The 288,358-nt window shown below is 36.4% G+C and overlaps 5 protein-coding genes, 1 long non-coding RNA gene, 4 other non-coding genes and 1 pseudogene across 24 annotated transcripts; 5 read left to right on the top strand and 6 right to left on the bottom strand.

The window, feature by feature from the left end:
• Nucleotides 1-23,320: 23,320 nt before the first annotated feature.
• Nucleotides 23,321-44,754, top strand: NOCT (nocturnin). Of its 3 annotated transcripts, none has more exons than XM_031465921.2 (3): nucleotides 23,321-23,914; nucleotides 41,397-41,669; nucleotides 42,781-44,754. In XM_031465921.2, the coding sequence occupies exons 1-3, from the start codon at nucleotides 23,725-23,727 to the stop codon at nucleotides 43,602-43,604; spliced, it is 1,287 nt and encodes a 428-aa protein (XP_031321781.2). In that variant the 5' UTR covers nucleotides 23,321-23,724; the 3' UTR covers nucleotides 43,605-44,754. The 3 variants fall into 3 exon arrangements, with proteins under 3 accessions (XP_031321781.2, XP_064351064.1, XP_064351094.1); XM_064494994.1 differs by lacking the exon at nucleotides 23,321-23,914 and adding an exon at nucleotides 32,469-32,642; XM_064495024.1 differs by lacking the exon at nucleotides 23,321-23,914 and adding an exon at nucleotides 38,785-38,822.
• Nucleotides 44,755-53,148: 8,394 nt separating this feature from the next.
• On the bottom strand, nucleotides 53,149-135,835 carry ELF2 (E74 like ETS transcription factor 2). 12 transcript variants are annotated; one of them, XM_031465795.2, is made up of 11 exons: nucleotides 135,696-135,835; nucleotides 115,659-115,746; nucleotides 114,139-114,377; nucleotides 100,554-100,719; nucleotides 63,750-63,863; nucleotides 62,178-62,351; nucleotides 59,945-59,983; nucleotides 59,500-59,586; nucleotides 56,681-56,873; nucleotides 55,276-55,626; nucleotides 53,149-54,872 (listed from the first exon to the last, which is right to left on the bottom strand). In XM_031465795.2, the coding sequence occupies exons 3-11, from the start codon at nucleotides 114,208-114,210 to the stop codon at nucleotides 54,245-54,247; spliced, it is 1,824 nt and encodes a 607-aa protein (XP_031321655.1). In that variant the 5' UTR covers nucleotides 114,211-114,377; nucleotides 115,659-115,746; nucleotides 135,696-135,835; the 3' UTR covers nucleotides 53,149-54,244. The 12 variants fall into 12 exon arrangements, with proteins under 12 accessions (XP_031321655.1, XP_031321679.1, XP_031321684.1 ...); XM_031465819.2 differs by having other exon boundaries at nucleotides 62,178-62,315; XM_031465824.2 differs by lacking the exon at nucleotides 59,945-59,983.
• Nucleotides 79,871-79,977, bottom strand: LOC116149127 (U6 spliceosomal RNA). The gene has a single exon (XR_004132742.1). It is a non-coding gene; the product is annotated as a U6 spliceosomal RNA (small nuclear RNA).
• A 200-nt stretch (nucleotides 135,836-136,035) lies between the features above and the next one.
• On the top strand, nucleotides 136,036-196,467 carry LOC135323222 (uncharacterized). The gene is made up of 2 exons (XR_010384496.1): nucleotides 136,036-136,273; nucleotides 191,854-196,467. It is a non-coding gene; the product is annotated as an uncharacterized LOC135323222 (long non-coding RNA).
• MGARP (mitochondria localized glutamic acid rich protein) lies at nucleotides 181,402-192,404 on the bottom strand. The gene is made up of 4 exons (XM_010977705.3): nucleotides 192,164-192,404; nucleotides 188,087-188,190; nucleotides 183,735-183,828; nucleotides 181,402-182,264 (listed from the first exon to the last, which is right to left on the bottom strand). Exons 1-4 carry the CDS (start codon nucleotides 192,402-192,404, stop codon nucleotides 181,780-181,782), a joined length of 924 nt encoding a protein of 307 aa, XP_010976007.2. The 3' UTR covers nucleotides 181,402-181,779.
• A 2,390-nt stretch (nucleotides 196,468-198,857) lies between the features above and the next one.
• On the bottom strand, nucleotides 198,858-202,791 carry NDUFC1 (NADH:ubiquinone oxidoreductase subunit C1). Its single transcript, XM_010977707.3, has 4 exons — nucleotides 202,666-202,791; nucleotides 202,031-202,134; nucleotides 199,982-200,061; nucleotides 198,858-198,992 (listed from the first exon to the last, which is right to left on the bottom strand). The coding sequence occupies exons 1-3, from the start codon at nucleotides 202,730-202,732 to the stop codon at nucleotides 200,002-200,004; spliced, it is 231 nt and encodes a 76-aa protein (XP_010976009.2). The 5' UTR covers nucleotides 202,733-202,791; the 3' UTR covers nucleotides 198,858-198,992; nucleotides 199,982-200,001.
• Nucleotides 200,949-201,020, top strand: TRNAT-AGU (transfer RNA threonine (anticodon AGU)). The gene has a single exon. It is a non-coding gene; the product is annotated as a tRNA-Thr (tRNA).
• A 4,280-nt stretch (nucleotides 202,792-207,071) lies between the features above and the next one.
• On the top strand, nucleotides 207,072-280,658 carry NAA15 (N-alpha-acetyltransferase 15, NatA auxiliary subunit). Of its 2 annotated transcripts, none has more exons than XM_031465745.2 (20): nucleotides 207,072-207,442; nucleotides 233,825-233,909; nucleotides 236,004-236,108; nucleotides 238,700-238,857; nucleotides 239,192-239,326; nucleotides 240,548-240,701; nucleotides 244,341-244,460; nucleotides 245,843-245,938; nucleotides 246,094-246,200; nucleotides 248,146-248,218; nucleotides 251,003-251,172; nucleotides 252,349-252,501; nucleotides 253,049-253,177; nucleotides 254,500-254,713; nucleotides 262,913-263,106; nucleotides 267,733-267,841; nucleotides 269,802-269,900; nucleotides 275,449-275,595; nucleotides 276,495-276,592; nucleotides 277,898-280,658. In XM_031465745.2, the coding sequence occupies exons 1-20, from the start codon at nucleotides 207,389-207,391 to the stop codon at nucleotides 278,096-278,098; spliced, it is 2,601 nt and encodes an 866-aa protein (XP_031321605.1). In that variant the 5' UTR covers nucleotides 207,072-207,388; the 3' UTR covers nucleotides 278,099-280,658. The 2 variants fall into 2 exon arrangements, with proteins under 2 accessions (XP_031321605.1, XP_031321614.1); XM_031465754.2 differs by having other exon boundaries at nucleotides 207,089-207,442; nucleotides 275,452-275,595.
• Nucleotides 223,082-223,610, bottom strand: LOC105087085 (coiled-coil domain-containing protein 12-like; annotated as a pseudogene).
• Nucleotides 256,609-256,738, top strand: LOC116149009 (small nucleolar RNA SNORA19). Its single transcript, XR_004132655.1, has one exon. It is a non-coding gene; the product is annotated as a small nucleolar RNA SNORA19 (small nucleolar RNA).
• LOC116149011 (small nucleolar RNA SNORA18) lies at nucleotides 260,211-260,340 on the bottom strand. The gene has a single exon (XR_004132656.1). It is a non-coding gene; the product is annotated as a small nucleolar RNA SNORA18 (small nucleolar RNA).
• Nucleotides 280,659-288,358: the final 7,700 nt, after the last annotated feature.

Genomic DNA, 288,358 nt, shown 5'->3' with positions numbered 1-288,358 from the left:
CAGAACAAATGGCAGGAATTGGGCAGAAAGGAGGGGCACAGGCCAAATGCAGGAAACCACACATCATTTAAGCACCAGGGGTCCCTGGGCAGAGAAAGAAAAGCAGGAACCTTTGGGAGATAAAGGGCCACGTCTTTTGGCCTGGAGACCAACAAAAAAAGGTGAGAAAAGGCAGGAATTTCCAGTGTCTGTATGTAACCTTTTGCTCATTATGCCCTCATTTCAATAAAATTAGCCTTGCAGATCAGAAGTACCCATCATGCACCGAAGCCATGACACTTCCCATCCAGACTAAATGAGAACAAAAATCCCTCCTCCCTTTGGGAAGGTGGAGTTGGGATGATAATCAGGGAATACGACCCCAAGCCCTTCCCTCCCCAGTGAATATTCTGCCCATTCATTTTTACACCCTATGTAACTAACTTGCCAAAGAAACTCAGGGCAGCCACTCACCTGAGCCTGCCCGCTCTCCCCTGAGAGTGTACTGTCCATCCCTTAATAAATCCTCACTTTACCTTTTTTAACCACTACGTCTTGTCTCTGAATTCTTTCTGGGACAGATGTAGGGGAGAAGAATTTGCCACTCTACAACATGTCTCTTTGGCATTTTGATTGTTTTAGGCTGGTTATTTTCTGAGATACAGTAGACATGGGAAGGGCTCTGAAAAACCTAGTAGGAATTTCCCTTTTGTAAGAAACACTTATCTTTGTAAGGGAAATCTCCACATGTAAGGATGTCTCCCTCTCTGTACCTGGAAGAGGAGGATGGCCAAATCTCTAGAAACACTTATCATTAACAGTCTTATCAATGACAGTTGGCTTCATAATCACCCTTGTTTGCTGTGCTTTTCCTGTTAGCCTCCCTTAACTGACAGTACTCAACATTCTCTTTTTCTTTAGCTGAGGATGCTATTTAAGGTGAGGGCTTTAGCTGTCTTGGCAAGTTACTCAGTTTTCCCAGGTCTCTCTCCTATACACACGTTATTAAACTTTTGTGTGATTTTCTCCTTTCCAACTGCTTCATATCAATTTAATTCTTAGATCAGCCAGAAGAACCTAGAAGGATAGAGGACAATTTCTTCCTCCCCAAAACACACATACCATAAAACATTATTGTGGGGCCAACTGATGTCCTTAAAGTCCAAAGACCCCCATTCCTGGGCTCTCAGATGCTGGTGGTTCCTCAAAAGATAGAGTATATTCTTTACTGGGCAGGTTTGCCATAACCACCTGGTAGCCCTAGGTAATGTTTAATCTCATGATAGATCAGGGTGACTCATTTCAGCCCACCTTATAAAAGTCATAAACCCCATTGCCCTTCCTGGGCCCTAAACTTCTTACCTCCATCTATAACCAATCAGAACTTGTGCATGAGCTAACCACACAGCCCCCAACCCACTGTGACCACCAACTCCTCCCCCTAATAAAAGACCCTGTATTTCCATCCCAGTGCTCACACAGGCATCTCTTGTCTGTGTGGCCCACTGTTGTCTATGATGGTGAACCCTAATAAACTCCTTTCTGTTCCTATACTTTACCTCTGGTAAATTCTTTTACCAACCCACAAGTCACTGGCTCACCAACAGGCCACCCCAATATGTCCCACAACAATAATTATTCTTAAAGAGTTCACCTAAAGACTCTCATCCCATTTACATTTATTTACTTATGAAAATTTTATTATACCAAGTAACTTTTCTTTTTGACAAATTTTGTACCAAATAACATGAACTTATTTGACTTTCGGTAAACTAGATAGAATAAAAGTTATACATTTAATGATGATAATGCTAAAGATAAACCTATTTGATTAAATCAATGAGCTTAAACTTATTTTTACTTACAAGTATTAATCCTAGATCACATGAATTGAGAAAAAAAATTTGGGTTAATGCCTATTATATTTCTGAGAATTTATATAAGCACTTAATTTTCTTTAAGCCAGTTAAACACAGCTCATTTATAAATTAATTTTGGCAATACCAACAGGAGGTAGAAAATACCACACATCTACAGTATCATACATAGACATGCACAAAAATATGAACAGATGTAAACAGACCCCATAGCTCCCATTCCAAAATTCAATGAATCAGGTAAAATAATATAAAACCTACCAGTGATAAAAGAAGTTGGACTCAAATTGGGTATTCAGCAGATAGAACAAATCAGTCTCCTGTTCAAATGGCTAAAACCCTTTCCACTAATATTTGTGCAGAAGACACTTAAGATTTGCTTGTCTTTGACAAGCCACATTCCAAATGAACTTTCTCCTTTCCTGAAATCTGCATTTTAAAGAGATGGCCCAGATAAGAGTTCCTGGAGAAGACCAGGTACATCTGGAAGGCACAGGGAGAGAAATGCCAGCTCCTCCTAGAAGGACTTTTGTTTCCTTAAGGGCAGAATTTTTTTCCAACACATAAGAAAGGGTAACTCCTACTTGGTTTTCAGTTTTTCTCCCATGTCTGCTATTACTTAGAAAATAACCAGTTTAAAATAATATTCCAGAGACACATTTTGGGGTGGCAAATTCTGTTCTCCTATACTTAACAGAGTGAGGTTCTCTGTCTTCCTGGGTAACAGACACTTGAAAAACAGTATGGCAGTTTTGTTTGTTTGTTTGTTTGTTTTTTATATAACAGTGCATTTACCATCCAATTCAGCCATTCTAGTCCTAGGCATTTATCCAAAGGAAATGAAAACGTATGTCCACACAAAGACTAGCACGTGAATGTCCACAGCACTTTATTCTTAAAAATCAAAGCAGCATATTGTCGTGGAGGAAGAAATTTCCCTCTACCCTTCTAGGTTCTTCTGGCTGATCTAAGAATTAAATTGACATGAGACAGATAAACAGGAAAAAATCACACAAAAGTTTAATAACATGTATACATGGGGGAAACCCAGGACAACTGAGTAACTTGCCAAAATGATAGAAACCCTCACCTCAAATACCACTGTCAGCTAAAGACAAAAGATGTTGGGCTAGTGGTTTGGGACTTCAAAGGAGAGGAAGACAATTCACACGGAGATGGAAAATCAAATGTTTGACAAATAAATGTTTGCTGGGCCATGCAGAGACAGTGGGACACAGCGTGGATTCTGGTATCTAGGCCCTGCCTGTAGTGTCCTCCACCCCACCACACCTAGCCCATATTCTTGGCAGATCTCTCTAGTGACAGCTTTATTCTGGGAATAGACACTCTATCTAAAGTCTTCAAGCAGTTAGGGGGAAGGTCAAAGAATCTTTCTGAGTGTTTATGAACTTTGATTGTTTTCATTTGGAAATAATTTGCATGCCAAAGGGACATTTTGGAGCAGCAAATTTTGCTCCCCTACAACACAATCTAAATGTCCAACAACAGGTGAATGGATATGCAAATTGTATATGGAATACTAATCGGTAATAACATGGAGGGCATTAATAGACACGTAACAACACACATGAATCACAAAAGCATTCTGAAGAGTACATATTGTATATTCCATTTATATCAAACTGTAGCAAAAGCAAATCTAATGTATAATAGTAGATAGGAGATTGATAGTTACCTGAGTAGTGGCCACGATTTGGGGAGGATTTATTAGGAAGGAGCACAAGGGAAGTTTTCAGAGTGTTGGAAATAGTCTCATTTGTATTGTGGTGGTATATATATTTGCCAAGACTCATAGAACTGTACAATAACAAATAAAGGCAAAGTTTGAAGTCATTGGATTGTGAGAAACTTAAGGAGTCTGGACTAAACCTGAAACCATCAAAAAATATAAAAGGGATTTTTAGACATTACTATATATAAAATAAACAAAAAGGATCTACTGTATAGCACAAGGAACTATATTCAATACCTCGTAATAGCCTATAATGAAAAGGAATATATATATATATGGACATGTACAACGGAATCACTATGCTGTACACCAGAAATTAAAACAACATTGTAAATCTACTGTATTTCAATTAAAAATAAAAGAAACAATGATCATGGATCAAGAAAGTAGGATGGAAACAATATCATTAGGACAAAATACAAAAAAGACCTCCAAGATACATTAATAAAAACAAGATGCAGAGTAATTACAGTCGAGAACAACCTTTGTTTTGCGGTAGGTTTACAGGGACACCATGACCTGGCCCACAGGGATGGCTGCAAGAACAAAGAATGCCTGCAGCAAGAAGATTACAACAATCAAACACACCCCCTCCCTCATTTTCCCTCCCCCTCCCGTATTTTTTGTATAAAAGGATCCTGTATTCTGACTACAGCAGGATGGTTCTCCAAGACATTAGTCTGCCATCCTCTCGGTCTGCTGGCTTTCTGAATAAAGTCGCTATTCCTTGCCCCAATACCTCATCTCCCGATTTATTGGCTTGCCGTGCAGCGAGCAAAACAAGTTTGGATTTGGCAACATAATGTGTACAAAATGTGTGGGTATGTGTATTTGCTTATTCACATGTGGAGTATTTGGAGGCAAACAGAAGAAACTGGTAACAGAGATTGTCTCTAGGGAGGGGAACTGCACATGTGAGTAAGAGGACAAGGGAGGGACAGAGATTAATTTGACACTGACCCTTTCACACTATCCTAAAAAATTTTTATGACATGAATGTATTAATCATTCCAAAAACAAATCTTTGAAAAAGAAATAATACCATCCCCCACAAAAAAGAACCAGGCTTCTTTAAAGAAATGACTGCTTTCATGGTTGGGCGGGGAAAGCACAAAAATGAGCCTAGAACATCTTTTTGCACCAGAAAATAATAATGAGACCCTCTAAAATCATGGGAATGTGTCAAAAGGACACAAGACCTAACTCGAAGGGGCTACCGGTGGCCAAATATGCTACAGTTTAATCATGGAAGTTAATTATAATAGTAATGGATTTTAACCTATTAGAATAAAATAAGGATCCATTAGTCCATATATTCCTCCACTGGCATACATACCTCCATAAGTGAGGGAAAAGAAAAGCTCTTCCTTAAATCAGAATGCTAATTTATTAATGTAGACAGAATGATGGAGTGGAGTCAGAAATTTATTATTTTCCAACAATTATAGTAATAATTGACTTAGGCCAAAATCATCAATGGATGTAAAACCAGTAGGTGAAAGTTTCATGAAGGACATGATATTAACATAGTCTGAAAGTACGTGAAAGTACGTCTCCATTTATTACTTAAAAAGAGAAAAATAGTAATTTTACAGTTTCTATCCATATTCCAGGAAGCAGGATGGAGAAAGGGAAAGCAGAAAAGCATTCACTCTTTTTATAAAGAAAATTTCCGTATGTACCATTAAACAGCTTCTTGGTGGATACCACCTTAACTAAGGGGTCAAAGTTAATATCACCAAAAATAAAACAAACTGGCATCATGAGTCTCTTGATACCAAGCACTGAAAAAGAAACAGTATCACTTCTACGGTAGTCCTGTCAAAAAATGAACAACCTGAGTTTAATCATGAAATATTAGACAAGTCCAAATTGAGGGTCATTCCACGTATCTTGTTTATACTCTTCAAAAGTTTTAAGTCATGAAAACCAAAGAAAGGTTAAGGTTTCAGATTAAAGCAGACTAGAAAGACTCAGCAACTAAATGCAATGCATGATCCTGGATTGAATCCTGGACTGGGAAAAAATACATAGTTATAAGGGATGTTATTGGGACAACTGGCAAAATTTTAGTATCTGTGGATCAGACAACAGTGCTGTACCAAAGTTAAACTGGTGGTTATGTACGACAGACAACGTCATTGTTCTCAGGAAATACACACAGAGTAATTAAGAGAAATAGAGCACAATGTCTATGACTTACTCTCAAATAGTTCATTTTAAAAACAGCCAGCGATAAAGTAAATGGGGAAAATGTTAATTGGTGAATTTGGGTAGAAGTTACATGAGAGTTCTTTGTACTATTCTTGCAATTTTTTTCTATACATTTGAAAGTATATAAAAAATAAAGCTTTATAACAAAAAGGAATAACATGGTTGTAAGAATCATGTCATCAAGCTGTGGTGGCTAGGTGAACCTCTTTGTCCACTCTGGGTGTATTTCTATGTAGCTAATATAACACAATCACCTCGACAGGTAATATATAACAATTTTTATTCTTTGGTTCTATCCATTATAGACTTTCCTTTGGTTAACGGATCATCATGCCTTCACATTACAATAGTTATCATACAATTGACTGAATTACAACTTTCTTTGGTTTTTTGCTCTAGACAGATGATGTCCTCTGGAAATAGGTATTCTTAGGACCACACTTAACTTCATCTTTTATTTTGTGTTACTTTGCAGAAGCTATATTTATTCAGTTCCAGATTCTGCCTGGACTAGATACTTTATCTTCTTTGATTAATGTAATGTACTAATACTATATTATAAATCTATGTTATATATAATGTACATTTTATATATATGTGTGTGTGTGTGTATATATATATATATATAATATCTGTTAGGTTATAATCTGTTATTAAAATCCACTAGAATCTGTTAGGTTCAGCTGGCTATAAAGGAGTTCTTTATCCCTCCTATTGTGGTTTTTTTTTTTTGATAGAAGTTCATTTTCTCTCATGTAAAAAATGACCAGAGGTGGGCAGTTCTGGGGTGGTATACCAGTCTCCTTTCAAGTCTCTCTTTCAACAAGGATCTAACCTTCATTCTCATGATTCTAAATGGTTTCCAGAATTCCAGTCATCACAACCACATTCCAGGAAACATACAGAGAATTACAAAAAAGGGTACACACTTCTCTTTTAAGGCGAATCTTCAGAAGTACCAAATAAAGCTTCCTTTTACACACTGTAAACCCAAATTTAGTCATATGGCCCTACCTTTGAGCAAAGAAGGCTAGAAAATAGCATCTTTTAACTGGTGATACCAAGCCCCACTAAAACTCAGGGTGCTGTTGCTCAAGAAGAAAAGGAAAATGCCTAGCCATTCTCAGACAGGTGTGGTTAAAACCATTCTACAGTTGAGGAAACTGAAGCTCAGACTGGTTAAATAACTTGTTCAAATTCATGCAGCTTCTACACATCAGAGCTGGAATTTCACCTCTGCTCTATCTCATTCCAAAGCTGTGTACTTTCCAGTACTCAGTACTAACCTGGCTCACTCTCAGCACAAGAGTCTGACCCTTGGCAATGTGGCAGGACATTCTTTGAAGCCACACAATAAATATAGCACATCTTCTATGCGATACACATTTCACGCCAGGATTTAGGAGTAAAACAAGTTTATTTAAAACAAACACTGAAAAATATTAAAATTTTAAAAATTAAAAAATAAAACAAACAGATATGTTATGGCACAGAAGGCCAAATTGCACTGATTTTTATGATGAAACAGGAGAATTGAAAGTTTTGTAAGACATTAGTCTCTATAGACTAAGCAAAGCCTGAGAAGCCACTCCCTGCCCTGAACTGTCTCTGCTACATTCTCCTGCTCCTTGTCGTATGTTGACTCTATTCACTGCTGTTTTCTGGCCTTATCACCGATTGCAGAGTTCACTCCACTTGGAACTGATAGCCTTCTAGACCCCAACAGTACTCACTTCTTACATAGTATGGATACTACAGATTGCCTACTAATTTCACAAAAACAGTAACAACAACAACAAAACCTTGAGTTTTAATGGAAATGTTCTGATGCTTTTAAAAGTTTGAAAGTGGCTGGTGATCCCATTTGAGTAGAGTGCCTATGTAGTAATATTATGCTACAAAATACAATTTCCCAGTCAGTTCACACAGGTTTAAGGATATCTGCTCATTTGCAAGGAAGGGTCTCAATTCTGATGTAAATAATTCTACGTGGCCCTGAAGGCACACAGTCTTTACTTATGATTACATTTACAATCTAGCAGTTCCTTTAATGCTAAACTTCCAGGCAGTTTTCTGCAGATAGATCTTTCAAGGGTGGATTTTTTCATAGTGGAGCTTCATGCGTCTGGTAAGATCCTATTACGTGTCAGTTTGAAGGTTGTTGTTCAATTTTAAATAAAGCTTTGGTAGAATTATTCCCAATTTTGGTGATTGCTCTCTATAATTATTATACCAGCTAATGAAAAGTTTAAGAATACAATTTAGAGGACTATCATATTGGTTCCAGACATCTGATGAATGGATATGCAAATGAGTAAAAGATTTAGATACACACAAAGAACATATTTCCCTTTTATTTTTTAAAGGAACGTACTAGGGATTGAACCCAGGACCTCACGCATACTAAGCATGAGCTCTACCACTAAGCTATTACCCTCCCCATTCTATTTCCTTTTTTTTAAGGTACAGATACAGATAGCTTATCAGGGCACACCAAAATTTGATTATAATAAGATAACTTGGTTATTATTTACATGAGCAAGTAGTTCAGAGATTGACTCTCTAATGTCAACAAAGTATCAAGTTCTTTAGTCTGCCTAAGTGCTGACACACAGCACTGGATGGAGAAAAAGTAGAGACGGCATCTGAAATATTAGACATGGGAAATGTACTTATCTTACAGCTTGATCTCTTATAAACAGATGATATTTAAGCCAAACAAAAAAGTAAGATTGGGGCCTTTGCATTTGTACACTGGAGGACAGAATATTTAGACACCAGGAAAAAAATGTCTAAGAATATACTAAAATTCAAAGAACTTATATCCTTTGGGACCTGGGACGTTGGTTCCATGATGTTCCCGTTACTAACACAGCTCAGGCTGGTCAGGCCCAACTCACACAACGAGAATTTAGCATAGGGCAGAGAAATCATGGGTTCCTTAGTATCAGGTGAAGAAAAGCAGATCCCCAAAAAAAGGGTTAGGGAAGGATTGGTTATCATTTACACATCTGATGAATATAAATACTGAATTTTATTGCATTTGAGAGAACATCTCAACTTCTAAGGTGTTAAAATGTTAAGAGGAAAACAAAACTTTTATCTTAGAATTTATGACACATAGCTCCATAGGTGAGGACTGAACTGGGGAACACATTTCCTTAACTGGGAAAGAAGCCAGAAATAAATGTATGCAAAAACATTATGACAATTGTTTTAGGTTGGTAAAAACTTTGTTGGACAAGATTCAGAGCTGGGTACGTTGAAAAACAAACCAAGGGGGGGAAAAAGACCTGGGTACGTGCTCAGGACAAACCGTAGGCCAGTTAATTAGGTGCTCTGAGTGGGAGGACTGTGATTAGACAAGAGTCCATTAAGAAGAGGATCTAAGGCCTGTAAAGTCTTTAGGTTGTGCTGAAATACTCACACCTGCCTCTAGTGCACTAGTTTCAGAAAGATATCCAAGGAAAAACTTTTTAACTGGTTTTTTATCCCCACAAAACACTTTCAGGGAGGTGTGGAATCCATATGGTCATTAAACCAATTGGTATCTTGTAGGTTTTTAAATTTTAATTTGCTTCTATTTTTTATTGTTATGAGTTTCACAGATGGACACCAGAGATTTGGTTGCCATGGAAGGCTTTGGCTGTCAGCTGGAGACTGATAACTCTAGGCAAAAGGATTACAAACATAATGTTTATAATCATAATTACAGTGTAATAGTTTCTTTGCTTATTTATTTCCATTTTGAATGATTGGCTTTGGACTATTGGTTTGTTTGATTCTTTGTTTTATTGAATGAAAGATTCTTTAAATTCTATAGTGCTTAATAATTTTCAATATTTTCACAGACATGGTTTCATATAATCCCATAATAATGGACTCTTGGTTTTAACATTCTACATTTCCAATCCTGTCAACTGTCTGTATATCAAAAACAGTCTATATTTTACTACTTCACTATCAATAGAGAGGAGCTCTGCTTAACCACAGAGCCGTACAACCTGAAGCCTGGAGGACAGAATGTTCTTGACTACACAGCTGCCTGCATTGTCCAAACCTGATTTTGTTGGGCACATATTATGGGGATGAAGGAACAGATATCTGTGACAGAAAGCCCAAATGGCATTCCAACTCTCTTTGCCCTGCTATACAACATAGAATCTCTGCTCCAATTTTTGTAGAGAGAAGACCACCCAGTATAGAATGTTGACTGGGTAGGGTGAGACCTGGAAATTTAGGGAAGTTTAGATTCTATAGTGAAAGTAACAGGCTGAAATGCAGGTTATGCAACAGAAGTATAACATAATTGGAAATAGTATTTTAGGAAATTGGTCTGGCTACCATCATGCAGAAAATGGACAAGAGTAAATAGCTTACTGTTTAAAAACAAGTCCACATAAAAACAAAACAATGACATACATCAATTAGAAAATATACCATGAGATGATGTAACACTGAAAGGAATTTTCCCAAAGGAATTAATATTGTTGAACACCTACTATGAGGTAGAGTCTATCGATGAGGGTATTTCCAGTATTTCATCTAACAATTGTGAAATTGGTACGGCAGCCTCCATCATACAGATGAAAAAAGCAGTTTGGTGAAATTACATAACTTTCCCAGTGTCACTGAGTTTCTTTGAATGATAAAATTGGGATTCAAATCCAGACCCGACTAATTCCAAGACCATTGCTCTTTCTACAAAACCAAGCTGTCCTTATACTCTAAAAACTACAAAATATTGTTGAAAGAAATTAAAGAATACCTAAATAAATGGAAAGATATCCTATGTTCATTGATCAGAAGATTTAATATTGTTAAAATGGCAATCCTTCCTAAATAGATCTATAGATTCAAAATGTTTCTGAAATCCCAGCTGGCTTTTTAGCAGAAATTGATAAGTTGATCTTAAAATTCATATAGAAATTCAAGGGACCTCAAATAGCCAATAAAACTTGAAAAAGAAGAACAAATTTAAAGGACTCACACTTTCCAATTTCAAAACTCATCACAAAGCTACCATAATCAAGACAGTCTGGTACTAGCATCAGGATAGACATCTAAATCAAGAGAATAGACTTGAGAGTCCAGAAATAAACCTTTACATTCATGTCAAATGATTTTCAGCAAGAGTGCCAAGACAGTTTAAAGTTGGACCCTTACCTAACACCATATACAAAAACTAACTCAAAATGGATTATAGATCTAAATATAAGAGCTAAAATTACAAAGCTCTTAGAAGAAAATACAGGAGTAAATCTTTATGACCTTGAATTAGGCAATGGTTTCTTAGATATGACACCAATGCACAAGTGACAAAAATAAATAAATAAATATACTTGATTTCATCAAAATTTAAAACTTTTGTGTTTTAAATCTAGAAATGGAAAAGAAAATCCACAGAATAGGGGAAAATATGTGCAAATCATATATCTGATAAGACGCTTCTATCCAAATATATACAACTCAGTAATAAAAAGATAAGTAATCCAATCTTTTTAAATGGACAAAACATCTGAATAAACATTTCTCCAAACATCATTAATCATAAAGTAAATGCAAATCAAAATTACAATGAGATACCACTTTGCACCTACTAGCTAGGATGGCTATAAATAAGCAGATAGTAACAAGTGCTGGTGAGTTTGGGGAGAACTGGGAACCATCCTACATTGCTGGTGGGAATATAAAATGGTGCAGTGGGTAGACTGGCAGGGACTGGGGTTGCCAGCTGCCTACCCTTTTAATGGAAATTTTAAAAGGTATTTGTAGGAAATGTTTACTAAAGTAATCCCAAGACTCCTGCCCCTTCGGCACTCTGGGATTTGGGGGCAAGAGAGGTCAGGTGCAGTGCCTGAGGAGATAGCCGTTAACCCAGCTCTGCTTTGGGGCTTATGGTCTGGTATAAGGAATAATGCAGGTAAATTAATAAGTTGGGTAATTTCAATCAATCAATCAATCAATCAATCAATCAATAAAATGGTGCAGTTGCTTTGCAAAACAGTCTGACAGTCCCTCAAAAGGCTAAACACAAGAGTTACCATATGACCCAGCAATTCCTCCCTTAGGTTTATATCAGAGAGAAATGACATCATTATGTCTACACAAAAACTTATACACAAATGTTCAAGCTTTTGGTGAGTTACTCAGTTTTTCTGTCTCTCCCATGTATATGTATTATTAAGTTTTGTTTGATTTTCTGTGTCATGTTAATTTAATTCTTGTTAATCTGTGTCATGTCAATTTAATTCTTAGACCAGAGAGAAGAAGGCTGGAGGAAATTTTCTTCCTCCCCTATGGTGGAAAGTAAATTCATGGTTGCCTAGGGATGTGGGATTTACAGAGAAATACAGAGTGACTGCTAATATCTATGGCATTCCTTCTTGGGGTTATCAAAATGTTTTAAAATTGACTGTTTCAAAACCATTGAATTGTTCACTTTTAATAAATTGTATGGTATATGAATTATATCTCAATAAAGTTGTTAAAAAAGGAAACCCTAGATAGCCTCTTTGTTTATATTTTCAAGCAGATGTTGTCCAAATATCGTGACAACTTTTCACTCTTTTCCCTCTTTCCATTAATGTTCTCAGATTGTTTGTTTGTTTGTTTGTTTTTAACAGCCTGCACTGGGTAGTTGAATCTTGAATCCTAAGGCTCTGGTTTGATTCTAGGGGCTTGGTTTCCTGGAAAGTCAGGAAACCTAACTCTCAATCCCTGCCTAGTTATCACCCACCTAACCCTAAGGGTCTCCCTTTTCTTATTGGTAAGTAAAAAGGATTGAGCAGATGATCTCTAAAGAGGCTTCCTTGTGACACTAAAAGAGCTTCAATCCCATCAATGGAAGCAGTGTTGGTTCTTTTTAGCTCTTCACTCTTCAGAGCCAAGTAGTCAAAATCTGATGTGATTTCAATTTACTCAAATGGTTCTCAGGGCCAATTATTAAAAACCTTTATCAGATCTTTGCATATAAAGTTAAAACCCCAGAAGCATATCACTGTGAGTTTAGCATTTGTAGAAGTTAATTACCTAGCACCCACAATAGAATCAAGTAAATCCAGTCTCTATTAGTTGTGTTAACTCCTAATTTTTAACCAGTTTATAGATGATCAATTGAGAAAATTAGAAAAATGTATCCAAATACTGGGGGCAAAAAAAGCCAACTTTCAAAGATAATCACTATTAATATTTTGGAGTATTTTCTTCCAATAATTTTGCATCACTGTTTTTCTTCACTTAACACTATATTATAAGCATCTCTCCATGTCAGCAGGTAGTTTTAATGTCACTTAATGCCAATGGAGGTGTTATGGTATATTTCACCCTATCACGGACAGACTGCTTCCTGTTATCTCCAATTTTAAGTAACGAGGGGAAAGGACTAATTTCTTTCTACAGAAAGCATTTTGATATTTAGGATTATTTCCTTGGATAGATTCTGATTCCTAAGAAATTAATGAACCAAAGGATATGACCGTTTCATTGCATGTTTCCAAAAGCTTGTAGCAACTTATATGTATGTTGAGAAGTGATAAATTTAATTGGTATATTGGGACCCACAAAATGGAGGCCACCCCAGTGACCCTCCACATGTCATTAATCTAAACCTAAGTTAGTCTGCACTTACCACAACGCCTCCCTGTCAAGGAAACCTAACAGACACCAATCACTGTCCTCCAACTTGGCTTTGGCCAGCTCACCTTACCCCAGGAACTAGGACATGCCAGTCTTACAGGGAAATCCCTGACCTCCTGGCCAATCACGCCCTGTTTCCACTTGCTCTTTTGAAAGCTCTAGAAAACTTGTTCAAAGTCCCTCGGGCAGAATTCTCCACTGCTCAGGAAGCACTGTCCTCCCCCAACCTATGGACCATGTTCCCTTGAACAAAGGATATCAAATCTAACTAAATGGTTTTAGTTTGGTCATTTGACAGAAGATAGTTAAGACAGACCTAGTGTGCTACAAAGTGTGGTTTAAGACCTGAAATTTATGTTATGTCTTCATCATTGAAGTACTGACTTACTGTTCATTGTCTACATACCCCTGCTAGAATCTCCATAAGGGCAGGAATCTTGGTTTACTGATCTATCTCAAGCATCTGAACAGTGCCTGGCATATGGGAGACATTTAAATATTTGTTTCAAGAACAACTGAAATAGGAAAAAGTTTGGTTTTTAATCATTATTATGTCAATGGCAAGATTTAACAGCAGGTGACAACAAAACTGTCAAGTGAATATGTTCCTATGTCCATCCCATTCCCTGGTGTTATTTACCCTGACACAGTTTAACTTTGAATCATTTATCGCATGCCTACTTCAGATATAAAAGTTGAATTCCTTAGTTCTTATATATAAGAGAAACTGCTAGTTGCCAGCCTAATTTCAGGTTCTCTTGTTTTCTTGAAAGCAGTGTATTCAGCTGGAAGACCACATTTCTAATCTGTATTGCTGACAGGTATGGCCAGATGATTAATAAAATATATATATATGGAAACTGTTGAAAGTCCTTTTAGAAAGGCTCTTTGAAATGGGAACAGATAGCTGATGTGGCCCCTTGCTTTCCTTCTTCTGCTTCCTGCCTAGAATGCAGACAGGATGGTTCCAACAGCCCAGTCTTATACAATGAGGTAAACTTAAGGATGGAATCTCTGCTCAGTGGATGACAGAGCAGAAAGATTTAAGGAGTCAGAATCTCTGGTGATGTGGAGACATCACACCAACCCTGGACTGCCTGCCCTCTATGCTATATAACATAAGAAAAAATAAAGCTCTATCTTGCTTTAAGCTACTGTTATTTCAGGTTTCTTATCAGCTAAAGACAATTTCTAACTGATAAATTATACTGTCATTTTTCCTAAAGCTTTGAAGATTTCAACAATACAATAAATGTTCTTTTAATACAACATGAAATCTTTTGCTTTATATACTTATCTTTTAAGGAATAAGATCTATACTTTTTATTCTGAGCTAATTGCTGTAGGAGAGCAAAATTTGCCACCCCAAAATCTCTTTGGCATGAGGATTATTTTTAAGAAACGAAAGTCCTTCTTTTTACCTCTCCCTTAGCTGCCTAAAGAATTTAGATAGAGGGTCTGTTGGAATAGAGCTATCACCAGAGAGATCTGCAAAGAATATGGGCTAGGTGTGGTGAGGTGGAGGACACTCCAGGCAGGGCCTAGAGACCACAATTCACTCTGTGTCCCACTATCACTGCATGGCCCAGCAAACATTTACCGAACATTTGCTTTTCCATATCCATGTGAACTACCTTCCTCCCTTTAGAAGTCCCAAACCATTACCCTCAACAGTCTCTTTTGTTTTTAGCTGACAGTGGTATTAGAGGTGAGGGTTTCTACCATTTTGGCAAGTTTCCTGGTTTTCCTGGGTCTCCACCGTGTATACATGTTATGAAACTTTTGTGTGATTTTCTCCTGTTCATCTATCTCATGTCAATTTACTTCTTAGACCAGCCAGAAGAACCTAGAAGGGTAAAGGAAAATTTCTCCCTGACATTGCTATGCTTTAATTTTAATCATGAAAAAGTATATTTGGTTCATAGATAGGAAGCAGGAAACAATAATAATTTCATTTGGCAGCAATGGGCCTGAACTTTCATGAATAAGACCATGAGATACCTTTGGATAATGTTATGACTCAGGAATATAGAGGAAATCTAATGGTCCCTTTGAGCCCATGTAGAAATTAATCTAATAAAGAGTAAAATGTAACTTCTCCTTCACAAAAGACCCAGAATTGTCAAAGCAACACTGAAGAAAAAGAATGAAGCTGGAGGAATAACCCTCCCAGACTTCAGACAATACTACAGAGTTACAGTGATCAAAACAGCATGGTTTTGGTACAAAAACAGACATATGGATCAATGGAACATAATAGAGAGCTCAGAAATAAACTCATAAACTTTTGGTCAATTAATCTTTTTTTTAATGACAGTTTTAATAGACTTTAAAACAGTGTACAATTATAAAACACTGGTTTTGTATTTCAAAATCTGATCAATTAATCTTTGACAAAGGAGGCAAGAACATACAATGGAGTAAAGACAGTCTGTTCAGCAAATGGTGTTGGGATAACTGGACAGCTCCATGTAAATTAATGAAGTTAAAACACTCCCTCAACCATACATAAAAATAAACCCAAAATGGATTAAGACTTAAACAGAAGACAAGACACTATAAACCTCTTAGAAGAAAACATTGGCAAAACATTCTCTGACATAAATCTCAGCAATGTTCTCATAAGGCGGTCTACCCAGGCAATAGAAATAAAAGCAAAAATAAACAAATGAGACCTAATTAAGCTTATAAGCTTTCACACAGCAAAGGAAACCACAAGCAAAACAAAAAGACAACCTACCTATGGAACGGGAGAAAATATTTGCAAAAGATGAAACTGACAAGGGCTTAATTTCTAGAATATATAAACAGCTTACACAACTTAATAATTAAAAAACAAACAACCCAATCCAAAAATAGGCAAAAGACCTAAACAAACAATTCTCCAATGATGACATACAAATGGCCAATACGCACATGAAGAAATGGTCAGTATCACTAATTATCAAAGAAATGCAAATCAAAACTACAACAAGGTATCACCTCACAACAGTCAGAATGGCCATCATTCAAAAGTTCATGAATGATAAATGCTGGACAGAGTATGGAGAAAAGGGACCCCTCTTACTCTGCCGGTGGGAATCTAGTTTGGTGCAGCCATTATGGAAAACAGTATGGAGATTCCTCAAAAGACTAAAAATAGACTTACCATATGATCCACCAATCCCACTCCTGGGTTCAGAGGGAACTTTAATTTGAAAAGATACGTGAAAAAAAAAAATAATAAAGAGTGGAAAAACAAAATAAAACAAGTTTTAAAAATCAAAAAAAAGAAAGAAAGAAAGAAAAGATACATGAACCCCCCCAATTTTCATAGCAGCACTATTTTCAATAGCCAAGACATGAAACAACTTAAATGTCTATCAACAGATGACTAGATAAAGAAATTGTGGTATATTTACATAATGGAATACTACTCAGCCATAAAAAATAATAAAATAAAGTCATTTGTAGCAACATAGATGAATCGGAGATTGTCATTCTAAGTGAAGTAAGCCAGAAAGAGAAAGAAAAACACCATATGATATCACTTATATGTGGAATCTTAAAAAAAAAAAAAAAAAAGACAAAAGAACTTATTTACAAAACAGAAACAGACTCACAGACATAGAAAACAAATTTATGGTTACTGAGGATGAAGGGGATAAGAAGGGATAAATTGAGAGTTTGAGATTTGCAGATACTAATATATATAAAATAGATAAACAAGTTTATACTGTATAACACAGAGAACTATTTTCAATATCTTAAAGTAACTTATGGTAAAAAAGAATATATGTATGTTCATGTATGACTGAAACATTATGCTGTACACCAGAAATTGATACAACATTGTAAACTGACTATACTTCAATAAATATATATACAAAAAAAAAGTAACTTTTCATCATGGAGTACTGTAAGAGTTTGAGTGTTCATTACTATGTCAAAGAAAACAAGGTTTTTTAATTTGCTTTTAAATTGGTACCTGTGTAAGTCTGTGTCATCCAAAAAGTAGACACCAAGAAGTAATTAACTATGAAAACCGAAACCACCTACTTTCATAGTTTATAGTCTACATTAACATGACTTACTGTTCCTTAGTCTTCTTTAGCATAACTTTACTATTGCAGGAGACTCTTGCCCAGGCAAATAACTTTATTGCTCATTACAGGAACTTGTTTGAAAGATCATCAACTCTTTAATAAAAAGCATCCACAGTTTTCCTACTAACACTCTTTGGATTCCTGGCTTCATATTCCTTGCCTTGCTGTTTCCACCAATCCTAAATTACAACTGCATCACAATTCATACCAGATCCCCTCATTGATAGACCTGCCTTAAACCAAACTTCAAAATCTCAATAAAACCAGGCCTTGCTCTTCCCCCTTTGAACCATGAACAGGCTCTCTGAGGTGTAACTCCCCTTTCAATGGTGAGCAATAAATTCGGTTTTATCTCATGAGTGATATTTGGGAATTAGCATTTGATACACGCACAAGATTTATTAGAGCAAGGCGCGAGAAACTGGGGAAGTTGCCTGCAGGAGGCTGAGACAGCTATCATTCTGCAGAGTGGTCTGCATCCTAGGGTCTGAAACAGGATGAGAAAGAGGGAAGGGAGGAAGAAAGGAAGGAGGGACCATAGGTGGCAGTGCAGTTATGAGTTTGGAATGGTGCTGGGGAGCTTTCCAGCCAAATTCACCCTTCAGTGTAGCTCCCCTGCCCCCATCTCGAAGGAACGCGCCTGCCTTAGTGTCCCCAGCGAGCTCAGTTGTGGCCTGGAGGACTTTGTGAGAAACAAGGCCCCAGCTCCATGGTGGTGAAGAGTGTTAGAACAAAGCCCCTGAGGGCACAGATCAATCATACCTTTGCAGTCCCAGTAAGAGTTCTGAGAGCCACATTCTCCTGGTCCAGGACACCTGTTGATCCTCTGAAAAGACACATGGAACAGTGTTACCATTTGGGAAAAGGGATATAATGAAGGAAAAAAACTCCAAAAGAGTCTAACATAGATTTTTGAATGAATATCTTTAATGACTATAACAATACAGTCAAAGCAATTGGAATTTTTCTGCATTTTTAAATATGGCAAAGATGATATCACTTCAGGTATTAAAAGCTGAAAAATAATTTATAGTGATAGAACCTTCATTACTTTGTTTTGTTTTGACTACTCTTTGACTGATATAGTTCTGGTCTTTGACAGTGCTATGGACTGAATTGTGTCCCCCCACCCCAACCCCAAACTCATATTGTGAAGCCCTAACCTCCAATATGACTATATTCGGAGATAATGTCTTCAAGAAGATAATTAAGGTGTGGAGAGAGGGTATAGCTCTAGTGGTAGAGCACATGATTAGCATGCACGAGGTCCTGGGTTTAATCCCCAGTACCTCCACAATAAATAAACCTAATTACCTCCTCTCCCCCCAAAAAAACCTAAAAAAAAGTTAAATGAGGTCATAAGGGTAGGGCTCTGATCCGACAGGATTGGTAGGTAGCCTTATAAGAAGAGGGAGAGAGATTTCCCTTGCCCTCATGACCACATTATGTGTGTATATATATATGTGTGTGTGTGTGTGTGTGTGTGTGTGTGTGTGTGTGTGTGTAAATGAAACAGAGCAGGACACTGAGGGGTCCTTCCTGGTACAAATCCTTTCTGTGTCCTCCATTTCTTGTTCATAGGAAATGGGCTTCCTTCAGCCCCCTTGACGTTCCCTGAGTTCCAAAGGGCAGATTCACACAGTTGCTAATCAGGGAAGGGAGGGGATGCAGAGACAAGGGAGGAGCAGTCAAGAAAGGATAATGTAGCTATTAAAGCAGGATCCTGGTTCCTCCTCAAGGGATATACTTAATGATATCTTTGAGTTCTTCTGCAGCAACTAAGGCTCCCACCCAGATGGAGGATGGTTACTTCAGGCTGAGCACAGATTCCTGGACACTGCCCTGTGACATCACCACCAATCAATCAGAAAAAAGTCACACACCCTGCAGCCCTCACTCCAAATTTTGTCTATAAAAACTTTTCCCTGAAAACCATTCAGGTTTTTTTGAGCACAAGCCACCTGTCCTTGCTCTGCCCTGCAATGAACCTTTCTCTGCTCCAAACTCCTTTATTTGCCCTCACTGTGCGCCAGACACATGAATTTTGTTCGGTAACATACATGTGTGTGTATATACAGCTTCACTTCAGACAGCTGAAGTCAGACTTTAATAGACAAAGGAACTAGTGGAACTGCTGCGCAAACAGCAGCGCTAAGCAGAACGTCTCAATAGGAGAAAAACTACAACTTCTGTTTCTTGGCTCCTTCTCCTCAATTTATATTTTCAGTTTGCTCCAATTTTCAGAGGAAAAGAACATTCACCTGGCTCTTTATCCCACTGTTTTTTCATTGGTCTCCTGCCTTCCAGGCCCACTGACAACTGCAATCTGGTTTCCACCACCATCTCGCCAACCTGCTACTATTCACATAAAGAGCAACCTTGTAATTGTCAAATCCAAAGGACCTTGACCTCTTAGGAGCACTCATCACTGTTTCAGCCTTGTTACCTTATTTCGAAGATACTAATCTCTCACTGTTCTCCTTCTCTGACCAGGTCTCAAGTCTCCTTCCCTTCCAACCATCCTTAAAGGTGTGTGTTTCACAGGAATTTCATCCTTAACACTTTTCTTATCTTACTTAAAGGACATTTTGTGGCTGATCTCATTACCCATGGATCCAGCTGAGACAGGATGGAAGGGGGCGGGGCACAGCCACTCAAGGAATGACAGCAATTTAACACCAAAATGGTGGAAGACTCACCTCCTAGTTGGCCTTGAGAATTAAGAGGTTTGACTTCTAGGTGACCTTGAGCTTCATCATAAGCTCGTTGTAACAGCGTAATCAAATAACATGCCCACAGGCGCCGTGACAGTCCCAAGGCTAACCGAAAAAGGCCAAAGAATGGGCGATGGCCTAATTCCTGGTAACCTCAGCCCTTTCCCCAGGGCAATTGGAATGGTCCCACTTGGAGGCATGTGAAGCTACTGAGACCATAAAACATGACAACACTACGCCTAGTGGACTTTTTCGCTCCCTCCTCTTTGGAGATGGCCCACACTCCGTCTAACCTGAGTACCCAATTCCCATACCTCTTTTCTTGCCTTTCTCTTGCCTTACACTCTATGCAGTATGTATCTCTCTAAATAACTCTACCTTTACTCAACGGTGGCTCGCACTTAAATTCTTCCTGTGTGAAGCCAAGGACCCACATTTGGCGGGGCACGTTCCAGGGGCTCAACCAAGACCTGGGACATGGCCCTTCTCATGCCCTACATCTGTTTTCCTGAATCACAACTACTAAACTCTCTGAAATGTTTGGCCCTGACCCTGTTATGAACTCCAGGTCTTTAGTTTTATTTGCCTACAAATTGACTCCATCTGGGTGTTCCACGGGCACATCTCAATGACAGGTTCTGATCTGAACTCAGAGTCCTCCCTGAGAGAGGCATCTCCACCCAATTTCCTTATTTGCTACCATTACCTACCAATCACCCAAGTCATACCTAGACTCTGCCCTCCCTTCCCTGACCCCCAGATTTAATCTGTCACTCAACCCTGTGGCTTCTGTCTCCTTTATAGTTCTTAAACCTGTCTCTTTTCCACTATCACTGCCCCGATTTGTTTGGGAGGTAGTGTTGAGGGAGGGAGAGGGACGTGCATCAGCATCACCTGGTTTGTTTTAAACAAGCATGCCTACCAGCCCCTCCCCCGAGATTTTGAACCAGCAGATACCCTTCTTCACTGGCACTGTTCTTATTCTTCCCCCACCTCCCATCCACTCTCCACACTGCTGACAGGTGATCTTTCCAACCTGTCTTTCAGAGGTTCCCCAGAACCTTCAGGATAAAGTGCAAACTCCTTTGAAAACCCTTGATGCTTTGGTTCTTGCCCACAGCTTCTGCCTCATTTCTGCCACTTCTTTATGGGCACCCTGTACTCTAGCCTTATCAAAGTGTGGTACTTGTACTTGCTGTTCCCGGAACATCCCTCCTCTCCTTCCCTTTCTGTTCTCAGTGGATCTCCCCTGTCAGCCCTTTCTGCCTGGAAGTCACCTTGTTCAAAAAGCCTCTCCTGACTTCTCCCAGCAATTAACTACTTCCTCTTCTGTGTTTCCACAGTACCTTGTTCATGTCATGATACTGTATTTATTACTAGATAATTATAAATATTTTGTTTATGCAATGTCTCATCCACTTAACTGTGAGCAGACTTTGTTCAGCTCACTTTTGTATGCCCTAACACAGAGACTGCCACATACTATGTACTCAACAAATGCTTACTGAATACATTTTTGAAGTGAATAAAGCTTTTATATTTTTCTGATAGCTTAAGGTGTACAGTATTTAACATACAACAAAAATAATACTATTGAGCTACTTTCAGGACAGCACGTTCTTCGAATCCTTTTTAATAATGACAGTCTATATTTGAACAGTACTTTTCATTTTTCAAAGCACTTTTCTTCCAATACTTCGTTATGAATTTCTCCAAAGATATGGAAAAGAGAAAGAATTGTAAGTGAACTCACATATAGATTGTAATTCAACATTTTGCTATATTTAGAAAACACTTTTTATGGATTAATTTTATCATCACCTTTGACTTCACCTAATGACTAAGGTATGATTCTATCCGTTATTATAGATAAGGAAACTGAAACTAAGAGACTTAGTAACTTGCCAAGGAGCTTGTCTCCCAGGAGTTATGATCAGTTTGTGCCAGTTGACGTAGCCACACCCTCTGGGTGTTAGATCTGAGCCCAGGTCTGAAAAATGTTTTGAATATCCTTGGTAGTGAAAAGCTTCCAACTCCACAAGACAGGAGTATCAGCAAAATCATGGGAAAACCAACAAGAAAACATTTCTAACTTGTAAGTCATTCAGAGAGGAATCTTGTCTTGAGTATCCTTCCCCCTCACTCCGCTTCCATCCTTGGTTAGTCATCACTTCCTGCCCAGTCTATCTGAGATATTTCTTCCATTCATTCTTTCCCAGTACCAGATGCAGGTCTAGAATATCTCTCATATCATTTGGTCTACTGTCTCCTGCCTTTTCGGTGATACATGACCACCAATTAAAACACAGCCCTAAGTCACATCCTTGCCCAGCTCACAAAACATGAACAGTTCACCATTTCCTACCAAATTAGGTCTAGTGTGATCTCTGCCTTCCGCAGTATAACCTATCCGAGCATCTGTCTTCTTACTCCTTAGCTTCCATTCTACAGAACTAAGAGTTGTTTCCGCAAATACACCCAGGGCTTTCTTATTTTTTTCATGTATAAAAATCATCACCACCACTCCCCCTCCTAAATTCCACAAGTGTAAATCCTAGGCCTCCAAGTAATGGCCCAACGCAAATGCCAATTCTTCTAATACACCTCCTAGAAACCCCAGGCCTGTTACGACCTTTATCGCCAAACTGAGGCACCCCATGGCAATAATCTCAATCTACTTGTAGAGCTGTAAGGTCTGATTTCTATCACTACCTTTGGCTCCCATGGCCTGAGTATAACATCCTTGAGGAAAGGGACGTGTTCCTAGCCAGCATCGCCCTCGCACACAGTCCCAGCTTCATCGTGCTTAATTTCGTTTAACGCAATACATCCAGCCGAAAGGGCCGGACGCGGACGCCCGTTGCCGGATTCACACGTACACTCACAAGCACATTCAAATCCTGTCTTGCCCTGGGACACACACGTGTCCTCTGGCCAGAGCCCTGGAACTGTCTTGAGAGGCCCAGCCTGTGGGCGTTTCCATTCCAGCCAGCGGAAGGGGAGGCTCATTTCTTTAAAACCGCTCCAAGGGATACATGTTACTTGGAACCTCCCACGGCCTCCACCCTACGAGCAGCTTAAGCTCTGCTTCCTCTCAGAGCAGTATCACACCGGTTCTGGGAGTCCCAGCCTGGTCGCGCCGGGCTCGGGTTCCGCGGATCCCCCTCCCGATAGCGCTTGGTAGCACCCGCTTTGTCAGCGCGCTGCGCTCGCGGGTTACCCTCCGGCTCTCGCCGGCCGGCGGCAGACAGCTAGTCAGCGGCCGCAGCTGCCGCCGCTCCAGCCTCTTCATCTCTGGCTCGCCTGCTCAGGACTCTCCCCCGGGCCGCCGCTGGGCGAGAAGGAGCCCGGGAGCCGCCGTCTGGACGGGCTTGAGAGTCTGCTCGGCTCGCCCGCCTCGCCCGGGCCCCGCGGGTCGGTCGGGCACGCGAGGGGCCGCGGCGGTTGTGGCGGCGGCGCCCGGCATGTATCAGAGCCCGCGGCGGCTCTGCTCCGCCCTGCTGCAGAGGGACGCGCCCGGCCTGTGTCGCCCGCCCGGCCCGCGACCGCGCCTTCGCTCGCCCCCGCCCGCGACCGCCCCCCGGCCCGCGTCCCCCCGGCTACTGGCGGCGGCCTCAGCGGCCCGCGGCGTCGCGAGGTGCTGCTCCCGAACAGGTGAGTGCCCGGCGGTTCTGGGCGGAGAACGCGGTTGCGGCCAACGTTTGGCCGCCACCTGGAGACGGCGCGGAATGAATGAGAAGCCGGGGGCTGCCGGGCGGTGGGGTCGGGCCGGGGAGCGGGTCCCCTGGTCCCCGAGCCGCCGTCTCCGCTCCCCTTTACCTCTCTGCCCTCGCCCGCCCTGGCCTGGGGCTTGAACCGCGTCTGGTAAGGACTGGAACCCGGTGGTAGCTTCCCGTTTGATCCTCGGATGCAGTGCTTTCAGTGTCTCTCGCTCTTGACCTATGTTGAATTTCCCCCTTCCGAGGCCGGGAATTATTTGTGTTGGTTTTATTTCTTATTGCGCTAATGATGGAAAATCTATGAAAAAATCCAAAGTTACATTTATCTGAACATGGGGCTCTTATGGCTTAGATATTCTGAATTCCTTAAAAATGTCGTATTACCAATGTATTATAATGAGCATTGACTCTTTTTACATTGATTTGAAATTTTGGGGAGCCTTCCACTCTTAATATTTGTGTCATTGAGCCCTGTATACCTGGGATTAAGATCTTGTAAAGGTGATGCCATCCGTTTGCCAAGAGCCAATTTTATACCTCACGTGCGCTGGACTTTCCCTTTTTTGCCATCTCGGTTTCTGCCGGCGGACCCATTACTGCCGCCACCATTTACAGACAAATTAGTCATGCTTTTAAAATGAGGAGTAAAACTTCTCTTTCAAAACTTGTAATTCATCACACTAAAAATTGTGTTTCGGTTGTGCTCAAGTTAGGTTATTGGTGTTTAGGACATCTGTATGAGCACCTTAGGTTATAAATAACTACGGTTTGCTCCAAAAGTTTTGGATTAATTTAAGGAAAGATTGAGCAGTAGAGCGAGTGCGTGCAATGTGGCTTTTTTAATTCATGAAAGTGATAATCCAAAATGTGATTGAAGCCAAGACTTTACTTAGATTATTGACAGATGTTTAGGTTGAGATACACTTCCAAGATTAGGATGTTTAAACTGGTTACTGGGAGACTATATTCTTTAAAAGGATGAACTTGACATTCACATTGAGATTTTCTTTCCAGTTCCAGAGGAATTTGGCACATTGTGAAATAACTTAGGATAGGTACCATCTAATAGCTGTTAGTGTTTTTTCTTGCTGGAAACTTTCAAGAGGAACGTTGTTAGGTTAGAAGTGGGAGAAGTAAAAAGTAAACTAGCTGCTGTCTCCCGAAGCATATCTCATTATCTTAACCTCTTACTCTAAATTCCCTCCAGGTCTTTCAGAGGCAATAGGTTAGTCAGTAGGTTCATCCTGGGGACAGATAGCTTGTGTAATACAGATACAGATAGCTCTAATGTTAGCTGAGGAAACAGGTCAGATAGAACATTTTAAATCTTAGGCTTCTGACACAAAGTTTAGTGAACTTTCTAAAAGTCTCCTGAAATCCCCTAGTTTTATAAAGAAATTGCAAAAATTGATGGTCCAACCACTGTGGACAGTTAGTACAACATTTAGGCAGTTTTCTGGTTTCATGCAGTTTTCACTGCAGCTACTTGTTGGAAGAAACTCATGAATAAATTCATTTGCCTGATCATTCATTCAAAAAGTCTTTACAGGATGTCTCATTCTGTAGGTGCTTTATTATAGGAGGCAAAAGAATGAGACTTAGTCTGCCTCTAAGGAGTTTAGTGCCCAGTAAGAGATGAAAGAAATGACTATTTAATGAAATCAAACACCTTTCATTCTCTTACAATTAAAGGTTTGCAAATAGCACAAAGGTGCTGGAGGACAGGAATTCCCTTTCTGCAATGGTCATCTTTTTAGGCTTCAAAAGTGGCTGGCGTTTGAGCTGGGCCTTGAAAGAGATTAAAACATTTCTTCACTTGGGAAAAGCCAAGAACCAACTGGAAAGCAAGAGGCATGGAGGTGGCAGGGTGAGAGAAGAGGTACCTTGAAATTGATTTCCCAAAGAGCCTCAGAACCAGCTTTAGGTGCTTTAAAAAAATCCAGATTCATAAATCCTACTGTAGAATTTTTGAAATTACACATTTCTTAACAAAATAACAATAATAAAGTCCAGATTATTATATGCCCCATGTAAGTTTAGACATCTGGCTAGAGAAGCCTTCAGGGAGCTGAAAGCTACTCTACCCTCCAGAGTCTTTTGGGGGAGGGTTTGGTAGTAAATCCTAACACTTGACTCCATTGGATAATCAATTCCTAATTTATGCCCCTTGGCAATCAGAAGTCACTGGGAAAGATGAGTACAGCCCCTTGGCAGTTATCAAATACTAGGTTATTAGAATTTAAAGGGGACCTTGGAGATGATCTCAGTATTTGGATAGCTTTTCAAAGGGAAGGACAGCAGCCCCCATAAAGAAGCAGCAGTTGTACTGGGTGAGATGTGGTCGGGAGTCATCCGTGGGTTTATAAACGCCTTCTTCCAGATCCTTCCTCAGAAAGTAAAAATTTGGCTGAATTACTGTTCACTACTGGAACATGTTACTTTTCTTCTTGGTACAATTTTACAAGCAAGTACCAGCTCATTTGAAGAGGCGGCTGTATTTAGTATGTCCCTTAACAACATGAGTAAGCTGCTTATGAGAAGAAATGGAAAAGCTTGTAATTACCAAGCTTCTACTGAAATACACTGCTTTCTTTGTAGGAGAACTAAGGTATCATTTTGCTGTAGCATCCAACTGTAAGAGTAAATAGAATTATTGGGGGCTTTTGAATTAATAAGCATGGCTCCAGAGTCACATTCAACACACTTATATGAACATTTGCAAATCATTTAACCTTGCTTACTGGACTTTACCTAGAAAAAATAAGGTAAATTGGTATCAATTGATCCCACAAGTTTTACTGAACACAGTTCATTTAAAAGGTCCAGATACTACATTGCATCTCCTGACTAATTGCTGTGGAAGTTGAGAAGAAAGAAATCAGTGTGGCTGACTTTGTGGGGAAAAACTTTTCTTTGAATAGGACAAGTAGGTCAGGGAGAGGAGACCATGTGCCTGAAAGATGGCAGATAGGGGAGCAGTGATGAACTGTTGGGAAAGGGGTACTTCCAGAATCATCTGGGATGCTTTTTAAGATGCGCATTTCTGGTCTTTGGCCTATCTGTTTAAATCAAGTTTTCCTGAAGGGAATCCTGGTTAAGTTGTATATTTAACAAGTGTCCCAGATGATTCTTTCTGAAAAGCCTAGGGACTAGTTTATAAATCTCCACTCCTCCTTTCCAGAGGTGCTTATTCCTGGAAAGTTCTGGAAGCTCAGAGGATTCTGGAAGAGTGTTAAGATCTTTGAGCTTGAGGGCCTAAGACAATTAAGGAGACCCCTGAGCAAGAACATTTACCTCAACAAAAGCGAACTTCAAGGAAAGGAAATGATTGGTTTGTGAAAGTGAGACAAAACTTGGCACTGACATAGTGATGGGAGTGGATCCGTGTAGCTGTCTCCCTTTTAGAGTGGGTAGGTGATTGCATGTCAGTTCCTGTGCTGTTCGCTAAAAAAGAGGTGAAGAGGGTATATTCTGGCTCTTGGAAAGAGGAGGAAGGGAGGCTCGCAGCATATATATTTAAGGAGTCACTCTAATCAGGATTTATAGGACCTTGATAACCACTTGGATGGTCCTCACACTTGAATACTTAGAAATTTGAAGGATGGTGTGCATGGGTATTTGACTGCATAGTAAACCCACTTGTATTTTTTAAAAGCAACTATAAAATATTTTGGGTTTCTTGGAATATAAATCCTTATAAGGGGGCATCAGCCTTCCCACAGGAAGATGTAAGACCACAAGCAAAAATCTTAGCTGCCCTCTTGTTTCTACTTGGTTACAAAACAGCACCTGAAACATAAGTTACCCTGAGTTCAGTGTCAGATGTGGGGGTGTGCCCAGGGAAAGTGGGCTAAAGAAAATTATTCCTGTTAGATTTGAATGACCCTGTGAAATGCAGTCATCCTCCCAACCAACCCTGTCTGTGAAAACCATGGACTGACTATATCCTTATATATGAGGGACTTCTGGCATCTGTGGGGAGGGGTCCTGGAACCAATCCCCCTCAGATAACTTAGGGATGACTGTTTCTCCCAACACTATTAAAAAGACCGGGCCCCACTTGGATCTTCTGAATTTTAGCTTGTGCTAGTGGGCCCTGAGCAGCTGGTTCTGATTTGTAGCCCGGGCAGAGGAGAGGAGGCTTGTTTTTACTAAGTGCTTGGAAGCCTCTCAGAATTTTCTTAGGTGTTAATTCTCCTGCCCCCTGAAGTTAGACTGCTATTGGATTATGAGAGATTGAAAGGAAAATTTATGATAGAGAGGAAAGTTTTTTAAAACCATCTTAATTTCCTGCTCAGAATTGGAGTAGTATGAGTACAAAGTTACATGCAGCTAAAATCCCAGTACAGAAAAGCTGCAGTATGATGTCCCGCCGAGCCCTAGTCTTGTGCATAGTCTCCCTTCCCTTCCCCACCCTTTCCCGCAACTCTGAGCTTCCAGGACTGGGGCAGGTCCATTTGCCATCTGCAAACCAGCTTGGGACTCAGTACCTCACCCAGTACAGGAACAAGAAAATTACTTTGCAGATTCTCATACCTTGGATATGATAGTTCTATTTCCATTATGCTTGGCTTCCATGGATAATAACCGTCACTGAGGGACTTGCTCAGGAAGATGTTTTTTCAAATTTTATAGTTCAGATAGGTTGGCTGAGATGTATTCCAGAATTAATTTCTCAAATAGTTAATTCTGAGTTTTGTTTGGAAAATTTTCATGTTAGTGTTTTAAAATAAATTTTTCTTAATTGCAGAAGTAACTCATGCCCATTAATAAAAATATTTTTCCTCAGAACTTAAATTTCTTTGTGAGTAGTTATTGTCTCTGTAGGGTTATAGGATTTTTCTTATCCTTGGTGTTCAAAAGTTCTGTCAGGATAAACGGTCTCATCGTCAGGTGAGCCCAGTCAAAGACATACCATCCTTTAGCACAGGAAAGATTTCTGTTATTTCTTGGATTATTTTATCCACTGTGTCATCTCCTGTTGTCACGTTGTTTAAACTCCCGTTAGACTGTTGGCCGTGTGGATCTGTTCCGTGGTTCGTGAAGTTTTCCGAATATTTCTATTTTGCGGTCGTTTACAGTTGCTGGACTTTATCTAGTTCTCCGCTTCTTTTTTCATAGAAGCGTACTCTCATTTTTGTGTCCATAATATCCTGCTATAGTTGCATGCGTGTCTCCCTCATGCGGCTCCTCCAGGGTAGAGCAGTTTCGCGCCTCTTGAAGTGGGCGGGCGAGGTGGGCGGGGCGCGGGGCGGGGGCAGCCAGGCTTCCTGCGGAGCGTCCAAGGGGGCAGGCTGGACACCTTCCCCTTTGCCCGAGCGAGGCAGGCTTCCTTCTCTATACAACGATTAGTCCCCCACCCCCAACCGCTCTTTAAATATCCGAGTCCAGAGTTAGCTCCTGGTCTGCTGCTTTCCTTCCGGACCAACACCCCTGGGAGCCCTTCCAAGGCTTGTCGCCCATTCCCTGAAGGATCCTCTGGTTCCATCCCACGGGCAGAAGCCACCCATGCCAGCTTCGGTCTGTGTGGGAAGGGAGGTGGCGGAACTAGTGCAGCTGTTTCAAAGGCCATTTTTGAAAGAAATACCCCACTAGTTGCCCCTCAGCCTCTCCTGCCCTTTGTCTTTGTGGACTCAGAGCTCCCTTGGGAAGAACCATATTTAATTTACCTTTAGTTGCTGGTACTCTTTTTTCCTCCACTCTGGCTTCTCTCTTAATTGAAACCTGTCTCTGTCTTGCTGGAATTTTTGACCCATTGATGGCATTCTTTTCGTATTTTACATACTGTTTTCATCTTTAAAAAAATTTGAATACGTGTACTTTATTCCTGGAAGTTCTTAGGAAGAGTAATGTTCCGCTTCATCCCCGATGAGCTGTGACCTGTTGCGATTGTATGCAACATATCAATTCCCATTTTAAAAATGAGCCATTGGACTACAGATGTTTAAACCCCAGACAGTTTCACTTCAGATTTTTAAAGATGATTCTATTCCTGCATGTGCCTTAATTATTCAAGCAAGGCTACCGAAATTTATATATGAAAATTGTTTTTCCCTGTTTTAAATGACTGAATCGTTCATTGGTTATGTGAAGTATGTACAAACTACAACTCATTTAAGTATAATCTAGTGCAGGAGTCTGCAAACTTTCTCTTTAAAGAGCCAGCTAGTAAATATTTTAGGCGTTATAGGCCAAATAACTGTTACCATTATTCAGCTCTGCTGCTGTAGTGTGGAAGCAGCCATAGACAATACATAAACCTTATCGATAGACATTGAAATTTGAATTTAATATTTTTTCACTTGTCATGAAATATGACTTTTTTTCCAACCATTTAAAAATGTGAAAGATCACAAGCAGCACAAATACAGGGCACCGGCCAGAATGGCTCACGGGATTGCGGATCCCCAGTCTAGAGGGAAGAACTCTGTACTATCAGCGCAATATTCCTCAGCTCCCATATTTCTATTTATAGCTGTAAACCTGGCCACTTCTTGAGTACCCCAGAAATGTTAGTGATGGGCATCATATAGAAACACAGATCTGATGATGTCTTTGTGGAGAGCACTTGTCCCACCAGATTCTTTTAGTTTCTGCCTTTTCAATCCATCCAGGGCATTATGCTAGGAAAGCCCAGCTTGTGGAGATGCTTGGCCAGCCAAGTAACAATTGAACACCAATTTAATGTGTTAACCTGAGCTTTCATGGGGAGAGATTTCCTTTTCCTTAGCCATATCTTCTAGAAGAATCTGGTATGACTAAAGGTACAGCTCAGCCTTATCCAGAAAACACTTTGGCATTCTTGTCTGTGACTGCTGCCTAGCAAAGTAAGGTCGCTGGGATTGTCACACTGTCTCGAAGCTTGTATTTTTAGGTTAAGAGTCGTGACCTTCACTTGATATCTCTAGTAATGCCATGTGGGTCGTTACACCGCTTTGTACACTTTGTGCTGTGCCAATGTGTGTGCTGTAATGGCAGTGACTGATGGTAGTGACCTGGCAGATGCAGGAGGTGGAATTCGACCTCTGTTTATTCCTGTGTGTGCCCCTGGCTCGGCTCCATCCAGTTGTCCTGGCTTCGGATCAGTAGTCAGAGATGCTGATGAGCAGTGGTCCAAGGTGCAAGCAGCCTTCTCCAGGGCCAGACCTTTGTCAGTTGTGCAATCCTTACAGAACTGTGTCATCGCTTAACCTGTGTATCCATGTCTCTAAAATGGCAAATAACTATTTCACTGGAGTATTGGAAAGAGCAATGAAGATAGATGGAAAGAGTGTGACACATGCTGGGCTCTTAAATGTTAATAGCTTCTCTTTAAACCCAGAAAGCAGCTTCATCAAACTTAACAAAATAGGTAACATTTAGCTACCACTTAAGGATGTGCTAAGTATATATAGTTTAACTCAATTCTCAGCAACTCGATGAAGTAGGTCACAGTGATCCCCAGTTGAAGAAACTGAGTCACAGAGAGGGAAATAATTTGTTCAGGATCCGATTCGTAAGAGGAGCTGGGATTTGAAACCCACTCAGAAGCCTAACTTAAACACAATGCCTGTGTTTAAGACCATTTTGCCTCTAGAGCTGTAGACTGGACTCAGAGAAAAGTCAGCTTTAGCCATAAGGCTTTCACAAGCTAACATACCCAGCTGCCAAGTACTCCAGGCCTGCCAGTCATTAGTCAGTCATTAGTATGAAATTTGAAGACTGGTCACTGACTAAGATACTTGACCTTCACCAGAAAATAGTGTATTTTCCTAAATTGGCACTTAGAATCCAGTCTCTTAGAACCAGGGATTAGTTATTGCACTACAAGTCCATACTCCTACACAAAATTTGAAGGTGGTCCCATTCATTTACCAGGTGGACCTGTGGGGGCATGTTGCACTGTTTGGTTTTCTAGCTGATGGGTACAGAACACAAAGAGAGGGCCCTGACTATAGAATTCCAGAAAGATGGTTACATTTAATAGTGACTCAGGACAAGTCATTTGTGAGCCTCGGTGTCTTCATCTGTAAAATAGCTAAGGAGTTCTTGAGGGTCTCAGCAAGTGCTCTGCCAGTGTTTGACAGGATCCTTGACACTCTGTTGTTTGCCATCCTTTGATCAACATTGTTGAAGCACGGGGCTGGGTATCTGGGGAAGTGGTAGACAAGGTAGATATAGGCCCTGTCCTCTGGAGCTTAGTCTAATGAGTAAAGGACAGGGCTTGTAGTTCAAATATCAAGAGTGATTTAAGTAAGAGAATCAGGCCAGGGGTAAGAAAAGGGGAGCCACTGGGGCCTGCTCCATGTAGCTGTGAAGTGTAGGGGCTGTGAGTATTGATTTCTTCAGTAAATATTAAATATACCACATATCCACATTCAAGCTGTTTTAGGTCGATTGTCCACATATAAGCTGTTTTAGGTCAATGGTTATCCTGTAAATATTTTCACTCACTTGTCTTAGTGATCACATTTATAACTCAAGAACCTACTCTTAAGTCTGAATATTCGTCGCCAAGTGAGCTAAGCTTTCTGAGGTGGTTCAACACACGGCCAGTAGGTGGCAGCATAGGATTGCTGTTTCAGTGATGCCTTCCTGTGACGTCTGTCCTTTACAGTTTTGTGTGCTTTTAGTCTTGGAGGTTTCCTTGGGCTCAAGGTTGGTCAGCTCCAGCAGCTTCTCAGGTGTGTATCCAGATAATCCTGGCATTTGCTTAGCTTTTGCTTTTAATCAGCATTTTTGCCAAGCCTTTGCTTCAAAGGACTAAGCTTAGACTAACTGTGAGAAATTATTAACAGGCCGAATGGTTTGGGCAAACTCTAGAATTGCTGGGTAACTAGAGAAACATTGTGTGGAGAGAGGTCCTTCTGCTGTGATCTGCGTGCTGTTAGGACTGCTTGGAATGGTCAGCCCCATCAGTCTGGGTCTCCAATGTTAGGATTCCCCCCCAGCATTCTGATTATTGAATGAAGGTGTTTCATTAAACCGTCCCTGATCATTGCCCTCTGATGGTTGGCACTCTTAGGAACTTATATTGTAGTTTGCCTGTTGCTTTAGAACAGCAATTTATGTAGTATTTGGTAGAATAAAGAATAAACATTCTGTATTTTAGTGATTAGCCCACTTTTGCTTAATTTATTAGGAAAATAAAGGGATGACAAACAGGGGGATTTTACAAATCACTACTGTATTTCTGGAATCTAAATAATCTGAATTCTCTGGTAAAGGCTAATATAAGGATAAGAATTATTTATTCCTATAAAGCAGTGAGGTATTCATCATCATCATCATCATCATCATCATCATCATGATGGAATGCAGGCATCCAGTTTTGTGTGTATTTGGAAATACAGAACTGGGAAATGGCAAGCAATGGGAGCAGTGCAGCTACATGAGAATTTCAGCTGCTTTCATTGGCCTTTTGCCTGTGTAGATTATATCATGTGTATGTATTACATTGAGAATGATGCCTGATACTGCGATCTAGTAAACTGTCTGGGGAAAATTAATTTGGGGCAAAAACCGAATATAATATGGAGTCAAATAAAAAATAGCCCATCTCCAAACACATTATATTGGACCTAGAAGCCAGTATGAGTGCCAGTTAAGTTCAGCAGAGGTTTTGTCAAGAAATAATACATTCCACATACACCAGAAATTGACACAACGTTGTAAACTGATTGTAACTCAATAAAATTAAAAATAATAATAAATAATATGTTCCAGTATCTTAAGCTACCATCTGGGTGAATTGTTTGTGCTGCCTCCCTTCGGGAAAGTGGCTTTCCATGTTACTATTCTGAACTTTAGACAATCGTTTTAAAGCCCTAAATGGCAGCACCTATTAAGGCATAAAACTTCAGTAGAAAGCAGTCTTGGAATCAAACATGTGTCTGATTTATGTGTGAAAAGGATTTTTTTTAATGGTTGATACTCGAAAGTGATTATTTTTTAAAACAGGTGAGAGACAATGGGAATTGTTACTAGGTTGTAACAATTGTTACTCAGTTATAATTGCCCACCCCTTTTATAGAGGCATAATCAGAGTGGCATAATCAGAGGACTGTGGTGAGAATTACTTGAAAATACCACAGTCGAAGCAAGCAGAATTTGTGAGTGGTGCATAGTAAGCATTCAGCAGTCACTAGTTGTCACTGGAATCATTCTTAGGATGGGAGAGGGACAGGAGGGTGCCCCAGTCTTCAGCCTTCCTTTGTCCTCAAATCTACATAAATTGCCTTACTACCTTAGGTGGATCTGAGCCTTGGTTTACAGGATTATAAGTAAAAAAACAGCATGTGGAGTCCTCATAGTGTCCGCTTTTAGTTCCTAATTCCCTAGCCGGTGTTTTGTACTTTGAACTGATGTCTGTATGTTACCAGAAAGTTTTGTGTTGAGAAGTAACTGAGTAAGTTCATTTGTTCCTTGGGCTAGAAGCAGAAAAGAACTGAAGTCAGGAAGAATTGGGACTTCCCCAAATCCCTTCTGATTTGATTCAGTAACCTGACTTCCTGAGAAGACTATTTTTGAGGTATAGAGTCTAGGTTGGATATTAGGAATGATGGGATAAAGGTGAGGGGAAGTGATCCATGATTGGAGGTAGTACTGGTCTGTGGAGACAGCTTGCAGCAGTGGCGTCCCACATTTGGTGGTCAGAGGCTGTCAGTTTGAAACAAATTTGGTTATGTGCTCTGTGTCTGTATGAATTATAGACATGCCTACTTTATTATTTCATTGTGTCTTAATTTTACTTTTTTGGGGGGGATAATTAGGTTTATTTTTATTTATTTATTTATTTTTTTTGAGGTACTGGGGATTGAACCCAGGACCTTTTGTATGCTAAGCATGCACTCCACCACTTGAGCTATACCTTCCCTTCCCCCCTCATTTCATCTTTTTTAGATGGAAAAGTTCTCATTTTCTTCCCAGGGGATTGCTCTGTTTATGTCCCCGAACAGGATGTCCACACTTTGATGACGGTTAATCCAGCATAGACATTTTCTGGACATTAGTGAAAACTATTGAGTGCCCCACAGTTTGTTTATATGGGTTAATATATAACGTAATATATGATATGTATATCATGTAAATAGTAAACTTGAGAATTTTAAAATGCTTATCAAGTCATTTAATTTAGTAATAAAGTCAGGGTTAACATAAGTAACATTTTTGTGGAAAAAATAGCTTTTCCAAAACAAAGAGAAATTAGTGAAAAGAGTGACATTGTTTGACATTTTTGGAAATCTCTTTAAAAGTCTGGCTTAATAAGAGACATCTGTATTCTCATAATCTCCCTTCAATCTGTTGTGATATGTTGTTTTTGTTAAAATAAATGAAGACAATCCAGTCTCTCACAGAAACGTAGTTGGAAAAAAGTTTTAACAGCCTTTTAAGAAAATCATTCTTTGTTTTCTGTATTTATTTGCAGTGTGGAATCTGATACCAGATGAATGAACTATTTGTATTCTGTTACCCTGTAATCCACTGATTTGCCTGGCACTTTGAATGGGTCTTTTGCCCATGTGTAATTTTGTGTTAGTGGTATGGGAAATGTTGGTTAACTGGGTTATACAGTATAAAAATAACCTTAAGTAAGATCACCACCCATCTTGTCCAGCTCCTGATGGCAGACATGTTTTGCGAAATTTTCACTGGGAGATTTTTATCGTTGACCCAAATGCTGTCCATTGTTTTCCTTAAAGTGACAGGTTCACATCATACACTTTAGTTTCTGTCTGACATCCAGGTCTGGTTAACTGTAGTTTGTCAGTTTGTGGAGGTAAAGATGGTGTTCTGTGAAGACCGGGGCAAGTTCATTTTGCAGCAAAAGTGTTTGTGTGGACTTTTCATTTTGTCACATACTAAAAACGTCACCAAGACTCTATATTTAACAAAAGTACTTATTACTGCCTAATTAAGGACATTTTAAAGTAAAACTGGCATTAGCAAAAAGAAAAACCCATGTGTGGTGGTGGAGAGCACAGCAGCTACTGGTGGAGCCCGGAGCTGCTGCTGGATTTGTGCGGACACAGCAGCCTCACCACGGCTGCAGGCAAAGCAAAGACCAGCACAGTGAAAATGGCAAATGGTGTCTTGTGTTGTGGGAAGAGTTTGGTCATGCCCTCCTGCAGAAGGGTCTCAGACACCACCTAGGGTCTGTGAGCTACCCTCGGGCTTCATCTTCTCTTCATTCTGTCACTCATCCTTTGGCCGGACCGCAGCCTTGCCAAGCATGTTCCTTTCTCAGGGCCTTTTTTTTTAACTCTGGCATTTGCTCTTCCCCCTGCTCAGAGTGTTCTTGGATTTCTTCTATAAGACTGGTGTCCTTACCACATTCAGGTCTCTCAACTTCCATCTTTTAGTGAGACTTCCTTGAGCATCTTGTATAATAAATGAGCATCTCCAGTGGGCCAGAGTGGTGGCAAGTGTGTGTGTGTGTGTGAGTGAGGCGGGGGTTATGGTGGCCACCTACGACCAAGTGAGTGGTGTCCTCAGGAATTAGGGGTGATTCTCTTAGTCCTATTTTTTAAGTCTTTTTCTGATTATTCTTACCCATCCTGACTGTTTTAGCCCTTCCTATACCCTAGCCCATTCCACACAGTATCCACTCACTTTTGTTATTCACGTGTATTAATCTCTGCCAAAAACTTGTTACCTTCTTGAAAAGGTCAGCTCATGTTTTATAGATATGAAGTGCCCTTCCCAAACTCAGAGAATAGGGAAATAAGAATGTAAAATTAACATACTGAGGACTGTGAGGTTGGATTAGATCGCAGATACTAGTTTTACCAGAGACAACCGGCCAGGAGAGTGAACTGCGGAGGTGGACAGAGCGCGGCGTGCACAGTGGGAGCAGAGTCCACTGTCTGGGAGGCAGACCAGCAGGAACATCTTTCAGGACCATTGTGTCTCCCTGTCTTGATTCCATGCTCACCGTGCAACAGGGTGATTTGTTGCCTGATGACCAGATACTTTGGTATCAGAAGGCATGTCCCAGGCCGCTTTGTCACTAAGTAATCTGGTATTCAGGCTTGCATTGGTCCATCTTGGGGACTATCTTTGGGTTTCCTACAAGATTGGAGGAACAGGGACAGGTAAATACTCCCAAACCATTCCTCTCTACCCAGTCTCAGTCAAAATTTAACCTAATTACCCCTTTCTTGGGTAAGTAAATCTGTGGTGAAACAAGAGCAAAAGTTCTATGTTAGTAAAACTTTTAAAGACAGTCCTCAGTAATACTCCGCACGGAGTACTGTTATCACAGATGACAGATTGTCCATTTGAGGTCTCAAATTTGAGGGGAATAAAAGTCATTCTGAGTAACATTCAAGTTTTCTTGATAGAGATGTATGTTCCTCCAGTGCAAGTAGTAGAGATTATTTTGAAGTTGCTACCAGTTTTAACCTAGGTGCATTTTCCAAATAATCTTAAAGAAATTATGGTCACTTAACAAGCCCTCATCTTAATTTTTTTGGTTTTTTTTTTCTTAATTTTGTTTTTTGCGGGTGGAGGTAATTAGATTTATTTTGGTTTTTCAATGGAGGAACTGGGGATTGAGCCTACTCTACCACTTCAGCTATACCCTCTCCCCTATTTTTTTTTTTTTTTTATTTTTTAAATTGAAGTATAATTGATTTACCATGTTAGTTTCTGGTGTAAGCATAGTGTTTCAGTTATATATATATAGGTACACATGCACAGTTTTCCATTATGGTTTATTATAGGATGTTGAATATAGTTCCCAGGGAACAAGCCCTCGTTTTAGAGGCTCTGTAAGCAGGTCTAGAGAATGTGGAAAAGCTCAACAGTGGTAGAGCTGGGACTGGAATTATAAAGGACCTAGTACTGTAGCCCATGCTGCAGTATGTCCTTCATCTTTTTGCTGCAAAACCTTTTCTTTTGATGGTAGATTTAATTTTTGAAAACTACCAAAAGTCATTCAGTCACAAATAAGATGGATGACAAGATTTAATAATTCACTATGGGTCTAAAATGAGCTAGCTTTAACAGGAATGTTTTCCTCGAGTGTTGTTGCTAATAGCTTATAAATGTATTTCCAAAACCAAACCAAAAAAGGACCACAAGGAATGATGGGATTAGAATATCCAGTTTGCTTCATCTCACATCTGCACAACAGTCTCAGAATAACGATTCTAATACTACATTACTATGATCACAGTTAAATATGCTTTCCTCTTTGGTCCCTGCTCCCCCACCAACACATGCTCTTTGTTTGGTCCTACTAAATCTTTGTTCACTATTCGATCACATAGCCCTTATTGTACTCTCTTTTAACCTCATTTAGATTTTATTTTCTAAGCAGCTATATATTTAATATAGTACCACCTTGTTCTTATCAATATTTCTGGTCATTTGGTCTAAGGCTTGTTGTCTAGTTCCAAGAGTGGCAAGATTTTTCTGAAAAGGGCAGGATAGCAAACATTTAGGCTTTGAAGGCTAAAAATGATCCTGTCACACAGTGTGTGTCTATGTGCGTGGGTGTGTGTGTAAAACCATTCTTAGCTTGAGAACTGTACAGAAATACATCCGGCTGCAGTCTGCATCCCTAGTCTAGTAGTTTCTGCACTAAGGGCTCATGGAGTCAATATTTAGTTTCGCTGGATATAAAATCCTAGACTCACATGTAGATAAGCCATATATATACACATCATACACTTTAGTTATGTATATAGTTTGTCAGTTCAGATATGTAACTTCATTTTCTTCTGATATGAAACACTGCAGTTGAAGTCTGGTGATAGATACTCTAAGTTACCTGCTGTTTTTGCCCAGATGCCAAAGGGATTTCTTTCTTTTTCTTTACAGTCCAGTTGGTGTTGGTCATTCTTGGTTGATATTCTCAGGTATGTGATGTGTTTTTTCAATAAATAGTTTCAAGTATTAAAAAAAAATTCTTTTTAGAATAATAAAGATAAGGCAGACCTTTATGTGTTGATGGTTTGAGTATGTCCACGATGCATGTTTTTTTGCCTCATAATTAATTTTTCCCTTTTAAACAGTTCATTTTAATTTTTTCCAGCTTTATTGAGGTGTATTTAACAAATAATAATTGTATGTATTTAAGACACACCACGTAATGTATTATTTGGATACCTTGTGAAATGATTACCTCAGTCGAGCTAATTAACATGTCACTCACATTGTTGTGTGTGTTTAGTGGGTGGGCAAGATCACTTAAGATCTGCTCTTAGGAGATTTTAAGAATACAGCACAATGTTACTAACTGTAGTCACCATGCTGTATGTTAACACTCCAGAACTTCATCCTGCATGAATGAAACTTTGTACTCTTGGTTCTTGATTCAAGTATTCTTGATTTAGTTTTTAGTATTTATTTTATTTCCTTGCATTGGTTTTTCCAATACATGAACCTTTGTTACCATATGTTGTATCTTAATATAATAACATAATATTTGCCACTGTCTCTCAAATACTTTATCTCATTTCTTTTTGTTATTTTTTTGTTATAAATCCTTTTTGTTGCCTCGGCCTGTGTTTTCTAATTCTGATTGAAGCTATTCTGTCATTTTCTCAATGACTTAGATTGTTTTGCAATAGGATACAGTTTTGATCATGTCTTTCTGGCATGCTTTCACTGTCTAAACGGATGTTATTCTGCTTCTTATTCACTTTCTGTGAAGGTTTTCTAAGTTTTTAGAAGGAAGTGTGGTTCAGGAGTTTTTCTGGCTTCACAGGACTGTTCAAACCTTTGACACCTATTGGACCCTATTGCGTCTTTTTCACACACATTTTCACATACTTGCTTTTTATCAGAGTAACCACCCCAAAACTCAGCTTGGCAAAGATATGATGCCATCAAAAGGATGTAGAGCAATCCTGTTGAAACTGGATCAAATCAAGCTGGTAGTCTGCTTAGAGCCTGACAGATATCAAATACTGCCGTTTGTTGCACACCGTGGTGCCTGTGTTTGCTGGCTGCGGCGCACTCTGTCAGTCTGGTCCACCGCTGGGGTGATGCTGATGCTGCTCATCTCGAAACCACACTTGAGAAACCAGTAGGACCTTTCACTGATTTTTTTTTTTTTTTAATAGAAAAGGAAGATTTTCAAAGTTATACTGCCAGCCAAGAAATCTCTTCTTTGGACTCATGTACTCAGATAGGCAAGCAAATTGGTGAAAAAGAACTGTATATATTCCATTCGAACAGTTTGGAAACGTGTGTGCGTGGTTTTGCGCATGTGTGCTTGTGAGAAGAGCAGACTTGCTTGCAGTTAGTTGCACGAACACAAAGATGTATGTTGGGAAAACTGGTTTGCATTTCTTTGCCTTAATCTAGATTTATAGTTGGAGGGTGGGTTGGGGAACTACTTGTTGATGAAAAGGAACCATAGAGAGCATGCTTGCATGCTTGTTGACTTTGGTGTTTAAGGACACTTGGTGAATATTTGAATTTGCTTTTGTGACCTGCTCCAGTGAACTTGATTGCCTGCCAAATAATGTTTTATGAAGAAGACTTGGTGTCTTTCAAGAAAGGGCAAGACATGGTTGGGGTAGGGGAATGCAGATTCCTCTGTACCAGGATTCTTCATGCACACAATCTTAGATATTGTTCAAGTAAAACCTGCCCCTAATTTACACTATAATGAAGAGAAAACAGGGTTGACCTAAAAGAGCTATCAGCTACTTCCCCGTGAAGTGGCAGGTACAGCTCTCCTCAAGCTAATTCCTTGAAGGTTGTGCACTGTCAGTGAATTCAAATCTAGTTAACATAAAAATGTACTGAAGCAGTGCTTCCTGCCCCTCTCCTCACCCTTTCCCCCCAGGATCCCAGGAAATGCGGACAACTGTCGCTTACCCCTTCACCATCCCCTTTTCTGATTTTTAAAACATCTGGCAATTGATATTAGATTACAGACTACATTGCTCGGTGATGTTCACAGAATTCTGCAGAGAGCCAGAGCCCTGACGTCGGGTTAACATCTACGAGAGATGGGGTCTGGACCTAGTCCCATAGCAGAGATGCCGTGGCTGGAGCAGCAGCCTGCTTTCACCTCAGCTCTTCTCCAGGACTAACTGGGCTTTCGGTCATTTCCCTCTTTACAAACTGGACTTCGAGTTCTTACTACAATACGTAGACAAAAGAGTGTGGATTTGGTTTAGCCATGCTTTCATATGACGGGGTTTATAAATTATAAAGACAAATTCTAGATTCAAATAAGCCATAGAGATTGAGGTATTTCAACAGTAGTATTTCAAGTGCTTGTCCTAGTGAGAAGTGAGACTCTGGAAACTCCTTCACTCCACTGTGTGGAGCTGGCTTTACATGTGACAACATCGCCCTAAATTGAGCTCTTGGCTTTGGGCAGTAAATGCTTTATCTTGTAGCTGAGCTGGATGAAAATGGAAGAAAGGCAGGCAAAGAAGCTGCGTGTGTAACTGTGCTTTCCTTCCCTGTAGTGTATTCCATGGGAAACGGTACGAGCAGACTCTATAGTGCTCTCGCCAAGACACTGAACAGCAGCGCCGCCTCCCAGCACCCAGAGTATTTGGTGGCACCTGACCCAGAACATCTGGAGCCCATTGATCCTAAAGAGCTCCTCGAGGAATGCAGGGCTGTCCTGCACACTCGCCCTCCCCGCTTCCAGAGGGATTTTGTGGATCTGAGGGCAGACTGCCCCAGTAGCCACCACCCACCTATTAGGGTCATGCAGTGGAACATCCTCGCCCAAGGTATGCCTGATGAGTCTGCAGCTGAGCTGTGATTGCCTTCCTGCTTTTGCACGTCCCGATGCACTGAGGTGTGATGTGGAGGGAAGAGGCGTGGGCAGTCCGAGGTGCAGGAGGGGCGGTGACCAGGGCAGCAGGGGGAGCTCCAGAGGGGGAGGTTAGGAAAGGGAGTCATCTGGTTTTCACCATCAAATCCCAATGGATTCCATACCCTCCAGCTTGTAGGCTGTCTATTGAGTGCAGTGAAAGTCTGTGTGCTTCACAGCACACCTAGATTTAAAGGACCCTGTCTTTATCAGCCTCAAACTTTCTGTTGTCTCCAGCTTTCAGTCCACAGCACTACACTAGGATAACATTTGCTAGAAACTGAGTCTACTGAATGCGCTGGGAGCTGTGGCTAGGTACTCTTGTAGCCAGATTCTCATCCCAGTGTTATCTTTATAACCTGATGCCAAAGAGATGTTGCTTCAGCTTTCTGTTCACCAAGATACTACTTTGATCTGGTAGCAAGGAAGCCTTTCCTGGGTCTGCTGAATTAAAAGCAGGTGTGTAAGTCAACTTACTGTTGTATTGCCTATTGTGCAGCAGTTGATATTTTAAGAGGAACTGGGGTCACCTTTCACCCCCTTTTCTTATGCCCTGAGTTTCCAACCTTTGATGCTTTTTTTTCCCCAGCTTTTCATCCATAAACAGGAAAAGATGCCTATTTAAAATAGGCGTCATTTCTTCTGAGTGGTGTCCATATAGACCTGATATGACTTATAGTCAGTGTTGAACTCAGTATATAGAGTTGAATATATTTATTTCATATGATGTAGTTTAGATCGCTGGGAATGCAGAGAGCCCTGTTTAAGGCTAAAATTTAAACTCTTATGTCCCAGAATGTAGTGACATGAAATAGTTTTAATATGAAAGAAAATCTGTTGTTTGCTCCATCTGGATGGGAAAGGGTTATTTATTTAGTTCGCCAGATCAGTGCAGTAATAGAGAAGAATCACCCAAAGCATCCGAAGCAGAGGAAGCACCGGAAGGTAGCAGCAAACCTAAGGTGACTCCCAGGTACTAGAAGTCATGGTTCTTAGTAGCTGACAGCTGACTGGCTTCTTTATTTCAGCTCTTGGAGAAGGCAAAGACAACTTTGTCCAGTGCCCTATCGAAGCACTCAAGTGGGAAGAAAGGAAGTGTCTCATCCTGGAAGAAATCCTAGCCTACCAGCCTGATATCCTGTGCCTCCAAGAGGTGGACCACTATTTTGACACCTTCCACCCACTTCTCAGTAGACTGGGCTATCAAGGCACATTCTTCCCCAAGCCTTGGTCACCGTGTCTAGACGTAGAACACAACAACGGGCCGGATGGCTGTGCCCTGTTTTTTCTTCAGAACCGATTCAAGCTGGTCAACAGTGCCAACATCAGGCTGACAGCCATGACTCTGAAAACCAATCAGGTGGCCATCGCCCAGACGCTGGAGTGCAAGGAGTCCAGCCGACAGTTCTGCATCGCCGTCACCCACTTAAAAGCACGTACTGGCTGGGAGCGATTTCGATCAGCTCAAGGCTGTGACCTTCTCCAGAACCTGCAGAACATCACCCAAGGAGCCAAGATTCCCCTTATTGTTTGTGGGGACTTCAATGCAGAGCCCACGGAGGAGGTCTACAAACACTTTGCTTCCTCCAGCCTCAACCTGAACAGCGCCTACAAGCTGCTGAGTGCTGACGGGCAGTCGGAGCCCCCGTACACGACCTGGAAGATCCGGACCTCGGGGGAGTGCCGCCACACCCTGGACTACATCTGGTATTCCAAGCATGCTCTCAGTGTGTGCTCGGCTCTGGATTTGCTCACTGAGGAACAGATCGGACCCAACCGCCTACCATCCTTCAATTACCCTTCAGACCACCTGTCTCTAGTGTGTGACTTCAGCTTTAATGAGGAACCTTGATGGACTTTTATAAGTGCTTGTCTTTTTAATCACAGGAGTTTTAACCAGGGATGTTTCAGGAAACTGAAGTAGGATAAGAAGTTGACCAAGGAAGGATTCCCAGTTTCCCCAGCTTCACTTTCCGTGTTTCCAGCATGCCCTCGGGAAGGAACCCCATAGCTCACAACCCCTTTCCATTAAAACCTACGGCAAAAAAGGTGTTTGCACTCCAGTTTTGGTTTGTACTGTTTTCTTCCCTGTAGCATTTTCTTGATCATTTAAGGGCATTATGTTAGGCTTGTTTTGAAGCTTTTTCAGTTGAGGATGCTATATAAAAATAGACTTGCTTGAGTCCTCCATAACTAACAATAAGTATGCAGGAGTAGTTTCTGTAGACACCACTGCAAGTTATTTATTTGTGGTTTTTTAAATGTCAGCAAGTTATGCATGGCAATATTTATTTTTTATATCTTCATGTAAAATTAAGTAAATTAAAGCAGTATGAACATTTTAAAACCATGCAAAACATTAAGTTATAGAGTAATTTATAGAAATTTTCTTAAAGCTTTAAAGATGTTTTTACTTAGGGTCTAACAATCGTAGTGTACAAAGAAACTGTTTAACCTAGAGGGGTTTTTGTTATTTAAATGGAGTATCAGTTCTCCTTGATAGGTTCTTCATGAATCCTTGCTTTGCCTCCATGTTCCCTATTACTGTGTTTCTTTAAGTGAGTCCACTGCCAGTCTTCATTATTTAATCAGTGTTATACATTTCCAGTTTTCCATCAGAATGGTTGTGGTGTGTGTTTGAGGTCACTTAGTGCCATTATTTGTAATGGTATGTGCTTTTCACAGTAGGTTATTTGGGAGCTTTTATGTGGCAGTGGCTAAAAAGTCGGGACCTTTTCAGAGATGGGAAACTATTTCTAGCCTGTTAATGAGGTTGTCGTTAAAATTTACTAAGTTTACTGGTTCAAAAATTCTAGAAAGAAGGATATAAAGTTAGAAAAACAGCCCAGAATTCTCTTCCATCAGAAATCAAAATGGTATAGGTAACAGGTAAAGCCCCTTTCAAACAAAATCACCCAAAATAGCCTAATGGTAATAAATTAAAAGTATTTTAATCCATGAGTTGTAAATATTCAAGATTAATAAATGGTCTTTCAAAGCTAGTGTTTTTAATATCTTGTCTTTTTAATGCAAAAAGAATCTGAGAGTTGATTTGATCTTTCAATACTGTTAATGTGGTGCCCACACTATCCCTTTACATGCAGACCTGTTTTGGTGGGGGGTGGTAAACAGTTTATTCTAGGAAGAGCAACTCACTGAGATAAAACCGTTTTAAAATTTACACATGTACTGTTCATTGTTTCTAAGAACAGTTTAGAGATTTAGCTTTTTAAATTTACATAGTTATCAAAGGAATAAAGCCAACCACAAAATAAGAATCAACAGAATGCAGTAATCCAGTCATAAAGGACAGTCAAATGTGCTTGCACATATTCAAGAAATCAATCATCTAAGTTATAAATAGTTCATTTGTGTCCTTTTTTAAGATTCCACATATAAGCGATCAGACCTTCATTTTTTAAATGGACACAGGTGGATCTGAGCTGCACATCAAAGGCATCTGCGCTATGCTTACTAGGTATCTTAGTGCTAAGGTTGGGATCCCCAGAATAGCTCATCCAGATATTCTACATTAGAACCACTTTTGAAACAAATGAGGTTTTCAGTACATTGTACACGTAAAATCTTGGGGTTACCTGGAAGGAATGGCAATCAGGAAGAGCATTTGTACCCGTTGTCATTTGGTTCACATCTTTGCATGACTGAGTGTTGTGTTGTTAAGAAGCTGAATACTTAACTCTTACTTGTGCAGGCATTAAGCATTATTTACCTCCCCAGAGTACACCAACCTGAAGAGAAATGTTCATAACCTTAATTAAGCAAGCAAATCTGGATGAGAATGAAAGCCAAAATAGTGTTTGAATTTCAAACGTTGTCCACCCAATATGAGTTAACTGGCTATGGGTTGGAGGTGGGTGGGAATGCCACTGAGCAGAAATGCTTCTGGAATACCAACATGTGACTGAAATATAAATGGAGATGGAGGAACCCCACAGTGGAGCTCTCCTTCAGAGTCAGCCTTCCGAGTATGGCAGTGGGCCAGACACTTGATTGTCCTTGCTTAAAGTGTAATTATGTGAGCTTTCTATGTTAAACAGTTTTTTAGTGGTATATAAATCTTGTTAGGTTGCACATGTATTTCTTTGTCCCCTTAAGTCTTTCTTTGTAGACAGCTTTGCCTTATGGACTTTCAGTCACCTGAAGGAATACTGGTAAGCAAATCTGTACTCTGAAGTTTTAAGTATGTTCTATTAATGGGTTTCCTGTATTCCATCCTTATGTGCCTTTTGGTTCAGCTTTTCCTTTCGTATCCCATATGTTGATTGTGGTTATGATTAGTCTTAGAAGGTAAATTGGGCAGATCTGAAGACAGGCTGAGAGTGGTCATGGACTTTTCTCTTCCTCCGGGCTATTGTTCAGTAGATTTCCATTCTACTAAGTGGTAGGAATGACCACCTCATTTATTTAAATACAGCATAATAGGAGGGAACTAACATTTGAGATCCTTATCTTCGGTGCTAAGAGCTTTACATATATTAAAACTACTCTTTAAAATGGGGCTCAAAAGTTCAAGTAATTGACCAAGTCTCAGCTAATAGTAGCAGAGCCAGGATTCAGCCTCGGTCTGTCATGACTCCAGTGGGCTCACTTCCTTCCCCACCACCATGTTCCCTTGGCCTTGAGTGAGCACAAGTGGGGAGAAAAGTAACGTTGTGGGGAAGGAAAAGATTTGTTAAAACTAGTCAAACATGCAAGTTTTTGTACACCACATAGAACAGAAGCAAGATAGAGGCTTAACAGTAGCTAATAGAGCAGACTTCAGTCATTCTGATGCAGTGAAGTAGCACCACCCAGAGTAGAACATCTGATACTGTTTGTGCTGTGATGGTGGCTTTTTTTTTTTTAAAGGAAGCAGTAAGAACAACTACTCTAGTTGTGTTTCAAACTAAAGGAAGAAATTGATGAAAATAGTCTGTATTTGAACCAGTTTTCTAACATTCAAGATTTTATAATGAAGGGAACATTGCATATAATTAGATAATGTGTCTTAGACTTGAGGAAAGATTTCCAAGATCTGAATTCTAAAAAGAGAAAATAACACATGTTCATAATCATAATTCATTTCAAATTTAGAAAAGAAAAAGCATCCAAAAAATGAGTTGGCTTGCGTAGGGTGCTCTGTTAAACTCTTTTTTTTATGCCGTGTATAAAAATACAGGCACACGCAGGCTTTTATCTAGACTGGAATGGCAGAGGCCTGGAGCTGGGCTTATAAAATCAAATCATACAGAAGGGCATGAGGACTTAGCTGTGACCCTGAAGAGTCACTCATCTCTAGGGCTTCAGTTTTCTCATCCAAAGAATAAGCATCATACCTGTCTTGTCGATCCCATAGATTTGTGAGAGGTTTGGAAAACAGTATTGTGAATTGTAATATAAAAATGTATGTAAATCATTGAGTAAACAAATGCTTAAGGTTCAAAGCAAGAAAGGGAAGGGCACTGTACTTGACACGCTAAAATATTCATGGATGTCCTAATAAGCCTCTCAAGATTATTCCAAGGAGAATAGTCCTTCAGTTTGAAAGGGCAGAACCAACAGCATTAATAAAAAATTAAGCTCCAAGTAGCTGAGCGGCTGATAAAATGGCAAGATTTTTTTCCCGTTCCTCCAGGCAGATGTGAGATAGTGGGTTAGCGATTCTGTTCTTTAATTTCAGGAGAGGATGTCAACCCCACTTTGATTCGTAAAGTAGAAATATCTGCCTCCGAGAGATGAAACAATACCCACAATCCCAGGCCCCTGCTCCCCGGATTTGGGTGGAAAGCTCACTTCTAAGAAAGTATTCATTAGGAATGTAGACACACCCACTCGTGTGTGTGTGGAATGTTAGGAAAAGCTTTGCTGCTTCTAGGCAGCTGGTACCTTTTTTATTTTGGCTGCCAAGACATTCAAAACGACACCTTATAGATGAATTTTAATTACTGTGTAATATTCTACAGCATGTATTCTATTTTCTTTTGCCATTTTTCTGCCTTTTTTTTCTTTGCCTCATTTTCTTTTACCTGCTTATTTTTGCTGACTTTGATTTATTTTTACAATATGTAAGCTATCTGAAGTTCTTTTGGTGATAAAGTGTAAGTTAAATTATCTTGCCACATTAAACCTCAGGCTTCTAGGTGTAAACCCCTTGTGTGTAATATAAGAATGCTGAAATATGATTGCAGAGTCCTGTATCATATGGAGGAAACACTGAGAGATGATGGACTGGACATGGGAAATGTCTGACGTTTGACTTACACTGGTAAAACTGAAGAGACACACACACAGCAAAAGTCTGCAACCTTTTACAGTTTAGTTTGTCAGAAAGTAAGAATCATCACATGATGGAATGGACTTAACCCAGAAACTAAGCTGGTTCTACCCTCCCCTCACCCCTATTTTTGGATGGAAGGGAATGGAGGTTACCACCAGAGGAGAAGTTGTTTCTAGGTCTGCCACTGACTAGCTGAACTGAAACTGATGAGTCAAGTTTTTCTGAACTTTAGTTTATTTATAATACAGGGAATAGACCAGAAAATCTCTAGTTTCTTTTAGCATTAACTCTTTTGATTTGCACTTCAAAAACAATTTGTGTTACTGCTGCCACTGCTCAAAGAAATTTTTTTGAAACTTTCTGGAACAGCTTCCATATCCAGTTTTATGAAGTTTTCAAGAAAACTGAACTTCATAGCCATGTTTCATTTTGAACCAAATATGGCAGTAACTTGCTTGTTCACATCAGTTTATTAACCTCAAGTGACTTGGTTATTTCTACAACTAAAATCTTCCTCAGCAGGAAACTTGTCCCTATTAAATATGTATAAAATTTTAGGTTCTGCTCCAAGAAGCAATTCAAAAATATTTTGAACAATGGCAGCATTGTTGGCATTAATATATAGCTTTCCAAGGGACAAGGCACATTGACACAGTATACTGTTTCACAAGACTTTAAAGACTCATCCTAATCAAAGAATTGTTAAATGTGAGAAGGCTTTAGAATTGATGAAATATACAGTATATGTTTTTAAAAGCCATTACTAATATTTAATAGATATATCTCAAACTACCTTTTTCTATTCAAACAATTTTAAAAGCTTAGATTAGGACACATCTCTAATTGTAAAGCTTTCCTTATTTTATCTGAATGGCAGTGGTACCCAAACCTGGCTGCACAATGAAATCACCTATAGGGATATGTTTTTTAAACACTGATGCCTGGCCCCCACTACCATATGTTGTATTGAACTGCTATGGAATGTGACCTGGGCAACAGTATTTAAGTCTTCACAGGTGATTCTAATGCACAGCAAAGTTAGCACTGTACTTCAGTATCTATCTGATACCACTTCATTGAAGTCTTCTGAAGTAGACAAAATATTCTCAGAGTTAAACATACAATGGGATGGGAGGAAACGATATTCTGGGAGAAGACAACCCTGCTGTTCACAGCCTATTTATAGTTCAATTTTGGTTTTGATATGGAAAATTTTCATTAAACAGTCATGTGATACTTTAACTTGTCATATATTACATCATTTAAATCCTGAACTCAAAAGCATTACTGCCAAGATGGAGTGTCCAAAAAGATGGTCATGGGTGCGTAAAAGTGAATTAAATACATGTCAATTCAAATGCAGGTACACCTCAGAGACTTTGGGGGTTCAGTTCCAGACCACCACAATAATGTATCGCAATAAAGTAAGATGGATTTTTCTGGTGTCTCAGTGCAGGTAAAAGTTATGTTTACGCTACCCTGTATTAAGTGTGCTGCAAGAGCATTATGTCTAAAGTGTATACCTTAACTTAAAAATATTTATTGCTAAAAAAATGCTGTCAGTGAGTTGTAATCTTTTTGCTGATGGAGGGTTTGAAATACTGTGAGCATTACCAAAAAGTGACACAGAAGTGAGCAAAAAAAATGATGTTGGAAAAACAACAAATGATTGTGCTGGTAGACTTGCTTGACCTGGGGTTGCCAGACTTTCAGTTTGTAAAAAACACAGTAAAGCGAAATGCAGTAAAACGAGGTATGCCTTAAGTCTCCTTGATGCACTTGAGTTTTCCAAAGGTCTGTTGGTATGATGAAGAGAGAAGTGCACTTGCAAAGGGAGAAGAGTATCTGCTCATTCTCATGAGGACTGGCATCACTGCACTGAGTTCCCCCAGAATGTAACAGGTTTTAATTATGGAGGACAATGATTACAACAGGCTAAAGTACAGACAAGTCACAGCCACAGAGGACTTGTGCTGTCAGCAGTGAAGCTGTAATGAAGGGAAGAGCTGCTGCAATGGCTTTGGAACTAGAAGTAGGGTTTCTCTTGCTTCCCAAAAATGTGTTCTATAATGCCCTCAAAAAGGCCAAGAGACATAAAGAATCTCAGTATACTTTGTAAATAAAAGCCAAAATTTTGTCTTTGGGAGTTTATCTGATTAATTACAATTAAACATGACTTGTTTGTATACAGTGAGCAGAGATGCACTCTGCAGAGCGAAGAATGCTAGGTGTCAGGTAAACCCCTGGTAATGAACCAGGTGCCCCCATCCCTTATATTCTGGCTTCACAGCCACCTCCCCTACTGGAACTGCCTCTTTAGAGTCACTGTATCAATTTTGGCAGATTCTTCTTGCCTTATGGTGGGCAAGAGTGTCAAGTGGCACGACATGATGGGCCAAGCAAATGAGGCAAACCGTTGCCCACCGTATCTTGCAATGTGACATCTGTCCTATTAACTCTTTGAACAGTCCTTGATTTCCACAGCTGATTTCTTTTCTGCTCACCTAGCCCTTTGTCTTTATATACTTGATATTTTCAGTCTTACTTAAGAGTTCAGAGTAGACCACTCCTCACCCTGAATAGTTTCCAAGCCTATTTCACAAATATTTTGATGCCTGTCACCTCTAACGCAGTAAATATAAGGGAACTCAAATGTAGGTGAAGAAAGAGTGATCTGGAGGGAAGCTATCAATGGCATGGCTCGACAATGTATAGGTACCAGGAATATTTGGGGAAATTTGTCACTATGTCTGTAGCCCAGAGATGCCTAAAACAGGAGTGGCAAGAGAGTATTGGGAAGGCTTGGGAAGATGGGCAGAGGCCAGATCAAAGGACTTTGAATGTTATGCTTTGCACTTTTGTCTTTCTAGTAAGAGATATGAATTTAAAGCAGTCATAAGGAAGTGATGAAATTCGCATCTTCCGAAAGCTCTCGGCTAGCAGCATGGAAAATGGACTAGAGGAACGCTTGAGAAGACAAGCAGTAAGGTAGGGAGGATGGGAAAGGAAGCTGTTTAGAAGGTACCATCAACAGGACTGCGTGAAAGACTGGATATAAGAAATAAGGTCCAGAATGGCCCTCAGGTTTCTCCTGGCATGAGTTAACGGGTTGCTGGTAATGTCATTTGTCGAGCTAAGAGGAACAGATTTTAGACAGAGACCTCAATTGGATGTTCAGGAGGAAATAGCCAGTAGGTAATTATAGAAGCCCATCTAAGACTTTCAGTCTAGCCTAGAATAATAGATCTGGTAGTAAAAACCATGTGTGTGGGTGAGATTATCTAACAATTATGTTGAATCAAAATCCTAACAGTAAATACAACTATTCTATGAGGAAAAGAGCCCCATGATAAGTACTGTCTTTAAATGGGAACGCTGAAGGAAAACAAGGTAGACTAAGAAGAGTTGGTCAGGCAGGAAGTAAACCAGAAGCGGTGTGTCATGGAAAACCAAAAGAGAATTTTAAGTAGGGCAACCACATGAAACAATGAATTACTGTATGATTTGACTACTGGGTTACTGGAGACCTCAATGAGAACGGTTTCTAAGCCAGAGTTGACTGCAAGCTACTGAAGAGAGACAGAATGAGGGGCCATTAACTGCTGGAATGAGGAAACCATGGTGTGAAAGGGGAGAAGCTGCCGAGTACAGGAGGAAGGCACACCCACCTCCTTCCTGACACGAGTGTTAGAGGATGGACGCTGGAATAAGTAGATGCTCTTACAGCAAGGGGTCCAGAAATGGAGTTGACAGCTCATGACCTCTGTTCTCTACAAAGAGGTATACTGGTCATTTGGTAAGGAGTGTGGTGAAGGCTGGAACTGTTGCTGGAAGATGACCCAAGGAATAAATGAGCAGACTGCTGATCATTGTTCAAAAGCCTGGTGAGACTGGAAAATATATTGGCATCAAGTCATTGTTAGGTGGTTCTCTGACACACCAGACACAAAAAGCAAATACAAGTTATAATGATTAACAGTTTGGAAGGGTTGAGATTAAAAGCCATACCACTGATAATTTCAATTGGAAGAAACATTCTTATCAATATATTCTGTCAACATGTATGTTTCCAAATCTAGACCTTTGGTGTATTTATTGAGACAAGAATGTTCAGGTAAAGTGGTGGAGGTAAACAAGTAGCCTTGGCTTAACCTAATTAGAACCAATTACTAATAGAACTGCTCGCTTAAAATGTCATTAGCTATCCTCCATGTGACTTAGATTGTTAGCAAATATGTTAACAAAACCAATAGATGTCTGAGTGTCTAATAAAATGCTGCACTTGGGAAGGGGTGGGCACAGAGTAAGCTACAACCTTTCCCCTAAAAAAGAATAATGGAATTCTAAACTGTCCAAACAAATGAAACTGCAAAAAAGACAACACAAAAAAGTGCCAAGGCATACAATACAGATTTTGAAAGCTGAAGTATTTCAGAAATGTTTTAAAAGGAGGTAGAATTTGAGATTAACCCCCAAATGGGACGAGAATCAAGTGAGTTTTTGAGCATTTATTAAAAAGTACCATTAAGTATGTTTATGGAAAAAAGATTACAAAGGGAGGTGTTATAAAAATCTACTGACCTAACCTAAGTAGTATCTGATCAAAAGCACAATTAAAGGCCGCAAAATATTAAGTATCAGTTTATTTGAATTTCTAAAAGATGTAAAAATAGACAACTTTTCTTTGTAGTAGAAAGAGCATTAAGATGTGGAATCACAGGACCTAGTTTGGTGTGAAATTAGGAATCATGTAATCTCTCTGGTAGCTCCACTTCCTAATTTGTAAAAGGGCTAGAGTATTATTTGTTCTAACCCTCAAAAAGTGTGATTGAGAAACAGAAGGTCTGATTTTAAATATAAATTGTTTAACTGTGGCCAACATTAAAATAGTAAATTCATACGGTAAGTAGAACATTACAAGTTCATGACAGTAATTAGAAAGGAAGTAGAAACATGCAGATCATTGGCCAAATATTACTGTAACGGAACAAAACAAGTAGAATTTCTTCACGCAGTAGTTGGGAAGGAGAAATAGGACTTCTATTACTTCTTAACTAAAACAATGTGTCTCTACTAGCTTTTGAATATTATAAATATCACCAGAGACCAAAACACAAGATAAAATTTCATTTCTATATTTCAGAAAACCTACTTGAATACACTTTGAAACAAGAGTACAACAAAATAGAATATACTTCAAATGTTGAATATACAAACTATTATAGTTCAAATCTGAACACTGGTACTTTCCCTCTTAAACTTCAACTAAAAAAAAAAAAAAGAAAGAAAAGAAAAGAAAAAAGAGAAAGGAAGAGAACTCCAGGTATCAGAGCTACCTGACAAAAATTCATGCTGAGTCTTAACTTCCAAGTGACAGGAGAAATGAAACTGATATGTCTGCAAGATGCCAGGGCTGAGTGACACAGGCATGTTATAGCAAAAGGCCAGAGCCAACTGTTAACTTGTCCACAATTAAGAAACTGACAGACTTAAACTACCATATAAAATGTTACATGTAAATTCTATAACAATACTGTGCTAGGTACAAGATTTTTAAAATTTTTCTTTTAATAAAAAAAGCTTTACACAAACAAGCCATTAGCTTATTTCAATAAAGAAAACCGAAAATTAGTCTAAGGCCTTTGTTTTAAATCAGCTTAAGCTATATGATATAAAAAAAAACCACACTAGATCTTTTTTGCTATCCTCTTTCTGAAGCTTTTGGATCCATTCTTCAATTCACATTCTAAAATACCTATATTAGCAGTCTTCACATAGCACCAGTTAAGTGAGTTCTGTGTGAACACAGTAATAATTGCTGGTATGCATATAAAATGCATCAAAAATTGCTATATGTAACAATGAGATCACCCATCCCAACCCCTCCCCACTGAAAACCATATAACCTCTTACAGAATGTTAGTGTTCCAAGTCTTAGTGTAACTTGATATTGTAGTGAGTTGCTTGGTCCCTTTCAATCCTTTTTATTGACGGGTTCAGTTGTTTCCTACTGTAAGAGGCAGTTTTCTGTCAGCATCTCAATATGTAGTTCATTTCCCACTGAAACATGGGATAGGTAATTTATTTCCAGTAAGTTTGATTGTTTTCTTATATGCAATAAAAATGTTTTAAAGTCTTTTGACTTCTCTTGATGACATCCTTGCAAATATTTATGTTAGTATCACCAACATTCTACAGCCCATGGGAGAGCTATTTTATTTCTCACATGTTACCAGTCCTTCTGTTTTCATAGTTACAGGAAGGGCAATAGCTGAAGGCGCACTGACAACCACCACATGGGTCACCGTCTTATTTCCATCTGCCGGTTTTTCTTCTTGTACCAGCTGCAAAGTTTTCACATCATGTTCCTGCTTTTTTGCCACTGCTTCTGATTTAACCTCTGGCCCCTTTATGACCGCACTGATAACTCGGGGAGGAGTCTGGCCAGATGCCTGTTGAGTAGGCACTGATAGTCTCATTACAGGTGTACCATGGGCTATTGAAACAGGGGTAAGTGCTCTCACAGCCAGTGGGGTTCCAACAATGTTAATGCTCCCTGATCCAGTCAGATTTGACTTTGTCTGCAGTTGACACTGTGCAAGTTGTGTAGCTGGGATGGTAATAATTTTGGCAGGCTGCATGGTGATTTTGTCTCCATTTTCAGTAGAGGCTGGCATCACAGTAGGGATTGTCTGAATAACTACCTTTGGAGAGGTTGCTGTTGTTGGGCTAGTGCTGGTTATTAACGGTGCACCTGCATTAACTGACTGAACTGCCACGGTTGAGATTTTCTGACCCAATGATGTCATCACAACAGGTACTTGCATTGCCACACGAACTGTCCTAGTAGATGAAAAAAAATAAAGTTGATTATATTCAATGCTAAATTATAAAACAGGTCTCTTGAGCAAAAAGATGAATGCAAATCCAAATGTATAAAACTAGTGCTCCCAAATTTTACAGATGTACCAAAAATCCCTGAAGTTTATAAAATACCATGAAATGAGTATGTTTTAAAAACTAACGCCTACATTTATTTCCATCTATAAAACCGTAAAAACCAATTCAGGTCATATGAGACGTCTACTTTAACAACAACAACAAAATACATTTAAAACATCAAGCACTTTTCAAAGTTTTGACACCAGCAGGTTCTTAGAATGCAAATATTAAAAGGGGAACAGATCACTTCTGCCAAGGAGATCTCTAAAAATTAAATACAACTAATGGTTTCCCCCTCACCTACCTTGGAGCTGCAGTTGCTGATACAGATGCGGTAGTAGGAGGAGACCTGGACGAAGCATCATGACCAGGGGAAGTGATGTTCACAACTCTAGCTACTCCCTTCTCTGCTCTGGAGCAGTTTAGAGGAGACGAGTTTTTCCCACCACGAACAGAAGTGGCTGCCTTCAAAAGACTTTCAGCAGACAGTGATACTCGTTCTAATGATTTTTCATCAGTAGCTGATGCTAAATCTTCGTTACAGGTTTCAGTTTTGTCATCATCTATGACCACTATGTTTTTGGGCATATCCTTGAACTGATATACAAGCCTCTGTCCTTCAACCTTTGCAAGAATACCCCTTTGGTAATAATATCTGTAAGGAAAAAGTACTAAATAAATCAAGTATATTACATTTGTCCCCTCAAAACAAAAAACACCATGTAGAATGGATATTAACAGAAACATTCACTTATTCCAAAAAGAGACACGGAAGAGCTCTTACTGCCTGGATTGTTCAAAAGGCTGAAATTGGAACCTGGTGCCGTAAGTCCTATAACTTTGAGATCTGTAATGTAGCTAAAAGCTCATTTTTTTCCTTAAAGGAAATAATTTAACCTAAATACAGAATTATTTTACTGTAGAGTTGGCCCTCCATATCCACAGCTTCCACATCCATGGATTTACCAACTGTGGATTGAAAATACTTGGGAAAAGATTCCAGAGAAGTTCCAAATAGCAAAACTTGAATTCGCCATGTGCTGGCCACTCTAAATGGCATTTACCTTGTGTTAGGTATTACATGTAATCTAGAGATGACTTAAAGTATATGGGGATATAAGTGGGTCAAAAGCAAATACTTCATATAAGGGATTTGAACATCCATGGATTTTGGTATCCGTGGGTGTCCTGGAATCAATCCCCCTCAGATACTGAGGGAACAACTATATTTTACAGACACTGGTGAAAGTTCAGTTCTGATTTACATACGTCAGAAAAACAATCTGGTATTACGTGGAAAAATTACCTAAGTTGTGCTTAGTAGAAATGAATTTGTGGGTCATTTACAAATACCCTCAATTAGAAGAAGCCATGTACATTACAAAGTTATATAGTTTCTCAAACTGACAACTGAGGATAAATTTTCATATCAAGGTAAATCCATTGTAACAAATTTGCAGGAACTAAAGAGCAAATTCACAATTTGGAAACTGTAGTTTATTTGGGTATAATTTTCTTAAAGATGCACATTTTCTACAAAAATGGGACTTTCCAAAAGTGTTGAAATTTTAGACATCAGACCAAAGTCCTCTCTCCCCAACAGCCTCCAAATCCAAAAAGCTCCTACAGAAAATCGCCCCAAAATAAAAGTTGTAAGTAAGGGATTTTTAGAGCTTCTCTTTAAAACAGTTAATAGACAATGTTCTTACCTCAGAGCTCGTCCCATAGTTTCATAGTTCATGTCTGGCTTGTTCTTATGCTTCCCCCAGAGCTTAGAGACAGCCTTTGAATCCACAAGCTTGAATATGCCTTTTTCTCTCTGAGTCCACTTAATATACCGGGGACAAGTATTTTTATCTTGAAGTAGATCTAACAGAAACTCCCACAAATAGGTTGTGTTTCCTTTGAAAACAGTGATAGACACTGATTAAAAATTCATCAGCATAATTAAAAGCAAATATTTTCTTATGCTGGATAAAAAAATCATTTACTACTGGTAAAGCACAAATGTACTGAGAGTCTATCATTAAATACTTGACTCTATCAGCACTCATTTGAAATTGTCCAGTAAATAACAATACAAGAAATAAGTAACAGTTGAAACTATAAGCTGTATCACAAGACCATGCATAATTATGTTCCAGATGAATGACAGAAAATAATATCTGGGATTTCAGGGGTGAAAATAAGGTGGATTGGTAAGGAGGATCATTAAGTCAGAAGACGGCTAAGATTTGCATAGAAGAAAAGGAGGGAATCCGGGTAGGCAAAATAAGAGCATCGCTTTTCTTCAGGAGGGGAAGGGAGGAGACAGAAGAGTAGATCAGGCTTTTCAGGCTGCTGTTTTTCTCTCATTCCATTCATAAACCTCTAGGTGCAAAGGTTCTTAAATTGATGAAAGAAAAGAAGAGAGTCCTGAGAAGATTACAATACATATGCCTCCACTGAGCCACCAGGCCATCTCCTAGGGAGACAGGATAGATGCACTGCCCCTTAACTATCCTCACATCCAGCTCCAAGTCACAGGCTACTTGAGAAGAGCCCTGAGGGTGACAGGGCTTCCAAATCAAGCCACTCCTGCTACTCAATTGAAATGCTGACGTTCTTCCTCCAGCATTTCATTTTCATACTAGATTTCCCTCAAAATTCAATAAATCTATTAACCCACAGTTGCACCCAAGTGTGCATCTCCTGACCTAAAAAGATTAACCTCCAACTTTACATTGTTACACTTTTATTTCTGAAGCCCAAGTATATCAGCATCAATACCTACAAACTCTCACTATTAAACCATGCATAATTTTCAACTACAACTACATCAAGCTGTGCAGCTAGGGCATTATTATTTTGTTTATGACCTGGAGATTATCAGGCCCTATAAACTGGACAGGGTAAAAGTGAGCAGAGAACTTATTCTGGAAGAAATTTTTGTACAAAACAGACAGTGCCTTGTACACTGTAGGGATTTGAATGCTTCTGTGTCTGCTGAATTAATGAGACTCATCAGCATTCCTCAAGTTATCATTAAATGCTTCACCCCAGTCCCATTCCCAAGTTAAAATTAGTAATTCAATTTCTGGTTTTAAGTAAAACAGAATTCAGAAAGCGAAGCCTTCTTCATCAGACAAAGTAGTTCATTAAGTCTATGAAGACATTATGATCATAATTGCAGAAGAGGAAACAGTGGCAGGATTTTTAATCCCAGTGTGACTATAATAACTTTAATCTTCATATTACAACAATTTGCCTCGGGGGGAGGGTATAGCTCAGTGATGGAGCCCATGCTTATCATGCATGAGGTCCTGGGTTCCATCTCCAGTACCTCCAGTAAAAAAAAAAAAAAATTTTGTCTCAAGTTTAATACACAATTGAAAATTTAATGAAAGGTGATTTTGATTGGTAAAAATAGGTTGTCACAAAATTTTTTTCCAATGTTAAAGTCTTTGTATATAAGAGATACCATTGATGATAGGAATAATTTTAAAAACAATAATAATTGTATATTTACAGTTTAATTTCCTAATATTTAGTACTATTATGTAAGTTTCAAAGTTTTCCATATAAATTAGAAGATAAAATCTAAGGTGTCAGAAATGCAAGACAATGAAAGACACACAAGGAAATAAAAGTTATCCTAAATGTGTCCCAAATTATTTGAATAAACAATTCCTGAGTAAATAAGAGTTTACTGTTACTCGATTTTTTTTTTGTCTAACTATATTTCTTGGTAGGGTTACTAGGTTTAATTTTTTTACTAGAGACTTATTTTTTGCTTTAATTATTTAAAATGAGATATATCAGACCTGAATATGGAATAAATTTGAAAATATTAATCTAAAATGTATCCAACTTCATATTGGAAATATTCATGGAAATGATGACTTTTTGGTTATCAGAACACATCTAAAACCTTTATTAAAATCACTTAAAATCAACTTATTAAGAGAGCAGAAAACATAAGAGGATTATTGCTACTTTTTAGTGAGAACATGCAAATTCTAAAGCAAATATAGTAAATTTTGTTCAGATATCCTTACTGACATGACTGAAATTTTGTTGACTGGAAAATTAAATTCACCTTGCACTGAATTACTGCATTGTTTTGTCAGTTAAGAAATTTTGTATCAGAAAGTCTTAGTTTTGTAAACCTTTTAAAATTCTAAGCGACTCTACATGAGGATGAGAACTATTATACATACACACATCCTCTGGAACAATGGCTTTTAATACAGGTGTGCATCAGATTGCACTTAGGACCTTTTCCAAATTCAAACGCCTGCCCTCCTCCACTCCCCATAGTTTAGAATCTCAGTGGGGTAGGGGCTGGGCACAGTCTGAAAAAGCTCCTCACATGATGCTGATACAGTCCTGATTAAGAATTAAGAATTAAGATTAAGATTAAGAATCACTACCACAGACAGTACTCTCACCTGTGCATGTACTAGAAATGGTTTTCCTACAAAAGCAAAAATGTCACCTGACAGAAAAAAAAAAAAATCACACCTCTAAAACAGCCTCCCCAAATTACCTTTTCCTTCTCTGGGTTTCTTCTTTATACCTAACTCAGGAGACCCATTGGAAATTGGTGATTGCTGGGTCTTTGGTTTACGGCCAACTGAAAATATAAGATATTGAAACCATACATTGAAAATAGGAAAAATAAAAGAAGCATGATAGCAGGCTTTGATAGCATATTACTCATGAAACTAGACATTAATTTATAGATTAATATACTCAGTATATACAAAAGTTGCTTTTAAAAGGAGCATTAAAAGCACTTCAGCAATTTTAGATTACATGAGTTAGTTGGTAGTAATCTCGATACGGCAAGTCAGGTATTACTGACCTGTATTTAGGTGGTGAGAGCCTCAATTTGCTAACCTCTTTCCCAATAATGTAGCAATGAAAACAAATTGTAGTACAAGGTTTTTTGTTTTCTGTTCTAAAGAATTGTTAGAAAAAGCTTTACCTACCTATTGAAGAGGATCTGATAATCTGCGAAGCCCTTTGAGCTCAAATAAGGAAAAGTAAAAAATATTATTTTAAATACTCTACTGCTCTGAGCCAATCAATTCACCAGATTTAAGCATAAATTTCCTCACCTCAATGTGCAGGTACATTATAAGAGTAAACAATTCTTCCAGGTAATTACTTCATACATCTAATAAATGTGCCCTTCCGTTTGTTTCTCCTCACCTCTGCCATAAGGCTCTCAGACAGACTAGCATCCACAATGAACAAAAAAAGCAAGAGCTATGCTTCTCTGTAGTAAAGAAGGCATAAATCCGAAATACACTGTATTCAATCCTTAGCACTGATGGATGAATGCTAGCAGGTGAGGGGAAGCCTCAAAAAAAAAAGAGACTGGGAATATTCAAGTACTTCATATTTTCAGATTAAATATATTATTACTGATTTGGTGATTGTCATACAGCTGGGATTTCTGATGTCTTTACTCTTCATTAGCAATGATTATCTTAAGCTAAATTAAAGTGCCTTAATTTATTTTTCAAAAAGCACAGATAGCTATTATATTCTAGGATTTCACTATGGTTAATTCTAATCAATAAGAAGTATGCTTTGGCAAAAACTAAAATAGAAAGTTCACTGGTCTCCTTATTGACATAGAGCTAATTTATCAATTTAAATAGTATTTATATGTATGAATCAGTCAGTAGGAAGACTAATATCTTTACTGTCTCCTAAATTCAAGCACAAAAGCCCAACTTCCTTAATTCCCAAAAGGCTAATTTTCTTATAAAGCAGCATTTCCCAAATCATATTCCTTGAGAAATAGATTATTCATCAGTAGGAAAAAGGGCTCTATAGTCAAATTAACTTTTAGTACACAGCATGCTATCTTCTCTTGGAGATTCACAAAGCACATTAGTATATTAAAAGCTGTAGAAACTTTTTAAAAGGTTCTACAATTAAAAAATAACCTACCTAACTTTCTATGTTCCAAATGTACTTAACCACAAATAAATAATTAATAGTGTTATATGTAATTTTTCAATGGTCATTCATTCAGACCATCTATTTTCAAACATATAAGATTAGTATTAATTGGCAAATTATTTCCAGGTTTATATCATATCACCACACAGGCAGATCAACTTGGTTATCTAGAGGTCTTGGTTCCCTAAATGATCTCAGCTGTTCACAGGCTTTTCCCTCATCATTTAAATCTAAAAATTTCTTATTTTGAATAGTTCCTATAAGATACAACCAGCCAAAGGCTACAGTGGGCAGTGTATGCCTTTTATTTTTAAATTTTTACAGCAAGAAGTAATGCTTCCTTCTAAATTCTCTCATTGATGCCTTTCTCAAATACATATAATCTATACTACAAGAGGGAAGGCACTCTTATTCTTCATTGTATCCCTCACAGCAATGAGCACAGACCAATCTGAAACACTGCTAATAAATGAAAGAAAATACCATTGTTTCCAAACACAAGTTTTCCCTTATTTTTGCCTTTAATTTTTTCCCCCCATTCTAAAATGTGAAGAAACAGATAGGGAAGGAAATGGAATTAGATGAGTGTCCATCTATACAGGATTTAATTTCTTTCAAGTTTTACCTTTGATTCAAACAGGAAAAGGACCCACATTGCCTATCTTCTCAGGATGCTGAAGATGGGCTGGAGCCTTGGGCCTCACCCATTAGGATCAAGTGAGCAGAAGTTTCAGCAGAAGTGAAATAGTAAGTGGAAATACTCTTTACCCAATGGTGAATTCATTCCACTTAGAAGTCCTCATCTGCAATCTTGGTGTTTTAAGGCAGAAGTTACGGGGAACAAAATTGGGCCTCTTATTTTAATGCCCACAATGTGTAGGAAGATAAGTTATGAAAAATAGAGAAAATAAAGAATAATATTTTTAAGTAACCAAGTACTTAAAAGGATCAGAAAGTAGAAAAATGTGCAGTGAATCTCTGATCTTCCTTTTGTGTTTCGAAAACCTGCTATAATCTCATTTCAGGCAACTACTTTTAGGGCTCAAATACTAACTCCTTTAAACAGTATGACACATTAAAAGGCTAAAAGACAAAACTAAAATCTCAGTTTGTTCATTTTTTTAGAATATCTAGTTAAGATAAAATCAATCATAAATCTACAGCATGTATTTCCTATGTTCCATGATGAGGAAAAAGATACCAGGAAAAATTTCACCTAATTTTCCAAAAATTTAAAATACACTCTACCTTTTTTCTTTTTCATTGGTTCATGGCTATCTGGTGATGTAGGAATAGGAGAGGTATCCATTGGTTCAGATTCTTCAGTTGACACCTCCACTACAGTTTCTGTAATGACATCTGGCCTCATAGCAGCATGGATAAATTCTGGAGTTGATACACAAGGAGGGACAAACACTTCCACTATAAAAAAAAGTTGAAAAATTAAAACTTCCCACCCCCATCAATGCTTCTTAATATGGACAATTCAATATTTAATAGAGGTAAGGTTATTAAGCATTCATCAAAGCAAGATAAGAACTTGAATTTCATTTGCTGAATATACATTATGATCTAAAGTATGTAAGGAAATAAATGCAAAGAAAGTCAATCTGAAGCAAATGTTAATCCTATGGGTAAGGGGGGAGGAACGTGAGTAGTCAACCCCCGTGCTTCACACTTTTACATGCTTTCAAACTGTAGATTTTGAATTATTTGACAATTGAGAAAACATTTGAAAATAAAGTAATAGTATAATAGTGAGTTAATTATTTTCCTTCCATGTACTCATCATTATTCTCTAAGCAGGTAAAACATGCACCTGGTATAACATTGAAATAATTAACATGTTTTCAGTGAAAAGTAAGAACTTAGTTCATTTTAAAATATAAAGAAAAAGAAAACTTGCTCATTACAGCCCAATGAATACCATCTTTCAAAATGTTAAATTCTATTTAATGGAACAGTCCTGATATTTTGGGTCACTAAAACAGTACATACAGATGGCTATTTAGTATTCTTGTATGCAGTAACACTGCTCTTGCTCTGGCTTTCTTCTCATGTGCATGATAAATCAGGATATGACATTTCTTTTTCAATCAAGAGAAAATTAATACATACTATCATACATTAATACATTGACCAATATGCCCTAATTTTCTTCTCATATCCCCGAATAAATACATGGAATTCCTACTCTAAAAAGTATGGCTGATCTTAGTATTTACTGTAAATCCCTAAAATAAGGGTCAATCTTACTGTAACATTTGGACATTAAAATTAAGACAAATTAAAATTAGAACAAAATGACACTCAAAGGCAGTCTTGAAAAGGGGGGACCAAAAGAATTTTAAAAAGGGAAATGTGCAGCCTGAAGGAGTGTGAGGAAACAGTGGAAGCCACCTCCTCTCTCTAGCACAGAGGTTCCCTGGAGATAATGCCCATTTTATCCCTGAAAAAAGGCCTGAAAGTGGTCATAGGTGGCAACTGCCTCCATCTGCCATTCACTTAAGGACTACAAACATTTACAATTTCCCTCTGGGTAAGGAAATAAGACATGATAGTAAAAATAGGAATTTAATAAACATTTGTCTATCTATAGTGGGCATTTTCTGTATCGTTTATTTTGAAAATTGAGTAATTAAACTATTTAAGATTTGGGAACTTGGACAAATAAAGATCAATTATTCCTGTCATAGGTATTTATGTATAATAGACTTTGAGAACACCAACAATCCCCTGGGTTTTTTTTTTTTAAGACTTTCATTCGAGATACCTGAAGTGATGTGATGTGTTTATTATAAAAAAGAACAGTTCACATACCAGGACTTCTTGAATCTCTCAAGCAGGTAGGAGATTCCATATGAAGCAGGGCTTCAGCAGCTTCAATTGTCTTATCTGTACAGTGTGCATTACTGCTATGAACTGATGCTTCCACTGCAAGGGAATTTAGTTCTATTCAATAAAAATGCACTGAACACATTACTAAATTAAAACACATTATGGTGTACGAGATAAATATAAATTAACTCTCACATGAATAACTCTAATATAAAGTCATTGATATGTATTAGTCTATATAACTTATTTACGGAAATAATTTTAAAACCAAAACAATTTAGTATCTATATGAATGCTGAATATAAACCATCTATTGAGATTGATTAGAAATTTCTTTATCCAAAGGAAAACAAAGACAAACCCTTGAAATTTGAACCCTGTATCAATTTTAGGCCAAAACTAACTTGGGGGAGGCAGCAGGGCAGGGAGGGATGGTTGTAGATTAACAATCCTATCTGGTCAATTACAATTCTGATATACTGCTACTAAAATCAGGGGTTTAATACCTAGCAGAATCAGTCAGAAACACATATTACTAAATTCATTTAACGAATTAGTTCAATTCTTAGACTGTCCTGGGTGAGTGCATCTTTAGTACCAGAGAAACTTAGGAATTTTCTTCACAATAGCCTGCTTTCTTCAGGATCTCACTAGATTTTACCTAGGTTTTATCCTAGGAAATTTAAAAAGTGGGGGGAAGAAAAAGAGAGTGCGCGTTCCTACAGTTCCCACCTCCCCCCACCATGAAATCTTTGCTAATTCTACTACCTTCTGCAACTCTCTTCTAGCACTCTGTTGATTAAATTATTTGTGAAACAGTAAAGTATGCAGCAGTGGTCTGGGTGTCCAGGCCTAATCAATAGCTTGGGCTCCAGTCCCTGCCCCTGCCACTTATAAGTTCTGTTACCCTAAGCCAGCAAATTAATTTCTTGTAAGGCTTAGTTTCCTTTTTCACCAAACAGGAGTATTACTTACCTTATACAGTTGTGAGAATTAAGTGCAGTGATTCCCTTAAAAACCTTAAACAATGCCTGATATATAGATAAGAATTTCAATAAATGGTGATAATTTCTTATCACTCCTATAAAATTATAAGCTCCTTGAGATGAGGGAGGGTTATCTTAATTCATTGATACATGTTACAATTCCTAACATAGACTTTTCATATAGTAGGCATCCAAGTATTTCTCTTATGCACTGAAGTAAAGGACAATCCACTGACTTTATAGAAAAAGTGGCAATTCAAGCACCCTAATGATATACTAATGATACACTAATTTCATATCCTGACTTACAATACCGAATATTCTACTTGGTAAGAGATTCTGAAACATGAATATGTAACAGTTTCTAACATGATAGATTTTTCTCAAGATGTCCTCTAATGGAACTAAAAGGAAGTATTTGTACAAATTTCATAAAACCACATTACAAATCCACAAGTTCCACACTTTAAAGATAGGTATCTTTTAAAACTGTTTCTAGTAACCATTTAATTGAAAAAAAATTTTTTTACTCAGTCTCAAAATTCACCAACTGCTAAAGCCTCAGCTTTAAACACACCAGTCATTTGGAGAGCATTTATAAAAAAATCCAGTGACTGTTTTACCACCTGTTGCACATCATCCACACTCTCAACCAAGGTACCAAGTCTCTCCAGTTGCTCTTTCCATTTATGGAAATCTGCTCAAAGCTAAACAGTTCCAGAGAGGCAGCCAAACCTCTAAGTAAATCTATCTTTAGGTGACCCTGCTTACTCTTATCTGCAGCTTCACTAAAGCAAAGGATTCAATCAGTCCTTCGAACTCAACTTTAAGAAATTTACTCTTAGTAAGTATAAAATATATTACCATTCTCAAGTATTTTTTTCCAAAGTACCTCCCTACAATACCCATATGCACTAAAGAACCTTGGGAAGCAGATTCTCAGGTTTTTAGGAACTTCATTCTCTTTGAAGTCTGCCTGTATTGCAATTTAGCTGTTGTCTTAGGTGCTATTAATAAACCATCTGGGGTAAAGTAATTCATTATGTAATTTTATTAAGACACATCCTAAAAATTCTACCATATTAAAATCAGTGATTTGGGTATTTGATAATAATACAGCAATAAGATTTTACTACTTTTTTTAATGTTTCAAGTCATAAAACAAAATTTGCCAGAGTTACATATTATACTGCCGTTAGTTCTTATGTAGTTTGAGGTACATTTTCAAAACCACAATTTCATGTTGGTCATGTCAGTGAAAATTTTCTTGCTTATATTTCTGACATCAGCCTCCCCTTTTCCCTTAAATTCAAAATATTTTCCTAAAATATTTCACATTTACGGAGTAAAACAAAATACATACAAATTTAAGAAGAATATTTAATTACTTATACTTTAAATTTAGAGAGTATAAAAAATGCATAAATTCTCTATGCATTATCAATCCAATAATACTCTATGTACAATCAACAAATGCTTGTTGAGGATTTACCATATGCCAGACGCTGTGCTATAAACCTGAGATACAAATTTGAATAGATCTCTGGCCTTGTGAAGTTTACACTAATAGTACAGAGTATCAAAACATAAATGGAAATAAAATATTTCAAAACCAAATAAAGATGGCAAAATAATTTAAAGTTACTCTAAATTAAGAGCTTGTTAAGGAGAGCATTTGTTTCCTTCTTTTTTTTTTTTGATGCTTAATAACTTTACTTTTTGTCAATTTTATTTACTAACTAAAATAACTCCAAGCATATTTTTTCAAAAAATGAATACCTGAGAGCTCACACTTAGATCAATTTATAATAATGTACTTACGACAGTTCCCAAGAATACTTCACCCGTTTTCTTAAAAGTGAGCACTATCTCCTGTTACTTTTGTTAACATAAGCCATCAAGCAGTTTTTGTTAAAAGGAATTTAAGAAATATTTCTCCCTTCCGAGTTTACGTGATTTTTAAAAACTTTTCAAACTATTTTGTTCAGATCAATAATTCAAATACAATTAATACCAAATTTTGCACAACTAAAGAGTAAGAATTTAACAGTGTTGTGCAATCAAAGCAAGCAAGGGCTGAAAATTCCTTAACTCTACTTAAAACTTGATTTACTGGTGTCTTTCTATGCCTGCGTAGGAAACTTATTGGAGGGGGATTAAAAAGCAACTCAGTTTAAAATTAGAAACAATGAAGTTGAAAGTAATCTGACAGGTGTCATCTTCTAGAGCAGTTGGCTGGTCAGTACGCCTTGAAGAAATAAATTTCTAAACTATTTTGATTTTAATCAGTGTCAGAAAACTAAATTTGCCTATGCCTTCCTTTACTTTTATAAGAGTCTTCTTGTTCCATTTCCAGCTTTCTAATCAACTGATGTTTGTATAGTAGACTATTCCAGACTCACTCAACAGCTGTTACTAAATACCAAACTTGGTAATTAAGTCTGTCAAGAGACATACCTCTCAGCTTTGCAGAAGAGAATGCTGGCAATGGACCTAGTTCATAACAATGTTCTTAAAAGTCAAAAATAAAAATTAATAGCAATTTAATTTGAGAGCAATGGAAAAAAATCAGAAAACACTTCATTAGGTGATAGTGGTATTCCCCTGCAAGCAAGACCATAAACTAATATTACAAGGGCATCACTCAGCTACCGCACCTGACTCACCACAGCTTATCCTCTAATGCCCCAAGGCTGTAACAGTAATAGGTGAGCGAAGAACACAAATGAACACAATGAAAAGGGGGAAAGGTCTAGGACACTCCATCTTTACTTGTTCCCCTTTGACTTTCTAATCAATAAAGCTGCTTTATAGGGTTTAAAAAGGGAAAGAGTATAAAATTATTTTAAGTAGAGCTGTTAAATAAAAATACATCAAGAGCCATATATAGTTTTTTAATTTCCAGTAGTCACATTAGGAAAAGTAAGCAGAAGATGAAGTTAGTACCTTTCACTTAACCCAGTATATCCCAAACACTGTCATTTCAACATGTAAACAACATTAAGTTTTTCACTGCTTCAGTTTTTACATTTAAATTAATTAAATGTTTTAAAAATTAAAAATTCAGTTTATCAGCTACATTTCAAGTACTTAACTGTCACATGTGGCTAGTGACTATGGTTCTGAAAAGTATAGATTAATTTAAACTAATTCAGCTATTCTCAAACTTTTTTGGTGAAAGACCCTTTTACACTCAAATTATTGAAGATCACAAAGAGATTTTGCTTATTTAAGTCCTATGTTAAGATATTTATCCTATTTGCAATTAAAACTAAGAAAACTAATATTTTTAAGAAAAATAACTTTTCTAAAACGAAGAAAAATTTAAACAGTAGCTTTACATTTTTTTGCAAACACATGGTAAAAAACAGTTAGGTTCTCATACTTGCTTCTTCATTCAATCTGTTACATATCAATTCATGCAGTCACTAGAAACCTCCTCTGAACACTTGAGAAAATGAAAAGGCAAATAATGTCTTAGTGTTGCTATGAAAAAAATTTTGATTTCCCAGATCCCCTGAAAGGGTCTTGGGCACTCCCAGAATCCTCCATATCAGAGATTTTAGTTTTTAAGAACTGCAGCTGTAATTTACTATCAAGTGTAAATAATAAACCCAAATTCTATCCTCATTTTTCTCTAAGTTTCAGCTTCTAAACATAAACATCAGTGTGTAGATGAAAAATTATGATCCATTTTGGTATGTACAACAGTAATTTGCCCACTTACTTACAAAGATTTTTTTAAGCTTTTCATAAATATTTCTTTGCATCCCTTTGAACATTTATGCTATAACACAAAAAGTTTAAATAATTATTAAGAACAGTCTCCTGCCTGCCCCTAACTAACTTTGTCTCTAAAGGAAACTGATGTTTAATTATCCTGAATGACTAATTACATACTGATGTTACTCTTTAAATCAATTTTCACATGAATTTTAGTACTAATGCTGCAATAAATTTTGAAGAGCAATTTCTTAAACACATTTTAAAATAGTTTTTTTAAAAAATTACTGCTGTTCTTCCAGTTTTATTTCAACACATGCTTCACCTTTTCACATCCTGCTAATTTTTTTCAAACTGATGATCTTTTCAAGATTGATACTAGATATTCCAACTTACAGTAAATTAGAAAAAAGATTTTCAAGTTCAGATTTCATGAACTTTGCAAACTAGACAGATTTGTTCTGTCCGTGAAAATACTTCTGCGAAATATCCAGAAAAATTTTCCCCTTGCATTCAATAATTGCATTAAAACAGAACAAAATTTCTAATTACCCTATTTTTACATTCTCCACTTTTTCAATAAAAAAAAGGAAAAAAAGTCAAGGCAAGTATACTTAAGACAGAATATTTTAAACTGAAAATCTTAAAAAAAAAAAACAAAACCCAGATCATATTACACAACATTTCTGCATAACTATTAACTAACATTCATTTTTCCTATAGATATTCATTTTCCTATAATAAGCTATATATATTAGAAATGAGCCTAAATTATTAAATTATATCATAATCTTATCCAATATATAAATATGGCCTCAAGTTCCAATTTAACACAAAGATTGGCTAAAAGAAATTAACCTCCCCTTTACATAATGACCTTAAGACATATTCACTCACATGGTGTAAAGAAATCCAAGAAAAAAAAGAACCTTCTCTTCATTAAATTTAGTATTTCTGAGCCACCTATAATCTTAGAGCTTTAAAAGTTATTAGGTATGACTGAAGTATTGTGCTGTACACCAGAAACTGACACAACAATGTAAACTGACTATACTTCAATAAAAATGTATTTTTAAAAAATGTAACTTAAAGAAAACAATGCAGCATGCATGCATGCATACATACATAAGAGTTATTAGAGATCACCCAGTCAATCCTGTCCTTTTACAGAAAATGAAGCCTTAAAGAGCTAGTTTAGTGACAGATAAAGATCCTTATCTCCTGACTTCAGGGTCAAGGCTTTCTCATACATCATACTGCCAGCGAAAGTTTTAAAAAGTATGTCAAGTTTTTATCACAAACAAAAAGTTTGTATGTTAAAATGAAAGTGATTTTTAATAAACACTCATTTTAATCTTTACTCCAACTTCTGACAGCATTAATGTTGATAACTAAAGCTGAAGTTGATAAGTCTCTAGAGGAGGAAAATAAAAGCAAAAATACATCCTCTAGCATCTTAACACATAACAGTAATGATAACACTAAGTGCTTTACACTTACTTAGAAACAAGTTATGCTAACAATATTCAACTTAAAGTTCATCTCCTCTAGTTCTCCTTAGTATCAGTCATTCTACACTAATTATCAACCCATTATAGCAATCACTGTAGTTATATTAACATTTATGTCCATTTTACAAATACAAATCTTACAAACATTACTCTCCCAACATCACTGGAAACTGGCAGCAATAAAAATTTAGACCTATGATTCTTCATTTTCTGGACCATCTTTCCTCCTCAACTTTTAACTCACTGAGTAAACCTTGGGTAAATTAGCAAACCTGTCTCAAATTTCCTTCTAAAATAGGGCTTGTAAAGAAGCTTCAGATTACATGAACAAGATTAAAGAAATAATTTACTGTAGCCTGTCTATATGCATCCACTCCAAGCAAAGAATCTACAGGTCACATTCAGTTTGGATAATTCCAAAAATACCTTCTATTGGCAAAACTAAGCCCTCTTACATCTACAGTATTTTGCAAAATTCTAACTGCATAGACTATTCTAAGGTTCTGACAACCACTGGGAACATTTCTGGAAATATATATGCTCAACACTACCGACCCAAACAATTAGAAGTATTGTTAGTACCAGTAATATAAAGCCAAAACTTCCATCCCTTAATTCATGTTATATTAATGGGCTGAACATACACAAAGGGACTAAGTTCTCATTGTACTCTGCCTCTTTTTCACTAAAATTTAAGTTCTTGCTCTGACCAGAAAGTAACTGCCAAATGTATTTTAACCACTACTTAATAAACTGTGACTTTTCTTTGGAACCTTTGAAACGTAATATTATATTTTACAGAGTAAAAGGTCGTTACTCATTATGTGCTATACGATATATATGGTTGTATTTATTCAGACTTTAAAGTTATGTTAAAAATACCTGTGTTCATGATTTCTCCCAATCGAATTAAATCACAGGGTTTCACCAACCAAACCACTAACTTCCCTACCTAAAAACAATGGATGGGAAACAGAGAGTAAGATAGATCTTTCACATTACTCTTCGGTGAATATTTCCCATTTTCCAATTCCCAACGATGGCGATGTGACATAGAACCCAGGGAAAGAAACGTTTACGCTTACTGCAGTAAGCAAACAGTATTCAAGCACTGCTACGCCGATTCAAGGCCCTCACTGCGCTGTCTGCTATTAAGTAAAGCTGCTTTTTCTATGTAACTTAAGTCCGTGCCCTTCCGCTGCAGCAGTGGCGCTGCACATCCCCCACCCCCGCGGCCACTTCCGTGTTTACACTCCTCTTCCCTCCAATTCCATGCGTACATTGTCAGCTTCACTCCCGCCCAATCTTCATTGGCCCAGCGCGGGCTCGGAGACCCGCCCCCAGAAACCAACGTTCTTATTTGGAACATCTCAGCGAGCAGATTGGAACCAGAGGCCTGTCAATCCCGTCCGTTCTGTCCTCTCCGAGGCGCTTCCGCTATGGTGGGAGGCTTGGGGGGAGGGGAAAAGGGGGCAATTCCGTGCTGAGACTTCCCTAGGGCCAAGACTCTCTCCCGCCCGCCCTACTCCTCCACCTTCACCCACTGTTTACAAAAATAAACGTTCTTCTCTGACGCCCCAACGCTCCAGGTCAGAGGTGCAAAATATATCCCATGTCCTTCCCAATATCCCCCCCACAAAAAACAACCCACGAGGGAAGGGGCATAAACCTACTTCTTCACAGCCGCCCACTAAATGAGGAAAGGGAGGCGGGCCCCTGAGAGAACCACTACCCCGGGCGGCTCCACATTATTAAGTGACCCTTTCCAGAACCGTTACTCCTGAGACCGCACAAGGTGTGGATGTGAAGAGGAGGGTCAGCATTTTTTTTTGGCGGGTATCGGTCTACCGGACATGGCCCGGGGCTACCTCGTCCACGAGGAAGTCGAGGATTTGTGGACCAAGTCTGAAAGGAGAACGGGGCGGGGGTGGCGAGCGTCCACCGGAGAAGCCCGCCGCCCCCGACCGCGAGCAGTAGCGGCCTCTCCGGCCAGACAGCGTGGCAGGCGCAGCCGGTAGACAACAGCCTCACTCACTTCCTGGTTCCTCAGCAACTGGGGTGAAGCGCACAACTCGTCCGCCCCCGAGTCCCCAACTTAACTGCGGCTCGGTTCCCCAGCACCCGCTGCCAGAGCTCCGCCCGGCAGCTGCTGCCGCTGCTCCACAAACCCACCCAGAAGCGACAGCGCCAGATTCGAGGCAGGTTACTCTCCAAGGTGATCACTTCCTGATTCGTCGCCTCCATTACTTCATTCACTACCCCCCTTTCCCCCGGCCGCCCCAGGGACTGAGGTGGACACCGTACCCCCTGCACTGACCGCTACAGGGAAGTCTCCCCGCTTTCTGTGCACCCCCTCGCCTGCTGCACCGATGCACAGGAGGAAAGTTCCCCTGTCCTTACCAGCCCGGATGAGCAGATCCAGCTGGTTCGTGGGTCCCTCATGCAGAGACGTCGCCATGTTTATCCCGGGGCTGGAGCTGCTGCTTCACATTGACTTACACCGTGAGCAGCGGCGGTAGGGGAGGAGGCGGAACCCGCGGCCGGAGACACACGCCGTGCGGCCGACACACACTCACGCACTCGCACACACTCAGACGCCCGGATCCTTGCGCGTCCTCCGACAGGAAGCCGAGGCCGGCCCGCCTCCTGCCGCCGGGCTGAGAAACCCCACCACCTAACGGCAGGGGCGGCGGCGGCGGCCGCCTCAGCTGGCAACGCGATCCTTCCGCCCCGCGCCCAGACAGGAAGTCCCGGACGCCCGCCCCGGGGAGCGGCCGCGGCCCGCGGCGGGAGGGACACCTGAGGCTGGAAGTCGTCCCGGGAGCCGCGGCTAAGACAAGGCCCCTCGGCAGGAAGAGGCACATTTCACGCTCTGCGGAAGAAAAGTCTGCAATTGTCCCCACGCTAGAAAAGAGCCATTAGTCAAATGTTCTTTCTGGAGGAGATCAAATGCCTAGTCCCGCGGCTGTAAATAAAGGTGGTTATTTAACTCGTTTTGGCCGTTTACTTCAAAGAGCTGTACTTTAAAACAATACCAACCAAAAGAGTCATACCTACAAAATGCAAAAGCTTTACTTGGACAAAGTAAGGAGCTTCCAACTACTCAAAGACCGACTTCGTCTTTTTCCCTCTACAGAAGTGTTGTTAAAGAGCACACTAAACAGGTGTTCATTAGCAAATAACAACATGCCAGCCTCTGAGAGATTGGATTATCCCTCCCCAATGTGCCAGTCATGAAATTTCTGTACCCTCTTGCATTTCTATTTAGTTCATTTGGAAACAAACGTATTCATTTATATTGTCATCTACTTTTAAACATCTTTTTGATAAAACTATCCTTATTGCATATAATGTACATATTAAAATAGAAGTGGGGGATAACTGTCATTTAGTGACTATTAACTTACTGACAACACAGGAAATCAAACCAATAAAATGACTCAGATGAAGCTTCATTCAAACAAAAAGTACTCCACTGGCTTCAGAATTTTATACACACACACACACACACACACACTAATTGTATATAACTGAATATATATAATTTAATATATATAGCTGAATCACTTTGCTGTACATCTGAAACTAAAAGACCATTGTAAATCAACTACATTTCAATTTAAAATTTTTTTAATTAAAAAAAAAATTTAAAACAAAATGTTGCCCTGAAGTCGTTTCTACACTAAATTTACGTAAAACTATGCCTCCTATAGAGTAAGTGCTCAGTATTTGCTGAATAAACACAAAAAAGACTTGGTAGTTACAAATTCTAAATTACAAGGTGTAATTTTTATGATCTAAATTGAATGAACTGTGCTGATAACTAGAGAAAAATTTTTTCCCAGTGATAATATTAATTTAGTATCATTTTATAAAAGTTTGTCCAACATGTCAGTGTGACTTCAGAATAGATTTACATAGCCTCTGACTGGGGTTTTTTGATTTCTGTTTTTTGTGTTTTCCATTTTATTCTCTTGGTCATTTCCCCTAACCCTACCACCATGATCCCCACCTTCCCCAAAAAGAACCTATATGCCATTTCCAAAGTACAGCTCCCCTTAAACTTATATAAGGACCTCTTTTTTGCATTAGGTAAACTTGCCACTTATTGGACAAAAAGAAAATATATGACTGGTAGCTTTTATTTTTTATTTCTAGTCAATTTAAAATAAGGGCCATCCATTGATTGGAAGCATCTTAAACTGAGACGGTTTCCAGGTGGGGGGATGATAACAGGAACACTAAGGGGCTAACTGCTAGCTTTAGACAGATCATTGAAATTGTTAACAAATCTGAATTTCCACTCCTATCAACTAACAGATTTTCATGTATTTTATTTAAAAGGGAAGAGAGTAATGTAAGCCAAAGATTTATTTTTTTCTGGAGATGACAGATTTAACTTGGCTCAAAAAGGAGCACCCTTCTCAATACAAGAGTCAGTATGAAGCCTGATAGGTAACTTTCACCTAATTTGCTTCTTGAGATATATCTTAAGAAGTGAATACTGTCTGTGTATTTTATTTTCTGTACATCTTGATTATATGGATTCATGTCAGCCTTGTATTTTAAGTTCCAAGAGAATAAAAGCTGTATCTACTCCTGCATAATACTTCACAATATATACACATACATATTTATACATGTGTGTATTTTATATATATATAAAATATGGAATTAATGCAGAAAGACAGGAAGATATGTCTATATATTTAAAACTTACAGAAACACAATTCCCTGGGGTTTAATGCAATTCTGCCTTGCTTCTGTAACTTTATTCTCAAAAGCCACCAATACTTTTTAGAGACCAATAACACTATAATGGGAATAGCAAAGTAAGGTGAGGCTGCTGCTGGAAATATAAACTGGTACAAACTTTCAAGAAAGCAATGCGGCATTATTAATCGAGAGTCTAAAAGAGGTTAATATATTCTGATCCAAGAATTTATTTCCAGAGCCTAGCCTAAGGAAATAATCAAGAAATTCAATGGATTGTTTCATTAAAAAAAAGTCTGAAGAATTTTTAACATGGTAAAATATTCAAAATATAAATGTGGCAGGATTAATATATGTATTATTTCTTCCACACAATATGACTCATACCATGTAGTTAATGTGAATATATGTGTGTATATATACACACATTCACACACATCTGCATTTCTCAAGTCTTCAAGATTAAGCATGCATTCATAAGCAGAATTAAAAAACTGAGTAAGAATACGTAGGTTAGCATGGTAGATACTTCAGAGCAATTTCAAAGTAATTGCCGTATTCTAGTAAGAAAAAAAAGTAATAGCAAATTCTTATTAAAATAAAAGCACTATGCAAAGTGTTCTACCTTCATTTTCCCCCCACTTATTCCTCTCTATATTCCTGTGAAATAGATATTACTATTGCACTCATTTTATAGATAAGGAATCTTGACCAAGGTCATAGAGTTCATGGGACACAGGGCCAGGATTTGAACCCATGAACTGACTCTAGAGTCCTTACTCTCAAACAACTCCCCAAGCACCAAGGTAATAAGACCTGTTTATCTATTTGATGTATTTAGTACCTACTGATTTTCTTTTCTGAAAATTCTTTTATACTCCTTGCTTCAAGAGGTGGAATCAAATTCCTCTCTTCCTTTGACTTAAATGACTCACTTTTAATAAATAGAATAAAGCTGAAGTGATGGTGTGCAACTTAAGAAACTGTCTCTTGATCTCTTCCTTTTGGGTCACACTCTGAGAGAAAGCCAACCGCCATGTCATGAGTACTCAAGAAACTCTGTGGAGAGGACCATTAGGTAAGGAACAGTGGCATCCTGCCAACAGTCATGTGACTAAACTATCTAGGACACAGACCCTCTGCCAGAATCAAGCCTTCAGATGACTCTGGCCTCATGAAAGATCCTGAGTTAGAATCATGCAAGTAAGCCAGTCCCTAATCCTTAACCTCAAAAACTGGGCAATATAATGTTTGTTGTTTTAAGCTGCTAAATTTGGGGTATTTTGTTAATCAGCAAAAGATCATTAATACAGAAGGAAGGAGCAGTTTAAACTCCCAACTTGTCACATGTCACAGCTTGGATAAAGAAAGAAAAGGGAAAAGTTTACAAATGATCTCTAACTTTCAACTACAGAGTCCTGAGCAGTTCTTTCCATTTCTTTTTGAATGTATCGTCTGAGTATCAGTTCTTTTATCCTCCAACCTCTCCATTTTGAAAATAAATCTTTAAAATACAATCATTATCATAAAGTCTAATATAACCAAAAATAATTAGATATCCTTGGCTATTTGAATGATTTTATGGTCCTGTAGTAACCAAGATGGAAAAAATTCTTGAGAGACAGGTAAACATACAATTGTTTCCAATACCATATAGGGTTTAAATGCTTTTACTTTTAGCTTATCCTGGGGATTTTCTTTGTATTTTTCTTTATCTAGTATACAGAATCATAAAATGTTATGGTTGGAAAGGAGCCTACAGCCCACATCACCTAGAGGTTTTCAAAACATAAAGAACCTGAACATCATGACTGCTTTTTCTTTTTTTTAATATTTCTTTACTATTGTATTATTTAATTATTTTATTTTGATGGGGGGGAGGTAATTAGGTTTATTTCTTTTTACGAGGAAGGACTGTGGATTGAACCCAGGACCTTGTGCATGCTAAGCATGCACTTTACCACTTGAGCCATACCCTCCCCTCCATGACTGCTTTTCCTGACTAGCATAAATTAGATATATCACACTTTAAAACCAAATATATAACTGTGTGCTCTAACAGATACAATACCAAAGGCAACAGGCTTTAACGTTTTTTTTTAAATGATGGGTAGGAATCAAAGGGAGACATTCTATTCATTTAATGTTTTCTTCCTATAATTTGGGAGAAGAATGACAATTTCCTATTTTAGTAATAACAGCTCTTTAACCACCAATGGTAGAGTTATTTGAGAACTACCAGTTTAATCCAGTGCCCTCATTTTACACATCAGGAAACTGAGGCTCCAAGAAGTTAAATAATTTGAGCAAAGTTACACAGTATCTTATGATTTCAAGGTCAAAACTTCTACGAAACAATCTTCTATAAAACTTAGAAGCTGCAAAATGGATGAAAAGTTAAATCCATTTTACTATTACTATATTTATAAATTATAAACTATAAAGGGGTTGATGGTTTGTGTTTTAATGTCAAAAGCTAAAGCAATGGTTAAGTGTCTTTCTGAGAAATTATGAAAAAAATGGGAAAAACTTTTGAGCAGTGAATGGTGGGATAACAATAAGAGGTCAAGCAAGTCTTCTGATACAGCCAAACTAACAATGAAATTCAAAGCTGGAGTGTGGTATGTTGGACATGTTTAGGGAAATAAAACGGGTCATGAAAACTAAGCTCTAAGAAAATTAGGTCTATCAAGGACAAGCTGGAATCAAGTAAAGCTTGGTTCATCAATCCTGGAAGATAGCCAATAGACACAGGAGTGAAATTCTATATATTTACACAGAGAAAGGATGGTTTATTTCATATGTCTTATACTACTGCTTAATTCTCTATTTTTGGTCTTTTTACATTACTGATTTGTTTTATTTAATAGTCAGGTTTTATAAAATATTATTAAAATGAAGATGTTTGAACCCATAGTCACATATTCACTCATTTATTCAACAAATAATTATTCAGCACTTACTTCAAGTAAGTTTCTGTTGTAGGCATCCATTACTACACCTAGTACAACTGAATTATGTAACAAAAGAGAAAAATTAAGGCTTCTCAATTCATACAGAACTCCCACCAAAGGTAGAATTCTTAGACAGTATGATATACAAAACTGCTTATACATGAAATTAGAGAGTAGTAGTGAATGGGTATAAGCTACATTTTGCACTACCACCCAACAAAGTTAAATTATTTACACATACAAAAGCGTTCATAAGGCATGAATTTTTAATACTGGGTTCACAAAAGCAAAATTTTGTTAACAAAATGTGCATTTTTCTGAGGAAAACGACCATGGCTATTTTCAGATTCTCAAAGAGGTCCATGACTCCCAAAAGTTATTTTATCATAAATGACCATGCCATATGCATTTATAGACCATGAAAACCTGATAATGAGTAAGGATCCAGCATGTACCATTTTTGAAACTGATGATTTGGCTTAGGTTCATGTTTTCTGCATTTTACTTTGGTTATTCCTGGACCAGACTCTCCCTGAGTTTGATTCTTCACTGTATGGTTAATACTAGGCAAAACACTGCTTCTAATTCTTAGCAGTCACTCCAAAAGGACTGTCACCTGATTCTTATAGCTAGTCCTTTCTAATGGATGTTAGAAAGTTGTCTTCAAAAAGCATTTATTAAGCACACATATGTGCATGACACCCTGCAAAGTGAGTTGAAATGGTTAATGATCTCTCTATTTTAAATAATATTTATGACAGCTGATTTCAAGAGCTTGGGTTCTTTATTATCATTAGAGAATGTACAGTATCTTGAATACTCTGGAGATTTTTTTCAATTCCTGTGAAACTTTACAAGGACTAACACATGATTCTTGTTTAGTATGTTTTTGAAAAACTTTACAATGGAGTTCTTAACTAAAATATATCGCAACTATAAGCCAAATTCTATTTTGATTGATTCCAAAAGGAATATTCAAATTAACTAATTTCTTTCCCCCAAAATATAGCTTCTGCACCTACCCACTGAAAAGTTCTTCAAGGTTAATATAGAGCTTTAAATCGTCAAGCCCAGCAACCTCTTCTTAGTCTCCACCTGACTCTTCTCTAAACAAATAACATTACTGACCACCCTTTATTAAAATCCTTCCCTTCATTTGATTTTCATGATAATAAACTGTCTGGCTTTGTTTTTCTCCAATTTGTTTCTTTTCAGTTGACTTCGCCCACTTCAGCACAACCCTTAAATGATGGTTCTCCCAAAGTGTGAGCCTGAGCCACCTTCTCTTTTCACTCTCCACTCTCTCAAGAATGGTAGTTAGTATCCCTTTACCACCAGGGCTTCCAATATTTCTGAACTGACTCAAAAATCAGCATTTCCAGTCTTGACTTATTTTTTGTTTAGCTCCACGTTCTAATTTCTAGTTATATGGTAAACATCTTTATTTGGATAACCCACTGGTACCTAAAGGTCTTTTATCTACAAATTTCCTGTGTTTCCTCTATCTTTAACATCACCATCATCCCAGGCTAGAAATCCTGAATCATATGTGTTCTAGTTTAGGAAGTCATCTCATATAATTTTTGAGGGGGATATAAAACATATATGAAGTTACCCCAAAAATACATAACAAACAGTCACAACCCCACCATCCAGATCAAACAACTGTTATCATTTCGTTATTTATACTTGAAGATACTGTTTCTCCGTAATAAGTAACACATTACAGGTGAAGATAACATCTTTGGGTACCACCCCCAGTCCTCACTGGCCATTCTGTTTCTCCAAAGAAACTACCATCATGAGTTCTGTGTAAATTCTTCCAGTCTATTTTTTATACTTCTGTCTGTGTGTTTCCCAGAATGATATATGGTATTATTCTGCATGCTCTGGGTACATAAATGACATCTTACTATATATACCATTTTAAAAATTACTTTCTTAGCTAAAGATTCACATTATATCTATATTGGTATAAGTAAATATAGCTATGCTCTTAGATGCTTCAAAGTATTCCTGCCTGTGCATGAATATACCCCATTTTGTTTATCAAATTATCTACTGGTAGGCAAGTAAAAGTTGTTTCCATTTTTTCACTTTTATAAACAATGCTGCAAAAAATTCTTATGTCCCTCTTCTCAAGCATGTACGCTAGAGTCTCTCCACAGTCTATACCCACAAATAGAATTTTTAGGTCATAGAAGAGTGTATTTTTTTAAAATATGGAACGCTTCACAAGTTTGCGTGTCATCCTTGCACAGCGGCCATGCTAATCATCTGTGTATCCTTCCAGTTTTAGTATATGTGCTGCCGAAGCGAGCACAGAATAATGTATTTTTAATTTTATACATTACTCTCTCCAATGTAGCTGTATAAGTCTAAAATCCCACCAGTGATGTTTTAGTTTCCATTTTTTTCACATTCCTGTCAATATAAAATACAATCAGACTTAAAAGATTTTTGTCATCTGTTGGATGACAAAAAAATGTTCACTGTTGTATTAATTTCCACATACTTCTAAGTACTGAGGATAAACTTTTTTTCCCATATACTTATTGGCCATTAACATTTTGCACCATGAATTGCCTATTCTTATCCTTAGCCATTTTTCTATGACACTTTTTGTCTTACTGATTGGTAGAATGTTAACATATTCTAGATAATAATTCAGATACGTGTTCCAAATATCTTCTGCCAGCCTGCAGTTTGACTTTTACTTTGGTTGGTCTATAGCATCCTCTGTCCTACAAAATTTTTAAGTTTGATACAGTCAAATTAATATGTGTTTTCCCTTACAGTGTTTCTTAAATAGCCCATGGAATAAAAAGGAAACATAAAGGAATTAAGAAATATTTAGAAATGAATTATAACAAAAATACATGTCAAACTATATATGACACAGCCAGAACAATACTTAAGAGATCAGGAAATGAAAGGTTTAAAAATAAACAAGCTAAGCATTCAATTCATAAAGATGGAAAAATCAACAGATCAAACCCAAAGAAACTAGAAGGAAGGAAATAATAAAGAGCAGGAAAAATGAAATATAGAGTAATAATTTTAAAAAATAAAGATTCATAAAACCACAAGTTGATTTTAGAAAGACCAATAAAATAGATAGACCTTTACAAGAGTTACCAAGAAAAGAAGGTACATATATGATACATAACAAAAGGGGAGAAATAACCACAGTTACAATAGATATAAAAATAATAAATCAATATTATGAACGATTATATGCTACTAGAGTTGAAATCTGTATGAACTGTATAAAGAAGTTATATAAAATGTATAAAGAACAAACAGAATAGTAAGTAGCAAAGAAATTAAAATGTAGTCCAAAACTTCCTCTCAAAAAAAAAAAAAAAAAACCCAAGTTTTTAAAATGTCTTTTTTGGCAAATTCTAGCAAAAATTTAAATTAATTACTATCTTATAGAAGTTGCTGTAGAAAATAGAAAAGAAAAATAAGTGAAAGCAAACTGGATTATTTTATGAGCCTAGTGTAATCTTGATTCAAAACCAAGTAATAATAATACAAGAAAAGAAATCAGAGCTCCATATTACTTATGAAAGGTCCTTAACTTAAAGCAAAACAGAGTAAAATGATGAAAAACACATATCCTCAAATGCAAGGAGAGTTCAATGCCTGAGAATACATCAATTAACTGGTCATATTAACAGATTAAAGAAGAAAAATCATGACTTATCAAAGAATGCTGAAAAAGCATCTGATAGGACTCCATGTATAACTAATACAAAAGCAAAATCAAAGGATTATATGGAAATTCCTTACTCTGGTACATATTATATACTAAAACCTACAAGAAACATTAAACGTCAAGTTGAAACTTCATATACATGTCCTTCAAGATTGGGAACAAAACAAAAATGCCAGTGGGGATGTAAATGGGTGCAGTCACTATGGAAAACAGTATGGAGATTCCTCAAAAAACTAAAAACAGTTCACTTCAGCAATTCCATTCCTGGGTGTACATTCAAAGAAAACAAAAACATTATTTCAAAAAGATATATGCACCCCAATGTTCATACCAGCATTATTTACAATAGCCAAGACACAGAAGCAACCTAAGTGTACATCAACAGAAGAATGGATAAAGAAGATGTGGGGGGGGGGGTATAAATATATATAATGGAATACTACTCAGCCATTAAAAAGAATGAAATTTTGCCATTTGCAACAATATGGATGGACTTGGAGGGTATTATATGCTTAGTGAAATAATTCAGATAGAGAAAGAAATACTGTATGATTTCACTTACATGTGGAATCTAAAAAATAAACTAGTGAATATAACAAAAAAGAAAGACTCACAGATATAGAAGACAAAATAGTGGTTACTGGTGGGGAGAAGGAAGGAGAAGTGGCAAGATAAGGAAAGAGGATTAAGAGGTATAAACCACTATATACTAAATGAATAAGCTACAAGGATGTATTATACAGAACAGGAAATACAGCCAATATTTTATAATAACTATAAATGGAGTATAACATTTAGCCACTGTGAATCACTATGCTGTACATCTGAAATGTATGTAATATTGTAAATCAACTACACCTTAATAAAATGTTTTTTAATTAAAAATATTTTTTTAAGAAAATCCACTACAAAAAAAATAATAAATAACCCCAATGGGAATGCCAGTTAATATCACTACTCTTTAATATATTGGAGTTCTTGGCCAACATCATAAGAAATGAAGAAGAAAGAAGATGACTGGAGATTAGAGAAAAGGAGACCTGAGCTGTCTGAGCTGAGGCCATCCTATACCAGTAAGATCCACAGCGGATCCACAGAAAACCACAACAGGAGTAAGCCCAGCCCATCTCAGCAGAACCACATAGCTAATCCATAGACTCAGGAGAAACAGTAACTGGTTCCTGTTTCAAGCCAATAAATTTTGGAGTGGTTTGTTATGAACCAACAGCTGATACAACTGAGAAGTGATATATCCACTACCGGGCTACTAGAAAGGTAAAATGTGGTAGATGTGTATCATGGAGAACTGTGCAGCAGTTAGATGCAACAGATTAGATACACAAAGCAACATGGATACTAAGAATAGCACTTACATAAAAAGTAGGAAACAGAGTAAGATACATAATACCATTTATATAAATTTTAAATATGTGCAATAGGATATATATACTTAATACATTTTTAAAACCCTGTTCAATTTAAATTTGATGCTTATGAAGGAGGGAGATGGGATTGTGGTATAAATAAAAACGATAAAGAGAAATAAATAAATCAATTGAAAAATAAAACAAGAACGTATGAAATAGGGATCTAATTTTACTTTTCGCTCTATAAAAAGCTAACTATTCTACTATAATTCATTGAGTAGTCCTTCCTTTCAATAAATCCATGTCTATTATATACCAGGCATAATGTATGCTTCCTCTGTTTCTGGGCTCTCTATTCTATCCTACTCAACTATGTCTAGGGGCCAATAACATGTTTTAAAATGCTGTATAGTTTTAGAATCATTCTTTATGAATAGTCCCCCTTAGTTTGTTCTTTTGCGGAATTGTCTATAGACTATTTTTGGACTTTTTATCTAAGAGTTTGTCAAATTCCACCAAAAAAAGTCCTCTTGGAATTTTGATTGGAATTGTATTGAATTTAAAGATTAACTGGGGAATAATTAACAGCTTTACCATGCCCAGTTTTCCATGTATGCTTGTGGGTTAAAGATTAAAGGAAACAATGATATGATTTTGGTCTGTTTAGGTTTTTTATTTCCTCTTAAGGAAGTTGTATATCTCATTTATTTATGTCCCTCCATAAAGTTAAATTCTTATTTTCATAAAGGTATTACATATTATTGTTAGATTTATTCCCAAATCCTAATTAAGTTTTTTAAACTATTATGAATGCATTGTTTTATTTTCTAATTATTGCTCGCTTTGGTATATAGCAACCTTGATGAACCTTCTAAGACCAGTTTTTAAACCTAGTCATTTAAATTTGTGTTAAATCTTCTGCAAATAACATTTTGTTTCTTCCTTTCTGATCTTTATGCGCTTTATTTTTCTTGTCTTACCTGCATTTGCTATACACCCTCCAATAATAATTCCAGCTAGTAAACATGACAAATAGAATCCTGTTTCCCTATTAATTAGGAAATTTGCTAAAGATTTATATATATATCTATATATAGATATATATATAAATATATCTGGTATATAATAGACATGGATTTATATATAGATATATATCCCTTATCAAGTGCCAATCCAGAGTCTTTATCCTCAAAAGATGGTGAATTTTAACAAATGCTTTTTGGATCTACTGAGATGATTATATGGGTTTTCTCTGTTATTCATATGGTGAATTACATCAGTAAATTTTCTAATATTTAACCTTCTCTGCCTTCCTATTATGTATTTAGTCATTCCATATTTTTTAATGAATCATTAAATGTTAGATTTGATTTGCTATTCTTAATTTAGAACATTTGTAGCTATAATGATACATCAATTTGGCAAGAAATTTTCTTTTCTTATACTGGATCAGTATTAATGTTAAGGTTATATACTAGCTTCACAAAATAAGCTGGAAAGCTTTCCCAGCTTTCCCTCTTTTACTGTTTTCTATTATAGTTTGTATATGATAGAGATTATGTATCCCTTTAAATTTTAGTAATAGACCTGGGTCTGATGGGTTTTATTTGAATGAAGAGATGCATATGTAAAATTAAAGAACTTAAATGGTTACTAATTTGTTTAGGTTTTCTATTTCTTCTTGAGTCAGCTGTAATTTATATATATATTTTTTATTGTCCACCTTGTAGGTTTTCAAATTTCTTGGCCATAGATTCTTTACAGTATTGTTCTCTTATGATTTTTAAACTCTCTATTCTGTTGGTCATATTTTTGTTCTTCATAGTGCTTATTTTTCCTTGATCTGCATTTACAGAGATTTGTCCATTTTTATTAATTTTATTTTATTAATAATCTATTCTTTTATTTTCTATTTAATTAATATTGACTCTTATTTTTATCATTTCATTTCTTCTACTTAATTTGGATTTATTCTGTTGGTCCTTTATTAACATCTGGAGTTGAACATATGCTCATTACATCAATCTTTCTTATTTTCCAATAAACACACTTAGAGCTGTTAAATTTCCCAGTGAGTTCTGCTTAAGTCACATCTCAAATTTTCATGTGATGCTTTGTTATTTAGCTGCAAATATTTCATAATTTTTATTTCTTCTTTCATCCATTAGTGAGGTTTTAATATCCTAAAGTATTTTGATTGTCTTTTCATTGTTGATTTTCTAATTTTATGGCATTATGATGAAATAATATATTTTTGAATGACACTGATTTTCCAGACATTGTTGAGATTCCTCTATGACCTAGGACAGTTAAAAACTGACCTGTATACAACTGGGGAAAAAGTATAAGGTTGTATTTTACTCAGTTAGGTATATATAGTGTTCTATAGATCTCCAGTTTATGCAATTTGTTAATCCTGTAGTTCAATTGTTTGATGTCATTTTAAATTTTGTGTCTGCCTGATTTCTCAATTTTGACAGGGGTGTTTTTAACTCCCACTGTTCTGTAGACATGCCCACTTCTTGCAATTCTGAAAGCTTTTGCTTTAAATGGTATTTCAAATCTATACTGTTAGAGGCATATAGGTGTGTAATTATATTTTCTGGACTGTTCCTTTTAGCAGTTTGACTAGATTTTTTTAAAATAACCTTTAAAAAATTAATTTATTATTGTTATTTTTATTTATTTATTTATTTATTTTTTGCAGGGGGGAGGTAACTAGGTTTTATCATCTATTTTTATAGAAAGTACTGGGGATTGAACCCAGGACCTCGTGTATACTAAGCATGTACTCTACCACTTGAGCTATACCCTTCCCCAACTTTTAACAGTTCGAAGAGTCTCTCTTTGTCCCAATTAAGGATTCATACTCTGAATTCTATTTTATTACAGCAGCTTCCTTTGGTTAGTATTTTTCTGATAATTACATTTTTCCATTCTTTTTATTTAATTTTGTTTTGTATATGTTAAAAATAGCAGGCAGACTCATGTTAAGATCACAATTGGTAATTAATATAATTTCTGATGTTTTGGAGTATTTCTACTATCTTGATATATCACATATATTTCTTCCACAGCTTTTTTTTCTCCTTGTTCCCTTTTTGTTAGATTGAATAGAAGTTTAATTTATTCCCTAATCTACTCCCCCAATTTAGTATTTTGGAACAAATACCTCCTATTTCTATTATTTTAGTATGCTCTAGTTGCTTAAAATAAATGTCCTTCTTTTCACTTCTCATCTTCTCCAGATCATGTTTCACACAGTTCCTATTTTATTCAAAGGCCACCACAAAATCTGGTTCCACTCCATCTTTCTAGGCTTATTTCTCTCAACCATTTGCTTCTACTAATCTCTAGTTAAACTAAATCACCCGTCAGTCTCTAAATAAAACACAGGATTTCTGAAATTCTGTTCTGCTTCACCATGTTTTTCTGATTCACTCACTCATTAAATAAATACTTTATTGAAAACCTACTTGGTGCCTGGCTCTGAGCAATACCAGTGAACACAACGTATATGGTATCTGGCTTTATGAAGCATCACATGGAAACATACAATAGCATGGAAATATAATAGAGTAAAACTTTATGAATACATGATTCGATTCAGATAACTGGAATTGGCTCCCATCTTCCACTCTATCCTCAAATAGCAGTCCTTAGAATATACAACCACCAGCAGGTGGCACCAAACCACCTAAGCCAGACCTTAAACTGATTTGGATACCTTAGTTTGAATCCTGCAACCTATTCTCCTCCACTGACTCAGGTCATTTTATTAAACTTACAATGCCATTACTTTATGTGATTTCAATTTTTTTTAATATTTATTTACTACATTATCATGGGAGTTTATTGTATCATAAGTTGTAGGAGCTAACCAAAAGCGAAAAAAGAATGGGGGTCTCTGACAAAAATAATAGAACACTCCTAATTGAAATTGAAGAGTATTAGATAAAGCTGCTCTCTCTCTCTCTCTCTCTCAGAAAGTGACTTTCAAACTGATATCTAAAGGATGACCAGGAGTTAAAAGCTGAAAAGGGAAAGCAAAACATTCTAAAAAGAAAACAGCATAGGTGAGCACCCAGAGAAGGAAAAGTCTGGATTAATGGGAAGGTAAAAAGGCAACCGTGTGTGGATGTCTGGGGTGGGGATATTGCATACTTCATCAGAGTACAATGCTTAAGAGCTTGGGCCCTGGAGCCCTACTTACCATCTGATTTTAAGTCTTTGCTCCACCACTTAAATAACTGTCTAGCATTGAAAAGGTTATACTTGTTTAAAGTATTAAATCTACTGTTATATAAAGCCCTAAGAACTTATTCCTGGCAATGTAGGAAAGAAATCTTAATGTTAGGGTTGTTTTGTTGCTATTATTGTTCTTATTGTTTCTAGGTAGATGAGAGGAACCAAATTATTGAGTGTCTTGAGGCCATGTTAAAAATCCTGGGGTGGGGGGACCTGAATATTATCCTAAGTGCAATTAGAACCCACTAAAAGGTTTTAGGGAGGGACATATCATGATCCAATTTGCAAATACATTTTTTAAATTACTTTGGCTACAATGTGAAGAATGAATTGCTTAGGGTTGTTGGGAGAAGGGGCAGTAGTGAAAAAGGACCAATTAGAAGGCCAAAGGCCACTGTAGTAGCTCATGTAAAAAACAACCACAGGTTGGATTAGGCTAGTAACAATGAAGTTGGAAAGAAATTAGCAGATCCAAGATATATTCTGGAGGCAAAACTGATAGGATTTGGTAATGAACTAGGAGGTAAAAGGGTAGAAGGTGTAAATGATGACTTCTCACAATACACCCCTGCCCCCTGCAATTTGAATAAAGTCTTTCTTACTGTGCTTTAACAAATATCACAGATGTTTTTCTGTAACACTTCCCAAATGAAATTTTATTTATCTTCCCAGGCTTGCTAACATATGAACTTTCCATCACAAGAGCTAACAGCTCTCTCCTCCTCACTCTCAAAACACTGATTTTATTAAGCTTTAGGTTATAAAGAGTGGTTTTCTTAAAAAAAAAATTTCCCCAATAGACACAAGCTCCTTTACACTAACGGCCATATCTAACTTCTTGTTCTAGTCCACACACACAAAACTGCTACATGCACCACAGGCGGTCTTGCAAAACCCCACAAATGACCTCAGAGCCAAGGCAACTCCTCAAGCTCTTTTCCTTCCTTGGAAGGAAATTCAGCCTGCTTTCTTCTCTTCCCCTTTCAACTATTCTATTTTTGGAAATGTTTCCCCTAAGACTAGCTGCAGAATTAACTAGTCACTCACTAGCCTCCCCATTTCTTGAAGCCTCCAAAAACAAGTATATAGGAATTATTTTTGTTAACATGCTTGCTAATTACTATTGAAAAACAGAAGGTAACAAAATTAAACACAAGGTTATATTATTTTACAGTGGTGGTCTCTTAATTTATAATTCCTGACTTCCTTTACAAAATGGTAAACTGAATGCACTGGCTTCTGCTCCATGCTTTAATTCCCAAGGATGAGGTCCACCACAAGTTCTTCCTTTTTTTGTGTGGAGGCCTCTCTTCCCAGAACATAGGCCTGCAGAAGAAGCCTAGACATAATAATCAATGTCTTCTTATCTCAAGTAGGTAACTGGCACTTCTGAGGGCCTCCTAAGTAGGTATGTAATATAGCAATGGAATTAAAAACAAAAGTGATTCTGCCAGTCTTGTTTTTTCCAAACCAAATGGCTAACGTTTAATGTTGTAAACACAAACAGATGTTAACTGAGTTTTCTCCTCTTGAACCAAATCCTTGGTTTCCTCTTCAAAAGAACTGTTTCATTCTAAGTTATTATTCTAAACTTTTATTTTCTGAGGATTAAGTTGCAGGAAAAAAAAGATGATATGGAAGAAAAGGATTCAGATTTTCCTGAAAGCTTTGTCAAACACCATGCACAATAAGAAGTCTCTTTTTGCTAATTAGATTAGAGATATAACTCTTTTCTTTTTGATGAAAAACTTTTCTAGAGTGATCTTGTGCAAGCTCATCTAGTGATCGGAAAATCGCTCCCAACTTCTGGCTAACAAAGAATTTATTTTGTTCAAATATATTTTTAAATAAGTTCTGGAGGATAACCACATATTATCACCATCCAGTCTAATAGAAAACACATGAAAAGTATTTATAGTTAAATTTAAAATTTTAGTTCTTCATTCCTTTTAAGTAATATATTTAATTTTGGCTGACTTACAAAGTAAAAAGAAATCAAACATCTAGTTATGACCTAATGCTAAACTTTAACTTGGAGAATATGAGATATCTCTTATAAAAACTGGTACTCTACCTTAATAATATCTAATGGAAAGAGAGGAAATGGGCTACATTCTTTCTTCCCTTGATACACTCAATGAAAAAAAATTACAGAAATGTAAAAAATTAAAAAAATAAAAACTAGTCCTACCTCAGCTCCTAATCCCACTCCCAAATTGTAACTAACCACTACAAACATGTTGAGTTCTTAGCACTGTTCTGATTTTCTGTGAATAGGAAAAAGAAGTCACTCGTGTTTTTGATGGTACTGTTTCCATACATAAAAAAAATAAAATACTGAGATTTAGGAATGCTTAATTCCATGTGCCTTTTTCCTTTGTCCCTAAACCCTCTGCATTAATGGTCAACTATGCCCTTATGATAAAATTTAAATATGACCTACCAAAATAGCAATAATGCAATCTTGAACTTACAGACTAGCTACCACACTTGGCAATTCTTTGTCTTTCCTCACCTTTCCCCAACCCTATCTATTTCATATTTTTTCCTCAAATGCTTATTTTTCTCAACTTAGTTGGTAAGCTTCTTTGAGGCCAACCACCAACTCTGAATCACTTACTCCCTAGGAGGTATGACAGTACTTTGAATATAACGGGTAGTTTGTACATGATAAATATTAAGTTTACCAGTATCTTAACATATAGAGGAGGAAGAGGAAGAATTTATCTGTTGCTTCAACTGCTTGAAAAGAAGCAACTTATGAGTTTACTATTTTAACTTAATTGCAAATATTAACTGTAAAGAACAATTTCAGGAGTTGTTAATTTATGTAATCTGATTGTGATATAGTAATATTACAGTATAGTGAAATTTGTATGTTTTCTCCACTAAATTCTAAGCTCCATAAATGCACACATTGCCTGTCCTGTCTACTGCTCTAGCATCATGCTTTAAGTAGTGCTTGGCATATAGTAGATGCTCAATGAATGTTTATTAGTGAGTTAACAGTAGTAAAGCACTACATCACCTCATATAAACCTGAAAGAACGTTAATATCTTTTCACCCTCAACAGCAATCTTGTGATGCGTATAATATAACAATTAAGAAACTACAGTATTAATTGGGTTTTCACAATAGCATAAGCTCTATCATTCCCAACAGTCAGATAATGATTCTCAAAGTACGATTCCTGAGCCAAAAGCATCAACACCAGCATCACGTGGGGACTTGTTAAAAATGCAAATTCTTGAATCCCACCCCACACCCACTGAATCACAAATTCTGGAGGTGGGGTTGAGCAATCTGTATTTAATGAGCACTTTAGATGATTCTGATGGATGCTCAAGTTTGAGAACCACTGGCCACAGAAATTGTTGCCATGGAAATAGAAGGGATCTCAAACCAACAAAGAAGTCATAAAATATTAGGTGAGGCTTTAAGGAAATGTAGTAAATATTCAAACATTAGAATGTTTTTAGAATAAGTTAAATTAAGTCAATCAATTAAGGGACATGAAAAACTACCACTATATAGCTGAGAGGTCTTTTTCTCCTTAGCAAAGATCATGAATCTATATTCAGTAAGTAATGCATTTAAAATGGCTTTCAGATCCCTACTATCTCAGGTCCCTACTGCCAGTAGAGCTCATTATTTAATGCATTCCTACTTAAGGAAAGAGAACAGAAGTAGGGCAGGATATGGAGGTGGAAAGGATAAGGAAAAGGTGGACAGCTAAAATAAGACATGGAGGAGACCTGGGAAAATTATTTTTTAGAGTTTAACTGAAATTTAGTACTTTAATTTTAAATAAAGGTACAAACCACGGTCATTTTGGCACTGTGACCTCATGACCAGTAGATCAGATATTTTCATATCATATTAAAGTCATTACATCTATTTCAAAATGTAATTTATGTTCATCACTACTTTGGAATTATAGTAGTAAATTAGATCTGCCACTAGAGCTCATTATTTACTGCATTATTAAAGAAGTATATGTATTAATATATCACAATTAAAAATAGTATGAAAGCTACATTTCAATATATTTGGTTCCTTGCTAATCCTAAGTATTTTATTTTATACATTTAAAAACACCATTCTAAGAGAAGGTATACAGGTTTCACCATATAGCCAACAAGGCCCATGACACAAAAGACTTAAAAACTATACAAAAGTTAACAGTTAATAGCTATTTTAAGTGTTCTTGACCTGTGCTAAGTTATGGGCCCCTTCATAAATCTGAGAAAACATATAGGCCCTTTTCCTAGTTTACAGAAGGGCATGGAGGATGTATAAGGGACAATGATTCCTCTTCCTGAAACAGCATTATACCAAAGCACCCATTTTTTGATTCCAAAAAGATAGGCTAGCTGTTCTAACTACCTTAATCTCTGTGACTTTTAGCTTAGTTTGGGCACTGAGTACATCTATAGCTCAAATCTGTAGAGGCAACAATTTAGTGCAAAGTGAACTGTGAATAAAGAGCCAAAGAGTTCAGTCTTTATTTCAGGTAATGGTTTGATTGTCTTATTTTATTTTTCATTTACAGTACTCACTATATTGAAGACAACTAAATTTGTATAAAAAATATACTTTAAAGCTCTTAAATAAGCTCCCCAAAATAAAAATTTTCGAAGTCCTCACCAATAAGATTTAGTCTCATTTTAACCCCCTTTCTTTAGTCTCATTTTAACCCCCTTTCTTTCTCATAATTCATATTCTAGCCATATAGAATTCCTTTCTGTAAATCAAACAGGCTATGTTCTCCTGCCTCCAGACTTTCAAGCCATGCTATTGTCTGCTTGGCTAATTACTTCAAATCCTTCAAATCTGTTTAAACATCTCTTACTCCAGGAGGCATTCCCTGACCTCCTAGTCATTACCCTGCCATATACTCTCTAAACCTTCCCTATCATAACATTTTACTGCAGTAACGTTTAATTGTTCATCTTCTCCACAAAGCTGAAAGCCTGGTGAGGGAAAAGACAGGGTCTTGTTTACCACAATATAATTCATCTCCGAGCCTGACAAGCTACAGGACCTCAGCAAGAGCTGGTAGAGGAATGAATGTATAGATTTTCCTAGAGAGATGTCTTAGCATTCCTATTTGTATACCTAAAGAAGTCTGCGCCATCCCTAACTTGGCAACAGTTGTAACTTTGTGTTACTCATTTTAAAATTCTTTATAATCTGTATTTAGCTCTCTCTTCAATCTAAATTAATAAAATTGTATTAGATAACAGTGTTAAATAGTAAAACTGAAAGCTAATTAGTGCTTAAAAAAACAAGTCTCAGTGCAAAGGAATGAATGCTACTAGTTCCCCAAACCAAACATCTTTTAATGATCTATTGTCTAGATATACTTATCTTTCCTTTATAAAATAGATGTTTCTTGAAAAGTATACAAATACCATTTAAAAATCATTCCTTTTCATTTATGTTTTATTAATTGACAGGACAGTTCTTTGCTTTTGGACATTATTTTCTCCTTCACGTAATTAATAGTCTGTAACATATATTCAAACGCACTAAAAATCACTGCTATTTTAAAAAGCCCTTAAAGGATCCTGATTTAAAATGACAGTTTAGAAAGCAGAAGCCTCATTTCATTTTCTTTCTAGATTACAAAATCCAATTAAAAAGTGACAATTATGAGAAAACTATTTATTTAGTAAATGTGTCATATTAAAATACTTTTTCATCTTATATACCCTCCATAATTTAATACCTTATATGGTTACTTTGTATATTTTGACAATACAGTTATATGGTTTTTTTAAATACCCTCTCTTAAAAGACAGTAAAGAATTTAGAGATCTTACTCAGAACATATAGGGACTTCCATAACTGCAACTCACCTCCATTTTTCATAAACCTGATATTTTAATATCCAATTTCCATTATGAGAATTTCAGGGAGAGTCATAAATTAACATATTTCATTAATTCTAAGATGTACATTTTTCTACACTTTAACATCTCTGAAATTAGGATGTATTTTACAACTGATGGCACCCTAACATTTATAATTGGCAGCATTTTTTTTTTAGTGGTCTAAAAATAATGTTTCTTACAACTGATGTCATCTTAGACTAAATGAAATATTGTTAATATCTAAAACTTTTCTCTAATAATGCTTTCTAACTAAATTACAGTGTAATTATAATTCAAACAATCCTAGAATTAAAACTAAATAAACTTAAGATCCACATTTTATCTTTTTAGAAAACCAGTGACTAGGCTAAACTCAAGAAAACAGACAATTGGAAAAAAACACTTCTTAAAAAAAACTTTCTAGGAAAAAGTCTACATTAGAAGCAGAAATAACAGAAGTGGGGGGAAAAAAAAGACTTGAAGATGTTCAGTCAGTAGGAACTTCCAAGGAAGTGGAGGCCTGAAATAGCCCCAGAGCTTTATCTATAAAAAGAACCAAATATTAGGAACATGGCAGGGGATTAACTTAGATAGCAAATTATTTAGGAGGAAAAATACTTATTGTGATCTTTCTCCCTCCATAAGGAGGAATCATTGTCACCCTTCAAACAAAAATATGGTATAGGTAGTTGAAATAATGTAATTAAATGTAAATTGTAAACATTCTTAATAAATTAAAGACCCACCTACCAGCATTGTCTTCCTTCAGGCTCAATCTGTTTCACCTTCAGGTAATCCTAGGATAGGGGCTCCTTTTCAGATCCCCAGTTTTTCATGTCGATCTTCTACCTCCCTGTGGCAACAATATTTTCTAATTAAAAGAGTCCTTTTGTGCCACAGGGAGGATTTCTGATGGTATAACAAATACAAAAGTTATCACAACTCATCATGAAGTCAACTTAGTCTTGAGATTCTTCCAGAAAGAAATTTTGGCTCCTTATTTTATTTTTCAAGAGAAATCTGGTTTTTACTTTTTTTAACTGCATTTCAAAAACCTTAACTTTCATTTATTTAAAAAAAGCACTACTTTCTTGTTGGAATTATATACAAATTCTTATCATTCATCTATCTTTGCAACTAATCCTATACACAATTTTGTTGATCATGAATAAAAGATTTCTAAGTTCTCTTGTCAATTATTCTAATTAATAAGACCAACTTTTTATGTTTTGATATATGGTTAAAAACTAAAGTCCTGCTCCCTATGATCAGAAGAGAGAAGTAGGAAGCTACCAGATCCCTTTCAGCCAATGTATGTTAGTAAAAATTAGTAAGGCTACTTGCATTGCATAATATGATGTTAATTATGCTTAAAAAATACATTTAAAAAGACCAGCAGGAAATTTAGAAAAGCAGTAGTTACTGTTCTCTCTCTGGTAAGATTACGCGTGATCTTCACTGTTTGTTTATTCTTTGCAATACTCAGTTTTTCCAGTGAGCATGTATTGCTTTTATTGTAAGAAAATAAACTCAAATTTACATATAAGCAAAAATGATTAAAACTTACTTTCATTTTAAGATGAAGTCAATCTAAGTATGACATTATAGCTTTGATATATTTTATACAACCATATTTATCTTTTTTGGATGACCAACTTTCTATATTTTAAATAACCCTAAAGTATTCAATATTTCATATATAAACAAAAAAGGAAACATAATTTAAGTTTTTATAAAGATAGTTCTTCATTATACTGCAATTCTAAGTCAGAACTCAAATTGTTTCAGTCTGCATTTCCTACCAGCTATGTGTTAAATACTGTATTATATACTATATTCAACAAAATAAAATTGTAGTCTCTGTCTTCCAGGGACTTATATGCTCACTTTGAAAACAAAAGGAGTATACACACAAGGACAGTAAAAGAAAGAAAATGATCAAGTGCCTAAATCCAGATGGTCTAACAGAAATCAGGAAAGGGAATGTTTAATGTAGGCTACAGTTACTGTGGACAGTATCATGTAGTTGGGCCTCAAAGAATGAACAATACTTGAAGATATTCTTGATAGAAAACTATACCTGAGCAAAATCTCGGAAGCATAAATAGCACAGCCATGCAAGGGACAGTCAGGAAAACAGCTAGAATACAGTGTTTCTGTAGATAAAGCCAGATTAGGAAGGCTCTACTTCTAGATTTCTGGATTAATCTGCAGGTCACTGAATTTGGCAGAGGAGTGGCCTTTGAAATCTGATAAATAAAGCTTCGGGACAATGATAAATGTAGATGCCAGAGCACAGTAAATTAAGGAAGGAATGAGGAGGAAAAGTACAGACAGGAGGTATAAAACATCTCCTTTTTAAAAGTCAAAGTGAAAGGAAAGAGAAAAATACAATAGAAATAAACAAATTTTCCGTTTTGATGTATAAGACCTCCACATGTGAAGGCACAAGAAAGGTCTTAATGAAATTAAGGGAACACTTAAAGGGCATTTACATCACAAGCACTGTGTTTATAGGTTTATTTTATATAATTCTCACAACCCTGAATTCCTATTTTATGACAGTGAGATAGACTCCGGAAAGGTTAAATACTGCCAAGTAAATGATAAAGCAAAAGTCTGAAACTAGGACTAACTAACCCAATCAATATTCTTCCCTTTCCTACTAAAGAGAGCTACTTAAAAGGCTTTTTTTTTTTTAAAAAAAAGCTCAGGAATAGTCATCCAGGATTTTTCTATCATATTTGACTACTCTTCTTCCCGTTCTTCAAGATGTAAACATTCTCTAAAGTTCCCTCTGTTCTCGATCATAGAGAAACAAATACAGAATTTAAAAATCTTCCCCCTTAGGGAAATCTCTCAAATACCTTTCCCCTTGGAGCTTTCATTATTTCCATGGCTTCAATGAGGATGATTCCCAAATCCATCTCTCCTTGACTTTTCTGTACTAAGCTTCAGTTGTACTAATATTTCATTTCTCTCTCCATATCTATCCTCACCCTTCTTTACTCTCTGTCCCAGGAGGATGACTCCCCTGGCTCCCCCTCTGTGGCACTGCCTTCAAACCAGTTATATCCTTTGATCAAAGGTCCCAGATTCTCCCAGAGCTCTCTCCAGGGCTCTCTCTTCTTCTGGGTTCCGGTAACCCTTCCCTCTGTTTGGCCCTTGGGCGAAAGGACAGAAACAGCTCTGATACTGCTAGCTCTAGGATACTGCCCTATCACTGTACACTTGCCATTTATTAAAATATTCCTTAAATTATCGTAACTTTAATATGCCCCCTTTTTTGTGATGGGACACTGACCATACACTTGTACATCTTTAAATAACTAAATTATTTCCCCTTGGATGCTCTGCTTCAACTCACAATTCAACATGCTTATTACCAAACTTATCTGCTTCCAAAAGCAATCCTGTCTTCCTAAACCCTTATATGATACCATTGCCATCACTTAGAATGAGAAAACTGAGTACTTACCTAACTATGCTTCTCCCCGTAATCTGTCACGTCTCATTAGATCTTACATAGTAGAATTGCTAATACAAGTCCCTTCTGTTCCTATTGCTTCTACCTTGTTTTAATATTTCTCAAGCCATCCCTAACTCATACTGTAACAGCTAGTCTTTCTGCCTTATCTTTTCCCCTACAATTCACCCTCTACCTACTCAGATGCTAATTACCTAGCACTTTCTACTCAAAACCTCTCAAATCTTTCTGCTTCTTACATACTTAATTACTAAACCTTGTGTTGAAACCACAATCACTCACAATTCTTAGTGGAACCTCCTGTTAATGTTTTACTTATTATCTTCTAAACATGTCTTGAATTTCTACATTCCACACATTTGTTAATTTTATTTCCCTTAGTCTACATGCCTTTTGCCTACAGCCTGTCTGTCCAAATCCTACTATTTGTCCTCCTTTTCCACTTTCTCTAAAACATTCCCTAATCCTGTAAATTGAAATTTCCTCTTCTGAAAACTTCTTTGAATTTGTAAATAGTGCTTAATTGATTCTATACTGCTTTATATTTTGACCATAATGCATACATTTTATCTCCACAACTAAATTACTACCTCCTCGAGAGAAAAAAACATGTTGAACACAGTGCCCTTGCACACAACAAATGCAAAATATTTATTGATGTATTCTCATAAATTAAGGTGGAAGATTACAATGATAAACATAGTAAGTTAAGGTGCAAGATGAAGAAGCAGATTCTTAACAGCTCAATCTTCTCAGCCAAGTCTTAAAAGATTTCTAAGAAAACTTTATTAATGAGTGCATTGGTATAAACTCTACTTTTTACATGATAATCTGTAATAACCTTTTAAAGTTTATATATTCTTTATATATACATGCATCTGTATATATATATATATAATTTTTTAAAGAGTGGACATAAAAATTGAATTTTGATATCTTAGGGAATCCAAGAGACTCCTCTCCACCCACAACCTACCAGTTTCCCCAGAGGCCTCGAGAACTGGTAGTATTTCTAGCCTGCCAGAGTCAAGACCACCCTTCATGCATACTTCATCACTTTTCCTCAAAGGCTCTTTATGATTACTAAACTTCAGTTATCATCAAAAAGCAATTTATAGATTTATAGGTTTAGATGAATATGTCTATTTTTAAAGTTTCAAATGCATTTTGTTTTTCCTATATAATGTAAGAGATTTACTATTACATACGAGCTCTGAGAGAGAAATGTAGACTTTTAGTCTATAAAAAGGTGAATTAAAATGACTTATAATTACTGCTAACAAAATAAGAAATCATTTTATGCACAAAATAATGAAGATAGCTAAATGTACACCATTGTATGATTTCAGTACTCCTGCCTATGGACATATATGTATGGGTATATAGGGATAAAAGAAGAAAAACTTCAATGTAAACATGTGGAGAACTGATATAACAGATCAATAAATATAATTAAGAAATTTTTTAGATGAATATAATTTTAAATTATAATGTAGGAGCATTCCAGGAAGTGTTTCCTAGATATACAAAAGGAAATCTTATTCTATACAGATCTCATTGCCACCAATTCACCAAATAGAAACTGCTATAGCCATCTTTAAAATATTCCTTTTCTTGGAATTTGACACAACATTGTAAAATGACTATAACTCAATAAAAAAAAGTTTAAAAATAAAAATGAATCAAAAATAAAATAAAATAAAAGTATGTACTAACAACAACAAAAAAAGAAACAAGGCATCAAATAAATAAATAAATAAATAATCCTTTTCTTTACTTCCCAGTCTGCTTATTCTCCCAAACCTACACATACATGGAAGTTAAAATTTGTATCACCACAACAAATGAACCAGACCCTAATCTAACCTAAAAGGAAACATGCATTATAATAAGTCATAATAACCTCTATTCATCTATGTAGGCTTTAGATAACAGGAGAATAAAAATTTATTAAGATCTGAACTCTTTTAAAAATGCATTTTATTCTTTAAGTAAAAACAAAATTAAGCTCAGAATAACTGATTCTAAACTTATTTTTATATATTGACTAACAATCCTTACTAAGTTACTATGACCCATAGTATTTTAAAATAAATTAGTATCTTATAGTCTCCAAGTTCTTGCATGCTTTATGATGAATAAATGTGAGTTTATTAAATTGTTCTAATTACAGATGTGTCAGCCAGAAGTTTTCAGTCTGAATTTGGCATTGCCTTTAGAAGAGTTATATATGAATTCTACATTTTACAGTGTTGTTCCATAAAGAGAGATAAGAATAGCTACACTATTCTTTATTTTCAGAAGTAATAAAGCAAGCATAGACTTTTTTTCTTTACATTCATGGGCCAGAATGGAATTAAAAATAAAATGTAAGATGAATTTCTCAGGTGCTTTTAGAGTATTTTAGAATAATGTAAGTTATTTACTAACATTTCCATTCAGTGTTGAAGAAGAAATCTAAAAAATATTATCAAGTATCCAAAAACCACTTTTAAGATATCCTAAAAGTAACAGTTCTTTTATCCAGACTTTGTATATGCTATTTTTCAATATTACAGTCACTCATATCTCTGCCCTGCAAATGATATCATCATCCTCTGAGTTCAAGAAGACTAAAAAAATAAAGTCCCTTAAGTGGGTTATATTCACTTCTTATTTGGAAGTATTTTTACTTGATTAATGAACCACTGACCATCAAAAACTGTACCACCAATAAGATTCGGCCAACATGTTCTGGTATTTTAAGGTGAATTTAAATTTCTATGATACAAACTTGGCACTGTAGTTTTCATTTTTACAAAGTTTTCAATTTGCTACCAAAATCACAGTCTTCCTTTTTTTTTTTTGATCAAAACATTTTCCAAAAATTTCAATCAGGTTCTATTTTTTTCATTCAAGTATTAAGTTATCATACTTTTTTCTTGTATTATTGGTTTTCTATTTAGTTATGCTCCTATAATAAAATCAGTTACAATATCTACTTCAAAATATCGTCCTACATAATAGTTTTTTAAGTGTTCTTCCTATTCGTTCCCTCAAGAGGAAAATTATCTCGCCGCTAAACTTGTAGCTTCAGACTGGAAAACTCTCCAAACTCAAAAAAACACATGTATCTTCCTGCCACTTGCATTATCTACTGTGAATCAAGTACCACTCCAGACTATAGTCACGAAGCCTTTATGAAGTGTAAAGCTAGCTGTTCTGATGAAAAGAATTGATGACCACTTCACATGGGGTTTGCTGGCACTGTTGTCATCACTGCTCCAAAGAGCAAGGTAACTTCCAATCCCTCAGCTCAATGAAAAGTAAAACTGGAGAAAGAACAGCTTTAAGCTCAAAAAAGCTAACAGTCCTAGGGAGTGCTACTGGGCCTCAGTAAGCAGAAAGGCATCAAATACACAGCACTTTTTTTTTTCACAGCACTTTTAATCATGAGACTTTGCTACATTTGTAGAAATGTATCTGAATTATGAAGAATTTTTATAAGGACTATAAACCAAGCATAAAAAATTTTTTCCATTAACTGATGAAGATAAATTTTAATGTTTATTATTATAAAACTGCCACCTTCTGGTAAAAAAGCAAAAACAAAAAAAACCCTCTATTTTCTTTATGGTCAATGGCAAAAATGAAAAGGTTTCTCCAAGAATTACATATACTAATCCCCAATTAAACATACAGGTATCTCACCACAGACATAGTGAAATATCAAAATTTCTAAGACAAAAGGGAAGGAGAATCTGATAGACTATTTCAAAGATGCTTTTGACCTAAGAAAAAAGAAATCATACTGCTCCCCCGATGCTAATCAAAAGAAACTCTTAATCTACTACAGAATGAGATTACTGTATTTCTTGAATTAAAAAGAAAAAAATTGTATACTAGCCTACTGACTTTTACAAGTAGTAACTAGTCAATATTTCCACTTCCAGAAAAACATGACAAAAAGTTTCATTATTATTGGCCTATAATTTTGTCCTTAAGGTCCATGATATGAGATTCTACTTCAAAGAATTATAATGTAGAACTTCTTATATGTATATGTAAATTCTCTTAAACAAGAGATGTTTCACTGGTTTCCAAGCTCTACTAAACAGCATTAAAGAGGTTTTTCGGTGTATTATTCATCTGGTAATAGTAATGTTGACACTTACAAAATGAGAACGTTATAAATAATGAACATTTTATGAGATGTCTACCTGTTTCCACATTCTCGGTTTCAACTTCTTGTTCTTCTGCCACATCTTGCATCATATAAGTCTCATCATCATAAACCAGAACCTGGGCTGCATAGCCCTGCTCTAATCTGGCACTTGGAACTGGCTCCACAATCACTGCTGGATATTCAGAAACCTTTTCACTTTCCTATAAGAGCAAATTTAAAAAACAATCAACCTCTTCATTCACAAATTCTAGATTCACTTATAAATCCTTGAGTTCATATAGTCTCAAGGAGTCCACACGTTTCATGTTTTATAAATATGAATGTAAAAACTAAAACAAGGGATGAAAAGGGCTAACTTTAATAATCTTTTCAAGTCTCAAAAAGTGAGACATACATTAAACATTTTAAATAATCAGGGCTTTAGGATTAAGATGGCAAATTAAAAACATGCATATATTTTCACTCTCATGAAAGCCCACTAAAATGCAATAAAAAAACTTTAGACATAAACTGATAAGAAGAGATAAGAGCAACAAAAGAGAAGAGATAAGAGCAACAAAATCTTGGAAGACTGAAAGTGGATGGATGAATATTATTAAGTGGTTTAGCAGACCCAGGAAAGCCAAATCATAGCCTGGCAGCAAAAAAATAAATGAGACACAACACACTTTACACTGGAGAATCCACAGAAGGCAATACCAATTACTTCTGGAAATAGAGGAGCAGCAGGTGGTGGAGAAAGAAGGGGGAGGGAGGGGATTAAAACAAGGAAGATTCCATTAAAGTTGTTTGAAAAGCACTTTTTATTCCTAGACCTCCTCCCTCTTCCATGATGCTAGGCAACCGGCCCTTCCCCACCTCAGCAGAAGACTGGAGAGTTACTTTCTGGAGAGAGAAAAACAAGAGCATCTTTGAGGTATACAGGCACATTTGCTAATATCAGTACTGTACCAAAAAAGAGTTTCCAATTAACTTTTCAGTCCTTCAATTTTAATCATGAGCAGACAACCGAGTATTATCTGGGCATTCTGTCATCCAAGGAAAAGCTGCTGACACAAAGCATATCATATACATGCATACACACATATGTATTTATATTCCTCAAAGAGATAACAGAAGACATATCTATAAAACAAGAAGAGAATACAATTTAATAAAGAACGTTAAAAAATAAAGAGTTCTTAGAAATTAAAAACACAATAGCTGAAATGAAGAAACAGTGGCTTGGAGGATAAAACTGAAGCAGTCTTCCAGGAACCAGAAAAAAAGATACAGGAGAGAAAAGAGGACACTATTCAAAACTAGTACAGGAGGTCCAATATCAAATAATAGAAGTTCCAGAAAGAGAAAACGGGGGGTTGAGGGGGAGGTTGGAAAGAAATGAAGGAATTCCAGAAAAATTTCCAGACTCAAAGGATATGAGCTGCCCATTTAAAAGGACCTACCAAGTGTTCAGTATAAACAAATTAAGGATGAGACCTACACTGAGGCACACCATGGTGAAATGTCACAATACTGAGCACAAAAAGATTCTATACAATTCTTGAAAGAAAATACAGGTCACAAACAAAGAATCAGAACTCAGACTTCAGTCATCTCAACAGTCATACTGGAAGGAAGAGGACACTGGGGCCATTTCTTCAAAATTATAAAGGAAAATTATTTCCAACCTGCAATTCTTCATCCAAATCATCTTATCAAAGAAGAATAAAGACATTTTCTCAGACATGAAAGATTTCAAAACATTTATCTTCTATGTATCTTTTCTCAAGAAGCAACTGGAGAGTGTATTCCATTTTTTTAAAAAGTATATTTTTAATAAAGACAACAACTTAGGATACCCAACAAGGGAGAGAGACAATGGTAATCTTAGGAGGAATGGACTGTGAAGAGATTACAAGATGCCAGATGTCCCCTGGATTTAAAGGGTAACTAGTTCAATTGGAGCAATGTGACCCCTGATACAGCATGAGAAACTGTCATCATCAAGATAACCACTGACATTGTTCCTAAAGGCAGAATGCCCAGATAAGCCTATTCTAGATATTTACTCATATTTGGCTTGCCTTAATGTACCTACTCACTCCACCTTGCCTTGCTACCTGCTCAGCTAAGAACACTCCTTTTCACCTCCCAGATGTGTTCCGCTTTGATCTGTCTTAAGTGTTGGAAGACCACAAAGAGCTTAGAAACCAAAAATAAAGAACAACACTCTTTCCACGTGACCAGATACCTGCTGAACAAACCTGCAATACTAGGTCCATACTGGACACTGCCAGATACCTAACCAAGACAGCCCTGTGTTTCCAAAATAACTCATTATATTGCTTACAGATTACTCAAGTAGAAACCCTTGAAGCTCAGTGAAACTGATGCCAGGCTAGTCAGTCTGTTTCCTGGAAGCCTTCATCTAACTATGGTAGTGCTGCCTTTCCTAATTCAGCTTAGTACAACTATTCATTGTTTCAAAGTAAACAATGTGTTGTTTAGGAATATATCCACAAACAATAAAACTATAAAGAAAAGTAAAGGAATGAGAACACATAAGTCAAGATAATGGCACCTCTGGAGACAGGGGTGGGGATATAAGGTGGGGCACACTTAAGTATTCTCAAATACTGGTAATTTCTATTTTTTAACCGGAGTGATAGGTTACACATCCTCTTACTATTCTTAAATTGAAATATATATATATATTTTTTATATACTCTTCATTTTGTATGAAACATTGCATAACATTTTAAGATAAATTACAGAGATACAGTGAATTTTAAAAAAGAAAGTACATGTTGAATATTAACATTGAATTTGCTATTCTGTATAAGGCAAAAAATGTGAGTCAAACTTTTTAATGTTAAAAAAAAAATCTTTCCCACAAACTGGATGTACTGACAATGGACTCTTCATGCTTCTTGATCAGCTTTATAACTACAGCCTACAGGCAGCACCGCCTAGCTATACAACAGCTGTTAATGAGAAGCATGGGATACAGAAAGAGTGATGAGGTCTCCACTCATCAGAAACTCAGAAAGCAACATTATAAGCACCTTTGAACTAGTATTGGTCCAAGCAATGAATATTTTCTTTATATATAACCCAAGAAATTTTTAACTTTTTATTCTTTTAAAATCTAACAGTATATTTAATAATAACATTAATCTGAGATTATTTTTTATTGTGAATTCCCCACTCCCACTGTACCAGTAGGAAATAAATCTAATTTGCTGAACTATGAAATACTTGATGACTAGAATTCTGTATAAGGCCAATTCCTTTATCTATACTCTCCTCCCCACCAACAAGGATTCTCCTCCCAACTCTTCTATCTCATACATCTTAGGTGGGTTTCATCCTATTTTAATATTTCTGTGGTTCCTTGCCTTTAACCATAAAAAAGCAAAACTTTTTTATTAAAAAAATTCAACTCCTCTTTCTTTCAAATGAACTCTAGATCTTTGCTTCTTAAGCCTGTATACAATTCTCAAAAAGATAATCCAACTCCTTGACTCTCTATCTACATATACTTATATTCTAGTCTACCACCTCACTGAAACTATTCTCTCAAAATGTCAATAAGGATCAAATTCTCTTTCAGTTTTCATCCTCCTTTACCTTTTGTGCAGACTCTAATACACTGACCATCACCTCATTTAAAAAATTCTTTCATCGTTTTTGTTCCCTTTCTACCACTCTGCTTTTAAGCATCTCCTGACTCTTTTTCTATTCCCAGTGACTTAAATACAGCCACATTACTAAGGTTCTATGCTCGGCATCTCCTTTCTTTTTACTCTATACTCTCTTCCCAGGCATGTCCACCCATTTTTATGGTTTCAAACAACAACTCTAAACTAATTATTACTAAATATTTGTCTTCCACTCTGACTCATGTCCTGAACTCCAGAACCAAATTTTAAACTACCAACCAAACATCACTACAAGAATATTCAGCCAATACTTCAAACTTAACGTGCCTAAATGGAATAAATTATCAACATCTCTCCCTGTTCCCCCAACCCTTTGTTCTTCCTTAAACCTCAATTTATTCACACTCAATAAAGAGGTTATAAGAATATTCATACTTCACAAAGGCCCTTAAAAATCAAATATCACAAAGTACTTAGCACAGTGTCTAGCACAGAAGTACTCAATTAGTGAAATCTATCATTATATTGTAACAGTCACAGTATTCAAACCTACTACTTGCTCCCAACTTTGGAGGACATTTTTTCACACTACAATCAGAATTATTTATATTACTTCTCTGTACAAAAAGCTTTCACGAGTCCCCTTTTGTCTAAAAGGAAAGGTGAACATACTTAAGTGTTTTTTTTAGCACTCTGAGAAATATAACTCTCAACCTAGCTGTTAAGGGTTGAATTGTGTCCTTCAAAAGATGTTGAGATCCTGACCTCCAAAATCTGTGAATCTGAGCTGATATGGAAATAGAGCCTTTGCAGATGATCCAGTTAAAATGAGATCATTAGGATGAGCCCTAATCCAATATGACTGTGTCTTTATAAAAAGGGGAAATCTGGACACAGAAAGACACATACGGTGGGAAGATACTGTAAAGACACAGGGAGAACAACATCCACAAGCCAAAGAACACCTGAAACTACCAAAAGCTAGGAGAGAAGCATGGAAGAGATTCTCTCCCCCAGCTCTCAGAACCAACCCTGTCAAAGCTTGATTTCAAACTTCTAGTCTCCAGAACTGATACAGTAAACATCTACTGTTTAAGCCATCAGTTTATGGTACTTTATTACAGCAGCCCCAATAAACTAATATACCACTTTTGTAGCCTTTTTTCCTACATTACATCTCTCAGCTGTCTGATTATTTGCTTTGCTCCTATTTCTCAAAAGTAAAAGCTTCCCTGACTTTTGCTTGTGTTCATTTTGTAGCCTGAAATTACCTTCCATTGCTTGTACAAATCTTTTTCACTCACTAAGGGCCAAGTTCCAGGAGTCTTCTATAATCCCCCAATCTGAGTCAATTTTCCCATCCCAAGTACTTCTAGAACAAGTTGTTTGACTATAATTACCACTGTGCATTATCCTGTATTATAATTACCTGTTTACATAGCCAACTCCTTGACAAGACAGTAAGATGATTGGGAGCAAGAGTCCACATCTTAGTCAATTTTTATATCCTCCTCAACAACATGCACTTCATATAAACTGAATTGGCATTTAAGTATTTGTAGCTTGGTTCAAAGAATGATAAAGCTTAATGAATTTTAATATTAACATATATTCATAAATTCAACATTTGCTAATCTATGATGGCAAGTAACTTCATGAGTTTTTTTCCTGTCAAATGATAGGGACCAGAGGCTACTGCATACAGATAGGCAGATAATTACTGCTTTGTGCTGTACAGAGGAGTTAGCTATTTTCACTGGAGAAAGGGTGGAAAATAAAAGAATTAGGAGTCTTTGTTTTATAATAATATAGTAAAAACTTACACAACTTCTAGGTCATTTTATTCAGGATCACCATACTCTTGCTCAAGTCTTCAAAATATGCAATAATTAAAATGCATGAAATCTAGATTCAGCAGGTCTTGGTACAACCTACCTAGTTCTCCATAAGAGAAGGTTGTCACACTTAGCAAATAAAAACACAAGATACCCAGTTAAATTTAAATTTCAGATAAATAATAAATAATAAGTATAAGAATGCCCATGCAATATTTGGGACATACTTAGAAAGTTATTTGTTGTTTATCTGAAATTCAAATTTAACTGGACAGCCTATATTTTATCTGGCAATCCTACCATAAGCACTTGTAGTACTCAGAAACTTCCTTTCAAGGAGAGCAATGCTTAAAGAGGCAAGACAAACGCAATACGGCAGTGTTCACCTATGAAATACTTTTATAATGCACTCAAGTCACTGCTCTCCAGATACCAAGTTTCCAAAGACAAATATACCATAAAATGGCTGAAGGCAGTGATACTGTAATCCTTTTATCACTCTATGTTAGAAATACACTGAAAGACATGAAATTCAGGAATACATTAAAAATATAGACTTTTGTTTCTCATTTTTTCTTTTGTGATAGAGTAAGGTCACCTTCAAAGCCTTACCAAAAATGAAACAGAGTGTGGTAGGCACTGGAGGACTAATCGCCCCCCAACTGTTTACCCCCAGAAGCTGTTTCAAATAAATATGTCACTAAAATAAAAACAGTGTGCTTGCTAAGCACAGTTTTAAGACAAGTTCCCTAACCAAGATGTTCATAATGAAAAGAAGGAAAATATATTCATCAGAAATGGACTGAATATTTATGCATTTTTTTCATTTTAAAATAACAAATGAACAATGACAAAAAAAAAACAAAAACACCCAAACAAACCCTTAAAGTATATAGGAGTAATTTAAAAAGAAATACCATTTGCATAATAGAAAACTTGTTGGATAATCTATCTCAACAGATAAATCTTACTTATTTTTAATCAACTTTACCTAGGTATATTTATATAAATGAAATGTATCCATTTTAAGTATACAGTTCTATGGATTTCCACAAATGTAGACATCCTTGTAACTAGCACCACAATCAAGAAACAGAATACTCCTATCACCCCAGGATGCTCCCTTGTACCCCCTAAACCAGTCAAATTCTCACAGCCACCATCATATCACTACCTACTCCCCCACCATCCACCTACATGAGCAACCACCAATCTCTTTATTCCTATAAGTATACCTTTTCTAAAATTTCATATATATGAATTCAGCAGGTTGTGCTCTTTCGTATCTGAGTTCTTTAAAGTAGCAAAATCCTAAGATTTATACAAGCCGTTGCATGCATCTGTAGTTCATTTCTTTGTATTGCTGAGAATTCCACTATATGGATAGACTTGTCTTTATATGGCTGTAAATGCTCCTATTAACGTCCTGCTATCCTCCTCCCTTCCTTTCCACTCCATATTTACCTACAAATCAGATTACCAGATCATATGGTAATTGTACATTTAATTTTAAAAGAAATGTCAAATTATTTTCCAAAGTGGTTACATTCCCACTAGCAATGTATGAGAGTTCCAGTTGTTCTACATCCTCCCCAAACATGCTATCACTCTGCAATTTTTGCCATTCTGTGTAAGCATACAAGTATCTCCTTGAGTTTTGACTTTGCATTTCCCTGATGGCTAATAATGGGCATTTTTAAGTGTGTTCATCAGCCATTCACATATTTATCTGTTCAAATTTCTTTCCCATTTTAATGGATTATCTCTAACTTATTATTATATATAATCCAAATATAAGTCCTTTTATATATTCTGAATATAGGTATATGTATTATAAATTTTTTTTTCCAATCTTTGGTTTGCCTTTCCATTTTCTTAATGGGTTGTTTTTTAAAGAGTAGAAGCTTTTAATTTAAATGAAGTTCAATTCATTTTTTCTTTTAAAGCTCATGTTTTTTGTGTTCAATTACCTATTTTAAGGTTGAGAAAATACTGTTTTTTTCCAAAAATTTCGTTTGAACATTTAATTCTATAATCAATTTTGAGTTAGTCATTGTGTACAATGTGAGAAAGGATCACAGTTCATTTATTTGCTTATGAATATCCACTTGTTCCACCGTCATCTATTAAAAACTCTATCCTTTCTCCACTGAATTACATTCACACCGTTATCGAAAATCAATCAGATTTATGTGGGTCTGTGATTTCCACTAAACTACAAGTCTGTCAGTATACTAACACCACACTGTCTCAATTACTGGATCTTTATAGTAAGTCTTTAAAACAGGTGAGCCCTCCAACTTTGCTCTTAGCACCATAAGTCTTCCAATCCATACACGTGGTATATCTCTTCATTTATTCAGGTCTTTAATTCATTGCTTTAATTCATTGCTGATTTATTCAGTGCTTTGTAGTTTTCCATGTACAGATTGCTTATTTCATTAAACTTAACCTTTTGGTATTTTGCTGCTATTAAATAGTCTTGCTTTTTAAATTTCATTTTCAATTGCATTTTCCTAGAATATGTAAATACAATGATTTTTACATATTCCCCTATCCTACATTTATTTTTTAGTTCTAACAGTTGTGTAGATGTCTTAGTAATTTCTATGCACACAATTATATCATTTAGAAATAAAGACAGTTTTATTTCTTATTTTCCAATCTGTAAGTCTTTTATTTCTCTTGCCCTGTAGCAACGCTGCCAGTGTGATGTTGAATAGAAGTGGTTACAGCAGACATCCTTGCTTTGCTATCAACCTTAAAGGGAAAACATTTAGCCTTTCACCAGTAAGTGTGATGCTGACGTGGGTTTTTCAAATGACGCACTTACCAAGTTGAGGAAGTTGCCCTTTATTACTAGTTTAGGGAATCTGTATAATAGGTTTTGAAGTTTGGCAAATGTGCTTTCTATGGCTACTGAAAGGATCACATGATTTTTGCTTTTTCCTTTGTTAATATGGTGAATTACAATGATTGATTTAACCTACCTTCTTGGGATAAATAAACCCCAGTTGAGACATATGATCCCTTTTATATGCTGCTGGATTTGACTGCTAGTATCTTATCAAGAATGTTTCTTTTCTATGTTCATGAATATTGGTTTGTAGTTTTCTTTTCCTTATTTTTTCACATGTTTTTTTCTGTTCTCTCCTCTCATTCTGAGACTCCAATTACATTATGTCAGACAACTTGATATTGTGCCACAGGAAACCAAGTCTCTATTCTTTTTTTTTCCCCCAGTTTTTCTGTGTGCTTCATAATGTAGTTTTTATTACCCACTTCAAATTCACTTGTCTTTTCTTCTGCAATACCTATTTTTAATCCTATGCAGTGAATTTTTCTTTTCAGATCGTATATATTTCATGTCTAAAAGTTTTATTGGGGGGGAGGTTATAGCTCAAATGGTAGAGTGCATGCTTAGCATGCATGAGGTCCTGAGTTCAATCTCATTATTTCCTCTAAGAATAAATAAATAAGTAAATCTAATTAAATCCTCCCCTCTGAAAAAAAGTTTCATTTTGTTCTTTTGTATCTTTTATGCCTCTACTCTCAGGTTCATGCTTTCTTTTAAGTTCTTGAGCATATTTATAACAGCTCTCTTGAAATCTAATTTCATCATATTATTTGTATTTCTATTTTCACTGACAATTTTTTTCTCCAAGTTACATAATGATTGTATTATTCCTGCTTCCTTGCATTTAACATGAATGGGTATTACATACGTAAATTTTACATTGTTGGGTACAATTTACACATTGTTGTCTTATTTTAATAATGTTTATTATGACAGTTATATTATGGATCAGCTTTCAAAGTCTATTTTCAAAACTTTCTAGAGCAAGTTTGGACTACCCTTTATTCTAGGGCTAGTTTAGCTCTACTGTAAGACAAGTCCCCTCTGGAGTCTCTACTGAATGCCCTGGACACTTAACAAGGACTCTCTAACTGGCTGGAACTCTAATACGTCCCAGCCCTGGGTGAACTCTGTAGATTATTTTCTGTAAATTATTGAGTTTATACCTTTCTGGTCATTCTTTGCCTGGCTTCTTAGAATTTCACACTACACTTGGGCAGCTCTTTTAACTAAAGACTATGGGACTCCAAGGCTGAGTTTTTTATATTCTTTCTCTGACCAGCTTCTTCCTCTCAAATACTCTTGAGTCCTCAAAGTGGTTCCATTAGCCTCTCCAATTCCAAAGTCTGTTTCCTCAATTCAGTGAGACCATGACACTCTGCTTGGATTCCTCCTTCTCTCACTGTGGTTCAGAAAGGGCTCCAAGAAATAAGTCAGTACAGTCACTTCTCTTTCCTCAGGAAGCACAGTCTTGTGCTGCCCATTGTCCAACTGTCTTGGTCCATTCGTGCTGCTGTAACAAAATACCAGACTACAAGGCCCTCTTCCAGGTCAGATTTCTTGTTGAATCCTCACATGGTAGAAGGGGCAAGGGATCTCTCTGAAGCCTTTTATAAAAGCACTAATCCCATTCATAAGGGTTCCTCCCTCATGACCTAATTCCTCCCAAAGGCCCTATTACTTGACACCATCATCTTTGGAGATTAGGATTCAACATATGAATTTTGAAGGGTCACAAACCTTCAGACCATAGCACCAATGTTTCCAAACTATGGTTTCATATGTTTTGTTCGTTTTCCTAGTTATTTACAGTGGGAGTATAAATCTGGTCTCAGTTACTCCATCACAATCGAAAGTGAAAGAATTCCCAATCTTATTTGTCTGGAAGAAGATGCCCTCTAAAACTTCCATTCATTTTGTTTTTGAAAATAATACTTAAATCCTTTTTCATTTTTTTCTGCATTAATTCCCCATTTCTATGAGACCTACTTACATTTCCTATTCAAAAGCTGCTCTGGCTATTCCTACATGTTTACTCTTCCATACAATCTTTAGGCCAATATAATCAGTTTGCCCCAAACTTGCCCTAATATTTGATAGAGATAGAATTAAATATATGGATTAATTGGAGGAAATTGACATCTTCCACAATATTGACCCTCCCCATTTCTCTTATTCAAGTACAAAGTTTATCTTTGTTTATTAAAGTCTACTTCAGTATCATTAATTTTCTTCAAACAAGTCCTACATATTTTTTACATGTATTCCTCACTACCTTATATTTTTTGTTAATTTTCTGAAAGAGATCCTATTTTCCATGATCTCTTCTAACCAGTTTTCTTACGAAAGAAAGTTAAATATTTTAAATGTTAATTTTGTACTCAAACTCTTATTAATTCTAATGGCTTTTCATGGATTCCTTTTGGTTTTCCCAGGTAGAGAATCATATTATCTGCAAACAATAATTTGGTCTTCTTCATAATATTTACATATTTTATCTTGCATGATTACAGAAAAATATTAAATAATAGTAATGGCAGTGCCCAATCTGACCTTCTTTTCAATTTTAAAGGAAATTCTCCAGTCATTCACCAGTAAACAGGGTTCTGGCTTGATTTGTAACAGTTTTTTTTTTAAATAATGTTAAGGAAATATACATCCAAATTTATATTACTTAAGTTTTTATCAGGACAGACACTGAATTTCATAAAATCCTATTTCATTAAGTATTTTATCCCTACTAACATATCATATGTCATATTAGTAGGAACATGTATTACATTAATGGTTTTCTTAATATTGAATTATCTTTGTGTATCTAAATCCTATTTGGTAAATGGATTTTTTAATATATGACAACATTTTATAAATTTATTACTATTTTATGATTTTTGTATTTACAATCCTTAGTAAGATTGTAGTTTACTCTTTTAGGTATCTTTGTCAGAAATACAATTTTTCTAATTTTATAAAATGCATTACTTTTATAATAAGGAATAAAATTATAAAAAATAAAGCCTAAAAATCACTAATGGACTCTCCAAATGCCCACCACTTTTTAAATATTTATTTTTTCCTTCAGATTCTGGAGCTATGGTAATAAACTCCTGACAGGTCACTTTTTTCCACCCCACCCTACATTTTATAGTATAGGTATTATAGGTATGTATTATAAATTTATTCCTAAATAGTTACTTTTAGACAAAATTCTCTTTCAAATACCACTATCCCCAAAACTCCCTTTGAAAATTAGAAGGTATTTCAGATACTAGTGGTTTTCTTCCTTCTAGGAATTCTCTTCCCCAAATGTTTCTATAGCCCAACCCCTTACTTTATTTAGATCTAAACTAAAATGCCACCTCTTCAGAGAAGCCTTCTCTGTCCACCCTAATTAAAATATCCCTACTATCTCTCCACTCATCTCCAGCCCTGATTTATTCTTCATAGCCATTCTGAAATACTTTATCCCCAGTGTCTAGAGAAATATCTGACACACAGTAAACGGTCAATTAATATTTGTTGCAGGAAGAAATGAAAGAGGGTAACCACATGGTATAATTTGAAGAAAAAGTCCTCAAGAATAGTTTCCTCCTTTCTGGTGCCACACTACCTAAAATTCCTGTGACCACCTTATAAGGCTACCAAATAAATCATTAGTCAATAATGCTTTAGTAAAATTATTTCACTTATCAGATTCTTTCTTCCAAAATAATCAGTTTTTCAAGCCATGAACTCTTAGGGTTGCATACAAATGAAGGAAAATATAGAATCTTCCAGAAACAAACTGTTACACTCTTTTTTCCCATAATAGCAGTATCCAATCAGCACAAGGTAAATATACTCTGCCTACTGTTCGTAGCAGCTCCCTCTACAGAATTAAAAACCGAAAGAGTAAAACCATGGGACAAAAGAGAAAGCACTTGAAGAAGCAATCATTGGTCTGGGTGATGTAGGAGGCAATGGAAGTCCCCTAAAGTCCCTCATTTCTTTGGTGAATCATACCTGGAAGTGATCATGCAGAAAGTGAATCTTTAAGGAAAAAGTAGAAATCGATTGAGAATAAAGCATGTCCTTTAGCTGTGGGCTTCTCTTAATGGACTTTGAACCAGTTTTAGATTCAAATACAACAGGAACATTTAAGTTATCAAGCCTATTGAAAACAAAGGAAAAGTACCTTCACTTTATCCCCTTCCCACTGAATTTACCATAGCCATCTTTGAAGACTGAACAGACACCAAGCAAGCAAGAAAAAGAATCCAAACTCCAGAACACAAAACCTGACGTCCTAACTCATTTCTCAGCCGTGTCACTATACCACTGTGTTGGTACTAAGTACCAGTAACAGCAGTGTCTTTCAAAGAATACAGAAAAAATAGGTTTTTTAAGTACAACAAACTCTCCATCTTCCCATCTTATCTCTGACCAAATATTTGTCCATTATTGTGCAGCATTATTATATTTTAATTTAGATTCTTCCCAATATTCAGTCTTCACTGAATGGTGGGAACAGAAGCCAGGCCCTGTGGAAGTCCATATATTTCTGGTACTGTTATTTTTCTACTCCCATCTCTTATTCTTTACTGTTCTCAATAACAAGAAAATAACCAAATATGCTAATGATGTAAAATTCTTCAAGTAAAAAATTTCAAAAACTGAATTTCTTTTCTGATTTATAAATTACCTAAATTCTTAAGTATATAATATATGATTAAAATATGATGAATTTCCAGGCTGAATTAGATGTAAAAACAAAGATAACAATTAAAGGAGATACAAAATTCTAAATGAAAATGAATGAGGGGCGGGTATAGCTCAGTAGTAGAGTGCATGCTCAGCACGACAAGTTTCTGGGTTCAATCCCCAGTACCACCATTAAAAATAAGTAAATAAATAAAACATAAATTAAAATGAATCTTATTTAGTTATTTAGGTACAGCATATAACTATGCACTCTAAAATCCCAAACAACAGATTTTATCAAGATTTTCAATCTCTCTCTCAACTAATACTACCACGCTCTTTCTTTCAATATTTTCCTCCTGGTTCAATCCAATCAATATATGCATGTTCCAACAACTCAAGCAACTCAGACCCAGCAATACCTTCCCTCAACCTTCTATTACCTATGTATAGTAATAAACCTCATGGACACATGACATACATGTACAGTTTCATGCACTGTACATTTCTACTCTCAAATACCTGTTTCCCATTAAATTCAAAATTACTTCATGCATTGACTTCTATGAATAAAACAGAAATGAAATATATTAGATGCCTAACCTCTTGATTTTCTACTCCATTGCTGGAAAGCTCCAAAATAGAACCTCCACTGTGAACCACTGCTGATGTCATTGTTTATTCCCTGAGGAAGCTTCAAACGCTATTAATCAATGTAATTAAAGGTTCATGGATGATTGCCAGTATTACAGGTTTGCATTATCATGTTTTAAAAGTCAACAGAAGTGGAGTAGAGTAGATATCCAGAAATCCAGTCTTCTAAAGATGATTAACCAGAAAGCCTAAAAAAGGGAAGAATTTGAAAAGTTATTAAAACTACACAAGGAGGATATAAAACAACATATTTTGCAATCTAATTTTTAACATTTTTGTAAACTAAGAAAAAGAAGATAGGCCTATACAGCCCTGCGTCAAAAGAGGGCACTAATGAGCATTCTGCTTAGAACTGTCAAGTTCTTGAACAATTTGAAATAAGATTACAATCTGAAATAATGTTCTGTTGCACATGAATGACCTTATTATATTTATATTCTAAGACATAAAATGTTGTAACCTTCTCTCTTGATGAAGATATACTGTTATTCCTGAAATATTTTGGTAAAAATTCCTGACATTTAAACAATTTTTTATGCACTGAAAACATTAAATGTGCTGGACAGTGACAACTTCTAAAATCATTCGTCTCTAACAAATTAGAAGATTTATTGGTTTGTAAATATTTCATTCTTCTTTGGCTCATTTGGTTTGTTTATTTGAATAATTAATTAGAATTCTCTTTTGGTTATGGTAGCAATCATTTTGTGTTCACATTTTGAATATTCTATAAGGTCTGTAAAACAGATTAATTTGAGTTATACTTTCAAAAACAGTAGTTTGAAAATAAGGTAGTAAAATGACTTAGAATGCCTTTCATATTACTTTATCACTCTTTCCTCAATTTTTTTGCCATTGGTTCAAAATGCAATGTAGCAAGTGAATTCAGTAAACGTAATTCAAGCTTTTCCCCCAGTAGAGATGAGTGTCATTATGTACATCATCTAGATTTATACATTAGATTATTTCTAGAAAGTTACACTTTATTTTATTTTGTGTATGTTAAATATTTCATAGAGAAATTAGAGATTTATTTCTAATAGTATTTTTTAATATAAAAATTAAAGAATGTAGAAGATGTAAGTATATTTAAAGAGAAAAGAATATACATTTCTAATTAATCATTCCATTAATACTGTGTCTTATATTAAGTTTGAACACTGGTACCATACAGATATAGAAATAAAATAATACAGAATTTTCATAAACTGCTATAATAAAAAGAAATACCTGGGGAAAAGAGCAGAAATTTCACCTCACTATCTAAGACACATCAGTACTACTAGTCTCTTTTTGATCTTATCAACAGAAAATGGGATAAGATGTATTTGGATCTTAAGAATGAAAATTAAGAAAAATCCACAATCCCATCACACTAAAGCTCACTATTATCATATTAGGAAACAACTATTTTCAATTTCTGATTTCTAATCATATAGATAATAATAGCAGAAATAAATTTTACTTACAGTTTGAATGTTAAGTAGTCTAAGCATCTTTCACTATTTTCACAACTTGGCAAGAGCTAAAATATAGACCAGCAGTTCTCTGGAACTACTAGTGGGGGGAAAAAGATAGTATTAATATAATTCTATTAAAAAATATTTTGCCCAAAGTAGGTGTGATTCAGACAGTATACACTTATTACAACAAACCATCTCCAAAGCTTGATGGCACACATTATGTAATGAACATATAAAGAAATTATTCCTAGGCTATTGAGGAATCAGCAGCTTTTTTCAAACTTGAAATTTTAAGTCACTACTAAATAACAATTACTGAGTAAGGACAGAGCCCAAGACATATAGCCCATGCCCCATATTATGGGTTATATTTCAATCAACCAACAGGATTTTAACAAGTGGCTGCAGGCATAACCCCAGAACCCCAGGAGTATAAAATCAAGTTTAAAAAGACTAACCCAAACAACTATTATAAAACAATATTAATGATATATTATTGCCTGTTAACTCTCCTGCTACTCAACTTTCTGCCCTCTCACCCTCCAAACTTGGCATCCATATACATCCAGACCTCCTAAGCCTCTTCAAATAGCCCTCCACCTTTCTAAAGCTAATCTGTTGACCTATGCACTGAATCTAAGGTCTTGTTCCATCAATTATTCCCTCTTTTCCCTTAATTCTCTTACTTAACATTGAGTCTTTTCCCTCAACATCTAAACATTTACAGATTCTCTCATCTTAAACATGACTCCTCCATGATCCTGCATACATACCCCTTCAGCTTACTGCTCTAGTTCCTTCCTTTATTGGGTAAGACTCTACAAAAAAAATCTTTCATATGCTGTCTCCACTTCCTAATTTCTCAGGTACTCCTTCTATGGAAGTTAGGCATCCATCACCACCAACTGAAATTTTTACTAAATTCTTCTTATCAAATCCAATGGATACATTTCTGTCTTCATAGGACTTAACATCTCTGAAGCATTTGACAGCGCTGATCACTCCCTCCTTGAAACTCTATCTTCAAATTTATCTTCTCCCTCGCTAGCTACTCCTTTTCAATTCCCTCTTGGAGGCCCACTCCTAATTTTCAAGGAACTTGAAGAGTACAAATGTAAGCCCATATACTGTATGTCTAAATAGTTTAAAATTATAAACCAACCTAACAAAGCAGTAAATTATTATTCTATCCTCCTATCTTGACATACACAGTTTTATAACAACCTAAAAGGCAAAGTTCTGATTTGGAATTCTAAGACTCAAGCTCTACAGGGGCACATGGGCGGACCATACCACCACCCCACCCTGCCCCTTTTTCTTGTCCCACCTTTAGCTCCATTCCATGCTACAAGGAACCTCATATACATGCATGTGGACATCCCAGACAACATGTCCAAGCTCTGGCCATAGGACCGCAAACAGCTGCCACTTGGCTATCCTCTAGGCCTATGAAAGCCCATACACATGCTACAGTCAAGAGAGGAGAGAATCAAAGAGTAGACCTGTGAAAAGCCACGTGGACAGGAATTCTGGGATTCAAACACTCATAGCTCAATCTAGAAATGGGTACCAGATGGACTAGTTCCCTTAGCCCCTCAAAATCCTTATCCTATCAGGAGGGCTATGGTTAGAGGAAGGCTAAACGAGGACCTATAAAGCACAAGGCCCAGAGAAAGGTTCTCGCTTGGGTAAGTCTAAGGACAGTGTTACTCTCTGGTCAACTCTTACCCATGTGGGTGTTTCCAGGATCCCATCCCTAGTCCTCTTCTGACTCTTTACACTCTTCTAAGCTTTCTCATGTACTGCCATGGCTTCCCTCAAATCTCTCTTTCAGTCTAATTTATGGGCTCCAGTTTGTCTACTAGACACTTTCTTGCCTCTACTTCCTTGTGAAACTATATAGAGTATAAATAAGTAGTAAGCATCTATTCCAGGATATCCCAAGGACTCCATTAATTAAATCAGTCACTTCACAAATATTAACTGAGCACCTTTTACATACTAGTTTTCAGTTGCTAGAGATACAGTGGTGAATAAAGCAAAAGTCTTTGTTCTTGTGGATCTTATATTCCACTAGGGTGAGATGAAAATAAGCAAAATATGTATAGCACACATATAGATGGTGATGAAGGCTAAGGAGAGTGAACCAAAAGGAGAGAATATTCAGCAAGGAAGAGGGTTTCAATTTCAAACTGAGTAGTAAGAGAAGAATTCACTGAAAAAGTGACATGAGTGAGAAATGAAAAAAAAGAATGAGTTGTGCCAATGACTAGGGAAAGAGACCTCCAGCCAAAGGAAAGAGAAAATTCAAGATCGTAAGAGGGAATACTCCTGACTAGTTCAAGGATCAGCAAGGAGGCCAATATGGCTGGAGTGAAGTGAGCAAGAAGAAGAAAGAAGATGATGACAGAGAGGTAAGAGGAGGGGATCATGTAGGCCCTCTGTGAGGACTTTTACCCCAGGGAAAAGGAGAGGTTTATGCAGAGAGATGACCTCTTCATTATAAGGATCATTCAGATGTTGGATTGAGAATACACAAGGGGACAAGCACAGAAGCAGAGAGATCAGTTTGGAAGCTACTATAAAGATTAGGTGAGTGGGGAGGGTATCATTCAAGTGGTAGAGCGCATGCTTGGCATGCATGAGGTCCTGGGTTCAATCCTCAGTACCTTCTCCAAAAATAAGTAAACCTCCCAACCCACCCCCCAAAAAATTAAGTGATAGTGGCTAGTACTGAGTGGTAGGTTCTGCAGAGAGTGAATAGTGGTCAACTTTCGGGGAAAATTTTTTTCAGGTAAAATGGGCAAAATTTGATAGCAAACTGGATGTGGGGTGTGAATGAAAGAGTCAAGAATGAATCCAGAGAAATCAGTCAGAGTATCCGGACTAGTCATTAAATGGGATCAATAAAAGTGTGAGAGAAAGTCCAGTATGTCCCAAACTAAACTTTTTCTCTGCTATCTCCCCCAAAGTATGCTTCTATTATGTTTAGCTCAGTAAACTACCCTATCACCCACACAAGTTGCCTAAAACAGACGCTAAAGTCATCTGCAACTCCTTCCTCCATCAACACCATCATACTCTTCTCTCTTGACCCTTTCTCTATAATCTCATATCCTCTGCCTTGCTTGAGGTCGTTATTACCATTTCTCTGTATTATTGTTAAGAGCCTCAGAATTTGCCTATTTATCTCTAATCCTCCCTCCCTTCCATTCCATCTACAGCTGCATTATCAGAGTGATCCCAGATAGAATAATGTCAGGCCCCTCTCAAAATTCTTCAGTAGTTCATCATCAACTGCAAGATGAAATCTCAACCTCTTTGCAAGCACACTGATTTTAGGAGGAACAAGCAAGGGGTCTAGGTCTATTTTTCAGAAGTTATAAAATGTTCGTTCTGATATGCTCAGGTATGGAAGTCACAAATCTAATCCACACTCACTTGTCTGGCCCATTTTCCCTTATTCCCTCCATCTAAGTTTATACCACAGTTGTTTACAATTGTCTAAATTTTTCTCTCTCTTTTCTTGATTTCCTTACCCTGTTTGCCCATTTGGCCAATCCCTAGCTGTTTTACAGGTCTCAACTCTAAAGCAACCTCATCTCCAAAGGGCTCAATGTCATTTTCTATAATTCTCTTCCCCTAATCCACACTATACACCTCCTTTGTTTCCAGCAAATCATTCACTTGCCACCTCCTATCAACCATATCATGGCCAATATCTATGCCTTTCTTTCAGTGCTCTCTAAACTATTGCTTCTCCTTACCATCTTAATCTTAATTCCTACTGCTTTCCCAATGCACCAAATTATAAATATCTGTGTGTCCAGTTTCTAAAAATCCGTGGTTTATACCACTGAAAACAGTGCCCTTCATACAGGATACACAGTAACGATGTGATGAATACAAGAATAAACAAACATGTTCCAATCAGACAAATATTATCACTGTTCACTACAAAGACCATGCTCATTTCCATGCCTATTCTTTGCTGGTTCCCTTCTCTCACTAGGAATGCCCTCTTTCTTGGTTTTCAAATTCCACTTGTCCCTCATGGACAACTTTTTCCCTATAATAACATCACCTCTTTCCTCTTTCTTACTATACCAGGTCTTTCAATAAGATTTATTTAGCACTTACTACATACCAAATACAGCACTATGCCAGGAACACAAAAATGAAGTGAAGACTCAGCCTTCAAACAGCTTAGAGTCTAGTAAGGAGAAACACATAGAAACAATTACAATAATATAAATGCTATAAAGGAAACTACAGAGTACAGTGGAAATATTTTAAAAAGGAACACCTAAGTCAGCCCTGGGGAGTGGGTATGTTCTAGAAAGACTTCAGAAAGGAAACACCATTTGGTCTAAGACTAGAATAAGGGGTAAAAATTGGTATAACAATAAGAGAAGCAACTAAAATAAGAGGACTGAAAAAAAAAACCTCTGAGAAATGATAGCAAACCTAAGTATCACTCAGAAGTAAATTCAGCTCAGATTATAATTTAGTTGCCCAGAATACAGATCATACTGTCATTAAAAAAGTTTATGTGCATGATTTTATTTGTACAAAGTACAAAAACAAGGAAAACTCCATCTATGATATTAGAAATAAGATACTATATCACAAAAGGCTACTTATCACTAACATATAAGCGATGCTTAAAATAGAGAACAAATCCAAGAGAAAAATATGAAAAATACACAAACACACAATTCACAAGAACAGATATAAAAATAGCCCTTAAACATATGAAAAGATGTTCAAATTTACTCACAGAAAAATGCAAATATTAAAAAACAGATTCCTTTCCTCAGATTGGTGAAAATTAAAATACACAACATTATATTCTGTTGGTAAAACATCTATACATTGCTGGTGGGAATGCAAACTGATACAACACTTTGAGAGGGGAACTTGGCAGTATCTAACAAAACTACATCTGTAGCTACCTTTTTAAAAACAGCTTTACTGAGATATAACTCACATATAATACAGTTCACCAACTTAAAGCATATAATTCAATGGTTTTTAGTATATTAATGAAGTCGGGCAAACATCATCACAATCTAATTTTAGAACATTTTTAGCACCCTCTCCCCCTCAAAAAAACTCATGGCCATTAGCAATCACTCCCCATCCTTCCCCAACCCTTAGTCCTTGGCAACCACTCATCTACTTTCTATCTCTAGAGATTTGCTTGTTCTGGCCATTTCATATAAAGAGAATTTTATAACATATAGTCTTTTGTGACTGGCTTCTTTCACTTAGTACGTTTTCAATATTGATCTATGCGTAACATGTATTAGTATTTCAATTCTTTTTAATGTTGAATAATATTCCATTGCATAGATATACCACATTTTACTTATCTGTTCATCAGCTGATGCAAATTTGAGTTGTTTCCCCTTTTTCACTATTATAAATAATTTTGGTATAAAAATTCATGTAAAAGTTTTTGTGTGGACATATGTTTTCTTTTTCTCTTAGGTATATACCTAGGAGTGGAATTCCTGGAACATATAGTAATTCTAGGCTTAAGATTTTAAGAAAATGCCAAACTACATCATCTTACATTCTCATCAGCAGTGTACAGAGGTTCTAATTTCTCCACATCCTCATCAACACATGTTGTAGGTAATCTGTTATGCAGCAATAGATAATTAATACATCATCTTGGTAGATGCAATAAAAATCACTTGGTAAATTTAATAATTAAAATAAAAAAGCAGCCAAGACAAGCAGTGGCAAAATATTTAGAACTTTCTCCTTGATGCTGGGAAAAGAACATATACATCTACAATTACCACTTCAATTCAAAACCACACTGGCAATCCTGACCAGTAGAGTTTGATGAAGAAAAATTAAAAGGCAGAAGAAATGGAAAGGACGAAATGAATCATTGTTTGTAGATGACAAGACTCTCTACACAGAAAATCCAAAAGAATCTTCAGATATTAGAAGAGTGTTTGTGAGATGTGTGGATGTAGGTCAATATATAAAAATCAACTGTTTTTCTATATACCAACAACAAACAGAAAATGTAATTTTTAAAAAACTATATCATTTACAGTAACCACCAAAACTATAAGATACCTAAGACTTAATCTAACAAAAGATGTACAAAGACCTTTGTGAAGAAAATGAATAAATCTATTGAAAGAAATTAAAGAAGTCTTATATATATGAAGAGATACCATGTTCTTGGATAGGAAAGCTCAATATCTTAAAGATGTCAATTTCCACCAAATTCATCTAACAAATTCAATATATTTCCAGTCAAAAATCCCAAAAGGGTTTTACAAAAAACTTGACAAAGGTAGTTAAGGGGGAAAAAAAAGTATGTAAAAGAACAAAGGGCAGAAGTTAGCCAAAACCCTCCTGAGAAGAACTGTCCTACCTAGTCTATGGTAATTAGACAATAATTAACAGTGTAGATATAACCCAGTATATCAAAAAGACCCATGCATACTGGAAACTTAATGTAGGAAGAGGAAGTGCTAAAATCAATGAAGGCAGGGAGGGCATAGTTCAGTGTTAAAGCGCATGCCTAGCAAGCATGAGGTTCTGAGTTCAATCCCCAGTATTTCCATATACATACATACATACATACATACATACATACATATATATAATATATATATATATATATATATATATATATATATATATACCTAATTACCTCCCCACCACCCTGCAAAAAAAAAAAAAAAGACTATTAATATATGATGCTGGGACAAGTGATTATTGACAAAAGACAAAGAATTAAATCACTACCTCTCACCATTCACAAAATGAATTACAGGTGTACTAAAGACCTAAATATATAACTTTTTATCTTCATGAAATCACAGTTAAGGAAAAATTACTAAATAAGACATGGAGAGCAAAAAACCAAGGATTTACTAAACTTGACTACACCAATTTTTTGGTTTAAAATTCTTAACAATAGAAACCAAAAACAAAACTGAAAAATAAAAGTCTGGGAAAAGTAATTCCCCTCCCTCCAAAGAAAAAAGGAATTCCTACTAATTAGTAAGAAATATATATAACCAAAATTCTCATAAAGATCTTAAAATAAATTATATTAAGGCACACATGGGTAAATGTGACGTGAATTCTAGTTCTCATGTTTTAGTTCTCATGTTGAATGATGGACTTGTGTGTATTTATCATATTATTAAAAATAAACAACAGCCATGCTTGGAATAATTATTTAAGTGTATCATGAATCAAGGACTGTAATTCATCTAATTTTGTACAACTGGGGTCCAAAGAAAGAGGTTTAAAACTGATTTTATTAGCTTCCCATCTAAAGTATGAAATTCATTCACCTGAACTCGTTCTTTTTAAATGTCATATAAATTGAGTAATATTTACTAATCCTCTGACAAACTCTCTTTTTTTTTTTTTTTTTTTTACAATTTTCCAGCAGGTTCTGTTAATTTTCTCTGATTTAACTGCTTCTTAATATACCTACTAATTTGTAAGAAAACTGGGGTCACAGTTATCTTATTTGCTACTGCAGCAACTATATCTAAACAACCTAACAGATCAGAAAGAGGAAGGATGATTCTACTTATATGACATTCAAGAAAAGGTAAAACTACAGGGACAGAAAACAGATCAATGGGAAGCAGATGACCTCAAAGGGCACAAGGAACTTCTTGGAGTGATAGCAATAGTCTACATCTTGATTGTGATGGTCATTGCATAATGATACCAATTTGTCTAACATGGAAATTTAAGGATGAATTTCACTATATGTAAATTAAACTTCATTAAACTTGACTTCAAAAGAAGGGGAAGACAATACTGCAAATGAGAATGTAATCTATTAAAGAGATATTCTTATTCAGTATTAACAGCATTATCATCATACTAAGAACTGTAGCTTGTAATCTAAACCTATATATAGTTCAATTCACAACTGGTTCCTGCCTGTGATATCAGAAAAATTCTCCCCCTAAAAAACCTTACTATTCTTAGCCATTTCACTGATAAAAGTAAACCTTTTCAATGTGGAATTCAATTCCAGAAGTATTTCTAATTTATATTTCACTGTCCTATTGAAATTATCAACCAACTTTGACAAGAATTATATATGTCATTTTATAATGCTAATATAGTAACAGTCTCAATAGTCTCAACCATGTATTTTCTAGTTATTGAACCATTTTTATGCCTGTCCCTTCATCCTTACAATAACCCTGTGAAATAGGTATAATTATCCCCTATTACATGAGGACTATTTTAACAGTATGCTTTATAGCTAGTGTGACTAATAGTTAAGAGCTGGTGGCCATTGTATCCCGAGAATACAGCAGGTGCTCAATAAATATTTGTTGAATGGTGGCTTTACCTCTGACTATGTAATCTTGGACACTAACTTATCTCATTAAAAGTTAATATCCTCATCCATAATAAGATAGTAAAACAACTCTGGGAAGTAGGTGTGTTTAGTTCTTTTAATTCTTTATATAAAGTGCCTGGCACACTGTGAGTATTGAATGAATGTTATTTGTTATTATCTCTTTGATAACATCAATCAGTGCTGCATCATATTGCCAAAGCTTTATATAATAAAGCAGTAACAGAACAGATGATAATACCTAAAACCTAACTGCTCCTCATACAAAACTGAGATGTTTATTCTTATAATCTATTAAACGAAAAATCAGTACATTCTAAAGGGATAAAAAGTAAACTAATGAATTTTTTAAAGAAAGAAGAATTCCCTTGTGAAAATGGAACTAAGTGTAAGGAGTGTATACTTTAGAAATATTTGGGCCCGAAAGTCTGGGCTGGAAATAACTGAGCAGCAAGAAATCATGTCATAGGACTTACTTTAGGGCAAGGTGATTGACGCAGATATTTAAAATTGGATGCAACAAATTTACTGGCTAATAGACATTATATGAAAACTCTTTTAATCTGGAAGAGATTTAGAGCTCCTGGTTTTTTTTTTTTAGAGCTCCTTTTATAGAAAAAGAAATAGGTTGAGGAGGCTAATAGGAAAGTCAGTAAAATGATTTGCCAACCATAAAAACAATTTTGCATTTCAAAGGTCCCTCACCTTGGATAATAATATCTTTCTTAAAATGCTCATTTACTCATGGCCCTGGGTTAGAACACACAGACAAAGACACAGAATGACATATAGATAAGAAGTCAACTTAGATAATTTGTGACTTCATCTAAGTTATGTTTAAGCTATTTTGATGCTTTCCTTGCTAGGCATGTTTTGGTGGGTTTCTTCATCAACCAAAGAACTACAAATGGCCAGGTTCCCATTTGAGGCCTAACCTAACAAATGTTGATTTGTTCAATTTATTTTACTATGGTGAAAATATATGAGGTTAGTATCATCTAAAAATACTCTGAATTATCAAACGTTACAGTTAGTTAAAGAATTGATGAGCAAAGAGAGACCAAGACAAAATCAACCTGACTTGGCTGCCCACAGTTATCACTGGAGCTAAAAATGATATTGCTGCCTAGCTACACTCCTTTAATATTTTTATCTGCCTACTTTCTGTTGCCATTTCACATATGCTCAAATTCTAGGGCAGTAATAAAAAGGGTCAGAATAAGAACATGGGGGAAGAGAGATCACATTTAGCATATCTTAGAATCCAACCTATCTTGAGGATGAAGATAAGCAACAAAGGTCTGATTATTAATTAATAATCCTAAACTTATATGAATATCCATTTCTAGACTTACTCCATGAACTATTAGTAAGAAATATTAAATGGTGGAAATAATTATTTAGCCATGTATATTCTGTGAATAAGCAAATTTCCAAATCAATTAAGAACAGGACAAAACAATACGTACTAGTAAACAGAAACAGACTCACACAGAAAACAAACTTACGGTTACCAGAGAGGAAAAAGGACGGGAAAGGATAAATTGGGAGTCTGGGATTTGCAGATACTAACTACTGTATATAAAATTGATAAACAACAAGTTTATACTGAATAGCACAGGGAACTGTATTCAGTATCTTATAGTAGCCTATAAGGAAAAATATGAAAAGGAATATATGTATGTATATATATGACAGAAACATTATGCTGTACACCAGAATTTGACACATTGGAAATTGACTATACTTCAAAAAAATATATATATATGTATGTGTACTATAAGGTTTGGTTAAGGAAAAAGTGACACTCAAAATCAAGGCTTATGCTCTGATCATTGCTAAAATGTTTGAAAAGTCTCAACTCTGGTCACAATAGCTTCCTGTACATCTAGAAAGAGATACATAAAAGACTTGTTTCAACCAGCTTAAGGTAGTCAAGCAACTCCTTTATAGGAGGCTGAAGCTAGAGGTGATCAGGATATATGGTAGATACCCAGTCATCAAAAAAAGAAAAACTAAAATCTATTTAAGTTTTATTTAACAAAGCAAACTGGAAGAACTTTTCTTCCTGGAGATAAAAATTACCAGCCCAGCAACTGCCATCCTAAAGACCCTAGTACAGAAAGTTCTAAAACCTTCATCAACTTCTTCACTTTTGTAACTTAAAAACAAGCAAAGAACTGCCTTTCACAAGAATCTTCTTAATATTCTGGTTTGACAGGAATATGAATCCGTTAAAGTGAATTTATCCCAGAAGAAAGTCAATAACTAGCTTAGTTTATTTTTCCTTCTTCTTTCAAACAATGAAGGGTAACAGTAGCTATTATTTATAGAGTACTTATTCTGTGCCAGGCATCATTCTAAACTCACTATATGTATTAATCTATTTAATGTTCACAGTCCTACAAAACAGGTATTATCCCCATCTTACATCTGGGGAAACTGAGGCACAGAGAAATTTAAGTAACTTGCCCAAGGTCAAACAACAGGCAAATGATAGAATCAGAATTTGAACCTAAGCAGTCTGACTCCAGAGCCTACGCTCTTAAAGTTTTTTCTGCCTCATGATCATACAAGTGTTTTCAAAATTAAAACTGAAAGAATCATATAGAACCTCTCCCACTCCACCCTGGGAGATTTTTCTACCTATTTCCTTATTGGCTCATCACATGGCTGATATGTAGGCTTAAAATATACTAAATGGGAATTACACATACCTTATCTACATAAGTATACATATCTTTTCCCTTTCCCAAAGAAAAAGAGGGTGGCAAGAGGAAGGAATGAATTTTTTAACTCACAAATTCTCTCACATAATTTCTGTAGGCCTTACAGAGAAAGGGACAGTATCAGAAATTCTTTTTCCTGTGCTCTCTTTAGGGTTGAGCTTGTTTGTTTTTTAGAAATGTTGGCCTGCACTTTTGTATTAGCAAGAAACAGAGATTCTCAGATATAAGCTTTATATCCTAATTAAAATTTACCTATATTTTAAGTAAAAGAACTACCTGGCACCAAAATATAAACGTTTTTATAGTGCTAAATAAAAAGGCCCGTGCAGAAGCAACTAAGAAAAAGTGCACCCAGTCCCTCACTTTGAGACCTAAACTATTTACAAGATTATCTCCCTTTACCTAACTAAGCCAAGGTTTACAGCTTGTTCCATAGGTCTTGGAAGATGGATGCTTACAGGCCTATAGAATGTACAACGAATGGATGAACGAATAAATGCAAGCCTATTTTTATTTGAAGGACTAAAATCATCTTATTCTATTCTATTCTTTATAAAGCTAAAAACATTTTTAGAAAATCCTACAGGTATTTACTCACACTCAGAAATTATTAAAGAATAAAATTATATACTGAGCTGTAAATTAACTCTTTAGTCAAGAATAAAGGTCACTGCAGTATTTTTTCAGTGTTTCCCCACCACACTTAGAAAAAAAATCTAAACTTTTTAACATAGACTTTATAAAGTTCAACCCAGGGCTAGCCCACCCCACCTCTCTGATCTCTCTCATCCCTTGTTTCTCCTTCACTGGCTTGCTGAGCTCCAGTCACACTAGCCGTATTCCTACAACACACCAAGCTTATTCTGCACCTCCTGTTCTCTAGGATACATGGCCCTTTCAGATCATTGACAGATCCTCACCTATCATACAGGTCTCACTTCAACTACCATCCTTTCAGAGAGACATCTCCTTTTTGGCTCCCTTCCCCCAGATTATTTTACATTCCTGGATAGCTCCCCAACATTCTCTAACTGCAATAACATTACTCTAGTTTATTTCTTCATTATATTTATCATTCTCTAAAGTTATCTTATTTGTTTATATGTTTAACGTATGCCTCCTCTAACAGAATGTAAGGTTCCATAAGAACAGGTACTGCATTTATCTTATTTACTGCAATCTCTCAAGGGCCTAAAATGAATGAATACTATACTAATAAATGTGCAGGCTCATATGAAGATTTTGATATTCTGTAATCATTATAAACATTATATTGCTCTCTTAGGCTTCTTCCACTTTTGTCTACCTATTAGCACCTACTGTGAGAGAATTAAGCAGCAAGAAATACAAACGAGTAGACGTTAAGGGGGGAGGGTACGGCTCAGTGGTAGAGTGTATGCCTAATATGCACTAGGTCATGGTTTCAATCCCCAGTACTGCCATTAAATAAATAAACAAACAAACCTAATTACCTCCCCCCTCAAAAAAAAAAAAAAAAACAAGTAGACGTTATACTGTATAATCAGTTCAGAGACTGAACTAAGGTTTAATAATGGCATGTCTTTCAAGTTATACACTGATCCTACTTACCAATAAAGTTATAGTAAATTATTATGTTCAAATATAAACTATACACGCAATTTAGCATTTATGAGTAATGTACTTTCACATGTGTCATGAAATAGATAAAAATAGTGAATATAATTTAAAAATAAAACAAACTCCATTTTAGAATTTAACACATAGTTAAGATATTATCTCCAACTAAAATTTAATTTTATCTCCAAATGAAGAAATCATGTTTAAAGAATTAAAGGAGTGTGAGACCTATAACTCATAGAATAGGATACAGATGTATCCTGTAAAGATACAGATACTATTTTTAAAAAAAGAATAAAATGGGAATCCTGGAGTTGAAAAGTATAACAATTCCATAGTTGAAAAGTAGAAGAACACAAATTTTAAATTCACTAGCTGAGCTCAAAAGCATTTTGGAGACGACAGAAGAAAGAGCCAATGCACTTTAAAATATATCAATGGAAATTACCAATTCTGAAGTACAGAAAAGAAAAATAAAAAAATGTTTTAAATGAACAGAGCCTCAGAGACTTAGGAATACCATCAAGCAGACCAACATACATTAATGAGAGTTCCAGAAGAAAGGGAGAGGGAGAAAAGGACAGAAAAAATATCTAAGGAAATTACTGTCAAAATTTATCAAATTGTCAAAAATGTTAATCTAATACATTTAAGTTTCATGAATCGAAAGTAGGATAAAGTAGGACAAAGAGATCCATACCTACATACATCACAGTAAAACTGTTGACTACAGATAGAAAATCTTTAAAGCATGAAGAGAAAAACAACTCATCAGAAATAATGGAGGCCAGAAAGCAGGAGATGACATATTGAAAATGCCTAGAGAGAAAGAAATTTGTAACAAAGAATTCTATATCCAGCAAAACTATTCTTCAAAAATAAAGACAAAATAAAAACAATTCAAAGAAACAAAGGCTGAGATAATTCATTAATAACAGAAATTCCTTACAAGATATCCAAAAGGAAGCCCACCAGACTGGAAGGAAATAACTAACCCATAATGCAAATACGTAACAAGAAATAAAAAATACATAAAAAATAAATACATGTGTAAATATAAAACACTTTAAATTTTTTTTTCTTCTCTTAACTATTTTAAAAGACATACAATTGCAATAAAAATATAAAACTGTACTGTTGAGCATCTAATACATAAAAATTTAATATGCATGGCAATACTAAGACAGGAGGAGGGAGAAAATGAAGCAAAATTTCTTTATTTTACTATAACTAAATTAGTCAACTGTGATAAATTAAGACATATATTATAAACCCTAGAGCAACCTAAAAAAATAACTTTAAAAATCCAGTTAAGAAGCTAACAAAGGAATTAAAATGATACCCTAGAAAATATCTGTTACCTTCAGAAGAGGCAGTAAGGACAAAGATATAAAAAAGAAATGAAACATATAGAAAATAACTAGCAAAGTTGCATAAATCTGACAATCAATGATTACATTAAATGAGAACAGATTATACTCTCCAAACAAAAGGCAGAAATGGTCAGACTATTTTTTTTAAGCAATTTAACTACATGTTGTCTGTATGACACACTTTAGATTCAAAAACAAATAGGATGAAGGTAAAAGGATGGCAAAAGATATGCAATGCTTAAGAGAGCTATACTAACACCAGACAAAACACTACTAGAGACAAAGAGGGATCTTTCATAATGATGCAAAAAAAGTCAATTTGTCAGTAAGATGTTTGTATATGTATTATTGTATATGTATATCATACCTAACTCCAGTGCCCCAAAAATACGAAGCAAAATTGACAGTACTGAAAAGAAAATTAGACACTTCAATAGAAATTTTCATATCTCAACCACAATAACTGACAGAATGGCTAGACAGAAAATCAGCACAAAGAACCAATTTGACCTGACACCTACAAAATATTCTACCCAACAACAGAATATCTCTATGAGCACATAGGATATTCTTCAGAATAGATTACATGCTAGGCCACAAGAATGTCTCAATAAATTTAAAATGAGAAAAATCATGTAAAAAGTATGTTCTCTCACTACAGGGGAATTAAATTAGAAATCAACAACAATGAAATTTAGGGAATCCTCAAATAATTGGAAATTAAACAGTACATTTCTAAATAGCCCATGCGTCAAAGAAGAAATCACAAATGAAATTAGGAAAAATAAATGCAAAATTTTAAAAGCAGGCATATAAAAACGTATGGCAGCTAACAGTGTTTGGAAGGAAATGTATAGTTCCACATGCATACATCAGAAAAGAAGAAAGATCTCAAACCAGTAACCTAGGCTTCTACCTTAAGACACTAGAAAAACGAAAGTGAACTAAACCTAAAGCAAGCAAAGGAAGGAAATTATGAAGATTAAAAAGGAAATCAGTGAAATAGAAAACAGTATTGGAAAAAAAAATCAGTTGAACCAAAACTTGTTTCTTTGAAAAGAGCAACAAAATTGACAAACCTTTAGCTAAAATGACCAACTGAAAAAGAGAGAAGACACGGGCTACCAAAATTAGGAAAGAGCAGCATCACTACCTACGCTAGCAAAATTAAAAGCATATACAGGAATATTACAAAACATATGCTAAAAATATTAGCTTAGGTGAAATGGACAAATACCTAAAAAAACACAATTACTGAAAGTAACTCAAAACTTAGCAGTAAAATCTGAATTAATAGTTTAAAAATTTCCCAAAGAGAAAAATCTAGGCCCAGATGCTTTCTTTCACTGGTGGATTCAATTAAATATATTCAAGAAGGTAATAATACCAATTCCTCACAAACTCTTACAGAAAATTGAAGAGGTAACATCTCTTTATTCTATGAGGTTACTACATATTACTGTGTTACAAAATTCAAAGACAACACAAGAAAAGAAAACTACAGAACAGTATTTCTCATAAATATAGACACAAAAATGTTCAACTAAACATTAGCAAACTTAATCCAGCAACATATAATAAGAATTATGTACCATGACCAAGTGAGATTTGTCTTAGGAATGTAAGACTGGTTTAACTGCTAAAAATCAATTAATGTAATACACCAAATTAATGCAGTAAGGGAAAGAAATCACATATTCATCTCAGACATTAAGGTGACCAAACCATACTGGTCTGCCTGGGACTGAAGTGTTCCCAAAGATGCAGGACTTTCAGTACTAAAACCAGGAGGGTTATGACCAAACTGTGACAGTGGGTCATGCTAAGAGATGCAGAAAAAGCATTTGATAAAATCCAATACCTATTTATGATAAAAACTCTGAACAAAATAGTATTAAAAAGGAACTCTCTACCAAATACAGAAATCTGCTATACGATATTGTACCTATAGTTAAGAGCACCATATCATATTCTTAAAAAGCTAGCGTAGATGATCTCCTGTTAAGTGTTCTCACCACAGTAAATTTTTTTTTAAAGTAAAAGATTTGTATGTGAAAAGAAATTTTCATGTTCATGGATTAGAAAAGCCAATAATGTAAGATGGTAATTCATCTCAAACTGATCTATAGATTCAATGTATTCCTCATCAAAATTTCAAGACATTTTTGCAGACACTGACAAGTTGATCCTAAAAATTTTATATAGGACCCAGAATAGCCACAATTTTTAAAAACAAGGACAAAATTGAAGGGCTTACAGTACCTGGTTTCATAAATTACCATAAGGCACAGTAATCAAGACAGAGTGGTACTAGCATAAGGATAGACATATAGATAATGAAACAGAATTGAGAGTCCAGAATTAAATCTTTACATTTACAATCAATGGAGAAATGATAGTCTTTTTGACAAATGGTGCTAAGACAATCCATATAAAACAGATGACTTTAGACCCTTATTTCACACCATACATAAAAATCAACTCAAAACAGATCATAAATCTAAATATAAGAGCAAAAACTATAAAACATCTAGAAGAAAACAAAGGAGAAAATCCTCAAGACCTTGGATTAGGCAGAGTTCTCAAAACAACAAAAGCATGATCTATAAAAGAAAAATTGGGAAACTTAAGCTTCATCAAAATCAAAACTTCTGTGCTTTAAAAGACTCCAATAAAAAAGTGAAAAAAGACATGGACTGGGAGAAAATATTTTAAATCATGCATCTAATAAAGGGCTTGCATCCAGAATGTATAAAAAACTCTTTAAACTCAATAATAATAAGACAAATAAAAAACAGGCAAAAGACTTGAATTTCACTCGAAAGGATATAGGCATGAGTAATCATATGAAAAAATACTCAACAGCTTGCATCTTTAGGAACAATTCAAATTAAAACTACAATTAGTTAAATGCTTCACACCCAGCAAAATGGCTACATTACAATAGACAGATAATAACAAGTGTTGGCAAAGATGTGAAAAAAACTGTAACTCTCATTCATACATTGCTGTTAGGAAGGTAAAATGTAAGGTCACTTTAGAATTCAGTTTGGCAGTTTCTTAAAAAGTTAAACAGATGACCCAGCAAATCTATTCCTAGCATCTACCCAAGAGAATGAAACCGTACATCATCATAGACTTGTACTCAAACTTTCAAGCTACATTATCTGCAACAGTCAAAAAGGTGGAAATAATCCAAACACCCATTAAGTGATAAAAAGATAAACAAAATGTGGCATATCCATATAATAAAATACTATTTAGCAATAAAAAGGAACAAAATACTGACACATGCTACAATATGGATGAAGCCCAAAAAACATTATGCTAAGTGAAAGCACTGCATATTATGTTTGTGACTATATATTGTATGTTTCCACTTATACCAAATATCCAGAAAAGGCAAATACATAGAGACAAAAAAGAAATCAGTGGCTGCCTAGGCCAGAAGTGAGTTTAAGTGCTAACTGCAGAGGCCAGAGGGAATTTTTAGAAGTGATAGAAATGTTCTAAAACTGGTTTGTGGTGATAGTTTAACAAATCAATATATTTACTAAAAAATTATTAAATTTTGCACTCAAAATGAATTTCTGATATTAAATGGTAACTCAAAAGGCTAATTTTTTTTAAAAAAGTGTAAATACCCAAGAGAAATGAAAACATGTCCACACAAAAACTTGTACACAAATGTGCTGAGCAGCATTATTTGTAATAGCTAAAAAGTGGAAACTCAAATGTCTACCAACTAATTAGTGGATAAATAATGTGGTATATCAATACAATGGAGTATTTCTCTTCAACAAAAAGAAATAAAACAATGACACATGCTACAACATGGATGAACTCCAAAAACATTATGCTAAGTCAAAGAAAGCAATCATGAAAGGTCACACACTGTACGATTCCATTTATATAAAATGCCCAGAATGGGCAAATCTATAGAAACAGAGAGTAGATTAGTGGTTGCCTAGGACTAGGGGTTTGGAGGGAAAGTGGAGAGTGACACCTAATGGGTGTGAGGTTCCTTTTTGGGGGTGATGAAAATGTTTTAAAACTGATTATAGTGATAGTTCCTTAGTGAATGTATTAAAAAACCACTTAACTGTATATTTTAAATTGTGAACTGAATGGTGGGTGAATTATATATCAATAAAGCTGTTAGCTAAAAAAACAACAAACCTTAGTGTACAATCTGTTAGCAGGTAAAGCCATCAACACTGATAGGCCCTACCACAGCCACAGTTACTATCTACTTAGGATAGAAAAATAAATTCTTTACAACCTACTGTGATTATTTTGTAAATTAGTATACATATATCTGAAATGAAAAGCAATGATTAATCAAAGTAATTAGTTCCAGCACTAAGATTAAACAATAGGTTGACGTTAAATTTTCAAATTCCAAATGCCTAAAGTATTTCAATTTTCTACTTTACGTGTTTACTAGGAGATATTTCAACAATATTCATATGAACTCAATGTGTAAACTATATTACACTACATATAAACTTTATTCCTAAAACCCTTTAAAAGTAATTCAATAGTTTCTAGTCTTACACAATGTCATTCTACCTTTTGAAGAAAGGAATAAACTCTGAAACTCAAATATTCAGTCCTATCTTGGTAAAATGTATATTTTTCTGTGATTCTGCCACTATTCTGTGATTACGGCACTAGACAAAGTGCATTATTTACTCTCGACAGAGACTCACAAATAAAAAGAAAAGCAAATCTGATTACCAAACACCAGATTACTATCCTATCATCACTGGATTAAAATTTAAACCACACAGCTGAAATAAATGTTCATGAGCACAAGAAAGGGGGTGAAATTCACTTTTACAATAAAGTGCCCCCCTCTTACTCATTTAATCAAGTACCAAGAACTTAAAGAAAGGCTATTCTGCAGCGTAGCTAGATCCTAGAAAACAAGAGCCCAGGATGCTGGCACATAAGAAACACTGGAAACTGTGCAATCTGGATTACTCTTAGGGTAATGGAATATTTTCTCTGTCCTTTATTGACATGGAATAAAAATGCCCAAATGGAGCAAGAGAGGGGACTCCAGCTACCCTGCTCGCAAAGCTGCCTGGGCAGTCAGTATCAACCCTAGCAAAGCCCTCACCGTCCTCCTACCGCGCCCCCGAAACACCCAGGAGCACCGTCCCCGAGAACCAGCTTCGAGAGGAGAGGATCCAGAAGGCGGTCACTGGACGCGCGTGTTACAGAGCCCGTTTTTGTTTTGTTTAAAAAACAGATTCCTATCAGAGCCCAGCCTCCCCACCCCCGGGGAATAGGGGGAAGTGGCAGCAGGGGGCCGGCGTGGAGAGGGAGAATAAAAGAATGACCGACTACAACCTGCCGTGCCAGCTAGCCGCGGAGGGCAGGAAAGGTAAGAGGGGGCGGCGAGGCCCGACAGGGAAGGAAACTGGTCTCCAGCCCTCCACGCCACCCCACGCGGCCAGAGCCTCCCAGGTCCCGCCCCGGCGCCGGCCGCAGCCTCCCGCCCTACCCGACCCTCCCAGGACGCGCTTCCTCCGGAGCCGGACCCCCGCCCTGGCCTCCCCGCGGGACAAGGCAGGTCAGTTCAGTCCGCTTCTCGGCAGAGGTGACTCGCGCGGCGATGTAAACACAGCGAGACCAGCTGCGCTCGGCCCATCCCCCCCACCGCCGGGGTCCGTAACCTCTTCCCTCAGCCCTGCCCCGCGCACCGCGCGCCCCGCGGGCGGACGCGCCGCGCGCCTTCCCCTTTCTCCAAGTCCTGCTCCCCGACCGTTGCCCGGGGGCACTCAGCCCCCTTCCCCAGCTCCCAGTCGGTGTCACCGCCACAGCCTCCGGAAAACCCTCCGCAAACAACACAGGCGCGGGGCGGGGACGCGGAGGGAGGTGGCGGCACTCGGGACAGCGAGGCTTTCTCGCCGCACCCTCCGAGCTCCCTCCCACCAGCCTCAGCGGCCCGCGCTCTTACCTGCTCTCCGCGTCGCCCGGGAAGACCGCGGCGTCGCTTTCCCTCCCGGCAGGGCCGCGGACTAGCCGCCGCCGTTGGCCGGCCGTCCGGAGGGAGCCGGGGCCTCCCCAGCAGCCCGAGCCGCTCCACTGGGAGAGGAGGAGACAAAACAGCGGCGCGCCGCCCCGCGCAGAGACCCCCGCCTGCGCCGCCCCACCGACCCCCAACCGCCGCGGCGACGGCGGCGACAGTGAGCCAGGCGCGGGGAGCAATGGTGGCCCCCGCCCTCGTCCCGCTCCCGGCCCCCTCCCTCACCCCCCGCCTCGGCTCCTCCCCCTCGGCCTCCTGCCGCCGCCACCAGGACACTCGAGTCCGCCTCCCCCACCCCGCCCGCTCCGAGCGCTCCTCCCCTCCCCACGCGGCGAGGGGGGGGCGGCACCGCCAGTCACCGCCACGCCTGTCAAACCCTGGCCGGCTATTTATACCTCGCGGGGTTCTGCCGCCTTCGGCCCCCACCAGCCCGCCCAACATGCCTCGGTGGCTCTCCCGAATCTCGCCCGGCCGGTAGCCCTCAACTTCTCTGAAACCCGCCTTCTCAGGTAAAGTCTCTCCCCACTTGTCCCGCTCCCTGCTCGGGGCTCCCCCATCCCGCTCCCGACTCCGGGACTGGAGCGGGGGTTCCCAAGTGCAGGCAGGCGGGTGGGGGCGGCGGGGCAGCCCGTGCACCTGCAGCGCCCGCCCGCCTGCCCGGACCGCACGCACACACCCTCTGAGGCCCCCCCGCGGGCCCCAGCTGTCACCCCATCCCCAGCTCTAGACTCCCCCCCTTTCTCCTCAAGAGACGGCTCCGCACTCGGGCAGCCTGACAGTTACTGGGGGTCGGAGGTTGTTGAAACTCCTAGCCCGGACCCCTCCGGTCTCCACTCTTCAGCCTAGGCTAAATGGAAGGTGGGGGCGCGGGCCCGCAGAAGCGAGCCGCCGGCCCCGCCCCCGGCCCGTGACGCTCGTGGCGCCCAACCCGGCCCTCCACGCGCCCCTCGGCGCCGCCCGCTCCTCCTCCTCCTTCTCTTCCTCCTCCTCCCCGCTTGCAAACCCTGGGCCTTGTACCCAGCGGGCCCCGCCCCATTCCCAGAAATTACCACCCGCCCAACGGCCGGGCTGCGCGGCGGTTGGTGCCCGCGTTTGCTGACGGGCCGACGGTGGGGCTCAGCGCGCAGCTGCGGAGCGCGGCGGGCGGCCCCTTGGCGCTGCCCCCAGAGCTGCGGGCCCCCGCATTGAGCCATTGTCACCCCTCGCTCGGTCGTCGACGGACGAAGAAGTAACTGAAGTCCGAGGAATGTCGATGTGAGAATGCGGGAGTGTGTTGGTGCGGGAGTATTTTAGTCCAAGTGCCTGCGAATTCGAAAATGAAAACGCAGCAGTAGCTGCACGCTTCTGGTTTCCCTACTTTCACACAAAGGGGAACCTCTGAGCAGGGCACTTAGCCGCCTTCAAGTGCACAAAAGCCGATGACACGGTGTCCTGGGTTGTCCTGCGTTTGGAGCGCCTTGTTAATGATCTTTCTTACGCATTTATGAATACAAACGCCTCCATCTATTCCCCCACTACCACCCTTCGCCGCCGCCGCCGCATATTCTTGTATTTGTTTAACAAAGAGCAGTGACTGTCCCAGTGTGCGTGGGGGCCGATTCTGCTCCCCTCTCGGGCTTCTGCAGCCTCACTCCGGTGGACCTGGTGCAGTATTCCCCAGGTTGGTTTCCGGGCTCCAGACTACTCTTTTTGCGGCTCCACAACCAGTCCTGAGCGAAGAAGAAACCCTGAGGAATACAAGTGGTGGCTGTTCTTGAAAGTAACGTGGAAACCATGGAAATAACCCTAGAGTAGGGCTCAAATGTCATAGAACCAGGGGGAGGCCCTACTCTGAAGAACCGAAGAACTTAAATCTTTTCATTCTTTTTGTTTAAGCTATTAATGCCTGTTTATTTACAGGGGTAGGAAGGAGAGGAGGGGAGGGGAAGGATTCTTTCCTCTCTTCTGGGGACTTCTTAAGAGATTTTTTACTTTTAAACATAGGGGAAATCTGGATAGTAAATAGGGTTAGTCTAAGATCCTCTGAACTCTTCCCAAGTTTCATGGATTCCCGAGATCTAAAACATGGCGGTTCTTGGCATTCTTTTGGATAAAGAATTTATGTAATATTCAAACATTACACATTAAACAGGACACTGCAAACAGCATCCTTTCTGGAGCAGTATTTCTAATCCCCTATTTCCTGTAAAATAACCTATCACTTAAGGGAACCATTACCCACTTTGATATTTGTAATGAATTAATCAGTACGGCTGCATCTCGGTGACAATAACATGGCATATTAAGGAGCATACAACAACATTTGATTTGTATTGTTAGGAACAGATCTCATCTGCTGGGTCAAATCATTCCTGTTCAGCTACCACGAGAGGAAATACACCTCCGCTACTGTCAGTTGAAAGTAAGCTGGAAAATCCCAGGTAGAAAGTCCCAGTGGTAAATAACATTAGTGTTCCCAATTTTTCACTGCTCTGTGGAGGCCCTTTGAAATGTGGCCTTGTAGTTCTTCTCATTAGAGACAATGTTTCTCCATTCCACTGATGTTGGACTTAGATCATTCCACTTGCTTTTGGCCAAAGGAGTATGGGTAACAGTGTGACAGTTCTGAGCCTGACCTTAGGAGCTATCACATGTTGCTGCTTGCCTCTCTCACACTTTCACAATGTGAAGAACGCGCCTGGGTAGTCTGCTGGCAGAATGAGAGACATGGAGTGGGTCTGAAGCATCTCTAGCAGCTTGAAGCCAGTGATCTGCAAAGAAAAAAAAGAATTGTTTTAAGCACTGTGTTTTGGCCTTGAAGGTGCCAAGCATGTCTCTCAGGCAACTCTTTGGTAGTGGTCTTGGAAAGACATCCCTTATGGAAGCTGATAAAGTAAGAAACTCAAAAAGTTTGTAGCAAAGCATTCTAAAGACCTCAGCTTCAGTAGGAAAGGGCTGATGTGGCCAGTAGTCCTATAATGATCACAGAATAGGAGATCTTTATGTAGTAACTAGATTGCTTTTGCTCCTGTTTTTTCATATTACACAGTTAATTTTTTAATTACACAAGTGATTCATTAATATATTCTCATCAATTTTCAAATAATACAAAATACTTTTTAAACAGCCAAGTCTCCTTTCCTTCTCGACTTTTCTTTCCACCCCTCATACTCCACAAATACCCAGCCATCCCATACCTCCACTGTTACACAAATAACGATAAATGATAGTTTAGCATTAAACTTAAGACTTTTTCTGTGCATTTATGTACATATACATGCATGTAAATAGATATAAAGATTAGATAATATGTGGACTAGGTAGAATGCTTTTCTGTACTTCTTTTCTCTGTTTATTTTCCCTTTGTTTTCTCTAATTATCTAAGAAAGTCTCTCTTTAAATGTCAGCCTGTCTTCACTGTGATAAGCTAACCAAGGGAAGAGGTTGTCCCCACTTTTATACCAGAATGTTAAGCAAGGGAAAGACCCTTTTGGACCCACTTTAAGGGTGGGAGTGACAGTCAACATGAGGAACACAAGAGAAGACTAAATTCTCTGAGTGGTAGCCAGTAAATCATTTTCCCCTCCCAAACTGGAAATTCTCATTCTTGGGTGAATCTTTGGACACTTTAAGTTACCGTTGATTAAATAAAGCTTATAACATTTCAAAGTGAGTAATCCTAGTAAGAAAAAGGGAATGCCATGCTGCCTTTTGTGACCAGCCTCTGGAGTCATACACCATCACTTAGGCCCTATTCTACTGGTTACACAAGGCACTACTAACTCAGTGTGGGAGGGCACTACACAGGGACGTGATCACCTTGATGAGGATCACTGGGGCCATGCTGGAAGCTGGGTACCACAAGGGCCTTCCACAGCAGTGAATTTTGAGTGACTAACATAGTCTTTAAACTTGTTGGATTCCCTCATTGCAGATGGGCAAACCCCAGGTTACCAACAACTATGTAACAACAGCCAGAAAAATCACTCTTTTTTGCCTCTCTTTAAAGAATAAGTGGTTCTGGGCAATTGTTCAGTTATATGTTGGTATTAACCTACCTTACTTGTGAACTGCTGTATCCATCCCCACCATGGCCCCTTTCTGGGCTTCTCCAAAGATAATTATCATTCTCCCATACTCTGGGTCTGCAAAGGAACCCAGTCCCCAAACTCAAGTTTTGTTTAGGTACCATCTTGCCTTTTATGAATCAGACTCTTAAACCTTATATATTAAACAAGTTATAAGAGGCCTGCCTGAGAGAATGATGAAAACCAAAATAATTTTGGAGGAACATGTTAAGTGTCCAGAATCCAATGAAATGATTTTTGAGAATGAAATTTGTACCATCAAATGCAGTCAGGTAAAACAAGCAGAACATATAAAGTTTTTAATAAAGATGGGAAGTCAAATCCTCATGAATTGCATGTGTAATTTTACCATGTAATATTTTCTAGGAAAACAAATACTTAAAGTCATTTCCTAACTTGAGTTCTTGGTATATTTAAAAATCAGCCTTCTCTTTAAAATAGTGCTTTAGTTGGAAGCGTTTTATTAATAACATCCATAAATGAATTACTTTTAAAGAGCATTTTATTGCTTTTTGAAAATATTTGAAGTGTTGAAGATGGATTACACTTTATTCTAGTTAGAATTTCTAATATTTTCAATGTTAAAACTAATTTTTGTAAGCAGATTTTGCCTCCTTATCCTTATTGTAAAATTAAGAGTCCAAATGAAATGTACATGAAGACATTTTATTAGTGATTTAAGATTAATCTTTACAGTTTCTGAAATTGGTTTCTTAATAAAATTCAGGATAAATGCTATAGTAGTTAATTAAAATGCAAAGATAAATATCTTTCATGGAGAAAGATCTGAAATAAATTTCCACATCTGTGGGCTGGCTAGTTTTCAAGGACATTAAGCTATTTCTTCCATGATACTAAGTTAAAATGAGTTATTAGAAAAATTTTTCTTTCCATTCATTTCCTGGATCACCCTAAATAGAAAAGCAAACCAAAGGCTTTGATTTTCTAATTATTTATTTGTTTTCTTCTCTGGGATTTTTTTCTACTGGGCAGCTAATCAGAGTAGGTGGCAGTATTTTAGTAATAGTAAATAGTAACAGTAGTAATGACGATATTTGTCCCTATTGATATACAGCTGGATACTTGTGTTCATTAATCTTATGAGTCTGTATAATTATCCTATCCTACAATTCATATTGAAGGTATGAAAGGTTAAGCCACTTGTTCAAAGTTACACAGTAGACAGTGGAGTTGGGGATTGAATCCTTCTCCAGAGCATGTGCTCTTGACCACTAGTACATCTAAAATGCAGCCTTGTTTCAACTGTTCATGTCCAAACATCAAGGATGAAAACTATTGCCTTCTGTTTTAGCCTTGATACCAGCCTCTTGTCTTTTCCCCAAATTTCATAGGGCACTGCTGCCACCTTGCAGCCCTACTCATCTCTTGTTTGTTTGGTATCCCTGTTCTGCCTAACATAGCAGGCACTGCTGCAGATGGTTGAATATTTCTGGCCACGTTCCCTATCTCTGTCTCTCCAGACACTCCCTTTTCCACCGGTTGCCAACATATTCCCTCTACTCCAGCCTGTGGCTATTCTTCCTGTCTGCCTCATTGTGTCTGAGTAGACTTTCCGTATCTGCTGATGACACTGACTGCTATGCAAAAAGAGAGATTTCAGGCCAGGATAAGAAGCCAATCAATATGGAGGACAGAAGTTCACAGAACCATAATTAAAATGTGAATACCAGACAGAAAAAAATGGAATAAATGAAAAGTGCTGAGATTGTTAAAATACTGTAAATCAATATAAAAGGCTGGAAACTCCCATAATTTTAAGGGGAGAGGGAAATAAAAATAGTTCTTTGGTTCAAATTAATATTCAAGAATCCAGGAATAGGTATAGTAATTGATAGTATCTGTACTTATATGTCGTCAGAGTCCTACATACCGAGAAAATGCTTTTGAACTTTAGCATCATCTTAATAGTGCTGATCGAATGTGTATTTTCTTTTAATCTTTCCTTTTCATCCTCATACCAACCCAGTCAGGAAGGTATTGTTATCATTTTGCAGAGTATGAAACTGAGGCAACTGAAGGGGTAGAACAACTTTTCCAAGACCACCAGCAAGTGAGTAGTGGAGCTAGGCAGGAAAACCAAGCCGACTGGTTCCAGACTCCATGCTCTCAGCACTCCGCCCAGCTTCCTCCTGCTCCTCCTCATTGTCGGCTCCAAGGCTGAAGGCGTGGTCAGGCCAGCTTCTCCCTGTCTTGTGCTCTCCTGTGATTTGAGGTAGATGAAGGAGCCCAGTTCTCAAATCAGCAAGCTTAGGCGAGGGGTAGAGCTCAATGGTAGAGTGCTTAGCATGCACAATGAGGCCCTGGGTTCAATCCCAAGTACCTTCATTTAAAAAAAAAATGAATAAATAAATAAACCTAATTACTTCCCCAACCCCCCGAAATTAAAAAAAAAGCAATTCAACAAGCCTAAAAGTGGCTTATATTCTACTAGAGAATTCTACAGCCCACTTACAAAGTCTGCATTCTTATTTGGTTACCTGAGCGGAGAAAGAAAATTTTAATAGGTTAACAAGGATTAATTCTATTATTACCCAGGATGACCGAGAAGAAAGTAGGTCCCTTTGTGATCAGTACAAACTAGAGAAGTAAGCTTCAACAGATAGAAGAGTCGAGGTTGGAGTCCCCAACCTCCAGCTTTTAGTCTCTTCAATCTGCCAGAAATAATATATATTTACTCTAACCCAATTGTCCTACAATTGAGGACATGGAGGCCTAAAAAATTAAGTGACTTACTTTTGTTAATGCAGCTTAGCAGAGTTGGAATTGGAATCCAGGTTTTCTTATTTTTATAAGCTTCCTTTTTGAGGTCATTGAAGTGGCAGCTGGAGAAGAGGAAAGTCTTTGGAAGTGTTGATGCCATTTAGCCTAGTGGAGGGAGTTTAGCAACAACAGGATCCCTTTAATTGATTCGGTAGGGCCGGGCAGGAGAGGGCGGGACCGGAGTGAGATGGTTGGAGCCAGGAAGCCAGATACAGAATGGCAGAGACAGGCTGGAATCTAGTGAGGCAGGGAGAGAGCAGGGAAATTAGGGAGCTAAGGCAAATCTCAGGAAAGAGCTAAAATTGGTTAGGCAAACTCTGGACTCAAAGTAGACAACTACCTACTTTATAATTTTATCTATAGCTAGCTATATCTATATCTTCTAATTATTTTGCTTTTCAGTTTTTCTCTCTTGATGTCCTGCATATTTTTATAAGATGGTTTACATTTATTGTAAGCCAATTTTGGTATTTTTGCAGCACTTTTATGATGGAAAATGTAATTATTTTTATATTGTTCTATTGAAATTTTCAGCCTTTAATTTTTTTTTTTTTTTTTACTATTTTATTTGAGAGAGGAGTAATTAGATTTATTTATTTATTTATTAATGAAGGCACTGGGGATTGAACTCAGGACTTCGTTCGTGCTAAGCATGCACTCTACCACTGAGCTGTACCCTCCCCCCTCCCTGTCTTTAATATTTTTAATTTGCCATTAGCCCAAAGAGCCCTTCAACCATTAATGTAATACTTTTGAAGTAGAAAGGATTTAGATACTAGGGCAAAGGCAGTAAACACTGCTTCTCAGGCCTTGAAGTACTGAATTTTCAAATGACAGCATGCTGAGAAGAACAAGGGACAGATCTGTATTGAAGTAAGATGTACATCTGGTTATCAGACCAAATGGATAGTGCAGAGTTTTTTGAGGGTAAAATTTTCAAATGGCAACAGTAGTTTTTCTCTAGGTGGTCTGGATATCTTGAAAGGAGATTAATGAATAGTTCACAGGAGTGTGGTATATATGCAGTTGACTTTGTGGAACCCTCTCCCCACAAAAACATCTTAGCCAGGATCCTGTTTTCCAGAAGTAAGTTTTGTGGATAAGGTAAATAAATGGTATAAGGGATGAAAAAAAAAAAATGGGATAAGAAAGCAGGAGTCTTTTTCTATGTAGGTATATTAGTTGTTTCTAATTCTTCCAGGAAAAACATTTCAAAAGATCTGATTTGAGAATAAGAGAGAATAAAAATTAAAAGAAATATAAATATATTTGTCAGAGCCTTAGGCCATATGCTAGGTAACAAACACTGGTTTTTTTTTTTTTAATTTTAGAACTTATAAAGTTGACATCCATCAGAAATGATAGTATTATGAAGGTAGCATATGAAAAAACCTTGAAGTGTTACAAAGAGATAAAATGTTCCTTTAAAAATGTCCCCACAGATAACAAATGAGCTTTGAAAGGAATATGGCCTCACTTAGCCAAATATAACTCAAAGCCTCCAAAGATTAGCCCAAGAAAGCAAACTTCCAGATTGGGAAGGGCTTCTGATTTACCTGCCACTACTCGGAGAAGGTAGTCTTCCCTGTGACCTCACCTTGAGTATCACTCCCGCCAGCTCACTGGGCCATAAAGGGTGCACCCCCACTTAAGACTCTTCTTTTACTCCCCATTCCAATCTTGTCACTTGTGAGGCTCTCTAGCTTTTCCTTCTGTTCTCATCAACTTTCATTCCTGTTCAGAACCCTTATTGTTCAACCTCGAGGGGAGGTCTTTGGGGTTTGAGCAGCTTGGTGAACCGACTCATTCTCTTGACAACCAGGCCCTGGTCCTGCCCCCAGTAGCCGTGCTTGTACCATGTGACTTTGCTCTCTTTGGCTCTCATTGGCTCTCATTGACTGATTTATCAGCAAGGTACACCCCACCTAAATTGGACCTATCATATATGTTCTTTCAGGAATTTGGAATTGGGACCAACAGGCCACCTACGGTCTCTTACTCTGTGTGCATCCTTGTATGTATATGCTGGTAGCTGTGAGAGAGCTATATAGAAACTGAGAGCCAGAAAAGCCCTTCAGCTATGGCTCAGCCACCAGGAGAAGCAAACAGCAGGCAGGAAATGTGTGGGTTCCTGGTAGCCATCTGGATCCACACCATTCCAGTGGCTGGCGGTGAATCCAACTTTTGTAGGGCCTGATGCTTATATAATTTGGGGGACCCTCTGTAAAATAGAAAATTATGAATACAAAATTAGGTATGAATATAAATACTTATTTAAATGGGAAATAAATCACAAAAAAATGACAGATTTTAAAAAACTGATCAATACCTCAAATATTACAAAATCCCAAATAAAGTATACTATACTATTTTTAATTAATCAACTACCTGACTTGCCTCTAAAGTAATTTTCCTACATTCATTGGCTATATACTCTCTCATTTCTTCATGTGATGATTTTGCAATATTATTTTCTATGGAAAGAATAGAAAGATAATTTTTTCCTCCCTTAGAATATTAAAATTTGGTTTTTATTCCTGATAACTTAGTAAAGTTTCTATCAGCCTCCTATCTTGTTATCAATAATGTCTTATAAGTTTTAGGATAATTATCAATTTGCAGGAACTTCTATCACATTTCTTTCACATAGATATAAGATTTCAGCTCATTGCAGTTTTCTTATACAGTGACTAATCTTAGATATTTGACTTGAAGACACTCGTTAGGGGAGTGGGTGTAGCCCAGTGGTAGAGTGCATGCTTAGCATGCACGAGGTCCTTGGTCAATTCTCAGTACCTTCATTTAAAAAAAAATAATTTTTTAAAGAAAACTCTCATTAATTAGTTACTATTTGATGTTCAGTGAGTAATGATGATGAGTCTTATGTTATCTCTGGATGTCACTGATGCCAAATCAGCCAGATATTTACATCTTTTGCCAGTGTGTTCCTCTAATTCATTCCTCTTTATCAGTTGGGTATGAAATAATCCAGAGATTCCTCATTTATTTTCAAATTTATCTTTTCCTTTCAATGTTTGCTTTGGTACGATCTGAAATTATGATCTTGAATTTCTATTTTTGATGTGACCATCACCTTTATCACTTTTATTTCATAGTCCTTTAATTTTTATCTAAATAAAAAACATGTATTCAAAAACAAATAAACAAATAAATAAAATTTTAATTGATAAGAAGGTACCCTTCATATCTATTCAAATCAGGAATCTAGTTATTTGTTTCCTTGAATGTTCCAAAATATTTTTTCAAATTACAGCCAAAATGCACATTCAAGCTTTATCAACCTTTTGAATAAATATTTTACATCTTGTTTGTATATGAGTTTCTCTTCTGAATTTTCAAAAAATGTGTTTTAGAATCCTCAATTTGTCATTATGCCCATGCTGCAAAGCTTGAATAGTTTTACAATGGACAGGCTATCTTGTTATATGGAGATCCTGAAGGGAAGTCCAAGGTGGCATCAGTGTTTAAATGCTCCATCTAAGGATTAGAGATGGTTCATCTGACATATGAACCTGAAAATAAAACATGTAACTGTTGCAAAATACTGAAGCAGTCCACAACTTTAAGCTTGCCAGAGGCAACTTTCCCCAATTCCAAGTCTCTCCCTAGAGAAAAAATAGCCAGTAATGGCTGGTGCAGACTCCAGGAATGAGTGAGTAGAAAAGACAGTGATCTTAACCAACTGTGGTTACAATGTCTTACTTTAACAAATTTTACAAAAACACTTGACCATGCAAAGTATATTGCTGGGGCCTGTTCCGGGTTCTCTATAGCAGTCAGTTTAAATAAGAGTCCCTGAACTTGGTTTATTAACATGAAACTCAGCTGTCCACTTGCTTCAAGTTTCTCTGAATCACTTCTGTTCAGTTGTAAAATACTTTTTTTCAGCTTAGGCTACATCAAGTTGGTTCCTATCTTTTGCAAGCCAAGTATCTCGTACAAGACTCTTATTTTTCCCAGATTACTACATTAGATCTGCAACTGGTATGCCTAGTACTGTTCCCTATTCCACTTGGTTTTTCACACCCCTGCCAGATGAAGCTCCCTATGGCATAGTTTCGATGATGTCATTACTCAGAACCTCTGAGTACAAAGTCCTCAACTTAGCATTGAATGTGATGGGGTTCAGGACACACTGCCGCGGAATGTGTTACCTTGGCATATTGAGTGTTTTAAGTTGAAGGAGTTTGATTAAATAGCAGAAGCAAGAATGTCACTCTGACTCCCTCTCACCTACCCCTTCTTTCCTTCCATAAAACCCTCCTGTGAGAGGTGCCTTCTCTGTACCTCTAGAAAATGAGCATCCTTATCTCCAAACACAAAGGGACACCAAGAGAAGTACCAAGACACCAAGAGAAGTACCAAGACACCAAGAGGCCTTGCTAGGTTTCCCCCAGTTTACAACAATTACCTCCCATTCCTTAATCTATCACACTCCTCCACAACTGTCCACTCTCCACCCAACCTAAAGTAAAAGCATACAGATCTGACTTTCTTTGGGTCTTCATTTCTGTATGAAAGCTCCCATGTCCTATAAAACTTATATTAAACAAATATGTATACTTTCCCTCTCTTAATCTGTCTTTGTCAGTTTACTTCTCAGACCAAGCCAGGGACCCTTAGAGGGCAGAGGAAAACTTTTCCCTCCCCTACAAAGGCCTCTGTGCAATGACCCACTGCCATCTCTTCAGGCTTAGTTCCCACCACCTTCCTTGATGGAGTCCTGGCACCAGCCACAACGGGCTGCTCAGGATCCTGCCCTGAACTGTCCCACCCCTCTGCCTTCGCCCTGGACTCTCCTCCTATATGAACTCCTTCTCTTGCTCTGGCTGTTAGAGCTACCGATCTTTCAGGATCGGCCTCAAATGTCCTCTCTTCCCTGAAGTTTTTCCTGAGTTCCCAACAAACCTCCATCCCCCAAACTAAGTATAATTTTTGCCCCACTTTGACTCACCATAGCTTTTGATTCTTACTTTATCAATGATGCTATATTTGGCCTCAGTTTATATCATTGTATACAGTAGCCTTACATGTTTCACAAAGGTTAGGCTCCAAATTCAGTGAGCAAGGGGGAGAAAAGTTATTGTCTAAAAACTCCCCAGAAATTTCTTAAGAAGTTGCCAATTCAGAGAACAATTGCTCTCCCTAGGTCTACGGCATTGTCCTTCAGCATCAGAAGACATCACTGTTGCCCACAAGATGAAATGAATTGACCTGCAGGGAGGGACCCCATAGGCAACTACAAAGCTAAAATCACCCTCAGCTTGGCCAAATATGAGAGTTGCAGGAACTGAGCAAGATAGTTCTTCATTCCACTCCCTCCAAAGCATGTGACAACTGAGTAGAATGAGAAGAGGAACCTCCCTCTCCATTTAAATTCTTCTCTTGGTCTCAGTGCATATGGTTGACTTCATATAAATTAAATGCACAGATGATAGGATTTTGATTTCTGACCCCACCACTTACTAGATAGGTAACCATGCCCAAGTTATTTAATCACTTATTTTCTCTACACCTCAGTTTACATCTGCAAAAAGGAACAGTAGTAAGGCCTAATTAACAAGCTTGTTGTAAGGGCTGAAATTAGCCTGTAAAATAATACTGTGTACTTTCTAGTTTTTTAATAAAAGTTAATGAGCCTATGTATAGAAAGCACATAGAAAAGTGTCTTGGCACGTATTAGTGCTCAATAAATATTACCTATTATTATTTCTTCTCTGTCTTTTCTCATCTGCTTGTAAAGGATTAACTAAGACACACTTAGTGCCTATCACAGAGTAAGTACTCCATAAGGATTGGCTATTATTATCATCATCATCATCATCATCATCATCATCATCATCATCCCACTAGTGTGTCCTCCCTATTGCACGTTTTTTGGGGGCAGGGACATTATCTTACACAACTTTGTGTGCTTGCAGTGACTCAGATAGTGCTTGGAACATATGAGTCACTCAAAAAATAATCAAAAATCAAGTAATGTTTTCCCCCTCCAAAACATTGTTACATTGATTTTAATTTTTGCAAGTTCATAAAGAAATAAAAGAAATGTATATTCACGAATACCTGAATAACTTTCCTCCCCTCTTAAATTGTCTTTACCATCTTCTGCAAAATTCTTCTTTGCAAGAACTCCCCCAGATGGCACTGAATAACTTCCTGAATAGGAGTTATTCAAGTACCAGAGTTGGACTGTGAATTGCTTGGTGGTAAATGTTGACTTTGGCTTCTCTGAGTTTTACTAAGGACATTTGTATATAAAAACTGATCTTTAAAGCTAGTAATTCATGGTCTGTGGCTTGAAACTACCTTGGAAATGATGCCAGGACACCAAGAAATATATAATTCTACATTTGTACCTGATTACAAATTTTTTTGTATGTTTGGTCTCCTGTTTTCTAAATAAAGACAATAATACCTAGTGACCTCAAAAACTTGGTAACAAACAATAATAATAAATACAATGCTTAGGAAGTTAGTATGACTGGAGTCTATTAGTTAAAAGATGCCATTGTCAGAGATGATTTTTTTCATACAAGTGCTTATTTAGGAAGGTTTTTCCCTTTCTACAGCTCACATCTTTCAAAGGGACCACACAGAAGAGAGGGAAAGGGAGACTTTCAGACAGCATCATATTGAAACAACCTTTCCAATCAATGAGATGACAGTGGTGTCAGCCAGACGGAGCTCTGTTACCCAGATAGGTGTCAAATACTCCTCTTTCTTACTTTAAGAAATGGAGAATTGTTATCCTCCTAACAACGGGTGTGATCTTTTCTCTTAGGAATAAGACCCACTTCTCTTGGGAAAATTCCACGGTTAGCCTGCTTAGAAGCTGAGACCTAAGTGTGAAGAAGAACTGTCCAGCCTTGAACAAGGAGAGGGATTTGTCGGCTGCGCTGGAGAGGCAGGGGGTGGAGGTGGAGCTTTTGAGATGGTAGAACATTAGCTGTGCCCTGTGAGATGCATCCATCCAGCAGCCCCACAAATTCTTGGCAAGGTTATTAACCTCACAGAGAGCTTGGCAGATATGGAATCCAGTGAAAACAGTGAGGAGAGTGATCCTAAGTTCCATCTTTGCCTAAGGCAGGGCCACAGCTTCGAAGGATTCACAGAAATCTCACAGCAGGATCTGGACTCTCACAGTCCATAAAGTACATGGGTGCTGGCATCAAGTTTTCCTAAATCTCTGAAGGGTGGGAAGGCTCCAGTCCCATCTAGTTTACATTGGTAGTAGTATTAAGACTCTTTAAACAAATTGGAGGGAAAATAAGAAATAAACATTTTTTTAAGTACTTTTAAGTGAAACTGTAGAGCCTTTTGCCTATAGGCAGACCACTTTCACCATTAGAGCTGGAATACTTTCTTGCTATTTTGAGCAAAACTACTTAAAAATGGAGGTTGCTTTACTTTCTTGTAACACCCACTTGTATCCTATCTAGAAATTAGGGGTCATCAAAACAGAAATACAAATTTTATCCTTTCTTATCTGAAGGTTTAATTTTTTAGAATAAACTTGGCTTTTTTCTTATTACAAAAATAACACATGACCATTTTTTTTAAAGTTTTAAAGCACAAGAAAATAAAGCCACGTCTCTTAAAATTATAAAATAAATTAATCGCAAGCCTCTGTTAAATGTAAAGCTCATTCTCAGTATGGTATGGATCGCATATGCTGAGAGTGAATTAGAGGTGAAGGTTACGGAAGTGTCATTGTTGCTTTGGGAAAAAAGATAAAAGAAGAAAGAACTTTGCCGTTTACCCATTGAATTATCTGGACTCTTGATGGCACATGACAGAAACTGACTTGAGTCAGCTTAGCCAAATATGGCAATAAATTTATTGGTTCATGTATTCAAATCATAGGAAAGGCAAGGACAATTGTAACAAGACCTCTCACTTTCAGGATGCTTCTTCTCTATCTTCTCTGCTTCTCTTACTAGTTTGGGTTTATTCTCTCAAGCCAGCTGCTACATGAAAGATACTGTGGCCTTCAGGCTCACATCCTCACCATGCCCATGGGCCTCATAGATAGAGTGAGAGTGGAGCAATTCTTACAAATATCAGGAGTGTTATTTCTAGAAGAATAGAAAAATGTCGGAAGAAAAAAAATTCAGTATAGTTTATTCTTTTTTTGGCTGCAACCTCCCCTGCCACATACACTCATATGCATACTCTTCTTCCCATACATGCGATTCCAAAAGAATCCTTGCCTCAGCACTCTGCAGCCGCTCGTATCCTTGTCCCAGCTCCAAGTTCACTGTGTCATTTCAGTTCATGATCAAGATGGATGGGGGCCTCATTTCCTTACAGCTTACAAATAAATAATAAATATAAATATCCCTAATGCACCTAAGTGTACAATGATGGAGAAAAAAATAAGACAAACATTCCTTCAAAAGGAATGTTCAAATGAGGGAAAACGGAGAAAGCAACACTCAGAGCACAGACCACTTCTTCCTGGAAAGGGGTAGCAAGTCTTTGTGGACTCAGAGCATTGAATCTTGGAGGGAGCTTTGCAGAAGGTACTACTAAGGCTCTGTCTACAAATATCCTAGTTGAATGGGCAGAATTATACATTTATAGCTAAGGTACAACTGGTGCAGTTTCCATGCAGTAGCTTTGTGAGCCTAAAATTTTGCCAGTGTTGCTTGGACATTATTGAACCCAGTGGCTTTTAAATTGAATGGCAACTAGAAAAAGAAAGAAAGATGAAATATATACGTATATCAAATCATTATATTGTACACCTTAAAATTGTGCAATGTTGTATGTCAATTATATTACAATAAAACTGGAAAAATGGAACCAAAAATAAATTAAAAGAAGAAAAGAAAGAAAGAAGGAAAAGAAGGAAGGAAAGACCTGCAAAGGAGAGAAGCTCTTGCTGTCTTTTACAGTAGGCATTTACACCTTATTGTTATACTGAATGAGGGATTTTAGGCAGATCTGAGGGTAAAAAAAGCTCCTAAAGGAGGAGTAGGGCATCCTTCTCTTTATTAAGGAGAATCTTTAGCCAAAATTTAAAAACCTTTACTTTTATGAAGTAACAAATATAAAAAAACGCATTGATAAGTATGAATATGTCTGACAAAGAAAGCAAATCCATGAAAGGGCCAGTATCTAAAGAACATCTTAGAAAAAAAGGAGGCATGTTAACGTGGCAGCAAGAACAAGAAGATGAACAGTACAGTAGATTAATTAGGTTCCAGCCTGACCTTTCTGGTATTCAGATTTAAGTCCGATGGATCCCTCAAGCAAGCTGAAGTAGCGGGAGACCATATGTAAGCCAGCTATCCCCGCTGTGATGTAACTATGCTGCATTGACTTTTGGGTGTGACCAAACTAAAGGACTGGGGTGGGGGTGGGAGAGGCAACTACCAATGCTTCCTCAGTAAACAAGCATGTTAAATAATTTCTTTTGGTGGGCGAAGGGAGGTAATTAGGCTTATCTATTTATTTTTCTTAATGGAGGTACTGAGGATTGAACCCAGGACCTCATACCTGCTAGGCTTGTACTCTGCCACTGAGCTATACCCTTCCCCCAGATAATTTCTTATTTTACTTCACCATTCTAAGTTTAGTGGATTCATGAAAACAGTTATATGCATAGAGCAACGAGTAGCAAAACTCAAAAATACTATACTTTGGAATATAGTTAAAGAATATAAAAGTTTTAGGAAGTTAAGTTTACACAATTCAGAAGTTTTAAAAGTTGAGTTTTTCCAATAAGGGTTAATACCATATTATTCATATACAAGTCACTCAATTCTGAACGTAAAATTGTATATGAAATGAAAAATAGGGGATTTACACAAAAAAAAGTTTAATGGATTATTTGAGTTGTTTTATTTTGAATATTCTAGTTCCATTTGTATTTATTTACTTAAGAAGGGTAGAGAAAACCATGTCAATGAAAGAAAATTTGCTGCATTATGTTGCTCTTTATGGAGAAATGTAAGAGTTGTAATAGCATCATCAATATAACTAAAACATTTCAATATTTAGAAAATTAATATAAGTTGCTTCTAAATTTTTTCCTTAATTTTTATGTTTAGGCTGTAAAGGAGCTACTGTTCTCAGATGCCAGCGTCTCAGACTTTTCCCTTTGAGTTTTTGAGTTTTGTGTCTGAGATTGTTAGGTGATGGGGAAATGACCCCTCAAATAGGTATTTCAAAGTAGTTTAATAATTCTGTTGACAATGAAAACAAGAGTATTTTCACATTGAAACTTTCCTTTTTTATTTTTATATCCATAGGAGGGGGAAACTTATGTAAACATTCTGAGTGAAAATGATACTGTTAAACAAATCGTTTTAAAAGTTAGGTTAGACTGTACATTTAAAAATGTTTGGGGGGAGGGTATAGCTCAGTGGTAGAGTGCATGCTTTGCATGCAGGAGGTCCTGGGTTCCATCCTCAGTACCTCAATCTAAATAAATAAATAAAACCTAACCACCCCCCAATTTAAAAAAAAAATTTTTTTAAAAGTTGAATTTTACATTATGTGTATTTTACCACAGTAAAAACAGTTGAAAAAGGGGTAAAGTAGAATTAGACTTATAGATGGAAGTGCATCTTTTAGATACATGATTAAGTTTGCCGCTTCACTGATTGGTTGCTTATTTTTTCATGAGAAAAATATTATGTTCCAGATCTGCACTATTCAGCACTGTCACCACTAGCCACATGTGGCTTTTGAGCATTTTCATTGTGGCTTGTCCAAATTGACATGTGCTGTAAATGTAAAATACTCCAGATTTCAAAGAGTGCAAAAAAAAAAAAGTAAAGTAACTTAGTAGTAGTTTTTTTTTTATTAATGACATGTTGACTTGATAATATTTTGGATATATTGAGTTAAATCAAATAATTTTTAAAAATCAATTTCATTTTTTTTAACTTTTTTTTAATGTGGCTACTAAAACATTGAAAATTATAGTCATCACTGGCACTGTATTTTTGATGAACAGTGCTGCTCTGGACAGACTTTCTTACAGCAAGAAGGGCTTAGTTAACTCTTGTCTCATCTGGGGAGAGGGAGGTGGGGGACAATGTGGGCAGTTCTCCCAGAAAAGGAAAACCTAAAACCTGAAAATCAAGAAATTATTCTTATAATAGGATACTGAAATATTTGTCTTGAACTGTATGACTTCAAAATCTATTCCAAAGCCATCATCTTATGATGTTTTATTTTTTAGGTTTAACCAGAAAAGCTAAATCCTCTGACACTTCTCCAGATAATTTACCCAAAATATTTGAAATAGAACAGTATAATATTTTTCCTTCTAGAATGGAATTTTAACTTTAACTTTATAAAATTTCTGGAAATACTTCCATGTTTAAAATTTTTTAAAAATAAAGCTGAGTGGTAGTAAGACCAACACTATTTGTTTCATTGCCTTCTGGCCTTTGTCCATGTACTTAGAAAATGAATACACACACAGGATCTCTTTAATTACTTGTTTCCTTTGTTTACAGGCAGCATTTAGATTCAGTGTGCTATCTACCTCTTTCCGTCCTCTCTAGTCACCCTCTTTTCTTCAGAGCACCACATGCAAAATCTCAAACCCTGTGCCTTGCACCAAATCCCGATTGCTTTCTAGCATGAAAGAGAAATCACATGAATATTCACTTCCTTCCTGAATTGCAGTTGCAATTGGGTTTAATTATGAATTCCCATCAATCAATTGCCCCTTCATCCTTCTGCTTCCTCCACGTGTGCACCCCCCTCCTCCCCTCCCCCTCACACTCTCTTCCTCTCACATTTCTGGTGAGCCTGGTGTTGGAAGCTGTCTGACTTAGTGCCCTCTTCTGTTTAAAGCTTTCAGTGCACATCCAGACAACTGACCATTTTCTCAAAGAAAATGAGCTCTGAAAGAGCTTGAAATTATTGGAAGCAAATCTATCAGGTTTGTGTGCAAGTCGAAAGTTGTATAAATGGAAGCTTCTGAGAAATGTGGGGTCAACAAACAAATTCAAAAGGACCGGTTTTCATTAACTCGACAATAGTGTCTGAAAATTAGATTTGTCTCTTTCTTTTTCCAGAACTATGCATAGTACTTTTAAATTTCCAATATTTCTGATTTAGACAACGTCAACATTCTTTTAAAAGTCAACTAAACCAAGTTTGGCTGCTTTCTTATTAGACAGGGTGTATCTTGCTACACTAATGTTGACTTTTTTTTTAAGTTGTTTTGACAAAAAGGGATGTTTGTTTAAATTTGTACCATGTTTTTGATGACAGCCCCATTACTGCCTTCTTTACCTGCTGAAGGGACAGAGGGGGTCAGAGGATAATGTTCTCCAGTCTAATCAGATTATAACTTGGTGGGTTTGTTGTTATAAGGATCAAATGAGATAACATGTAAAAATGGCTTCACACTATAAAGCCAAAGGTGTTACTAGCCAAATATAAAATTAAACGATCTCTTTTGGATTTGAAGATGAAAACATTTGGGAACCCACTTTGATGTTTTGCATAGTAAAAAAGTTCTGTTTGTTATAAAAGTTTAGCAGCAATGTAACCCTGATACAACTGTCCCCAAGGCCTTAGAGACACCTTATAAACCATCATGATCAAGACATATAAGGAGAAAAGTTTTGGCTGTAGTGAAATCAAATGGTCCCCAGATCTGAATGGTCTAAGATTTTTTTTTAGTAATACTTAATTTTTTAAATTGTGGTAGTAAGCACCTAATATAAAATTTATCATCTTAACTATTTTAAGTGCACAGTTCAGCAGTGTTAAGTATATTCACATTGTTGTACACAGACCTCTAGAACTTTTTCAACTTGCAAAACTGAACCACTATATCCATTCCTATTTTCCCTTTCCCCCCAGCCCCTCACAGCTGCCATTCTACTTTCTGTTTCAGTGAATTTGACTACTTTAAATATCTCATATAAGTGGAATCATGCAGCATTTGCCTTTTTGTGACTGGCTCACCTCACTTGGCGTAATGTCCTTGTGGTTCATCCATGTTATAGCATATGACAAAGTTTCTTTCCTTTTTAAAGCTGAATAATATTCTGCTCTACATATATACAACATTTAGTCTATCCTTTCACCAGCTGATGAACATTTGGATTGCTCCCACATGGTCTACAGAAGGTTCTTGTTTTAATAATAGTGTGCTCCAAATTAGTTAGCTTGTCTAAGATCAAAGGAATACACAGGCATACATCACCTCCGATGAGAGAATGTGTTGCAGGGATATGTGGGGACTTGGAGTGACAAGAAAGGAAAGTAGCTCTGGAAATTTCCTCATCCAGCTGCTCCTACTTTCGGAGACTGAGTAACAGGAGCTACAGGAACCAGGACTTTTATTCACAGCAGTAATCTTAACTAGAATGATTCACCTCCTTTTTGGTATAAAACGACTCATCTTCCTGTATAATTCCCAAAAGAGATATTTTATTTGAGTCAGTTTGTAACCATTTATTGTGGCATAGTATCCTGGGACAGAATGCTACCCAGACCTCCTCAGTGGCAGCTGGCCCACCTCATGCCTTATGTCGCTGCCTTTAACCTGTGCTCCAGTCCTGGATGGAGTCTGCTATGACCAGAAGAGCAGGCTGAGTTTCATCTGAAGTGCGTGCAGTAGGCAGAATAGCTCAGATAGGAAGCAGTCATTTAGTCTCTTCCTTTAGGATGGTGCTCCAAATGTGTAAGTCTGTGCCTTATAGAACACACACACACGTGTGTGTGTGTGTGTGTGTGTGTGTGTGTGTGTGTATGTATATATATAGCCAAACTTGAATTACACGTCTCTTCCATTCTTCCCCTTAGCACCTCTCATTCATTCGTTCATTCACTCACTCACTTATTTGTACTGTCATTCAACAAAAATACATCAAGTCTTCTGGTGTCTGGTGTCTTCGTTTGCCCCTCCCACCCACCCTTTCAGATGCCCTGAGGATACCCTGTGCAGGCAATATTCATGCTCTGGACCTATTCAGGCTTCTTCTCCACATTAAAAGTTGGAGGTTCAATGCTTCAATCCTTCAGATCTCTGCTATCTTTTTTTTTCCTTCATATTTCTGCTATCTTAATTAATTAGTCAACACATTAATTAATATGACAGAATGAGTGTTAACTGGTGTTAATATGGTATGCATTTCAGGAAAATTATTTGCTCTTAAAATAAGGCCCTTCTGAGTTTAATGCTTTCATCCAAAGGAGCAGGACTTATTCCATAATTTGTGGGATTCAGTGCAAAATGAGAATGCAGAGCCTCTTGCTCAAAAATAATTAAGAGTTTCAAGACAGCAAGAGCAGAACATCAAACGAAGCACAGGGCCCTTCTAAGTGTGAGGACCCTGCAGCTGCACAGCTCGTACACCCATGAGGCCAGCTCTGCAAAGCAGTAATGTCAGGTTGGAATTTGAAGAACGTGGCAGGCCGTTAGAGAAGATGGTTTGAGTGGGTGGTTCTCCTGTTATTTTTCAAACCATACCACATAGGCCAGTCTCTGTTGAAATGACTTGTAAAACTATATTTCCTGGAGTGGAGAAAAGAGTACAGCTCTCTGGAGGTCACTGGGTTGTACGAAGAAAGAAGAGTCAAACAATGATAGAATAACAGAGAGGTTAAATAATGTGCCCAAGGCCACATATTCAGTAGTGTTTGAGCCAAGACTACAGAACCCTTGTTCACTCCTTTCTACCTTCTGCCTGCCTCTATCACTACAGTGTAGACAAGGCTTGAGATCACAGGGAAAATAGCATATTTATTTTAGTTTGTTCAGACTGACATAGGTCCCATTGCTTTAAATGTCCCTGAAAATGTGTCTAAAGGTTGAAAGCAATGCATTGAGCATATTGGGGAGGGGGTGCGTAATTAGGTTTATTTATTTATTTTATTTATTTATTTTTTAAATGGAGGTGCTGGGAATTGAACCCAGGACCTCATTCATGCTAAGCATGTGCTCTACCACTGAGCTATACCCTCCCCCAAGCATATTTTTTGAAATTGTAACTAACATACTGTTTTAAAATAAATTTACCTTTATGGACAGGGTTGTACAACATTGTGAATGTATTTAATGCTGGTGACTTGTACCCCTAAAAGTAGTTAAAATAGTAAATTTTGTTATGTATATTTTAGCACAATAAAAAATAAATAAATTTATCCTAGATATCCCAACTTTTTGGACACCCAGTATGTGTACTGACATTGAAAGACCCCCAATATAATTATTGAGTGAAGGATTATATTATTCTACACTATGGATAGAATGTATCATTTACATATAAGAATTCGGAAATGAAGCATAGAAGGGAACCTGCAAGGTTTTTGTAGTCACACACTTCTGCAGAATTTAAATTGTTTACAGTGAGCATATATATTGCTTTAAAAATCTTTTTTGTAAAGGTATTTCTATTGGGAGAGGAAAAAAGAAGAAACCAATATGTCAGAAACAGGCCTGACAGTCAGGAGTGGGCGAGAGCCTGAAGCTGCAGGTCTTGGGCTGCCTGGCTGGCCACTGCTGAACTCTCTGAGATGGGTTTCATCATTGTGAGCAGACTGGTCCCGCAGGTTCAGAGGCACGCTCCAAAAATAACCTGGACTCCTAGATGTAGAAGATGCCTTACGGGTTACCTGGTCTGATTTCCCACCTGGATATACAACTTTCTAAATCTCCTTTATCTCAACCCTTACTCAACCGCTTCCCACCCATCCTGTTGCTATAGACTAATGATTGTTGGAAACTTCTTTCTTGTATTTAATATGAAAGCTGCCTCCCTATAACCAATAATTACTCACTCTAGCTCTTCTTTTAAGGGCATAACAGAAAAAAAAAAAAAAAAGATTCCATCTTCTATATGCCAGCCCTCTATTTCCCAGTTGCCAAGTCTGTCTATCCTTCCTCTTCTCTTTTTTGAGCCCAGTAAGCATCCTCAGTGAATCTCCATGTGCTCCTACACCGTTTCAGTTGTTTCCCTATGGACACCATTTCCCGCTCTCTAAATGTGGCACTCTTGAGAGTAACAAAGTATGGTAAACTGTACTTCTGTTGTGCAACCTAAGATTATATTAGTATTTTTAGCAGCCATATTGTGTTGTTGGCTCTAGGTGAGTTTATCGTCACCTGAAACTCAAGGATTGCAATCCAAGCAGTTTGTTTCCCTTCTGAAAAATTATGGTTTTTGAATCTAAATGTAAGCCTATTTTTTCAACTTAATGTTTCAGTCTATCAAGCTCAGATTTGTAAGAATGCAACAAGCTTTGTAGGCTTCTTTCTTATTCCAAAAATTATTAATACCTATTCACTGTGATGTTTTTGAAAACCCATATATATATATAGACAAAAAGGAGAAACTAAAAATTGCTGATCAATCCATCATCCTGACCTTATTACTCTTAATATTTTGGTATAAAAATAAATATATGTATAAGTAAATCCATCTCCACTTCTTTCTATGCATAACAATATTTTACCTAGTAATTGGCTTATATTATATACACTATTGTATAACTTTGTTTTTTCACCAAATAGTATGTTTGTGACTCTTTTTCCATGTTAAATATCCTCTCATAGCATATTAAAAGAACGAGTTTCACCATTTACTTATTTATTCAGTCACATGGTCCTGGATATTTGTTTCTGTTTTTTTCACATTATAAATAGAACTTCAAAGACTATCCTTGAACTTACATTTTTATGTATATTCATGATGATTTCATTGGAGATTATTCCTAAAAGTATAATTGCATAAAAGGGTAGGATTTTTTAAAGTTTTGGTACCTGTATTAGTCTGCTCAGGGTACCATAATAAAACACCACAGACTGGCTGGCTTAAGCAGTAGACCATTCTGGAGGTTCGAGGTCCACAATCAGGGTGCCAGCAAATTTGTCTTCTGATGTGAGCTCTTCCTGGCTCATAGAGAACTGCCTGCTCCCTGTGTCTTAACGTGGCCTTTCCTTTGTGCACATGTGGAGAGAGGGAGTTTTGGTGTCTCTTCCTCTTCTTGTAAGGACAACAGCCTTATCGGATTAGGGCCCCACCCTTATGACCTCATCTAACCTTACTTATCACCCTAAAGGGCCTATCCCCAAATACAATCACACTGGAGGATTAGGGCTTCAACATATGCATTTGGAGGGGGGGGCACAAAAAATACTCCCACTCGCTGTGCTTGAGAGTGCCTACCCTGCACTCCCACCAGGAGTTTAACATTTACAAATCTAGATTACTTTGAAAATAGATTTTGCAGACCTTCAGAGTTGGACAAGTGTTCATAGCTATACAGCAGGAGGCTCAACTAAGGGGCTTAGGTCAGGATACACATTTCAATATTAAGTGCTTCTTGGACTCTCAGGTGCATTTCCTTGCCTGTGAGTTCCACACCACCTACAAACCTTAGTCATCCTTGGGCCCAGGAGGCACCCACACCTCACAATTAGTATGTGCACCTACATACTTTGTTAAATCCCTGATGGAAGCAGTGCCTTAGTGCAAGATTTAGAAAAGATGGGAATGAATTGCTGAGAAGGATCTAAAAAGTATTCTGGTGGATGAATTAGGTGGAATATTGAAAGAATGTGAAGGGAGGGGTCATCTTGAATCCTGGAATTGAGAAGAATTCCTTGATACTGAGTTCCATAGCCTTCGGGTACTTGTTTGATCACAGCTGCTTTTCTAATCCCTAGTGGCAGCTGGGCCTTTAAGGGACCCTTTTTTTACTTGACCAGGGAAATAATGACCCCTTTCTCTGTGTGGATCTCATAGCCAGACAGGAATAGGCCATATATTCCTAACTTTCAGACAAGAAGAATGCAATACACTTTTTTAAAAATAATTTTTCTCATTTTATTTGAAATAATATACAAGAATATAGTGTGCAAAATTTAGGGGCAACAGAATGAAGTGTAATGAACTGAAATCAGTTTTCCAGCTGTGATTCCTAACCAGAAACACTGCTTGGTAAGTAATATCCGAAAAGCCGTGATTGTAGCTCAGAGCAAAAGCATCTGTATTCCCAGTGTGTTTGCTCTCATTGTAGATATTTGGGGGAGAGTAAGGTGCAAGTGCTGCACTGTAACTGCAAAGCCTGCCCCCGCCGGAGAGATACGATGACACATATGATGTTAAGATAAGTAAGTGGATGAGGAGATATAGGACACATAGTTAAAAATACAATGGTGTCAACTGTTAACAGCACCATCACAGTGGCTATATCCCAGTGCTGTTAAGTAACTTGACTTTGGCCTGGGCTGGGTCTGCACCGCAGTAAGGGATGAGTGCTGCCACCCGGTGCCTCAGCTCAGCATGCTCTGGGAACCACAGCAGGTCGTGCTTAGGTGGGACACTGACACCATCCACCTGTTCCTTGTTCTGGTCACCTCTTGGCACTAGCCAGACTAGGAGCCCCTGTGCTTGGCACAGACAGTACACTTTTTGTGCGTACTGGAGTCCTATCACAGACTGCAGACTCAGCCGCCTGCAAGAGAGAAAGTGTAGCTGTACTCTAGTCTCTGCTGGCTTTCTCTTCATCTCTAGGTACAATGATTTCAAACATCTTTGCTGAGGGAGAGTGCCCAGGTGGAAATGGGAGAGCCCCCAGGTGGAAATGGAAGAGCAGAAAGTACTTGGAATTTATTTTATCACTTACCTTTAAGAACAGCTTTACTGTTTTTATTTTTTAATGCCCATTTTAACAAATTCAAATACAGAAAATTGTAAAGCACAAAGTGAAGTCATCCAGATACTTACTACTGAGACAACCAATTTCATACTCATAGATCTATAAAAACAGTTTTATGTAAAAGAGCTTATTCATGTATTCTGTGACCTATGTTGCTCAGTTGTAAGCATGAAATCTTTTTAAGTCAATAAACATGGAGGCATAGCATTACCCTGAGTATATCTATCATAATTCACATACCAGTTCTAAACTGGGTTGTTTCACCGATTTGTGAAGCTACTAAAAGCAATGCTGAGATACCTTGTGCATATCTTTCACTACTTTTACAAATATTTAAATGAAACTGTCTAATGTCTTTGGGATTAACAACACAGTAAAAATCCCAAAGTCATACTTAAAAGAAATTAAAAATATGTGCAGCTTCTTTATTCTCTATTTACATCTATAGAAAGCAGTTGTCTCTTTCCTCCTATAGAATACAACAACCTTGAAATGCTGTAATTTTTTTTTTTTTTTTTTTGGTGGAGGGGAGGGAACTAGGTTTATTTATTTATCTATTTTTTAGAGGAGATACTAGGGATTGAACCCAGGACATCATGTATGCTAAGCATGTGCTTTACCACTTGAGCTATACCCTCCCCTGAAATGCTATAATTTTGATCTCATCTCTCATCCTCTTCCTTGTCTCACCTGATACTGTGTTCAGAATTTTGGTTCTATCTTGTTATTTTTTGTTATTGTTTTACTTTAATTTGAAAATTTCAAGCACATAGAAAAGTTAAAAAATAGTTCAAGGAACACATGTATATACCTCACCTAATTTTATCAATTATTAGTATGTTCTCTCCCTATCTTCTGTCTTTCTCTCTCTCTCTTTCCCTTAGAGATATTTCTCCACTATGTATTGAAAGGAACATTTATTATATTTTATCCAAAATTTGTAGATATTATATAGCAAGAAGGTTTTCCAGTTATCCAGCTGTCTGTACTGCTAGAAATGGAAGTCCTATATTTATCAACTTGTATTTTGCTTTTTTCACAGAGCAGTACGTAAATTTTTCATGGTTCCACAGAAATAACTGGCTGCAAATTTATCCTTTATAATAATCTGAAAAATAATTTTAAAAAATTAGTAAATTATTTCTTTAAAAACAATCATCATATTCAACTTTTTCTACGTGTGACCTGTGTGGTAATATTGTCCTTCAATATTTTATGTGTCTATTTATACTCTCCCTGGATGTTTAATTTTATTTTTATAAACATCCTCCCCTCTGACCTACATTTTGCTTAATTTTAAAAAGAAATTTAGAGTATGTTGAATAGGTTAAAAATAAACAAACACCAACTGCATCATGCTGTATTTCTCAGAGATGGAAAGAATGTGAGAAGCATCCCAGGCAGAGGAATTTGCCTATGCAAAGCCCTGGGAAAGAAAGAAGCAAGGCACATTTTCTAGGAATAGAAAGAAGGCCACTGTACTAGAGCAGAGCAAATGAAGAATGTGAGACTAGGCTGAAGATGTAGTTGGGAGTGGCCCTCAGGACCTTGAAAGTGGTGTTAAGAATTTAACTGTGTCTTTTAAGAGTAAGGCTAAGCTGCTCAGGTTTTTTAATTAGAATTGTATTTGAAAAGAGGATTCTGACTGTGGTGGAAAGAACAGTCTGGAAGGCACAAGAGTGGGTTATGGGAAGACCAGGGGCGATTACTGTAATAGTCCTAGCAAGAAATATTGCCGTGGAATGGAGTTCTGGCTTTAGTGATGGAAAGAAGTAAAAGAGAAAGGGAATAGTTAGGAAATGCATCTTGCTAAAGTGATGAGCAAACCATTTTTGAGGGTTCACTTGGTCCTCTAACTTATGGAGAGTCAGCTGACAAATAGAAAGTTCCCTACTGTGGAAGCCAAGGAGGTTCCACATTTGGATCTCTTTGCAAGGAGGAGCATGCTGTTCAGCTACAAGGAACTGTCCACCTTGGCTTTCAGGCTTAGGCCACGCTCCTTCTGGACAGCCCAGCCAACTACTGATCCCGGCAGGGCTGCCAGCTCTGATCATTTCTGCCCAAGGCTGGACTCCTCTAACAGGCAGTCTGCTCTAGACAGGTTGACTGAGACTTTATCAAATTTGTGTTGGCCTGAGGCTCTCTCTCCTGCTTCCTCTTCTGTTTCCTTTTCCAAGTGTCAGAGCTGCATCCTGGCCTGAAGGCTGTCTCTGCTCAATCCTGTATCCTTTCCCTTTTTCTTTCATAGGCTTCATTCCCCAATAAATCTCCTATTTAAATAAACTCAGTCTCATTATCTGCCTTTCTTAGGACCTACCAACACACCTGACAAATAATGGGGTTAGGGATATCTGGTGAAGGATATCTGATCAGCTATTTCGGTATCTCCACAAAGGCCGTAATTGCTAGGCCATGATTCACTAATTGTCTGCTGAAGTTTCTCAGAATGTTAGGCAACCAGACTCTCCCATACTTCCAAGGAATCCTGCATTATTTTGGAGTAGCTCTTTGGAGATGGAGAATTAAGAGAGAAAAGAGAGCAGAAGAGATTTTACAGGCCTAATCTCTTCAGGCCGAAGGAAAGGCTATGAAAAGAACTAGCCTAGGCCGGATCCAGTTCACTGTGAATTGTATAATCAACTGGTTTACCACTCATGATATTATTTAACACTGTGGAACCCAAACTTTGGAAAATGTACTTTTTTTTAAACTTTTTTTCTTATTTTAAACTTCAAATATAGTTGATCTATAATATTGTGTAAGTTTCATGTGTACAGCAAAGTGATTCAGTTATACACTCTTTTTCAGATTCTTTTCCATTATAGGTTATTATAAGATATTGAATATAGTTCCCTGTGCTATACAGTAGGTCCTTGTTATTTATCTATTTTGTGTATAGTAGTATGTATCTGCTAATCCCAAACTCCTAATTTATCCTTCCCTCTTTCCCCTTTGGTAACTATTAATTTGTTTCCTGTGTCTGTGAGTCTGTTCTATTCTGTAAGTAAATACATTTGTGTCTGGAAAATGCACTTTTGAACTGTACTGTAAGAACCATAGGGACAGATTTCACACTTATATATGGGGATGAATTTTTCTCCGACAAACCATGTTCCCACTATCACTCAACTTGGGGAAAAGTTGGTTCAGACACAGAAAGAAGCTGAGGACTTGAGAGGTGGCCTGTGTCTTTTAGAGGAGAGAAAGTCTTCCTCTCCCCTCTGGGACTCAGCAGGGGCTGGGAAGGTGTTGTGTCTGTATTTTGAGGCCAAAGTGAGAGGTTAGAGTGGTCAAGCACGTCTTTGGGTGACAGGGTAAGCTGTTGGAGATCCGGTGCAGGAGCCAGGCTGGGAGCTAACTCGGCTGGAGAGCCCAGGGCGGATCTGGGATTGAGCTGTAGTTGTAAAGTATTTTTTGTGTTGTACTCCTTCCCTGAGCTTCCAGTAAAACTATGGCTTAATCTGTGCTGTGAGGAATTAGTTAAAAGTTATGCCCACATTTGGGCAAATCTATGAAAGAAGCATACTGCCCAGGCCGTATGCCCATGTGAACCTCATCCACCACACATGTCAGAATTTATAGGGCCCAATGAATGATATCCCTATTTCCTGCCCACAAGTGGAACCTATTGAGGAAAAAATGAAAGAGGTAAGCAGCAAGAGAGAAAAATGTCACCTTTATTGCCATTAAAGGCAGTTGAAGGATGTAGATTAGGTATGTTAGCCAAGGGGATTACTTAATATTTCACCCCTAAATTAAACTTACCTGCCTCCTCGTAGATGGTGCTGGACAACCACGTGAAAAAGTAGAGGTGACTGTGCACCCAGAGATCAGGCAAAACTCAAGACAAAAGAAGGAGGAAGAACTTGAAGATGTTCAGCTTATTCTCCCAAAATCTCCATTGAAATACCTCACTCCTCCCCTAGGGACCAGACCATGAACAGGGCAGAGAAAGGCCAGGGGTGTTAGACATGAAGCCAGAGCAAAGGAGATATCCCATTCCCCGGAATAGTTTGAAGCAGTGAGTGTCAAGGCCCATCATTGTAAATGTCTGGATTATAACATTACAATTAGAAATTTGCTGAAATGAAGACCAGAGAAATAAACATAAAAATTTATTAGTTATGATCACTTTTATTTTACACTCATCATATAGAACACCCAGATGTGCAATAATAATTAAAATCATTCATCTTCACTATTTTGCCAATTTTTAGTCATATTAAGAAACATAGCTTTACATATATTTCAGTTTTATTACTCTGAAGGTATATTTCTCAAGGTTGGAGGATGGAACAGATTTTACTACACAGTTTGTCTACGTGATTGATCATCTCTACATATGTAGACATTTGGTGTGTGGGCTGCCGGTTGAATTCTTGTACTACTTTCCTGATTTAGCCTGAGTAACTTGCAGCCCCACTGTGGCAAGAACTGGAGGGATGGGGCCCGTCCTGGTCAGTTTCTCATGTGGGAGTGCTTTGGGACTGACAGGGCTAAGAGAGGGGTGGACTTATTCCCTGCTTTTGGGCAAAATAAACAAAACGTGCTACAGGGAACTTGGTCAGTTGCATATGTCAGAACTGAAGGGGCATAAGCATCCCCAAGCCCCCCCCCCAATATCCAAGGAGTTCTAGTCTAGCAGGCAGGGTGTGCCAGCGGGAGTCTCCTAGTGGGGAGATGTGATGCAGCGTGAGCTGAAGGGCAGTGTTGGGTGGTCCATTAGCTTCCAGCAGGACCTCAGATAAGCTGTGGGGGCAGGGAGGTGAAAGCCCAGTCTTATCCCTAGGAAAGAAAAATGACAAAACCTAGGCATCTTACAAGTACCCGAATCCATTGTTGGTAGCCAGGGAAGATTCTACTTCTAGCAGAGTATCCTGGTGTCTAAAGCCGACACTGCAGCAAATTTTAGATACACACACCCTAAGCCAACATAGCAGGTTATTGGGAAGGGTACAGCTTAGAGGGTAGTATTAGGGGCCCAGAGCTCACCCAGGAAGTGTGGAATTGGCAGACATGTAGGGCTAATAACAGTAGAATTAATCCCAGACACCATCTGTGAGTGAAAATGAGCTCTAGTTATATTGCCTGCCTTGGTCAGGACTGTCTTCAAAACGGAGAAGTCCATGGTTATGGTGCTGGACCTGGAAAAGCAGGGAAGTCAAGCATCAGTAGTTGGCTATAAGGGAGCTAATTGTAACTAGAAGGTCTTTCAGTATCCATCAGATACAACATGCAAATTACTCATTCCCATTAAACATTAGTTTTGAGCAGAAAGAAAGAAATTCTGGTGAATATTTTTTAGATACTTGGGTTGCTGAGTGACAGCACACTCTAGGGGTAGAGTAAGGTGACTGATCAGAAGACTGCAGCAATGGTGTTTGTCATGAACTGGAGAGGTGGTAATGGGGGCAGAAAGAAGTGGGATAATCTGGTAAAGAGGAGGAAATCACAAAAGGAGAAAGATGAGAAAATTAACACAGCAAAATCATTGGGAAGAAGGGTGGGGATAACAGCAGAGCCCAGGGAAAGCTAGCTTGGGCATTTATTGTAGCAGGAATGAAGGCAGAAAAAGTGGAACTGAGGCTATGTAAGATTTATTCAACTCCTACTATGTCAGGACTGTTCTAAGGCGTTCCATGCATCTTAATTCATTCAGTCCTCACAACAGCCCCATGAAGCAGGTATTATTATCATCTTCATCGTACAGAAGAGAAAGAAACTCGGCCACTGAGTGGGTGGCTTCCCGCAGGCCCTGTAAGTAGGAAGCAGCAGGGCTGAGATTTGAACTTGAGCAATTGGAAACCACACTTTGAGCTCTTAATACCATACTAAGTCCCTCCACATGGGGAGGCTGGTAGATCTGATGGTGGGAAAACTGCAAGAAATGATAAATTATGCCTCCCAGGAAATGTTCTTTATAAAAGCCCTTTAATAAACCAGAAGGAAATATGGCTCACCTGAAATCCCCAAATGTCATGCCCCTCATTTGGGAGCTTTTGAAGAATCTGGGATGTGTTCCAACAAGCGACAAACACAATATCCTTTTTTCATCCCGGCCACTAGAGGGAAGAGTGGAGTGTCAAAAAACTTAGCTATCCAATGGCTAAGAATTGCTGTTAGTCCTTGCCCTAACATTGTCAGTACATGAAACTTCTTTGTATTTTTCGCTTGTGAGAGATCATCTTCAAATAAAACTCATCAGCATCCATAAACATTTTTCTTCACTCTCTGAAAAGAAACATATTCTGCTAAGTGAAATAAAGTAGACACAAGAGACCACATGTTGTCTGATTCCATTTATATGAAATATCCAGAAAAGGCAAAGCTCTAAACAGAAAGTAAATTAGTATTTGCCCGGGGTAGGGGCTCAGGGGAAAAGGGATTGACAGTAAATGTGTGTGAGGGATCTTACTGAGTGATGAGGCTGTTCTACAACGCATATATGGTGACAATTGCACATATAAAATAGTAAAATAACTATTAAAAATAATTGAATTGTACACTTGAAATTAGTGGATTATGTGATTTATAAAACAGACCTCAACAAAGACATGTTGGGGAAAAAAAGAAATGTAACATTTTATAAAACAACCCCCCAAAAAACCTATGCATTCAAAAAGATTGAAAACATAAGTTTATGTAAGCATAGAAATGTCTAGGAGGATAGCCACTATTTAGTGATTAACTCTAGGAAATGCTATTGTGGGGGAAAACTGGGAAGTTTTTGATACTCTATGTCTTTCTGTATTTTGGGGGGCAATAATTGATTAAAATTAATTTAAAACATTTTTGAGAGATAGGAAGTCAAAATGCATAAAATGCAATGGAATTATAAGTTTCATTTCCTTTGGATAGTGGAACATGGCTTATATTCTTGTCTTTCTATGTTTAATTTCTAATTATAAATTATTATATATTACTTCCATAATAAAAACTGGAAGAAGCTTAATTTAAAATAAAAACCAGGAAATATTCAAATTACTTTTTAAAAATCACCTTTAGTAAAATGTTTATGGTATTTCATATATAACAGGAGTTTTTTTAACTGTTTTATTTTTCTAATTAATTTTTAAAAATTGAAGTATAGTCAATTTACAATGTTCTGTTAATTTCTGGTGTGCAGCATAGTGATTAAGTTTATATATATACACACACATATACATATATATACATTTTTTTCTATTCTTTTTTATTATAGACCATAAACAAGATATTGAATATAGTTCCGTGTGTTATGCAGTATGACCTTGTTGTTTATCTCTTTTATATACAGTAGTTTGTATGTACAATTCCCAAACTCCCCAGTTTATCCCTCTTCCCCCTGGTAACCATAAGTTTGTTTTCTATATCTGTGAGTCTGTCTCTGTTTTGTAAATAAGTTCATTTGTGTCCTTTTTTTTTAGATTCCACATATGAGTGATAGCATATGGTATTTTTTTCTCTTTCTGGGTAACTTCATTTAGAATGATGATCTCCAGGTCCATCCATGTTGCTGAAAATGGCATTACTTTATTTTTTTTGACTGAGTAGTATTCCATTGTGTGTGTGTGTATATGTGTGTGTGTGTATATATATATACACGCACAACTTCTTTATCCAGTCATCTATAACAGGAGACTTTTTAGCTCAACAAAGACTGGGCCTTAGACACTTAGATAAAGAGAGGTAATACCCACTGGCATTTGAGCTAAATTCTGTCTAGTGAAGCTGGAAGGTATTCTATTGTCATTTTTATCTGCATTTACAAATTTATATAGGATTGGTGGGGGGAAACCTTTGTGAGATTAGAGGTTGGGATGTAGATCTTTCCTTTTACGTTTCACATTTGTTAGCACATGTCTGATGGCAAAGATGGCTGTGGGGAGCTTGGTAGGAATCAGATATTAAAATGACAGTGGGAGAGCAAAATTGTTGAGAAGAAATTTACCATAGAGAAGGGACAATCTAGCTGATGACCCAGACCTTTCCGTAGCACCTGAATCACTGGAAGTAAATGTTGACTTGGGGCACAGTATGAGTTGAGGCAGGAATTTCTCCCTACCTAAATACTATGGAATACCTTGGGGAAAAAAATGTCTGCATGTAATGAATTAGAAACACTGTACTGAGAAGGCCACTTCTAAAAGTGACAGTGGAGCAAAGTGCCTAGAAGAAACACAGAACCCCAGCCACGCTGGCAGACACCTCTATCAGTAGCCATGGAAACAGAAAGCAGGGCACCAGAGCTAACAGAAATACACCTTCAAATAGAAGTCTCTTGAAGACTAGGACTTTTGTCTGTTTTGGTGTCTGCTTAGAACAGTGCCTGACATGTATTAGGCACTTAATAACTACTTGTGGAAAGGTATATGAATGAAAGAATGAGTGTATGAGTGGGCAGCAGCCAGGCCCTTGGCTTACTGTGCTACCTGGTTTTCAGCAGCACAGCAGCTGTCCTGGCAGGGAGGCAAGGGCCCTGGAGGCCACAGTGAAAGGCAGGTGAGGTCTGGAAGTCAGTGAGCAATGAGTCAAGCATGATTTCACGTAGTAGGAAAGCTTTTTACTAGCCCATGCTAGAGAGTCGAGAGTGAGGGTGCCCTGTCATCCCACTGATGCCCAGGAATGATTTAACTGATCCCCCCTGCTAATATATGCCCTCCAAGAGAGCGACCTTTCAGAGCACAGCACAGATGGGCTTCTAGATAGAGCTATGCCAAATTTCAGAAACAGAAATGATCCTTTATGTGGCTCAGAAACACAGCTATAATCTTGCTTAGAGTTGTTTTTTTTTCCCCTTTGGGGAGAGTGGGGAGAGATGGGAAGAATGTCAGAGAATATCCTTTAAAATAACGATACTTTTTTAAAACTACCTTTTACATTGGTTGTATTTAGAATATAGTGGTTAGGCCATGGGTGTATGTATTATTCCTCCTGAAAAGTAAAGATTTAAATTCAAAACATCTAAGAAAATGCCTTATTATGTTTTTCTCTCTCTGAACCAAGAAAATGCCCAAGAATATCATAATTGTTATATATTCTATTACCTTAAAATAAAGAGAAACTTTTAGTGATTGAAAAGTAGTACAGTGCAATCCAGGTGGCTTAGCTGAGACAGTAGTCAATAAAATATTTGACTAATGGCAAAAAGAGTTGCCTCTAGGTACTGGTGTTCTGATTATGTAACACCCACATTAAGTTTTTTTTTTTTTTTTTTTTTTTTTTTTTAGTTCATGTGAAAGCGTGGAAATGCTTTAGGCATGAAGACAGCATTAACTGTATAAAAGGGCCAGAAAGGCAATGGTCCTGTCCAAACAGGCCCCTGCTCTGTGATGATTAGGGTTATATTCCACGATATTAGAGCTCCAGGTAGCTCATCCAGCGTACATGGTGGCATACACCCTAATTAGAACAGTAGCAGTGCCACCTACAGGAATCACCTGCAGACACCAAACATTTTAGACTGAATGGTCACCCTGATTGCTCTCTTCACCTGGAATGCCCACTGACCCATATCCTCTTCTTCATCTGGGTACCCTACTCATCCTTTAAAGCGCAAGTGAGAAATCATCTTAGCCAGGAAGCCTTCTATGAGCATGATCCACTTCCCCCTCTTCCTATAGACTCCCATAGCTGCTTTCACATTTCTGTGTTGTAACACATTTTGTAGCACATTTTGTTTATTTGTCTTTCTCCACTTTTTTTTTTTTTTGGAGAAGTGCTAAATATTCTTTATTTGATGTTATACATAAACCAAAGTAAAATGCCTATTATTAAATAAAAGGCAGTATTTTAGATAAAGAGAATTTTAATTAAATTGGCATAGTTAAGACCAAAAAGATGAAGTGGACATTGTCAGTTTATTTTCAGCCCTTGCCTTAACAGGTTAACTGGATTAAGCTTCTCAGTCTATCCACATACCTAGCACAATGCCAATACCATAGCTGGCAGTTCAATAAATGTCCATTAATAAATGCTATTCAGAGTCTTGAAAAGCAGTTAATTGATTTGAACATTTGGTTAACGAGGTTACTTAGAGAACTCTACTAACGACAAGCCTTGATCATGCAAAGTTTTCCACTGGTCATCAAAAGGAAAAAAATTTGAGAAACACTGCTCAGTTGTCTTCTTTCAAAGAGGACACAAAATTCTCGGCTCTCTTTTTCTGCTCAGAAAAGCCTAAGAATGAGGATAATCATCTTTCTTTTTATTTTCAATAAGGGTTTCTGCTGTATGGCAGGGAAACTGGCAGGAAATTATAACCTGCTTTGGAGAATCTGGACCCTTTCTTTCTCTTCCAAGTTCAGGATGGCACATTCCCAATTCCCTGCTGACCACAAAAAATGAGAATCTAGCCTCAAGCCTGCAACACCTATGGCCAAGGAGAAAAATTGTTCTTAAATTTCCACTTGATAGGGTTACTCAGATGCAGAGGGACATAACCACGGGCCACCTTTGATCACTCAAATCACAGAGCCTGTCACAGATTCCAGAAAGGAATCTTAGGCAAGTATCCGGTCATATAGCCTGGGCAACCTAAAAATGAAGCTGGAATCTTTTTCATTGTTGATTGTAGGGCAATCAGGTGACAGATTTTTAACCAATTATAAAAGATGGTGAGCATGTGCTTTTCTTGGGATACTTTTTTTGGGGGCAGTAATTAAGGATATTTATTTATTTACTTTAGTGGAGGTACTGGGAATTGAACCTAGGACCTCTTGCATGTTAAGCATATGCTTTACCACTGAGCTATACCCTCCTCCCTTCTTGGGATACTTTAGAGAGGGCCTTATATAAAAGTATTATTTGTCCTAGAGTCAGGTAGATCTTTCTTTATCCCCATCCCACATTTTACATTTTTAAAAAATGAAGCAGGAAATTGCTTCAATAAAATGTCTGGAAGAAAATCAAATGTTTTCAAGCCATTCAGGGAAAAGGAATTTTTTTTTTAAATTAAAACTTACCAAAGGGAGATAAAAAGTAAGTAATGTCCAATTCTTAAAATCCCAAAGAGGAAAAAAAAAAAACCCCCAATAACTATCATCCCTCTATCTGTGCCACCATAATTAGACACCTCTTTCACTGAGTTATTTACCATTCGTATCTGAGACCACACTCTCTTGCCTCCTACATCCCAGCAGTCCAAGGGAGAGGGAAGGCAGCTTCTTGTCTGCAGCTTTTGGCTGTGGAGAACATTTTGGCTGTCGCTTGCAGCTCTGCTTCCAAGCGTGACGAGCCTGGGGAAGTGCCTAGCTGGTTTTATCTTTTCTGAATGTGGAGAATGCGATAGGGAAATGCCTTCCCGGAAATGCCATTTATTCATGTTTTCTGGGTCTCCTACATAGTACCCTGGGCTCATGCAGGGAGGCAGAAAAGGATTCTCTCTCTGACGTTTACTGAGGCCTAAGATGTTGTAAGAAGGACTCAATCTCATCATGACTGAGTGAACTCTCATCACTGTATTTCTTTTCCATGTTAAAGAAATATAATATGCATTCTCCTTTAACACTAAAATTATAAGTGAAGTCAGTGTAGTGAGTGGTTAACTTTGAGTGAAAGGTTTAAAGTCACATTATTTTTTTCCCTGCGGCTTTCCTGCTTATACAGATACAAATGTATAATCCTCCAAATTTCTTACTCATTTCTGACGATAAGAAAATTTGAAATAATAGATCCTAAATTTCAATGGCACTTAGTAAAAATTGTTAAGAAGCTATTAAAACAAGAAACAGAGATTTTCAGAACTTCAAGCACCAGATTAACAATTATCCTTTCTTTGGAAAGAAATATTAGGATAAACACTATATTTGCATACCAGTTACCAAAAATTTAAGTGAAATCTATATATGTTTACCTATCTTATCAATAGAAAATTGCTTTTCTAAGTTTGTTTAATAAAAAGCAGCAAACAAAGAAAAAAACACCCTTTCAAGGTTTACTTAAATAGGTAATTACATTAGTTAAAATGTTTGCTGTAGAAAATTAAGTTTGTTTAAACTATAAATTATGTTTCCATTGGAGGTTGATTTTGCTCAATAACTTTGTCATATTTAACCACTCTCACCTGACTGTTAATGTAAAACACTAAACTTTTTCTTATTAATGTGGAATATATAATTGATATATAAAGCTCTTATTATATGTAAGTTGTTTTCCTAGAAAAATAAATAAGGGACTCAACCAGAATAACTTTAATATCCACATAGAATCTTAATTTCCCAGGATAAAACTTTACTGACCAACCACAAATTATTTTTCCATTTTCTATTGATATTCACTTAGGTTGCTTTCAATTTTTTCATTATTACAGTGTTTCTGTGCCCATTCTGGTATGTATCACCTTGAGCACATGTGAGTTTCCATTTCTAAAATACATACCTAGAAATGGAATTGTTGGGTCATAGGGTATGAGTAGCTTCATCTTTACTAGATATTGTTAAATTCCTTTTCAAATTGTGTCTATCAATAAACATTGATTATACAAACACATCACCTCATATTAGATTTTTGAAATTTTCACAAATCTGATAAGTGTACATTTTTTGCGTATTATTGTTTTTGCTTGCCCTTCATTGGTTACCAGTAAAACTGAGGATCTTTTCATAAATTTGTTAGCTGTTCAGAGGAGGGGAGAGTATAGTTCAGTGGTAGAGTGCATGCTTAGTATGCAGGAGGTCCTGGGTTCAGGCCCCAGTACCTCCATTACAAAAAATAAATGAATAAATAAACTTAATTACCTCCGTCCCATGTAAATAAATGAACAAATAAAAATTAAAATTTTTTTTAATGTGTTAGCTATTCAGCTTTCTTCTGTGAATTCTTATCCTTTGTGAATTTCTTAGAATGTTTCTTTTTTTATTCATTGGTAGAAATTCTTGAAATATCCCAGATTCTTATACTCTGTTGGTTTTATATCTTGTTCTTTATCTTTTCACTTTCACCATGGTTATTTTTATTGTATAGAAGTTTTTATATTAATGTAATCTAAGGTATCACTCCTTTTCTTCTGTTTAGCATTTTTGTATCTTGAGGCATCTTTCCCTTTTCTGAAGTCAAAGAAATATTTTCTTCCAAAAATTTTAGAGTTTTTCTTCTCACTTTTAAATTGTTAATCCATTGGGAATTTGTGTGTGTGTATGTTGTAAGGTAAGAGGCTACTTTTATTTTATTTTTCCATGTAGATACCTAATAGTCTCTGCCCCACTTACTAAAGAGTTCATCATTCCCTTACTGATTTCAAATCAGTCATAGTACTCCTTTTCATATATGTGTGAGCTTGTTTCTCAGCTGCCTGTTCTTTTCCATTGCTATTTTTTATCTATTCACATATACCAACTATCTTAACTGCTATAGTTTTATAAGTCTTTGTATCTAGTATAGTAAGTCCTCCCACCACACACAACTACCTTCATTTTTTAACCTAGAATTTTAGCCATATATTTATATTACACAGAAAATGATGGAAACTTGACTATACAAAACTCATCCACATGAAAATACTCCACACAGTCCAGATGATGGCCAACTGCATGTGCTGTCAAGAGTATGAGAAGTTCTGCTTCCAATTAATGCTGAGTTACAAGGAAATTGATTTTTAGGGAGAAACAGAAAATATTACTGTAAACCGTAATAGCCAATAGGTAGAAAAGAGTTAAGATGGTACTGGGAACCCTGCTTCATTACTGCTGTTTTCATGGAAAATCTTTTGAAGTGAGTTATTGTTGGACAAGAAATGTCTCCTCAAGAGCTTACATAATCTCTCATGTCAACTTTATTATATTGACTTGATTTTTGAATAAGTTTTAAGGAGTAATATGAAGATATTGGGTATTTCTGTTCAACTTTCAGCTTAAGAGAGAGACAGTCTTTGTTATGAAGAGTCATGTTTAAATACTTGGGAAACCATCTCTTTGGGAACAGTGAAGCTAAAATAATGTGAGGTGGCACATGTAATTGCACTGGAATCTGCCTGCAGCTACAGTTCTCATGTAAATTGATTAATGTGGTGATGCTTGTTCTAAAGCTGAAAAGGCTTCCCAGAGCCCTATTGAACCAAAACCCTATGCTTGCCCTCCCCAGACTATTAACAAAGATATGAAGGGAAAAGGATCTGGGTAGAAACCTGAGCAAGTTATCTATAAATGTAATGCTTTCCAAAAAATATAAAAAGTGTAAATGGAATGAAAATTCAATTCAGAATAACAAGTGGGCTTTATACTAAGAAAATAAAAATATAGGCTGATTATGAAAAAAACCCACATTTATATTTGGGAATTTCTTCAGTTGATTTTCCAAATAATCTGAGTAAATTCTATGTTTACATTAGAAATTATAAGTATTTGGGTGAAGTTAACAATCTGAGCTTTTCTCAAGATTTACCTCTTGGAATATATTTAGGTTGAATTTTATAAAAGTGCTGATTTTTTAAAAATTGAAATATAGTTGATTTACAATGCTGTGTTAGTTTCTGGTGTACAGCATAGTGATTCGATCATACATATATTAAAATTGCTCTTTCTGTAGATTAAAAATGGCCAAATATCAGCAGTTTCAAAGAGATCAACTCTATAAAACAGAACATAACTCCCTGAGCATCATGATTTCATTAAACAAACACTGATTGAGGGCCTTAATGTGTTCCTTCTTCTCAGGCAACTCTCTTTCTATTCAGAGATTCTAAAATATGAACAAATAATTGAAAACTAGAATGTAAATGCAATAATAGACTAAGGGATAGAATGACACAAAGGCAGGTGTGATAGCTTCAGCTCAGTCAGCTGAAGAAAAGTGTTGTAAAGCAGATAATGTTTGAGCTGAGTAATTAGAAGAAGTTGAGCCGGTTTAGGGATTGCGAGTGTCTTTCCAGGTGGAGTGGACGACGTGAACAAAACCTTTGAGGCATAAAACAGGATGGCAAGTTCAAGTCATAATGCTGCTAAATCATTCAGACTGCCTGGACCAGTTGAGTGAAGGTGGCTGAAAGCTGCAGGCAAATAGAAATAGGGACGAAAAATAAGATTGAAGAGGGACTAGACAGCTGTGGTTTGTGGAGGGCCTTGAATGTCATACTGTAAAATAAGAATTTTGATGGTAAAGAAGTAACAAATTCAGATATCCTCAGTCAGATACTGGTGGGCTCGTGAAAAGTTTTAAAATAGTAGGTAATGTGATCAACTCAACCATTTTAAAAGGATAACTCTGAATTGAATAGTAGGGAGACTTGCTAAGTGGTTGCAGGTGTGAGAAACTGAACTAAGGTAACAGTTTGGAGACAGTGTGAAGATAAGAGTCTTCTGACTGGGAGGAGTAAGAGGTGCGATGGCGGTGAATTTTAAAAAGCTTAGTTCCAGAATATTTCGCTAGGATTTGAGTTCTTTAAAAAAAAAAAAAAAGTAATATTTTCCTTATTGAATTACTATGTGAATAGAATAACTGGGTTGTGGCTTTGTAAAACCTATTATTCTAAATATCTCAATAATAGACTAAAATCACTGCATGATTAATTCAATCAACTATCATAATTATTATCTAAAGATGAAATTTAAAAATCAGGTTAATTGGTCATTCTATTTGTTTTTTGTTTGTTTGCTTCTGATTGAGGCATAATAGATATTACCACAGTCCACACAGAATCGTCCCCTCTAAAGGAAGAGGCTTTCCCTAGTTCTGAATGAAAGCATTTCTGATATGTGAGGAGGGATTCTCATTCTTAAAGGGACAGCAATAATGCCCACAGTCTTGCCATCTTCATGTCACTTGATAAAGAAAAATGCTAATTTTCTCTTCATGTCCTTCCCTCACCCCAGAAATCACTATCTATATGAAAAGATCTCAGAAAATATAAGTTAACTTTTTGTATTAGTTTAATCATTAATTTGGATAATGGATATTTAAAATTAGATATCCACATTCAAATAATAATATTTAAAACTGTCTAAATTCCTCCAACTTATTCAGTAAAACCTTATCCCCAAAGTTAAATAAAAATTTCTTTAGACAATTTCTCTAAAGAAATTGTCCCTCTACTTCTAACTGAGGGACAATTTGCTGTATTATGAAGGACAGTGTTGCTTCTGGCCAACAGATGCTATCTACCAGGACACATACTTGGCACAGAAATTACTAACACATTCAGAAACTAATCTTCCCTGAATCCAGCTTCAACTCTCAAAAGCTGGCTGTGGAATACACTGTACTTTGTAATAGAAAATTCACGTTTTGGGAAAACAGTAGTTACTGCAGACCCATTGTTCGAGACTGCTCCATACATTTCTTTCAACAGTTAAGTAACATTTAAATATCATGGGCATGTCATTGGTTAGAAAGCGTGTTGAGTTTTTCTAAACTTACTCTTCCTTTATATTCCTGTCTTTATCAAAGAGAAGTAACTTGGTTATCTAATTCTGCTGCCAATTTTTATCTTTTGCAATGGGTTTCCCATTCTAGGCCCCACACTCTATTTATCCCATTTTGACTTTCTTAATGTATTTTTTAATTCTGTTAAAATCAGTCAATGGTCTGATAATTAAAATGCTGCTTATAGAATACTGTTGTTAAACTTTCATTACACTGGGTGTTAGTCAAAAAAGGTTAATACAATATAGGTTACTTTTAGACTTCAAAATGTGGTTTTGAATAAACATTGAATTTTAAAAGGAAAAAAAAATCCTTCTGTATGCAGTTACACTTGGCATTTCGTAGTTCTAAAAAAAATTTCAGGAAAGGCAAACTATTGGCCAGAAAGTTAAACCAGACAAATTCTGGATCTGCGGGCACAGCTAATTCTTTCTTCATTCTAGTTAAATACAACACGTGAAAGCTGGGCTGCACCAAATTCAGTTTTCTTTCCTGATCATCTTAACTACATCTCGCTGCTTAAACTGTCCTAACTTCATGGCTTAATACACAACCATCTTTTTTGCTCACGGTTCTGTAGATCAGCCATTTAGTCTGTGTTCAGCTGGATGGTTCTTATCTGGTCTTGCCGGGTCATTCTGACGACTGCGGCCATCAGGCATGTCTGGTCTAGGATGGCCTCACTCACAGAGCTGGGGCTGGTTCCCACTCTAGGCAGGGCCTCTCTCTCCACATGGTCTCTCATCCTCATGGAGTAGCCCAGGCTTTTTCACTTGGCAGTTCTCAGGGTTCCAAGATTGGAAGAACTCTCACAAAGTTACTCCCACAGCATTCTACCAAGCAAAGTACAAGACAAGGCTGAATTTAAGGAAGTGAAAAAATAGTCTCCATCTCTTGATGGGAAGGAATGTAAAGTCACACTTCCCAGGAGTGCACATATGGGGGAAGAATCTGCAGCTATATTCAACCCCAGTGTAACTGAACAGTTGGTGAAAGAAGTTCCCCTTTACAGAAGTAGTCCCACTAATAAATAATGATTACAATATCACCATTTCACAGCTTCTAATGAAATAATGGATCAATGACTTCTAATATCACAAAGAGAAAAGCAATTAAACATTGTGAGTCCTGACGGAAGTGTGAATGCCACCTCTGAAGTATTCCTGTCAAAACAATAAACCTAGATCTGATCAAACCTCTGGATCTAAATACCAACTGATGGGTAGTACAGGGGAGAGGAACATGTTAAAACAAAACAAATAAACCAAAAAAAACAAAAAACAAAAAAAAAACCAGGTGGTTGCAATAAGCAGAATCCAGACTGAAAAATTGTTCAGATCAAATGAGCCAGTTTATTTTAAAAAATAAATAAACTGCAAGAAAAAACAAAAGGGGAAACCTGTAGAAAAAGAGATTTAGGGATGTCTTGACCGATTGCAATTTGTGGACTTCAGATTCTGGGCTAAAAAACAAACTGAAAAGGAGAGAAAACCTTTGATGAGGCAGTTGAGGAAATTTGATTATTGACTAGATAATTAGTAATACTAAAGAATTATTATTGTTATTATCATTAAAATTTTACAAACAGGCAGTGGTGGTGGTAGAAGATTAAGTGGGCAGGACTATGAATCTAAGATTTGCCAAGAATTGATAATTGAGGCCACATGAAGATTCCTTATACTGTTCTCTCTACTCTTGTTTGAAAATTTCCACAATATAACATTAAAAAGAAAAAAATATATATATTAAAATTTTTTTTTAAGACAAAGGAATTCTTCTTTTTGAAAGACTTCCAGGGGGCATTATTGTGGCTGAATAAAATACCTAGAATTATGGTGATTTCATCCTGTGATTATGAGGAAAGCCTACCAAGGAGAAAGCAAAAACATTCTTGAGAGTAGAGCAGAATAATAGAAATAATCTGGTTCTTGATGACCGAGCCACAGAATAAACTAACCCGAAAGCTGCCTGAACTCCAGATAGCTGGCTAGATAATAACTATCTCCTTTGTTTCATCTATTTTGAGTTAGTTTCTTTTATTTGCAGCACAAACCATCCTAACTGAAACAGTGGAGATGAATGCATTTTTGTATGTGTGTTGAGGTTGTATGAGTGGTACTGGGTTGTGTTTCTGCTGCATCTTACAGAATGTTTAGTGAAACAGCATCCCTTAATTTATGAGTCTAATGCAGAGTTGGTATTGCAACAAATTCAAAACAAATCCAGGGTACATCTTGTACCTCAGAACTGAATGTTGCTCTGCAATGATTAAATCCTTAGAGTTATTTTTTCTTTGTACCTCTCAAATTCCAGAGGCATTAAACCAGCCAGTATATCACCTTCCATTTATATCCTACCCTAGTTTACCATGGATGAAAATCTTAGCAGCCACTCTGCTACAGAAGGCCAGGGACCAGCAATCTTCCACCTACCACCGGTGATGGGGTCCTCATCCCCATCTAGCTGGAGAGTGATACAATTCCAGAAGCCTATTCTTAGAGTCAGCTTCCTAGGACTATGTCCAGTACCAATTATCTAGGTGGAGTTTCTAGAAACTGCTTGAAACAGGAATTTGGGGACAGGTGATTTGTTAAAGAGATGCTCTCAGGAGAATAGGAAGAAGGCAAGCAGAATAGAACAGGAGGGAAAGTTAAGCAAGGATGTAATCTCAGCTGGAAACCAGCTTCAGCCTGAGCCCCTGGGGAGCTCTGAGTGGTCCCACAGGTTGGCCCTACCTTTTGTATAAGCCAGTCATCCTTTGTGAGCTGCCTGAGATGAGGCTGGGGGTGGGCTGTGTGTGTAACACAGCAGCTGAAAGTAAATGGCACAGTTAAAGGGGCCTGGTCAGAGCATCAAGAGCATCCACTACAACTTCCCAACTCACTCGAATAGCCAAAATCTTACTGCGTGATCTAGCCCATCCCTGCATAAACATTCTTCCTCTCTGAAATCTCCAACTTTTACTCTCCTTCTTCTCCATTCCACTTAGCCACACTGGCCACCTTGCAAGTCCTCATTCTCTGAACATGCTTCAGATCCTTCCACTTCTCAGTTCCCTCATTTGGAATGCTTTTCTGCTGTGCTTCCTCCTCCCACATCCTCATGAATAGGTCCTTTATACATCCTTCAGGTTTTTACTCACCAGACAGCTTCTTAGTTAGGCCTTCTCTGGCTGCCCTGTCTAAAATGACAGCTCCAGAGGGCAGGGTATAGTTCAGTGGTAGAGCGCATGTTTAGCCTGCATGAGGTTCTGGGTTCAATCCCCAGTACCTCTATTAAAAAAATAAAATATAAAATAAAATAAAATGACAACTCCCACCCCAACCAACACTTATAATCCCTTTACTTTCATTACTTTTAAAATACTTACCAGTATCTAACATAGTATATAGTTTTCTTATTTATCTTGTTTATTGTTTGATCATACTCTAGAACATGAGCTGGGATGGGTAAGAATTATCTTTAAAAAAAAAATCTCAGCACTTAGAACAGTGCTTGGTACGTTACATATCTGTTTCATATGTGAATGAATGAATGAGTGAATGATCCCTGGCACAAAGTGGAAGTCCTCAGTAAACATTGCTTGAAATGAGCTAAACCAAAATGGAAAATATCGGCACAGCCCCCATGTAATGGGAGAAAGGAAATATTGTCATATGCTGAGTTCTCCATAGATTATATGTTTTCTTTGATAACATTGCAATGTTCACGTGATGTCACATGTGTGTATATTAATATGTATTATTTATATATATAAATATTAGTAAACAAAAATAGAAGCACTAAAGAGTTTCCAAATTTATTTAAATGAGTTCAGATCAAAACCCAAGAATCTAGATTTACATACATTAAAGAAAGGTAAAGTTATAGCAAAATTAAAGTGAACGCAGGTTGTATAGATAGCTCAATGCCTCTGATATAAAATTTCAATCCAGAGATGAAACTCTAAACTCTTTACAGCTTTCATATTCTGATCCTAGAGAGTAGAAAACTATTCAGACATGTAAAATCTCTCATCTCTCAATCCTGAAATCTATCAGTAGACACCAACAGTCCTCAAGGCACAGTAACGTTTTCTAGAAGAGAAGCCTTTTTTAAAAACTAAGGTTACTAAAACTACAAAAACACCCATCAGCCCCTCTAGGGCATTTTTGGCTGAAGTGTCAATCAGTAGGCGATTCGCCTCCGGCTGAGGCGCCCTCGGGACCAACACTGGCTTCTTCCTGTAAATCATTCCCAGCAGAGGGTTCTAGCTCAACTGGAGAACTTTCTTCTTCTGGTTCAGCATATTCGCCACAGCTTTGGTTCTCTGTTGTACCTTTATCACTGCTGATGGCAGCAGCTTCCTCCGGATCTGCGCTCATAACCTGGGACACCATCTCAGGGCCGACCTCTGCGCTTTCGCCGGGCGCCGAGTATGTAACCTCTGGCCGAGTTTCAGCACCGACTGCGACGGTCTCCACGGCGACGGCCTCCGCAGCCTCCGCCTGAGCAGCCTCCGCACCTTCTGGGCAGGGGGAAGCCTCCGTGACGACTGCAACTGTAGCATCCGGAGTATCCTCAGCGCCCACCACCGGCGCTTCCACTATAGATGCTCCAGGGACTTCTGAACTGGTTTCCTCAGCTCCAGCAACGTTCTCTTTTTCACCTTTAAAATTTAGTCCATTAAGCAAAGTATTAATTTAAAGAGCAAGAAAATATGGTGGGACACTGCACAGTCATTAAAACAAATAAGATGAGGGGGGCGGGGGTGGATAACTCAGTGGCAAGAGAGCATGCCTAGCATGAACGAGGTCCAGGGTTCAATCTGCGGCACTGCCATTAAAACAAACAAACAAACAAACAAACAAACAAACAAACAAACAAATAAATGAGACAGGTCAATAAGTAGACATGAAATGGAATCAAGGTAGTCTGTTAAGTGAAAAAAAGCAAAGCAAAGAGCAATGTATATAGTATGGTACTTTTTGTGTTAGGACAAAAGGGTAAGATAGACCTAGATAGCTATATTTGCAAAGACTCTATCCAGGGGATACAAAGAAACTAGTATTATTGGTTGCCTCTGTGGAGGTAAAATTGAGGATCTGCTATTCTGCAAACCCTTTTGAACCTGCTTAAAAAAAATAATAATTTACGTGTATTATTTATTCAGATAGAAACCATGAAAACAAACAGGCAACGTGTCATGTGAAATAGCATGGAAAAGTAGCCAACTTACTAGCTGATGACACTGAGGAATCACTACGCCTCTCTCAACCTCAGTTTTGTCATCTGTAAAATGGGGATACTAATAATATCTACCTCACAGAGCTATTGTGAGGATTGATTAGAATAATGTGTATGAAAAGGGTTTAAAACCAAGGAAGTGCTATGGAAATGCTGTATTTTATTATTATTACGATTAACATTCTCATGATTATATTCAGTAATGTTTATTGATGATATACTGTTTCTTATTGTTGTCTAAAGGTTAAATGACTAAAAGGTTAAAACTGGTCCATGAGCAGCTATTTCCTCTGTCCCTTAATAGTGATCATAGTATTTGATAATAATGGCATTATAGTTGAGATGGAAAAATTATGGTTTAAAGCAAGCAGTTTAAGGGAAGAAATATACATCAGAGCGAAAAGGTAAAGTTTCTGTTCCCATAAGTTGCCATTTTATCAATCAGATCAACTGAGGGACTCAGCAGACATGACCAAATCTACTAGTGTCACTACACAGGTGGTCTTAGCCAAAATGGAAACAAAATTAGTTTTATGACTTAAAAAACACTGAGGGAAATGAAAGGTCAAGCTGCTGAGAGAGACAGATACTAAAATTAGGCCTGCATGAATGGAAGCCTGAGCAGGGAAAAGTAATATCACCACACAAAGAAGTCAAAGCTGCTGGTCAGCAGTACAAATGTACAACGTTTACATTTATCAAATGCACTCATCCAAAATGTCTAACAGTATTCTTTAGGCTTTGGTTGGACTTTTCCTTTTTGAACAGACTCTTACCCAGTGCCATTCTGGACTAGTTAGTAAAGAAGCCAAAAGCAAATAGTGTTCATTGCTAGACACAGATGATGAAAATCAGTACCTCACGGGAAAAAAATATAGTAAACTCACTTTACCTTGAAGTGGATGTAACTCTGCTTTGGTTTTTTCTTTCAAATTTGTTATATGTTCACTGGGTTTGGCTTGCTCTGATGTGACTGCCTTGTAAGTCTGAAAGTAAATGTATGATTAAGTTTATTTCTTGAGCTATAAGACTCATCATGCCAAATTTAAAGGTATATACAGTTCAAAGAAGAGAAACCAATACACACCACCTACTCTTTTATTTCCCCTTTGGAAATCTTTGTCATAAGTAGAATGCTTAAAAAAGGAAAGACACAAATGCTCTAAGAGAGGTCAAAGATAACTGAATACACAAAGTAGACAGAAAGACAAGGAAGAAAAAAAAATCATGCTAGAATCAATTTACAAATACCCCCCAGCATTTAACTCAGAGAAAAGGAAATTTATGTGCACACAAAAACCTGTACACAAATGCTCACTGTAGCTTTATTTGTAATAGCCAAAAACTGGAATCAGCCCAGATGTCCTCCAGCAGGTGACTGGTTACACAAACTGTGGTGCATCCATAACAAAGAAGACTCCTCAGCCATAAAAAGAATAAACCATAGATACAAGAAACAATTTGGATGAATCTCCAGGTAAATTACGCTGTGTGAAAAAAAGCCAACTTCAAAAGGTTACATACCTTAGGATTCCATTTATGTAACATTATTTTTAGGGGGGTAACATTCTTGAAATGACAAGAAATACAGAAATAGAGAATAGATTAGTGGTTGCCAGGAAGTAGGAGGGAGGGGAGAGCAGGAGGGAAGTGAGTACAGGCACAAAAGAACAGCACAAGGGACCCTTGTGGTGATGGAACTGTCCTGTCTCTTGACTGTGGTGGTGAATACATGAATCTACACATGTGGTAAAACTGCTTAGGACTATGTACATGCATGTGAGTGTGCGCACTCACACACACACGTGTATGTAAAGCTGGTGAAATCTGAATAAGGTCTATGGATGTCATCAATGTCAATTTCCTGGTTGTGATACTGCATTATAGTTAGAAAAGATGTTATCACTGGGGAAAATGAGACAAAAGGTATACACACTCTCTCCGTATTAGTTCTTATAACTGCATGTGAAACTCAATTCTCTCACAATAAAAAGTTTTCAAAAAGTCTTCCAAACTGACAGATTTGTAGACCCTAATGAAGATCCCTTAAGTAAGCTAGGGTTAGTCACTAAAAGCAGCAGTATGTCCTGCCTGCGGGTTTTACTTGAGAAACAGAATTGGGAATAAAGCTGTCTTTATCATAGAGACAATGTGCAGGCTTTCTTTAATTTCATATTCAAGTAGTCATCTCTGGCCTGTATTCCTATATGCCAATGAGAGTTTCAAAATGAAAATCTCGGTCACTCTCTCTCTTGCCTTCTGAGACAGCCCTCACTCTCTATGGAGTGTGTATCTCCTTTCATTTTAAACTAAACACCCCACATCTCACAGCCTCTCTCTCGCCTTTTGAGGTGGCTCACATTCTGCCTATGGAGTGTGTATCTCCTAAGCTGCTCTCCCTTCTGAGTGAGACAGCCCACACTCTGTCTATGGGGTGTGTCTCTCTCTAAATAAACTTGCTTTCACTTTAAAAGAAAAAAGATAATCTCACTAATTAGATAATATTGTCTGTATTATCTCAGCTTAAGAAAGTGTTGGTAGTGATTTATCTTTTAGGAATATAGATTTTAAAAAAAATTGTATATTTATATGTAGTATTTTCTCAATTTTTAATAATCATGAACCAAGCACATCATTAAAAATCATCCTATGCAGGGAGAGGATACAGCTCAGTGGCAGAGCACATGCTTAGCATGCATGAGGTTCTGGGTTCAATCCCCAGTACCTCCATCAAAAATAAATAAGTAAACCTAACTACCTCCTCCCCTCAAAAAAAAAAATTATCCTATGCAAATTACAAACCATTTTATAGTATGTTAAAATTAGGCTGTGAAAATGGAAAATCCATAACCTTGGGGGTGGAAATGATGCAAAAGTGGCCCTTTAACAAACCCACGGTGTTTGGTGAATTCAGACTTGAATCATCTGGCTTTGAAACTCACAGAACAAACAGGATCAGCAGGGATGACAGTCAACATTTTTGTATAAAAGCAGGAATATTTTCCTAATAGGGTGGGATCTCCTGACAGCTTACAGGGCCAGGAGGCTGAATCAGCACCCTCAGTTCTCAGTACAGTAAAACTGAACCTCTGCCCAAATTCCTGTCCTTGAAATGACCATCCAGCCGCAACATCCCAAGGACATTAGTCTTATTGTTCAAGGGGCTAAAACACAATTCAGCTGCTAAAGCAGAATCAAAGAGGTGAAATACAAGAATAATTCATAGTAACATGTAACCCAGAGGATCTAACTTTTCCAAATTGAACACAGTCAAGCACAGAGTAGAAGAAAGGTCTATTAGAAGAGAGGGTCTCAAATTTAGACTTTGAAAATTATTATTTTTTTTGGTGGGAAGGGTAATTAGGTTTATTTATTTTTAGAGGTGGTACTGAAGATTGAACTGAGGACCTTATGTATGCTAAGCATGCACTCCACTTGAGCTAGAAGTTATTTCTAAATGATATTTATTTATTAATGTTAGCATCTAAAATATACCACAACTTTTAGAAACCAGTCTGGCATTTTGTCTTTTAAGATATCAGACCCTCAAAATACTGAAGGGACCTGGGCCTTTCTCAGATTCAAAGAGGCTCTAGTAGTAGATTTTACTTGGAAAAAAAAAACGGGCTCTTGGGTATGAAGCATCTGTGGATTTAATTCAGAGAAATCTAATATCGAATTTATTTTAGTGCAGGACATGGAGGGGAAGGGGAGGGCCAGAATATGGGTTTTTGAGTGCCTCACGTTCTGTATTTCCTCCTGAAAGCAGTGTAGTGATGCCCAGATGAAATTCAGTCTTCCAGCTTCCTGCATAATCACATGGCCTAGTTTAATCTGTTTTTCCAGTGGCCTGTATCCAATGATAGTAGCCCTGGGCAGTGAATTCAATTTTAAGCAGTAGAAAGATGTCAGAAGCAGAGGAATCTGGGTATGAGTGAAAGCTGGTAGATTAGGGTAGGGTAATAATATAAGTGACATGTTTGACGTTTCCTGGCTTCTCAAGGCTTTCAAATTTCTGAAGATTAGAATATGTATTTTGGTTTTGGCATCTGCATAGACCTACAAACTGCCAGTTATGACTAAAAATCCCTTTATGCATATTTCTGTAGGGCCAAAACAAAATGTAGTGATTGTGTAGTCTTATGGTTTCTGAAGAATTTATATTTATTCTACTTTTATTCATAATAAAGATTAGATTTCCACTTAGAAAGTTTATGACAAAATGATGAATGATTAAATAGGTTTATCTTATTAACTCACAAATGTTTCACTTTTTTAGCTTCAAAATCATACTATTAAAGCTTTGTTTTATAGTCTTTTAATTTTATATGACTTTTGAATTAAAAAAATTATAGATAAATACTACTTTAAAAAAAAAAGTATATAAAGATATAAAGCTAATAAAAACCATGGAGGGGGTGGGTATAGCTCAGTGGGAGAGCACATGCTTAGCATGCACGAAGTCCAGGGTTCAATCCCCAGTACCTCCATTAAAAAAAATTTTTTTTTAATTATTTAAAAAAAAACTGAAAACTTCAAAAAAAAAAAAAAAAAAAACCAAAATCCTATGGAGATAGTAAAAAGATTAGGAGGAGGGAGGGAAGGATGAATACTTTGAGCACAGGGTATTTTTAGGGCAGTGAAACTATTATGCATGCTACTGTAATGATGGATACATGTCATATATTTGTCAAAACCCACATAAAGTACAACACAAAGAGTGACCCCTCATGCAAACTATAGACTTTGGTTAATAATAATGTATCAATATCGACTCAGTTATAACAGATGTACGTCACTAAAGCAAGATTGTACGGAAAAGGGGGCAGAGGGGTGAGAGGAGGTGTATGGGAATTCTCTGTCCTTTCTGCTTATTTTTCTGTAAACCTAAAACTGCTCTAAAAAATTGTCTATTAATTTTTTTAAAGTTAATCTCTCAAAATAGTTCTTGTTAAATGTTTATAATAATACCTACCTTATAGAATTGTTGTAATTATTAAATAAGGATGATTCTGTCATATGGTAAACATTCAAATGTCAGCTATTTGTACTATTAGTATTTATAACAACATTGCTTTTACTAAGTCATTCATACTTAGTGGTATTCAGTATTTTGTACTTAAAATTTTTTTCCATAATCTTATATATTTAGTTAATCCCATGTCCTAGCCTTGACATTGCTTTGAGTTTTATCACAGGTTGTAAAATATATGAATTCCTGAACAGGGTTAGTTAAACACTTACATAATATCCACCAGCACTGACTGTGACACCTACAACCAGATAATAGATCATATTTGATCCAGATGATCCAGGGAATTTGTTAGATGACATCCAGCGAAGAGATGCTAGGAAAACAAGTTTAAACACAGTTAGCTCTACCACAGGCAAAACGATTTTAAATGATTACATCTTTAAAATTTTCGCCTCAGTGAACCTAGAATCTATTAACATCAACTGATTTTAGCTTAAGGGAATACAGTGTTACAAGGTAGGGTAATAATTCCACTTGACATTTTCCCAATCTAATTTGATAAGTACTTATAAAACCTGTCATCTTGATGCTTAGCATTATGCTTTTCTTGGAGGGAGTTCAGGCGAGGATAAAGAAAAAAATGACAAAAGGACTAAACAATTTTAACAGTCAAACGAGATGCATATTAGCAAAAGAAAGCTGTTTATTGTATGTACTACACCACAGGATTCAGTGAAAAAGATAATTTTTTAAAAAAATGAAGCACATTTGTGCTTCAAATTTATATGTTAAATAAAACATGTTGAAATCCAACACATTTCTATAAATGTGTAATACAAATGTAGTTAAGGAAGAAACTTGAATTTTTTTAATATAAAGTCTTTAAAGATGGGCAAATACAAGCTTTTTAAAGACAAATGTTACCATAAGGTTTTATCTAAAATAGGAGTACAATTCTGTACAAGCTAATAAAAATAGATAAAGGTGCTATATTATTATATTTAAATATATTAATTCTGTCATGCTAGAATTTGTATGTACCATATGCCCTGGAATTGAAATTTTTATAATAGACTCAAAGCTAGAAAAAGCTTAAAGTTCATACAGCTCATATTCTTTATTTTAAAGATTAAAAAGGTGGAGACATTTATTTATTCGTTCATTAAATACAGTTGAGCTACTATTATGTGTCTGGCATTTAAGAAGCATTAAGGATGTGACTGTGAAAAGGACACACAAGGTCTGTGGTCTCAAGTAGCTCACAGTCTAGAAAGAGGGAACCGATGCACAGACAAATAACTGTAGACAAATAATTGCAAGGCAGTATGACAAATGCTGTAATGGAGGTAAGTAGAAGCAGCAGTAGCAGGAAAATGCAGTGAAAGAATTCAGCTAGTTGGCTAGAGGTAGCTGTCACAACTGAAAAGACATGACCTGCAGATACTGACATATATATATGGAATGGATAAACACGTTCATGCTGTACAGTGCAGGGAACTATATTCGGTATCTTGTGGTGATTCATGGTGAAAATGAATATGATAATGAATATATATATGTTCACATGTGACCGAGGCACCGTGCTGTGCACTGGAAATTGACATAACATTGTAAACTGACTATACGTCAATAAAAATTTATTACACGAAAAAAAAAAAAAAGAAAGAAGGAAAAGACATGACCTGAGTTTTGAAGGAAAGGAGGAGTCTGTCAGATAAATAAGGGAAGGGAAAATTGCACTGGAGGCAGAAGGCACAGCATGTGCAAAAAGCATGAGATGTGTGATTTGGAAAATGGAAAGCAATTTGATGTGGCCTGCCCTAGAGAACAGGGGTGTAGGGACCAGGAGGAGGTTATGATTTACAGAGGGCAAATCTTAAGACATTTGCATTAGCTACAAATATCTGTAGTAGCAAAACTGGAAAGATTTTTGTATATATGTTCTTAGTTTGGAGATAAATGACCATCTCTTAGAAAAACTATTTTTTTTTCCTACAAATGTGCCCAGAGAGGCTATAAGAGGTTTACAGCTTTGACTTGTAGTGGGGTTTTTGTTGGTTTAAAAATACATCTGTTATTAAATAGAGAATATATAGCTTTCATAGTTGGCAACTAGGCATAAATATCAAAAAGTTTTTTTTAATAGGAAGAAATAAAACTATCAGAGACTTAAGTAAAGACAAACAAAACACAGTTATGGCAAAGTTATATAAGAGAAATGCAATGGGAAATAAATATTCAGTAAAGACTAATTAGACAAATTTTAGCATATTCATAAATGTGAAACAAATAGATATTTTAATTTTTGCAGAAAAATACACAAGAAAATATTTACAATACAGTAAATGTAAATGAAAAGTTATAGCAAAATAGTCTATACAGGACTATCTCAGATATGTGGAATGTACATAAGAAAAAAATGCAGGAAAGGAGAAAAGAGGTCTGGAACACTATGTATACTAAAATGCGAATAGTGGTGTTTACTAAGTGGTAGGATTATAGGCGACTTCTATTTTGCCTTTCTGTGTTTTTTCTGGTGATCTATTATAAATCTAATTTATTTATTCATTAACATTTCACATTTTTAAAAGCAAAACCCAAAGAACAAAATTTGATGAGCACAGTTAAAATTTTATCCTTCAATAAAACGGAAACAATTTCATTTTTCGTCAAAGTAGGAAGTACCAATAAAAGGTTAATGTCCAAAGTTCCAGGCAATAGTAGTCCTGAAAATACATATATAAATCAGTACTACAAACAATTAGATGAAAATGAGCAAAAGACCACTACTGCTACAACCAGTGTTGCTAACTACCTATTTAGAATTTTTAAACTACTTTTTTTTTTTTGCCACAAGCTGAGAGGAAATTATCTGAAACGTGCATCTACAAAAAAAGAAAAAAGATGTGTATGTTTGTGCATGAGGACAGTGTGGGTGGCGGTCACACAGCGCGAAAGGCCACGGTCAGGGGGCTCATCTTTCTCCCCACTCCACCCTCAATTACAATAGCCCCGTTATCTTCGTAAGTTTCAAATGAATGGCTTCCCCCTATTTTACCAGTGAAAACTCTGCTCTATCTTACTCGCTATAAAGATCAAGGAAAACGAAGACTCCTTATTTCTGTTGCTGGAGTCAACTTCTTCCCAGGAGCATTTTAAGAGAGAGATAAAGCTAGTTGGACATACCTCCCTTCCTTCCCACCACCACTATCACCACCACAGGCCTAATCAAAGTGAAAAAACAAACAAAAAACCGGCCATGGAATTTTCCGCAGGAGCCTCTCTTCCCGGCTCAAACGCACGAACTGGGCTAAAGCTACCTCACAAGTCTTAGGAAGTGAGGCGACGTGAAGGGAGAACTAGGAACTTTCTAGGAGGTTGTCTAAGATCTGCCACCCCAATTAGAGACTGAAAAGAGAGGGGAGATGGATGAGGACTAGGAAAGAGCCGGCTGGGGCAGAACTGCACCGGAGCGCAAATCTGGGCGCAGGTCGGCCGGCTGCTGGCAGGAAAATCGCTCTTATGCCCACACTGAAGCACCTGTAATGTCCCAGACCCTACGCTAGGCACTTGCGTACACGTCAATTTTTATTTAATAAGCTTCCAGCTCGCACTGCCACTTCCCCTTTAGGAAATATGCTCCCTTTTCGCGTGCATTAGAAGATCTAAATGCATGGGCGACGCAGCCAAACGGATGGACAGCTCCAGATCTCTCTGCATCTCCTAAGGGAAGTGCTTCGAAGGCCGTTTCCTCACTAGGGATGCCACGGCGCAGGCTTGTGGCTGCCGAGCCCTCGCCAAGTCTTGAGTTTATTTACTCAAGAGCATTTTCTCAACTTCTGCGGGGCCAGCACTGCCTCCCGCGTCCTGCCTGGCCCTCAGATCAGTGGCCATCTTCCTCTTGAAGCTGGAGAGCGCATTGGTCCTTATATTAACATAAGTGGTAAACTACGGCTACAGTTAGGCATTTTTCTAAGCGCTTTTAACTACATGTTAATTCCCTAAAACTCACACTATTATTGTCCTCATTTTACAGATGAGCACCTGAGGTTAAATTTCTTCCCCAAGATCAAGATTCGAACCCAGAAAGTTTAGTCCGGATTCAAAAGCTGCGCTGGAAAGGTTCCCTACTTTCAGTCTCCAGGAATTTCGGGCGTCTTCCTGGCCACTCTCCCCGATTTCTCCACGCATCCCCAATCTCAGGCCTCTGCTGCCCGGGGTTGAGTTTGGCCCACCAAGGGCAGGCGGGTTCCAGGGCGCCCGTGCAATCCGCGCGCGAGGCACCTGTCCTCCCTCCTCAGGTTTGGACGCCGGGAGAGGCTCCCGGACCCGCGCCTAACACTCACCATCCTTCCGGAGCGGCGCAGAGCCTGGGGGCGCCCTCAGAGGCAGCGCTAGGGTCTTGGAGACCGCTCTGCGGAGATACATCGTGCCAGCTGCCCGCCGCGCAGCAGCCTCTGTAACCCCGCGCCGGCTGCGGGGCGACGGGAGTCCGGGCGAGCCCCGCCCCGGGGAGGGGCGCCGACCCCTGCCCGCCCCGTCCGGGCGTTCCCGGGGACGTGCGTAGGGGTTGGTCGTCCCCACCATTCTCACACAACCCAATCTCTAGACTCTTGTTGATTTCTGCGTGATCCAAGAAGCTGATGGTGGCATCTCAGCAAAGGGATGCGGAACCAAGACGTCCCCGTCACCTGCCTGCTCTGTACTGTTCCATTTAGTGGAACTCCTCAGAGCGGGCTGGAAATGTTTCAGGACTTGCAGACATGGTTTATCACGCCGTATGAAATCTGCACTCACTTTATCTCATGCACACCGTTAAGGTTTCTTGGGAGTGGAAAGGATAGCTGGAAGTTTCCTGGAGATGAAACAAGGAGAGGGGTAGCCTTAGCCTTCCATTGTTGCTCTGGGTGATGTTCAGAATCATAAGGGACCCAGGTAATGATTGAATGTCTAGGCAATTGACTGCTACAATGGCTTTTGGCTTTTGAAACTCCATAAATGCTGTATATTCCTCTATGGGATGTGAAACTAGTATTTCCAAATCAACTAAAAACGCTAAATTATTAGTTTTTCCCTCCAGATTTCAATTACTTGCCTCATTGTGGCTACAAGAATTTGTCGTGGTTTGAATATGGAAACCAGTAATTTATATTTATAACATTTTCTAAATGATTAATCTTTGGAAGGGACTGTTTGCTACTGTAACAGTCCCTTATGTGTGCTTGGCATTTGACAGTTTACAAAGTACTTTCGCACAAATTTTCTCCTTTAATTTTCACTTCAATCCTCTGAGGGAGGTGGCATTTATTCCGTTTAGCAAACGACAGGTGGTGGAGAGGAATGTTCAGGGACTGATGGTCATGATTTTTTTTTTAAAGAACATGAACATAGTTCTTCTAATTCCAAGTTCTCTTGGCATGTTACAGGCAAAATATTTGCTCATTTGCCATGTGAATAACTAAACATCCCTCAAAGGCTTCAGTTCTGAACCAGTTCTTGTGATATTTAACATAGTCTCATTTAATGAGTACAAGCCAATGGTCAGAACTGGCTTTCTGATGCTTAGAGTAACTAGCTATTCCTAGTGATTAAACCTTAAGAGCATTTAGGTCATCTTTAGGTAATGAGAGGTCAAATTTAGACTTCCAAGCCCCAAAGAAGGGGACAGACCCAGACCCTCCACCAAGAAGTTAGGTAGTCCTGAAAGCAACAAAATATAGGTTAGCACACTTGCTGCCTTTGACCAGCATCAAGTATACATCGTCCAGCAACTAGTGATTACCTATCTCACTGGTAGTATAGACTGTTTAGTGAACTTCTAGCAGTTAGGACAAATTGACAAATCAAATCAAATCTGTCACGAGAGCTCCTAACCACTTCCAATTTGGCACTGCTCAATTTAAAATTAAAAAAGAAAACAAATCTGTCTACCACTATGGCTCATCCTTTCCTTGGTATTCTTAGGGCTGAATTTTGATTTGTTTGCCAGGAAGAGGGAATGGTCAAAGGCAGTAAATGCATTTAAATTAATTGAATTAATGCATCCATTACACTCATTTAATGTGTTGGAAGCTCCTAGAAAAAGGATTCTTTCTAAGTAAACATTTGTAAATGATAATGAACATTTGTAAAAACTCCTAGATCACTGCTCTGGACTCCTCTAAGAATTCCAAAGTAGACTCCGGATCTGGGTTTGGTCTGAGCTCTTCTGGATCATCCCCAGGTTCCACAGCAGCCACTTACTATCAGTCAGTCAAACTGTCTATAAGTATCTGTCAAAATGCCTGTAATATGCTAGGGATCATGCTAGATGCTAGGGACTGGTTATAATTTATTTCACAAGTATTTATCAAGTATCTATTACTACTGTTCCAGGGCTTGCTTCAATGAACTAGATATGATTTTTGCTACCACTCCTAGAGGTTATATTTTCAGGTTAAAGAGACATGGAACCAACATCTTTTCTCAGGAGGAGTGTTGGGCTACCATCAACAGGGTCAATGATCACAAAGAAATCTCTGACCAGACACCAATGATAAATGTAGTCTAAGAGCTTTGGTTAAAGCCAAACTGGTTTAAACAATGCAAACCAACTAATCAAAACAATGCAAACATAACACACATGCATATAGGGCTTTAAAAACGTTTCCCAAAGATATTGTCACATCTATCTTTGTACTTTATCCTCTAAACAAATCTTAAGGAGTAGGTGGAGGAATATTGACTATCCTTATATTACACATGAAAAAAAAATCGAGGTAGTGTAATACTGTGGTTAAGAGCCTGAGTTTCAGAGTCAGATACTTGGTCTGATTTATTGATATGAATAAAATGTGGATAATTCCTTTATTCATAGGGTTTCTGTAAGTTCTAAAGCACATTAGGTATAAAACATGCTCAACTAGTTGGAGGAGGCAGTCCTAAATTCTGACTAAGCCCAAGCTCACGGCTCCCATACAATGATCTGATGCCTTTCAGTGCACACATGACAGGATCCGTTGTATTTCACCATCTTATCATATGGTAACGTCCTGTGAAGACTCGATTACGTCCTCTCGGATGTAGCCATCCCAGCCAGGAGAGGCAAGAACTGTGAGATAAACAGTGCCACATCTCTGAATCCCTTTTCATCCTAGTTAAAAGCTCGTGCCTCTTGGATCAAAGGGAATTTGCCACTTACTCTACTGCTCCTGTAGGATATGTGGCTTTCCATTTTGATGGCAAACTCCTCTCACATCTTTTTTGTTTGCTTTATGAAGGGGAGGTGATTAGGTTTATTTATTTATTATATTTGGAGGAGGTACTAGGGATTGAACCCAGGACCCTGTGCATACTAAGCATGTGCTCTACCACTTGAGCTACACCCTTCACCCTTATCACATCTTACTGAGACAGTTCCCAAGAGACAACATGCCTGTGGGTTGTCAAGTTCAGTTTCTCCCCAACCAAGAGAATTTTAACAGTAGATCTTGGCTATAAAAGACTCTGTAACGCTCAGACAGTAGTTTCCCAGCTGTTAGTCACGTTGTTTATAACACTGCCCTTGAGCACATCCTTAACATTTTTCTTGGTCTTGTTGGGAAAACAAGAATCTAGGGTCAGAGATGACCTATCTAAGATGATCTCCACCTAATTGTGATTGTTGACAAAGATGATACTAGTTTTGAAACATATTGTAAGAATCCTCTGCTAGCAATATTAATCATACTTATTCAAGGCTTAAGTTCCATATAATTAAAAGCAATTTTCAAAGACTGAATGATTTCATAGGCTCCACAGAAAGCTACAAATAGTTTTGTTTTTCTTAATACTAAATTCCTAGGCTACATAACCTGAACTTTCAACAGATCAACATGGATATAAAGTGAAACAATTTAGAAGAGTATCTAGGAAGACAAATTTGCAAGCAATTAATAAAGTCCTGATAACCACCCTTTTGATGGCCTAAAGTATTTAGATTAAATGAAGGGGAAAGGGTAATCAAGATGGTAAATTCTTTAAGTGTTCTTGGAGGTCCCTCAGTACTCTTCCCATCTATTCACATTCTCTTCTGTGGTAAAATAAACATGACATGACTATTTTCCTAAGGCTACCATAACAAGTTACTCACACTTGGATGGCTTAAAACAAAATTTATTCTCTTACCATTCTACAGGCTAGAAGTCTGAAATCAAAGTGTGGGCAGGACCATGCCTGCCCTGAAACCCGTAGGCAAGAATCCCTCCTTGCCTCTTCTAGCTTTGGATGTTTACTGGTAATCCTTCCCTTGCAGACGCGTCACTCCAACCTCTGCCTCCATCATCATGTGGCTGTCTCCTCTGTGTGTGTCTGTTTCTTTTTGTCTCGTAAGTGTACCAGTCATACTGGATTAAGGGCCCCCTACTCCAGTATACTCATCTTAACTCATTACATCTGCAAATACCCTATTTCCAAATAAGGTTACATCCTGAGATACTGGGGGTTAGGACTTCCACATCTTTTGAGTGGTCAAAATTCAACCCCTAACAACTTCTTATACTTGAAGCTGAGTTCATATAGCTTGTTTTTTGCTATGGCAATTTAAGAACATAATTTAAATGACTATTTCACAGATACTAAATCTGAAAAAAGTTCTGATTTTATCTCTAATAAAAAACTTGATGGCATTTGACATACGATTTTGTCTGCATCTTCTTTTTTATGGAAATTCTTTTATATTATTGCTAAAGAAACCATAATTTGACCAAGTACCTCTTGGAAATTTACAATCAGAATGATTCCTGTTCAGTCCAGCTGTTCTCTTAAACTAAGATGTAAACCCCGGAACCACTGACTGTAGCCTTCTCTTTAACGATGTGGATTAGGGAAGAGAAGGTCTGTGCACCAAGAAAATAAAGCAGATAGATACACAGAGACCAGATCCAAGGCCAAAAGTCTTGATGTTTGAATTTCAGGCCCCAATTATTTCCAGGCCCCAATTATTTCCAGGCCCAGGTGCATTCCTGTTATGAGAGTCTGTGAGTCACTCTGCATCCCTATAACTTTTTTTTAGTTTAACATAATTTGAGTTTGGTTTTAATATTTAGTTTATAAAGTATCTTTTACCAGCACCACTATGTGACAAAACTCTAGGTGTTACTCATAGAATAATCTACATCTGTACTGTTCAATACAACAACCACTAGCCCCACGTGGCTATTTAAATTAATTAAAATGAAGTACTAAAAATTCAGTCACATTAATCACATTCAAAATGCGCAATAGCCACACGGGAGTAGTAGCTACTGTATTGGATAGCACAGGCAGAACCTTTACATCTTTGCAGGCAGTTCTTTTGGACAGCCCTGGTCTTCCTGAATGGCTCCCCCCGGAGTTATACAGGCACAATCAAGATGAAAGTCCACACAAGGTAGCTAATATTTTTAAGGCCTGACATGCAGTAGATCCTGTTTATTAAAGTTGTATCTTATTTCCAACTAAGGCTATCAGTTTCCTGAATTTCAGGTGTCTTAGAGTTTTCTCTTCCCTTTAGGGATGTGAATTGTTAAGTGTTTCTTTTAATGTAAAGTTTCTTGAATTGGGAGTTGATACCTTACTTCTTGGTCTATCACCATGTGACAATATTAGTTTCTATTGCTGCTATAACAAACTTAGTGGTTTAAAACAACACAGACTTATTATCTTGCAGTTTTGTAGGTGTTAAATCCAACATGGGTCTCAACAGGATAAAATCAAGGTGTCAGCAGGGTGTTTTCCTTTCTGGAGGCTCCAAGGGAGAATTTCTTTGACTTTCTCATACCTTGGCTCTTGGCCCACTTCCATCTTCAAAACTAGCAATGGCCAGTTGAGTCTTTCTCACATCACATCACTCTGACACCCTCTGGTGCCTCCCTCTTCACTGCTAAGGACCCTTGTGATTACATGGGGCCCAACCCAATAATCCAGGATAATCTCTCCATCTCCATGTCTCAGCAGTTTAGCAAATATAATTCTACCTGCAACCTTAATCTCCCTTTGCCATATAACCTACCACATACACAGAGTCCAGGGAAAGGGCATGATCATCTTTAAGGGTCCATTATTCTACTTTCCACAGTGATGTTGGGCAAATGACTCTTTACCTCTGGTGTTTGCATTTGTAAAATTATGAAATTGGTCTATAAGACCCCTAAGGTCCTTTCCAGTTCTACTGGCTAGGACCCCAAATTGACAGAAGTTAATAGTTACTGTTATATCTAGCTTTTCAATGAATTTGGATTAAATACTTATTCTGTAATAATGTAACTCTGAATTTATGTTCAGAAGTGACTTCTAAAGATATCTGGGCCATGAATCTCCCAGAAAAGTATTGACCAGAGCCCACAACACACACAAAACCATTTATAAAACAATGAAACTTTCTACTTAAACATCAGAATGGGGATACAAATAATGAATTGTTAAATGTGTGGTACACTAAGTGTTCAAATTATAAGTTTCTGAAGTGGCATGTAAGTTCTAACTGATTCACAAGAAAGGGTTTTGGTGAGGAATAAAGTGTTTCTAAATTTGTATCTATTAACTCTCACCAACCCTGCCTCCTCATTTTAAAAAATAGTCGGGAGTTTGCTATTAATTGGATGAAAGTCATATTAGCAAAAAGGGCCTACAAACTTTGTGTTGCCATAACTGGTGTAAAAACAGTCACCCAAATGAAAATCATTCAGACTCAAGGAAATGAAGTCAGAAGAAACTCTGGTAATAAGATTCATCTTTACTTTCTCCTCTAGAAGAAAACAGTATTTGAGCTTTTTTGTATTTTGAATAATAGAATAGGAATAGTTCTATCACCCTGCACACTACAGAATAAGTGTTCCAATTAGAAATTAAAAGTTGATGTAGAGTAAATCCTTCAGCAGTGATTTTTAAATCTATCTTAATAAGTTTTCTTACCAATGTATCCTTAATTACCACTGACCCTATCACCAGATGGTTCCTTCCACATTAAAATACTTCTAATAATGTACCTTAGAATTAATACTCTACACATTGTCACCATATATATAATCTGAAGAATACAGAAAGTTTTCAAAAATTTAATTATTTAAAACACAAATGCTGACAACATATATCCACATATAACTCTTTCTCTCATGTTTACAACTCAACAGATTGATGAATCCAGAGGAACTGCTATAATCCCTATATGGAACATACCTACAAAACAGAGAGAGAGAAAAAAGAAAACTATAGCATTAACCAGCAGAAATAATACTAAAATTAGACCACTGTAAATAATTCACCTTAGAGAATCAGATGAAGTCTAGAAAACAAGTCCACAAAGAATATCAACCCCTCATTTTACTTAAGTTTTAGGGGAAAAAAAATTATCTGAACTACAGGTATAGCCAAAGCATCTGTTTTCTCTTAAATACCTATTTTATTTTTATCTCTTGATTGGCTGATTGTAGTAGTGAAATGGGCAAGGTGATAATGATAGAAAAAAAAGGTACATCAGTGATTACTATTTTATTATCCAACAGATATAAGTTACCTACTTTAATCAGCATAATCCATGAAAGTTGAGATTTGTAACAGTGAGTTTTTCATTTTAGAAAAAGATTAATACAGGATTTCTTTAAAAGGGTTCTTCAGAAATATGGCACACATATTCATATGAAATAAACTCACTCTCTGTTTCAAGTCACAGACCATGCAGTGTATGATATCTTGTTCACAGCTAGGTTTTACCAGGAATTGTCCAAAGGGGTGTTACTTGTAGTGACAATCATAATGAAATGGTCATGCAGTAAAAACTTAACAACTGAATGCCCTGTCCTCATGGACTTTATGATCAAGTGTGGTATATGACAAAACAGTTATTAAGAAATACATACACAAACAGTGATATCTTGTCCTAACTATGAAGGCACTGTGTACAGCACTGTTAGATTTAGGAAAATAGTATGATTTTGATTTCATTCTAAAAGACAACTTTCTTTGAACACAGTCAAAGCATAATGACTAAAAATGATTATGCTAAGAGATCCTTGAGCCAGGGCATTAAAAATTCATAAATTTGTCACAGACAGGAGTATAGGTGCTAAAAAGTATACACTTAATGAAAAAACAACCAAAACACATTATTTAAAAAAAGGTCAAATTAACTTGCATAATCTATTCATTCTATAAAACTGCATACTTACTGTATCAATATTTCAAAAGTTTATTCCAACCCATTTCTTCTTTTATACTCTAAAACATCTTCATTATGTTGTTTGATGAGCTAGAAGTAGGTAAGAGTTAAAATTAGAAATGCAATCTTCCTGGCAACTTAGAGAGGAGAAGACTGACTAATATTTAACATTTTGCAAGAGGAATAAGGGTAGATTGAAAGAATTACAACTATACTAGTTAGAAATAAAAGGCTAAGGGATACAAAAGTCCCCAAACTGCTAATGATACATACTTGTTCACCACAATCTGACACACTAAATTTGAGAGGGCAACCCTTAAAAGTTCAAATTCAACTTCTGCAAATTACTCCATTCAGAGGCTAATTAATGGAATGGAATGCCTCACCACAGAGGGGCTAAACCAATACAGTAAAGTAGAACTTGATTATTAAATGGGGTTGGGTTTTGTGTATTATACTTCTAACATAGGAAGTCTGATACTGTGAATGAATGACCAACCACATCCTCCAACTGTATATATTAATTAGACCTCAAGGAGGACAGCCACTTTCTTAGACCCACTATCTGAAAGAACATGCAGCTAGAACAATGGCTGATATATGGTCACATTTGTTGCAATCAAAGATCCAGTATCAAGTCAGAGCTCTCAGCAACAAGCTTCTTTTTAAGAAAATTTTAAGAACATATAAAATTTCACTATAACAAACATTATTGAAAAAGGATTAGTTAGGGAACTATATTCAATTATCTTGTAATAAACTATAATGGAAAATAATCGGAAAAGAAAAGAATATGGATATATACATATATATGTATAACTGAATCATTTTGCTGTACACCTGAAACTGACACAATTCTGTAAATCAATGATACTTAAAAAAAAAAGAATTAGTTACTGTTGTTAAGTTGTAAGTGTAAATCTCTTACTCCTTCCCATGTCAAAGAGCTGAACCACTTTAATGAAAAAATTCGGGGAGAGGGTATAGTTCAGTGGTAGAATGTGTGCCTAGTATGCACAAGGTCCTGGGTTCAATCCCCAGTACTCTATTAAAATAGATAAAAACCGAATTATCTCTCCCCCCTCAAAAGAATAAAAAATACATTCAACAAAATTTTTTAATCAAAAACAGGAGATCTAAGAGTTGGAGGTGGGCAGCAGTGGAGGAAGCTCTAAATCTATTAGCTACAAAACAAAAAAATTAAATACTAATGTAGCACAGATACTCTGAGTCAACTTTTAAAAAATTTAACTATAGAGAGACAGTATTTCACAATGGTCTATAGTGTAGCTCTGAAGTCAGGGAGAACTGGGTTCAGCAAATTAATTTCCCCAATGTTTTCTTCATCTGTAAAAGGCAACAATAATAGTACTACCACATAGTACTCTGAAACAGATTAAAGCCTTTGCCTACTATAAACAAAGACCAAAAGAAAAGAAAAAGGTTGCTACACACTAAATACAATTAACAATGTATTTACAGAAACATTGATCAAAATCTTACATTTTGTAAGCCTAATGGGATTTAATTTATATAGCTGTTCATTTATGGTCTGTCCCTATGTCATCTGAAAAAAGTGCCTTCATAAAACGCCAGCCTGCCTCCATCCTTTTTAAGAAATAAAGGATAATTAATATGTAGTAAAACTTCCATTCATGACAAAACAATGCAAAGCAACGATAATTTTCAGCCTCAACACATTTTCTTTTTTTAAATTTTTTATTTATTTAATATGTAATTTATTGTTTAATTTTTTTTTTTTTTTTTTTGGTGGGAGGGTAATTAGGTTTATTTTTAGAGGACGTACTGGGGGCTGAACCCAGGACCTCGTGCATGCGCATGCACTCTACCACTTGAGCTATAACTTCCCCCCACATTTTCTTGATGCCCCTGAAATCTTAACATGTTTTAGTCCTTGGGATTTTCCCCATGGAGAAATATATAATTAGTAGTTAAATGAATATCCTATTGTATGGGAGATTTGCTCAGCAATACTCCATCTCACATTGATATTTGTCCTCTCCACTGTGTTGAATCGACATAGGGAGTAAATACTTACATAGATCCACAAGAAACCCGAGGTGCCCAAGGTCAGTCCAACTTTCAGCCAGTTAGGTTTGCCATGTGGCGGTTCCCGAATGTAGAACTTTGATCTCGATGGAGCTGAAACGGGACAGAAAGAGGCTGTAAATCTGTAACTTATCGCCTTGTAGTAATAAAGCTGACATTTACACGTGTATTATCGCATTTAATTCCCCCTTCGACCTCCTCACTTTAAACAGCCACGGAAAGAGAGGTTCAGAGAGGTCAAGTAACTCAACCAGGGCCACCGGCAGGGCCAGATCGGTGGCCCCTTTCGTCCAAGACACCTTCAAAGCCTCATATTGTGGCTTTGGCGGACCCTCAGGCAACTTGGGAGTGGGCGGATAGCAATCGCCCCGACATCGGCAGGAATCAAAGTCCATTCGCAGAGACCAAGAGGGGTCGGGTGGCACTGGGAGAAGGATGGACAGCCGGTGATGCGGAGTCGAGACTCAGGGGTGGAGGCGGGCGTAGGCTCCGGGCCGCGGGCCGCCGAAGGTCACTGCAGGACGAGCCCGGCCCGCGAGGCGCCTCCTGCCCCCGCGGGCTGGCTTCGCCCTGGGAGCGGCAGGATGGAAGGTCGGGATGGCCTGCTCAAGGAGGGACACTTACAGCCGTTCTGGAGCCTGACCGGGGCCAGCAGCTTCGAGAAGGACCGCAACAACGCGGACAGCGCCATCTTGCTGGGCAGGGCTCCGCCTCCCACAGCCCGGCCGCTCCCGGGGTTGGCGCCGGGCCGAGCGCCCCCTGGCGGGCAGAGTTGCGGAATTCCAGGCTCTAAGGCTGCGCTGGGTGGGGGTGTTAACTTCAAGAATCGCAGTTACCATCGAGTACAATAGCTCCCCTGGTCCCAGCCCTCAGTGTGCAAAAGTGGGGTTAGGAAGGTGATGATTAAAAGAGGGGAAAAAGATTTGTTTAGCCACATCTCTGTACTCTGAGAGGTTTATTTCAGATCCCTACCCTAGGGACACTCAGAGAGATTTACCAAAATCTTCCTGCGTGAGCGGGAAAACTGAAGTGTCGTGTTGAATACTAGCATTTTGACTGAATTTTGTATTCCAGGGACTGTGCATTAAAGCACCAGATAATTTACATGCATTGTCTCATTTCACCTTCACTACAACCGCATGGCATGCTGTGCTTATTATTCTTAGTTTATAGATGAAGCTCAAAGAAGACAAGTTATTCATTAAAGTTGACACATACCTTGTATTTGAAAAGCCCTCCTACAGCTTCCAAAGTCAGTCTGTTTATACGCACTAGCATAGTAAAGCCTCACAACCCTATGAAGAAAAGAGAATCCTCGTATTTCAAAAGTGCCCCGAATGGCTCAAGATCACATAGATGGAGATGTTGCGACTTGGATTGAGGTCTTCCGACTCCAGACCTAGTGACCTTCATCAGCCCACATAACAGGCTTAGACAGTCCCCTGAGGCCATGAGCTCCAGAGCTGTCTCCAAGTACCAAGTTCAAAGCGCCATTCCTACTCACCTCTTTTTAACTATATGATTTTTAGGCAAATTATTTAACCTTTTTATTCCTCAGTTTTATATCGGTAACGGAAAACCTTTCCTACAGGGTCGCTGGAAACCTTGGGACGTGTCTGGTAGTTGCAAACAACTTGTTTTCGCCTATCTCTTTGATACTTATTGTACTGACCAACAGGTTTTATCTTCCACATTTGAGAAATTTTTTGTGTATTTAATTCTCAATTCAATCTGATGTTTAAAGACTGCAAAAATAGATACAGGTAAAAGAGGTAATACATTTTTATACTTTAATCCTTTAAACCTAATGCTATTTAGGTTCATTTTAAGAGTAAAATAAATATTAGCAAATCTCTTTTTCCTTCTATATTTTCTGTAGCAATGTTATTGAAAAAAATGTTCAACCAAAAGTTACTGACCAAAGAGTAAAATAATTGTACTACGTTTTCTGGTTCACTTTTACATGCAACTGATGGTTAAATACATTGCTAAACTGTAAGTCACTTTATAGTTTGTAACCTAGTTTGAGCCTTCTGGATGCATGCTCAAGTAAGCAAAGCACCCAACTAACATGCTGAGTCAGTTGCTGGTTCTCATCTTCTTGGCTTCTTGTCCACTCAGCAACCTGTCAGTTGTATATCCTTTCTACACCATCCCTTGGAAGCTTGTCCTGACACAGCTTTTGCTAGTATCCAGCAAGTTGGAACAGAAGCTACATTTAGTCAGAGCATACAGAGCCAGTAGGAAAGTTACTAATTTCAATACTGCTTTTGGAAAAGGCTGTTTTGTTCTTTTGCCCCTCTGTATGCTTTTACTAGTGTATATTTTGGGAAAGTGATGAAGTATAAGCACATTTCTCTCAGCATTTTAGAGCTGATGGAACCCTACACTTGGAGTAGGCAGCTGTAGATGAAACTCCATCTTGAAAAGAATCCTGATGAAGCAATTCCAGCCAGGAGCTAATAGCTATGATATTTTGGTGGAAGTTGCTACATGACATTCATTTAAGCATCTCCTGAATTTGACTGCTAAAACCTAATTTACGACCCAAGCAAAGTGGGGAAGGATTTGAATTAGCAGCTAGAAAACCAAATTTTATTCCCAGATTTTTCCACTGGGAAACATCTTACTCAAGTCACACCTCCCAGTGAGGGTTAAAGAAGAGTGAGAGTTGAAAACAGTATAAAGTGTAAAAGTAGTTCCTACATGTTTATTGATTTGTGATGCATGAGAATCCTACACATCAAATTCAGAATCTGGAGAGGGATGGATTTATCTGCAAGTTTTCATTAAAAAAAAAAAAAAAAAAGAAGCAATCACAAAATGTTAGCATTTTGTAAGTGTGGTGGCAAATACATAGATTTCTTTTATGTTTATTTCTATAAAATTTAAATGCGTAAAGATGTAAAAGTGTCAATAGAGAACATCTTACATATATGAAGGTGGAGGAATTTTATTCTACATATCCCTTTTGTAGAATTAAAGTTTGCAAAGTTATTTATTTATTTATGGTTAATTTATCACAATAGTGATATGCAAATACATGGAGGGTAAGATGAATGAGCTAACCACCACCACCACCACCACCACCATCATCATCATCATCATCATTATCATCATCTGGCCTTGGATACATTAACTCCCTGCATAGCTGTCATTCAAAGCATAATCAGTTAAATGGGATTTGTATTTGTCAAATAGTGGTGATCTATCCTCCCAGATATTTTATTGTTGAGTTCAGGTTATCAAGTCACTGACTGTGTGGTCCAACTGCTATCTGTAGGTGCATTTTAACTAGGATATGACTCAAATAAATGTTGAATCAGTATATTCACTGAGTCATAAAAATTGCTATTTGTTTGTTACCAGCCAAAAAGAACATATATTTGCCAAATTGTTTGCTGGCTCATCTATTCATTTACTCATCTTCTGGTGGAAACTATTGTTCGTTTCAAAGACTAGAAATTTTCTTCCCCCAAGGTGAAAATAGACTATTATTTACAGGAGAAATTTAGAAAACCATAGGAAATAATATTGCTCTAGGGATATAATTTTGCTTTTGGATATAAAGCTAGAGATTTGGAAACCCAAGTTAGTAGCTAAGCTAAAATTATCACCTTAAATTGGACATTTTTCTACCTTTTAGTAGTTTAGAGAGTTGAAAGACCTGTTGGGGACAGTGAAGTTGGAAGGTTATCACTAAATAACAACTGTTTTTATGAATTCTGAATTTTATCTTATTTTTTAAAAAAAGCCATATTCCAAAACTCACACACGGTTTCTGGTAGATACACTTTTCTGAATGAAACTTTTGAAGATAGATCACAGAATTTGAGGAAATTCCAGGATTTGACTGTTAAAACCTTATTTATGATCCAGGCAAAAGGAGAGAGCATTCGAGATAGCAGCTAGAAAACCCACACATTAGTCTCAGATTTTTACACTGGCAAACATCTTACTCAACTCACACTTTCCATAGAGGATTAAAGAAGAGCAAGCTGAAAACAGTGAAAAAAAAAACAAAAAACAAAAACCAGAAACACCCCAAAAACCTCTTTAAATATGATTAAAAGAGCCAAGCTACTGCACTTATTATTTAATGATTCATGATGCAAAGAATGCTACTACTGATCGGATTCAGGATCTGGAGAGAGAATCAAAAACAATCAAGGGTGAAAATAGCTCATATGATGGGAAAATTTGTAGTCATCAATAGAATGCCACATTTTAAATGGCTTTACTGTCGATTGCTAATGAAATGACTTGGAAGAGGCACTATTCAATATCCAGTCTGACCTTGCTTACTGAAGCAGTTTTCTAGTATTCTTGCCAGATACTCTTCGGCTTCCTAAGATGTGAAGATTTCTAGTGACGGGGAGTCAGTGACCTTGAATTCTCCACTACCCCAAGGTGACTCATACAGTCCTCAACCCTGCATTGTGTGAACTCAGTGATAAAATAAAAACACTCTTTAACCTTCAGATGATTCTCTGACAGTGCAAACATGGCACTTCGGATCTGGCTGACTACTTTTCCAGGCCTTAAAGTAATAAACTAAATCACCGATACCCCAGCTAGATCCATTTAATTGGTTAACTATTTCACGCTTTTCAGACTCCATTAAACCCCATCCTCTCCATATCTGTTTACAAGTCCCCACTTGGGTGAAGCCTTCATTTCCCCTCTGCCTCTGCTGCTTAGTTAGGCACAAACAGCGCTTTTGGACACCTGCATTTAAGCACTTCAGACTCAAACTATGATTATACAGACTGGGAGAGTGTACCCAATGGACGAAAGGCCAATCTAGCAAGGAGTAGAAAGGCTATTTTTGATGCGTAGGCGGTCAGAACCGCAGTTGGCCACTATCTCCTCGCTCCGCGGGCGCCTCCCAGACACCGCCCCCAAAAGATGGGCGGGCTCGGCCGCGACCCTCGCCGCCTCCGCGAGCCAGCCGGCCTCCAGGTTTCCCAGCAAGCTCCGGGACAGAGGAGGTGGGGAAAGGAGGTCATCGCGCCTGCGTGCTAGGAGGTGTGACCCGGGTGGGAAAGCCCTCCGCGTCCGCCATTTTGGCTGCCTCTGTCGGTCTGTTCAGTTACCACGTGAACCGCCGACGGAGACCCGTGGGGGGGGGGGGAGGCGGCGGCAGCGTTAAGTGAGAAAAGAAAAAAGACAACGAGGGGAAGGGGGTGTCGGGGTTGGGTGACGCGGTGACACCCGAAGCCTGGTGGCGGCGGTGTATCGGGGCACTCAAGGCTGAAGCAGCCGGGGAACGACGGCGGCGGCGGCGGTCGGACAAACGGACTGACCGAGCCGGGCGGTGGCGGGAGCAGCGGGAGGAGCCGGAACGATGCCGGCCGTGAGCCTCCCGCCCAAGGAGAACGCGCTCTTCAAGCGGATCTTGGTAAGTGTGAGGCTCCGGGTAAGCAGCGAGGAGGATTTAGCCGGCACACGGGCCTGTCACCCCTAACCTCGGCCCACCGGGCACCGGGCCACTCTCGCCTGGGACCCCGCCTTCGTACTCCTAGTCAGGCCGAATGCCCTCCCTCGTCCCCTCCTTGTGGTTCTCACTTCGGCCCGCGCTCCAGGGACCACAGGCTTCCTCCTCGAGTCCCCACGCTTCGGAGGCCGTGGTTCCGGAGTAGGCCCCGTTCTCCTCGCTTCTAGACTGCCGGTTTTCATTCGTCCCGAGCGAAGGGAGGAGAGGCCTGTCGTTTAGCAGCGAAGCGGACAGCACGGGCAGGAGTCGCGGCTCGGTCGGTCCGGGAACCCTGCCGGCAGGCCGGGGTGGCACCCATGGAAGGAACAGGTGGTGCGGATGCGGCACAGCTCATTCATTGCCCAAGCGCGTCTCTCCCTCCATCGTCCGTCCCTCCCTCTTCCTCTCCTCTTGGGATTCACCTGTCCCCGCCCGACTCGGGGTCACTGAATGACCTGGTAGAAGGGAAGGAAGAAAAAAGTTGGAAGAGGAAAGGAAGCTTTCTAAGCCACTACCTCCCTTGTAGTCATTAGCATGTTTGACTCTGCAGCTTCTCGGCCTCTTTTTCCCTCCTTTCTGGAGTGGGGAAAAGACATTTATTTCTTAGTTTCCGAGCGGGAAACAGCCCCACCCCATCACCCTCCTCGGGGGGTGGGGCCCATTGCGAGGGGGCGGTCCAGTAGGAAGTGAAAAGTTAAGAGCTTTTAGTTGAGAAGTTCTAGACACGGATTTTCTTACAGCCTGAAGTGCATTAACACTGATGCAAAAAATTAGCAGCAGAGAAAAGAGAATATAGGGACTTTTGAAATGGATGTTTTTGACGCTAACTCAAGCTCGATAATTCTCTGCATGTCAAATGTGTGCAGCCCGTATTTTTTAATACCATAAATGCGATGATGTTTGGAGGGACTGTTTACATTGTAATAAACACTTTGTAGCTTGGCTACTATAATTAATAAATTGTAGCACATTTTTTGTTTGGCATTTAGTGTGTGGGTTGCCGCTTTCATGCAAACAGTTCTTCGAGAAAGAATTTGCCAAACTTAAGACGTAAAATTTACAGAGTCTGTCAAAGTGTTAGTTTTTTCCTCTTGTAATTTATATTTATTTCATTTGTTTAAAAAGTATAACAATTCTGGGGATCCAGGTTTTCTAGACACAAGACACTAATCCATGTTGAACTAAATTTGATTTTACAAAAACATCCATATGCCTACAGATTTAGTCAATTCGTGTGGAAAAACATGAAAGTCACATCCAGTACTATGTAATCACTCTTAGTTACCTTGAAATTCTTAATGCTTTTTTTTTTTTTGGTTTTAAGACTAATTGGCGTGTGGGTGGGACTATAGCAAAGTTTTGCCAGAACAGTTTATTTATTTTTCAACATTTAAAAAGACTAATTGGTGTGTGGTTTCGACTATAACATCATTTTAGGGTAGCAGTTTGTGTTTAACCTTCCTCTCCAATTCTTTATTTTGAAAAAATTCAAATTAAAAAGTTGAGACAAGAGTACAAGGAGCCCTCATAAACCCTTTACCTAAATTTAATATTTAACAATTTGCCAGATTTGCTTTCTCTCTCTCCTCATACTTATGTACAAGAGTTAAAAATAAGTTGCAGGCCTAATACTTTATCCCTAAATGCTTCAGGAAGCATCTTCTAAGAATAAGGATATTGTCTTGTATAACCATAATACTATCAACCATTCCCTAATATTGTCTAATATCCAGTTCATACTCAAGTTTTTTCAGTTATTAGGGCAGCACTTTTTAAAAAATTAAACTTTTAATTTTGGGGTAACTGTAGGGTCACACATTAAGAAATAATAGAGATTGCCTTGTACCCTTTACCCAGTTTTCCCTTGCTAATGCTTTGCAAAGCATTATCAATATCATAACATTGATACAGTCTGCTAATCTTATTAAGATTTTTCTGTTTTACTTGTACCAATTTGTGTGTATATGTAGTCATTTGCGATGTTATCACATGTGTAGATTACATAACCATCACTACAGTCAATATACAGAACAGTTCCATGAGCACAAGGATCTCTCTGTTGCCCTTTTAGAACCCCCCCCATCCCTCCCATCTCCTCCACCTCCGCACTCTGGCAACCACTACTAATCTGTTCTCTATTTTTATAATTTGGTTATTTTAAGAATGTTTACTGAAAAGAATCATACACTATATAACTTTTTAGGATTAGCTTTTTTTTTTGCAACCTTGAGATTCACCCAAGATGTTGGAGAAATCAATAGTTTGTCCTTTTTAATTGCTGAATGGAATTTGGTGATATGGATGCACCATTGTTTAACCATTCACAGAAAAGCAGTTTTTGATTAAACATCTTAAACTTTTTTTGTTTTTGGTGGTGATAATGCGGAGAAACCTTTAAGTTCATTGCTAAAATCAAAGTGCTAAAGGATTTCTTATCATAAGGTGTATGCGGGAGAAATGTGAAATACCACTAAACAAAAGGGAATATAATGTCCTTATTCTTTTACATTTAGGTTGAAGAAAATGTTACTAACCAAAATTATGGTTAGTATTTGCTTTTTCAAAATTGCTTCTGCTTCCTCAGTATTTGTAGTAGTTAGCGTTTTTGATTTTAAGCTCCTCCCTACCCTCCCCCTTTGTAATCAAGTGTTGCTAGGTTGGTAACTTAAATCATTCCAGGAGCATTCAGTTTTTGTTAGTTGTACTATATTTGTTTGTAGGAAACTTGGGTAGGAATGAAGTTAGTTTGTATTTTTTTTTTCAATCTGAAAAACCTCAATTTCAAAATAATGGAGTATGTTTTTGCCTTAGTTTTTCGAAGGAAACCTGGTTTACACGTCACTTTGCAAGAAGTTTCAGTTTCTGTAGTGTATTTGCCTGGCTTGTTCTAGTCTAGTTGATACCTAAAGTTAGTTTTGTTGCATATGTGGCCCATCTTTTTTCCTATGTTACCCTACTGTTTTCTGGCTAAAGCAGTGCCATAAGTTGGTCAAAAAGTCTGTAAAATGTGTCTTGTCTATGATTTGTTATAGAAAGGGCAGGTGATGAATTTAATGTGATATTATGTAGGAGTTTAGTTTAAAGAAGAGTTGTTTGTGTTTGTCAGAAGCCTTTTTGTTGCTGTAATTACATAGTATTTTAATAATTTGGTAAACTAAATCATTAGAAAATTGTGGCTTTGCCTACTCATGATGCTGTTTGTTTCTCTAAGTAATTAAAGGGGCGTTACCAGATCTTTACACTGCTTTCTTAGGATATAAGTTAAGGGTAGGAGCAATGAGGTTGCTAGGGTAGAATGAAATCCACACCTTTCTGGATTTTAGCCCACTTGGACAAGTTGGACGTACCCTAATGCCTCAAAATCAAGTTGCTAGTTTGGTGACTGTTGCTGCTGTTGTTTTATTCTCTCTTCTCTTCAGATGTTAATGTGAGCTATAAGAAAAAAAGTCTAAGTTAGGAGTACTTAAACATTGTACATCGTTAATCTATTTTTAGACTTTTGCCTGAATGATTTATGTTGTTAGTTAAAAGTTAGAATAGAATTTTTCCTTTCTCAGAAAAGTGGTGAGAGAAGTTAACATAGCATGGTGGTAATATTTGTGATTTACTGAAAACTTAGCATTTGTACAGCACAGTAGAACTTTCTGCAATGATGGGAATGTTCTGTATGTGCTTTGTCCATTATGATAGCCATTAGCCACATGTGGCTGTTGTACACTTGAAATATGGCTTGTGTGATTAGGAACTGGATTTTTCATTTTAATTAATTTAAATTTAAATTCAAATAGCCACATGTGGTGAATGGTTACCATTTTGGACAGTGCACTTACTAGAATTCTTTAGTCTCAAAACTTCTCAAGATGGGGATATTTTTATTAAAGAAGCAGATTGAGATTAAGGTTAACAGCTAGTGTAAGAGTCAGGAATCAAAACTTGTTTTTTCAGAGCACTTAACACCACATTTGCCTAGTTTTTTGTTAGGTAAAAGGAGTGGTAGTAATTGTTAGATGGCTGTGTATATTGTAGGTACTCACAGATGTAGGTAAATTATTTTGTTATTTATTGCTTTTGGAAAAAAGTACTGTCTGTACAGTTAATGATACTTAGGTTGGATTTAGTTGCGGATGAAATTGACATTAGGATGTTAATAAGTAGATTTCCATATGCACATGGAAGATCAGCTGACTTAAACTTTGTATAACAATAATAGTTTTGCAACTGAGTGTGGACAGTAACCTTGAAATTGATTTTGCCTGTAGTGCATGTGTTTAAAATATAACAAAGAAAAAATAAATGGAAACAAAGTTTTACCTGCTGTTAAGTCCCCTTTCTTCTGAATACAACTGATAATCAAATGTTTGAACTACAATAAATTTGTTTTAAAGTGTATTAGAAAATGAAATGCAATGTTGCTGTAATGTAAATATACTATATTCTTATAAAATTCACAAAATACTTTTTTTAAGTCTATAAAAAATCTTATGGGAAGCAAAAACTATTTGATAATGTGGCAAGTTCACTGTTTTCTTTTCAATTCCTGCCCTAAATCCTTTCTGGAATGGGTGTAGTATGAATGAACAAATAAGTATATGTTTTTTATGTAAATTCAGAAAGCATATACATTTTTAAATGCTTTGTTGTGTTAGAGACTGAAATGTTTAAGTGATACTTTTGGGTTAAGAGTAGGTTAAAATTCTTGTTTATGTAGATTATTTGGAGAATAGAGTACTCTGGTTAAAAAAAAGAATACAGTTTAGTTTTCAAAAGTAGACAACACTGTATGTGCAGAAAAGCAGACAGAAGCGTAATAGGGAACTGAATTTAACATTTGATTCTGCGAGCATTTCAAAGCCTTGCAGTCTCTGGCTTTTATTGGGGATTACACAAATTAAGTTATTTGATGATAATAGAGTTGCCATCCCAACTATTAATTTGAAGACTGGTTAAAAGCAGTTTCCACAGAGGCAGACATGGTATTCTATATGATTGAAGGACTGGAAAGCTACTCGTCAACCGACTTTAACTATAGTAATCTCTTTGCTTAGTACATATTCTTATTTTCTTTGATGTTTCTACTTCTAATAATGCATTTCTCAGCATTGATTGAAATATATTTTCTTTGTTCATAAAGTGTTTTTGGACATAAAGAGCTAGGGCATAGAAGGGATCATATGCAAAGGACTGTTCAGAATCCCTCTCTCCAATACCTTTATATCTCATTTCTTCTCTTGTTTCTTTCACAATTCTGCATAAATGTTATATAGAGGCTAGAAGTCCTCTTCAATTCAACCTTCTTATTTTCTTCCTTGCTTAATTTTTTTTCCTATCACATTATCATCTGACATATGTATAAGTAATTTATCATGTTTTCCACAATTAAAATGTAGGTTTTATGGGATAGGGACTTTGTTAATTGCTGTTCCCCCATTAGTTAGAATAATGACCATAATAGGTATTGAATAAATATTTTTGTATTAAATGAGTGTTAAGACAGTGACTACATGGTAAGAGAGAGAGAGATCTTTGGATTTTGTGCTTGCATAAAGATTCTTGGAGAAGGGAGTTAAGCTGGGCCTTGGCTTTGTAGAATACATCATTATATGAGGTAATTGTAGGGTATCAGGCAAAACCTGTATTACCCGATAAGACCTTGGAAGTTTCATTTATGAATGAATCATAGTATTAGGTTTGTTTACATGGCCTTTCTCCCAGCACAAAAGCATAATAAGAGTAGATTTTTATTGTTTCTGTTTTGGTGGTTTCGGCATTGGAGGAAAAATGGCATCTGGATTAAATAAGGATGTTTGTCATGAGGAGCCTGTTGAATCAGATAGTAAGGCTCAGTCATCTGTAGTTTCATAAAGCTCTAAAGCTGATTCTGACAGAGTCAGCGATGAGGATGACTGTATATGATATTATGAGACAGAATATAAAATGTTAGAAGGGAAAACTTTTGTAATTTAGAGTTGCTTTGTGAGTGTTTTTCAGAAAATTTAAAAATCAAATTGAATTCTTGGAATTTGAGAAAGGTATGCTGGAGAGCTGGTGTGGCCGAGCAAGCCACTTAACTAATCAGTAAGCCTAGCCAACCATTAGCATTCATATCTAGTACAACTTTGCTCTCTGTTCATAGGCAATAGCCAGGGAAGGGTATAGCTCAAGTGGTAGAGTGCATGCTCAGCATCCAAGAGGTCCCGGGTTCAATCCCTTGTACCTCCTCCAAGCAGAACTCAATGAAGAAACGTCATTACCTCCCTCTCAGAAAACAAACAATATAGGCAATAGCCCTATTGAAGAGAGAAGAACTTAAGATTCTTAGTGAAAAATGGTTTTAGAAAGAATGTCAGTTGCCAGTGATAAGAGCAGCAAGTAAAGAGGTTTAAAAGGTTGATGGTTCTCAGTATATATATTAAGGTATAAAGGGGAGAAAATTTTATACTGTGACTGTATTGGCTTTTGGGAATTTCCCTGGAATGTCAGCTGTACATTCACATCCAAGCTGTTTTATGATACATGCTGTACAAACTTGTATTGAAGTTGTAACTTAAAAAAAAAACTAGTTTAACTTGTTGCATAAGGTTTTCCCCTTTAGGTAAGATATGAATTGTATTGTGCACTGCTTAATTTAGAGTTAAAATAATTACATAAAATTTTAATTTAACAAAAGCAATCTTTTGGCTATTTAAAAGTGAAATATAAATTGCAGTATAGAAATAAATGATGGAGAGATTAATGTTTTTGTTACCTGATATGCTCTATTCCACTGAGATTTTCTTTGGTAAGTGTAATAGGAGCACATTTTCAGTTGAGAAAATTTGAAATTTCTACTAAAACCTACTGAAGAAAGTATAATTTCATTTGAAGCCAGTGATAATTTTAATCTTAAAGATTGCATTTGTTTTTATTATAGATAAGATTATTTAAACATTCCTGTGTGTGATCTGTAAGACTTCGTTTATCTGATTATGCATAAAAGGAGAAATGAAAGTTTTCTTTTAAAAATATAGATCTAGGAAAAAACCCTTAGGGTTGGTTGTATACTTCCACACATGATGGTGGTTCTGATTTAATAAAAACAATTTCCTTGTATGTTAATGGCTTCCACTTAATATGGTACCCTAGTTTTCAGAGAGATTTCATTGACTATTAGAAGATCTCCTTTGGTTATCAGTGCTCAGGAACTGAGTCAGAATCTTTAAGAAGGGGAAAATGAAATAAACTGGCATTTATTGATCATCTGTTTTGAGCCAGATTTTATGCTAGGCACATTAGCTGATACAAACTTTGAATTACTCCTTTGAAATTGTAGTAAGTGTAGCCAGTACTTATGATTACATTGTCAAAAGTATGTTTCTCATTGATTTATATACAGTTACTTGTGCTGTATCAGGATAAATGGGTTCCTAAAAGCCACTGTACTATGCAGTATCCCATGATAAAAACCACAGAGCTTGTGGGAAAAATGGGTCAGGCACAACCCTCAAAAACTTCATTAGGGACAAATCAAAAACAAAGATAAGAATCTGATAAAAATGATAGCACGGTTTTACATATGTAAATGGCTAACAAATACATAAATACTGCATTTTACCTTGGAAAAGACCTGAAGTTTGCTTGTGGAAATGGGTCTCAGGAGGATTGCAGCTGGTGAATTGTTGTGAAGTGATGGAAGGAAAGTTATCTTAAATCTGAAAGTTGTAACAGTAAAGGTGGATGAGTGTGGCTTATAACCCACAGGTGAACTGAGGGAGCTGAGGTGTTTGTGGTGTGTGTCTGTGCTGTGCATGCCTGTGCAACTCGTTTCAGCTGGGTGCAAATTTTTGTGTTCACCCTGTATTTGGTGGACAAAATCCCACAGGAGCAAACAAGAAATTTGAAATTTAGTATGCTTGAAATGTTCTCTAAATACCCATCATGTATCTAACTGATACGGAGATCACAGTCCCTGGATCTGGGTAGCTCTTCCTTCACTCTGAAGTGTGTCTATTTACTAAGCCAAAACTTCTTGCATCTAGTACCTGAGAGTGTCACATTCTTTGCCAACTTGGTTGCAACTACCCCTGGGGAGACTTAAATTTTTTTTCAGCATTTTTCATTGTTAGAAGAAGCTTTGTACCCAGAGTATCAAAAGTTTCAGACTAATTCATCCTTAAGGTTTTTGTGGGGTGGCTAAATAACATTTTTAAAACAGGAAATAAAATATTACACGTTTCTTCAGTTTGCATTTGAAATGATTTTTGATTCTCAATAGGGGAAGCCTGGTGTGGAAAGAAAAAGAAAGATTATAGATTTTAATCTTGGCTCTGCTTTACTTTATCCTTTACACTTTTTGAGACTTAGTTTCTAAATCTGAATAAAAAGAGAAAAACAATAATTTTCTGACCTTCCTTGCTGGTCAGGTAGTGAGATATGTATGAAAATTACTGGTAAACGGTAAAGCATATGTATTAGTACACAGATAGTATAGGTATAATCTGTAAAGATCATTAGCCTTTTCATTGGCTTGATCTCATCTTGGTTTTATGTTATCCATATCATGTGTTTTATACGCTTTAATATTTCTATTTTGTTTTTTTAAATATGTTTTTGTATTTAGAAAGGTTTATATTTTTGTTTTAGTTGTTTAATTTTGTACCGTTAAAAATTCCATTAGTTCTCTTTTTCTTGCTTAGGGTGTAGGGGGGAGGGAAGTTTATGCTGTGACTGAATTTTATGCTATTTGATTTGTCAGTTTTAAATTAAATCCATTTTCTTATGTGTGAAACAGTAAATGAGCTTATTCTACTTTATTTTTTTTCTCTTTTCCTCTGACTTTTTACAGTTATTTTTACTTAGTGAGAGTGTGCCATTTTATGTACTATTCTTCCTCATCAATGCCTTTGTTTTAGATTTACTTCTACAATTAAATATAGTTAATATTAACCAGCAGACCTTTTGCTTAAGTTTTCCTAATCAGCTCTCAGTTGGATGAAGCTTACTGTATAGTGGAGATTCCTCGGCAGTGCTTGTGGAAATCTCTTATTAAAGTTTTCCATGTTAAAAGTGTTTTTCTACAGTCTTGATGTTTGAAGGACATCTTGGCTAGGTATAAAATCCTTGACTCACATCTTAAGTTTCTTGAAAATAACTGCTTCTATTGTCTTGCTTATATGTTACTGATACCATCCTGAGTTTCTTTCTTTGTAGATGACTTAGTCTTTCTTTTCGAAGGTTTGAGTTTTTCTTTCTCTGTAAAATTGAATATGTCTCTGTGTCAACTGTTTTGGATAAGTTTTCCCTGGTATGTGGTTTAAGAATGTAAACTGATGTTTTCTTTTGATTCAAAAATTATGGTTTTGAATATTAGTTCTGTTGTTTCATTCTTCAGTCATCTTCGCCTGTTGGATCTTTGCCTCTCTTTTATATTACATTTCCTTTGATTCTTTTCTATTACATTTCCTTTGGTTCTTTTTATTTGTTTGGTTGAGAAGTCTTATTTTCTCTCTTTAGGTCATATATCTTATAATTTAGTCTTCGTTTCTGAGATGATTTTGTGTGCTTTTGTTGGTTTGTTTCTAAACTTCAGTTTGTTCCTATTTTACAACTTCCTATTGTTTGTCTATACTATTCTAAATTTTGCATGTTTGATTTGAGATGTTCTTTTATATCTGCATTTGTTACTTAATTATTTCTAATTTGTGGTGGAGTATTGTGTTGATATCTTTCCTCTTTTTTATCACTATGAGTTTTGGTGTGTTTTCATCTGCTGAAAAGATTGTCACTTTAAACAATTTTGTATAAGTAACTTGGTATAGATACTGGGCTCTTTTTTCTGTTCAGGTTATTTGTGATGGATTTCACTGCATCAGCAATACAGACAATTTTATTTTTGGGTGAGGTTTGGGTGGTTTCTTCAGTCTTTTAGTTCAGGAACACCGTATTTGTTGCTACAGTGAAATGAACTTTTTAAAATAAGTCCCGTCACCCCAATGTTCTGTATAGTTTTAAGAGGGCCTTTATCTTCAGTGCCACCCCTTCCATCAAGCCTTCAAGAAACTCTTCTAAAATGTCTCTTCCGCCAAAGCTGTGCCTTGCTAAAACTGCCACCTTTGGTCTTACAGACTTCCTAAGCCTCTGCATTTTGACTCTCCAGTAGCCATTACTCTCATCCATCATGTCTCAGAGTACTTCCTGTCGACCTCTTGCTTGGGTGAACTTGGGTGAATGCTAGTTAATATTACATTCACTCACCACTAGGACCCTGCTGTATTGTTCTTTTGAACAGTTCCTATTGGAACTTGGAGCTTCTGGTCTTGGATGTTTATGTAATACATGTAAGTTGGAGTTTTTAGTTGACTCATTCTCATCTTACAATGTTATGAGTGATTTTATTTGCTCTGTTGGTTTTTATGAGGGTTTGTGTAGTGTTTAGAAATTAGGGGGCAGCCACTATCCTGTAAAGAATTCATTTCTGTTTTTGTGTGCTACGCTTGAAAATAATAGTGGTTGCTTTAAAATAATTCGCAATTTAGGTTTTATGTAATTGAATAATTGATTATACTTCTATTTCTATGTTGCATGACCACTCCATTGTTTTCTTTAAACTCTTTGGGATTATTTATCTTTGAAATAATTATGAGGTCTTGTTATATAAGTGACTCTCAATCGTATGCATGTACCTTGAGTTTTATTGAATTTTGTCCTATCCCTAAGCAATCAGAGTTTATAGCAGAGTTCTCTCATATTAAGCAGGAATCCTAAGTTTTCCTTCTACTTTCTCTTCTTAAGTGACAAAGTTTAATACTGGGGGAAAGTAAAAGAAAGGTAAGATAAACTTGGTATGTTTTACAATGCACTAACAGTTATAGTATCCAGAAAGCAGATGGTGATTGTCACATTCAGTTCTGCTGCTGGTAATACCTTATCTGTAATTTTAACTTCTGAGCCCAAAACTTGGAGAGATACAGACCAATGACTCCCTAATGCTGACACGCCACAAAAATATTGGTGTAAAATTCCCACAAACCTTGTCTGTTTTATTCTGAGACTATGTACTTGTTACTTTAAAACTTTGAAATGCCTTTTGTTTTGTGAAATACTGACAGACTTTAAAAAATGTTTTATTCAGAAAAATAAAAACCTAGCAACCCCATTAAAATTATCTAATTTAATTTTTTACAGTTTTACTAGTTTTGTAAAATACACAAGTATGGAAGCAATATTCCATTGACCTCAGAAGGTGGCACAGAATGTCAAAGGACTTTCGTATAAGAAACAGCTAAAAGAACAAAGATGTTTAGCTTGCATAAGAGAAAACTGAACTCTTACAGTGCTAGAATCAATAAACAGAAGTTAGAGGGAGATAGAGTTTGGCTCAGTATAACTAAAAACATTTCAATAGTGTGAGCTGGCAGCAGGCAAGAGCTGTGTGACCACTGCATCAGGTGACTTTTAAGATCTCTTCCAACTAAGAAATTCCATAAAATAGCCTTGGTTTGTTAAGTCTTATCTCAGAGGATATTATTTTGTCTTTTTATTATAGAAGTGAGGGAAACTTATTTTTTTAAACAGTATAGAACCAGATGGAGAAAAATCATCCTTAAGATTTGTTTTCATGGTTATAATAGTTTGCCAGAAATTGTATATGAAAAGGATAACATACTGTTTGCAAAAGGAAGCTCCAGCTAAAAGAATTAAAGGGAAGGTAGGTTAAAGGTAGTTTTTGAGAGATTATTTTTTTTTCAAAACACATTTAAAAAATTAAAGTATAATTTATGTACAGTAAAATCATAGGTTTTGAGTGTACTGTTCTATTAGTTGTTTGAGGGTACTGTTCTTTTAGTTTTGACAAATGCACATACCAGTGCAGCTTATGCCCCTTTCAAGATGTAGAACATTTACATCATCTCAGACTAGATCCCTAGTTCTTCTTGACTGTATATTTTAATTCACTTTAAGTTTCTCCTTTCAGATATCTCTATAATCAGTCAAGCTGTGCTGGGTCTAAATATTGTAAGATGTAAGTGGTATCACAGTGCTTTCTTTAAATATTTTTCTTGAGTGCTTACTCAGGTTCTTTATATATGTTTATATTTAATTCTCACCTTAACCCTGCAAGGTTGTTAATGTCCACATTTTGCAGGTGACACAGTTGTCTGTAATAAGTTTAATTAAGCCAGTGATACAAAGCTGTTTATTAGGTGCTTGCTAAGATTTGTACTCCAGGCTCTTGACCATTGTTGTCCAATAGAATTTTTTGTGATGATGGAAATGTTCTATATCTGGATTTCCAGTGTGTCAGCCATTAGTCACATGTGGCTGTTGAACACTTGAGATGTGGGTAGTGTGACTGAGAAGCTTTACTGAAGAATTTTAAATTTTATTGAATATTAGCTAATTGAAATGTTAAATAGCCACAGCGCTAGACACTTTGACTCTAAAGACTGTAGGTGCCCTTTCTGCATACTTTTCTACTTTACAGAAATAAAACTTCTAACGTAGTTCCAATTCACTGACACTACTAAGTGCTGGCCAGGCTCCTTGTAAGTTAATAAATGTTTCCTCAGTTGATTCTATCATATCTAAGACTCATGTTCTTTTTAACTTTTTAATCATGGAAAATTTCAAACATAAGAAAACAAGAGATTAATATAATGAACCTGCTCCTAGGTTTGACAGTTAACCAACTTTCGGTTCATTCTTTTTCTATCTGTGATCCCAGCACCCTGGATTATTTTGTCAAATCCTAGGCATCATTTCAACATGGCTGATTTAAAGCTAAGTTTGGTTTGATTTGAGGCTGCATTCTTTTTAATCAGTTTTGAAGAATGAAATGTTTTTTGCATTAGCTGAAGGAAAACAATGGAAAGGTATATTTAATATTAAAGATAAGTATGTAATCTTAATGCCAAATCTACATATTATATATTTTACTTAAATTTTTTGTTACTATCTTTTATTTATGTAAATAGCCGAGTTTATTTGCCATGTCACAGTTCCCACTTCTAGGGAACTATTTTTTTTCTGTAACAAGGATTTGGAAAAGGATGATGAACTTTCTGCAGTAGATCTGGGCTTTTCTAGACTTTTCACAGCTTGTCCAATTTATATAATTTATTTATTTAAAAATTTTTATTTTAATGGGGGGAAGGAGGTAATTAGGTTTATTTATTTATTTTTAGAGAGGTACTAGGAATTGACCCCAGAACCTCGTGCATGGTAAGTATGCACTCTACCACTTGAACTATACCCTCCCCCTGTTCTATTTATATAAGTAGCCAGCTGTTTTAGAGATTTCTTAATCTCCGTGTTCTTATTAGTGAGATTAGAGATAATTTTTCTAGGAGAATCAGTGGAATGATTTTCCATATTATGGCAAAAAGGCCTTAACATTGTGGTTTCAGATGCTATGATCTCTTGGTATCATAGTGCCTGAGCTCAGCCAACGTGCTGATGGATGGTACTGGGCCACCTAGAGGGTTCCCTTCTTGGATTCTTCTGGCACAGTTGCCTAAGGCTCTGTTCATTTTTGAAAAATTTCTTCTCTCTGTTGTTCAGGTTGGATATATTTTATTGATCTATTTTCCAGTATGCTGGTTCTTTCCTGTTATCTTCATCCTGGTATTGAGCCCTTACAGTGAGTTCTAAACACTGCCCCCCCCAAGGAAAAAAAAGTTACAAAGAGTTCACTAGTTGCTTCCTCCAGCATTTTTACAATAGTTAAAGTCTTAAATATCTTTCTCATCTCTACATTGATATCTCTTGTCTTTTCCCATGCAAGTTAAGATTTTCCTGTTTCTTCACATGCCGCATAATTTTGGATTTTATCCTAGATGTTTTTGAATTACAGTTTATCAGACTCTGAGTCTTGTTTCAAATCCTCTGGAGAAGGTTAATTTTGTTTTAGCAAATCAGGCTAGGTTCAGGCTGCAAGTCTCAACTCTTTCTGTGGTCTGTAGTTCTAATATCAGTTCAGTTTTTAAAATGTTTTTAGTATTGTTTGGATCTATCCTGCTTATGTGCCATCCAGCAGCTGGTCTAGGGCCTGGACGATGTATCTTTGAGTTTAGTTCTTAGTCTTGCATGTTGCGAATAGGATCCGAACCACACATGTTGATGAACTTCAGAGTTCATAAACAACTTTGTGGGGTTACTTTCCCCAGTTCCACCTTCTCTGTGATCTTCCCTTTATTTTGTTTCACAGAAGCTCCTCTTCTCATCCCCTGTCTAGAAAGCGGGGGTTCTAATTATTTCACTGTGCTGTACTTTTGTGATTATGCCCATGTTTGGCTAGAGGCTTATCAATTTTATTGATCTTCTCAAAGAACCAGCTCTTGGTTTCGCTGATTGCTTCTACTTTTCTTTTTTCTATTTCATTGATTCTGCTTTTTTTTTCTTCTTTTCTTTCTTCTGCTTACTTTGAGTTTAATTTGCTCTTGTTTTTCTGATTTCTTAAGGTGGAAGCAGAGGTGATAATTGGAGACCTTTTAGAATATAGGCATTATTCTGACTACTTTTACAGTTTCTCTCTTATCCTTACTTTTTAGCAATTGGATTGTGATGTCCCTCTTTTTTTGTTTGCTTTTTATTTTGTTGTTTTCTTCTTTTTTTTTAGTTTATCCTGCCTGCAGTTTGTTGAGATTCTTGAATTTGTGGGTTTAGAGTTTTCATCAAATTTGCAGTTTTTAATATCTTCCCCACTTTTGTATTTCTGTCCTCTTCTCTGATACTCCTGGTACATGTATGTGTTAGGCCATTAGACCATTTGATATTGTTCCACAGATGGTTGAATTTCTGTGTTCATTTTCTCCCTTTCTCTGTCATTTTACTCTTTCATCTTCCATTTTGAATTGTTACTGTTATATGTTTTCAAGTTCACTGCAGCCATGTTAAGTTCTCTGCAGTGGTTTTATGTTCACTGCACAGTTTCAAATTCACTGCAGTGTTTAATATTTTAAGCCCATGTTGTTAACTTTTCACTTTTGTTTGGTACTATATTTTTCTATTCTATAATTTCCATTTTTTAATAGTTTCCATTTCTCTATTAAGATTTTGTTTGTTTTCTGATTGTGTCCATGTTTTCCTTTCAGTCCTTTAATATTACATAGTAATAATTTTTTTTATATATATGTTCATGTACAACTGAAAAACCGTGCTCTACACTGGAATCTGACACAACACTGTAAAATGACTACAATTCAACAAAAGAAGTTTAAAAAAAAAGAATTAAACAAACAAACAAGCAAAACATCACCTCTATATCCCAAACCCAGAGTACCCCAAGGACCTAGGAAATATTTGGTAGGTTTCTACCACACACAAATCTGCTTGTTCCTTTTTCCAGATATTAAAAAAAAGTTCAAAATACATACATACGTACAAATACAGCAAGCTGACAGAGTTACTGCTGGCCCTGCCCCCACTCAGCATGGTGGGGACCACTCAGGAGACAAGGAGCTGACCTCACTGCATCGGGGCAGGGTTCAGACTGATGGGGCAGGGAATCATTGTTCTGAAGCCAAACTGGAGGTGATGGCAAGCCCAGCCTCAACCCTTGCCCAAGACTATCTGTCTACAGGACAGGCCTGATAGACAGGTGAGGGGACAGGGCGTGCCTTATTTGGAGTCACAGGCCTCTTGTTCAGTGGTGGTGTCCACTGCAGATGCCAGGCTGTCCTGGCCTTCCAGCCTCTCACGGATCAGCTCCGCAATGGCCCCCTTGAGCCTGCTTTTCTAGCTCCTCCAGCTTCTTGGCTACGTCTCTCTTAAGGTCCCAGTCAGGCTTCTGTGGTGCAAGGTTGGCCAGGTCCACTTCCTCAGTGTTGGGCTCTGGCTTGGCGGCCTCCAGCTGCTCCTTCACCTTCTCTTCCACCGCGACTGGTTGGGCCTGGGGCACCCTCCTCCTCTTCAGGTTCTCATCCTCTGGGACATAGTTCTGCAGCCTGAGTTCCCTGTGCTTCTTGCCTTCCACCTCCCCTTCTCTGAGCTGCTTGGTCTTTGGCTCCCCATCTTCCTTGTCCTTGCGCCCAGTTTTCTCCCTTAGGGCCTTCAGCCCTACCTTCCGTCGCAACGCCTCTTCCTCTAACCGGCCCACACTGGCCATAGTAGCCGCCATCCTGCCCGCAGACCCCCTCTTCTCTTGTGCCACATAGTAATAATATTTCAAGTCTGTCTGCTACTTCTATCATTACTCTGAATCTGTTTTTGTTGATTGATTTTTTTCTATAGGTCATGGGTCACAATTTCCTGTTTCTTCCATTTCTAATACTTTTTGTTTTTTTCATACTGTTGGATATCATGGACACTAGGATATTGAGTGTCTGGATCTTGTCTTTTGTAAGAGTTTTGTTTCTGCGGATGGTTAATTTGCTTGTGCATCAACTTGTTCATTTTTAAGCTTTAATAAAAGTGGGTCTAGATTATCGTTACACCTAAGGTATGGCCTTTCTGGGTCTCTGATGAATCCTGGAGTGTTTAATGAAGTCTCTTAAGTGGATTTTTGGAACTGAGATACCTCTCAGCCATGTATGAACATCAGTAATTGTTCAGCTCATGCTACTTGGGTAGTTGTTCTTTGCCAACTTGAGTAGAATTCTATAGTGTACCTGATCAATTTACTACAGTGTACCTGATCAGTTTACTATTTGACCATAGATTCCTATGCAAATTTCTGGAACTTCATCTCTGTACAATTCTTTCTGATACCCTGCTCCATAAATTTCAGCTATTCAAGCAATTTCTAACTTAGCTACGTACTTAGGTCAGTAAGATTGCCATGTTCTGTTTGTGTTCCTCCTCCCTATTCTATAGTCTGAAAAAAGCCTCTAGGTTTAAAAAAAAAAGGGGGGGGATGGGGGAGATTTTCTTGGGATTTACTTTGTTTCCCTTTTGAGGGCACAGTCCTGTGTTGGCTCTTATCCAGTGGCTGAAAATAGTTGTTTCATATTTACTTAACCAGTTTTTTGCTTTGCAGGAGCATAAGCTGATATCAGTTATTCCTATACATTTGGAAGCAGGAATCTCAAAGTCTATGTGCTAGCATTTAGCTCATGGGATTTTTTTTTTTTAAATTGTAACAGTTCATTCTGTTTTAATTATATCCTGTTTTGCTGTACTGTTTCTATAGCACAGTGTTAATATTTTAAAATTTAGCTGCTAATAAAAGCTAACAGTCTATATAATGTTCTAATATTTTTGAAGCTATTACTATTTTTAGTTCTACTGGCAAGATAAATTTTATTGTGATTTTATTTTATTTTATTTTTTTAATGTTTTGGTTTTTTGGAGGGGTAGGCAAAGTTTATTCTAGGAAGAGCAACTCATTGATAGCTAAAACCATTTTAAAATTTACATTTATTTACTGTTGTCTCTAAGAACAGTTTAGAGCTTTAGCTTTTTAAACTTACATAGTTATCTAAGGAATAAAGCCAACCACAAAATAAGAATCAACAGAATGGAGAGGGAAGGCAGGGCATCCCTGGTGGGCACAATGAAATTATGTTTAATTTTGAATTAACATATGCCCATGTTATAGACAGGGTGACAAATAGAATACTGTGGTATTCATTCCATACCAAGGAAAACCCTTATTCACAATTCTGAAATTTCAGGAACTCCTCAAATATAAAAATTTCGGAGATGGGATTGTAGACATGTATTTTTATTTAATTTGACGATTCTGTTTTGGAGAACCTAATATGTTTGCCCACCATGTTGCTTTACAAAGCCTATTTTAAATGAATTGTTGTGAAACCTTTGCTCAAGGTGTACTGTGTGTATTATTTTGGGTCTTTCCCTAAGTACAAGTAAATTCTCTAAAAAGTTACTTTAAGTCTTACGGGTTTGGCTAAAGCAGCATTAAGAATCTTATCATGGTAACTTTCTTCCCATATAGTTCTGTAGAATGAACTTTAGTGATAGAGTTACATGGGGTTTTTAAAAACCAGCAAATAAACTTATTTTTTAAATTTGGTACATTTACACCTTTTGAATGGTTCAGAAAAGGAGTCCTTATGACTATATCTTCTATTACATTTTAAGACTGATTTTATAAGATTCCATTTTGATTAGACAAAAACCTCTGTTAAAATTGAATTATACACAGATCTGGCTTTATATGTTTTGGGGAAAGAAATTGTTGAATGAAATATACACTATTTCCTATTTTTCTTGTTAACTCTGTATATTGCTAACGTTTATCCTTGGGCAAGAGTGGAAGTTTTAAAGAAATTTTATGGGATAAGCTAAGTTGAATATTTGTTTATTACTCTTTCCATTAAACTGTGAGAATACTACTTTCACTAGTAATGAGTGACCTGTTGTAGGAGTAGTGCTTTTATGAAATAGAGATTGAAGTCTGTTTCTTTAAATACACACTCATTCTTGATGGGGGAGAAATGAATTCTTAGTTATTTGGAGGGGTATGCCATTCTGAATTATTTTTACACATTGTCACTTTGACAGAAGATAATTGGATTAATAGCATTGAGTACAATTTCAGGGTGGAAGACTTCCAGATTTCATTAATTGGGAGCATAATCTTTAGGAACTTTACTGTTCTGAAGTCTGATAAAATAAAAAGCTGCTATACTATTATTGTCTCATTCAAAGAAAGTGGACTTTGATTTTTAATTTTCTTTTGGTAAATTCAGTTGTTTGGGGGAATTATCCAGTTGATTAGTTATTCTGTGTGTGTGTTCATTTTTCTCACCTTATTTTTTGGGCATTTTTATTACCTATTTGATTGTAATACTGACTAAGCAAAGAAACAAAAGGTGAGGTTAAAGTTAAATTTGTTGATTAGAAGATCTGTTAAAAGATGAAAACTCTTGGCTTTAATAACATCTATGTTAATAAAATTTAATAAAATTTTTGTATGTGGGAGAAAGGGCTCTTCTCATCTGGGACTCAGAAGACCTAGACTGTAGGCCCTCCAATACAAACTAGGTATTTTGCCACTAACAAGGTATGTAATCTCTGGCAAATTGCTTGTTTTCTAAATCACCTGCTCAATAAGGATTGAACCTTTTGTGCTTAGTTTACAGGAGTATCATGAAGATTAAATGAGATGTTAGTGTGAAATCCCTTTGAAAAATGTGGTTCTGTAAACAATATAAGATATTTCCAATAAGACTAAGAAAAAAAATACTGGAATCCTGAGTAGTTCAGCTATATAAAATAAAGTCATATTTTCATGTCAAGTAAGAATATAAAATGTCTATGATTTTTATATGCTAGTTATGAATTTTTTTAGGTATGAATTATATTGATATAAGTTCACATTTATACTGTGGGATAGCAGACTATTACGTAATTTTTGCATTAAAACTTTCTTGTTAAAAAAAAGTCAGAATGTTAATAGCAGTTGCTTCTGTGATGGGAATATGGCTTAATTTTCCCCTCTCTTTTCTCTCTCTGCTTTCTACAATGGCTTTATTTTACTTTCATTAGTGGTTTTATTATTTTTTTTAAGAACAATCTTTTCCTTTTTTACTGTGCTAGGTTACTCTCTTGTTATAGAGAGAGAGTTTTAATGGTTATGTGTAATGACTCTGAATCCAGATTGTCTGGGTTCAGATCTCTTTTTCCATCACTTAGCTGTGTGACCTTGGCCAAATTATGTAAACCTCCCTGGACCTCAGCTATCTTATCTAAAATGAGAATAAAAAGAGTACCTACTTCATGCCATTGTTAAGATTAAATGAGATTTCCCTATAAGACTCTTAGCACAGTGCCTGACACATAGTAAATGCTTAGTATTTGCTATTATTACTGTTTTACACATCTTTTTCTCATGGTTTATCTCCATGATTTAAGATTTCTTTTTGATAACTCAGCAAGTACTTAAGATTACGTAACTGGTTTTATTGTCTGAAGTCAGTGTTTGAAAACAGAGCTGTTTGATTCTGAATGCAGCTCTTTTTACTACTTACCTAATTCCTTGAAGTAAAATTTTCCATTTATAATATTTCCAGTATGTAAAAATTACCTCAGAATGTAATGCTACGAATATGATAGAGAGATGAAATTTATGATTTGTATACTTTGACAGAGAAGACTGTTAGCTAGACTCTTTTTGTATCTTATTTGCTGTATTGGCTTTGGTAAATTTAAGCCTTAAGTGTAAAAGCGATCTTTAATGCAGAGTAAATTAAAAGAGATTATTAGGCTTTTGCTGACTTGATACTATTAGTTCTGGCATGTCATTAATTTTAGGTTTCCTTTTTAACACTTTCATTTTTTTGTAATCTCAACTATTAATAAATGTTGTTCGCATTTTCCCTGTCTTTTGGTGAATATATGTTGGGTATATACCTAAAATTGGAATTGCTGGGTCAATGTATGTGTATGTTTAGTTTTATTAGTTACTGCCAAACTATTTTTTAAAAATCTGGTTTATTGAGGTATTATTTTCATACCATAAAATTTTGTCTGCTGAACACTTGGACCAATTGATTATTTTTTTCTCCTGCCAGCAATGTTTGAGAGTTCCAATTGTTCTTTATCAGTTGATATTATCTAACTTATTTTGATTAAGTATAATTTAAAGGTATGACATTGTGGTTATGATGTAATTAAGCACCCTTTATAGGTTTATTGGCCATTTAGATAACCTCTTTGGGTGTGTTTTTTCAAGGCTCTTGCTCAATTTTTTAATAAGCTGTCTTTTATTGTTACTGACTTACACAAGTTATTTATGTATTCTGGATATAAGATCTTTGTCAAGTATGTTTATTGCGGATGTCTTCTCTAGCTTGCCTTATTTTTTTTAACACTATCTTGAACATTTAAAATTTCCTGTTTAAGGGATCTTGTCCACTCAACGTAATGAAGATACTTAAAAATATTTTTTTCTGGAAGCTTTATTGTTTTACCTTTCACATTTAGAGTTGTCATGCCTTCAGAATTTTCAGTTGTAAAGAAGGGTCATTGTGGTTCTGGTAATCTATTTTTTTCAGTCTTTGTCTTTTTTCTCTTTATGCTTCGGTTTAGATAGTTTCTATTGCTATGTCTTCCGTTTCACTGATCTTGTCTTCTGCAGTGTCATGATTGCTTTAATCTTATCTGATGAAGTTTTCATTGTAGAAAAATTTTTTAATCTCTTAAAGTGTTACTTGGCTTTTTCCCATGTTTCAGTTCTCTCTTCATATGTTTATATTTTCTTTAAATTCTTAATCATATTTATAATAGTTGTCTTGATATCCTTATCTCATAATTCCACCATCTCTGTTTTATTTTTCCTGGTTATGGGTCATGTTTTCCTGCTTCTTTGCTTATCTAGTAATTTTTTATTGAATATTGAGGATTATGAAATTTATATTGTTTTACTGGATTTAACTATCTTTTAACACATTGATTTCCACCATGTCACCCAACTGAGTGACAGTTGGTTTCCTCAGAGGCACCTGATCCACAGTGGGCAATCAATGTGTTAAGAGTGTTGAACTTTATTACAACAAGCAGTGAAGGTACTTGTCTGCCTATCAGTCTAGGGCTTTGTTAGGGAACATCTAGAGTACACTTATTCTAGGACTAGTTTTTGTCTACTATTGAATAGATCTTCCTACAGAATTTTCTGAATTATGCAGCTGTTCATTGAAGACTCTGTTCTGGCTGCTTGGAACTCTCAGTACCATGTGAGCGTGGAGAATTGTTGAACCTACTGCTTCATTCTTTGGTCTCATGAAGTTTCACCCTGTATATGCAAGACTTAATTCTTAACAATTTTCAGCAACAGATGCATGGGGATCCCATGCAGATTTTTGGATCTCTTTCTCTGAATAGTTCCATCATTTTCAGTAATCTGCCTTGCGGAGTACCTCAGCCTTTTTGAACTTCAGTCTTTGTCTTTTCAACTCTGTGGACTGTTGTGCTCAGAGTTAGATCCTTCTCCCTGTGCTGTGATCTATAAAGCAGTGACATTTCTAAACTTAATCATGTCTCCCCCACCCCCATGTTTCACAGTTCTATGCTGCCTCTTGTCCAATGTCTGACAATAGTTGTTTCATACATTTTGTCCAGTTTTCTTGTTTATGGTGGAAGGACAAGTTCAGCCTCAGTTACTCCATTATGGCCCAAAGCGGAAGTTCCCTTGCTGTATTTTTAGAGAAATAAATTTTTTGAAAGCTAATTGAGGGTTTTAAGAACAGTGCACTCAAACTGTTCTCTGTATTTATGTAGTTCCTGGAAAACAGTGACAGGTCAAGAGGGTTCCTTTTAAGTAGCCTAGTCTTTACATCATTGCTTCCTTTAGTGCTTATTGTTATTTAAATTATTGTAAGAAAACCATTATTTTTAGGCTTTCTGCTGAGTAAATAGGAACACTTAACTTAGTCGCTTAGCCTTATGTTTCCTTGGCTGAATATGATTAATGATAGCTCCCAAGATACCGCTTCCCTCTTTATCCCCAGATCAATTTGCCTGTTGATTTTTGTGGGGCAGAGAGTTAGGAAGCTATTGCAGAGAAACGAATTGATGGATCTACCAGAGAATGGAAGTGTGAGGGAAGAAAAGCATGGAGGATAATTAGATTTTTTGCTTCATCATCTGAGTGAGAGCGAGTTAAGGAAGGGCATCTGCTGAGACGGTGAACACATGGTGAAGAATAGATTCTGAAGAATAAATCATTTGTATTTTGGATAGTATATTAGGTTTGAGATGTGAACATCAAAGCAGAGATGGTAAGTACATAATAGATTATAGAACAGCTTTGTAGTTGACTGTACCATTGGGCTTAAGCAATTGATTTCTTGATGCTGAATGTAAAATTTTAGACTTCCTGTTTTGTTTCTACACATTTTTCTACTATGATTTTTGTTATTGTTTACATTAACTATCCCTCCCAGATTTTGAATGTATTGTTTCAAAAGTTGAGTAAAATTTGTTTAAACACATGATAGTGAATTCTGGCATAGATCATCATAGCTTTAAGATGCGGGGTTTTTTTTAATGTAATGAATTCAATACTTTATAAATAATAATTGTTACGAAAGCACATGTTGGTACTTAAAAAGTCAAATAGTACTAAAAGGTTTATAATGGGAAAAAGTTTGTCAACTTTCCCCTTCCCTACCTTCCTACTCCAGAGTCAAGCATCTTCAGTCCTTCTAGCCATTTTCTCTGGTATTTGCTTTCCTATTGCTTAGTAATACTATTTCTTGATAAATGACTTTTAGACTTTTGTTGACTTTCAGTTATGGAAACTGAAGGCTTAGAACTTCATTATTCACACATTTACGCATTTGTCTTTTCCTCATTTTCTCATTATAGTTATATCACAATATTTTGATAAACCAGTACTAAATATTTACATTTTTATAATTATATATGTATTACTTATTGTTGAGCTAAATATTATACTGAACCATACATTCATATAAGCCTTCTCCTGTCTTTACTTATTCACTTGCCTGGTTTTCTATAGACTTATTGCTCATTTTCCCCAGATGTGCTTTTATTTCTGTCATGGGCTTATAAATAATATTTTCCATATTAAGTACAACGGTTCCATTTTTGCCCTTGTAAAAGACCTATTCCAGGGCCTTCAGCATCCTCTTTCATTTTGAAGTGGTTATTCTCCAGTCCTTTTTTCTGCATTAGATTACTTATTTACTAAGTCCCATGTTGTCTTTTTTTGTTTGTTTTGAGTCCTTTTAGTAGCTTCCTAAGGAAGAGTGTGGAGAGATAAAATTTTAGCTTTCTGAGAAGCTTTAAAATGTCATTTTACTCATATACTTCATTGAAAATTTTGCTAAGTAAGGAATTCTGAATTTTGAAGGCTGTATATAGTTATTGCTTTCAGCAATATTCCATTGTTAACTTTGGAATTAAATTTAGTACTGTTCTGATTACAGATCCTTTTTATGTGACTTTGTTTTTCCTCTGGAAGTTTTTAAGGACCTCAATTTCCAGGCTTTGAACTTTCCTTATGATGTGCCTTACTGTGGTTCTTTTTTCTTCCCCTTCATTAAATTTGCATGCAGTTGTTTGTCCCTTGTGGCTTGAGAGAGAAAATGTAATTTTTAAATATAACTTCTTTTCTTCAATTTGTTAATGTGGTGTATCACATTGATTAGTGGATATTGAAAAATCTTTGCATCTCTGGGATGAATCCCACTTGATCATGGTGTATGGCCTTTTTAATGTATTGTTGGATATGATTTGCTAATATTTTGTTGAGGGTTTTTGCATCTGTATTCCTAAGTGATATTGGCCTGTAATTTTCTTCTTTTTTGTGATATCTTTGTCTGGTTTTGGTATTAGGGTGGTGGTGGCCTCATAAAATGAATTTGGAAGTGTTTTTCCCTTTGCCATTTTTTGGAATAGTTTCAGAAGGATAGGTATTGACTCTTGTCTAAATTTTTGGTAGAATTCCCCCATGAAGCCATCTGGTCCTAGACTTTTGTTTGTTGGAAGTTTTTTGCTTACTGTTTCAATTTTAGTGTTGGTGATTGGTCTGTTTATATTTTCTGTTTCTTCTTGATTCAGTCTTGGGAGATTGTACCTTTCTAAAAAATTGTCTGTTTCTTCTAGGTTGTCCGTTTTGTTAGTGTATAGTCGCTCATAGTAGCCTCTTATGATGCTATGTATTTCTGTGATGTCGGTTTTAACTTTTCCTTTTTCATTTCTGGTTTTATTAATTTAGGCCCTTTCCCTTTTTTTCCTTGATGAATCTGGCTAAAGGTTTATCACTTTCGTTTATCTTTTCAAAGAACCAGCTTTTAGTTTCATTGATCCTTTCTATTTTTTTTTTTTTAGTGTCTATTTCATTTATTTCTGCTCTAGTCTTTATGATTTCTTTTCTTCTGTATTGCTTTAGTGTGAGATTAGGTTGTTTATTTGAGATTCTTCTTATTTCCTGAGGTAAGCTTGTATCACTATAAACTTCCCTCTTAGAACCGCTTTTGCTGCATCCCATAGGTTTTGGATCGTTGTGTTTTCGTTTTTCATTTGTCTCTGTTTTTTAATTTCTTCAGTGACCCATTGGTTGTTGAGTAGCATATTGTTTAGCCTCTGCTTGTTTGTGGTTTTGCACTTTTTGTCTTGTAATTCATTTGTAATCTCATAGCCTTGTGGTCAGAAAAGATGCTTGATATGATTTCAGTTTTCTTAAATTTATCAAGGCTTGCCTTGTGAACCAACATGTGATCTATCCTGGAGAATGTTCCATGTACACTTGAGAAGAATGTGTACTCTGCTGCTTTCGGATGGACTGCTCTATAAATACCAATTAAGTCCATCTGGTCTGATGTGTCCTTTTAAGGTCTGCTTTTCCTTGTTGACTTTCTGTCTGGATGATCTGTCCATCAATATAAGTGGAATGTTAAAGTCTCCCACTGTTACTGTGTTACTGTCAGTTTCTTCTTTTATGTCTATTAATATTTGCTTTATATATTGATGTGCACCTATATTGGGTACATACATATTTATAATTGTTATATCTTCTTGGTTTGATCCCTTGATCATTATGCAGTGTCCTTCTTTGTCTCTTGTAACAGTTTTTATTTTAAAGTTTATTTTGTCTGATACAAGTATTGTGACTTGGCTTTCTTTTGATTTCCTTTTGCATGGAATACCTTTTTCCATCCTCTTGACTGAAAGCAACATGGGTGAACCTAGAGATTATTATATTCAGTGCAGTAAGTCAGACAGAGAAAGACAAACATCATATGATACCACTTATATGTGGAATCTAAAGAAAAATGATATAAATTCTATTTACAAACCACAAACAGACTCATGGACATAGAAAACAAACTGGTTTCCAAAGGGGAAAGGGTGGGAGAGGGATAAATTAGGAGTTTGAGATTAACAGATACTCATTACTATATATAAAATAAACAACAAGGACCTAGTATATAGCACAGAGAACTATATTCAATTCTTGTAATAACATAATGGAAAGGAATCTGAAAAGAAAAAATATATGTATGTATATGTATAACTGAATCACTTTGCTGTACACCTGAAACTAACATTGTAAATCAACTGCATTTCAATAAAAAATGAAATTTATAAAGTGTAACTTCTACATCTTTATGTTTTTCAATTTTCACATATTAACACTTGTTGGACCTTTTGGAGTGAGCTAATGGTTTTCTTGTTTTCTCTAATGTACATTCTGTCCCTTTGTCTTGCTTTTTTACTTTCTGTATTTGAACCTTTTGTGGGTTTTTGTTTGTTTTCCTGACATTTTAGTTGCATTTAGGGGAATATGGAAGTAACATGTGATCATTTTGTTGCATTTAACAGAATCAAGAATTTAGCACTGAATTTAAAATTGTTTGCATTTCTTGCTAAACTAAAGGGTTTTTTTGTTTGTTTTGACAGAGATGTTATGAACATAAACAGTATAGAAACGGATTGAAATTCTGTAAACAGATCCTTTCTAATCCCAAATTTGCAGAGCATGGAGGTAAGTACAAATACTGTACACTTACTTCTAAGCATAAGCAGATAAGGCTTTGCTTACTTTTCTGGTTTCATTTACGGGGGTTTGTCACTCCTAGCTGCCTTAACTATTTTCTAGATAGAGTGGATCTTACTATCCTTGACTCCTGTGAGAAGATGTTTAATACTGATATTTTGAATTTAATGTCAAGAAAATGATAACTCATTCTACTTGAGTTCTGATTTATTCCTGGTTTGCATATTAGCACCCTAGGAAAGGCAAAAGAATGTAGTAGAACAAATATGCTTATTTAAGTTTAATAAACAAGTTTATGTTAAGATTTTAGAAGAAAATTTTACTTTAGAACTTTGATCAAAGTAGAGAAATTTTACTCCTTAAAATAAGCTTATTCAGAAAGTGTCCGTTTGGTCCTTTGCTCATGAACCAGCATCTTTTTATTTAGCATTGTATCTTCATTAGTTTTTCAAGACAGTCATGTTTAAGATACGATTTATATATTATAATGTTCTGAAAGTTTACATAGGTTTTTACCTGTGTGATGATAGAATATTGGATGGTAAGATGTTTGTAGACTAAGGGCAGAGTGTGTAGCTAAACTTGTGAAGAGACAAAGGAAAAATAAGCTTTCCCTGGTCTGATTTGTGTAGTTAGGAAACATGGCTCTTTGGTAATTAATTTGATAATGTTCTCTTAGTATTGAAAAGGGAGAGAGTAATAGTTCTCTGGTAGTTTTCTTTACTCTTGTTTCTATTCTTTCACTATAATATAGTTATTTGAAAATGGAAAACAGTGGGAATAAAAATATTTAAATTTTTCTCCTTTTCCTTGGTAAGAAATATTTTTGTTGGCCAGTTGGCTATTAGGTTGTTTTATATTCATTTCCAAAGTATGCATAATGGTAATATAGCTTTTAATAGTGTAGTCACCATAGTTTCTCTCAGTAAAGCAGAGTACCAAATTTCGTTGTTTCTATAATACAATTTCCCCTTGTATTTTAACATATCTGAAATCAGGTTGCATATGAAATGTCATAATTTAATTGAAAGTATTTTTAAGAGTATATAAATTATGGTTTGTCTTAAACTAAATGACCACCTGGGTTTTCATTAACTAAGACACTTTAAGTTGTTTAATAAAACTTGCCAAAATACATTTTACCTGTTTAACAACAAAGGCTTACTTACTATAGTGATTTGCTACTTGCCAAATATATTTCGTTTGTTTGCTTACTTTTCCTTCAAATTATCCGTGATTTATAATGATTTGTACATAATTTTTTCCCTTCTTTTTTGCTTCCATTTCTTTGTATTTTACTATAAATGTTGACTCTTCCTCAGGATAGTATCTTTAATCTTTATCTTTTATTCCTAATTAATTTTTCTATAAATTATAAATTGTAGTCCTACAAGCTAGGCAAATAAATCATAATGAATATTTTGTATTCATTTGTGCCTCGTAAGATATACATTATAAAATTAGGAATACTGTTTTTCCTTTCTGAAAACTTAATATTTCTCTCAGCTCTCTTTTAATCTGTTGATTGTGAATGATAGGTGTCTGACATCTTCTTTTACTTGTATATTTAATAGTAATCCCAAAGAATCATATAAAAATAAGTTTATGAAAATCAGAAATGTGGTTAATTTATGTGTACATTTTAATTATTGAACAATGAGTGTAATCTTTATTAAGTTACATTCGCAGAGATAAATCTGTTTGGAGATAAAATTTTTCAAACTTTAAAGGAGTGATTTAATAAGATCATCCTGTGGAACATCCCCAAAGAACAGTAGAAGAGTCATTGCATATTGTTAGCATATGCATTATCAGATGTTCATGCATTTTTATATCTTTTTATCTAAAAAAAATATAGGGAGGCCTCCAATCTAGAAATATGTGTGTACTTCATTTATCAATTTTTAAAATACTTTAATCCTAAAAAACCCTGGATAATTTCCCAGTAAACTCATTGAAGTTTTAATACTTAGGATAATGTAACATTTGTCTTTGAGATTATGGTTCTCTTTGTTGTTGTTGATTATCTTTAAATTTGTCTTTTTTTCTTCCTTTTTTTTTTTTTTTTTAAAAAAAAAATAGAAACCCTGGCTATGAAAGGATTAACATTGAACTGTTTGGGGAAAAAGGAAGAAGCTTATGAATTGGTTCGTAGAGGTTTGAGAAATGACTTGAAGAGTCATGTGTGTATCCTTTTTGAGATATATTTAAGGATTGGACTAGGGTGTCTTGAACTAAGGCAGCAGTTTAGGAATCAGTAGTTTTAGATCCCTCTTACCATGTAACTCCAGAGAAGGTGATTCTTAAATTGAATAATGGCAACTACCTTCATTCAGGAACCTTTTAAATATACCTACTATATTCTAACATATATCTATTTACAGATAAATGGGACTTGCCTTTTAAAATCTCTATGAAAGCTCTTTCCACACTTAAAAAGAAGAGGTATCATGTAGATTTCATCATACAAGTTTGCAGAGGGGTATACAATAAGGAGTATTAGGCAATATAGTGTACCTACGAAGAGCATAGGCTTTGGAGTATGCTTCACTTAGATTTGAATCCCAGCTCAAGTTCTTTCTAACTATAGTCTTAGGGTTTAGTTTCCTCATGTGTAAAATGAGGATAATCATACCCACCTCACTGTGGTGGTGTAAAGATTTAATTATGTTTAACATAGTCCCTGATAATGCTCATAAGTAAATTTTACTTTATTAAGCGGTATGTGAGAGTAGGAACAAGTACAAATATCTGAGGGAAGACAGAGAAGAAACTGTGGGTTACTATCTTTTAAATAGTTTTTTTGACAAATGTTTCTTTACCTGTTTTGTGGGCTAACACAATTTTAAGTGTTGAAACACTTAGCAAATTTTTCAAGTGTTTACCAGGCCCCTGAGACAGACTAAGTACAGACTAAGAAAAGATACGGATTTTGCTCTCAAGGAAATTTTATATAGTCTAGTAAAGGAATATACTTGTTAGAAACTTATACCAAACACTTCTGGGTATTACATAAAACATCATAGCTTATTCAAAATTATCTCTAGTCTAGTAAAGCAGAAGTGAATGAGTTGGAGGGAAGGGTATAGCTCAGTGGTAGAGTGCATGCCTAGCATGCATGAAGTCCTGGGTTCAACCCCCAGTATTTCCATTAAATGAATAAATAAACCTAATTACCTCCCCCCAACCAAGAAAAAAAATGTTAAAAAAAAAGAAAGAAAAAAAAGAAGTGAATGAGTTGGGAATAACGAGAAGCTAAAAAGGTAAGCAAAGGATTAATTAATGAGACTGTTGTCAGGTATCTTTTCTTCATTTCTAATGTTGGCGTGGGTTCTGTATGTATTTGCTATGCTTTATTTAATTGGGTTCCTCTTGATGAACGTAAATTTCTTTAAATTTTATCAATATTAAACTCCTAGAAGATAGATCTTTTAGGAGGTGAAGATTAGAGGCAGTTAAAAGGTGTTGCAGTGCTCAGTATTGGTGGTTGAAATGGTGAGGGAGGTTGGATGGGAAGATAAATGATGGGGGCCAGATTAGGAAGGGTAGTATGTCTCAGGCTTTTTAAAACCATGTTCTAACCAACTGAGGAGATTTCATTAAGCTTTAATTTGTCTCTTGCATTATGAAAACATTATTTTTTGAATACAGTTCATAATATTAAATATGTAGTTTCACTTATACATGCCACCCTAGACATTCTGTATTTACTAACTCTGTTGAGGATTCCTGGTGTAAAAGTTGTTAGATTGAAAAGTTTGAACCTAATCTGAGGGAGAAACATTGCAAATTTCTGGAAAGGGCTGTAGACGTTTTTTCTTTTGATTATGTGTGTTTTAGGATGGTTACTCTTGCAGGTGAGAATAAAAGCAGAGAGACTGAAGGCAGGAGGATGGGTTACTGTTAAAGTAATCAAGATGTAAAGTGAAAATGACCTGTATTAGGGGAGTGGGATTGTTTACATATTTCCTCCCTTTGTAGCATATTTTACAACCCGCTATAATTTTACTTACTTATCTGTGTCCCTTACTAGACTTTAAGTTCTTTGAATGCAGGAGACTATCCATTTTGGTCACCTGCACCCTAATTATTAAGAAATTTTAATAATTAGGATTTAATTTATTTAAGATTTTTTTTAAATGGAGGTACTGAGGTCAGTATTGAACCCAAGACCTTATCCTTGCTGAGTGTGCTCTTATCACTGAGCTATACCCACCCCCGATAATTATTATTTAAATGAGTGAATATTTTTATTTTTTATGTGGTTGAGTTTGATTTTTAGGAACTTTATACTGCACTGAGGGTCTGTCCTAAGGACCTTGTTAGCTGAAGAAAAGAAAACACACAGGATTTAAAATAATTACATATCATGGATACCCATGTCCTCCCTCTTTTTCCTTTTAAAGATAAAGATAATTCTTAATATTTATCGAGTATTTGTTTTGTGCCAGTGAGCAGTTTATGTATGTTATTCCATTTTGTCACCAAACTGCTATGCTTTGATGTATAGACTTTCTATTTATATTTTATATTTGAAGAAACCTAATAGGACAGCGTTCACTTGTTTAAGGTCACAAAACTAACAAGACAGGCTAGGCCTGTTTTCTCTGGCTTGAAAAGCTGTGCTCTTTGCACTGTATTAAACTGCCTTCTATCTTTATATTCTCTTTTTAAGCTTGTAATTTTATAAATAGCTATAGTTTTCTGAGTTTCCTGGGGAATATTATTGGGATACTATTTCTTGACTTATAGGTTGTATCCTTAACTAAATCCTTTAGGTTGGCATGTTTATGGGCTTCTCCAGAGGTCAGACAAGAAATATGATGAAGCCATTAAGTGTTACAGAAATGCTCTAAAATGGGATAAAGACAATCTTCAAATCTTAAGGGACCTTTCTTTACTACAGATTCAAATGAGAGATCTTGAGGGTTACAGGGTAAGTAAAATTGAGAATTTTTTTATTCTAGGGTGAAAATATTTAAAACTTTTTGTGAGTACTTTCTGATAACAAAATTTTCCATTTTTTAAAAGAATTTAGTTGAGTCTTGCCTCCTTCCCCCAGTAGTGATTGGGGAATCATATTTTTAAATGAATTATTTTACTATGAGAAAGAGTTGGATTACTGCATAGGATTGAGTTAATTCAGAAAAAAATGTATATATATTTATGTGTGTATGCATATGTGTATATATGTTAAATTAGCCTGATCTCTTTAAGGAGCATTTATTTAGACTGTAAACCTAAGAAAAAGGTTTTTTTTTCCCTTTAAGGAAACGAGGTATCAATTACTTCAACTTCGACCTGCACAGAGAGCATCATGGATTGGTTATGCTATTGCTTACCATTTATTAGAAGATTATGAAATGGCAGCAAAGATTTTAGAAGAATTTAGGAAAACACAACAGGTAACAGCCAGAAGTCAGACCTGGTAGACTAGGTCTGATTCTTGGTATAACTGAAAGAAAAAGTATACATTGCTAACTTTTTATTTTGAAACAGTTTCAAACTTACAGAAGAGTTGCAAGAATAGTACAAAGAACTCCATGTAGAAGTTCACTCACATTAACTAATTGTTAATATTTGATACATTTACTTTATGATCTCTATATCTAACTTATCCATTTAAATTTTTTCCAAAGATGTTTCAGAATAATTGTAGACACCATGCTCTTTAACTTCTGAATGCTTCAGTGTGATATTTCCTAAGAATAACTACAGTAGTCAACTTTATAGATAGTGCTATATAGATTATCAAAAAATTAGGAAATTTAACTTTGATAGACTGTTACTATCTAATCCACAGCCCATATTCAAAATTTACTAATTGTCCTGTTTATATCCTTTCTAGGATTTTCTTTTCACTTTCGGGATTCAGTTTAGAATCATGCCTTTCATTTAGTTATCACTTCTCTTCATCTTTTAAACTGAAAGTTTCAAAGGCTTTCTTTGTATTTCATGACATTGATATTTTTGAGGAGTCATGGCAGTACTTTTGTAGAATGTCCATCAGTTTGGATTTGTTTGATGTTTCCTCATTATTAGATATTGTTAAGCATTTTTGGCAGGAAACTGCAGAGGTGATGTTGAACCCTTCTCATTCCACCACATTAAGAGCCACATGGTGTTTTTTTCATTTGATTACTTGCTTAAGGTGGTGTCTGCCAGGTTTCTACACAATAAACTTGTTATATTTTCCCTTTGTATTTAATAAACAATTTGAGACTTAAGTAGGCTGTTCCTCACCAAACTTTTCATCACTAGTTTTAGCCTTCTATTATGATTCTTGCCTGAAACAAGTGTTCCTATGATAGTTGCTAAATGGTGATTTTGTCTTATTCCTTTCAGATTTATTATTTGACAGTCTACTCTTAAGAGCCTTCCTTTCTCCCCTGTTTGTTTATTATATGTAAGAGCTTATGGATTCTTACTTTATTCAGTGGATTGTAAGTTAATATTGTCATTATTTACTTAGTTGCTCCCTAGACAGGTATTTAGGAATTGTTTAAAAATGAGTTTTATCAATCATATATTATCCTTTGACTTCTTGTATATGTTCAAGCATGTAAACAATTTTCTAATATGAAAACAAAATTCTTACTGTTAGTATTCCTTATATCCATATATAGACATCCCCCGATAAAGTGGATTATGAATATAGTGAACTCCTTTTATATCAGAATCAAGTTCTTCGGGAAGCAGGTCTCTATAGAGAAGCTCTGGAACATCTTTGTACCTATGAAAAGCAGATTTGTGATAAACTTGCTGTAGAAGAAACCAAAGGTATCTTTTTTTTTTTTTAAAGAATGTCATTTATTCTGTTATTTAATTATGACAAAGAGCAAGACTGAAAAATCTAGTTGCTGCTGATAGTTGTATATTATACAACTGTTTTATTTTAAGAAATAAAAATCTATTTCTTACTCATGTACTTCAAATAATTTGTAATATGGGAAAATATACATTTAACAATGGTTATTGTTGATATGGGAAAAATAATTGTGAACAATAAATTGTGTAATGAAGTGACTCAGTAAAATATTTTTTCTTTAAAGTATCTTTGATCTGAAAATATTATAGGGTTTGACTAGAACATAGGAGGCAGTTGCTCAATTCTATAAGACAGGATTAAGGTCTTAAAACTGCTTATTAGCAAAACTGAATGTGTATACCAAATTTCTTTATTGCCAATAATATATATTGATAAATCAGTCTTCACTAACGTGCATATGGCGCACTCCTAGGGTTCTTTATAGTTTATCTGAGTGCTTTCTGATACATAGAAAGAACATGAATTGAAACCAGAGATCGGGGCTTATTTGTGTGATTGTGATAGGATAGCACATCCTGAAATAAAGATCTCTAGTACTGCCGTTTATTAGAGGACTGAGAAAAAGGAGTCTTCATAGTTTTAAAAGTTGAGGAACTGATTATGGAAAATGAAAGAAAAATAACAAGTAATTGAAAATCTAAGTACTTTCTAAAGAGAAAGGAAAATACTATATGATATCATTTATATGTAGAATCTTAAAAAAAAGACAAACTTATTTACAAAATAGAAACAGACTCACAGACATAGAAAACAAACTTATGGTTGCTGGGGTAGGGGATGGGGTGGGAAGGGATAAATTGGGAGATCGAGATTTGCAGATACTAACTAATATATATAAAATAGATAAACAATAAGTTCACTCAGTATCTTGTAGTAACTTATGGTGAAAAAGAATGTGAAAATGAATTTTTAAAAAAGTGCTTTCCAAGAATTGCCTTCTGAGATGTTGCTTTGCCTCTGTTAGACCAGGCAACTGGAGTTTGCTGGTTTCATATTTCTTTGTCTCCCCTTGAAGTTGAATACTGGAAAAACATGGTATCTGTGTACATAGTGGATATAGCCTTTTCTTGCCAGGTGAACTTTTCAGCAGAGGATAATGCTACTAGCAAGAAAAAATGGAAGTTTAAGGCACTTGGATCTCATTTGTGAAGTATAGATCCATAATCCTCTTTCATTTGAGTTAATCATCCCATAGCGGTCTATTCGTTCTAAAGGAATAGATTTCTGACTTAATGGAAAGATCACAAGATTGAAAAACCTAGTTTGAGTTCTAGCATTGACTATTAACCAGCTATATGATGAAGGGCAAGACCTGGGCCTCAGTTTTTTTATGGAAATATGTGACATTGTTCAAAATACTCAAGTTCATTGTTTTATTTTATTCTTTTAATAACTTTATTAGTGAGGAAGAATGACAAATCAAGCTGATGACTCAGAACTGACCCATAGATTTTAGCAATTTGAAAGTCACTGGTGACCTTAACAGAAGGACTTTCTGAACATTTGGAAGGAAGGTAGTAAAACCCAAACAGGTCAAGTAGATTTAAATAAGTAGAAGAATTGGTAATGGCATGCATAAATGACTCATACGAGTAATTTTGCTGTGTAGAAAGCACATACAAGGTGGTGGTGAGTGGAATGGTTACAGGATCAAAAGAAGGTTTTTTACAGCATGTGCTTATGCTCACTTGATAATGATCTAGTAGGGACAGAATATTCAGTACAGTGGAGAGGATGTGATCTAGAGGATAAGTTGAAGGGTTAGTCTTAGATAACAACATGAATAGTTCATCCACAGTAGTGAGAGATGGTAGAGTATATGGGCAAGTAGGTATGTAGACCTAGTGAGTATTTGAGAGCTCTCTTCTAGTTGATTCAGTGAAATAGGAAACAGCCATCTGTTCATTCTACAAAATATGTATTGAATACCTACAGTGAGTCAGGTATTGGGGACAGGGTATGTAAAGAGAATAAAAGTGAACTAAGATAGTAGAATCATCAATTGTTGGACATTCCAGTAATAAAGACCATTGATTGGTGGATGGTCAGGATAATTTAGGAACTTCTGGAGTAGGTGAGTGGACATAGTTAGGCAGATAGTTTCATTGTTAATTCCTATACCACCAGTTCCTTCTGCAAGGGAAAGGTGGATGGAGATTAAGGGAAGGAAAAATGGATGAATGTTACATAGGGGAGAAAAGTTACAGAATAGTTTTTATGTTTTTAGTGAACTAGGCTTTTGGTTAATGTAGAGCAGGCTGTCAACTTTGGTACTGTTGACATTTTAGGATGGAGATGTTGGAGGTGGAAGTCTCTTACATGTTACATAATGTTTAGCAGCATTGGTAGCTTCTACCTATCAGATACCACCTCATTCCACTTACTGTGACACCGAAAATGTCTCCAGATTTTGCTAAATGTCACCTAGATGGCAAAAATGCCCCTGGTTGAGAACCACTCAGGGTATAGACATTAAGAATATGCGCTCATTTAGGCATATTGCTTGGGTTCAAATCCCAACTCTAACAATTAACTATTTGAAAGATCCTTGACAAGTTTAAGTTCTCTGCTTTAAAATGACGAAAGTAATAGTAACCTGTCTGATAGAGCTTTGAGAATTGAATTAATTAATGCATGTGAAACATTTAAAAGTCACTGGCACCCTCAGTAGGTGTTCATTTTTATTATTTGATGAGATAAAAGGGTGCAAGAGTGAAGTCCTCATTTGAAAATAGTATCTTTGGTGAATGGGAGGCCATTAAGGAAAGGATTCCTGACCAGTGCTTGAAGCTTGGGTGAGTTTGGAGCTCATCTGTTTCTAGTGAAACCAATTCCTCAGTCCATTCATTTGTGAAAAGGTAACGATCAGGCAAATAATTGGGATGATACAGGCCTCAAAATTGATTAGCAAGGGGGCCTAGGTTTTGAGACTGATTTTGATATTTGGGGCTGCTAATGTCACTTAGGGATGGGATTGGTCATGCAGTCCAGACAAGATAAGCAGTGAGTCTACAGGTTGCTGAAAGGCCTGAAGAAAAGGGAATGTTTTTTTCTAAGGTTGAAGGGGAGGATTAGTGAGACAAGAAGAAAATCAAGACCGTTAAGCTTAAAGCAAGGTGCCTGTTTGGTAGTTGGAAAAGAGAGAAAACCAGTAGCTGGAAGAGAGAATGTGGCCATGATTATGGACTGCTAGAGCAGAATCATTGTATAATTGATTAAGGGATCATAAGGTTAGGATATTGGATTGGGTCATTAATTTGGATGTTGAAATTGTCCATACATTACTAGAAATAATTGAGTAGTAGATGATGACTCTGTTCAGTGCATTTGAGAAAGTAGCGTAGAGTTAGACAAGTACTTGAATAAATAGAGGACATGAGGAGGATGGCATTTCTAAATAAGAACTTTAAAAAGGAGAGACAATAGAATTACGTGGTCAGTAGTTTTGTTGAAGGGAACTGAGAACTCAGGAGGATGCAGAATCTACCTACTTCCCAATATTTGAAGAGATTTTAAGAGAAAGTTTGAGGAAAACTTAAAGTTACAATCAGAAGTTACTTGGTTAATAGAATTTTTCTTTTTTCAATCAGGGGAACTTCTGTTGCAATTATGTCGTTTGGAAGATGCAGCTGATGTTTATAGAGGATTACAAGAGAGGAATCCTGAAAACTGGGCCTATTACAAAGGCTTAGAAAAGGCACTCAAGCCAGGTAGCACTGACTAAAACTTCCTTTCTAATCTTTAATTGCTTCTTTTGTTAATATATATTTTGTTAATTCATTGAAAAGTGTAACTAGAAAAATAACGGTTAAGAATTGGTATGGCGGGGAGGGTGTAGCTCAGTGGTAGAGGTCCTGGGTTCAGTCCCCAGTAACTCCATCAAATAAATAAATAAATAAACCTAATGACCGTGCCCCACCCCAGCCCCCAAAAAAAAAGAAAAGAATTGGTTCAAAATCTGAATACAAATGTACATTTGCAAACTTCCATTTAATATGGCAGACTGGGCATTTTCTGAAACCTGTCTTCTACAAACTCATAGAAATAGTTGGGAAAATAATTTTAGAAGCAACTTTTAAAAATTCTTAAAGGTATGGCAGCATCAAACACATGAAAGGGAAATTTTCACTGACAGAAATAGAGATGTCTCCCTAAAGGAAAGAAGCAAGCATAACTTCTGTGGTAACCGGTGACTATAGCAGAGTGGCCTGCCAGAACGTAGCCAAGCCGAAACAGCAGCGTCGTTTCCTTTGTGGGAAGATGGATTCAAATAAACTTGGGTGCGGAGACTCTCTTCTCCCCAACCATTGTCTTCCAAGAATGGGCCCGCTTGTGAGGACAAGTCCAGAAACATATCATCTACAAAAGGGCAGGGTCCTCAGCCAGGAAGATCTGATTTGAAGCAGTGTTTCCTCCAAGACTGATAGCGAGCTATTCCTAGTATATTGATAAATGCAGGGGAAACCTCATAACAAAGAATATCATACTCCATAGGAACACCAACACAGGCACGGTGATCAGTGCCAGCAAGCCCAAGAGTAGAGGTGATAGAGGACTCTACAATGAAGAGAGGGAATGAAATGTGAATAGTTACGAGAAAGTACCAATTAGGAATCTGGGAAATGAAAAACTTACTTATTGATGTGACATAAGATCTTAATAGATTAAATAGAAGAGAGGCCACAGCTGAGGAAAAATTAGTGAAGTGGAAGATCGATAGAAGAAGGAAAGCTCTCAACTGAGACTTAAAGAAAATATAAAAGAAATATGGAGAAACGGAGGTGGAGCATAGATCCAGAAGCTCCAGAATAAATCAAAGGAGAGAGTTAGAGAAGCAGAGGCTGAAGAGAATAGTGGAGAAGTCCTATTTGGAAACACAAGTAATCCTTTCTCAGAACTAAAGTAAAGGAGTCCTCAGATTTTGAAAGGCTACGTGAACCAGAACAGAGTAAAGAAAATTATGTCTGTTGTATGATTACAGGTATTTAAAATACGAAAATATTTGAAGGAAATATTCTAAAATGATTGTTGATATATTTAGGTGGTTGGATTATAAATTATCTTCCCATGTTCATATTATTTTGGTCTGCAGCTAATATGTTAGAACGACTAAAAATTTATGAGGAGGCCTGGACTAAATATCCCAGGGGATTGGTGCCAAGAAGACTGCCATTAAATTTTTTATCTGGTAAGTGAAAGTAACTACAAAGGAATGAAAATGATGTTATGATATAGTTTCTTTCCTTGGTTTTAAATACATGAGTATGCATATTAAAATTTTAATGTATGCATTATTAGAGTTGTCTGGGTAAATGTAAATCAACAGGATTTTTTTCTTCCAAGGTGAGAAGTTTAAAGAATGTTTGGATAAGTTCCTAAGGATGAACTTCAGCAAGGGTTGTCCACCAGTCTTCAATACTTTGAGATCTTTATACAAAGATAAGGAAAAGGTAAAGCAAAATACGATGGTTTTGTTTTGTTTTTGACTATCATTTTCTTGCTCACTATTTGGAATAATTGGTTCTTGGTTACCTATGCACTTAGTACATACACACTTTGTGAATGGTAGCAGTTCTTCCTAGCTTGCAGTTTAAATCGTTCTGTGCCTTTTATTTGCTTTTCATCCTCTTCTCTCTTTAGCTAAGTAACTTACTGCTTATTTGTCTCTTTTGTTCCTGGTGTATACTTTTTAACGAGTCAGTATAGGTATGAAAAGTTGGTAAGGTAGTGATTTCTAAAGTATTTTGTCTAGTCCCTGCTGATGGTGAAAGCCAGAAATCGTTTTTGGTGGTTTGTCTTTTTGCACTAGGTTTTAGCTTAGTAATCTTTCTCCTTTATTTGGTAGAAAAAAACTCTGTTGTAAGAGTTTATTTGCTACCTCAGTAAGTCAGCTTACTCTTTAAGCTATGTATTATAATATTCAAAATACTTGTTAAACGGTGTTTTGATTTAATTTAGATTATTTTGTTCACAAGTACAGTGGTAGCAAGAAATGTTGGTTGGATTAAAAAAGAAACCTCAGTTACAGTGAAGAATCAGAAAGATGGGACAGATTAAACATGCTAAAGATTTAACCTAAAGCACATAAAGTGTACTTTTTTGCCAGTCTTTTGTTGAGAGGCCCAAGGTATGGGCTTTACTGATGACTATTTCACCTTTTTTTTCTTGCTTAAATCACATTGATAAAATGTGGTGTGTTACTTCTAGTTTTGGTAGAGTGAGAACTTGATCATTGTGAAGGAGTCTTGATTTTAGAATCACATGTGTTATTGTGACTTTCCCCTTTATGGTTGTCTTATTTAAACCTAAATTGTTAAAAAATATCTAATTTAGTTTTGAATCTTCCCACAGTATTCAACTTATAGAAACAGTTCTTTCTCTTTGTTCTCATTTCTTAAGTTTACATAATTAATTAAATTCTGCAATGATGATAATGAATGCAACTAATTCAAACAGGTTTGGGAAAACAAAACTCTTAGTAAGCATGTAGCTCAACTTGTGGGAGCAGAAGAACATGGGCGCACCAGAATAACCTGGCTGTGACCATTCAGTCCCCAGAGTTTTCTGATGTAATGGAGAGAGCTGGTGTTAATCTGTTGAGTCAGTTAAGTTGAGGTCACTTAAGAGAGCTTCTATAGTAACAAATTCATTATAGATGGATTAAGCAAAGAAGGGAATTAATAAATTAAAAGTATTCACAGATCTCTTACAAAGCCAGGAGCAAGTAGTATAGTCATGAGTCAGGAGAAACCAGAACCTGGACAGCCACTTAATCTCCTGGATCTCAGAAACCCACCCACTGTTGCATGTTTCAGTTTTACTAGTGCATTCCCCTGGATTATGAAATAGAGAGTTGATGCTATCATCTATTTGTAGAATTTCTTTTCAGTATTTGATAATTCTTGATTCCTAAAGTGCAAATGCATTTAATTCTTGATTCTGGAAGTGCAGATGTTAACTGTGGGTGTTGTTTATATGAATTGAGATAAGAATGAACCAAGATAGAAATCATCCCTAACATTACCTCTCTTTGTCCAGCCTTTTCCTGGTTTCTAGTTCTGCTTGATGCTTTATTTTATAGCAGGGAAAGAGTTGCCAGTAATTTTTTGCTAGAAAATTATGTCTGAAAACATACCTTCAAAAATGTATGGTTTACTTCCTTTTAAATTTTTATCCATAGATTAAGAAATTTATAGAAGGGTGTGTATATGTGTGTGTGTGTGTGAGAGAGAGAGAAAGACAGTGTGATGGAATGTTTATTTAGCCCTGTAATAGTAAATAACACGTTTTGAACAAGCATAGTATCTATCTATCTATCTATCTATCTATCTATCTATCTATCTATCTATCTATCTATATTTTTAATTAAACTGTGCTTGTGTGTTTGTACTCTAGGTGGCAATCATAGAAGAATTAGTAGTAGGTTATGAAACCTCTCTAAAAAGCTGCCGATTATTTAACCCCAATGGTAAGTGCTCAAGTTTTATGCTTTAAAAACACCTTGGAAGTCTAAATATATGAAATTCTTAATCAGAAGATCAATGGTGTTCATTATTTAGGCAGTAAGCTTAGTATTTAAACTTTTTTTCCTTTTAAGAGGAATATGCATTCATCTGCACATTGTGTGAAAATACTTGGTAAAAAGGTAAAACAGTAGCTTATTGAAGAAAATTTTATATAAAATTTAAAGCATCTTCAAAACTAAATTAATAATATAATGACCTTCCATTAACCCATCACTCAACTTCAGTAATTTTTAACTCATGGCCAAACTTACTTCACCTATATTCTTACCTGCTTCCCTCTGTTCCTGTGTTATTCTGAAGCAAATCCCAAACATTGCATTGTTTCATCCATGAATGTTTAATATTCTAAAGGTCACAACCATAATGTTATCACCATAACTGAACATTAATATGTTCTTAATATCGAAGAAAAAAAGTCCATACTTAGATTTCCAAGTATCTTAGAAACGTCACTTTTTCTCTTTGTTTTTGAAGTTTATTTGAATGAAGATCCAGATGAAATCTATACTTGAATTTGGTTGATACATCTCTTAACTCTTTTTTTTTTTTTTATAAATCTATAGGTTTTCCCGCTATCTTATCTTCTTCCTGCAGTTTATTTACTAAAGAAATCAGATTATTTTTCTTGAGTTTTTTCTACAGTCTAGATTTTGCTGAATAACCCCCACATGGTGTTGCTTCACATGTTATTTCTCTGTCCTGAATTTGTTATAAATTGGTAGTTGGATGTAGATCTGTGCTGTTTAGTATGGTAGCCATTAGCCACAAATAGCTGTTAAAATTTTTTAAATTAAATAAAAAGATCAGTTCCTCATTTGCAGTAGCTACATTTCAAGTGCTGCTCAATAGCTTTGTACATCTAATGCCTACCATATTGGACAAGGCAGATCCAGAACATTTCATCATTGTGGAGACTCTTAATGGACAGGTCTGACTATAGGCTTGATGAGATTTGATTTTTTTGTTTGTTTGTTTTAAAGACAAAGAGGGATGAGCAAGATTATATCATGGGTGTGTTCTTTGATAAGACAGGAAGTGTTTGTTTCATATCTTGGGAACTGTTAAGAGTTACAAACTAGTAGACAGGAGGGAAAGCTCAAGTGGTAGAGTGCATGCTTAGTGTGCAAGAGGTCTTGGATTCAATCCCCAGTACCTCCTCTAAAAATAAATAAATAAACCTAATTACCCCCCCAAGAAAGAATTATAGACCAGTAGTATTCTGTCATTCATTTTTTTATTATCTTAAAAGATATATTTACTATCTGTTTATCTAGTATTTCAGTTTGTATAGGAAAAGCAAAATAAATGTGGCTTTTTCTCCCCTACCTCCTACTTTTTTGTTGTTTTTTACCAGCTTTTAAAGTAATGAACTGGTTTAGCAGCGTCCTTCAAAGATGATCAATACAAGTTTTAAAAGTATTACTGTGAATTCATGGATTTAAACATATTTAATATTTTAAATCACTGCAATTTTAAATGGTTTCAGCCTTCACATACCAGGGTAGTAGTTGATAGCTTCCTAGTAGTTTGGTATGACAAAATATTCCAGTTCACCTTGTATACTGCCCATAGCAGACCTGTAATCAGTTGTTTTTCCCAAGGAGCCCTGGTTTGTACAGTGGGAAAGCCCAGTATGGGACCTGGGGTGCTTATTGCTATTGAGTTGATCACTGTTTTTAGGTCTCAGATGAATTTTAATAGTTCTTTTTAGAAGGCGTTACCATGGTTTCATTGGTTAATCATCATGATGTTCCTTTGATTATCAGCATTTTCCTACATATTTTACAAATGTGGAAGAGGTTCAATGACATGCCCAAGAATATGCAGCACTTTAGTTGCAGATCTATCAGATCGGGAGTTGGTGAGTTCCACTCCTATTGTTTGTCCACTGAGCCATCCTACTTCTACTAGGATAAAAATAAGCAATCTGTTGCTTTCTTTGAAAGCAAATAACAGTTCTTAGATTTTAGAAATTTATATTACAAAAGCATTTTTAATGTGTGGGTTGTATATTTAACTTACACATTTTTTTATGAGTATATAAAAATCTAAATTATGAACTAAAATACAGAATAAGCGTTTTTACTTACCTAATTTTTTGTTATCTTTTTATTTAACCTAAATTATGCATTGTTGCATATTCAGCATAATATTAAGACATAGTAAGAATATTAAAATATATTAAGAATCTTATAATCATCAAAATTCAAAATAACCACATCAGATATATTTATGCATAGTACATTAGCTAGAAACCCAATTAAGCAGTCAAGCCTTTCTTTTTTCTTTTTCTTTTTCTTTTCTTTAACCTCACATTGATGGAAATTTTCTCTTTATTCTTATTTTTTCCCTTTATACGTAACATTGTGATCAGTATACTCTCATGTTCTAGTACAGCTTGTCCACCCCCTGCCCCACCCAGTTTTCTTTTTAGGTAATTTGTTAGAGCTTTGATCTCATTTATCTGCCCTGTTTATTCTATGACATTCTTACTATGCAAGGCATTGTGGTAGGAGTTATAATGATACAGAGTAGAAAGTGTGGGCCCTTCCAAAGAGCTTATAAATTTAAAGGTAGTTTCATAACTAGATGCATAAATAACGTGGTTTGAACTACTTTCCTTATTAATAAAAATAGAGCCATTTTGAGGTGGATACTCTCTTAATACATATAGTGACTAATCTTGGTTTCTTTCCTCTCCTACTCTTCTCCCCCACTTTTTAAAGATGATGGAAAAGAGGAACCACCTACCACATTACTTTGGGTCCAGTACTACTTGGCACAACATTATGACAAAATTGGTCAGCCATCTATTGCTTTGGAGTACATAAATACCGCTATTGAAAGTACACCCACGTTGATAGAGCTCTTTCTTGTGAAAGCTAAAATCTATAAGGTAAAAACTTTCCCCCCTTTTCCTTACAAGGTAATGAGACATAAATTTGTTTAAAATGTTCTAGATTCAAGCTGCTGTAAGAAAAATGACATATTTTATACCTCACAAAATATGGAATAACAAATATAGTATATTTCTCACTCTGATTACTTTTAGACATGTTCTGGTCATGCTGATTAGCTCATTCATCTATAGCTATATATATGCGAACACATACATGCATAAATACAGATGGTTATTCATATCTATGGTTATTCATACTATATATTCTCATACATTCACAGATACACACATATCTGGTTATTTTCTTGGTTTTAAGTACCAAGCGTATAGATAAAAGTAATTATATTTGCTGTGAAATGTTTGTTTCTGTTAACATTTCAGTGTGATCCTATGTCAGTATCTGGTAATCTTAATAAAATGAAACTGAAGATTCTACTGTGAATTCTGCATACTGTTTCTGTTGCCTTTTCAACTCCTGGGTCCTGCTTGAAAATCTAGTCATATGTTCTAACATCATCTTAAAATAAAATTAGCTCTTTTCTGTCTTAATACAAATACAGTTTAGTAATAAAAGCTCTCAGGGAAGAGATTGTAAACCAATAATTTATTTACCAAAAATATTGAAATTAAGTAATGTTTTAAAAGCACTTTCTAAAAGCCAGGTAATTCTTATTAGTTTTGTGGCTTTGCCAAATCGACCAGATAGATGAATTAGAATGAAGATCATTGTGAAATGTCCGCTAGTGGTCCTAATCATAATGTTTCCATGGTTCCTTTAGAGTAGAAATTTGGCCATCCTTTTCTCATTGAATTATGTTGTTCTGACTTAAAGATTTTGATTGTTATTTATTCTTTGATTCAGCCATGACTTTTGAGTATTCACTATATGCCAGGCAGTGTTGTATGTGTAGTCAGTAAGATTACAATAGTAGACAAAATTTTCAAAACAAGTCTTTACTATCAGAGAGCTTATATTCTACATGATACAAAGGTATCAGAACTTAATATTGCAATAGAATGTATGCATCTACATTGATTATGATTGTAAGAAATTGAAGATTACCTTTTCTTCCATTTGTGTTTTAGTGATTTATGAACAAGAAACTAGCTACCTGCATAGTAAAATCTGTGTACTGACTGATTTATTGTGCTTTTGTGCCCTGTTAATGTTAGCATGCTGGGAATATTAAAGAAGCTGCGAGGTGGATGGATGAGGCCCAGGCCTTGGACACAGCAGATAGGTTTATCAACTCCAAGTGTGCAAAATACATGCTAAAAGCCAACCTAATAAAAGAGGCTGAAGAAATGTGCTCGAAGTTTACAAGGGTTTGTACAGCTACTTTTCTTACTTATGAATTAATAGCTCATATTTATACTTTGTTTATTTTGCAAAGTTTACTTCTAATATTTTTTAATATCAAAATAGTCAGGATTTTAATTAAATTGCCTTATCAAATAAACCTGAAATCAGTATTAATATAAAACATCATTTTCTTCTTATATGGTTATACATTGGGTTTTTTAAGTTTGATTTATATTGATATACGTTTAGTTGACCGTTTTAGGGGTAAAGGGAACTACTGTTAATTATCTGTTATGGCTAGTGTCCTATTTCTTATGTTACTCTCTAACACCAATTATGTAGACCTTTTTTGATTAATCATTTACAAGGGTACTTTAACATTGTTTTAGAAATACAATTCTAATTTCTTTCACATATTAACTCTTCCCTCTTACTCTGAGAATGGTTTAAAAAAATAGAAAACTATTTTGAAAGAATTCAAACCAGTTGACCATCTTTCCTTCTTAAATCCTATGGTGGAATAGTGTATTTGGTAAGAAATTGTCTTGAATGTGTGTGCTTTTCATCTAGGAAGGAACATCAGCAGTTGAAAATTTGAATGAAATGCAATGCATGTGGTTCCAGACAGAATGTGCCCAAGCTTATAAGGCAATGAATAAATTTGGTGAAGCACTTAAGAAATGTCATGAGATTGAAAGAGTAAGTACTCCATACATAAGAATTTCTCATTTCATTCTGTTATATGTTGAAGATTTTGGGAATATTCTGTAATTTTTTTCTTTTCTCCCACTTTATAATGCACAGAAAATTATTTCTAAAAATCGTATTCACATTTTTCAAATTTTATAAAATGGAAATATAGAGTTATATTCAACGACTTCCGTATTGTCTCCTCTTTCTGGCAGAATTCATGTGGAAAACTTAATGGAAAGTTTGTATTTTAGCTATGTTTTCATTGATTTTTCCATGTTTCTTTCTAATTGTTGCCCCTTCTTCATTAATGCATACAAAGCTTATTAGTTATCCTAGAAACCTGTTTGTTGTGGGGTTGATTGGTGGTGCCATATACCCTTGATATATATTAGATTTGAGCTTTGAAGCTTTTTTACAGTATTTCTGTAATGTATGTAATTCCTCATTTTCTTTTTTTTTTTCCCAAAGATTTTATTTTATTTGGAGGGGTTAGTAATTAGCTCTATTTATTTATTTATTTTTAGATGAAGTACTGGGGATTGAACCCAGGACCTCCTGCATGCTGAGCATGCACTCTACCACTTGAGCTGTACCACCCCCTGTAATTCCTCATTTTCTGAGAAATTTATTCTTTTCCTAGTCCTCTTCACTTTTGGTTCATTTTTGTCACGACTAGTTGTCTTTCATTTTTTGTGTTTTTTATATATAAAAATAATTTGCGTCATTTCTTGCTTTTTCTACCACCAAGTCGTGAACCCCTGAGTTTAGTTGAAATGTGTTAGTTTCTGTTGCTTGATTTACCTGCTAATTGATTACTCTGCCACCTACTAGCATTACATTGCATAGAATTCAGATTTGTATTCTCAAAAAAATTACCAAATACCGCATATTTGTAATCATCTGCAGATTGTTCTAAATATAAAACTGAATGTTAAATGTGTAAATCTACTGTACTGCACCATTATGTATGTTAATAAATTCTGATAGGTTTGTCATGATAGCTTTATTTAAGTATGATGAAGGAAGGAAGGAATAAATAAACACACGCACACACACATACACACATATATCTTAAAGCGTTTTGTTTTCCTTTCATTCAACAAATAATTCAATGCCTGATGTATGCCATATACTGTGCTAGGTGATGGCCAATTTTATTTGTTTATTTGAAATGAAAAATATTTATATTGAATTACTGTAATTTTTAATATTTTCAAATTTTACTAATTTTTTCATGGCTAGTACACAAGTAATTCCAAGGCTTTGATTTTTGTAGTTTTCTTTGCTATTGCTATACTTCAGTATAATAAAAAAGATAATTTTGTTAGCATTTTATAGAAATCACTGATGACCAGTTTGACTTTCATACATACTGTATGAGGAAGATTACCCTTAGATCATATGTGGACTTATTAAAACTAGAAGATGTACTTCGACAGCATCCATTTTACTTCAAGGCAGCAAGAATTGCTATAGAGATCTATTTGAAGCTTCACGACAACCCCCTTACAGATGAGAATAAAGAACATGAAGCTGATACAGGTATAATATTTGAAGATTTCTTATTTTTTTGGTATGATGTATATTTATGTTTTTGTGTAATGTAGATTTTTCCTGAGCTTTTTATTAAGCACCTTGTAGGAAGATGTTATACATGCTTTAGAAAATGGTGATGGCCATTTTATGAATTTCTCTAAGCAACAAAAGAAAAATACTGTTTATGTTACTCTTTAAAACGTTAAGCAAGAATTTAACTAACTGGTCATTAGCTTTTAACGAGTTGAATTTCATGAATTTTACATGTAATATCTAATTTACCCAATACTATAAATTGTTAACTACAATGCTGTGAACTGCTACTTAAAACATGTTTTTTTACTAAGATACAGTTGATTTACAATGTTTTATTAGTTTCAGGTGTAAAGCAGAGTGATTCAGTTATACATATACATATATGTGTGTATGTATATGTAGATGTAGTTTCTTTTTTGGATTATTTTCCATTATAGGTTATTATAAAATATCGAGTATAGTTCTTCATGCTACACAGTAGGTCTTTATTGTTTATTTTATATTTAGTAGTGTGTATATGTTAATCCCAGATTCCTAATTTATCTGCCCCACCTTCCCCTTTGGTAACCATAGTTTGTTTGCTATGTCTGTGAGTCTTTCTTTTTGTAAATAAGTTCCTTTATTTTTTTTCCCTAAAATTCCACATGTGGAATTTTAATTTAATTTAATCATACAATATTTGTCTTTCTGTGTCTTACTTCACTTATATGATAATCTGAAGGTCCATTCATGCTGCTGCAGATAGCATTTTTTTCATTTTTTTTTTATGGCTGAGTAATGTTTCATTATATATATATATACCACATCTTTTTTATTCATTTATCTGTTGATGGACATTTAGGTTGCTTTCATGTCTTGGCTATTGTGAACAGTACAGCTATGAACATTGGGGTGCACATGTCTTTTTGTTAGTTTTCTCCATATTATGCCCAGGAGTGAGATCACTGGATTGTATGGTAATTCTATTTTTAGTCTTTTAAGGAATCTCCATTGTTTTCCTTAGTAGCTGCACCAGTTTATATTCCCACCAGCAGTGTGGGAGGGTTCCCTTTTCTCCACATCCTCTCCAGCATTTATTATTTGTAGATTTAAAAAATTTAAAAAAAATTTGGGGGGGGATTGTGTTAATTGGTTTGTTTGTTTATTTTAATGGAGGTACTGGGGATTGAACCCAAGACCTTGTGCATGCTAAGCATGTGCTCTATCTTGAGCTGTATCCTCCCTCCTTGGTTGGTTGGGTTTTTTTGATATTAAGCATTATGAGCTACTTGTGTATTTTGGAAATTAATCCTTTGTTGGTCTCATTGTTTGCAAATATTTTCTCCCATTCCATACATTATCTCTTCATTTTGTTTATGGTTTCCTTTTCTGTGCAAAAGCTTTTAAGTTTAATTAGGTCCCATTTGTTTATTTGTTGCAGTTTATGTCAAAGAGTGTTCTGCCTATATTTTCCTCTGGGAGTTTTAGAGTATCCAATCTTACATTTAGGTCTTTAATCCATTTTGAGTTTATTTTTGTATATGGTGTTAGAGAATGTTCTAATTTCATTCTTTTACATGTGGCTGTCCAGTTAAACTGCTAATTTTATATTAGTGTTTGAACCTTACATTAGTGTTGGCCATCAGTTTTTCTAGTTATTTTTTCCTCTTAATAGTAATTTATAATTAACCTACTAAAAGATAAGTATTGCTTAAACATTAAAACTCAGCTTAGGAACTATTTTCAATATCTTGTAATAACCTATACTGATAAAATATGAAAAAGAATATATATGTATAACTGAATCTTTATGCTGTATAGCAAAAAATAACATTGTAAATCAACTATACTTCAATGAAAAATAAAATAAGATAAAACTCAGCTTAGTGCACATTTCATTGTCTTTTTTTCTTTATGTCAAGAGAAAAGATATTTCTGATGTGCTAAATTAACCATTGGAGGTAAATTAGCAGCATGACTAATTTAGTCATTGCTGTCAGTCACCTTCAGACAAGGGGGTTGGGGGGAACTCAGCTTAGAATTAAACCAGTAAAATTGCTCAGTGACTTATCGTTTGACCAGTTTTTTACATGCCATTTTTATGGCAAGGTATCAGAATGTGTAGGGAGAAATCTTCCTTATATAATTATTTGGGAAAGGATCTCAGAATAAAAGTGACCCAGGCATGCAGAAAGATAAAAGTTAATTGTTTGTCCACATATTTTGTGACTTATTCATAGCAAAAATGTTATAGGCTTTGGGGCATGAAAAATATGTCAGATTTTTTTCTTCAGTCCTGAGTTTATTCCTCTTCTGAGGTTATGGTTGGTTATTTTCTGTATCCTTCCTCCTGCTAAAGACCTTTAGATTCTTTTGTTACTTTTTAATTAAATTTTTCTTACTGCCTAAGAACAGTTTAGAAGTTTCTAAGGACACACACTGAAGCCCTTGCACAGATTTTACTTGAATCTCTGTCTACCTATTGTTGCTTCTTCACCTAGAAAGAAAATGCCAGTGAGAATCTACAGTGAGAAGCTGTGATCCCCTGGCTTCTCTTGTTTACCTTCCTGTTATTCCTCCTGTCTTAAACCTCTTCTTCAACTGATTTCTGTATGTTAATCCTGTATCTACCTTGACAAATTGTTTTATTAGCACTAGTAGTTTTTGTGTGGAGCTTTTAGGGTTTTTTATATATAGTATCATGTCATCAGCATATAGTGACAATTTTACCTCTTCTCTTCCAATTTGGATCCCTTTTTATTTCTTTTTCTTGCCTGATTGCTGTGGCTAGGACTTCCAAAACGATGTTGAATATAAGTGGTGAGAGTGGGCATCCTTGTCTTGTTCCAGATTTTAGTGGGGAGGCTTTCAGTTTTTCATCATTGAGTATTATGCTGGCTGTGGGTTTGTCATAAATAGCTTTTATTATGTTGAGATATGTTCCCTCTATACCCATTTTGGTAAGAGTTTTTTTTTTTTTTAATCATAAATGGGTATTGAATTTTATCAAATGCTTTTTCTGCATTTGTTGCAATGGCCATGTGATTTTTGTCCTTTCTTTTGTTGATGTGGTGTATCACATTGATTTGGCTTCATAGAATGAGTTTGGAAGTATTCCCTTCTTTTCAGTCTTTTGGAAGAGTTTGGGAATGATCAGTATGAGTTCTTCTCTGTATGTGTGTTAGAATTCCCCAGTGAAGCTGTTTGGTCCTAGACTTTTGTTTGTAGGGAGGTTTTTTTTATTGCTGATTCCATCTAATTTCTAGTTATTGGTCTGTTCCATGTGCTTTGTTTCTTCTTGATTCAGTCTTGGTGGGCTGTAGGTTTCCAGAAACTTGTCCATTTCTTCTGAGTTGTCCAGTTTGTTCTCATATAGTTGTTCATAGTGTTCTCTTACAGTTTTTTATATTTCTGTAGTATTGGTTATAATTTCTCCATTTTCCTGTCTTATTTTGTTTATTTGTGCTCTTTCTCTTTTCTTCTTAGTGAGCCTGGCCATTGTCAATTTTGTTCACTCTTTCAAAAAAGCAGTTCTTGGTTTAATTGAGTTTTTTCTTTTTTTTTTTTAATCTCTATTTTCTTTATTTCCTCCCTGATCTTTATTATTTCCTTCTTTCTGCTGACTTTAGGTTTGGTTTGCTCTTCTTTTCCTAATTCTTTTAAGTGATAGGTTAGGTTGTTTACTTGAGATTGTTCTTGTTTTTTGAGGAAGGCCTATATCACTATGAACTTCCCTCTTAGGACTGCTTTTGCTGCATCCCATAGATTTTGTGTGATTGTGTTTTCATTGTCATTCGTCTCAAAGTATTTTTTAGTTTCTTCTTTGATTTCATTGTTGACCCATTGGTTTTTTAATAGCATGTTGTTTACTTTTCATGCAGTTTTTTTTTCTCCTTTGTTTTTCTGTGGTTGGTTTCTAGTTTCACAGCATTGTGGTCAGAAAAGATGCTTGAAATAATTTCTATCCTCTTAAATTTGTTGAGGCTTCCTTTGTGCCCAAGTGTATGATCTATTCTAGAGAATGTTCCATGCACACCTGAAAAGAATATATGTTTTGTTTTTTGGAGAATGTAATGTCCTAAAAATATCAACCAAGTCCAATTGTTCGGTTGTGCCATTTAGTATCTCTGTTGCCTTATTGATTTTCTGTCTGGAAGATCAGTCTAATGATGTTAATGAGGTGTTAACATCTCCTACTATATGTTCCCATCAGTTTCTCCCTTTATGTCTGTTAGTATTTGCTTTATATATTTAGGTGCTCATATATTGGGTGCATATATGTTAAGTGTAATATCCTCATCCCACTTCTTCAGATTATGCAAATAATACACAATTAACTATCACTGTACAGAGTTGAAACAACTCAGAAAAATACCTAGCAAATGTGAAAATCCCTTTTCAGTTTTCTCCTACCCAAAGATTACCTCTTTTCAAAGGGTATCCCTGTGAAATGTTCAATTTTCTAGGTGTACAATGTTTTTTTGAGCAGGGTGGGTAATTAGGTTTACTTATTTGTTTTATTTTTGGAGGTGGTGCTGGGGATTGAACCCAGGACCTTGTGTACACTAAGCATGTGCTCTACCACTTGAGCTATATCGTTCCCCCTATTTTGCCTTCTAATTTGTATGTTAGTTTGGCTGGGTAGAGTTTTCTAGATTCAGATGTTATTTTCTGTGTATACACATATATACATGCATACACATACATATACACCGACCCACACTCTAGCAAAGTAGAATTTTCCTCTGGCTCTGTCCTCCAGGTTCTTGGTTCTACCTTCTGAATCATCCTTTTTTTATCTTGAAAGTTAGCATCTGTTTGCAGCTAAGTAGTTTTAAAATCTGCTTCTCAAATTTTCAGACTCTAAAGGCTCTCATTTTATACTCTCACAGCACCTTTAATGTTCTCTTAACGGAACACCTCATCACTTCTTTCTCATTCTAATTGATAGAAGTGGGTCACTAGGTATAACCTATACTTGAGTAGGGGAGGGGAATCAAAGACTTTTTTTTTTTTGTAAAGAGTTTTTTTTTATTGTGTAACATAATTTAAGTAAATAAATTTTTTAAGAATTTCACACATGTTCTGATTCTTTCCATTGCCCATCAACCCTTAGTTCCTCGAATGTCTGAGTCATATAATCTTCAAGGCAGCCCTTTCAATAATTTTTGGTCAATCAACAGTTGTCAGTCAGCCCATAATTCTTTTAGTTGGGCTTCTTTGATTTCCAGTGGAACATGAGCACACTTCAGAAACAACTCACCTGTAATCTTTGGGATCCAATTTTCTCAAGCAATTTACTACAGGACTATTACATATTTGGGGTCAGGGAAGATTGATCTGCCTGGTTCTGAATTTCAGACACCCTCTAAATATGCATTAAGTTCATTTACTCCTAAGCTTATCACACCCTAGAACAGTACTGATCATTGCCAATACCTAAGATAAAAAAGTCTGACTGTTAGGTTTTTCATAGCTTATTTAGCAGCTCTGTCTTGTAGTTCTTTCCACAGATCTAACATGTAGTTCTGTGAGTAAAGGAAACCACATAGTTACTCTATGAGGCATTTCCAACAATGCAGGTCTCCGGAAAAAGCCCCATCGGGATAGACCTCAACCAAAGACTCATTTTTAACTGCCATGTTCTGCATTCTGGACACAAATAACTTCCATTATTCTTTCATGCAAAATATACCTGCCCCTCCCAAGGCCTCCAAAAGTCTCATCCTATTACAGCATTAGCTCAAAATCCAGAGTGTTTTATAAATGAGGTGCAGGTACTAACGAATTTCTTGAATATGGTTCGTAATATAGCTCTTCAAGTAGAGTTCTTGTTACGAAATCTGTGAACCAAAGAGACAATTTACTTATTCAGTATAAAGTGGTCAGAGTGGAAAAGGGCACCCACTGTAGATGTTCTTTTTCAAAAAAGGGTGGTGAGGAGAGACTGGAGGCACACAGGAGTTACTGGTTCATTTCCATTCTCAAGTCCAGTTGGGTACAGGTTAGCAGTTCTTTGATGAGGACTCGAGACCTAGAAATAATTCTTTATGGCTCTTGGCTCTGTCCTCTGGGTTCTTGGTTCCACTTCTGAATCATCCTTTTTTCTTGAAAGTTAGCATTTGTTTGCTGCTAAGTAGTTTTTTAATCTGCTTCCAAAAATTTGGGGGGTCTAAAGGCTTCTTTTCATTTCCTACTGTCTCTGCTACTTTCATTCCAGGTTTGCTATGTGTCTGCCATTATAATTCTCTTTAGAATTTTATGGCTCTTTTGTGAATCTTATTGAATTCACATGCACAGATATCCTTGTCTACCTTGAGCTTTTGGTGAGAGGACAAATATTTCTAAGTTTCTTAAAAGGTCTTTTGTCTGATTGAGAGGATCTGTGAGTCACACCCTTAAAATTTTTAAGAGAGCTTTTTGTTTGACTAGTCACTGAGGCACCATCTTTCTGAGTCTGAGTCCTAACAAAAGATTTTAAAGCCAAACTCTCCACTTTCCCATTTGACATGTTTTCCTGGCAACGCTCTGGATTTGATCTTTGCTTGGCAGCCATTTCTGGAGAGGCTGAGAATTTTCAAAACGGTCAAGTCTCTCCTCCTTCCTTTAGTTTCTTTCTCTTGCATTTTTAACTACAAGCAGCAAGAGGAATGAGGTTCCACCTTTGAACTCCCACCCCTTCCTTTTGGCCTGGAAATCCCCCTAGCTGGATGGCCCAGTTCTTTGGTACATTTTATAAGCGATGCTAAGCTGTCTGCCTCTACGTAACTATAACGTGTTCCTCACTTTACTTTAAGCCCTCACTTGCAGCCTCTTCAAAATCTATATATCTCTTAATAGTCTGAGGCTCTTTAAGCCTCCATTAATGCTCTTCTCCAAGGTTTCCACCTTTTGCCAATCTGGTTTCAGAGCCATTCCCCCATGTTAGGTTTTTATTGCAGCAGCACCCCACTTTCAGGCATCAAAATGTATGTTGGTTATCTGTTGCTGCATAACAAATTACTTACACTTTGCGGCTTTATACAAACATTTATTTCCTAGAGTTACTGTGGGCCAGGAACTCAGAAATCACCGAACTGTATGATTGGAAAGACAGTCTCTGTCAGGAGGTTGAAGTCAAGATGTCAGCCAAGGCACCTGAAGGATTGACCTAGGTTGGAGAATCTGCTTCCATGATGGCTTAATCTCAAGGCCAGAGGCCTGTTGTTGGCCACATGGGTCTTCCCATAAGGTGGTTTGGGTTTCTTCACAACATGATAGCTGGCTTCCTCTGAGTGATCCAGGGGAAAGCAAGGAGAAATCCACAGTGCTTTTATGTCCTAATCTTGGATGTCCTATACTTTTCATTTCTGCCATATTTTATTAGTTAGAAATGAGTCAGTAAGTATAATCCACGTTTAAGGGTAGGGTAAATAGGCTTTACTTTGGAAGGGAAGAATTTGTGGGTATGTTTTAAAATCACCACAGTGTTAGAATGACTATTTTCATTTCTCATTATTAACAGATATTTTCCAAATAAATATTGATTGAACATACAGCTTTCAGATTTATTGCTCTAAGTCTAAACAGTACAGATTTTCCACTTTGTTACAGCATTTTTCTCAGCTCAAGGGATATTGTTAATTTTTAATGTCAAATTTTAAATTTACCATATAGTTACCCATTATTCCATCAGCAAATATTTGAGTGTTTTCTGTGTGGTTTGGTATGTTGCTAGGCCTAGAGAATACAGAGGTTATGGGTAAGACAAGGTCTTTCCTAGCAAGAAACTCACAGTCTAAGTGAGAAGACAGATGTATAAACAAAGTACTGTGACGAGCAGAATATCTGAGGCATGTGGCAGCACTGTTCAACAAGATTAGAAAAGGCACGACTAAGAGAAAGCATAGTATATAATGCTGTAGAGGTATGAAGTAGCTTGTTATATTACTGGAATTGCAGGAACTCATGCTTTTGTGCTTTGCTGTTGCCATAGCAGGTCTCCACCAGGTTTAAAAATTTTTTTTTGAAGATGTTACAGTGTTTTTCTGTCAAATGTAGCACTGTTAAAAGGCAAGGTACACATAGGCACATGAACATGGGTAACATGAAATATTTTTCATGGGAGTTTGTATGGAAATATTACACAGTAATTGATCATTACTAATCTGATTAACAGGTTAATAATTTTATTCACACTTATGCTTGCAGCAAACATGTCTGACAAAGAGCTAAAGAAGCTACGTAATAAGCAAAGAAGAGCTCAGAAAAAAGCCCAGATAGAGGAAGAGAAAAAAAATGCAGAAAAAGAAAAGCAGCAGAGAAATCAGAAAAAGAAGAAGGATGATGATGATGAGGAAATTGGAGGTCCAAAGGAAGAACTTATCCCTGAGAAATTGGCCAAGGTACTTGAGAATAGTGTTTAGCACAGTTGAGTAAAAAATTCCATGACAGGATATTGTCATTTTATATGGTCTTATTCAGCTAACTCGATCATAGATTTTAGAGTAAAAAGTCATTTTAAATGTTAGTATTCTCTCTCTCTTTCCTTCTCTCTCTCTCTTTCTTTCTTTTTTTTCACATTTAAAACTTGAAATAGTGATTCTAATCCAGAGTTATCTAGTATGATACAGTGGAAGGTTTTGGCTTTTGAGTCATTCTGATCTGGGTCCACATATTAGCTCTTACACTTCACTGTGTATCTTGGACACTTTGTCTAACCTCTCTGATGATTTTCTTAACTATAAAATGGGACTAGAAAAAATCTCTACCGGGCAGAGATGTTAGGACTAGAGAAAATACGTGTAAAGAATATAGTGTCTGTTACGCACGGTAACATTCAAGTTTTTGTATCTAGCCTAAATTGAGCTTGTGAGTTCTAAGTGTGCATCTCTCACACTTAGCCATGTTGTCAGTTTACAGTATTTCTTTATTGTACTTGCTGTTTGACCTAATGTCTTAAAAATCCGTAAGTATTTTTCCCCCAAGCCAAAATCTTACCTGCCATTTTAAAGTGTTAAGTTGAAATCAAGGTGTTTATTATCACATGAATCATTTTGATTAATAACATAAGCACTTTTCTTCTGGCCTTTGACATCCTCCTACTTCATGTGAAAATAATTGCATAATTTACTAGGTTAAAACAATATAGTAATAAACACCTTGTCGTAGAGTTCAGTTTTAGCCTCAGTAGTAACTCAATTCAAAAATTCAAAATTCAAAATCATTTACTGCTTTATAATTAAGGGAAGTTATAATGCCCAATGAATAGAGTTAGAAAATATTTTTGGAATTACACCAGAGCAGATGGACAGTAATGTCTCATAGCAGTATTGTTATTGGTAAGAACTGTAGAGAAATGTTGGATTTCACAAAGATATATTGACAAATAATTGTGTACTTTTCAGGAACAAATACCTTTTTATTGTTGGGAGTTTATTGGAAGAATATACAGGGATGTGAAGAAGCATAGAAAATTGACCTTTCAGGCCTCATGGAAAATTGCAAAAATTACTCAGGGATAATATCACCTTTTCCATCTTTATGACTTTTTTTTTCTTTCCTATTACCACTTTTACCACTGTCACTGACTGCCACCATCATCCTTTCCACTTGCTTTCTCTCTGTCCCATGACTTGACTTAATGACTTTTTTCTTACAACGCTTCATATCTTGCATTAGAGTTCTTAGAGAGGTTTGGTTTTAGTCACAGTCTAGTAAGGAGTATCCCATTGAGCAGAATTCTTGTACCAGTTCTCCTTATATATTACCATGTTTTCATTGTGTCTAGCCTATAATGGCTGCTTTATTGCCATATGTCAAGTTGAAGTCTAATTATTTGTAGCTGAACGGTTGTACAATCATGCCTACAGACAGTGCTTCTGACTGCTTTATTTGGGAGGAGCCTAGTGGAAGACACCCAGTGTCATGGACTGCTATTCACTATATACCATTCTTACCTGTTAGGTACATCACCCTTCTCTTCCTAGGATAACTGCCTCTAAGTTGCTCCTATCTAATAGCATTCACACTCACCCATATCCCGTATCCCATGTGGTGGCAATGCCAAATTATACCAAGCTGTCGTAACCAGGAGTGGCATTATAAACTATTTAAAAAACTGCCTGCCAATTCTGGATCTAGAGTCCATAGTTCCTTTTTTTTGTGATTCTGTATTTCGGCATTCTTCCATGTGATAAATGGTGAATTTAGTTCATCAGTTCAGGATAATTTATTATTTATTTATTTATTTATTTATTTATTTATTTATTTATTTATTAAAAAAATTTTTTTTTAATCTTAGACTTGTGCTTTGTTTTTTCTTGGTGGAAGGGAGCTAATTAGGTTTACTTATTTTATTTAATGGAGGTACTAGGGATTGAACCCAGGACCTCGTGCATGCTAAACAAGGATAATTTAAATAATATGAAAGCATTGTTAAGTTAGCAGTTATTCTAATTAAGAAACAGAGAAGGAAAATAGGAAGAGGTTTAGTTAGTGAGTTTAATACTGAGTTAACTGAGTATAAATCTGAAGGCTTGGTGGAATCTGTATTGCTTGTTTCTCCAACTTAGGAGGAGTTCTCTCCTATGTGATCTATCCTATGTAACTCCTTGTCTTCAGTCTGCATTCATCTCAACTGCATTTTTCTTCCTCTTTTGCACACACGTGTTCCTTACCAAGGGTAATTAACTGTCTGTATAGTGTTTAATAGTTTTAAACTTTTTGTTGCTATGTTGGGAGTATAGGGAGATATACTCTTATACAACATATTTTTAACACTCAGATTAGATATCAGGTCAGTTTATAAATTTTAAAGTTGCATAATTAAAAAATGCCTTTGTAAATGTCTTAAATTGCTCATCAACACAATGCAGTTCTACTCTACATCTGTTTAACTTAGGTACCTTTAAATCTTCGTGACCGGATGTATTACTTTTTTTTTTGAGAGAGAGAGACAGAAAAGAGTATGCTTAATGCTGGCAATTACATCCAGTACTCTTCAGTACTCCACTCTAGGTGAACATAAGACCCCACCTGAGTTTGAGACGGGAAAGGTGTGACTGCCATTTGTTTATTAGTCCATCTCGGTTCTTGTGTGCCTCTCATAGTATGATTATCTTACTACAATGATTGTGATTTTGGTACTTATGTATATGGTTTTCATACACATAATGTAAACTAAAGATAGTATATATTCACATCTATATCTACTTGTCTGTCTTTACAACTTCAGAGATTTTCAAGGGTAGTTTTGATTTTTTTTTTTTTTTTTTTTTTTACTCTTTAAGCACTGATTGTAGAACCTCATCCCTATTTATGTTTTTGTTTATATAACCCAGTACTGCATTTTGTATATGTAAATGTAGAATGTAGTTAGCTTTATTGTGGTTATGTACATACATATATTTGGTGGGGGGTGGTGGTGATTAGGTTTATTTTTTAATGGAGGTGCTAGGGATTGAACCCAGGAACTTGTGCATGCTAAGCATGTGCTCTACCACTGAGCTATACCTTCCTCTGGTTATGTACATATACTTTAAACACTTAGATTTAGCTTGACAAAATCTTACCTATGAGGGGCACACAGAAACATATGGGGACAGGAGTTCCAGATCTCAAGGGTTGGGGAGGTGGGGCATAGCATATGTTTTTATTAGAATTGCAAACAGAATTAATTTCTCTCTTTTCTCTTTCCAAGTTCAAATACTTAATTTCAGTAAGTGTAATGCTGGTATTGCTTCAGCGTCCCAGTATTCCTTTTTGTTTCCATTTTATTAATACCAGCTATATCTCCCTATAATAAATTATCCTAGTCAATCCTCATTTCAGTTTCTACCTCTTGAGAAATGAAAAGCTTGATAGAGCTGGGTGGCAATTTCAGTTTCCAGTTCTCTAACCTTCCCCTGATAACCATTTCTCCCCTGTATACCACAAATTCCAACTCAGTAGAACATAGAGTCATGGGAATAAGAAGCAAAGTATTTACAAATGTATGAGAAAGGCATACTTATGAGAACCCTGTTTCTTCTCTGTCTCTTGATATCTCCAGCTATTAGAGTGATATTGCCATATATTGATTTCTGGTTTAGAGCATGTATCCTTGAGAATAATACTAGCTGCTTTACATACTAGAACAAGGTAAATCCTATAGATACCACCCATTGCTTAACTTGGTTTGTTTGTTTGTTTTTGTTTTTAAATGCTGTGAAATAATTTCTTTGGCTAGAATATGTGTTGGCAAAACCAGTTACTGTACTGGCCAAGACACATTGGACAGATGTAGGGTATCTTGAGTTCCACGAGGGTTAACTGTTACTGCCTCTATGGTGAGAGAAGGCAAATACAGGACTCAGATGTTCAGTGCTCTTGTGACAAACATAGTATTGTTTCTTACCTTCACGCCAGTCTACAGAGAATAGTTTTGTCTCAATACTCAGTCTAGGAGTAGGACAGTAGCACAATTATGTAGTAAACATTACACTTGCCCAGTAATGATTACAAGTATGTAATTAATTAATACATTTATATACTTAATAAAGAGTGGTAGAGACAGTTCTATAAATGTAAATCTTTTCAAATGCTATCTCACCAATAGTGTGGCATTTGAATAAATAAGGATTTCTATAGAATTTGTAGTGGAGCAAAGCAACAGAGAATGAATATTGTACTTGTTTAAAGAGCTTGGTCATACTCAGCATTCACTCATTCTTTAATGTTCTTTACAGTTCTTACCCCTTTTCATCCTGTTTCACATCCCCCTGCCTTTTTTCCCCCTTGGCTATCTTACCTGTTTCTCTTACTTTCTTTTCCTGGTTCTATTTTATCTTCTTTACTTTAGATAATGTATAATCTCTATGGTTAAAAACCAGTGAGGAGTTCAGAATCCCTTTAGATAATGGGAGGGTAAAATATGAAAGTATTTTTGGGTGATTGGTAAGTGATTTAAAAAAGTGTTTTTAGTAGAAAGAGTAATTTACATCCCCTGAAAACCTTGTTTCCATTTGTATAATATCTTTTATTTTTGTTAGGTTGAAACCCCATTGGAAGAAGCTATTAAATTTTTAACACCATTGAAGAACTTGGTGAAGAACAAGATAGAAACTCATCTTTTTGCCTTTGAGATTTACTTTAGGAAAGGTAGGCAATTAGGTATAGTGGCCCTGATACAACTGATCACTGTATTTCTTAGATACAATTGCCCAACTCTGATAGCTTCACCACTGTAGGATATTTTGGCAAATGCCAATGCAGCTTCCTTACAGAAATGCCTGCTATGTACAAAATTTTGGGGAAAGTAGAAAGATACAGTTACCTCTTCTAGGATATTAGAATCAAAAATAGATGTACAGTATATAACTAGGATTAAGGTCAGATATAGTAATTATCATGTACATGTGTGGATAAAATTTAGTTAATAAATATAGAGCTTAGAATAGTGTCTGGTACACAGTAAGCATTAGATAAGTGTCAGCTATTAGCCATTGTTATAAATAGAAGATGTGATGTTTGAGGTGTATCTTGAAGAATGGATCATATTTCTAAAAGAAAAGATGCATAGAAGGGAAGAGTATCCATTAAGAAAACACAAGCGTATATAAATAATTTTGATGTTGTCTGTATTACCTGGGCCAGGTAAAGAGCCGTTAAGAAAACACAAGCGTATATAAATAATTTTGATGTCGTCTGTATTACCTGGGCCAGGTAAAGATTAAAGATTTATGGTATTGAATTGATTAATTCAAATGGTTCATTGAAAAAAAAGAGTTTATCACTGAGGTGATACATAGAAACTGGTTAGTAATATCTGACAGAAAGTTACTGTTTCACACAGTGTCACTGTCCTACTAAAAAAATAAAATGATACCTGTAAAAAGTATCCATTAAAAAATCATGTTTATCAAAAGTAATTAATAGTGTTGGGGAAAGGGTGCTATATAACATTGTTTCAAAATGAGATTCAAACTAACTATAGTTTGATCTTAACATTTATTAAGATATTTATATGGGTATGTAAAATACAAAAGTAGCTGGGAAGAAAATAGATCAAAAGATAAAAGAGATGATCTGTTGGTGAAATTTGAGTGATTAAAATATTATCGTCCATATTTTGTATTTTCTACAATGATTATATTATAATTTGGAAAATTAGTTTAATAAATACTCCAGTAATTTTAACTTTTAATACAATTCTCTTTTAAAAAAACAAATATTCTTGCGTGTAACCCTAAGGTATAAAATACAAAAGCTGTTCTGCTTAAAGCAGGGAAGGGCAGTCCAAATTCCATTCAGTTGACTTTTTGGCTGTGTACTAACCTTTGAAGCACTCTCCAGAACTTGGAATCCATTGCAACAGTGTGAAATGGGTAATGACAAAGGGCATGGCAGCAATTTTAGTGCTGGGACAAGGGAAAAGGAATTATCAGAGGAGCCTGGGGGTTTGAATTTTGATATTTGGAGAATTGTACCAGATTAGGGAAATCTTAACAAAGAGGTAGTTATGGATGAGACTTGGAAGTGTAGTGAGTTTTCGGGTGCAGGTTTCTATTCCAGGTGGAGACACTATTGAAGCTTGGGAAACGGTTTGGGGTGGGGAGATAACGTAGAGAAAGATTAGAAAATGACTGAAAACATAACCTTAGTGAACACTCTACCTTTTGAGGAGAAAGAGGAACCAGGGATTGACAGGACAGGAGCAGTCAGATAAAAGGGAAACCATTTCACATGTCACAAAATGCAAGAAAGGAAATAGTTTCAAGTATAAACAATGACGTTTTCTAAGTTATGGGGAAAATTTGTTTATTTTGACTAAAGGAGGTTAGGAAATGAAATGGCTTCAGTTTTTTTGTTTATATGGCATTAGTTCAAATAATGTTGAATGCTATCTAAAATTTTTATACTTAAAACTTCTTTTCTTAATGTTGTATGGAAAATATTAGCTAATGTTGCTTATCTGAGGAAATCACTTCCTTCAGTCATGTTAGTTCAGATGTGATTGACTCTAAATTAGTTTTTCTGTTTGTAAGATCTTAGTCCTCCAAAAGAGGGCGTCTCTTTTTTATCAAATGATGAAAATATATCTTACTTTTTCTTTTTATAGAAAAATTTCTTTTGATGCTGCAATCAGTAAAGAGGGCATTTGCTATTGATTCTAGTCATCCTTGGCTGCATGAGTGTATGATTCGACTCTTTAGTACTGGTATGTTTTTGTTTTCCATTACTTAAGTATCTGATTACAGTAGTTGATAGTGACTGTACAAGTGATTTGTACAAGGTTATCATAAACTCAATCATTTTAAAGCTGTTGTGATTAAATTGGCTAAGGGGAAAAGCAGAGTTCTTTTCTTTGTAATAAAGGTCTTTATTTTAAAGTTCTAAATGTTATCTCATTTTGACATAGAATTGTTCAGTCCATATATTTGAGAATCACCTTTGTTTCTGTTTCTAAAAAGTTAGTAAATTGAAGTTTTGAATTGTATTTCATTATGTAGAACTTCTTAGTAAATTGTTCTAATATTGAAGGATCTCTTTGAAATTGGTAAGTTATCCACTTGTTTATCTGTTTTTAGCACAATTATGTGAGTCAGAATTTTTGTTATTTGATGTAGTTTAAAAAGAACTTTAAAACAATCATTGTACTTTTCAAATATATTGACAGTAAGATCTGTACATTAGTTTTAATGTGATGTAAAACTGCAAGATTTTAAAGAATGAAAGGTCAAATTTTATGCTAATTATCTCTTGTTTTATAGTTGAGAAATCTGAGTCCCTAACAGGTTAGATTGCTTATTCAAGATAACATCAATAACTAGTAATGAAGCAGGGATGAGAGCCCAGGTTTTCATATTGTTCTTTCTACTACAAGAGCTTTAAATTTAGAATAAAGTACCCCTGTAGTTTAGTAGTGTTGTTTTTGTTTTGATTTTTAAGTGACTGGATAAGGAGAAGTTGAATCTTTAATAGAACAATCTGCAGAATTTGGAAGTACAATTAAATTAGCTATCCCATTGCTATATACTCAGCCCCATATTAATTTATACATTATATAAAAATAATGAAATTAAACCAAGCATCCCAGTCATTCTTTTGAAAAATGCTACATTGTCCCAGTTAAGAACATTGGTTTGACTTCTAAGAAAAAATTAAAGCCTTATTTAAATTAAATTTATGTTTATTAAAAAAGTGATTCCTGGTTACAGACACAAGAAAAATTTTCCCTCAATTTAAAAAATTCTGAAAGTAATAAATATTATAACCACATAATGGAAAGTAGAAGAAAGAATTGCTGTATTTAGAGAAAATGAAGAAGTTTCTTCCTTTTAGTCTCTTTTTGTATTAAAAAAAACTTTGAAATCATGAATCAGAAAATTAAGAATAGAAATAATAGTCTTAATTTATTATCAGTTAGGATATACTTTCAATATACATACTTTGTTTTTATACAATCAGTTCTTTCCGAAAGATAATATAAAATAATATGTATACATCTTACAGAGTTGGAGACTTTCCTTTGAAATATAAATTAAAAGTGATATTTAGATGTATTTGTTTGTAATAAGTATATAGATTGATGAACATATGACTATTTTCTTGCAACAGCTGTTTCAGAAAATAAAATGGTCATGAACTTTAAAAGAAAAAAAGCAGAATGATCCTGACATAAAAGTTAGAGTTACTGATTGGAGTTAAATGTTAGCTGTGCCCATTGTGCCAGGTGTTCAGCTGATATCATTGTCAGGAAGAGATTTACAAAGTGATCCTCATTTTGACTAAATTTAGGCAATGAAAGGAGTGATAATTTATAGTGATAAAGATGCTCTGTCTCTTTTAAAAGCCTTCAAGAACTTGGGTAGACTGTTAATTACCTCTGTTAAGAATAGGTGTGTACTGTTGGTGGAAGTATAATTTGGTACAGCCACTATGGAAAACAGTATAGAGATTCCTTAAGAGACTAAAAAACAGAATTACCATATGATCCAGCAATCCCAGTCGTGGGCATATATCCGGAGGAAAGTCTAATTCGGAGAAACGCACACCCCTGTGTTCATAGCAACACTATTTACGATAGCCAAGACATGGAAGCACCCTAAATGTCCATTGACAGATGACTGGATAAAGATGATATCCAGAAGATACACACATTCACTCACTCATTCACTGTGGAATATTACTTAGTCATAAAAAAGAATGGAGTAATCCCTTTTGCAGCAACATGGAGATTACCATACTAAGTGAAATAAGTCAAAAAGAGAAAGACAAATATCATATAATATCACTTACATGTAGAGTCTTAAAAAATGATATAAATGGACTTACTTACAAAATAGAAATAGACTCACAGACATAGAAAACAAACTTACGGTTACCAAAGGGGAAGAAGGTCAGGATAAATTAGGAGTTTGGGATTAGCAGATACAAACTACTATATGTAAAACAGACAAGGTTCTACTGTATAGCACGGGGAACTACATTCAATTTCTTACAATAACCTATAATGAAAAAGTATATATGTATGTATACACACACACACATATATATGTATGTATAACTGAATCACTATGCTCTACACCAGAAACTAAAACACAGGTGTGTATACTATAAAGACATTTGTAAAACTACAGAAACACAAAATAGGGGCATCTTTGTTACTATACCCCACTTTAATTAATGTATTTGGTACTTTAAAGAAAGTTTTGACTTTGAAGTAACTTTTCAGGAACACATTTGTGGTGTTAAGTTACATTGTAGTAACTGCTTTACAAAGAAGTATGGAGGAAAAAACGCCTCTACACTTTAAAAAAAGTCAGCTGTAGAAGCTTCTCTAAGTGAATGTTTATTCATTTTAGCATGGTTATGGGTACCTTCCAAATCTCCAGAATGTTGTTATACTACCAGTGTAAATAATAATTGCTACATGAGGTCATTTACTGTATAGGATGCCTCCTCCCTACTTTTTGATTAGAAGGGTGATACTACTGTTTTCAAGGTTTTCACTTTTTTTTTTTTTTTTAAGTTGTAGGACTTAAAGCTATTTAAATTATATTTCTGGTCAGTGCTAAGTAAAAGATAGGAGCTTAGTTATTATTTGGTCACCTTTATCTACAATGAATCTTGCATCGTTTTTCCTCTCATTTGTACAAACTCATTTCTTCCTTTTATCTGCAAATTACTTTTCTTTTGTACTTACGTATCTCTCCCCCCGAAACCTTGCTTAATTAATACTGTTTTATTTATTTGGCCAGTTTGAGTGGTAATCTTTTTGTAGGTTGTGCCATAACCTAGGTGTGACTAATCATTACCTCACACAAAATTTGAACATTTTCTACCCAAGCTATTAACAAAGTGTCAGCCAGCCTGAGAACCCAGGGAAACTCCTTTTGCTAAGAATCAGGCCCCCTCTTCAGTGTGGCTTTTAACTGTTGTGATTACTGAATTTATTCAATCTGTTAATAAGCTAATAGGATGAATTAAACATTATTTTAATTTTAGAATCTCTGAGGACTCAAATCAAAAACTCCTTAGAAAATATTTTATTCCCCTCCTCCCAACCAGTTATTATTTTTTCTTGATTCATCCACAGAACTTATTATTATGTCATGGAAGATAAAATAGTCTTTTTTTTTACTTTCTTGAGACCTCAATAGTTGTTTTTTTTTTTTTTTTAATCACTTTCAGAGGATTTTTAGATTAACACCCCCGCGCGCACACACACACACACACAATTAGTCTTTAGTATAGAAGGTTATCTAATTTGAGGTTGTTCCTTTCCTTAAAGGTGTAGGTAAGATTTCACTATACAAAGTTCCATAGGACACTCTTAATTTTACTGCAGTAGGATTGATTGATTGTAATTAATATCTTTCTGGAAATTATGGTTCCAGTCTACATGATTTAGGGGAGAAAACTGAGTTGGCCACAGTTTGTGAATTAGTAAGGAAATGTTTTTGGAATACCTATTAGTCAATGTTGGGAGTTATTTAAATATTTCCTCTTTACACATTTCAAACACAAAAGATACATATTTATATATTTGTTTTTAATTATATGGGCTTTTTTTAAACAGCAGTTTTTATTTCTCGAGATTGTTTAATTTGAGGAAAACAAGTTAATGAAAGTAATGAAAAACATAAAGGGGGTTTCCAACTATAATGTAAACTACACAGTTACTTTCCTGTCTGCATATAAAGTATCCTAAAAGCATTTCAAGCAAAGCAATGAGTCCCAGAGAAATAACATATTTTATAGATGACTTCTGTTGACATCTATGTTCATTGTAATTGGCTTTAACCTATTTAAACAACTTTTCTTCCCATTCTCTGCACTCATGCGTTCCCTCCTCCCTAAAAGACAAATATTGATTAATTGCCAAATCCAGTTGAAAGTACAGCCATAATGGAGGTTAAGCTAAATTCTTTAACTAGTAGCTAAGTTATTTCAACTATTGACTTCTATAGAATGATGGAAGAAATGCTGTTCAGCAAAGATCATATCAATTACTCAGTTGCTAAATTATGTGCAGAATAGTTTCCTTGTATGTTTACTATTTAAGAGTTCAGTGTTTTTTTAAACAAGGTAGTGATCCATTAGTGAGGCAGTGAAAGCAATTTACTGGGTCTTTACCAGTATTTGAAAACCTAAAATAGAAATAGAATAAAGTAGAAGACACCAGCATGTGTTGCACGGAGTAAGGGTCAGTGTTCTGTGAAACTTTTACTACACATAATGAGTTATGTATATAGGATACATGTTCATTACAGTATAAGATACTTGGTTGTCGTCAAAGTTTGAAAGGCACAACAGTAATTCCTAACTATAAAGAAAATCTATGTTTTAAATCCTACAACAGAAACAGTAACTACAATATATGGAATATATTGTATAATTAGCTAATCGTATAATTAGCTCTTTTACACATAGCTTTTCTTTACTGTGATCCTTCCAGGTTAAGTATCACCTCAGTTTTACAGATCAAGAGAGGTTATGATTTGTCCAAGCCTAGATTCATACCCAGGTCTGTCTGGCTCAAAGCTCCAGACTGTCTCTCTATACCCAAATAATAATGAAACAAAACTTAACTATGATTCAATCTAGAGAGATTGGGAAACAACTTTCCATCTCCAAATCCCAGTGCCTGGAAATACGAAGACTACAGTGTATTCATTTCAGGAAAATACTTTGGTGTTCCTTTGGAGTATATTATATAGTGATTGTTCAATTCACATAACCCCTGAAAATAAGGTCAATGAAGTCAGTCATTTTTTTTTAAATGATAAATTTGTAATGCCTTACTTGGGTATAGAAGAAGATGGAGAGGACAAGGAAAATTCTGTTGTCTTCAGTACTACATATTTGCTGTGACACTATTCACCAGGTAGGTGCCATCAAAGCCCCTGCTTTAGAAAGTCCCTTTAAAATTGAGGGGGGCAGCTGCTAGGGGCTTAGAAGATTGTGAAACTCTATCTTTCATCATCTATATTGCTTTCAGTGTAGAATTCTTTTCTGGAAATGAATCATCTTTCAGTGAAATGTCTTTGCTAGCCTTTAGAAAATTATTAGATTATTCTGCTGATACACATTCTTCAAATTTATATAGGTAAGCTCTTCTTTAAATGTTGAATTGTCAGTAGGTTTTTCTAGTCTTTGTATATAGTTTTGTTTCATTGGACTCATCAAGTAGATAATTTTTTAACTCTTACAGACTTTCAGAGTATCCAGCTACTAATAGAGTTTATTTTTAATTTGTTCAGCAGTGTGTGAAAGTAAAGATTTACCTGATACAGTTAGAACAGTATTAAAACAAGAAATGAATCGTCTTTTTGGAGCAACGAATCCAAAGAATTTTAATGAAACTTTTCTGAAAAGGAATTCTGATTCATTGCCACACAGATTATCAGGTATTCGCTTTGTTTCACCCTTACCTTAGCCTCTGAAACAACTAGTTTTTATTTGATGAATCAATGACAAGGTTACACATTTTTTGAATGGAAGAAGCAATGTGTATATGTCACATTTTAATCTCATGGAAATAGGCAGCTTAAATATGCTTCCTATACATTTTTAAATTTCTTAGATAAAATTGTGACTATAAATCAAGGCAAATAGTTTCTCCTGGTTCTGCATAGGCATTACAAAGAAGCAAGTATAGCTGAATTTAGCTATCTGTTACATACGAAAGAGGAGCTTTCTATTTATTTTCTTTCTCTCAACAACATGCTCTTAAAATTTACTGGGTTGCAACCATCATCTTTCATTTTTCATGCTTTTATAAGATGTCAAGCTTGTAATTGGCAGTAATAAACACCTAAAAACACCTCATGAGTGAGGATCATCTGGCAAGGGTCTGTGCTAGAGAGCCAGAGTCTGGACTGGGTGAGACCACATGGATAATGCTTTTAAAATACCTAGCTAAGAAGCTCAGCAACTTTGTGGAATTCTGAATTCAGTTTTTTGGCTCATACTGTTAAGGTTGGGTATCTCCCCTACCGCTACCCCCCATCTCTCTCTCTCTCTCACACACACACACACACGTATTCCCTTCACCACACACGCACACACGTATTCCCTTCACCCCTAGATTATGCTTATTTAGAGAAGAAAAGAAAACTCTCCATGGTCCTACTACACAAGGACAAATATTATTAGACTATTTGCATTTCTTCAAGGTCTCTCTTGCCTTAATCATTTTCACACTGTGTGTGCACACGACACCTTGCATTTTATGTTTGAATGGATAGAAGATAAGATGCTGTTTTTACTTTGAAATAAAACAAATTCCCTTTTCCTTCTCATTTAGCTGCCAAAATGGTATATTATTTAGATCCTTCTAGTCAGAAGCGAGCTATAGAGTTGGCAACAACACTTGATGAATCTCTCACTAACAGAAACCTCCAGGTAAAGAGTTTTTCATAATTTCTTTGTAAGGGTACCTGACCATTTTTTGTTTCTCTTTTCACCAAGAGAATAATTTTCACCAAATATTTTTTTGTTGTTTATGTGTGCTAGTCTCTAAACCATTTATGAATCTATGTCAGAAACTTAGCTTATCTTAAATTTATGTAGGATTGTATATTGTGCACACATGTACAACAGGCTACTTGGCATTCAATAACTAGTTTCACATTTAGTTTAACAGAGTAATTGTTTTGAATAATTTGTTACAAATATATTTTAGTAAAATCTACACATTCCACAGTTAAGTTTAGATTTCAATTCATATTTATACATTTCTGAGCAAGCAGTGGTCTCAGTGACAATTCTGACATTTAAGATGTATTTACCAGGATACAGATTCTAGTTTAGACAGAAAACAAAGACCACTTTGTGTGATAATAGGCCAGATCAGAAAGCGCTTACTGAAAGACAGTTTAGTATATTCTTTTAAAAGCAAATGAAGAAAAGAACTTCAAGCAAGAAAATTTTTACTTCTTGGATTCCATTTACTGCAGCATTTAGATTAGAACCTTTCTAGACTGACTGGCAGTTTGTGGGGTATTTATATATCTGGAAACTATGTAGTATTTTCCAAGTGTAAAGATGAAGAAAGAAAACATGAGAAATGCAAGTCAGTATGAATCATTTAAAAATATAACTAAACCTACTTAAGGGTTTGGTTGAAAGAATTATCGATTTTCATGAGCAACTACTTCTTGTATGTATACCCTTTGTGTTTGACCCTTGTGTATACCCTTTCCTGCCTAGTCATTGGACATACCTTAAGATTCTCTTTAATTTGAATACATGGTTGAAAAACAGTTTTGCAGACTGGCTGTAAATTCAAAGGCTTAAGTGTAGTAATTCAAAAAATTCAAAGTCTTTAAAATTCAAAGGCTTAAGTGTAGTAATTGACATTAGCATGCAAATTTCAACATCTATACACAGGGCCAGCTAGGCTGTGAGGCAAGGTTGCTGATGGGCACTTACCGAGAGGGAGTGTCTTTAAATGTAGCACTCTACATACCTTGCTTGCCCCATCTTAGTCCTGGCCATATTTATACATCCATTCTTTTGTGTAAACTCTTCAGTTCTGAAGAAACTAATTCTAATGGAACACATAGAGTAAGTGCTTTTGTGTATCTTTAATATGTACATTTGCCTCTTATTTTTGCAATCTGTTGATAATGAAATGTCTAATAAATTCACAGGAAAATCTTTTTTTTTTTTTGACAAGTTATAACATGACCTTTTTTCTTTCTTTAGACATGTATGGAGGTATTAGAAGCCTTGTGTGATGGTAGCCTAGGAGACTGTAAAGAAGCTGCTGAAGTTTATAGAGCAAATTGTCATAAGCTTTTCCCTTATGCTTTGGCTTTCATGCCTCCTGGATATGAAGAGGATATGAAGATCACAGTTAATGGAGATAGTTCTGCAGAAACTGAAGAACTGGCCAATGAAATCTGAACATCATTAAACAAGCAAATGGAATGACTTTGGACCATATCTAGTGTATAATATTTTTGTCACGCACCTGCTGCATTGCTCTAACTTACACAGAATGAGAAGAGTAAATGTTCTTGCCTTCAAATAGTGTTTTACGTTTTTATCCTGCTGAAAAAGTATATATAAAATATCTAACATATTACAGGATATAGGTTCAGTTTCTTAAAAAATTAAAAGCTGCTAAAATTGAGAGGTTAAAAAAAGATACCTTATCCTATTCCTACCTACCCACCCATGTTTTTAAACTAATTTATATAAAATCTGGAGGCTGTTAAAGCTAACAAAGCAGGTGTGTGGCAGAAATATTACTTTAAATTTGTCTTGTGAGATTTTACTATATCTCAGACAGCATAAATGCTGTTTTAGCACTGGATTCTTTCACTGAGCACAAAGAGTTGTTGGGGCTTTAGCATCTGACTGATTTTGTTACGGGGTTGATTCTGACCATAGGAAGTATGCAATGTGAATCACTATTTACAGAGAAACCTACAACAGATGCTTGACGTTGTAGCAGCTGGGACATATAGATACCAAGCAGAATTATAAGAAACCTAGAGGGTGTTCAGTACGCTTGTTGTGTTTCCAAAATTCACTGTACATGATCAGTTTGGTGTTCTTGTACCACAGTTTTTAACTGAAGGAACCAGTTGGAACAATCTCAATTTTAACTAAAACTTGAAGAACTAAAATAACAATGCAAACCTTTCAGCATTGTTTTGGCCAAACTTGTTAAAACTGTAATGCAAGAACCAAATGCACTGTGATGTGGCACCAACTAATTAGCAAGCATGAATTTTTTCACCCAAGAGTGAAAAAAGAAAATCTACTATGGCTTGAAGTTAAAGAGCAGAACTCCTGACAACCATTCTATGACTGATCAAGAGACTAATAGTTAAAAACCTCAGCAGGCCTTGTTCATGATATGCAGAAAAAAAAGTGCTGCAGTTTAGATACCTCTGGAATTTTTCCACAGTGTCACAGGTTTGTAATACTTGAAGCCCTACATTTCTAAGAATATATTTCTTGCTCAGTTGTTTCAGGCAAGCCCAAGACTTTGTAATTTTTAAAGGGCCCAAGATTTTTTTTTTTTCAATAACAGACCAGCTTCTTTTTCCTGCAGTTACAGATGTAATTTCCTTTTTGTTGTCAAACATAAGGTACCAAATATGATGCAATAAATTGTTTTGAAAAACAGTTGTGTGAATATTTCAACTACTATGTGTTGGGCTTCTGTGAAAATACACAGGTGGAAACAGAGGTGCAAGCCAGAGGCAATGTAATGTGCTAGTGCAGATGGGAGCTTTTTAGAATGGGCTAAATGCTGGTGTCAGGGAAATGCCATAATGCAAGTGTAGTGCTGTTCCTGCATTAAGATTTCATTGAGGGCTAGGATGGCAGCAGGTACTATGAATAGAGTTTGTAATCTGAAAGGAAAACTAAGAACTGCTATTTTGATTGAGAAAATGAGCCTTAAAATGTTAAGCCTCTACACCAAGAACTAGCCAGAGGCTCAGTATTCTCATTGTATTTTTAAGATCTCATCAGATAAGGAGATTAAGTAAAATGAATTGATTGTATATAATTGACCTTTTTGTGGTACTTTTAGTTTATAGAAAGTATATTCTAAAGGGAATTTTCAGGAGACCTGATCCTTTTACTGACTGAACAGTTGTGCTAAACTCAACCTTTCATAGTACATGACCTGCATTCCACATCCCAGTCTAACAATTTAGTGATGTAAAGAGAAGTACAAACTGAACTCCAGTGCTTTGTTATGTTTTATTAACTGGCCCTGTCTCAGGAACATCTTAACAGATGGCAAAAACAAAAACAAAAACTTCTTTTCAACTTCTCCTATGAGTGGCAACTGAAGTTCTTATTGTTGGTAAAGAACACTAGTGCTACCTCTGCCACTAATGAGGTGTTTGGAGGAGGCACCAGCCATATAATAGGGGTGTATGTGTGAATTATGTTTAAACTCTACTGTATATTGAAATGAAATTCATATATTTGTCTTGGCAATGTTCAAATGATGTAGATTGTCTTAGAATGAATATTCAGAAGTACTCAGAATTGATGCAGATGCCACCCATGAGGAGCTAAATTCCTAACCTGTATATTGTATTCCAACCCAATTTTACTGGAACTATTAAATAAATATTTTATTTTCTTTCAGGTTTACTTGATAGTGGATACATTGTTTGGTATCAGAGGACATTGACAAGGGTTCATTTTATGTCCAGAGATCACCCCTAAAACATTGTACTGTACTGTCTTGCTCTGAGTGGTACCAACTGGATCATCTCACATTTGCCTCATTCACTCTATTCCAAATGATACTGTGGGAAAAAACAGGGTTAGAAAAACAACTTGGGGGGAAAATGCAGTGATGTTGTAATCTAAACAAGTGCCTTATGTTTATTGCTAAGAACTGGTGTTATCAACCCTTTTGAGAAGAAAGGGTCCCTTGACCTGTATGAACATAGGAAAGTAAAGTTCTTTTTGTTTTTCTTTATATTTACTACTCTTGTCATTTCTCATTTAAAAACTAAAATCTGACTAGGTTAGTTTCCTCAGCTTTAATTAGATAATTGAATCCTAACATTTTCAACATTTTTTTCTGTATCTATTTATTATGCACAAGAATAAAGTGTGATCTATAATAGCATGAGTAAAAGTAGTCCCGATATTAGTGAATAGCTTTTCTGTGGGTTTTGTCAAGCCCTTGTTTTTCAGTGTTGTTTGTACTCCATGGTATATTGCTGTTAGAGCTGTGAAATGAAAGCTGTGATTGTAAGAAGAGGCCAGAGAAGTGTGGTCTAGATTCAGGTAGGTTGTGATAAATTCAGGGCTGACTCTTCTCTTCTGCACCATTTCTAGGAATGTATCAGTTGCCATATATAGCATCTGTTTGGAAAATGGTTAAAAGTGAAGTGTTGGATTTTCTTACAAGATATGTATATACTTCTCTTAGTAATTACTAGCCTTAAATTTTGAAATTCGAAGAAAGACCTTTCAGGTGGAAGGTATTCTTCCTGTTCTAGCTCATGCTCCATTCTTTTAAGTTACAGGCAGGGTTTCTTGATACCATTCTGTTGTTATCTAAACTTTGCTAAATCCACTGCCAAACCTAAATTAAAAACGGTCCCATGAAATGGCTATATGCTGGCCCAATATGGGGCTGAAACCTTAGGTTTTATTTCATTTTTTGATGGTTAGAAATCTCAATTTGTAGCAATAAAACTTTTTTTTAAAGTTACAACTCTATTGCACCTTCACCTTTCAATATGCATTCTACACAATGATGTTGAAATAGAAGTATTAGTAGTGTGCAGGAGTTTCTGGAGAAAAGAATACTTAATTTTGATAAAGCAGAAGATTATCTGTTACATACTCTATGTTATACAGCCTATTTAACAGTGCTACCTCCATAAAGACATACCCCCTCTTACAGTGATGTAAAAATATATAGAAGGAAAGGGAAGCAACGTGTTGTAGGAAAGAGGGTCTAAAGATTTCCAACCTCTGGATTTATGTAATTGCCTTTGATTTGATGCCATCGTGGGATTGTAGCCAGAAGAAAGAAAAACTGGTACTATTTAAATTAGAACTTTTATTAAATTGTCAAATATAGATAGGCTTGGAATTTTAATCCTCAGGGCTCTTTTTAAAATATGAGGACTTTGTGTCCATTTTAAGTGTCGGTATTATTTCATACAAGTGGTATGGTTCTTCCTAACTGAAAAAAAAATTGATGGTGATGAATATATGATGGGAAATTTCCTATTTGTGATGTAATTTCTCCTGTTGGCTAAATCTTTAACTTGGCCTCAATAAGTACAAATTATCTTCTCATTTAGATACAACATAGGAGTGGAGAGATTTTTGGAAAGTATTCTGGATCCCATGGCTTGCTCTCAGTTAGTAATTAAATTTGCCTTCTATATATACTTACCTATGCATTGTCTGACAAACAAGAAGCCTCTCTCCATACCATTCTATGGCTATCTTTACAATTTACCATCGTTTCATAACACTGAGCTTTTATAAACTTGCTACTTGTTTACTTTGATCTGCAAGTTTATCAAATCCATTGTCTAGTACCTTGATGCCTCATTACAACTGGTCTAGGTACTGGGTTTTCTAAAGTATTCTAAAACTCTGATGTTTCTTAATTGTTAGTGAGTATCTAAGTTAGCTACCACTTCCCATCTTTTCTTTTGAAGTACTATTTGCCCCCAAGTAGTCTTAACTGCTGGTTGAGATTTTTTAAAATGAAAAGAGGAACATTTAAAGAAGTGAATAATAAACCTGTCTCCCAGATCCTTCCCTTTTCTTCTTTAAGTTCTAAACTAAATACTAATTGGAATGGAATGGAATACTAAATACTAATTCTTCCCTTCATTAACTTAGTAGTTTTTTCTAAGCTAAATTTAATAACGGTATTGGAAGTATTCAGAAACATTCAGATAGTATTGCTGTACTATTAACCTTATTTGCTCAGATGCTCATTGAAAAGGACCTAAGAATAAGCCAGCTGCTTCACTTGTAAATTTTTTTATAACCTAAAATTTTATTTCAATAGCTTCCATTATTTCAGTCATTCCATTTCACATAGCATTTTTCATTGACCTGCTAGGATGCTTTTATTTTAGAGAAATATCTAATTACAGTGTCATATTGTAATCAGTTAAATGATTACTGCGTTGATTCAGACACATGTAAATCCATTTCTAATCTGATGTATGAAATCTTGAGGATTTACACTGTGTACATTATACTAAAAGGTATAGTAACTAGGGCAGTACATAGTAGATACTCAAATCCTTGCTGCATTTGCTGTGAGTATCAGTAATGCCCTACAGATTGTAGAAAACAGCAGTAAAGTACTATTAACTTTCAGGTCACCTACAAAGGCTCATGAATTTTTTATCCCTTGTCTATTGATTTATTAGAGTATTCCCATTTTTCTTCCCCTTGTCTCTCTCTGTTGGTCTTAAGGAATTTCCTCAAAATACCACAGATACTTTATTTATGTTGATTGAATCTCTCTCATCTAATTTTTGGTTTTTTTCCTATAGTTTTTCAGAGGAATGGTTGTGGCTGGCCTTGTAGGAAGCAGATGACTGGCGGACCATCCTCTAACTTTCTCAGTTGCCTGTTCACTGTGGCATTAGTTGGCAGTGAATCTACTCATCCTTCATGTCTTTAGCAACCAACCACCCAGGTAACAATCATGTCCAGTGGAATTAAGTTACTGCAAACATTGTCACTCAGTAGTTGTTTTATCTTTCAAAGAGCATATAAGGGGACTGGTAACATACAAGGCACTTACCTGTGAGGCTCTGTTTTCTGTAGCCTAGTATCTGTATTTAATAATCATTACAAGTAAGGTGGGGACCTGCAGTGGTTATTTCTAGAGACGTGATCTATATGTAGCCAGTGTTCATCACAACTAATAGCTGTGGTCCACAACTGATCTCCTCTACTTAGAATTGGCAATTGGATCTTTTTAAGTCATAAACTTAATCCTAATTGTATGTTAGAATCCCACGGGTACTACTTAAAAACGCAAACTTCACTGTCCAGGCCCACCTGCAAAAATTCTGGCTTAAATTATCCGGAGTCAGTCCTGGACATTGGCCTTCCTTCTTCTCCCACTTGTTTTCCTCCCCTACTTCCCTCCCTGTCCCTGCCCCCCCACCCCCACCCCACAGTGATTCTGAGGTGCATCTAAAGTTGAGAACCACTGTCCTTTTTGAGGAAGGGGCAAGCAACTATGTAAGTGCAAAAAGATTAACTTTCCCCTATCTTACATTAAGTGGAAGAATTTGTATTGAACTTTCTGTCAGGAGCTTTCTGGTTATTTTTGAAGTCCATGCTTTTTCTCTACTTAAATCATGCTGCTGCTCTACTACCTGAGATGCTGGTATTGAAAGAAAAAAAAATACCTCTGCATAGTTTTATTAGATGTCATGGTAATTTGGCTTCATTGAAGCAACTTTTAGAATATAACTGCTTTGGGTAGATGGTTGAGTTTTTGAATGGACGCGTTCTGAGTCAGCAGGCTTTTCAAGGATAGGTGGTAGGTATTACTCCCTGAAAATTCATACACTCCAAATAGACATATCTAACCTCCAATCAAATACATATTTTTTTCTCCCTAAAGGACTACATTTTTCTATAAATGAGTGAATTGGTATTACAAATCTAAGATGTGATAGGAACCCTGAGTCTAGGACAGACAATTCAAACCAAATGTTGACTTGTTAGTATAGAACCTGGAAAGGAGATTTACGTGCTACAGAATCATATATGAAATGAAAACCTGCTTTATGAGATCTGTTAAAATAACATTCTGGATTGACCCTCCAAATTTATTCAACCTAGTATTTTTCTTTAATAAAATAGGAATTGTTTTATAGATTAACCCTCAAGTCTATCTAGTTTGTTCTTAACAGCCAGAGATTTTGATAAAAGAGTCTGGTTGATACTAATATGCCATTCTTGAGTACATGGACGTGGATGATTTTCCTTCACCTTTGCAAACTGGAAGGTCAAAATTGTTTTAATCTCTTCAAGTGAAAGGCTTACTTTATGCTTTAGCTACTTTTCTCTGATCCTTGTGACTAGATGCCAAATTTCTGGCATGAACATTTTGTGGCTTGACATAACAGTAGTATGATGTAGTTAAAAACATAAGCCCTTAGATCAGACAGATCCAAGTTTAAATCCTGGCTCGGTACCTTGGGCAAAATACTGAGAATTTCTAGTTCATATAGTTGTTGGAAGGATTAAATAACATACTGTATCTAAAGGGATTACCACAAAGACTGACACATAGTAAGCATTCATTATAAATATCAGTATTTGCAGAGGATGTTCTTAGCTGTTTTCACTTCGCTTTGCTTAATCGAGCAGTGTTCTACTTGAATGTCTTGTCTCCTTTGGCACATTGAGCCAGCATACTCAGAAAGTAGTTTATAATCTTTTCCTAGACACTAAAAGCTCAAATTGTGATTTTTCCCCCCTAGTATTTTACATGTGCTAGCACTTTACACTGTTTTGCCTTTTCACACAGTAGATAAAACCATCTGCAATACCTGCATCCTCCTTCATTTTGACATTCATGGAAACTTTTACTCGTGTTAGTGAGCTTGGCAGATTTCTTGATGCTGCTGTTTAAAGTTATTTGGAAGATATGAAATAAGGCCAGTCCCAGTGTTCTTCCTTCACTACTCTGTGGTGATGATTTCATTATGATGCATGTCCTTCCTTCCATCCATTCAGTAGTTATTGAATGCTTGCCACCTCCAGGAACTATGTTTCATATTAGGAATATATGATGTAGTCCTTGCTCTCAGTTTTCACAGGCTAGTGAAGGAGACAGGCAAATCAAGAAATGATTGCAGCAGCAATATATAAACCTCTGAGTCACTATTCATTTCTATTTAGATGGACTAGGAAAAGCTTAACAGAATCCTCAGTTGGGTTTGGAAAGATAAAGATGCATTTCCTACACAGACTAAAGATGGCATGTGCCTAAAGGCACAGATACATGAAAGAAGATAATGTATTCAGGAACTGTATGTAAAATAATGTGAATAGAATCTGGGAGATGAGGCTGGGACTCATATTAAAGAGAGACTTAGATGATCTACTGAAAGACTAAATTTGGCTTTGTGTAAGCAGAGGTCACTTATTGACGAATTAGGGAAGGATGACAAGAATTTGAGAGAATTCTGCTAGTAATGTGATGGAAATGGGAGCAAGATGGGAGGCACCAAGACTAATCAGAAGACTCAAGTTGAGCTAATGAATAGTAGATATCACTCACTGAGCTCTTACTATGTGCCAGGCAATGTAAACATTTTGTACCCATCAGCTCTTTAATCCTTGAAAAAACCATATAAGGTAGATATTGTTACCATTTAACAGAAAACTTGAAGACTGTAATTTTCCCATGGTCACATAGCTTATATGTGATAAAAATCTGCATTTAAACCAAGTATGTCTAACTCCAAAGTGCTTGTTTCTAATCATTGTAACATCGGATGAGAAGTGGTAAGGACAAGAGCAGTTAAGTATGGAGAGGAGAGCAAGGATACAAGAGGCTAAGAGGGTAGCACCTGGGTCAGCTGGCTGTGTTGGAGGGAAGGGAGCAGTGCATGGAGGAGTAAGAAGAGTTAGCAGTGATGCCCAGTGTTTGGCATTGTCTTTAACGGTATCATTAAACAGTAAAGAACTGGGAAGAAGAAATTGAGGGAGAAGAGGTCTTTTCAGATATGAATTTTAGGCATGTAAGTACCATAAGATGTGTAGTAGGCAGCTAGGCATTTGGGTCTGAAACTTAGAAGAGAGGTGACTTGTGGTCTGCAGGGTCAAAATAAAGATACTATAATTTACATTTATCAGGTTGGTAAGATCTTAGAAATCTGAATATCAAATGTTGGCTAAGATGTTGAAAAACAACATAGGAACTCTCAGGTGTACTGCCTTGGGGAGTATAAATTGGCATAATCATTATGAGGGCAATTGGCAATATTCATTTACTAAAAGTAAACAATACTAAGTTGGTTTATGGATATATTCACATAAAGCACATGTTTAAAAACGAGTTTGGTGCAGAAGAGTTATAGCTCAGTGGTGGAGCTCATGCTTAGCATGCACAAGGTCCTGGGTTCATTCCCTAGTACCTCTGTTAAAAATAAATAAATATAAATAAATAAACCTAAATACCACCCCCTTCCCCCAAAAAGTTTGGGAATTATAAACAAAAAATTCAGGACAGTGTTTCTCTTTAAAGGAGGGAGAGGCACATAGGTGGTCTATAATTTTTATTTCTTAAAAAACATGTTTGAGATAAATATGGCAAAATGTTAATATTGGGTATTTTGTTGACTTTGGGTCTATGTGGGATACTTTTATAAAGTTAAATAGATACATACAATTTTTTATTCCCCACTGAAAAAGTGGGACAAAGATATACTAATTCACTCAGAAAGTAGGAAAACTATCTATAGTGGAAACAAATGCTTCTTTGTTTCCTATACTCTCCCATAAGGTTAAGGGTACTTTTACTGATTTATCAAGAGAGATGAGAAAATCAAAAGTAGGTAGGAGGATTCCCAGAAGGTGTAACATATATTTTCAGGGGGAAAAGAGGCTCCAGTAATGCCTAAACCATTATTGTCCTTTGTAATTTCCAAAGTGCTCATACATAGGTATTATTACCCCTCCTTTACAGATGAACATCTCAAAAATGTTACATGACTTTCTGACGGTACCCACCTAGTAGCAGAGAGCTGGGTCGAAGAACCCGTGTATGTCTCTCCCTGTGTTGCTTCTACCATTATCAGCTGGGTGTTCAGGTTCACAAAACTGCAGATGTTAGAGCAGGAACTTGAACTGAGGTTTTCATTTAAAGGCAAACTAATACACTATGTTCCTGGATCACATTATTTTGCCTATATTACCGAAATTAAATGCCTTGTGCTATTTAGAATTGCCTTAGAAGAAAGAATTGTTGAAATTAAAAAATGGATATTTTCCAAACTGTGCATTTTTACACAGTATTTCTTTAGCCCTTTGATATGTACAACATATTTTATGCTGACCCTGCTTTATATTTCAGACTTACCTTTTTCCCCCAATAATCCCCTGTTAGGCTGGAGTGTGGATTTCCTTTTACAGTGGGTAAGTGGATTTTTAACAGGGTAAAAATAACTGTCTTAAGATCATTTACTAATTCTGTGAATTAGAAACTACTATCCTTTATCCCTTAAGTAAAATACAGTGTCCTGCAAAAGAAACCACTTCGGTGGATAAGATGACCGTAGTAAAGTGGCCAAGAGCTGTATGTTAGAGAGGTATTGATTATTAGAGATTGCCATGCTGTCTTGCTGAAGTATTATAATTAGAAGCCAAGATAATAGGGTCTATTCTGTACTTACCTTTCACCCAACTACTGTGTTATATTGCAGGCCAAAGAGTGACTCTTCCTGAGTAAAAGGAGGGAAAAATTACCATTATTGAAAATGATCATAAACTCACAAATTCTAAGGTTTATGAGATTTTGCAATTAGGGAGTCCTTCATAAATTTAGAAAAATCAATTTCCACAGAGTAGTGAAAATTGAAGCCAGGGAAGCTGATCAGTGTATGGGAGGTGAAGACAGACTTCAAGAGAATTCCACTTTTTTGAAAAGCTTTAAATGAGATG

This window comes from Camelus dromedarius, chromosome 1, assembly GCF_036321535.1.
Source record: "Camelus dromedarius isolate mCamDro1 chromosome 1, mCamDro1.pat, whole genome shotgun sequence".
In the NCBI taxonomy this organism is placed as follows: Eukaryota; Metazoa; Chordata; class Mammalia; order Artiodactyla; family Camelidae; genus Camelus; species Camelus dromedarius.
This window is presented reverse-complemented; position numbering and strand designations above follow the sequence as displayed.

What these genes read in the sequence shown, in the direction of transcription:
- NOCT (XM_031465921.2), top strand. Translation starts at nt 23,725, where the DNA reads ATGTATCAGAGCCCGCGGCGGCTCTGCTCCGCCCTGCTGCAGAGGGAC. An exon ending in GAGGTGCTGCTCCCGAACAG is followed by an intron (nt 23,915 to 41,396) that starts GTGAGTGCCCGG and finishes CCTTCCCTGTAG; the next exon opens with TGTATTCCATGGGAAACGGT. An exon ending in GTGGAACATCCTCGCCCAAG is followed by an intron (nt 41,670 to 42,780) that starts GTATGCCTGATG and finishes TCTTTATTTCAG; the next exon opens with CTCTTGGAGAAGGCAAAGAC.
- ELF2 (XM_031465795.2), bottom strand. Translation starts at nt 114,210, where the DNA reads ATGACATCAGCAGTGGTTCACAGTGGAGGTTCTATTTTGGAGCTTTCC. An exon ending in ACTATGGGACGAGCTCTGAG is followed by an intron (nt 55,627 to 56,680) that starts GTAAGAACATTG and finishes TTTTCCTTACAG; the next exon opens with ATATTATTACCAAAGGGGTA. An exon ending in TCAGCAACTGCAGCTCCAAG is followed by an intron (nt 54,873 to 55,275) that starts GTAGGTGAGGGG and finishes TTCATCTACTAG; the next exon opens with GACAGTTCGTGTGGCAATGC.
- MGARP (XM_010977705.3), bottom strand. Translation starts at nt 192,404, where the DNA reads ATGGTGGGGACGACCAACCCCTACGCACGTCCCCGGGAACGCCCGGAC. An exon ending in TGCGCCGCTCCGGAAGGATG is followed by an intron (nt 188,191 to 192,163) that starts GTGAGTGTTAGG and finishes TTGTTTTCCTAG; the next exon opens with CATCTCTTCGCTGGATGTCA. An exon ending in TCAGTGCTGGTGGATATTAT is followed by an intron (nt 183,829 to 188,086) that starts GTAAGTGTTTAA and finishes ATTTACTTTCAG; the next exon opens with ACTTACAAGGCAGTCACATC.
- NDUFC1 (XM_010977707.3), bottom strand. Translation starts at nt 202,732, where the DNA reads ATGGCGCTGTCCGCGTTGTTGCGGTCCTTCTCGAAGCTGCTGGCCCCG. An exon ending in GGTCAGGCTCCAGAACGGCT is followed by an intron (nt 202,135 to 202,665) that starts GTAAGTGTCCCT and finishes GTCCCGTTTCAG; the next exon opens with CTCCATCGAGATCAAAGTTC. An exon ending in CGGGTTTCTTGTGGATCTAT is followed by an intron (nt 200,062 to 202,030) that starts GTAAGTATTTAC and finishes ACCTACTTCTAG; the next exon opens with CTCATCAAACAACATAATGA.
- NAA15 (XM_031465745.2), top strand. Translation starts at nt 207,389, where the DNA reads ATGCCGGCCGTGAGCCTCCCGCCCAAGGAGAACGCGCTCTTCAAGCGG. An exon ending in TCCCTGAGAAATTGGCCAAG is followed by an intron (nt 263,107 to 267,732) that starts GTACTTGAGAAT and finishes TATTTTTGTTAG; the next exon opens with GTTGAAACCCCATTGGAAGA. An exon ending in ATTGCCACACAGATTATCAG is followed by an intron (nt 275,596 to 276,494) that starts GTATTCGCTTTG and finishes CTTCTCATTTAG; the next exon opens with CTGCCAAAATGGTATATTAT.